The 237,142-nt window shown below is 29.6% G+C and overlaps 17 protein-coding genes and 5 non-coding genes across 22 annotated transcripts; 6 read left to right on the top strand and 16 right to left on the bottom strand.

Annotated features, from left to right (window-relative positions):
* Positions 1 to 9,080: 9,080 nt before the first annotated feature.
* Positions 9,081 to 11,232, bottom strand: LOC123293985 (zinc finger protein 271-like). Its single transcript, XM_044875018.1, has 4 exons — positions 11,109 to 11,232; positions 10,680 to 10,862; positions 10,189 to 10,439; positions 9,081 to 9,909 (listed from the first exon to the last, which is right to left on the bottom strand). The coding sequence occupies exons 1-4, from the start codon at positions 11,230 to 11,232 to the stop codon at positions 9,133 to 9,135; spliced, it is 1,335 nt and encodes a 444-aa protein (XP_044730953.1). The 3' UTR covers positions 9,081 to 9,132.
* A 2,561-nt stretch (positions 11,233 to 13,793) lies between these two features.
* Positions 13,794 to 14,446, bottom strand: LOC123290614 (macrophage migration inhibitory factor homolog). Its single transcript, XM_044870869.1, has 3 exons — positions 14,256 to 14,446; positions 14,021 to 14,193; positions 13,794 to 13,944 (listed from the first exon to the last, which is right to left on the bottom strand). Exons 1-3 carry the CDS (start codon positions 14,361 to 14,363, stop codon positions 13,860 to 13,862), a joined length of 366 nt encoding a protein of 121 aa, XP_044726804.1. The 5' UTR covers positions 14,364 to 14,446; the 3' UTR covers positions 13,794 to 13,859.
* Positions 14,447 to 16,584: 2,138 nt separating this feature from the next.
* On the bottom strand, positions 16,585 to 21,775 carry LOC123290605 (S-phase kinase-associated protein 2). Its single transcript, XM_044870860.1, has 8 exons — positions 21,649 to 21,775; positions 21,279 to 21,466; positions 19,646 to 20,127; positions 18,668 to 18,792; positions 18,439 to 18,597; positions 17,287 to 17,414; positions 17,022 to 17,181; positions 16,585 to 16,937 (listed from the first exon to the last, which is right to left on the bottom strand). The coding sequence occupies exons 1-8, from the start codon at positions 21,759 to 21,761 to the stop codon at positions 16,748 to 16,750; spliced, it is 1,545 nt and encodes a 514-aa protein (XP_044726795.1). The 5' UTR covers positions 21,762 to 21,775; the 3' UTR covers positions 16,585 to 16,747.
* Positions 21,776 to 24,509: 2,734 nt separating this feature from the next.
* On the bottom strand, positions 24,510 to 27,580 carry LOC123290613 (mpv17-like protein 2). The gene is made up of 3 exons (XM_044870868.1): positions 27,332 to 27,580; positions 25,987 to 26,225; positions 24,510 to 25,512 (listed from the first exon to the last, which is right to left on the bottom strand). The coding sequence occupies exons 1-3, from the start codon at positions 27,483 to 27,485 to the stop codon at positions 25,276 to 25,278; spliced, it is 630 nt and encodes a 209-aa protein (XP_044726803.1). The 5' UTR covers positions 27,486 to 27,580; the 3' UTR covers positions 24,510 to 25,275.
* Positions 27,581 to 31,379: 3,799 nt separating this feature from the next.
* LOC123290608 (RING finger protein 37) lies at positions 31,380 to 32,931 on the bottom strand. The gene has a single exon (XM_044870862.1). It carries the CDS (start codon positions 32,926 to 32,928, stop codon positions 31,720 to 31,722), a length of 1,209 nt encoding a protein of 402 aa, XP_044726797.1. The 5' UTR covers positions 32,929 to 32,931; the 3' UTR covers positions 31,380 to 31,719.
* A 2,582-nt stretch (positions 32,932 to 35,513) lies between these two features.
* Positions 35,514 to 43,722, bottom strand: LOC123290601 (RRP12-like protein). Its single transcript, XM_044870849.1, has 10 exons — positions 43,490 to 43,722; positions 42,281 to 43,346; positions 41,548 to 41,824; positions 41,315 to 41,479; positions 39,458 to 39,712; positions 39,153 to 39,389; positions 38,307 to 38,946; positions 37,606 to 38,029; positions 36,774 to 37,388; positions 35,514 to 35,656 (listed from the first exon to the last, which is right to left on the bottom strand). The coding sequence occupies exons 1-10, from the start codon at positions 43,623 to 43,625 to the stop codon at positions 35,545 to 35,547; spliced, it is 3,927 nt and encodes a 1,308-aa protein (XP_044726784.1). The 5' UTR covers positions 43,626 to 43,722; the 3' UTR covers positions 35,514 to 35,544.
* Positions 43,723 to 45,208: 1,486 nt separating this feature from the next.
* Positions 45,209 to 58,826, top strand: LOC123290598 (rapamycin-insensitive companion of mTOR). Its single transcript, XM_044870847.1, has 19 exons — positions 45,209 to 45,411; positions 46,452 to 46,499; positions 46,573 to 46,741; positions 47,408 to 47,539; positions 47,956 to 48,384; positions 48,761 to 48,914; positions 49,139 to 49,448; positions 49,971 to 50,109; positions 50,671 to 50,815; positions 51,505 to 51,792; positions 52,788 to 52,996; positions 53,539 to 54,009; positions 54,448 to 54,902; positions 55,256 to 55,814; positions 56,202 to 56,302; positions 56,373 to 56,616; positions 56,870 to 57,099; positions 57,559 to 57,798; positions 57,895 to 58,826. The coding sequence occupies exons 1-19, from the start codon at positions 45,354 to 45,356 to the stop codon at positions 58,806 to 58,808; spliced, it is 5,295 nt and encodes a 1,764-aa protein (XP_044726782.1). The 5' UTR covers positions 45,209 to 45,353; the 3' UTR covers positions 58,809 to 58,826.
* A 1,926-nt stretch (positions 58,827 to 60,752) lies between these two features.
* LOC123290615 (protein FAM32A-like) lies at positions 60,753 to 61,296 on the bottom strand. The gene is made up of 2 exons (XM_044870870.1): positions 61,011 to 61,296; positions 60,753 to 60,947 (listed from the first exon to the last, which is right to left on the bottom strand). The coding sequence occupies exons 1-2, from the start codon at positions 61,224 to 61,226 to the stop codon at positions 60,825 to 60,827; spliced, it is 339 nt and encodes a 112-aa protein (XP_044726805.1). The 5' UTR covers positions 61,227 to 61,296; the 3' UTR covers positions 60,753 to 60,824.
* A 2,184-nt stretch (positions 61,297 to 63,480) lies between these two features.
* LOC123293978 (DENN domain-containing protein 10-like) lies at positions 63,481 to 66,362 on the top strand (the record flags this gene model as incomplete). The annotated part of the gene is made up of 5 exons (XM_044875004.1): positions 63,481 to 63,571; positions 64,509 to 64,612; positions 64,682 to 64,780; positions 65,189 to 65,306; positions 66,081 to 66,362. Coding segments are annotated over 5 exons (690 nt in total), but the record flags the coding sequence as incomplete, so codon positions are not given.
* A 549-nt stretch (positions 66,363 to 66,911) lies between these two features.
* Positions 66,912 to 69,371, bottom strand: LOC123305064 (zinc finger protein 658B-like). The gene is made up of 2 exons (XM_044886669.1): positions 68,597 to 69,371; positions 66,912 to 68,325 (listed from the first exon to the last, which is right to left on the bottom strand). The coding sequence occupies exons 1-2, from the start codon at positions 69,246 to 69,248 to the stop codon at positions 67,361 to 67,363; spliced, it is 1,617 nt and encodes a 538-aa protein (XP_044742604.1). The 5' UTR covers positions 69,249 to 69,371; the 3' UTR covers positions 66,912 to 67,360.
* A 1,615-nt stretch (positions 69,372 to 70,986) lies between these two features.
* LOC123305304 (general transcription factor IIH subunit 3) lies at positions 70,987 to 73,645 on the top strand. Its single transcript, XM_044886991.1, has 5 exons — positions 70,987 to 71,490; positions 71,944 to 72,159; positions 73,228 to 73,363; positions 73,460 to 73,496; positions 73,565 to 73,645. Exons 1-5 carry the CDS (start codon positions 71,050 to 71,052, stop codon positions 73,626 to 73,628), a joined length of 894 nt encoding a protein of 297 aa, XP_044742926.1. The 5' UTR covers positions 70,987 to 71,049; the 3' UTR covers positions 73,629 to 73,645.
* A 660-nt stretch (positions 73,646 to 74,305) lies between these two features.
* LOC123293969 (kinesin-like protein KIF3A) lies at positions 74,306 to 78,249 on the bottom strand. Its single transcript, XM_044874991.1, has 4 exons — positions 75,695 to 78,249; positions 74,767 to 74,899; positions 74,433 to 74,691; positions 74,306 to 74,366 (listed from the first exon to the last, which is right to left on the bottom strand). The coding sequence occupies exon 1, from the start codon at positions 78,247 to 78,249 to the stop codon at positions 76,189 to 76,191; it is 2,061 nt and encodes a 686-aa protein (XP_044730926.1). The 3' UTR covers positions 74,306 to 74,366; positions 74,433 to 74,691; positions 74,767 to 74,899; positions 75,695 to 76,188.
* Positions 78,250 to 82,150: 3,901 nt separating this feature from the next.
* LOC123305204 (zinc transporter ZIP13 homolog) lies at positions 82,151 to 110,500 on the bottom strand. Its single transcript, XM_044886849.1, has 5 exons — positions 110,167 to 110,500; positions 88,875 to 88,982; positions 84,156 to 84,442; positions 83,316 to 83,586; positions 82,151 to 83,102 (listed from the first exon to the last, which is right to left on the bottom strand). Exons 1-5 carry the CDS (start codon positions 110,405 to 110,407, stop codon positions 82,930 to 82,932), a joined length of 1,080 nt encoding a protein of 359 aa, XP_044742784.1. The 5' UTR covers positions 110,408 to 110,500; the 3' UTR covers positions 82,151 to 82,929.
* Positions 110,501 to 113,644: 3,144 nt separating this feature from the next.
* On the bottom strand, positions 113,645 to 115,294 carry LOC123305168 (zinc finger CCHC-type and RNA-binding motif-containing protein 1-like). Its single transcript, XM_044886803.1, has 4 exons — positions 115,032 to 115,294; positions 114,854 to 114,965; positions 114,060 to 114,422; positions 113,645 to 114,001 (listed from the first exon to the last, which is right to left on the bottom strand). Exons 1-4 carry the CDS (start codon positions 115,142 to 115,144, stop codon positions 113,864 to 113,866), a joined length of 726 nt encoding a protein of 241 aa, XP_044742738.1. The 5' UTR covers positions 115,145 to 115,294; the 3' UTR covers positions 113,645 to 113,863.
* Positions 115,295 to 119,975: 4,681 nt separating this feature from the next.
* LOC123305167 (F-box/LRR-repeat protein fbxl-1) lies at positions 119,976 to 124,658 on the top strand. Its single transcript, XM_044886802.1, has 7 exons — positions 119,976 to 120,177; positions 121,294 to 121,929; positions 122,723 to 122,828; positions 122,896 to 123,104; positions 123,255 to 123,415; positions 124,186 to 124,389; positions 124,490 to 124,658. The coding sequence occupies exons 1-7, from the start codon at positions 120,085 to 120,087 to the stop codon at positions 124,623 to 124,625; spliced, it is 1,545 nt and encodes a 514-aa protein (XP_044742737.1). The 5' UTR covers positions 119,976 to 120,084; the 3' UTR covers positions 124,626 to 124,658.
* Positions 123,126 to 123,196, bottom strand: Trnag-gcc. The gene has a single exon. It is a non-coding gene; the product is annotated as a tRNA-Gly (tRNA).
* An 83-nt stretch (positions 124,659 to 124,741) lies between the features above and the next one.
* LOC123305148 (protein TRC8 homolog) lies at positions 124,742 to 130,786 on the bottom strand. The gene is made up of 2 exons (XM_044886778.1): positions 130,496 to 130,786; positions 124,742 to 128,820 (listed from the first exon to the last, which is right to left on the bottom strand). Exons 1-2 carry the CDS (start codon positions 130,755 to 130,757, stop codon positions 126,998 to 127,000), a joined length of 2,085 nt encoding a protein of 694 aa, XP_044742713.1. The 5' UTR covers positions 130,758 to 130,786; the 3' UTR covers positions 124,742 to 126,997.
* A 7,930-nt stretch (positions 130,787 to 138,716) lies between these two features.
* Trnag-gcc lies at positions 138,717 to 138,787 on the bottom strand. The gene has a single exon. It is a non-coding gene; the product is annotated as a tRNA-Gly (tRNA).
* Positions 138,788 to 141,898: 3,111 nt separating this feature from the next.
* Positions 141,899 to 141,969, top strand: Trnag-gcc. The gene has a single exon. It is a non-coding gene; the product is annotated as a tRNA-Gly (tRNA).
* A 37,651-nt stretch (positions 141,970 to 179,620) lies between these two features.
* On the bottom strand, positions 179,621 to 179,693 carry Trnar-ucu. The gene has a single exon. It is a non-coding gene; the product is annotated as a tRNA-Arg (tRNA).
* A 5,883-nt stretch (positions 179,694 to 185,576) lies between these two features.
* On the bottom strand, positions 185,577 to 185,649 carry Trnar-ucu. The gene has a single exon. It is a non-coding gene; the product is annotated as a tRNA-Arg (tRNA).
* Positions 185,650 to 227,889: 42,240 nt separating this feature from the next.
* On the top strand, positions 227,890 to 229,145 carry LOC123305942. The gene is made up of 2 exons (XM_044887782.1): positions 227,890 to 228,725; positions 228,774 to 229,145. Exons 1-2 carry the CDS (start codon positions 227,890 to 227,892, stop codon positions 228,778 to 228,780), a joined length of 843 nt encoding a protein of 280 aa, XP_044743717.1. The 3' UTR covers positions 228,781 to 229,145.
* Positions 229,146 to 237,142: the final 7,997 nt, after the last annotated feature.

The following is a 237,142-nucleotide window of genomic DNA, read 5'->3' as shown; positions in this document are numbered from 1 at the left end:
TGTATGGTCTTTCAGGTACTCCAAAAATTCACCACCTCTTTCAATACTTACGACTAACAGTATTTTGCGGAGTATGAGACCTTTGAAAGAAGGCATACGGTATACGAGCATCATCACGCTGACAATTGAATGGAAGAAAGATGTTACTCAGGCCATGCTACTAAATAAAAATTGGGACGGAGTTCTTGACGCTGATTTATATTCTAAAAATTTTAAAATTTGTATGTATAAGATATAGATACTCATATTTTTACTCGTATAACAGTTCAAAAATGTATGTAAACATTTATTTATATAACGAATAAAATAATTTTTTCAATTCTTTGAACCGCTATATCACGAAAATGGCAGCACTTATGAAAAAAGGTGCAGAAACACATTTTGTAGCAAATTCAACGATCTACAATTTTTGTCTGCACTATTTTTGCTGTGAAATTCACCGTTTTGGTGAAAAACGCGAAAAACCTATTTTTGCAAACTTCCCCCCTCAATAAAATTTTTTGCACAAGAGGGATTGATGGGGACTTTACACAATTCATTTATAATAGTATTCTGAACATTCATACCAATTTTTAGCTCTATGGGAATTTTTGTAACCTTCAAAGTGTAATTTGACTGGATAAGTATAGCAGTATCGAGGGTCGCAGTTAACTACTATTTTTTATAGTTTATTCAAAAGATCATACATAGTTCTCTACGTTTAGTGAAAAAAATGTTTACAGTATCGTTTAAGAGATATAATTAATTAAAATTATGCAAAAATACATGAACTCTTATGATTGTTTTGTTCAATTTTACCGGAAATGTTTTGTATGCAAAATTGCCGCAGTTCATCTATAGTAAAAAACATCTTCATATATTAAATAGCACTGATAACGAGTTTTTAATAGCACTAATAATTTAAATGCCGACGATACTGCTTTACTAACTTAAATAAAAGAACAAAAAATCGATTATTGAGATGAATGCGTAGATTTATATTATTCTTTAGGACTCGATACAAGATATTTATTATTAAGATAATATTTCTTCGATAATCGATGGTTTAGTAACTATTGACCACAGTTTATCGCAGGAATGGAGTCTATTTAAAAACAATAACTCGTTCGTTATTGTTAAAATTCATCCATATTATTATGATAAAAACAATTTTTTGAACGAATCTCATTTGTTTCATTTCTGAGAACAATATTTATTTTCATAAATAATTCACCTTATGAATTGATCATGTTTAGAATAACTAGGAGAAATGATTATCAGAGGACTAAATTAACAATTTATTCATTTTAAGCGATCCAGCAGAATAAATTTCGATGATACTCAATGTATTTATAATTATTTTAAACATGATCAATAAATACAAGGTGCGACAAAATAATTTGCTTATTTTCATTAAACCTCAAACAGTATAGGAGATTTGATGAGGATGATCTCTTTCTTCCCCACGCGTCTGTACTCCAATGCTAGTGGCATATTTAACAGATGGGCAAAGAGGCATTTTCCCTCTGAGCCCCCCTTGCAAAAACAAATGAGCAAGTATGCGTGTCGTACCCTATAAATAAAAGAAAAACTATATATGTGGCGTATTATATATAGATAAAACATATATTTCTATAAAAAATCAATTTTGAAAATAAAGTTTTTTAAAACACAAAAAATTATTTTAAATTTAATATTTATATACTCTAGTAGGTAAATAGTGTCAAAAATTATAAAATTATGTTTATTAAAATAACAATGATTATGTAAACAATTGTTTTATCATGTGTATGAAACTGCAGCAAGACATTTACAGCACAAATCTTTATATTGTGCGCAAAATTTTATTTATTTTGTTATCTACAACAAATTTTACTGTAAAATGATGAATAATAAAATTTCAATAAAACTTTATGTAAATAAATCTTAAAAACTTTGTTTTTATTTTTTTACTTTACCTTATTTGTCCGACAACACTGAACGAGCGTGAAAATTGTTTTTACTTTACATGTATGTATATTAGATTATTGATAATTATAATATATCCAAGGTGGAGTAGTGGCTAGCACAGTCGCCTCCGCCTACAGAGTACTACGGTTCGAATCTAGCATAACCCCGTATTAGTTTTTAATTAAATAAGTTATTATGCCGAAATAATGTCATTTTTTTAGATAATTGTTATGAGAACCAAAAGCGACAAATAAGTAAGAGGCGTGGTATATTTTATGTTATTTTAATTCCCACCCCCTGACAGAAGAGTGATTTATGACATAAGTAGGAAAGTGGGACGGACTAACATAATTAATTTTTTTTTTTTTTTTGTGAAATGACATGTTCTCCTATTACAAAATCTTATAAAATTTTATTTAACAAGAAAGCTCCGCGATCTTAGCACCTCATGTGCGGAATTTCGATTGACCAATTATACCATCTGAAAGGTCAGAAATTGGTCATAAAAGGTCAGTTGGTCTCATTAATTGGTCAGCATCAGAAAATTTTTTATTAAAGATTAAAGTTTTTCAAGGTCAATTAATAAGTTTAGCACCTCATTCGCAGAAAAAATAAAAAACCTCCACCTATGCGCGATCGGGAAGCATTCGCTGATAATTGGTCAGCTAATATAAATAATTGGTCAGTTTAATTTAATATTAAAAAAAATTAAAAAAGTTGTCTCTGTCGTAACGCGCCTGCTTTGAGCCGGATGGTTTTATCAGGGCAGTGAGTACTTAATATTAATATTAATAAATTATATTTTTGAAAAATAAATTTATATAATTTTCTATAATTTATTTTATTTATTAAATAAATATGATATATGGTACCAAAATTTGGATTATTTAAATAAATACAGGCTCATAAACGAAGACGCCAAGGCGTCTCTGGCAATGTTTTGGGTTAGAAATTTAAACAAATTTGGATATACAAAATTTTTATTAAAATGCAAGAAATTTGAGTCAAAAATTGTAAAGCAATTTTCCACGGATAATAAATTGTACAAGCTATCAATATTGAACTTTTAAGTTCCTACTTAAATTTTTCTAACGAATTCTTTTAAGTTTTACTTTTTGCACAATACTCCAAAATTAAAATTTCCGGGCAATATGATCCCTTTAGAGTCACTCGGTTATTTTTTAAGAAAACATGCTTTTTGCTTCTTTTATTTTTTTTACAGTTTTAAACATAATTACGTAATAATTTCATACAACATTACGTAAAAGCTTGAAAAACAATTAGCAATCAATATTTTAGAATTTCTTGTCCAATTAACGAAGTGATTCATACATAAGGGAAATCTTTTTCGCCAATAAAGATGAATTTAATCTGCATAAATACGGCTCCGCTTATTTAATTCATTGACTTTTCTTTCTGAACTGTGTTATTTTGAACTAGGAAAACACGAAGCATTTAAATGTATTTTTGAAAACAATACAGTTAAAAGAAAATTCTTTGCTCAGGACATTTAGAGATTCCTTAAAAATAAATATAACAATGCTATGTCAAAGTTTCGTCTGAGTTGAAATTGTGATTTTTTTATTCGCAAAATGTATTGGGTGTTACAAAAACACTGAGAATTCTACACATAAAGAAGTAAAAAAAATATTTTAGTAACTTTTCCGCCATTTTGTTTTTTAGGAAAAATTTTTTAATTCCTTCTTATGAAACTTACTAAAGAAATTTGAAATATTTCTTTTTTAAATTCAACAAATACTTCAATATGGCTTCTTTTAAAATTTTTAAGTTAAACTCCACTTAAACAAGTAGTTAAATAAATTAGAAATCGTAAAAAGTTATTAAGCATTTTTGACCTGGATTTCAGTACTACTTAGCCCGCTACTTATTTTTGTAGCACCATGTATTCATTCTTTCTTCTCTGATAGTACTCACTGCCCTGATAAAACCATCCGGCTCAAAGCATGCGCGTTACGACAGAGACAACTTTTTTAATTTTTTTTAATATTAAATTAAACTGACCAATTATTTATATTAGCTGACCAATTATCAGCGAATGCTTCCCGATCGCGCATAGGTGGAGTTTTTTATTTTTTCTGCGAATGAGGTGCTAAACTTATTAATTGACCTTGAAAAACTTTAATCTTTAATAAAAAATTTTCTGATGCTGACCAATTAATGAGACCAACTGACCTTTTATGACCAATTTCTGACCTTTCAGATGGTATAATTGGTCAATCGAAATTCCGCACATGAGGTGCTAAGATCGCGGAGCTACGAAAAAAATCTTCAATTTTTTCAACATTTGTACTAGGAGAACATAAGTACGAATTAGTAGTTCCTGATAGGGAGAAAAAGCAAGTAAGTGTTTTCACCCCGAAAGTCTAAAATTTTATTTTGGCAGAAAGTTATTGGTCTGCCTAAAAGTCATACTCACCAAACACGGGTGTGCAGACCACTAACTTTCTGACTTACGAGGGGACAACAATTACCTTGCTATCAGGTACTACTAATTCCGTCCGTCCATGATGTTCTCCTAGTAGAAATGTGAAAAAAATTGAAGTTTTTGAACGAAAAAAAACTAAAATTTTTCATCATTTGTACTAGGCAAACATGTTGTGGTGGAAATTTAAAAAAAAAATGAAAATAAAAATCAGAATTTGCTTAAAACAAAGAAGAAGAATTTTTTTTAATACAGTCCTACCCTAGTTTCGAACCAGACGACTCTCTATTCGTAGTCAGATACGCTAACCACTATACCATAAGGGCTCTGTTATTCGTATTAATAAATAATTTTATTAATATTTTCGACGTTCACTCAATATTCCCTAATAAAAATTATAACAAAAAGTAAAACTCATTTTCGGAAAATTTTGTGATGTTTTATTAGAAAAAGAAATGGCAAACGAAGTTTGAAATACTTACCTATCGCAAAGTTCGAAATACTTACCTATTTTTAACTGAAATAATAATGTATAGCTACAGAGAGATGGGGAAAAATAAAAGAAAAACAGGTTTTGAGTTTTCAACTTTATTTAAATAAAATCAAAATACATAAAAACTATTTACGAATTACTTCCACATAATTCCATATAACTAATTTCATCTTAAAAAAATTTTTTTGCATCAACTTTTTTTTTACAAACCAAATACCACAAAAAAATAAAATGAAAATCCAAAAAAAATTTGTTGATTACGTATCGAAAATGAAAAATGATTGGTAAGGCCACAATTTATTTAATCCTTATCAGTATCAGACGACAATAAAAAAAAATTAAAAAATTTACAATCAATAATATAAAAAATCTTTTAAAAACATTCCCCCTCAACTTTTTTTTTACAAAATTTGTCACATGATTGGTGCAAAAGATAATAAAAAGTGCATTGACAGGTCTGGAGTCAAGCGTGGTATTTGAAAATCATTTAAAATTCGAGATACTATTATTATTCTAGGATATGGCACATGGTTTTTCTGCCCCGTGGTAAATAAGCTGCTGAGTCGATGTGGAACATTTTCTCTCATAGAACATACAAATGGCAGAGCAGCCATTTTCGAAATAGACGGGATGGGGAAAATAAAAAGAGTAAAAAACTTGATTTCCCACTTCCTCTGTATCTCGAAAATTGCCGCTTTGCCATATATATGTTCCTATGCAAGAAAATGTTTCACATCGATTCGAGAACTTATTTACCAAGCGGCAGAAAGTTAGGGTTTAATGGATTTTTTTACGTGTCATATCCTATAATATATCCAGGATGTACCTAAAAATTTTTGGTATATCTACGAAAACTTCCATAGAAAGAGATTCTTCTTCAGGGGATTGTAATTTAAGATTAAAATTGATGAATATTGAGATCGATATTCAAATAAGAATATTCATCAATTTTAAACTTGACGCTGAAATACATTTTTCAAGACCCTCTGAGAAATAAATCACGGCTTTGAAAATTTTTGTAGAGGAAAAACTTGTTCAAATACTACGCCTGTCTCTAGACCTATTATTTTAAAAAAAAATCAAATAAAATATTTTAAAAAAAAACTTTGAGATCTAATTTTTATGGCGAACAATTTTTTTAACAGTCAAATATTTCTTTTTTTTTAAATATCATAAGATCACAGTTTTCCTAATGTGTGCTAAATCTGGTATGTATCTGAAAAAATTATTTTCAAATTAATGGATATTTTCTTTTTTGGCAAGATTTTCTTTTAAAGAGAGCGTAAATTTTGAAAATTGTTCTCCACAAAAAATTATTTAAAATTAAAAATACAGTCATTTTTTGGCAAACTTAAATAAAACCTTTCAAATTACTATATTCGGTAGCGAAATTACGAAAAATCTGTACTTAGAGGACTAATATTTGAGCCAAGAGGGTTAAAGAATCGGATTATTTGGAAGAATCACGTGAAATTTACAAAATTTAAAAATCGAAAACGAAATCCCCGATTAAATTTTCCTTTGAAATATATCTAAGACTAAGAGAGACGTGAAAAATCTTTAATTTTCTTCCTGAAAATTTTTATTCTACAGGTAAAAATCTAAAACTTGGCATTGCTGCTTTTCAGATTTCTTTCGAGTTTCACAATCTTATTCGTAAATTCAGCTACCGAATAAAATTCGACAATTCCAATTTCTTTTAATGATAAACTGGTTGATACTTAAACAAAACTACCTCCCATGATTAGGGTAAGTTTGTAAAATAAAATTTTTCTGAGAAAAATATTTTCCTAAAAAAAGAAATACATAATTTTTTACAAATGGGATTTTTTTAAAATTCTTTAAAAACTCAAAAATGCATGCAAAAATTTCTATAAAAAAAAGATAATTATTTTCGGTTTTCATTTAAAATGAAAAATTAAAACAGTCTTGGGAAAATTTTAAAAGTTAAAGAGAGCACTTGCATATGAAATCAAGGTAAGCTGGTTCGTATCTAATATTTTTACTTTTAGATTAAATGAATTTTTCCTGATGTTAAAAATTTTCCACTTTTTTGATAGTTTAAATTATATAAATAACCCTCCCTCTTGTTATTAATAACGTCATTTATGCATATGTCATAAATCACTATTATGTCAGGGAAAGGGAATTTAAATTATAAATAATATATCTCACTCTTTAAAATCATGTTCTCCTGTTACAAAATATTAAAAAAATTGTGCAAATGGCTTGATTATGCTAAAATTTGAAACTTTCTAATAGGAGAACATGTCATATAGTTTATCTCACTCATATTCTCCTATTACAAAATATTACATTTTTAATTCTAAAATAAAAATAGAAGCTGTTGCGACTAAAATTCGAAATTTGGTGATAGGAGAACATGGTTTTATATTATCCCACTTTTTTATAACATATTCTCCTATTACAAAATATTAAAAAAATACTTATTATTTTGCTTATTTTTTTTACATGCTTAAAATTTATTCTTGTTAAATGAAATTTTGTAAGATTTTGTAATAGGAGAACATGTTATTTCACAAAAATAAATTAATTATGTTTATATCACCTTCCCCTACTAATGTCATAAATCAATCTTCTGTCAGTGGGTGGGAATTAAAATGACATAAAATATACCCCACTCTCTTACTTATTTATCGCTTTTGGTTCTCATAACAATTATGTAAAAAATTGACATTACCTCGGTATAATAGCTTGTTTAATAAAAAATTTCTCAGGGCAACGCTAGATACGAACCGAGGTACTCTGTAACCGGAAGCGACTGACCTAACCACTTCTCCACTGTACTGTAATGTACTTGAAATACGTTTTACTCAACTTTGTCTAATAAATTTGTTTTCTTGAACTTAGTATTTATTCTTCTTTTACTGACCTGTTTCATTAAACTTACCCATTTAGCATTTCTTCTTACTTACCTTTTTCTTACTTACCTACAAATGAATAAATGCAGTAATATTTTGTTGAAAATGTAGGTTCTGTTTGATATTCCTGAAATCGATGTAAAAGGATAAAAGATAAATGTGGGTACATTATTGATCCATGAAAATTAATCCATAAAAATTGATAAAAACGATATTTTATTAAATATATTTATACATTAATAATAAATAATATTTGGTTATTTTATACAGTTAATATTTTATATTTTTTCGTCTAGCACGACATTTTAGCAGCAAGTGAAATTTTTTAATTTTTGATTTCGAAATCGGACCATGAAAAAGTGCAGTTTTTTTAGGATGCAGAATTACATGATTTTAACAGGATCATCATAGCCGTCGTTACACGAAAGATAACAATTGCATATATTTTTTTAATGTGAAGCAAGAATTTATTAGTAACGTGTGCAAGTTTCAGAGCTCTACGAGTTTTACTTTTTACCACAAAAAAACCCATCCCAAAACAATGAATTTTTTCGTTCCCGATTTCGACATCAAAAAATTTCGCTTGCTGCTTAAAAAACATACTCGACGAAATCTAGACGAAGAGATTATGCTCCCCGAAAACCAGGTGTCCTTTTTCGAAAAATTTTCAAAATATTTTGCTAAAAAATTGAAGATTTGTGAACTTATTACTCATAACTTAACTAAATATTAACTTTAAAATCGAAAAAGAAAAAAAAGTTTCTCGTACCTTTTTATTATGTTTTATTCAGCTGATGAATTTACCACCGGAACTAAAATTAATTGTTTGCTACGTTTTTTCTTTTTTTTGAAATATTTGAAAAAGAGCGTACTTTTTACCCTCTAAACTTTTTGTAACTTTATTATTTTTCGAGATATTTAACAAACAAGACAATTTTTACATTTAAATTGCATTATTTTGAAAACTATATATTTGAAACGTCTTGAACTATTTGAGAATGCTGTCAGTACCTAAATAAAGTTAACTGGAATGCGGCAAGCATTAATTTTAGTTCCCGTGGTAAAGTCATCAGTTTTGTACTGAACATAAAATACAAGAAAAAAAAGTAAAAAACATCAAAATTTGGATGATTATAATTTTTGTAACAATAAAGTACAAACAAACGATCCTACAAGTTAAATAAAAAATATATTACTATTTATTTAATTATTTATCACATGAAAATGATTTTTCTCCACTAATGTTGAATACGTTTATGTGCAACTAAATTACTTCTATGAGTAAATGTTTTATTAGAAATTTAACATGAAAATGGTTTTTTTCCAGTGTGAATACGTTTATGTTCAAATAAACTACTTTGGCGAGTAAATGTTTTATTACAAATTTAACATGAAAATGGTTTTTCTCCGGTGTGAATACGTTTATGCCTAACTAAATGACTTTGATTAGTAAATGTTTTATTACAAATATCACATAAAAATGGTTTTTCTCCGGTGTGAATCCTTCTATGTGAAAGTAAATTACTTTGAATATTAAATGTTTTATTGCAAGTATCACATGAAAATGGTTTTTCTCCGGTGTGAATCCTTCTATGTGAAAGTAAATTACTTTGACGATTAAATGTTTTATTGCAAGTATCACATGAAAATGGTTTTTCTCCGGTGTGAATACGTTTATGCCTAACTAAATGACTTCGATTAGTAAATGTTTTATTACAAATATCACATAAAAATGGTTTTTCTCCGGTGTGAATCCTTCTATGTGAAAGTAAATTACTTTGACGAGTAAATGTTTTATTGCAAGTATCACATGAAAATGGTTTTTCTCCGGTGTGAATCCTTCTATGTGAAAGTAAATTACTTTGACGATTAAATGTTTTATTGCAAGTATCACATGAAAATGGTTTTTCTCCGGTGTGAATACGTTTATGTTGAATTAAATGAAACTTAAAAGTAAATGTTTTATTACAAATATCACATAAAAATGGCTTTTCTCCGGTGTGAAGCCTTCTATGTGAAAGTAAATTACTTTGACGATTAAATGGTTTATTGCAAGTATCACATGAAAATGGCTTTTCTCCGCTATGAATACGTTTGTGATGAGCTAAAGAGCCGTGTTGAGTAAATGTTTTATTACAAAATTCACATGAAAATGGTTTTTCTCCGGTGTGAATACGTTTATGTTCAATTAAATTACTTTGACGAGTAAATGTTTTGTTACAAACATCACATGTAAAAGGTTTTTCTCCTCCATGAATACGTTTATGTTGAATTAAATGAAACTTAAAAGTAAATGTTTTATTACAAATATCACATAAAAATGGCTTTTCTCCGGTGTGAAGCCTTCTATGTGAAAGTAAATTACTTTGACGATTAAATGGTTTATTGCAAGTATCACATGAAAATGGCTTTTCTCCGCTATGAATACGTTTGTGATGAGCTAAAGAACCGTGTTGAGTAAATGTTTTATTACAAAATTCACATGAAAATGGTTTTTCTCCGGTGTGAATACGTTTATGTTCAATTAAATTACTTTGACGAGTAAATGTTTTGTTACAAACATCACATGTAAAAGGTTTTTCTCCACCATGAATACGTTTATGTTGAACTAAATTACTTTGATTATTAAATGTTTTATTACAAGCGTCACATGAAAATGGTTTCTCTCCGCTGTGAATAAGTTTGTGATGAGCTAAAGATCCGTGTTGAGTAAATGTTTTATTACAAAATTCACATGAAAATGGTTTTTCTCCGGTGTGAATACGTTTATGTCCAATTAAATTACTTTGACGAGTAAATGTTTTGTTACAAACATCACATTTAAAAGGTTTTTCTCCACCATGAATACGTTTATGTTGAACTAAATAACTTTGATTATTAAATGTTTTATTACAAGCGTCACATGAAAATGGTTTCTCTCCGCTGTGAATACGTTTATGTTCAACTAAAGTACATCGTTGATTAAATATTTTATTACAAATATCACATGAAAATGGTTTTTTGTCACTATGAACACGTTTATGTTTAACTAAAGTACTTTGATCATTAAATGATTTATTACAAATATCACATGAAAATGATTGAATTACACTTGCAGTATGAATCCCTCGTGATTCTAAAATAGAATTTTCATCTAATATTTCATCTTTAATAATCAGTTCTGTATGTAATTCTTTTTCGACTTTAATATTTTCGTAATTAATTTTGCACAATTGTTTATGAGTTTCACTAACACTCACAACACAAATTTGTTCACCTTCCGCTAAAACATTTTCATCAAATATTTCACTTTTAATAATTAGTTCTGTATGTAATTCTTTTTCAATTTTAATATTTTCATCAATTGATTCTGGTTTTACACTTTTAATGCTGTTGTTAGGTATTTCTTCCTCCATTAAAACATTGCTGTCATCTGCTCGTATTTCATTCTTGATAGAACCAACATCTATTGTAACATTTTCATCTAATGTTTCAATTTGAAGCATTATTTCTGTAATTTTTTTTAATATAAATTAACTAATTTAAAAAAATATAACCTATTTTATAGAACGAATATTTTTATTTATTGATGTGATCCCAAAGAGATAAACAAATATACTAAAATATAAGCATTTCTATTGGTTAAAACTACAAAAAACATGGCTGCTTAAAAATAAAATTATAAATGAGTAAGATATATTGATATTGTATTAAACCAAAAGAGACAAGTATATTAGTAATATCAATGCTGCCAATCCAACGACATTAGAACCAAACAATACCAACCTGACCATATTAAATTTGGTTTTATTCATGTTCTCCTGTTACAAATTTTTGTAAAATTTTATGATATATCATAGCTCCGCGATCTTAGCCCCTCATGTGCGGAATTTCGATTGACCAATATTATACCATCTGAAAGGTCAGAAATTGGTCATAAAAGGTCAGTTGGTCTCATTAATTGGTCAGCATCAGAAAATTTTTTATTAAAGATTAAAATTTTTCAAGGTCAATTTATAAGTTATATTTCCCCTACTCTGTCTGGTTTATAGCGAAGAGCTGCGCGTAAGTACTCACTGCCCTGATAAAACCATCCGGCTCAAAGCATGCGCGTTACAACAGAGACAACTTTTTTAATTTTTTTTAATATTAAATTAAACTGACCAATTATTTATATTAGCTGACCAATTATCAGCGAATGCTTCCCGATCGCGCATAGGTGGAGTTTTTTATTTTTTCTGCGAATGAGGTGCTAAACTTATTAATTGACCTTGAAAAACTTTAATCTTTAATAAAAAATTTTCTGATGCTGACCAATTAATGAGACCAACTGACCTTTTATGACCAATTTCTGACCTTTCAGATGGTATAATTGGTCAATCGAAATTCCGCACATGAGGTGCTAAGATCGCGGAGCTTAACAAGAATAAATTTTACCATACAACAAAAAAGTAAGCAAAATAAGTATTTTTTTAATATGTTGTAATAGGCGAATATGTTATAAAAAAAAAGTGGGATAAAATATATAACATGTTCTCTTGTTACAAAATTTCAAATTTTAGTCTTAATGAGCGATTTTTTAATTTTATTGATACAAATTTTAATATTTTGTAATAGGAGAATATGAGTGAGATAAACTATAGACATGTTTTCCTATTAAAAAGTTTCATTTTTTTTAGCATAACCAAGCCATTTTTGTACATATTTTTAATATTTTGTAATAAGAGAACATGTTTTAAAGAATGAAATATATTATTCATGATTATTTAAATTCCCACCCCCTGACAGAAAATTAATTTATGACATATGTATAACTGACGTTATTTATACCAAGAGGGCGGGTTATATGGGTAATTTAAACTATAAAAAAGGTGGAAAATTTTTAACATAAAAAAAAATTCATTTAATTTAAAAATGTCATCCACAACACCAGGATACGAGCCAGTGTACCTTGGTTTCATAGGCAAGTGCTATACCCACACAGCCACCCGTCTTGTTTGTTGTCATATAATTAACTTAATACTTACCTTTACTAAAGAATTAATTAATTCATAATTTTGTTCTGAAAGAAAAAATAGGGTAGAAAATTTAAAATATAAAACAAAATTTAAAATATATATAACGAATTTTATTTATTGATTTATTGAGTTTTCATGAAAAATCATATTGCAGGTACATTTTTAACCGACTTCAAACAAAAAAGTAGGAGGTTACCAATTCGACTGTATTTTTTTTATGTTTTTTATGTTTGTTACCTCAGAACTTTCAACTGGGTGAACCGATTTTGATATTTCTTTATCTATTTGAAAGCTGGTGCTTTCCGTGTGGTCCCATTTCATTTTGGTCGAGTTCTGACAACGGCATCCATGAGAAATCCACAAGAGTCTTAAATTTGCATTAAGTATGCACGACAGGAGGACGAATAACTCAATATCACGCCAACCGATTTAAATGATTCTTTTTTTTAGTGAAATATTAGTTAATGTACTTCAGATTCACTAAAAATCACAAATAAAAAAAACTTTTAAACAAAAACAAAACCGACTTCAAAAGAAAAACTTTTCCGAAACAAATTAATATGCACTAAGTAAAACTTTAATAATATGCCCTAAAAAGTAAAAAAATAACGATAATATAATGTAGTTAAAATTATTGTTATTTTTGGAGTCGGTGTCAGCCAAGCTAGTGGCATATTATTAAAGTTTGTCTTTTTAAGTCGGTTTTCTTTTTGTTAAAAGTTATTTTTCATAAAACAAATTAACAGAAATTTTTCTTTTCTTATTAAAGTTCTTAACTTAATGAAAAATAATTGTTAATAAATAATAAATAAACAACGATCGAACAAATAATTTTAATAATCAAACAATGAAGAACAAACGACGAACAATGGATTAAAAACCAATTAACTCGAAAAATTTTTTGTGGGGGACCAAATTACGTTAACTATAGAACCCAAACATATTTATTGTACTGAAATAATTTTGCTAAAGAAAGTATGACATGACAACAATCTGGTTATTAAAATATCTTTATTTATAATCACAATTCAAATACTTTTTTACAAATCTTTAAAATAATTATTAGTACGGCTCTTGTACAATAATATGTTTATGATAATTTAAAAATTTAGACTTTAACGTCCACCAAAAATATCATGAAATGTAATTCCTTTAAAACCAACATCAGCAGCTCCAGCATTTATAAAATGAATGTACATTCTTAAAAAAAAAAAATAATAGGTAGAAACTTTGTTAACAAACATTTACTTACAATTTTTTATTTTAATTGACCTACCTATCATTTGGTATCCCTAACACTTCACTAACTAATTTAGATATAGCGGCTGAGTGATTTTTATTTTCTTTGACACCTAGAGCACCAATGCTCATCAAAGTAGCGATAGCACATGGATTTGTACTACCACCGAATGCCATTGGTAAATTTGGGATTACTGAAACTACACAGTACTACAAAAAGATAAAAATTTCAATAAAGAGACGATATTAAACGTTTGCAAAATCTATCTTACACTTGCAGGTTTCCCCAAACTTTCAGCAATCACATCAGTTGCTTTTACAACAAAATCAGCGGGGATTTTGTCGGCTGGTAAATTCGTTTCAAGGCGTAAATGCGGCATTTTCTAGAAAGTTTTACGTGTAATAATACTGAAAATTACTTAAATGTTTGTACTTGACTTTTCTTTTTTGCACTCAGCTCATGATCAAGTACGCATGACTTTAGATAATATTGATATAGCGCGAAATTAAAAAATTTATAAATAACATATAAGAAACGCCAAATCAGAGAACAATGATAACGTGAACGTTCATTGTCATTTTCACCTATTAAAGTTTAATTATTCTATTACAAATGATAAAAATCATTGGAGTGTAAAGATTTAATAATATTTTTTCGGAGAAAAACAGTTCTCTACTTAAGAGGAACACATCTTACACAGGCTTTGAATTTGATCATGATTTGCATGTAAATAATAACGAGCTAAGAAATTCGAATGCAAAAATCTCACCAAACTTGTTTTTGCGTTTTACCCCCATAGCCAGAGCAAAAAAATAGGTTCATAATGCAATTTACTGCAGAAATTTTTTTCTTGTTGGAATATGTTCAGGGGTATCCTCCGTTAACGGATCACGGTACATTAAAATACGGTATAATAAAAATGGTGATCAAACCAAATTAGTAGAATATAAAATTTCCAATAAATTTCTACTAGTAAAATTCTTAATTTGACTTCCAAAAAAGGCCCAAAAACCATACCAACCCGTGCTAACTCGATGCACACCAACTAAACAAAACGCAATGATTTGATATTTGTGAATAGTTATTGAGTTAGCGCTAGTTGGAGTAATTTTTTTGTAGCCCGTTTACAATCTGACGGAAATTACAATATTATGTTAACATATACAACAATACATGCACGCATTATTAATTTTTCTATACAATCCTAGTAATCTGATACCTCCTGGTTTTTAATGAAACTGGACTATTGATCATTCCAGCCAGCCAGCTGTTATTATACTTACTTAATTTTTAAAAGTTTTAAATATCCGACGGTCAAAACATTTTTTTTTTACAATTCGTGATTACCTCCATCCTGGGAGGTCTCAAAAAAATGAAAATCCACAAATATTCAGCCTAGAAATGGTGAACGGCCAAATGAATGAACATCTATTGAATTTAATCAATCTCATAAGAAAACTGATTTCAGTGTTTAAGGAGAAATTCGGAAAGGTTAATAAAATTCTTAGACAAAACAACTATTGTATAATTTTTTTATCAAATTTTTAAAAAACTGTTTCATTGTTTTCTACTTGGTAACAAATAATAATAATAAATTTTTAATTTTTCTTCAAAAGAAAATTATGGAAAAATCATAATAATCGATCGTATACAAATAATTACCAAAAAAATATAATTCATAATAAATGGAAAATCTGGAAGAAATATTCATATTTTCCATTTACAAATTATAACTAAGGAGATTTATCAACCCTACAAATCCTTTCAAATGCTTACAAATCATTTTAGGTACATTGTCACACTACGTTAGCGATTTTACATTTTCTAAATTTATTGAAATGCATTTATTATCGCAAAGAAATCACGATTCAATACTTGATATTTAGTTTTCATTAATTAAAGTTATGTCTTTTCAATTATACTGATTCTATCGTGCCCTGAAATCGTATTCGCATCAAAGTTGAAAACCCAATTAGAGCCGAACGGCCAAACCTGACATTCGCAAGGGATCGATCGATCACATGGTAAAATAAGTACAGAATTGTACATAAAAAACCTGGCAGATATTTTAATAAGTTTCAGATATTGTATTAACGGTCTATATTTATTGATTACATCTATGGATATACTGTTTTCGTACAGAATTCCGAGAGCGTCGTAGATGGTACCTACGTTACGTTATAAATGGAATTCAATATTCGCCAAGTTTAAATTTATTTTTAGAATATTAAAATTATTTCAGATATTCTTTCTTTTTCTCGAGTTAGAATTTGTAAATAGAAACATATAAAAAAAGAAATTGAAAAAAAATTTAAATTTACAGAATCCACTGCAAAAAAATAAATTCGATATTCACACACACACATATCACTTCTTAGCACACACTGTACACATTATTATTATTCCTCACATTTTACACACGCTATAACGTTTACTAACAAATATACGTTTTATATAAAAAATAATATAAAAAATTCAAAATTCACAGCGCAGTTTTATTTCTAAACTTTCGACATAGTTATTAAGAACCTCGAAAAATCTTAATAGAAATGGATTTTCTGTTAAATTTATTGAGAATAACATACTAAGATTCTCCCAAATGTAAATAGAAATATTTTTAGATATTTTAAAGTTGAATTGAGCAAAAAACGGATCTATGCGAGGTTCTTTAGTTTTTACTTTATAGAAAATGTAATATTGGAACGTTTTACGAAATTTAAATTAATAATAAATTATTAATGGAATGTAAATAATTATCGCGTGTTAATCTTTAACACGTAAATTCCATATCGATGTACGTTTAATACCAACTGTAGGTCGTGCTACAGAACTAAATAAAAATTTATTAACAACAATTTGTTCACCAAAATATTCTTTTAAATGCATTAAAATTCCTTCTGGCATATGTCCATGAATATCAAACGATGCTAAATGTGGCATATGTTTTAATTTCCTTAACAAAAAAAAAAAAAAAAAAAAAAAAAAATTAGTTAAAAAAAATATAAATATTTGTTTCGAAAAAGAAAAATATACGTACTTAAATGCAGCTGGTGAAATAGCGTAACATCGTGACATAGCTAAAAATCGTAAGTGTTCTAAATCCTGAAGGATATCAATTGTTGAAGATGTTAACGATGTACAATCTGATAAGTCTAATTCACGTAAATTTGGACAACTATTTACTAAATCTAAAACATCTAAAAAACAAAACGTATTTTTTAAGTTCTCAGCGAGAATGTTCACGTTAAACTGTGGTTATTGTGAGTTTAATTTAAGTTGAATTAAATTTAATTTGAACTTACTTTTATCTAATAATGTTTTTCGACATCCTGAAATATTGAGTCGTGTTAATGAAAATGGCAAATTTAAACAAACGTAGCTCAATGTTTGATTATTTAATTGTGTCCATCCTATATTTAATTCTTTTAACCTAAAAAATATAATTTTAATAATTAAAAATTTATTAATTTATTTCTTATATAAAATTATTATAAGTAAATCTTGACAAACAGCGCAAATCAACAGAAATTCTTAAAAAAACTGTTGATGGAGACGCAAATACACTGCGTATAGTATATTATGATGCGCTCTTGGTCAATATGCGATAGTTCACAATCAGAAATCCTCGCCAAGCTGAAAGGTGTCCAGATTTGTGATACGATACGTTACAGTGGGGCACATATCAGTATCTTCACAGGTTGCCAAGGGGCACTTCGGGCTCTTGAGAGACCAACATTCCAATCGAGGATAGTCTTCGAGGAATAACCTGGCACTGAATAACAGTCACATCGGGCACACTACCGTTAAAGGGAATGAATCAGCGTGCTCGTTGGCACGAGAGATATCGTCTGAAATGATCCTTTCAACTGAGCCTGTCATTCCCATAACAAGATGCTCCGTAACCGAGTCAAGGAATGACTACGAAAATCCTGTCTTGATTATTGAGACTTTGCGCAAGGCATGCGACAGGACAAACTGCAGGGCGCTTTGAAGTTTTGGATTCGAAACCTTGAATCCATCAATCCTGGGAGCAATCCCGTGACGCCTGACTTGGACAGAATCCTATAGCTTCATCTGCTTAAAATAGCATCTTTTATTCGGAGACGTCTCGCCTTCGGATGACAGGTTGTTCTCAAAGAAGGTACAAAGAACCCTTTGGTCTAGCTACTAGGGACCCATTTGCGATACCCCTCTTATGTATTATTATTATAATGCGAGATGTTAAAAAGCAAAAATTCCCAACACAGGTTTGCAACTAAAAAACTGCACAGGATTTTTAATTGCTTCTTATAAATTCTTACCCCCTGAAACTGGATAACATATTATAAAACTTTTATCTTGGCAAGTTTTCTTGCGAAATATTTATAATTCGAAGAATTCAGGGAGGGTAATAGAGAGAATACTGACTGAAGTGTATAATTTAGTAATCGATTATTCTAAATCTTTAAACTTACCTTACTAACGATGTTAACAAATATTTCATACAATTTAAATTTAGACCAGAGACCATTGTTAAATTTAATACTTCTAAACAATCATTTTGACTTAAATATTTACATACTTCAGTATTTACAGGAACATTTTCTAAACTTAACTTTTTTAAATGTCTACATCTACAAAATAAAATATTATTTTTGATTAATTTTAACGAATTATTTTTTAGTATTAGTGTAAATTTTTTACCGTTTAAATAACATTGTTAACGTATCTAAGGAAACAACAGCCATACTTAAATCCAAATATTGTAATTTACATTGAAAATCTTCCATAAAGGATTTTGAATTTGGTAATATCGCTGGATCATCAATCTATCAAAAAAATAAAAAAATAATAATATGTTTAAATATTTGGTGCTTATTTGCTAGAAAATTCTCAATTTGAATGTCTTGTAAAACATAAAATTATCTTATATTTACGAGTCGCACTTCGGGCCCTTGAGGCGTCAAGATTTCAATAGGATAATCTATAAATGCTTCCAAAAATTGAATCGCCTGGCACTAGCACAATCAGACTAATCTCGGTACTGAGTCGCTTTGATATTAAAGGGAACGAAGCAGCGGATTCGTTGGCACTAGAAGTCTCGTCTCAAACGCCCTTTCACCCGAGCCTGTCATTTCTATAATAAGATGCTCCGTTATTAATCAAATCAAGGAATGGCTACGACAAGCTCATCTTAATAGAGCAAAGTTGAGAAGAATGATGGGACACTTGACAGGATTGTCGATTGAACAATCGGCTTTATAACACGGGGATCTATGATGATCCTACTTGTAGTGAATATATGAAGGACGATGAAACTTCCATACACGTTATTTGCACCTGCAGCAAATTGCAGGACCTCAGGACTAGAATGTTTGGGTAGAAACTTGGATCCACTAATTCTAGGAGAGATCTGCTAAAAATAGCATCTCTCCCCAGAGACATCTCGACTTTGGGATGACAGGTTGGTCTCAAGAAAGGCACAGAAGGTTCTTTGATCTAAGTGCTAAGGACCTTAAGTATTATTACATTCCCACTAAATGTAACTGTAAAGAATTACAGTTTTTGAATTGTCTAGTAATTGGTACCCAAAAATCATAAAAGGTTTGTTTATGGAAAGGATAAAAAACACTGTCGTATATTTTCAAGATTTTTGGATAATTATAGGAGAATTATACGTACCTCAGTTTGTGCAACACGAAATATTTGAACACCCCGATCTAATATTTGACCTAGAGCACCATGATACAAAGACCGACAACTCAAATCTAATCGAATCCATAACGATTCATCTCTCGACAACCGACAAAATCGTTTTGATACCATAGAACAATTAATTAACGATGCTTTCGGTAACCATTTTAAAATTTGCAGCAGAACTTCATCAGATAGCATATTTATTAAATCTGGTGCGTCACTAACGGGTATCGGTCGACGTCGTATTAAACAAAATTCATCAGTTTCTTTATTGTCACGCATTAATTCACGCCGTTGTTCTGTTTCTGTAGGAACTTTTGGGGTAGGAACTGTTGCCATTACAATATTCTCTTTGTTGAGTACAATATTATGTTGAGAACAGCTTGGTGTAATATTATCTACTTCTTGATTACGAGCTAAATTCAATTCCATACCAAAGTCCCACGTTGAAGGATTGTCTTCGCTACCTAGATAAAACAGACAAATATATTCAGATATTAAAGATAGACCGAGAAAATTAGGAAATAGATTTCTTTAACGGACCAGATTCTCCCTATGTGCGGCCTCAAAAATATTAAACAATCTTAACTTTGATGGAGATACATATTTAGATTGGATATGCTGAATCTATCTTGAAACGTCCTGCTAATTAGAGCCATAAAATTTAATATTTTAGGCAAACTTAAAGATAAAAAAAAGGTAAAAATTCTGTGGGCGTAGTACTTTGATATTCCAACTACACCAAACAAGGGCATTCTTGAGCTTCTTGCGCTTTTTAATATCAGGGCCCGGTATAATTTTCCACTCTCAACTTTTATCTGACAATGAAAAAGCGACGTATCTGTGGCCCGACAAGAGAAGGTTTAATTTTCTAAGTGTCTTCGTTGACTTAAAAAGTACACGTCGCTTTTTTCAGTAAAAACAAAAATGTCTCAAATGAACACTTTTTTACTTTGACTCCTATTTAGGATTGTCCTTCTTACCCCTACCATCCATATTCAGAACTTAAAAAGAACGGCTGTCTCAACAACGCCCTTGTTCAGCTTTGTAGACTACCCATGGACTACGCCTATACAAATTTTTGACTTGTTGAACAAAATCAAAGCTTTATCGTAGGATCAATAGTAGGAATTTCTCACTTAGAAAACTGTTTCTTTTTAGGAAAGAGCCTCAATCAAAGAAGTTTTAAAAGAAAACTTCTTTTAACATGTCTTTAAAAAAATTACCTATACATCGCTACTGCACCGAAATCTTATAGAGCAGCGGATAGAAACAGAGCACTAAATTATCTGTTGTGCGTACTACACACCTGTTGATAAGAATCTATCAATTCGTAAAATGATTACAGGTATATGGGCCTCTTGAAGAAATATTTTTGTTTGCTAAACAGGCATACTTTTCTGATTTCAGCCTTCCCTACACCGGGCCAGAAATCGAAATCGTAAAACAAGTATAATTTTTTAATTAACTGGAAATTCATATTAAAACCTGACAAATAGTTGAATAGTACAAATAATTAAAATTGTATAATTTATCACTCCTTGAACTTAAGATTAGTAATTTTCCCACATAGTATATAAATAATTTTCCGAAAAAAATAAAAATTATTGTCTCTTACCTACTGTTGAATCTGTGTTCATAACTTCATCAGTTTCTAACATTCCTATACCCAATTCAGCTGCCAATTGTTCAGTTTCTTCTTTTCTTACACATAAACTCCAACGTTTTCGACACTTTGTATTATTATTTTGTGTATTTTCGTCATCAAACATTTCTTCATCATCACCCCGATTTCGTTTACTACAACTATTTGAAAATTATTTTATGGGTTAACGAAAAAAATGTGATAGAATTCCCGCTTTTGTACCAAATTTTATTAGATAACATAACCTAACAATTGTAATACACTTGTCGGTGTTTTTCATTTAAAATTTGAAAAAAATTGTAGGAATGAAATGGAATTCGATTCAAAAAATTTAAATACAAACCTTAGCATAATTTTTGAATCACTATTTGTTATATTAATATCGACTGGTTTTAATACATTTTTTGGAAATGTATTCATGTTTCTGTATTTTATATTTTGAAATTTTTTTATCATTCGTGTCAATAACATATGTTCCCGCTAATTACTTATTGATATCCCTCTATCAATAATATTTTGTACTATTAGTAAAGTGGCCCATAGACGACCTAGAAATTTACAAAATTAATGAAATCATTTTATATTTATCCCGAAACTATCGAAACATAAACGAGATGTTTTCAGATAATGTTCGAGATAATGATATTTTGAAAAGTTAAGATGATCTAATTTCATTGAGTTTTAATACAATTCGACATCGAAATTCCACATCCAAACTATAAAAAAAAGTCGAAATCTCTTTTTAAATCTAGAAAATAATCTTATAGCACAAAATCTTGACTAATAAATTTTCGCAGTAAAACATCTGGCACCCACCACATCATTTCTTTGGTCCAACGGCTTATTTCTCATTAGCGGCAGTTAGCGAAGAAAATCATATTCTTTATATATATAGCAACAAAAAACTCATTTTATTACTGTTACTCTTCTTCACAAATTTGCTTTATAGTATGAACGTCTTCATACCCAGTAGCTCAGTTGGTTACACCGAAACCAATTCTTGGAATTGGTACATGGCAAAAGCATGAAGGAGATGTATTCATTTTCCCAAAATAATTGAGGAGTTGAATTTATCAGCGGAAAAAGTGGTAAAACATATGCTATCACAATGGACCTTATGGTCTAAGTGTATCCCTCGTGGACTGCGAATTAATACCAAGGGGAAATATCAACAGCATGCCCTATGTCTAAAGGGTGACTTCGAGTTCGTGAATGAACGAAATTGAATATAATGAGCCACGCATCTATAAAGAAAAAGGAGGAAAATGCTTAAAATAAAAAATTAATCACAACATTATACAATTAAAGTGCAGAGTATTTACACAATTCCGGTTTTTTTTTAAATTTTTTAAATCATGGTAACACATTCAGTGCTTGATTTGTAATTGAAAGATCCATTAAATCTTAACAATGAATAGAGACAAAAATATTAAACTTATTGGGTGGCTTAAGTTATAGTACAAGAGTGATCAAAATGAATCAGGGTTTTTAAATATTAATTTAAAAATTTAACACGAATCATAAAATATTCACAAAAATGAATTTTTATTGGCCTTAAAAAAGTATTTAAAATTTGGCATGTTATTGAAAAAATGATAGACGTCGTAAATATTTATAGCACTTAATTTTGTTTTTAATTTAATTTAATGCAAGAAAAGCATTAATTTTTATAAAAATTTACAAAAAAAAATACTGCCCTGCTCTGTGACGGATTCGGCAGGAGAGTAGTAGAGTTCGATTTCATCCAAAATTAAATAAAATATTTAAAAAAATAGTTTTTCGTACCTATAAGAACAAATAACAAGTGAAATTTACAAAATTGAAAAAAAAACTTCGGTTTTTTCCTTGTAACTCTCTCCAAACTGAACCGATTTTCTTGAAACATAGCTTAAATTAATTTTCTTTCTAATTAATGACCTTTCAAACGAAAATCGGTTCATCCGTTTAGAAGCTACGATGCCACAGGCAGACACACATAGCGGTCAAACTTATAACACCTCTCTTTTGGTTCAGGAGCAAAAATGACTCAAATTTTTATCATCATTATTGCCTTTAAAACAAAAACGAGCTTTTAATATAAAATAGGGATGAAAAAATTAAGTCTGAATAAGAAAATTAATTTAACAATAAACTTTCATTCATAAATTTAATAGCCTCAACAATATAATTAATAACATTTATATTATAATACATCAATAAAATTTAATTAATACAATACAACATTTTTAATTCGTTTAAAAAAATAATACTTTTTATTCGTTTAAACATGTGGCCCAAAAGTCACGTGATTACTTCTTCTTAATAATCAATATTTTGTAAAATTTAAAAAAATTTCATTTTGAATCAAAAATTAGTTAAAAATGACACATTTTTTTAAGTATTTAAAAAAAATAAGTTATAATTCGGGTAAAATTATGAAAGACAAAAATAATTCGTACAAAAAATAAATATATGCTATAGAGAATTATTGATCTATATAAAAACATTTTTTCTTAAATTATTATTGTATTTAAATTATTGTCTTGAAACTTGTAGGCATTTTTATCACATTTTAATATTTGTTATTATCAGATCATTAATACTATTTTTTTTAAATAATTACTCAGTTTTTCTGACTCCCTTTCAATTTTTTTTTCCTTTTTCGTATTCTAAAATCAGTATCAACGATTTTTAAAATGTAAGTAATTTAAAACAATTTTTCAAATTGTTTTAAAATGTAGGTATATTATACACACAGTTCTAATAAAACTAGATCGCTGGCATAGTATTTTTTTATTTTCTATCGTACTTTAAACATCCCGAAATATTTTAAAATAGCACTCAAGCAAATTAATGTCAGTTGATAGCACATAGTTTAACGTAGATGTTCCGCCAGCTTATGTCAAATATAGTTTTTTGTCGCTCAGTTTTACAATTTGATGCTGGACTTAACTCTATTTTTTTAAACTAGGTGCAGGAACTCTAATTCAACACTAAAAGCTAGTGTCAAGCGTTATCATTAGGTTACATTTTTAGTATGGCAGGTTATTCGTCAATATCAACCAACATCGTCTATATTCGATAAAATATGAATAGTCCATCGACCTAAAGCCAGTCGACGTCAAAGCCGTCCTGCTGTTCTTAAACAACTCCAAATGGTTCATGGAGTAGTGGCCGGGAATGGGCCAACCCATTTACGGTATCACAACGGACCCTATGGTCTATGTGTGTCCCACCCCAGGACAACCACTCTAACCTAACCTAACCTAATATAGATCATCAAGCTTTAAGAACCCAAATTTCGCTAAATAAAAGTACGATTTTTATTACACAAATGCTCCTAAAAACGGTCGGCTAATTGTTATCATAATTACATCACTTGAAACGACGTAATAGTAAATCATGGCTGGCAAAAAATTGCAGAAATATATTCATTGAATTTTAACACTGTTTTCCTATTGAGTGAAATTAAACAAAATAAGAAGGATACCACAATCGGATTCCTAATAATCGCTTGTATCCTTCTTAAGTGCAGTTTTTTTTTCTAGAACTAAAAGATAAAATGCTGCACCCACTTCAGTATTCATTAACTCAAAAGGTACTCCAATTTTTAAACACTCTATAAATTACAGCCTGCAAATCCTAGACGAGTCTTAAACACGAGGATTCGCGAAAATTCTCGAATAAAATCAATCGACAATTTTTTTTAATTATTTTCCCATTTTCCTCTGAGACTATTTTTTTAAAAATAATGTTACATTAATTAAGAAAACATTCCAAGCTTTATAAAAGCTTATAAAAATTTGATGCAAATGAATTTCAAAACATTTTGCGTCAACTAGATCTGTCTATAACATGCATTCAAAAATCGTTTCTGAACATGTATGTATACGAAACGTTTCTGAATATTAACATAGACAATTTGTATTAACGAAATACAAATAAAACTTTGTATCATAACGAAATTCTATTAAAAAATGTTATAAAAATTTCAATGCTTAATATTATGATACCCTTCCATGTATCCTTCCAGAGATACAAATCGTGTTACAACTATTGGTTCAACGTCTTTAGATTGTTTATCAGTGTCATCGATATCGTTATATTTCAGATGCGTTAAAATTATATTATAAAACATTTGGATGGTATTTAAATAAACTACTCGATAATCATGATGAACATATTTGAAATTTATGTATTGTAATGGCGGCCAAAAACACCAATCAGCCTGAAAAAATATTAAATAAATAATTATTAAAAACTAACTATTATAGATAGAAGAAAGAAATATGTTGCGCTTTACAAGAAGAAATTCTGCAGAATTCTTATGAATCTCGGTCAAAACATCTGAAAATTCGGGAAATGTTATTTCTTAAACAGTAGACCAAAGGTCAATAATCACAAAACTAAAAACTTTTTAGTTTTCGAGATATTTTATTTAGAAATGGCATCTACTGTGAGGCTATCGGTCAAGGACTGCTTATTAACTCGAAGCGAGGATAATGAACCCAGAATAGGACATGCCTCTTTATATGTCAATTTAGAAAGTAAAGATCTTATCATATAAATATATTTTCTGTAAGTTTATAGGCGGCTGATTGGGGATTATTTATGAATATTTCGGGAGCTGAGGTGTCAGAAAGTCAATAACACAACCAACCTTATTAGAAATTAATTTAAGATTCATAATGTAAATACTTACGGTATAAATGGTAAAAAACTTGTCACCCATTTCCTCATTAATAGTCTGAAGATTTTGTCTTAGCAAAAACCCATCAAAATAAAACAAAAATGCTATGCACATAGGCGAGGCGAGAAGTTGGTCAGCGACTACTTTGATCATGGCATGTTTTGTGGATGCGTCTTTAAACATTCGATCGATCCAAGTATAATAATAATGATTAATGCAACCCATTCCAACACCCACCAAGGTCATACGGACTAGAAAAAATTATAAAATATAATAAATCATCGATTTTTTTTTTTTACAAATCAGCAAATGCAGACATTATTGTTTCGCACTAGCAGTAATAAGTTGAACTAAGATAGAAGATATTTGCTATTCATTTTATCACATTGATTATAAATCATTTAGTCCGAAATCAAAGTGAATGGTAATTTTAAAATGAAAAAAGTAGGTATCCCAGTGGGCTTTATGAATTCAGTGTGTCCCACATGGACAGTCAATTAGCCTTTTTTCCTGGGAAGATTAAAAAAAGATCCTCTAGATGGCAAGATATATTTGTACCCCCCCCCCCCTAATTAAAGCATTATATTTTTTAAATAATACTAATACAAATTTTTAACTCACTACATCAGACAAATTATAAACATGATCATATTATCATTAAATCCTTACATACAATAATTAATAATTCTAGGCCTTTTTATCTAAAGATTAAAAAAAGATCCGCTAGATGGCGACACTAAGGGGGGGGGGGTATATCCTGCCATCTAGAGGAATTATTTTTAATCTTTCCAGGAAAAAGGCTAATAGAACCAACCAATTAAAAATAAGAAATAAAGTATTTCATATTTAAATAATATGGTGACCACCGTATTAATACACACTGAACCACAGGAAATTGTGCAAGTTCTGACAACTATTATATTTTTTAATTCAATAAATTACAATAAATTAGTTTTGGAATTTAAATATTACTAAAAGCTATTTAATGATCTAGTTAAACACGTGGTATTTTCTATTTACTTGTAAAAAAAATTACTATCTGTAACAAAATGAAAATAGTGCCTTATTCTGTCACCAGTCAACCCCGATCAGCTGATTATTAATGACTAATAAAAACAAAAAATCATTTACACCATCCACATTTCAACGAGTTTCAGTTCAAAAACGTCAAATGTAGATTAATCATATTAATGTCTAATGAATTCAGGGCGTGGATGTCCCCTTTGACAATTCATATGTCGCAAATTTTTATGAACTTGGCTGTAATTTAGCAAAAATTTTTTGTTTAAAAACCTCCCAATGTTTTTTTCCTTTCAAAAATTAAATGTTATAAAAGAAAATTCAATTAAAAACTTACAATTTCGCAACCAGTCAAATGAATGTTGTGATTTTTGTATTTCATGAAATTGTTCGATCATATCACCAATGGACATTAATGCTGCTGAACTAATTGTGTTGCTTAGAAATAAATGTCGTCGAAATCCATTTTTAACGATTCTAAAAACGTTCATTCTCTAAACTTTTTTTTTTTTTTGTTGCGCTTATGTATAAATGGATTTAAACAATCGTTGTAAATATTATTTAATAATAATCATTTTGTGTTTATACATATTGTTTCATTATATTTCATTGTCAAATGAATTTAAATTTAGAAATAGAATTTTTTTGGCAATCTATTAAGAACTTGCGCTCTTATCAGTCAAAAAAAAAAAATTGAAAATTTTTGTTTTTAACACTTATAAATTGATTGTGAACTATTGATTTAATTTTCGAGTCGCCTTTATATACATAAATATTTACATTTCGTTATCTTTCTGGTATTATTTGAAAACTTCTAATTATCAATAAAAACTTATTTTTTAATATTCATCTGATTACCGATTGATTATAAATTATAAATTCAATTCAAATTAATCGCTTAAATTGAATTGTTGCAATTGAAATTATCATTCTCAATTATTATTGTCAAATATTTAGGTACTTGTTATACTCATTTTGCGATTTAAGGCGTGCGAAGGTCGCACGAGAATCAAACTATCCGTATTATAGTTCTAATTGCGATTAATTACCTACACGAGTTTTTAAAAAAAGAAATTAGTTCAATGCCATCTGACTGACATATATCTATTAATGTATTTTTTGGCAATAATGTTTATATGCGCGAAAAACATTTTAGCGAAATTTCAATTTCTTGGAAATTGTGTCATTTGGAAATCGCGTGTATTATCGTTCATTGTTCTTTTTATAGATAAACATGAGATTAGTATTTTATACCCTGTATAGGTATATTTAAAAATTGGTTTCCAATTTTCCTCAGGATCTTATAGAAAAGCAGTCGCAGCCAAATTTTCTGAAAATTAGAGAAACTTTGAGGAGTAAAAAAAGTCTCAGAACTGAAAGATGCTAAAAAGTTTGTGAGCCTACCAAAATCCTAAAATTATTTTTGAACAGCCTTTAATAATAAAGTTCTGCAGATAAAACTGCAGATTACTTCATTCTAAGCAACAAATTTTTAACAGACTTTAAAAAAATGAGTTTTTTTATTATTGCTCCAAAAAAAATATACAAAAAAGTAAAAAATAATTTTAAAGTACCGTCTCCAATCAATAATTTCCTTGATAGCAATTACGCTTTGAAGTGGACGTGACTACGCAATAAACGATTTATTGGCATCGACTTCAAAGTGTAATTGCTCACATGGAAATTATTGATTGAAGACAGTACTTTAAAATAATTTTTTACTTTTTTGTGCATCGTTTTCAGCTTTCAAAATGGCATTCAAAAAATTAGCATTTGCGTGTTTATAGAACGGAACGAAATGGCATTCAAATTTTGCGCACTAAATCAACAATAAGTTATTGTTGGTACCCAGAAAATCGTGCACAAAAAGAGAATTAGACGCATTTGTAAAAAAAATAGTGTTGCAAATTGTGGATTGTCTATTACTCTTGAGCGATAAAAACATACTAACTCGCTGCACAATGTATCAATAAAATTAACAATTTAGTAAGAATTTTCATAATGATTAAATTTATTGAACCGTTTCGTTACTTGCGACACCCGATATATTATTGCATTCTGCACTTAATTCATAAAATTATATATTGCAGTAAAATGCACTTATAAGTGTTGCATAATTGCTGAAAATTTGAAAAGTATTTAGATAACAAATTTTGAAACAAGTAGCAATGCTAATTGTTATCCATTTAACAGAATAATTTAATCAAAGATAAAAATAAACATTAAAACTTTCAAACAACTAAAATTTCCATTGTCTGAAAATTTTGAGAAATAATATCAAGGCGAAATAACCATGGCTAGGCAATGCAATCGGGGCTCCTTTTCAACTGTTTAAAGATCATCAGGTCTTTTCAAGTCAATGAAAGGATGTGAGTAAAATGCAACGTGGTTTAATTTTGATACGTAGAAAAGAGTTTTGATGCGTACATATCGTACAATAACCCATGTTGTCATTGAGGATTTAATTTTAATTTAGGTGCCCGCGGGTGCCTACTCTACCTAATGGTTAATCCAACCCTGAATAATATTTCATAATTTATGGAAAATTAACTCCTCTGATCTAAATTTATATAAAATAAACATAATTATATGAAATTTTTCAATATTTATTTAATAAATTTTACAGTAATTTTTTATATAAATAAATCCAAATTTAAAGACAATTTCATATAATTTGAACACAACAAAGATAAAATTGTTTATCAAAGATTGAAAGGCAGTATTTCTAGCATAAATTTTGTATTAACGACATAAAATTTACGTTTCACAATTCTTCTTAATGTAAATTTGTAGTACCTACATATCACAGTGTGTTTAAAAATTATTATAAAGAGTTCACAGTCAAATCTGGTTTAAAAAATATGTTGAATTCATAGAAAAAAAACATTTATCTAAGATTTCTTCGCCTATTGCTAAGAACGATATTATAATTATTACTTGGTAAAAAAAATTTAACTAGCAAAAACCACGAAAGCAGCTTTTAGAATTATATTGCAAACATAAAAAAAAAACCAGGAAAATTCAAAATTTTTCTAAAATTGTTACCAATTTCTAAGAATATTTGGAATTTTTCGAATGCTTTCTTTCGAAAGAAAGAATAAGTCTTAAAAAATCTTAGAAACACTGAATCTAATTCAGACTGAATAAGTCTGAATAATTCTGATTTAGACAGACCAAAAAGTTTTGAAATTCAGAGTTCCTGAGACTTTTTAACATTTTCTAAAACTTTTTAACATTTATTCTTTCTTCAAATATTTTTTCCATTAGGATAATGACAAAAATAATCAATTATTCACAGTTTGTCATTGTTAGGAGACATATATACAGCCACAGGCATCAGAAAAATTATAAAATAACATGCATAACAACATAACGGACCCTATGGTCTAAGTGTGTCTCACCCCAGGACACACCTAACATGCATAACTAGTAAACGGGTATTAAATCACCCCCTTCCTCTGTTATTATAAAAACCTAATTATAATGTCACCGGTTCGACTGTCATCACTTTTTGATAAAAAAGGTGACGTACCAATAGTAGAGTAAGAGCCAGCGCCTGCCAGACATACGTTTAAGTATAAAAGCTGAAATTTTTTTTGCCTATTCTCACTGGTGTAGGGAACAATCTTTGGGGGCTACAAACCTTGACTAACGGTGCCTTCGGTAGGTATCAAGTAATCAGGGGTGCAGTACCCGAGCTCTCTCACGTTAAAGTATAAAAGCTGAAATATTAGAAGAGGTATCGGTCAAATAGTCAATAGGTAAATCGTTATAGTCGTATAAGTCATAAACGGTTAGTGATACAAAAAAAAATTAGTTTACAAAAAAGGTAGGTAATTTAATTATCTACAATAAAAGTTATTACTATTTTTGGTCTAAAGCGCACGATTATGGAGATATAGCCTAAAACAGTTTTCGTTAAAATGGAGGCACTTCCTCTGCCTATTTTTTAAGCATTTTTTGCATTTACATTCAGTACGTGATACTGAACATATTTAAATAATAAAATAACTCTTGCAATGAAATAAGTTCATAATCATTGAAGAAAATGTAGATTGTGTATTTTGAGCATTTGACCTTCTACCGCGTCTGGGGGAGTGTTGGCCCCTTCAGATTGGTCTGTCTTTTTATACCATGTATATATGAAATATACATAGTATTATAAGTTTAGTCCCAAGTTTGTAACGCCTAAAAATATTGATGCTACAAAAAAAAAATTGGTATAGGTGTTCATAAAATCACCTAATTAATCCATTTCCGGTTATATGAGAATATCAGTTAAATATGTCAGATATGTATGTATGTGAAATGTGACAGAGTTATCAACACTGCCTATACATGGTATTTCAACAATTAACTCAGTCAATTGTTTGTTTTCACTTGTTCAATATTGACTTATTGACTTAAAACGGTCATTTGAATACTCTGTGTAAATTTCAGCTTTTATACTTTAACATGAGAGAGCTCGGGTACTACGCCCCTGATTATCTGATACCTACCGAAGGCATCGTTAGTCAAGGTTTGTAGCCCCCAAAGATTATTCCCCACACCAATGAGAATACGCAAAAAAAATTTCAGCTTTTGTACTTTAACGTATGTCTGGCAGGCGCTGGCTCTTAGTCCATAGCTCTAAATTGTAATAAACGAGATTTGACTGTAATTTGAAACAAAAAGTAATATTTTCTAAAAGAAAAAACAATAATGAAAAGAAAACACGCGTTGTAATTAAGTATGATAACGTACAATATCACTTTTTTTAAATAACTGGTTACATCTTGTACAGTTATCTGATAACATAATCAAACATTGTCTACAAAATAAATGTGAACATTTTAATTTATATAAATTTTCCATTGTCTTACATACTGTACATATGTTCAATTCAATTTCTTCATCAAAATTTGTAAATCGTGGTAATTTTGATAATGTTTCGTTTAATATCAAATCTAAACTATCAATATTTTCAGAATTACTCGTCACTGTTGTTTCACTATATGTTCGTTTTACACTTTTTGATGATGTTTGTCGACCCACAGTACGCGGTATATTTTTTATCGATTCATGTTCGGAATTTTGTAATAAAAACGCATCAATTCGATTTTTTAACGCACTATTAAACATTGGTTTACAAGTAGCTGTATAAACTTGCCCTGTAAATGGATCAAATGGTGCACGACCATACATTTGTTGAGAATGGGCATGTTTATCTAGTGTAGATTGATCTACTGTGTTCCCAGATGGTAAAGTCATTGGTTGTGCCATTATTTCAAACGTTAATTGGTCTAAAAACTCGTTTGGAACTTGAAAACCGGAATCTATTCTTTTAGATGGCTTTGATGGTTCTTTGGGAGATTGTTCGGTGACCTCAACTGATTTTTTTACACTGTTGCACAATCTTAAGACTTGATTCTTCAATTCACTTGAACAATATTTCGCTATATGTCCCCATATTTCAAGTGAACCTATGCAAGGTATATCCTTCGTTCGTAGGATTCGTATTTTTAAATAATCACAACTAATAATTAAACGCCAATGAACACGGCTCAATGGAACTAATTTAAAACATTTTGGTATCCTATGCTCGTCTGCTTTAAATGTTCGCATATTATAAAAAACCACCCCCATTTCATCGTTTTCCAGATAAACTTTTGATATGCTCGTGTAATTTGAGATACATCCATCTTTTAAATATAATTCGAAGGCAGTGGATTGTTGAGCACCACGTCGACCATTGATAATGATATGATTTAAATTTACGGTACAAATTAATTTTATGTTGACATCGACTGGTGGTCGTACACTTTTATAGGCTAAAAATCCTTGTTTTTTTACAATTGAATTCGATGATGTAAGATTTGTTACATCATAACCATCTTCATATGGACTTAGTGATTTTATATCTGGTTTTAATTTTGAATCCATGAAATTCAACATTTTTATAGGTTTTTTTTTTTTTTTAAATTAATTATTTGGCTGCTAAGTAAATTAATACTTTTATTTTGTTAGAGAGAAATAGAGTTTACTGTTAAGATTATGTCGAAATCTTCTATTTCCACAACTGTCGTTACACTACTGTCAACTGTCAATTGTTTACATCTCACACATGTGTGAAAAGAGTGAAGTGTATTTGGCATTTTTCTAAAGCCTAATTTATATGTGTCAATGTCAGATATTGATTTACACCACGGATATAGTAATTAAAGTAGGGATGTCGTATAAAGTACTACTTTAGACGAGAGGGGTGTATCACTCAGGGGGGAAGCAATGTGCCTACTTTTGATTGGCTGCGGCTCTCATTTGCGGGAAATTCAAATAGATTTTTTGATTTTAATATTTCTATATCCATGGTTTTAGATTGCCTCAAGCAATATGCCTGCTTTTGATTGGTTGCGGCTGTTCGCAATCTTTTACTCTAAGAAAAAAAATGTATTTTTTTTTAAATACAATTAATTACAAATATTTTTAACTTATTAATATTCCTATAACCGACTAATTACCTAAAGAATATATCGTAAATAATTCGTAAAGTAATAAAAATAAAACTTCACTTATTTAAATTAAGATTAAGTTCACGGGTACATAATTCAATACATTAATAAGTAATAATTTCCCCAAATAAATTTTTACATTAATTTCATATTTTAAAAATTCTATAATACGTTGAAATTTAGTATTGAAAATTAATCGACGTATTTTCGAGACATTCTTAAAAATTATATTATTTAATTTATAATAGTTGTAACACTAGGATTGAAGATTGAATATTCACTAAATTGAATAGAATATTGTTGCGTTTAGGTTACTTATATCGTTGAAAAAATTATTTTAAAACAAGCATAAATACTTCACGTATTTACTTTTCTTTACAAATTTTACTTTTCTTTTGAATATAAGATTATTTCTTTATGTTGTCCACACACGTCAACCATATGTCAAACATGATTCCATGCTTACAAACGAATCAAAAACACTTAAAGAAGGCTTTGAGATACTTTCAGCATGCGCCTAGTTAATAGCCAATAGAAAGTAGGCACAATGATACCCTGCCTCTTGCCCCTGAATGAGACTCACCCCACTCGGTTATACTCCATCCCTTTTAAAATATTCCTATATTCATGGAGTGAAGTATATTTGGCATTTCTAAAGCCTAATTTATATGTGTTAATGTCAGATATTGAGTCTGATTTACACGGAAAACTGAGTTATTATCATGTTGAATTTACACCACACGCGGGAGGCGATAAGCGAAATATTCACTGAAGTGTATGAAATTATGATTAATGCTTGAGAAATCTTTAGTTCATAAATAATTGCATGGAGTTTAGTGAACAATCTGTCAATATTTGCCCGTCGCGTGATTTTTTTGAATTCCTGATGATCGTTCTTACTTATTAAACATAAGTTATTAAGGGGTTATATTCAGTTAGAATTTTCAAAGAATCTTTTTTTTCCGGAATATACATATATTTAAGCACATTTTCTGAAAGTTGATCCGAGAAATATTCACAAAGATAAACGCAATAAAAAAAATTTTAACTGAGTGTAAAGTCGGTGAGCAAGATTTCTCCGTAACGGCTCTTACACAATCTTCGTAAATATTTTCTCCAGGTATTAATCGGAGGCATAAGATTTCTGAAAATTATTTCGATATTTTAGATCACTTTAAAGTTGGAAATTTTTTGAAGAATTTTGAATTTTTTTGGAAACCGCTATTTTTTCAAAAATTATAATTTTGACTATTCCTTCGATTAATACCTATGTTCATCTTTCGACTAAAGAAATTTTCTGAATTTTTTCATTTTATATAATCCAAACCAGAGATATGGTGCTCACCGCTGGACACGTTTTTTGGAAGAACTCCAGGAGCAGTACTATATATTTTTGAAATCGGACAACGGGAACTTAAAATTAAAGAAATGTCCTATATGTAGGTATATGTTTTTTATATTTATGTATAATAAATGGTCATCCCAAAAAAAAAACGTGTTTTTTTGTGGTCGCAACTGGGTATAGCCCCTTAATGAGATAACTTTATATTTTGTTGTACTTATTCTAGTAAAATACATTATTTTTTATTTTTTCATTATCGTAAGTTTTACGCCAATAGATACTCGCTTGACAAAATAAAAGCACTAAAAGTGACGTTAGACCCAAAAAGTTGATACGATTATTTATAGACGTTATAAAACAATATTTTATGTTGTATTAGAAAGAAATAAAAATATCTTTTTTATTAAAAATTTCAAAAATTTGAATAACTTCGATTTACTAAATATTTATTTTAAATGTGTCTTCATAAATTACATACACAAATAATATATGAATAATCTAGAAACATATTACAGGCCAAATCCAAAACGATCTGAATAAATTAATAATCCGTTAATCTTTATAATCGTTTTCTAATCATATCTTAATTATTTTTATCTAGAAAAAAACACAGTACCACACAATAATAAAAACAAATTTTTGTAAATTTTTGATAATTTTTTTTATATTTTATTTACACTATTATAAAAGATAAAAAACAAAAGAAAATAAGTTAAGAGCTTAAGGACGACTATGACGTCCTTGTTTAAATTTATTATTTTTTCGTTTTATATCCTTTTTTGTAACACCTTTGATAATATTTTTGAATTCATTTGAATTTTTCATACGTTTTCTAAAAAGAAAAAATAAAATCATACACGAATTAGATTAAAACAAAAATTTATATAATCACTCAAGCTTAGTCAAAACGGTCAAACTTGGTTAGGTCACCTGAAAATGAGACTAAAAATTGAGCCAAAATATAATCATAAAAAATTAGGATAGTAAATTATAACAAACTAGATGGTCAGAGCAATAGAAAAGAGGAATTCTTATTGTTAGTACTGCTCATAATTTTTGCAATCTATGTGATTCAGCTAAAAAAAAGGTTTATATGAGGATGTTTGCGATTATAGTTTGTAGGTTTGTTCTCACTTTCAAGGGCCTCAATAAACAATATCGTTGACGCTATCACTGGCTAGGAGGCAGATATGCGGAACGCAGAAGCTCTCAAAATGTTGAAGAGGAAGATTAATTCTTTTGAATCAGCCATTCTATGATCTGTGCAATTTGAAGTCTGCTGACGTCAAACGGTTGGAAAATAGCCAGCCTTAATTATTGTGTATTACTAAGGTTTAAGCAAGTCTCAATCCTTTTTAATTTCTATTTAGTTTTTGAAATAAGAAATTACTCATAAAATGTACTATTTAGGTGGCCCAAATTACACTCATTTCATAAAAAATATCCGATTTAAATGATATTTATACCCGGGTTATTTTAGACAGGCCATTCCACGATTTACCCTTTATTTTAAAACTTATCGTGCTGGCTAATGACGAAAACTAGACTCACGGTCTAAATATATACCACACCGATTTAGTTATTAAGAAATAATTTTGTTCAGTATGTAATTTGTAGATCATATATGTAATAAAATTGCCTATACACAATAAAAAGAAAGTAAATTACTGTTGATATTTTGTATCACTTATATATTATTTCTCTAACATATTTTTAGCCACGGGTACCGCACGAATCGACTAGTAACTTATATTTAGCAAAATTATAAATTCAAACCAATTAAATTTTACAACTAGGCTCGAAAACACAAGTTCCTAGGATTGACCTAACTAAAATAATCCGGATATAAATTAAAAAATAGACAGAGTAAACGACGTTATTTTATATGAAAACTTTCTTGGTATTTCCACTGAACCAAGTTTGACGGTTTTAATAAAAATTTTTCTTACCTTTTATTTAATGCACTTCGACGTAATGGTAAATATGCATATGGTTCAACTTTACCCTTCTTTTTAATATCTCCAGCCGCTTTTTTCGCTTTATATTTCTCTCCAGTTTCCATAGGTATTTTATTCGTTGGTCTATGAATACCACTACCTCCTGCACGATATTTATTTGCAGGATGACTTCCGCCACTAAATATGCTTACTGAATCACTTGCACTTCGTTTGCGTTTACCTCCACCCAATTTAAGTGTGGTCGCTTTACTTACAGCATCATCTAAATCAGAATCATCTGAATCAAAGTCGTCCATTTTTTTACCATCATCAGAGTCATCATCTTTCATGTCATCGGTAATAATTAATCGGCCATCAGATGCGGTTTTAAATGAATTTTCTTTCTTAGCCTTCTGTTTTTTCTCAGCGGTTACACTTTGCTTTGGATTTGTCGCACGTATTTTACTAATAGCGGATGTATCTGTGAAATCTATTATGTTATCTTCATCTTCTTGAATCCATGCGTTATTAGCAGACTTCTTTGAGCGTCGTTTTTGCATAGATTTAGCATCGTCGTCTTCATCGTCATCAAATTCGTCATCTGAATCAGCTAAGATAGCTTCCAAACTAAAATGAAAATAAATAAATTATTTTAAGTTATGAAGATTTGTAGATGAACTTCAACACTTATTCTTAAGATCTCAAGAGATTAATTTTTTTAGGGAAATCCTCATGAAATTTCAGAGAAATTTTCGTGCTTATACTTATTTAGAGAATACGATATCATAAAATATTCGAACCCATAACCGTATCAAATTAAAAACGATTGAAAAAAATTACTCACGTGTTTGGTTTACTATTCACAGTAAAATCATTAACACCATCATCAGATTCTGCATCCTCCTCTTCTTTTTGATCCTTAGCACGTTTTTTACGTGCTTGTAATTTACGTAAATTACGTAAACGTTTATGCATAACTGTATCACTATTTGGTATTAATTTACTAATTGTTTCCGAATCAAATTTTCGAATTAAACGATCCAATATATTACGCAATTTTATACGAAAATGTCGTTTTGTATCCTCTTGCATTTTACATAACGATTGTACAATTGTTGATAAATCGTTAGCGACTTGTGGTAACGGTAATCGTGTTATATATACTTTAATAAATGCTAAACATGCTTGAACAATTTCACGAGTAGCACTTGTTAATAATTGACTCACTGTTTTTAAAATTGTTTGTAAATTTTCAATACCTAGTGATCCTGTTCAAAGAAAATATGAATTAGAAATTATTTATCTCAATGTTACGTCATTTTATTACAAGGTGTTCGGAAAAACATAAAAAAGAGGTTAGTTGTTGATAGTATTTAGAAGTGGTTTGGAAATAAATAACCAAGAAAAAGCAAAATGAATTTTAATATCTAAATCTGACGATAGTTCACGAGTTAAAATCTGTCGACGTCAAATTTCTTTTACTGTTAATGAACAACTCCAAAGGATTCAAAGAGTAGTCAGAATATATCTTGCGACTAAACTTACCAGTAAAATGATGTACAGAAGATGCAAGTCCTAATATAGTACCGACTACCATTTGTGTATTCCCCATAAAACCAGCCATTAGTATCCCTAAAAATTGCTCTTGTCCTTTCGGTGTCACTAACAAAGCTTCGCCAATTTTCAATAATAAATTCTGTGCTTCAATACGACATTTTTCATTAATATCTTTCATATAATTAATACATTCCACTAGAGCACCCTGTACCAATTTATTTTCCGCATCTACAGTCTTCGAAGACTTAAAGATAATTAAACTTAGACAACGTAATCGAGCAGCTTTACTACTTGAAGTTGTCGTTTCCAAAGTTTTTAATAATAGACCTCGTAACGATTTCCGATTTGATTTCACAAATTCGACACAGCCAGGTTGATCACTTCCGCAAATATCTTCAAGTAAACGATATGCTTTTTTCTGTTCTTTATGATTTTTATTTTCGTAAAGTTTAACGATAAATTGTTTGTAAATGTTTTCCAATTCGTCCTTAGTCTGATATACAGCCAGGAGACGTATTAGATCATAAACACTTTCACGTAAGAATGTATCTTCACTACTTGTTAATTGTTTAGTAGCTTCGCTGAATAGGTGGTTTCGTAATTGATCTGGTGCTATTGCTAAGTACACCTATAAAAATTAAAACAGGATTCATAAGGCTGAAATAGAAGCCCCAACTTATCTTTATCTTTCAGTTGACAAAACCGGAAATTTGCTATTTTAAAAAGTATTTATCAATTAAAAATTTGCAGTTTGTTTTAAACAATAGCTCTAGGAATCTTTGCCGTTTAAAGTTTTTTAATTTTAACAAAATAACAGAATGTATGAATATTTACCCGAATTGTATCCAAGGCAGCTAATCGTTGCCCTTCTTCGTCACTTCCATTCGGCTTAACTGTATATATATTAAATAAAATTGGAACATAGTTCTTAGCAAATCGACCCAACTCTTGAATACAATCATCTTTTCCATTTTCCTGTGACTGATTAATTAATTTTCGTAAACCAGCCATCAATGGTAAACGCAAATTTTTATCATTTGAGATTTTCAAACCAATTGTCTGTGCTATTTTCTATATTGGAAAAACAAAAAAATAATATAACTTAAAAATTGTGGGTGGGGAAATTAAAAAAAAATTACCTTAAAATTGAGAACAATATCTGTTGGTAAATTACAAAAACTGGGAAATAATGACCATAACTGTGATGCAAATAATTCCATACTATGGCCACCGACTGCATTCTGTTTAGCAAACATTGTTTTTGATTCACTTTCACAAGATTTTGCGAGTGGAACTATTTTTGTTGCAAAATATTCGATTGTACTTCCTTGGATGTTATCTTTTAAAACAGGAAGTAGCCAACTGCGATCCAATATTATTTTTGAGTTTGCATTCTAGATGGACAAAAAAGAATATCATTAATATTTTCTGAAATATAAAAAAAAACTGCCAAGCGCTTTGTTTAACCTGGTAGCAAAATAGAACTACTTTGAGTTTTAAAATATTTTTTACATCAATTTCAAATCTGAGAAAATATACACCTGAGTGAGATTCAAGCCCACGACCTCCGATATTTCGGACTAACGCTTTAACCATCCCATTTATGGCTGTAATGGACAAACTACCTTAAGTGGAAAGATAATTTTATTTGGATTTATTTTATTTTAATTTTTTACACAAATATTTTGATGTTTTTGCACAAAAAAATCTGCTTATTTCTACTTTTTTTTAGTTTAACAGATCTTAATAGTTTGATAAAAATATTTCCACACAAATTACGGAAAAAACCATTTTATCTAAATCTTGATGGCATATATTTTTATTATTAAATTATTTTTTTTGTTTTAAATACATACTTAAAAGATAAAAATGTAAACTTGGAAAAATTTGAATAATTTTAAATTGAGGACATCAAATATAACATCTTATCTTAAACGCAAATTTGATAGTTTTGTTAAGGTATTCATGAACTTAATGAAAAAACAAATCGATCAAGGACGAATTACAGCTACCTGATTAAAAATAACTGTAGTTTCAGGGTCATTGTGCTCATGCTAAAAATATAATTATAGTGTTAAGTATTTAAACAGGCTTGGGAGTCGAAAAGTTTAATTTTTTATTTCTGTTTGAAAAAGAAAGTAGGTGAGAGAACTGTAAATTTTAAGTAAAATATTTTTATATCAATTTTATATTCTTTATTGTCGATATAAATGCGGATCAGATCTAAGCGTCGTGATAATGGTGAATGAAAATCATCGGTGTAGCCTGAATATGTTGTTGGAACTTAGAAGAAATCCCAACAATATACGGGTCACGTTCAGTCACCAGATTAAAGTGCTGACCTATTTTTCGAGCCAACATACTTTTTAACCCTTAATCTAATTCAATGAAAATTATCCAGTTATGGACAAACGATAATGTCTGATAATTTTTGTGTTTAAAACAGAGGATAATCCATGGTTTGATCCGCAATTCTTCAGAACTCATATTTGAGCCGAATTACTAAGAGCGCTTTCCGAAATATACTTAAGTATATTGACCAGTAGTAATGACGTCATGGATCAGGCGCATTATTGTGCTGATAAGAGCAGTGTGACATAAATATTTAGCCGGGTGTGTATGCATTAGAGTGTGTAGAGTATAAATTAAACAATAATTTTATTAAATTGTGTTTACAACGAGTTTTTTTTCGTCATCATTTACCCCCTCCATTTATTTAATGTTTTTATTTAAGGTAGTAGGATCACGCAAGCAAAATTATACGAAATGGGAAGATGGCAATTTTTAAAAAAATTTTCTAGTCAAGGAGACTTACCACTTCGATAAAAAACTAATATTTGGAAGAATATTATATTTCGAATTATTAAATTTTTGATTTTGACTGCTGGGATAGAACTACCTTAATGATATCTCCCAAACAATGAACTTTTTAAAGCTACGAATTTTAGTATCAACTTCTCTTTCCAATTATATTTTGATAAATCTTTTAAACTTACCGTTAAAGGTATCACTTTTAGAATTGTTTCTGGTCCCATTGTACGAACTGCAGCTCCAACTGCATATTCTAATTCTGAATTGTATGAAAATTTATAAGAATCCCGAAGCGATGATAAAGTTTTCAAATATGATAATAACATATCCGCACAATTTAATCCTGCCACCTATTATTAAAAAAAATACAAAAATTATAGAACTTCGAGATTTATCTGTAGGATTCTTTAATACTTACTTGGAAAGTAGTTTTCATTAGATGTAAAACGTGACTCCATGCTGTATGATATTCATAATTTAATCCTTGTTCAATCAAACTAAAGCATTGTTGTAACAACGGTTGATGAGTTTTTACAGTAGCAGGTGATTCCGCTGCAGCTCCAATACAATCTTTGATTAGATCATCTAATGCCAATGTAACAGCTGACACAATTTCGGTACGTTCAGTTAGCCAAAGTTTTATTAGGGCGACAAATATTGCCGGTAAACGTTTCATACACATTGTTATATCAACACTAGAAAAATAAAGAAAATTTAGATTTTATGATTCCTCCCTCCCTTTGAACTATTGCTCGAGGTTTCATCATCCTCCTAACAGGCTTAAAAGTGGGACATAAGTGATCCCCATGTTACAAAGGTAGGGACTCTTGACAGTACATTGTAGATTGAATTGCGTGACCCAACTACCTTCTTAACTTGGGAATCTCAAATGATCCCATTTGTAAGGTCTGTAGGAAGGTCGATGAAACCTTTACTTAAAATAGCACCTCTTACCCGAACATGTTTCGTTTCCGGGTGACAAGCTGTTCTCAAAGAGAGCACAGAGGATGCCTTGGTCTAGGTATCAGGGATAAATTTGCGGTACCCTTCTTATTAGTATTATTATTAATTACTAATTTTAATCAGGGAAAAACTTTTATTGAAATTTTTTATAGACCTTTTGACAAATCAAAGCCCAAAAATATACTTACTCAGCCAAATGAATATGAGCTTGTTTCATAACAGCCATCCATGCCAATGTTGGTTGAATATCCGTGGGCGACGGTTGATAATCATATAACGCTCCAATTAACTGATCATTTAAAATCGCAGGTATCACAGTTTTTTTCCCCGAAAATAACGAATAAATCACTTGTAGCGCATTTGCATTAATTAGAGCATTATTTAAGGTCATAATTTTTAATAGCGTCTCACAAACTAATTTTATTTGAGTTTTGGGAAAGACTTGGATAATATCCTTTAATATTGAAAGTGTATGTAAAATGGTGGTTTGGCCACCAGTTTGACCCATAGATGATTCAATTTGTTTAATACAAAACTGTGCTACATGTGCTCCTACGGGATGATGATCCGGCGGATTTTCGCCGATCATAAAGTAACTTCCATTTAAAATAGAACCAATTGCATGTTGAGCCGCTTTTCGGATTTTTGGTTTCGAATGATTAACAAACGATAAGATTGCATCGAAAATTTGAACAGTTGATGAATTATACCACGAAGCAACGTCTTGTGCACGTAAAAAAACCGCTAAGCATGTAAGGACAGATCTATTTATGACATTGTTATCTGATTGTGAATATTGCCCCCATATTTTGAGAAAAATATTCGTGGCATTCGAAAATTGAGTTTGTAACACGGATTGTGGTACTGTTTTTATTCCCATAGCTAAAAGCGATAAAATTGCTGTTATAGACTCTTCACTTTCCGTAGCTTCCAGTGTAGTCATTAACGCGGCATAATATTCTGTTGAAGTCTCAGTGCCATCATTTGATTTAATGACTTCTGTGATTGCTGCTAATATTGCAAGCATTTCTTTATGTAAGGCAGAATTTGTTCGAAAATTTACAAGTAATTTGTTAAATGAAACATTGCTACATTGGCTCCAATCTGAAGCGAATGTGTCGTATGTCTGAAATGTAGATGCTCTGGTACTCTCAGTTTCATCTGCGATTGAATTTGTGGCATCATTTCCAAGTAATGCACTTGACTGTATTGCATTGTGTTTTTGTAATGCATCTGATGTTAAATTACTTGGACCTAAACACAAAATTTTAATAATATTGAAGTTATAGAATGGTATAACGTGGATAAGAAACGAATAAGCTAATTCCAAAAATCGGAAAAGGAAAGATATGGGATTAAATTCAATTATTACTGTTAAGTTTTTGTCATTAACATACCTAAATTTACTTGAAAGAAGCGTGATTTTGCTTGATCTCTGTACTTATGAGTTTCTGGATTTGAACTAGAACTTTGTCCTTTAGGCCATCGTTTTCCTTTCGTTTGCCCCTTCAATTTTGTACGAAATTTTCCCATTTTATAAGAAAATGTGAATTATTTAACCTTAAATTACAAAACACGTGCACAACATTTCAATTTGTTTCGCAGAGAAATAAATTTGACAGTTGAATGTATTCCTAGCTTCTCATCACTTCAGTTCAATTTAAACATAATTTCACACTCAATAAAAATATTTTGCCACTTCCATTTCAGTGTAACACAAATTAACACATGCACAAATGACACAAATCAACACAGAATGTTTGTTTAGTTAACACATTTACGAAGATTATAAAAAAGGAATCGAGAAGTTTGATGGTGGACCTTAGAAACGACATAAAACTAGAATTGAGATAAAAAGGCGCATTATTATGTTATAATCATAGTTGGTGCGGTATAAGAGTTTAAAAATTAATGTCTGATTTTTAGATATGTTTTGTGTGTTATTCACAAAATATTAAAAGGAGCCCCAATTCTAACGTTTAAGTAAGAAGATATTCATTGTCAAACATAACTAATTCTATAGTGAATTCATACTTTGCATAACGGGAGACGAGCGCTAAGCGAATATTGAAAGTGCGAACGCAGAACTTTATAAAATTATGATGAAGACATAGATTTTTGAATAAAAGTTCATATAATTCATTAGACAGTTCACTTGTCGCTCGTCATTAATCGTTTAGGGCGTGAATTCAACATAACACGTGAACTTCTACCGTACCTACTTCATTTCTTCTTGTTTTGTGCTCCTGTCGAACAAATTCGACTTCTTTGTAAAATACAGGACAGAGCTCCGATTTAGTTCTTTTACTTTGAGTTTTCCCATATTGATCGAATCGAAATTCATTCTATCAGAATAAAAAGAATGTCATCCGCCCCGTTATACTGTAATGTCTTTTAATCTCATGGAATAACCTCCAAAATTGAGCAATCTATAATTAAACCAAACAGAATTATTATAGCTTATAAAAACTTTAATATGCTTAGTTAAATAGTCTAGTCAGATTTGAAAGAGACAAGCCCAGATGTTAACTTTCTTACAATGTTTTGTAAGTAAATCTAAGCGAGAGTCGAACCCAGTACCTTTAACATCCCTGGTCTGTGTTCCTTTAGGTCAGATGAATCAATAATGAATGAACAGACGGAAAGTTTACAAAATAATTAAAAATATATAAGAACTACTAATTTCTTATAATACTTTGATTAAAAAAACAATGAATGGTTTGAATGAATGCGGATGTATCTAATTTCACCTTAAGAATATTTTGATAACAAAATCAAATAAACTCAGATTTTTAAAGTAAACAAGACTAAAATTATTAGTATCAACGACTAATTGCTAAGGATTTGTTTATGTTGATATGTCCTAAATTGCTAAATTAATACTTTTGAATAACATCAAAATCTAGTTCTTAATAAAAGTATTTAGTTTCAAAAACCTTTGATAACTTTAAATAAACTCAGATTTAAAGTAAACATGACTTGATAATTAGTATTAATGACTAATTTCTAAGTAATAAATGTTTAAAACATTAAAATCCTTTGAACACGGATGACGGAATATTTCAAAAGTCTGTTTCCATCTTAATTTGAATAGACATTAGTATGTGTTGTACAAATTATTAACCCTAACCTAAAAATATTTGCTGTTGATAATTAAGAAGTTGGATTTTTGTTGATTTTTTTATACACGAAAAAAAAAATGGGAAAATGAAAACAATAAATATGGAATTGATATTATTATAATAACTGTATTTATGAAAGATGTCGGGACCTAGCTGGATGAATCGAAATCGAAATTTTCGTTCAAGTAAATCACGCCGTAAGCATATTTCTAACAAATTTGAATTGAGCACTTTATAATACTTAAATAGAAATAAGTTTATAAACATTTTTATTTTTATTTTGTTTAAAAATATCTCAATATCCCGGATATAGATAGAAAAAAATATTTGTTATGAGTTTCATAAAAACATCCTTATAACTAGGACATCAATTTTAGTCTATGACTTTTTTTTATCTTTTTTCTTAGAAAAAAGCACAAAAAATATTTTGGGTTTTCAAGAAAATTCTTAGATAAATTCTATTTTACAATATAAATAAATTAATATCCACGAGTTTTTATTTCTTCGATATCGATTTTGCTATTATGACAGCAGTTTATATTTTTCGTTGGCTTATCAGAAACGAAACTTTCTTGAATTCTTAGATTTATTCCTTTGATATTTAATGGAGAAACTAGATAATAAATTTTAAGATTTAATGTTTTATATGAAATTTTTAAAACTGAAAATCCAAGAGCTGCCCCGATATTTCGAGAATATAGTCATCTATCTTCATTTCCAGAATTTCTTTAACATACTTAGAAATCGTGCCTAAAACTTTTAAAATTATGACAAGTAAAATTTTCAAAATTTAATAAAACCCTGACAAATTTTTCGGATACGGAAAACAATACTCTCCATTAAATTACCTTTTTCCTTAAACCCTTCCCAAACTGAATCGATTTTGGGGATCATGGCCTATTTTTTAGTTGTTCCGGGTACGGAATCCTAAACTCGCACTTGGAACATAAGAACACTCTCCATTAAGAAAATAAAAATCGGTTCATTCGTTGAGGGGCCACCGACAGACAGACAGGCAGACACACACACACTGCGGTCAAACAACACCTTTTTTTTGGGTTCGGAGGTTAAAAATAAATCCTTAGGGATATTTTTACATTTTCTTTAAAGGTCCATGAATTCTCACATTTTTCGATACATCTAAATCTAAGAGTATAATTCGTAATTTTTCAAAAAAGAAAAATTAAAATAAAAGAGAAATTTTCATTAAAACTAATTAAAATTTTCATTATTCTAGGAACAAAAGAAAATGATCCTGATTATGTGAAATTAGATTTAACAAAAGGTAAATTTCAATTCTTTTTTAAAATAGGACATTCATATTTTGAAAATAAATTTATAAATTTTTTTAAATCTAGATCCTAAAGAAAACATTCTTGAAATACTCTCCGGGATCTGTTCACCAGCATCAAGTGGTATATCCGATGTAAAACTATTAAATTATTTAAACAATTATATTAAATTAATTACACATGTAAACTACGATTATACTCAATTTGATTTTAATGTCGATGAAATATTTTGTTGGTAAGTGTTTAATTGGACCAGAAGACCGGTTAGAGAAGGTTGGTGAAAGTTTCTCAATATACCTTTTGGTGTTTTTTATTCGAACAAATAATAAGAAAAGGAAAAATTACACAGCAGCCGGGACTCAAATCCGCGTCCTCTAGATGTCCGGTCGAGGACGTAAACAACCCCGTTAGTTCTGTTCTATGTGGGTAGCACAAATTATGTGTAAGCTCTTCGTGTCTTTATTCTATTTGCATGTTTGTGGATACAGAATACACAAACGTTTCACACTGCTATATAAGTGATACAAATTAGATATTTTTATTATGAAACTAAATTACATTTATTTCAAATTTTTGTATACTTTATATAAGCTCAATAGAGGATCCACACAAATGGATCCACTCTGTCACGTTTATTCACTTTAAGTAGGGCTGCCACCTCAAAGTTTCGAGAAGTCGGGAGTCAGTAGAAACTACACGATTTCTGGAGTCTGTCGATCAAATCTGGAGAGGTGGCAACTCTAACGCGAAACAATACTCTTCCCTCCCTCTTTTGCATGACGTATTTTAAGAATGAGTCCTTACTATTCAGGGAATGTGGGAGTAAACATCACTTTCTTCTCAAATCGGCTTTTGTATTGAGAGAAAATTATCGATTAATGTTTTTAAATTATATTTTTAGTCTACGCACACCTTGTGTGCATGAGAATACGACTATTCGTACGGCTGGATTACGAGCATTACGCTACACGATCAAAACTGAAGAGCATGTTCTGAAATTAAACAGTTTACAAATACCTTTCCTAATAACACGGTAAGTAAATATAATTTTTACCCACCTATATTAGTCATCTGATGTCTTGACATAAGTGATGTGATGAATATTCGTATTCGCAAGAAACGATGCGAATGTTTTTGACCAAAAAAAAAAAAGGCTTTAAACTTCACTAATATGTGCTTTACTCATATTTTTTATCACTTTTCAATCACAGTTAAATTTTATTGTTGCATAAATGTAATTATAGCAAACTAACTTCAAATCAAAAGAAACGGAAGTTTGCTTTTAATAAACTGTGTTTTTAATGGACTTGCACGACGGGCTCTTTTACGCTAATGTAGAATTATTAAGAATTGGAAGTTAACATTCGCATTCGCACAAAATACAACATTCGTCCCATCACTAATAGACATCTGTGATGTAATTAATTTAAAAAAAAAATTTGTTTGCAGATCATTTGATATAATTGCCATAGAACGTACAAACGATGTTGAACGTATTCAAGCGTTAAAATTAATTCGACGTCTATTATTAATTGCCCCTGAACATTTTCATGTAACACTCGGTCGAGCATTAGTGTCATTAGCAAATAATACACAAGAAGAGAAAGATCGTATGTTACGTGCATGTTTGGGGGCATTAGCTGAATTAGGTATATTAAATTCAAAATTATTTATACAAATCGGTGGTGTTACTGCTATATTACGTAATATATTAGAATGTCAAACACCTCATATAGCTGAATCGTTATGTGGAACATTGTTACATTTAATGAATCAACCCCATACACGTGATTTAGCTGTTATTGATTTACAATGTTTGGCAGCACCATATTGTGATTTTCATTATCGACGGACAACAGCAAGTACATCTGAAATGGCGTTAGTATATATACATTAGTTTTTTTTTAATTAAACAGAATTTTTAGATAAGTAGAACCTAAAATCTTAACTTTTATCCTCACTGTTTATTTGTAATAAAATATATATGTCGCAGCCAATTAGCTTAATTAGCCGATTAATTAACAGCATAGCCTTTTTACTAAGCGGCGCTGTTTAATTAGCGGCCTGAACGATATTCAGTCATTCAATCAAAAAGCTAGACTAATGACTTGGATCGATAACCTTTACTTACTTGCCGAGAGTAAATAGATCACTCACTCTTTATAAGTAAAGTCAAAATTTTAAGTTCTCTGAAATTTTTGTTTTATCTGGCCATTATTAAAAAATTTTCAAATACTATTATTATTTTTTTTAGAGAAGAAAGAGAAATACGTTTTAATTGTAGTCGACTTGCATTATTATCGGTATTGAGAAGTTGGCCAGGAATCTTTCATTTTTGTAATCCAACGAATCCCACATGTTTGAAAGCAATGGTGGAAATATTATATTTAGAACATTTAGAAGTCAAGGTAAATATTTGTGAATCATTTCTTTGCAAATACACGCTCATTTAATGAAGCCATGAACGTAGAAAAAAGAATCACGTACTCAACAGCTCATCACATAGGAGCCGTTGCAATCCTATTTTTTATGTCGAAAATTACGTCCTCTTCTCTAAATGAGTCTTGTCATATTACCGAAACCAAAATAATTTGATCTAATGCCCTCAAATACAAAAAAAAAAAAATTCTAGAATGCCGTATTGGATTTATTATATGAGTTATTAAATCTACCTCAACCAGAATGGACTGATGAATTTAGTGTTGCACTAAATGCGGTAGATCCAGCCGATCCACAAGATTCATGGCGATTACGAAATGGTTTTGTAGCAGCGGAAGCACGTTCATTATTACAACATTTAGCACGAACCACACCAAATTTAGCTGAAATTCATCTTTCTGTATTATTGTACATATTTATTGAGGTCGGTCTATTTACGGCGTTGGCTGAAGTTGTAGTCACTGGTGATACATTCATTTGTGTTCGTGCCACAATTCTGTTAGGTAAAAATTGATTTAATTATATTTAATTTCTCAATATATTGTAACTTAAAGTTCGCCATTTTATTTTAACTTTTAAGGTTGTTATGAAAGTGGAAGTGGGGAGTCTTCTTGTTCCACTCACTCTCTGTCTGGCAAAATGCATAGAACGAAGTATCTGCTGCCAACTTTAAATAAAACAATATTTTTTTAATAATTAGATTCTATATTTAATTATTTCCAAGAATTTTGTCGTTTCTCTATAATACACTGTAATAACTCTTAAAATAGTAACTTTAACATCGTTTTTCACGAAAACCAATAACAGGAATGATTTCATATTTTGAATACTCTTTTCTTATTATTATTGACTGGCAAAGTTTTTCTTCATAGCATTTTCTTCATAACAACCTTAAGTCACACCTCTCATCATTTCTCAATATTTAAACAAAAAATTGATTTTGATCACTATATAAAATCAATCACCCTGTAAACATAATATGTCTTATATGACTAGTTTGTGTGTTGTGTGTATTTGTCCTCAAGGCGTCTTACTACATTGGACACATCAACTACTTCCTCCGGACTGTTGTAATATCACACCATCATTACCAAATCTTGTCATGGATGCAACGCATAAACATCAAGCATTAGCAGCGGTTACAGCTTTACAAGATTTACACACGTATGTATACGAATAATACAAAGCCAATATTTTAATTTGGATTTTAGTCAAAAAGGCTCAAAAACATTAACCCGGAGTCATTGTATGGGTATATGTTACCAGTGTACCCTCGCTCTAAATAGAATAGCTAATATGCGGAGGTCAGAGATTGTGAGCAGCAAATAACACACGTATTTTGTTTTAAAGTTATTAGGGTTTTAAAAACCGTGGGGTATTAAATACCCGTCAACAATGACGCCGGTTTAATGAATTAATAAAGTTTGACAGTCGATACAATTCATTATTTTATAATAATCGAAATAACTTCAAAATTTCTACAGATATAGTTAGATAATTCTATATAAACCATTAATTACTAATTTTGAACAATTATCTGAATTCATGTATTGGCTTTGATATATTGTTAATCGAACACTAAAAGCGTTTTGAGCGACGGTTCTGTATTTTGTCGATACTCGAATTCTTAGATATTATCGACATTCAAAAAGTTGTTTGTGTTTGGTAAACAGTCCATTGATCTCCCAAAAAGTATTTCTAATTGGAAATGTTTTTATTCATTAGAATGTTGAAACAACGGCCTGCATCGTACAGCCTATTTTTAGACCATATTTTATTATCATCGAAAAATTTTAATAAATCGGATACACTGAATATCAGCACTTCAATAAAAACGAAATCAAATAGTTACCGTTTCAAAATTTATCAGGTAAAGAAGTTAAAATAAATATGGCTGCCATTTCGTTTCTATTTTCATGAAAGAAATTTCATGCCACACAATGAATTATTCGTAGAAAGTGGGTAATTCAAATATTTGATGGCATAAATGAATCAATTTTTTAGAAATGTAAAGAAATGTACAGAGTGTTACGAATAATATATCCGTCACTTTAAAAACTTATTCTTGATATCAAAACATAAGGAAAAGTTCATATGTACATGGCCCGAAAACGATCTCCATCGGAGGTACAAACATCAAAAAATTCACACGCCATATCAGATCTGGATCGAATTCTTTGAACTTGAAAAAAATGACCCCAACAAAAGTTGTTAGTATATTTTCGAGAAACATTTTTAGCTCTATCTATAATAGTTTTCGAATAGTTTTGCTCTATTTTTAATCATACAGTTAGTGAGAGAGCAAATTATTCGACTATTAAAGATAGTTCAACACTTTAAAGGACAAAAATGTTTAAAATAATAAGCTCCTAAACTGACGAATACTCATTCGCTTAAAACAGAATAGTCAATTCGAGAAAATTTATCGAGAAAACGTCATCAAGGAACTCTATTTAATTAAAAAATTGAATAAAAAATCAATAAATAACTTTGAACGAAATGGCCCCATATTTGGTAAAAAACGAATAAAATTAAAACATTTCTTTTCTTTATTTGTAGTTTATAAATAAGGATAATGAAAATTTATTACGTGATTCTGCCGTACTACAAAATAAAGATGGATACACATGGGATTGGGATATAATACGTTCAATATTAAAAAATAATTTTGATATAACACAAAAAGTGGATGAGTCCACTTATAAAGCATTTATTAAACGTCTTGTGCATTATTTTAAACCATCCAGTAATCGATTTTCACATATGGATTTAAGCTCATCAAAGCAAGCACAAAAGTATACGTTAGCTGGATGCGATTTAATACATTTTTTATTAAATAATTCTGAGGTATTTATAATAGTTAATAATTGATTACAGTTAAACCTGATTAACTATTCAAATTATATTATTTTTTAATTGTCCATAGTAATTTTTACTTAAGAAGGATCGACAAGCGCGGACCTAGAGAGGAGCAATTAGGGTAATTGCATTATCAAAAAAATAAAGATGGTAACCATTTTAAGTAAAGTAATTAGCAAATAATTTGGTGCTCCTAGCCATAATTTTTTTTTAATAAATTTAGATATAGATAAAAAATCTCAATTTTTTTGATTTTTCCTTGAATAAAATCATTTTCTAGAGTAATTTTAACCCAATAAAATAGCATACGAGGCAATTGTTAAACGAAGGAATGGTCCGGCTTCAGTAGCCAACGAAACAAACTAAATTGAAGAGCATGAAAAGTATAAAATTATTTTTAATTACTCAAAAAATGCTCAAGTAAAGTTTATGTTGCCTTTTTCTAAAAGTTTTCTGGCTCCGCGCTTGATCGAGTCGAGATGATTCAAACATGGTACGCTAGCATGTGTTGAGCCTTTAATTATACAATGAATACATGCCACTATAAATTAAGGACGTTCATTACAATAAGAGAGATAAAAGCTATGAGATGTAAGAGGTAAATATGCTTTATGAGCAATGAACGTCCTTAATTTTGAAGGTGATTTAATTAGCGTTGCCACCTCTTCTGATTTGATCGAGAGGCTACCAAAAAAAAAATTGTCCAGGGCTCAGTAAAAATGAATATTTTTTGATTATTTTTTTATATTCAGGTAAATTCGATAGTTCTTAGCAGCTTTTATTTTAAATTAATTGAAGCATATTTATTTAAATATTTAATTATAGAAAACTGTGTACACAAAACATAAAAAATATAGAACATTAGGATTCGGTGGTATAATTAGATAAATTTGACTATCGTCCGATTTTCCGTAACTTTGAGTTGGCAAACCTAGCATTTAATGTAAAATTTTATGACATTGTAAATTATTATCCTGTTTTAGCCTGAAGGAATAAAATTATTAACAGAATTATTTAATGATATTTCTGAACAAATTGAAGCAATCACAAAATCAAAAAGTGCGCATGATTGTCTATTTAGTCCGCAGCATATGTGGAATACATGTTGTCAAATGTATTTTTTATTTATTGGACATTTAACGCATTCTCATACTGGTTTGGATATTTTAACAAAAACTGGTGTTTTTGAACAGTATGTGCCTATTTATTTATATTCATATCAATCTTAATTTTAAATAGAATGAACCTTCCATTTTAACTAATTTTTAACACGTAAAAGAGATCTGTAAAAACCACTCAGATCAGCCTAAACGTGTTATTCAGAGCCAGATCTTTCAGTTCCTTCTATACTCGATTGGAATCTGAATGTCCCAATGGTTCGAAGTGCGACCTTAATATCTAAGAAGATGCTGATATGCGCCCCACAGTAAACTTGTGTGTTACAAATCCAGGCACATATCAGCTTAGCGAAGTATTGTGATTGAAAAACCGTCGCGTATTGAATAAAACGTATCGATTCTTTTTTTCCTATGTCCATAAACTTTCTCACCAAATAGATCTCCGACCCTTGACTCATTCTTATAAAGAATGATCCGAGAAAAATTAATTTATCATTATTTTCTTTTACAAACTTGAGTTTAATTTTCGAAGGTACATTTTAGTTGAAATTAGCTATATCGATTTATATTCAACAAATTGAATGAATAATGAATTATTTTGTAAATTTTATTTTAGATTATTAAAACTCGCTACCTCAACAAATCACGATTGTTATGTAAAATTAATAATAACAAGCATGGATTATACATTAGATAGTGGTTATCCACGTTTAATATTACAAAAAACATTACAATGTACATCAAAAGTATCCCGTTTATATGCAACACAGTTCCTATTAGTATTGTTACGTGCTAACGTTTATAATTTTGAATCATGGGGTATTGAATTATTAGTACAGCAATTATATGATCAATCAAAAGCAATATCATTACAAGCATTAAATATATTACATGAAGCATGCGAGCATAAAGTATATTTAGAGAAATTAGTTGAATTAAAACCAAATTTAATACATAAAGGTTTAGGTGATAAAGGTTTATTATTATTTATACGATTTTTATCAATACCAAATGGTTTTGCATTTTTACAACAAACCAATTTTATTGTTAATGAAATTCAACGATGGATTACAACTTTTAATTATAGGTAAGCTTAATAATTGCTAGCGGTTACCTGCGTCACTATAAGGGGAAGTAAAGAAATTTTTTATTCAATAGATTTAGTTATTCAATGCCAGTTATTCAGTTCCTCGAAGCATTCATAGATTATTTTCAAAGGAAAGGTTTTATCTGAGGCTTTTCACTGACGTTAGTAGTTTGTACTGTTTATAAACATAGCTTTACAAACGTTTAATTTAATATCAAATAAGTTGTAAAAATTTAAACAAAATCGATTTAGTTAATCTTGGTTTGGGCGTCATATATTTTGTAAACACCCCCTTTAAAGGAGTGCACTAGATCGATCATGAGTGAGTTCATATCACTAGTCGTATTTGGACGTTTTCCAGGTGGTTATGACCACAACCTTTTTTGAGGGCAGGATTCGCGCCTGTGGAATAGTACATTTTAGTTATGTTTATTACAGATATGTACGAATCGTAGAAGAAGAATTACATGATTCATTAACATTACATCAACGTAATGAAGATGGTCATTACAATCGTCGTATATCATCAATAAAAACAGTATTCCGTAAAGATATCTTCATACCACCACATTTATATGGACAATTAGTACAATATACAAAAGGTTATCATTTATTATGTGAATATGGACATTTACAACAAATGTTTAAATGTTTAGAGCATGCATTATGTGATACCGAACAAGAGATATTAGAATTAAAAGCAAGTTTATGGGCATGTGGACATATTGCATTGTCATCGTTAGGTGTTGATTTATTGTTAACAAATAATGTATTTAATGCAACGATTAATATTGTTAAAACGTGTCCAGTCTATTCGATACGTGGTACTGCGATTTATGTGTTAAGTGTTATGAGTACCACGTATAAAGGGGCTAATGAACTTTTTAAATTAGGTAAGTTAGGGCTGTTTTATGTAAAGATTATACTAACTTTACTTTCAACGATCAACGTTAAGAATACTTATTCCAATATAAACAATCTAAATAACATTAAAATTAAAAATTCCAGATCAGTTTGCCCATTTGCCAAATATTTTTCTTCCGTAACTTTAATGACTGGACATTTCAAACTTCTGTACATCATGATAGGTCCTAAAGTCAATAAAAACAAGAAACTCTTTTTTCGAGTAAAACTGTTTTGTCCAGCTTTTCTTCTTCTTTAAATTCCCGTAAACAAAATTCAGGATACTATACCTATCTTAAACTTAAAGCTATGAAAAAAGACTTCACAAAATTTATTTTTTAAGGTTGGGCATGTACAAGACACGATCGACATGATTTATGGCCGGTAATTGAAGGTGAAAATTGGGAATTAGATAAATCAATATCGCCTATTCAAGCTATCTGGTCATGTTGGCGACGTAGTGGCGACGGTAAAGAAAGTGAAGAATGTTCGGATCGTCTATCAGAAAACTCCAGCATGCAATATTGGACAGATGATCAAATTAAAATGACCACTGGTGAATGTAGTCTTCCAGATGTTGATAGTAGTGTAACAGATGATGAAATCTTTTTAGCTATTGATTCAAACACTTCAACATCAACTGTTGATAATAAAAAATCCCAAACACTTCCACATAATACTTCCATAAATCAAAAACAACAACATACCCGATCACTATCTGAATCAAAAACAATTGAAGTAATTAGTCATAATAATAATAATAATATTAGTAGTCGAACTGAACAAATACCAAAAATTAATATGCAAACTAATCGTGTACATAATCGACATCGAGATGTTTCAGAATCAAGTACATCGGGTGTAAGTTCTTGTGATTCAGTTGTTGGGAAATTTAATATTAGGTAAGTCTTGAAGTGTTTGCCTTAAGTTAAGTTCTGGATATAAACTAAGAAAGTAACGTAGGCTAAACTCAGACTTGAAAAAAAATGGACTAATTAGGTGATTTTATGAATACCTATACCAGTTTACATTACACTTGTAGAAGCCCAGAGAGGGCTTACATGTAACCCAAATTTGGTTGCGCCACTTCGGGCTCATTCAATCTTGGAGAGAAAACCCGACAGAGGATATTCGAACGCTTATCGTCTCTGAGTTTATCACAAATCTGTAGTTTCATTTACTATGAATGGAAAGTAGGAACCATCCTTTAAGAGTTTATATCGAGAACACTCACCTAAATTTTTTTATGGCTTTATTTTATAAAATTTAAATACAAATTTTTTTTTTAGTGAGAGAATTCAAACTTTAAGTCCAATACCAAGTTCGTCAAGCTTAAGTACCTTAAAACCGTATCATAGATCCGAATATATTCGACGTATGCCTTTACAATGTAAGTTTAACCTTGTTAATTGAAATCAATTGTAAGTAAATCCCTTATTTGGATTTTTTTCAATTTTTAGCAAGTTTAGATACAATGACGATATCGCCAACAGAAACATCGCGTTTAAGTGAACAAGATGTGTTAGGCTATGCAACGTTAAGAAGATTACGTCATCCAGATAAACCATTCGTGGGGGATACATCTGATGATGAGCTATCAACGATGGTTAGTGTAAATGGTGGTTCTAGTGATAAAATCAAATTCCCTGTTGTGAGTCGATCATTAAAAGATCGTCCGCTTGAAAGTCAACATACTCAATTAAGGTAATTTGAAGATTATAATAAAAAGATTTGTTATTTTTATTTGAAAAGCCCGCTTCGCAATGACGTAGTTTTTACAGTAACTCAATCTAAAGATGTAAGTGCTAAATTGTTTAAATGGGCGACAAAAGATTTTATTAATATCGGAAGTCGATATCTCGAGCTATACATACTAAAAGTAATAGACCTTTGTCCTGATGTCGATTTCAATGTATTTTTCAAAATGGTAGGCTTGTGATTTTAAATTTTGTTACAGTTTAACAGACATTGAAGGCAGTTATTTTCCAAATCCAATTCTAACCGGGGGTAGTTTATCATCACAAACAAGTATTACAAAACAAACGAGTTTATTACGAAATTTGGATAAATGTGATGGACCATGCTATATGGGAATATGTTTACCACGAAAATTATTAGATATATTTCCGTATGAACATGTAACTTTTCAGAAATTTCATACGACGAATAGTAGTATTAGTGTTCCAGGTAAGTGTTATTTTGAGTTAAAATGCAAAATTTAAATAATGGGACGTAAAAAAATATTATAAAAAGTTTATACACAGAAGTTACAGACTTAGGCGTAACGAAAGGGTGGGCAGAAAAATACAACTGCTTCCTCTCGACCTTGATTTATCGTTGATTTAGTTAACTAAGTATATGTTTATACTAAAATACTGCTGAATTTATGAAAGTTTTAGGCCAAAATTTCCTCTAGATCAAAATTACTATTCTGACTCTTCTCCTTTTTAATCAAAACCTAGATACGCTTGTGGCTACAGGTTAACTGGAGCTGAAATCGAATACAAATATTAACGATACGATTTTTTCGTCCTTCCTTTATTCTTAAAATTTATTCAAACAATTAATAGAAAATATGAAATAATATTTTTTTATTTTTGAGTGTTTTATAAGCTAATTAAATATTAACAAAATTTATTTCTGCAGATATATCCGAGTGTAGCAACAATAATCAAATTTTAAAAACATCTTTACATGATACAAAATCATGTTTATATTGTTGTCGTAATAATTCATCAAATTCAACGCCAAAAACGTTAATTGATTTATTTTCTACAACCTCATCCTCATCGTCTTCATTAAATATGGATCAATCTCAAGTTGCAACGACTTCGTCTACGGAATCACCAAGAATAACAAATACCCTTGATATCCAAAATAATCAAGGTATGTGTAATTTTTGTAAATTTAGATAATTCCAGGCCAGCATAATTTTACATTAAATTTTTTGTGATATATTAATTATAACTTTATTTTTTTCAGAATCTCGTTTAAAAATTGATATTCTTCGACATGTTGAACGCTTATCCAATCCAGTTTGGTACAAACAATCACGCCAAGCACTGTTACATTTAAAACAAAAACATTCACAACTATTTCAAGATATTTGTTTATACTCCGAAGCATGTTTAATCTTAAGTAACGTCTCCATGCGATTAACTGGACGAAGATTTTTACAAGAACTGTTTCAAGATTTAAATTTTGAAAGTATATTCAACGAACCCTCAACGATATTAACGTATAAACGATCACACTTAAAAGTAACGGAACCCCAGGCCACAGACACTACGAAATCAAAACCGATTAACAATGATTTACAAATTTTACTAACACCAACGAAAACGGATGATAATGATTTCGTGAAAGTACGGTTTTTTAATTCAGATTCGGCACAACGTTCTGCTGAATTATCTGAATTAATGCAACAACATAATGAACATACGATGTCATCTTCGACATCGAATAATAAAGTGATTGTTGCATCGTTAAGTAATAAATCGATAACAAAAGGTTTTGTGTTGGCAAATAATAATAATGAATTTAGTGGTGGACCTATGCGTAGTCCGCCGTTAGCGAGTGTTAAAGAAGAGACATTGTCAAGTGTTGAAAATTTGTTCGATCAACCTCCACAACGTACAACAAGTGATTTAATAAGTCCACCCAGAGGACAAAAAACTTTAGTCGATTCATTAGGTTTAACATGTAGTCAAAATAAATTTCCAATTACAACACGTTTAGATTCATCGAGTTCCATAAATAAAAATTGCATTTCAACAGCGAATGCTATTGTCACAACCGTAACCAAGTGTGTTCCTTCTACTACAATTACTACAACAGCATCATCAGCGGAAACATTACCTACTACAACAATTGTAAAAAGTCAAACTACAGAATAATATATTTAAATTAATTAATTGCCTTAATTATTTCATAATTTTATTTAAAAAAAAAATCAAAATGGTAGCTATTATTATAATTCGAAGAATTCTTTTAGTTTTTAATTTACCTATCGAGTCCCTTTCCTTTATTTCTTATCCATTTCTTAACAGAAGCAGTTTTACTAAGGCATAAGTATGATGGTGCGATTTTCCTATAAAAGCGCTTGCAACTAAAATACTGAGTAGGATAAGAAACTAGCATTTTCTAGGAAGCAAATTATTTATTCCGTTATTTGCTTTGAAAAAGTTTAACATTCAGCGGTCATAACTTTGTTTTTTTTTTTCCAAGTATTTTCAAGCGCCTTTATCGGTTAAAAGTTCCAATGTAATGATAGTAAACTGCTATATTTTTTTCTTCCGTCAAAATGAAGAGAACATGGCAATTGATATAAACAGCTTTAATTGAACTTCTTCCTTAGGTCCGCTTTATATGACAGTTATTTCTTTAAAGATTCCACGATGGATCCCAGATCCAGAAAGAAGAATTTGATACTTGACTGTTGCGTTCTATTTTTTTTTCACGTAGGAAAGCGTGTGGCTATTCTTAAGCCACGTTTAGTAAAAAACTATTGTTTTCTCCCCTCCGTGTCGAAAGTTTCAACTTTCGTCCCACTGTGCTAAACGAACTTTCTGCTTTCTACCTCCGTACGAGAAGAAAAATAGTATACACACCACGAGTAAGTAAAGAATGTCTCAGATATCATGTTTGTAATCCTCTGCTTCGCACCGGGTGACAATAAACATGAGATCTGAGATATACTTTACTTACTTACTTAGAAATTTTGTTTGATATCACAGTTATTTTTGCGCGAAAATTCTCAGACACTATATATATATATGTTCTTTCTCGCTTTAAGATCCATCAGAAAAGTAATTGTCATGTGAAACGTATCTAATATGTGTCCACATCTCATTTTGTCTTTTTTATTTATTGTTCCTTCTTTTGCAAACTGTCCATTTTTTATATTTAAAAAAAAAATTATAATTTTGAAGTAATTTATTATGTATGTATTTATATTTACTATTAAATATATAGGGTGTATAATAAAAAATCTGCCAAAAGCTACCATATTTATATAAAAATAATTATTCGTAATTTTTATTGTTTCGAATATTGTTTGTAATTTTATTTACTATCCTCAGGCGTAGATTCAAGAGCCCCTAAAAAATGAATTGTGGTCATAGCCAAGCAAAAAGCGGCCAAATGCGAGTTATAGTATGAACTCGCTCATGATCGATATACTCCATTCCTACAAAGGAGAAGTTTACAAAATATATGACGACTTGGACAAGTAGTTCCACGTGGGCAAAGTCGTGGGACGAACAATAAACAGTAAATTAATGAACCTGTAAAATGTTAGTTTATTCGCTCGCGAAAATTGCAAAAGTAAATTTGCGTTTGTTTGCACATCTCAGTGTCACAATTAGACTCTACACTACTGTACCGATTTTGATTAAATTTTTACAACTTTAAATTTCATATTAAATTAAACGTTTGCAAACAGTACAAACTATTGACGTCAGCGCACGCCACGCTATCAAAAAGGATGGAGGATCGGAATTTTTTGGGACAAAATATATGGGCATACAACGCACGCTTACTTTTAAATTAGTAGATGCCTGTGCACCAAGCGAATAGATATCTCTTTTTCCCAATACAATGAACCAACCCAGCTTTGAGTCAAATATTTCAAAGAGCCATGAATTTAATCACGCTCTGTCTCTTAGACTAAGATACTTTTTACCATTTATGTTACAGAAATGGATAGTTGCAAACTGTAAAAGCTTTCCAACATATCCTACAAATAAATTTTTTCTCCAAAAAGCTCCCGGATTATAGAAAAATTTACATTAACGAAGCAACTTTCAATTTACAAAAAAAATACAATTATATTTAAATAAAATCTAAAATACATGTAAGACGAAAACTTTATACACGATATTGAACTTAAGTAAAAAAATACAACCAAATATTTATTTTGTCCATGAAACTTTCGGTATATCAAAGTGTTCTGTTAAGCTGTCCAAATGTTGATTAAACTTTTCAACTCTCTGTTTATGGGTCATTGAGGCTTTTTCCAAAATTCTTTGATTTTGCTGTAAAACATACCAATGAATTATTTTCATACCAAAAACAAAAAGGGTATTGTTTTTATTTACCATTTTTTCTTGCATCTTCAAGAATGCTAATTCTGCTTTGGTACGCTTTTGTACGACGACAGTTTCATTATTCTTTTGTTCGTCATTATTAACCACTTTTGCAGCTTGCTCTAATTTTTCTTTATCCTTCTTTTTTTTCTTTTTCTTAATACCACCGTCACCTTTTAATTTTAAGGGACCTTTTGCAACATGTGCGTATGGATCGTCTTCAGACATTTTTTATTTACAAAATTTTATTTGTCAAACAAGCTGTCAAAAAGATTATGGCGAAACTTAAAAGTACCTTAATGGGTGCGTTCAGGGATATTTTACAAAGTTCGATTGATAAATGCCTGAACATTTATGATATCTGTTAATTGAAAACTGATTTTATTTAATTGTTCTTCGATCCATTGCAACATTTCCAATTGTTGGTTCATCAAATAACAGACGTTTACATTATTAGACTAAAAATAATATTATGTTCTTAATAAATGTGCAATGTAACTCTGGCAATTATTTGATAAGGGCGTGAAAAAAAACTGAAATGATTTTAAAGAATTAAATTTCCTGGAATTCAGAAAATTAGATCGATTTCGTAAAGTGGTAATTAGTTCAAAATTAGTGAAATTAATGCTAAATGAATATTATTTCAAAAAAACTTCAAACGTACTTTTACAACTTCGGTAGTTAATGGTTTCAATTGAATATTAATTTCAGAAATTAATTCTTCCAACTCTTCGCTATAATTTTTCAGATTAAGGCTTAATTCTAAAAGATTACAGTACCTGTAAGAATAAAAATATTTATTAAATAAAAACAGTACCATCCTTAGGTAGAGTTTACTAGTCTTAAATTTTTATCCGACGGCTCTATCACCTAGGATTGACACTGACTACAAGCTATTTTGTAAAATATTTAACATACATTTCATCTCGAATATAATTCGGAGTAAAAAATTTATTACATAAACATTTACTATCGATATCCCGAAACATATTCTCAAAATACACAACTCTATTTTCTAAATCATTTAAACCCATTGCAGTCATATTTATAAGTATTTCATTGTAATTTTGACTTAATTTACATGCATTCACAGTTTTCATAAATGGTAATATTAGATCTATTCGTTCAGATATTTGTAAATCCCGTTTTCTTAGTTCTTCGCATTGTATTTGAAATGTTTCAACTTCAGAATTGGTATGTAGTAATAAACTGTCGATGTAATTATTGAAATCGTCATAAGTTTTTATCGGGAACATTTTGAGTTAATTTCATTTAGAATTTTACATTTATAGATGATTTGTTGAGTTGTACGACTTAAAATTTTTATTTTATTTTGGATCAAAATTTTTTGGAACATCTTTAAGATTATACAAGCACTCTTGATACGCTTCTTCATATACCTCTTGTTTCTGCCCTCTCGATCGTGGAAATTAACATTAAATGATTGCTTAAAAACTATTACACTGCAATTTTAACTTATTAATTATTAAATTAAATAGATGTCACATATTCAAATCAAACTTATTAATGATTATTTAGATGTCGTTGACGAATAGTGCCATCAATTTTATCAAATAAATAAATTAAGTTATTTTATATTAAATGGTATACATTAATCAAATTATTGAAAGAGATCTATATAATAATAATTTTAAATAATTTTCTGCAAAGTCGCGCTTATCACCGAATTTATAACAGGTATATCGTACTCTCTCCGAGTACTATTTTCCTAAGGCCATTTTTCCTGTGAAATCGAAAAATTATGATGAACGTACCTAAAGCTTTAGACGATTCTTTGATATTTTGCGATCTTTCAAAATATAGCAAAACATCGGTAGACTAACATTATTTGACATTTCAAAACTTTATTTTTTATTTTGTAACGGTATGGAAAGATGGAATTATCTTTTTTAGGTATCTACATAATAGGTAAAATTTAAAGTATTCTCAAAGTAAAGTTGCCACCTCTCCAGATTCGATCGCGAGACTCCCGAAATCGTGTAGACTATCCTGACTCCCGATATCAACATAAATTCTCCAGAGTTCAGTAAAAAATATATTTGTTTGTTACTTGTTTTAATTCGATGATATAATTCGATTAAATCTCTATCTCCCTTTCTGGTTTATATCCCGATGTAATTTTTTTTTTAAGTATAAATTTTCTTTTACAGAAAAAGATAAGAATAATGATATACTATGGACATGGATTTATCCAAAATTACTCAACGAAGAACGTGATATCCTTACGCAAAGATGTACTTTTCAAATGAATGAAAAATTCACTTTTTTGAAAATTAAATCTCATTGGTTTTATGTTCTAACCGAAGAAAATATAAATAATAATTCACATATCAAAAACTTTGCAATAGTTTTGAAATCAAATCAATATAATCCAAATAAATTTAATCATATTTTAGAGTTATTAAATAAAAAATATGTGCAATCAAATAATCCAATTGAAATTCAAAAATTATATTGGTCCATTTATACAGGGAATATTTCAAATTCAAATGAAAATGGATTGTGTCAAATTCAAAAGTTCAATGAATCTGATCAAACAGGCAATATAAAAGGTACATCAATTTCGATATTTCATAATTCGTAAAATAATAAAAATAAGACTTCACTTATTTACATTAAGATTAAGTTCACGGGTACATAATTCAATACATTAATAAGTAATAATTATCCCAAATAAATTTTTACATTAATTTCATATTTTAAAAATTCTATAATACGTTGAAATTTAGTATTGAAAATTAATCGACGTATTTTCGAGACATTCTTAAGAATTATATTAGTTAATTTATAATAGTTGTAACACTAGGATTAAAGATTGAATATTCACTAAATTGAATAGAATATTGTTGCGTTTAGGTTACTTATATCGTTGAAAAAATTATTTTAAAACAAGCATAAATACTTCACGTATTTACTTTTCTTTACAAATTTTACTTTTCTTTTGAATATAAGATTATTTATTTATGTTGTCTACACACGTCAACCATATGTCAAACATGTTTCCACGCTTACAAACGAATCAAAAACACTTAAAGAAGGCTTTGAGCATACTTAAAGAAGGCTTTGAGCATACTTTCAGCATGCGACTAGTTAACAGCCAATAGAAAGTAGGCACAATGATACCCTGCCTCTTCCCCCTGAGTGAGACTCAGCCCACTCGGTTATACTCCATCCCCTTTAAAATATTCCTATATCCATGGTAGCCACGCCAAACTAGTAGTATGGGCACAAAGTAACTAAGGACGGGCAGGATAAATTAAAAAAAAATACTTTCTCCTAAAATCTAAAGAGTTTTAAATGCCATTTTTGATGATTTTTGGTATTTTGGAATGATACTGACCCTATAAAAAAAAAAACTCCTGTAATTTAATGCAAGAAAATTTTCCCTTTTATCTGTATTATCTGCGCCTTTTTAAAACAGCAAATGTTGTAACTTTAACTTAAAAACAACTATGAAAATGTTGACTAATAAAACTTATTTTTTCTCAGATTTAATTCAAATATTTCAATTGGAAACGATATTAATTTTCAATGCGATTTTATTAAAACGCCGAGTTTTGGTCTACCATAATAATTTACATGATTTGTTAAAAGTATGTTATGAACAATTATTCTCAAACTTTGACTCAATTTTAAAAAAAAAAATTTTTTTTTTCTTATAGTATATGAAAGCAATTTCATCTTTAGTACGCCGTCGAGATCCAAATTTTTATTTACATCCATGGGTGGAAGATAATTCGAATGAACTATTAGAATTTAAGGTAGGTAATTGGAAATTTTTTATGTTTTTCACTTAAATACGCTAGCTATCGGACTAAGTACTAAATAACTCAGGTAGTATAGCAGTATTGAAGACGTACCACTCTAGTCAAATTAGCATTTTTTTTATCTTTATTATATTACATATTTTTTTAAATAATATATATAATAATACTAGCTTGATATTCGCCCACTTCACTGGGCTAAAAAGTAAAAACCATCACTTTATAGCCTCCACCTCTCTTGATCTCACATATCCCCCTTCCATAACACTCGAAGGTATTTACACAGCTAAAATATATGCACAGTTATCAATTTTTTTAAGTGTAAAATCATAATTCAATGATGCTTTTGTGAGATACTTTAGCTGATGAATCACTTTTCGTTACACCATTTTAATTTTTTTACAGTCCAAAAATTGGTACGTTGTTGGAACGATTCAAAAATCAATAACCACAAAAACAGAATTATTCGATTTAAGTGTAAACATTCCAAACGCAGAAATCCAAATAATGCCAAATGCAAAAGGTAATTCAAAATTTTTTACTAATATTAGTAATAATGACTGCCAATGTGTTCGTTTTGGGTGTTTTCGTGCTCACACAAGTAATTTCATTGATTTTATCGTTTACGATTTTTAAATGAAGGCATAGTGTTAAAAACTAAGAAAACTTCCAAGATGAATCGTTAAGAATATTATAATAAAATTACTTTATAAAACAATCACAGAGTTTGATGGGGCATCATGTTCTGACATCAGATTGAACCCAGTTCTTCGGGTTTATTTAATAAAAAATTAAGATCTTAAAGGTAAAAGACAAAACATTTTTCATCTAAAGTATTTTTTCGAAAATCGTATAGTCTAAAAAAATTCTCTAGTCAAAAGTTGCCAAGTGTAATAGAGGACATTCGCCTGTGTCCATGACTTTCACTTACAATTACCGATAAACTTTAAACGTATTTCCTTTCGATTATAGGCAATAATGACATATTTTTAAGTTGCATTTCCTCGGAAAGCTAATTTTTTTGAAAAAAATGTCATACATAAAAATTGTTAGTTTTTTTAAAAGGATCAACTGTCTAATTTAAAGTGTTATTCTATCTTTTACCGTTTAGAATCTAAATTGGCAACCCGAATAACTAGGTTCAATCTGATGTCAGAACAGGATGTCCCCCATCAAACTCTGCAATTTTAACTACAAAACGAGCTATTATCCATTATAGATGAAAATGGTCCACCCTGTATATGACCCTAGATCTATCAAATAATAAAATTATGTAATTTTTGTACAATTTTTCCAGAGTCTTTCACTATGACAAAAACACATAAAGAAATTGCCTTATCAATGGTGCAATTATCACAAGACACAAATGTATCCGATTACGATATCGAATGTATATTGTCAGATAAAGTTGATGATATAATTACACAATTAAAATCGTTAGGTACAGTCGATGTGAACAATGGTGATAATGAAAAATTTATAACATTGGAACATTTACGTTCGAAAAAGTTTAATGCTAATATTGAAATGTTTTTATTTAATTTAGCACTTGCAGAGAATATCATTATGTTGTAGAGAAATGCAGAAAATTTATTTACAAATATTTTATATTTTTACTTGATTGTTAAGAAATAAAATATATATTTTACTTTTAATACTTCTTTTTTATACTATGTATATGAAATATACCAAGGTATATTAAGTTTAGTCCCAAGTTTGTAACGCCTAAAAATATAGATGCTATGAACAAAATTTTGGTTTAGGTGTTCATAGAATCACCTAATTAATCCATTTCCGTATGTCTGTCGTCTGTCCGTCTGTCATCACGATTACTCAAAAATGAAAAGAGATATCAAGCTGAAATTTTTATAGTGTGATTAAGACGTAAAAAGTGAGGTCGAGTTCGTAAATGAGCAACATAGGTCAATTGGGTCTTGTAAACCGTTAGATATAGAACAAATGTTTAAATGTAAAAAATGTTCCTTATAAAAAAATAAACAACTTTTGTTTGAAACATTTTTTTGGAAACATCACTGGGACACAAAAAGTGGACTTGTGAGTTTCTATATGTAAATGTATTCGTTGCTATTACTGAAATTAAACGATAGGTATTTAAAGATAACACTTGTTTCATAAAAAACATGTTTTATTTATCAATCCAAATAAGATTTTTATGATCGGTTTAATTCGTTCTTGTGCGTAAAAATTAGCTCACCGTACTCACAAGCATACGGTGGCCCACTAAGTATTCCTTTATGTTTCACTAATTATCCAGTCAAATAACACTTTAAAGGTTACAAAAATTCCCATAGAGCTAAAAATTGGAATGCATGTTCAGAATACTATTATAATTGAATTGTGAAAAGTCCCCATCAATCCCCCTTGTGCAAAAAATTTTATTGAGGGGGGGGGAAGGTTTCAGCAAAAAGGTGAGTTTAACAACAAAAATAGTTTTTCAATAAAATTGTTTGCACAAGGGGAATTGATGGGGACTTTTCACAATTCAATTATAATAGTATTCTAAACATTTATACCAATTTTTAGCTCTATGGGAATTTTTGTAACCTTACTTATATTTTATGGACTAATTTGACTAGATAATAAATCATTAGCATTACAAGAAAATGAGTTTTCTTCAGTATGTATTATTTGATGTTGAATCAAATTTTCCTTTCGTGTAAATTTTTTATCACAAGCATCGCATGAAAAGAGTTTTTCCCTAGTATAAGTTCGTATAGGTTTAACTAAATGTGTATTTCGAATAAATTTTTGATCATGCATATTACACGAAAAAGGCCTTTCCCTAGTATGAATTTGTTTATGTTGAAGCAAACTGTGATTTCGTGCAAATTCTCTATCACATTCATTACATGAAAATAGTTTTCCTGCCGTATGAATTTGTTGATGTTTAGTTAAGATTTGTTGTTGTGTAAATTTTTTATTACACACATTACACGAAAACGGTTTTTCCCGGGTGTGAATGCGTTTATGTTGAATTAAAGTTGTATTTCGAGTAAATCTTTTATCACACACATTACACGAAAAAGGTTTTACCCCAGTATGAATTAGATTATGTTGAAGTAAATTGTCCTTTCGTTTAAATGTTTTACCACAATCAATACATGAAAATGGTTTTTCCTCAGTATGGATACGTTTATGTCTACCTAAAGGCCTTTTCCTCGAGTGAATGCGTTTATGTAGAACTAAACTGTTCTTTCGTGTAAATGTTTTGCCACAATCAGCACATGAAAATAGTTTTTCCGCAGTATGAATTCGTTGATGTTGAGCTAAATGTTGTTGGTGAACAAATTTTTGTTGACAAACATCACATGAATAAGTTTCTTTTAGAATGTCATCATAATCTGACTTAGTTACTTCAAACATTTCGTCGTAATATTCATATTCATTTTTTACTATTATCTCTGTATGTAATTCTTGTTCAATTTTAATTTTTTCGTCACATATTTTATCACTATTAGAATAAAATTCTTCTATTTCGTTATCATCTTCTTGTTTAATTTTCAGTTCTGAACATAATTTATCTATGAAAATGAAAATTATTGTAATTTAAATATAAACGAATTATAATTTTTTTTTAAATTAAAAATTTCTTACCATTCATTTTTGTATTGATTGTGTTTTATACTCAAAATATTTTATGTTTATTAATTAATTGATTAATTAATGAAAAGTACCTGGATGACCAAGCTTTGCTCGGTATATTTTTTTTTTAAATTGTGTTTTTTGGAAATTATATTTAAGTACGAATTACTAATAAAATGATGAAATATGAATAATATTTTTCGATCTTACCGATAGAACGCTCTCGTTGTTCATCATTCTCAGAAGCTACACGATCTGCCGCACGCTGCCGCAAATCTTGTAGACGTCGCTCTCGTTGTTCATCATTCTCAGAAGCTACACGCTCTGCCGCACGCTGCCGCAAATCTTGTATACGTCGCTCTCGTTGTTTGTTATTTTCATTAGCTACACGTTGGGCCGCACGCTCTCGTGAAACATCTAAATCATAAGACCTTTCTGCTCGTGTAATTTCAGTCAAATTTTGCAAGCATCTCACTTTAGCAGCACGTGTGGGTTGAGCAGAAACCTGATTATGTTCTTTATTTAATGAATCTTCACTGTGAGAAGTTTGAGAATCCTGATCAGTTTGATGACGATGCTCTTCTAGGTGTTCTTGAGACGAGTTGCGGCTTCGTGAAGTTAGATTGTTTATAAGCGTTTTTTTCCAAGATCTTTTCCTCGAGTGAATGCGTTTATGTGGAACTAAACTGTTCTTTCGTGTAAATGTTTTGCCACAATCAGCACATGAAAATAGTTTTTCCGCAGTATGAATTCGTTGATGTTGAGCTAAATGTTGTTGGTGAACAAATTTTTGTTGACAAACATCACATGAATAAGTTTCTTTTAGAATGTCATCATAATCTGACTTAGTTACTTCAAACATTTCGTCGTAATATTCATATTCATTTTTTACTATTATCTCTGTATGTAATTCTTGTTCAATTTTAATTTTTTCGTCACATATTTTATCACTATTAGAATAAAATTCGTCTATTTCGTTATTAGGTTCTTGTTTAATTTTCAGTTCTGAACATAATTTATCTATGAAAATGAAAATTGTAATATAAATATAAACGAATTATATTTTTTTTTTAAATTAAAAATTTCTTACCATTCATTTTTGTATTGAATGTGTTATATACTGAAATTATTTTATGTTTATTAATTAATTGATTAATTCATAAAAATTTCCTTCAAGTAATATTTGTCCACCTCATAGAGATTATACACAATCTGTCATATCTCTATGGTCTATCTCATAGAAATACATATAATATATAGATAGATGAGGCACAAAATAACATTTATGGCGTAAAAGAGCGCCTCATTGTGAGTGCCTCAAAACTAAATAAAACCATTCAACCATGGATATAGGAATATTTTAAAAGGGATGGAGTATAACCGAGTGGGGTGAGTCTCACTCAAGGTGAAGAGGCAGGGTATCATTGTACCTACTTTCTATTGGCTGTTAACTAGGCGCATGATGAAAATATGCTCAAAGCCTTCTTTAAGTGTTTTTGATTCGTTTGTAAGCATGGAAACATGTTTGACATATGGTTGACGTGTGTGGAGAACATAAATAAATAATCTTATAATCAAAAGAAAAGTAAAATTTGTAAAGAACAAGTGAAAACAAACAATTGACTGAGTTAATTGTTGAAATACCATGCATAGTCAGTGTTGATTTCTTTATTACATTACACATACAAACATGTGACACATACATAACTGATAATCAAGTATAGTACATATTATAAAATTTTCGCCTAATTGACGCCCTCACGGGTAAATAGTGATGTTTACGAAAAAATGTTTCAAACAAAAGTTATTTAATTTTTGATAAGGAACATTTTTTACATTTAAACTTTTGTTCTATCTCTAACGGTTTACAAGATGAGTCCTACGGACCCAAGACCCAATTGACCTATGATGCTCATTTACGAACTTGACCTCACTTTTTACGTCTTGAGTACGCTGTAAAAATTTTAGCTCGATATCTTTTTTCGTTTTTGAGTTATCGTGCCCACAGACGTACGGACGGACGGACAACAGGAAATGGGCTAATTAGGTGATTTTATGAACACCTATGACAAAATTTTGTTCCTAGCATCATTATTTTTAAGCGTTACAAACTTGGGACTAAACTTAATATACTATGTATATTTCATATATACATGGTATAAAAATACATTTTTTTTCTTAGGGTAAAAGATTTTACTTCAAAATAGAAACATTTTTTGCTCGGACACACGCAGAATTCGTTACCCATTTCAATTTTCCCGCAATTGAGAGTGCGAACAGCTGCAGCCAATCGAAAGCAGGCATATTGCTTGAGGCAATCTAAAACCATGGAAATAGAAATTTTAAAATCTAAAACACACGAAATATTATCGTTCTATTTGAATTTCCCGCAAATGGGAGCCGCAGCCAATCAAAAGTAGGCACATTGCTTCCCCCCTGAGTGATACACACCCCTCGTCTAAAGTAGGACTTTATACTACATCCCTACTATAATTACTAGATCCGTGGCCAATACTCAATAGAACTCTATGGATAGACCAAAGAATATAATAAACATTAGCCTGTCAATTCAATTTCAAATTTTCAAATTGTCAAACTTCTAAGCTAACCATAAAATAAAACCGTGTTTTTTATTCGTAGTTTTTTTTGTATGTAAAATTAAAATGAATACAACTAAAGAAAAGGATAATTCATCAATGGAAAGTAATGAAACAAGCTTATTAGTTGTGGTATTAGATACAAATCCGGCTCAACGAATTATTCAAGAAAATCCACATGTTTTAAGTCAATGTTTAGATGCAGTGATTGCATTTGGTAATTCACATTTAATGCAAAAAGGACAAAATAAATTAGCAATGATAGCTTGTCACACGGCCGCCACCGAATTTCTATATCCTGGAGCAGGTAAACCAATTGATGTACGACAAATTGATGGACAATATGAAGTGTTTACCATGGTTGAACGAACAGTGAAGCAGAATTTAGCCACAATGTTAACAAAACAAAAACCAATTGCTAGTGGTGAATCTTTATTAGCCGGAGCATTATCGATGGCTCTCTGTTATATAGTTCGGTTTATTCGTAATAAAGTACCAGGTAGTAAGGTAAGTTATTAGCACACTCGCAGGAGAAGTAACTACGAAAACCGGTAAAAATTAAAAAAACCACTGATAAATAATAACGCTTTTAAATGTAATTTTAACTAAACAATGGATCGATTTTAAATTTTTATTGTTTTGCACTAATAGTAGGGGAGCCCAAGAGGGGATTTTTGTAGTTACTCGAGCGCGTCAGATTAAGACATGGGGGGTTCCTTGGACTTTCTTCAGTACCTCCACAAAATATTAGCCCTAAACAAATCCCCTCTTGGGCTTCCTTACTATAAATTTGAAATGACAAATCTTAAAACGTATTGTAAATTTCTTATTTTTGAGAATTATTACTTTTGAAGGAAAGCACGTTAGCTTTTTTGATTTATGCCGACTTTTTGTAAAGTTCGCTGTTGTATGCGGATAAATTGAACTCAAAATGGATAATAATTTATTTCCTCTTTGTAGTTAAATTCTAGAATATTAGTGGTGACCGGTAGCAGTGATTCGGCGTCTCAATACATGAATTATATGAACGTGATATTTACAGCCCAAAAATTGAATATTGTAATCGATGTATGCTCCTTGGATCAACATTTAAGTTTGTTACAACAAGGTTGTGACATTACAAATGGACTTTACTTAAAAGTACCACAGTTACAGGGACTTTTACAATATTTATTGGTAATTTTTGGATTTTTAATAAATTTTCGTTTCTATGTCTTTTTTTTCCATCGCAGCGATTTACCTGGTTTAGTAGTCACATTGTAGTTAAAACGCATATTTCGTTACCGTTTAAGTTCGACGGTGAGTATTGGGATCTGACAAAAGGAGGCATGGCACCTGGTTATCAAAGTAGGAACTAATTTCAAGTTACAGCTTTTAGTGTTGAGCATTGAAATGTTTGGAGTTGATTGCTTTTTGCGAGTTATAATTACTACAATAATAAATAATTGATGGCGTTATCTCAATTTAAGAACACAAAAGGGTAAAGTGTTGTGTGAAAAATTGCCAAAGTCGTTCCAATACGAATACAGATCTGAGTTTTCATAATTTGCCTCAAGCAGGCAAATATTACATGAAAGTTGAAAATTATTTTGGTAATTTTGAGAAAATTGATGTCTTAAAACACTGCGATTAAAAAATATCTTACCAAGTCAAAAAGTGTGCTCATTTCAATAAAAAAAAAAAAAAAAAAAGATTATGTCTTATCAAGTAAATTTATAATGTATTATTGAACTAATATGTTTAAATCTAAAAAGATTACTGTGTTTTGACATCAAGAATACTTGAAGAGATATTTATTTATCTATATCGATTTGATGAGGCTTCTCTTTAAAATTAGTTGTTTGTAAACAGTATGACGTTAAACTGAGCAAATCCTCCTCACTTTCGACTTGATTTTTTCCACATTTAATCACATGATCTGCTTTCAATAGTATTTCACCTTCAGTAAAATTACGATTACTCGGTTTTGTTTGTCCCAGGCAAACCATTGCACAAAGTGTATGTATTGCTATGTTATTTTTAAAATTTGCCACTTTATGTCAGCCATGTTGTTTTAGCCCCGCCCATATGTCAGATCCCAATATAAATGTTGGCCTCTGATTGGTTACCGTGAAACACCTTCAAAGAAAATAATGTTTAATTTTTAACTGAATAGTATATATAAATGGGTAATTAATCGCCGCGATTCTGTATTTGTTTGATTACACTTGAAGATTTTAATGAAAGATTACATTTCATTATCAGTGGGTGTTCCTGCCAGAACCTCCAGTTCGACAAAAATTAGTTTTGCCGCCACCTGTTAAAGTTGATTATAGAGCTGCATGTTTTTGCCATAGAGAACTTATTGACATCGGATACGTTTGTTCGGTTTGTTTATCAAGTAAGTTTCATATTATATGTTGTGTTTAACTTTTCTAAATGACAGTCAATTACTTAAACTGTGTTATATTTAATTAAAAATTACTTAATTTTTTAGTTTTTTGTAAATTCAGTCCAATTTGTACAACATGCCAGTAAGTATATTTCTTTTCACACAGTCTAAAGCTTCGTTCACATATACTAACGTATTAATTTTTTACAGTACTGTGTTTAAAATGCCCGGTCCATTGCCAACAAAACCAAAGAAGAAAAAACTTAAACTATAATAAAACTTCTATTTAATTTGTAAATAAAATTTAAAAACTACATTGTTATTTTATTTCATTTTCTTCGTTATCAGATTGTTCCAATTCGAATATTCCCGATATATTAAGATTATATCTATTTTTCTTGAAATTTGTATCTTCATTGTTCACATAGGTAGCAACTTTGGTACTATTTAAGGAAACAACACCAAATTCTTCCCCTTTTCTATTGAAAAATTGTGCACCGAGTAAAGGTCCATTATAGGTTTGAATTTCAAATTTTAATTCTAACTGAAAATTTAAAATATTTAAATTGAAAATTAAATTTATAGTCCGATTTGTCTAAATAAAGGTGTATTTTTATGCAAATGAAGAGATTAAAACCATTTCTAACTTTCTCCAATTTAATAAGCCTACAAACCGAATGTAGTTTAGAATAGGAGTTTTATAAAGAATATTATTTCAACTTGATGGAGGAAAACTTAGAACGTAGAGAGCTCATTTTTAAACAAATTAATTATTAAACTTACATCGTATTTATACCTTTTCCAAATTTTAACAAAAGTATCTTTAGATGCAGTTAACAGTAACTCATTTAAATGTGAAAAATCCATTGCAGAAATTTCTAATTTATGAGCAACGTAACGTTTGTGAACTTTTGTATCGTATAGATCAAACACACGTATGTCTCCCGTATTGTAACCACAGATTATAGTGTAATACAAGAATATAATTGATGTACATATGGCGGCTTTTGGACTAAAATATAGCTTAGTGATATTAAAAATTTTATAGCCGCGCGCTCACAATTCCCAACAATTTTACCTATCAATAGTTAAATCCCGAAATTTATAAAATATTTCGTGCCGTAACTTCCAAACCAGAATTCGTTTATCCATTCCAGATGATATACAATAATTTCCATTGCTAACCAAATATACAATAGATCCGTTATGAGCAAAATGGCATTTTAAAAACTCAAATTGACCACTTTGGTGGTCAGTCCTAAATATCCATATAGTCCCCATTGATGATCCAACACAAATATAACGTAAATCAACGCAACAAATACCTTGCATATAACCTTATAAAATGTACAAACCATAGCGATTAATGTGGCGAATTTCTCATTGGGGACAATTTTGTACTTCATACATACCTTGCCCATCGCCATGTTCAAGACACTCGTGCCTAAATATTGGCTTTTGAAGATTGTCTTTTCTATAAATTTGTATTCCTATATTCGATAGAATTATTAAATATGATTGGCCGTATAAATTTAACCATTTCACCTGAAATTTCATGAAAAAATTTTACAAGATTTTTTATTGCATAATGAAAAGAAATTTTAGAGCCTGCTTAAGAGGGTAATTATTTTTAACTTTCAAGTCTCGTTGCCCTCTATTTTAGGTTGAAATATCCGGTTTTAAAGCTTTGCTCACTTCCACAGCTTCTTCAAATTGGGCTAGAAGGTTGAAAATTTTAATGTAGGTATATTAAGGAAGGTTCCTTTTGGGTAAACTTCTCAGTCCTACTATTTTTTTAAAGTTAAAATATGTTTTTTTACACTCCGGAAACCTCCCTCCTATTCCCACATTTAATTAGAAATTTTAGGTTGTTTAAATTTCAGTGATAAGTAAAATTTATTTCACTTATCCCCTTTCCAATAGGGATAATTGCAACACTCGCGATAGGGATAGGGATAGTTTTACACAGGTAAAAGTATATTAATTTTTCAATGAAAAAAAGCATTGAGTATATCAGAAAATCCTGGTTGACCAGAAGGCCATAAATTGAATCTCGTTCACCCTTTACAGAAATGTGTTTTACAACGATGTTCATAGATGGCGCAGTGAAATCTCAAAAAATTATTTTCATATTTTTATAAATTATAGCTCATGTGTTATTCTGATGTATGTGTATATTTTTAAAGTTTCATTAAAATTTAGGTATTTTACAAAATTTATTGAGTAGTTTTTGCGTGAAAGCGTAACAAATAAACAAAATCATTTTCAGTTATAATATATAGGGGTAAGGATATAATAAAATAAATATTAAAATTATTCTAGTGAAATATTTAATTTTACTTCTCTTATAATGCCGTATTTCTGTTGTTTTTCAATATACAATTGTTTGTACAGCCCCTGAATAGAATTTTCTTTTAAAGAAATAATATTCACATATTGTCCATGAATAACTGTAAATAATTCAGCCTTTGAAAATTCAGTAGCACACAATAATGATAAATTATTATTTAGTTTCGATGGCATTGAATGTAAATGAATATTTTCGTTACTTGGTTTGTACATTTTGGAACAAAATGTTTACAAAATTTTGTATTTACATTCATAGCTTACTTGCTTTTTATTCATTGGCAAGCACTCTTAGTTTCAATCATACAGGGTGAACTTCACTGAATTTTGTATACTCGACGTTGGGTGCGGAAATCATAGTAGGGACAATAGAAGCAACAACAGCGTTTCCAGTGGATAATTTTGGCGTTAAAGGGGACTGTTATATAATCATTGAATTTTTAATTGATTTCATTAATAACACGGCATGCTTGGGAAAGAAGTCGTCATTAATTACTATGTAAATCAGTTGATGTTCCTTTACGGCTACGGGATAGTACAGCAGTTTTTGGACGCGGAACACCAGTATGAAATTTACTGTGAGGTTTATGCGATAAATAAGGCATGTATACTGGAAATTCAATATCATGCGCCAATTCAGTTGCAATGTTTTGAAATCTTGATTCACGACATTCTTCATGCTTACGCATATGATTCCCAGTGTAGGCGACACATTTTAATTGCCATTCCCCAATTTCTTCATTCCATTGGGCAAATGATTCCAGTTTTTTGTAATATTCTAAAGGAATATGTTCGTTAATAATAATATCAGCTAATTGTAAATCTTTGGTTACACTACGCATGTTTTCTAATGTACCCTCCATTTCACGTTGTTGCTCTTGCTTTAAATCAGCGTATTCGGATTTTGTTGTTGCCAACAAAGCTGCAACGTTATTTAATTCTTTTGTTTTAGCATCAACTGCTTCGGCTAAATTGTTATAACGTTCTTCAATATCAATTCGTTCCATCTCAATATTTTTGATCGATTCTAAAATTTCTTCTTCATTCTTTCGACGTCGTTCTAACTCTTTTGCCGATTCTTCTAACAATTGCTCTTGAATTTGCGCCTTGTCTAACAAATTTTCACCACCAACTAAAATTTTCTCCTCTAATTTCGATAATTTCTCTTTTAATTGCGCTTGCTCACTAATTGTCTTATTCAATTCATCATGATGTGGGTTTTTTTCCAGCGTAAATGTTTTGTTCAGTTTATTAGACACATCATTAAAACTCACGTCTTCACTTCGTGTAGTATCGTTCAAGTGTGATTGTTGATTTTCTAATACTTCTGGTAATGTGTACAACGTTCTTCGTGGTTTAAAATCGTTAACCTCCTCTTCTTCTTCATCTTCTTCAACTTCAATTTCTTCCACAACGATTGGATTACGCATTGACTCTTCTTCTAATTGTCGTTTTAAATCGTTTATTTGTTTTTCGAAAGCTCGAATCAAAGTATCATGAGGTTCTTCATTCGGTTTTGTATGATTCTGAATATTCTTTGCACGATTTGCATATCTTAAAGTGCTGATAGTTTCTTCATAATTCGTGTCAGCAGGTCCAATAGTTGCAATCATCACTGTTTTTGAATTACCCCCTAACGAATCTTGCAACAATCGTGTTAATTTCGAATTTCTATATGGCACATGGGTAGATTTTCCATCAACTAGCGCAGATATCACATTTCCAAGTACTGATAATGATAAATTAATTTTAGCGGATTCCTTTAATCGAATCCCCGCCGCATGAGTTTTATGTTGGCGTTCTGACCCAGCTAAATCGACTAAACTTAATTTGCCTTGTAAGAATCGTGTAGTTCCACCTGGTTCACGTATACTGGACTCTACGGTAATGTTTAATATTGCATGCGATCGAGAACTTTCTTCATTCATGGCTGTTGCAGCCACAATACGATTTTGGGAACCCAATTTTAATATATTATCGATTTCATCAGCATTTTTACATATGTAACCAGTTAAACCGTTTACAAATACCCCAACCTTATTATTTTCACGTACTTCTAAGTTTCCTGTATTAGTAATTAAATCTCGAATCTCTTCATTATAAATTTCAATATATGTCACACAAACTAAAAACTTAAAAATTGGGTCAGCTTTTGCAATGTGCCCAAATATTTGTGCGAACGTATTTGGTATAATTCCACGTGTTTCTGGTGTTGTATTTCCTGTCATTGTATACGTTTTACCTGTACCAGTTTGTCCATATGCTAAAATCGTACCATTATAACCATCAATAACACTATCTACAATATTTCTAGTTGTCTCCGAATATATTTCCATCTGTGTAGCAGTCTCATCGAATGCATAGTCAAAAGTATACGTTTTCGGTGGTTCCAAATTACTGCCTGGTTTTTTCACAGTTAACGATCGATTTAATGTATCCACATTTACTATGTTTATACAATTAAAATTTTGTTCTTTCGTACTTAATGGACGAACTCGAACCACAACTCGAACATTCTCTTCTTGTCCATTAATTTGTTCGGATTCCATAAATATTAATTTTTTTGTTAGTAAAAATCAAATAAAAATTATCTCATTTAGATAATTTTTGAAGAAATTTTGTACAACTTTCAATTATTTTATCATATGACGTCTCTACCCAATTTTTATAAACAGAACTATCTAAAACAGGAACTTTATTTATTTACTTACACGCATGGCTTACTCGTTATTTGTGGAAAAAGTTGAACCTGAGAGGTCTGGGAGTGTCGATGTACAAAGAAGCTACGGTCTGTAACAAGAGTATTTATGAGAAAAAGATCTTGTCATTAAGTGAATGGTCTATTAAGACTATTGCATTGAAGATGTCGGCCAATGTTGTAGGAGTGCAGCGCTGAAAGGAATACAGGTATGCAGAATCATCCCTGGCGGCGCTAGTTGATGTGACGCCATAACGGTTGTTTGGAGAAAGAACCCTTACCACATATACTATGTTCCTGTCCCAGGAATGAATTGCTTCGTAATATTCATCATCACGCTGTACGAAGTACCATTATTAAAGAACTACGCAGACTTGAATAGAGTGTGGATGAAGAGATCATCTGCGTATTGGAGGACTCGTCAATCAGAAGATGTGACATTGAGGCTTTTAAGTACGATGAATTTAAAGCTATGATACTTGATCCAACAGTAACGTTTGAACAGAGCTCATCACAAACTGAAAATGAGGATTAGGAGAAGAGAGCAATCTACGAACCCTATGTCGTGGACAAAGTTGTTAGTTTGCTCTTTGGTACTCGTGGATGGATTCCTACATTCACATAGAATAAATTTGAATTCCCTAACTGAGGTTATCACAAATTTATCATGGTTTCGCATGGTTTCCATTAAATTTTCTTTATGATCTGATCTGGAATAAAACGAACTACTTAACTTTCAAGTCAACATTTTTTTCAGATAAGAAACATAATTTCATTAAAAAATGTACTTTTATTTACAAGTTTATACATCTGTTTTACATACAATGGTTTCTTTTTTTTCAAAATTTTTTCACAGCATTTAAGTGTCAAGAAAATTATATTAATAATAATTATTATCTAATTTTTTTTTAAATTTTAATATATTATTTTATTTACTTATTAATATCATTTAGGATTTATTCTAATTTTTTTGGATTCTGTTTTGTAATTACTTTGTTATTATGATGTAAAACTCATTCATGGAGGAAAATACTTCACACGTTGTGATTTTTCATTATTTTTAATCTCAAATTTTGCATGATGGAAAATTTATTCTGTTCTCTCAACACTAATTAGATCCTACACTTAATAAGACCCACAAATAGAATAATATACAAAAAATAAGATGAATCCCTCTGTGAATGAAGTATAAATTAATTATTATGTTAAAAATTATAAAAATAAGTAAGAATATTTTAAATCATAAGAGCACTTATTAATTAAGTACTACTCTGGAAAATTGTTTTGTAATATCATTAAATATGTAAGAAATAACGAGAAAATTAAAATGAAAATAATATGGCTTTTTTTTTATTAGATAAAAAATTATTTAAATTTTCAGTGAAATAAATAATTAAATAATTTAACAATTACTTCGATGGTCTTTCTAACGAATGAATGTCTATTTGCCACGCTATAAGTGGGAAATCAAGGTTTTTTGTTGTTGCTAGGAAAAACCAAGTAGTCCCCTAATTTTTAATTGATTCCTTTAATATTACGGTATGCTTGAAAAAGAAATCGTATTTAGAAAAAGGGAAAGCCTTGGCGAAGAGAACAAAAGTGGATCCCTCGACCTCTTTAAAAATAGAAATTTTGATACATGATGATCTGCTGGAAATTTTTATTCACAATTTTGAAAATATTAAAAACGACTCACTTAGGCATGAAGAGCAGACTATTAAAACCATTTGAGATAAGAAAGCACTTGGTGGAGAGGCTGGGCATTCTTATACCTTTATCTGCTTAAAATAGCATCTCTTATCCGGAGACGTCTCGCCTCGGGTGACTGTTCTCAAGAAGGGCACAGAGGACTCCTTGGTCTTGGTGCTAGGGACTCATTTGCGGTACCACTCTTATGTTTTATTATTGTTATTAAGAAAGCACTTAAGTAATATAATAAAGGTCAAGAATTCTAAATGATGTCAAAATATAAATACTCCTTTTTCCTTATACATATATACTTTTGAGATATCCATCTCTTTAGTCCATTCCAAAAGATTCTACCATACAACGGATTTCCCGTGTAAAAAGATATCTACGACCTTTTAATAACATTTCATTCTAACAGATATCGTTAATCCAGGACGGTACGTATTTAATTTCACATTATTTTCAAGATATTTCTTTTATATCAAACCGTGATATTATTTTGTCGTTTTAGAAACATATAAAAATATCTCAAACATTGTAGTCAATATTTCCTATCTCGTTGTAACACTGAATAAATATTTTATATATTTTTTTTCGATTTAAATAGCACTCATAACCATATAATTACTTTTCGATAACAATATCAGATGTTCACAAAAAAAAAAAAAATAATAATAATAATAATAATTTAATGTATGCATAACATTTGAAAATCGATTGAAACATTGTTTTTCTATTTAATGTAAAAAATGGCTTATAATCATAGTTAATTTTTTAATATACCGTAGAATTTTTGAAATTATATAACAAATCTAATCTTACTTGAATAGAACTTTCAAAAAATATTTCAAATTTTGTAAAGATAAAATATAGTCTACCACTTGAAGATAACTTTGGTACTTAAAATATTTCTTAGAAGTAGGACACACTTTTAAGCTGGCTGTACACGCATTTAAATTTTTGAGCAGGATAGAAACTTTATATGTGGGTATACCTGCCTTATCGGAGAATCCACAAGCGCTTACCGTTAGACGTTTGTTTTAATTTTGGAGAAGTATTCACTCTTGTACATAAAAAAATGAACGATACAGCCTTCAATTTGATAATTCTCTGACTAAATATTTGACAGTGTGCTGCCGGCTTTAGTATAAGTGAACAAATCTGATATTGTTTAAAATTTATAATACAAAACAGTAACAAAATATATGGTGTTCATTTTTTTGCAACTAATAATTCTAGATAAAAAATAATTCAAGGAACTTAAAATTGATTTTTTTTTTTTTTTGTATACATGGAGCATGCAATATTTCTTAATTTCAAATATATCACATAATATTATTTAAAAAAAGAGAAAAACAAACAATAACAAAATTATAAATGGCTCTTTATTATTATAAAAATGTTTTGGAATTGAGTTTAGGTGTATGACGGCCATTTTGTACAAAAAATGACATCCTCAAATTTAGAATAGTTTTCAAGAAAAATGAACCTTATTACGATTACATTTGAAAGTTTGAGCGACGCTCTTATTATCTAAGCTGCAGAGTGCACTTTTTTTGAACTTAAAATGTCAGAGTTTTCACATGCAGAGTCTTAAGTTTCCGAAAATTTTTGAAAAAAACCAACAATTTCATGTTATTAATTTAATCAGTAAACCTTGAAATCGTCTTCGCCCAATACGCCAAACTCAACCGTTTGAATATTTTGTAATTAAATACGAGATATTACTGACAAGAAGCTGCAGAAAAATCATAAAGTAATAAATTGAAAATTAAGTTGATTTGAAATTTTCCGAGTGTAGGTTAACGAATTCGTCGTTTTATTGACTCAAGAAATTTTACATTCCTAAGGACCATCTTCGTAAAAAATATCTAAATTTGAGATAACACCAAGTTAACAATAGAGCTTTTTTTTTGAAATTAATTTATAAAAATGGTTGAATTATTTTCATAATAAAAAATTAATACTAATTTAATATAAAAAAAAAATTAATAATAATTCCAACTTTTTTATAAGGCACCAATTTTTTACTTTGATAAATTTTTTCAATAATATACTCAAAAAATTTGATATAAAACAGTCTAAAATTTTCTGATAGTTTTGGTACCTTTTCCTCTTAATTTCTCTGCACGGTTGAGTGTAAAAATACTGTCTTTAATAAAAATTAATATATACATTTTTTTTTATTTGTCTACTAGAAAAATAATTTATTATTTTAAAAATCATGGTCTTTTATAGCCTATAAAAAATTTTTGGGTCAGAATCTTTTTCGAGATCGTGTTAAATAAAACAAGCTGAGCAGACAATTGTAAGCTACGTTGATGAAAAAATAATTCTCTTAAATAATTTATCGATCCAGTCGATTTCGCGTGTGACTTCTTTTCGAAATTCAAAGTATTCTCGCCACATAATAAGAGAGTGATCTGAAAAGTTTTAATTCTCAACATGAAGATGGCGACTCGTCAAAAATCTACGACTACTCCCCACAGGTACATTTGGATTGAAATACCCTCTCTTTGGTGCTTGGTCAAGGTTTGAAAGAGATTTAATATTAGTTTGTAATCTTTTTGATTATCTCGAATTTAAAACGAAATATGCATACTCAGTCTAAACTCTTAAATATTATATACAGCCTGGTCAATAATTCTATCTGCTGTATTTCAAATTGGAATTGATTCCTCAAGAACTTCGAAAGTATATTACACTCAAAAGACCATGATATTTAAGTGAAATAATCCAAGCAATTTTTATTTCTTTTTTCTTTTTCCTCAGAATATTGTTTTAATTTGTTTAAATTAATAATAAACATTTGTACATTAAAAAAAAGTAAGAGTTCATATTTCTACTCAATCATTGTCATTGCGGCCATAACTATAATTCCAAATATTAAAGCTAAAAATTGTTTAATGGATTCTTTTGAATTTTCTTCTTTTATTAAATCTGGTAAAACTGTTACTAATGCTATATGTAAAAATCCACCGGCTGTAAATGGTAATATCCAAGATGTTTGACCTTCTGTAAAAAATATTTAAAAAAAAAGGTAATTAATTATTTTAAGTAACTTAATTTGTATTCATTTTAGGGATTTTATTGAAACTTTTAAGTTCCTTAAAATCGAATACATGATTATGTATGTTTAATATTAAATTTGGTAAATAAAAGATTGATTAAAATATCGGAGCTATATCTTAGGCCTGACTACAATAATATTGTTAATCGTGAACTTACCGACAACTCCTCCACTTGAAGCAACAGCAACTAACGCACCAATCATTCCACCACTAGCCGTGCATAATTGTGCTTTGGCGGCTTCCCATCGTGAAAAACCAGACTTTAATAAGATGGCGAAATCACCAATTTCGTGTGGGATTTCATGGACTAGAATTGCAACTGTTGTAAACATACCCAAACGTAACGAAATTAAAAATGATCCGCCAACAGCTAAACCATGTGTAAAGTTATCGATTGAATTTGCCATTAAATTTAAATAGCCAGATACCTATAAAATAAGAAGTTTTTTAAAAAAATTTTGCAAAATAACGTAAAATTTAAGTGACAAATTTTTCGGTTGAACTAGACGATTTAGATTTCGTTATGTTTGTAACACCCCCCTTGTACAAGTTTTACCGCTATGTATGTGTGCCTGTCTGTGGCACCGTAGCTCCTGAACGTTTGCTCTGCTTAGTTTGGAGAGATCTACAACGAAACCTACTTGAAGAGATGAAAAATTGATTGATTGAGAGAAATTTTCATTGGGATCAAACGGCAAAGGTACTATCGATGGTACATAGCATATGAAAATAGAAATGGATTGGACTTTTAAGATGTGCAGCGAGTGATAGAGTGGATTGAAGACAAGGTTTCCAACAACCTGTAAAGGATACGCCACTCATCATCATCACAGAAAATCTACGGAATGGAGCTTATATGCGCGTTCAGATTTATATATATAGAGTCCTCAGTAAAGTAAATAACACCACAAAAATCTCTATTCGGGGCAAATAGGGCGCCAGGACACTTAGGTTCTTATTCAACCCAGTTAGTTAGTGATGTGTTGGATTAACTTACATGTTTAAACTGATGAGGTTTGACTGCACTGACAACGGTGGGTTCATGATATGTAGTTTTTGTGATAAAACCATTATTACTTAATTTTGTGTAACCATTTTGTAAATTTTCTTTGTCGATCTTAATATTATTATTTAAATTTTCCACATTTTCTTTTTTTTCAACAATTTGTTCATTTGTACTGTCGTCTTGATTGTTTATACCAGAAAATAATTTTTCGATAACAATGAATAAAAGCATTCCACATAATAAAATTATTCCACTTGATAAGCCGCCATGTTTTGAATCTGAAACAAATAAAGCAAATTTTTAGTATTTAGACAAACAATTATAGATAATTTTATTGGAAAAAAGAATTTGGGCATCAAGAATATTAATAACATAAAATGACAAAAATCGTTAGAAAATATCCGGTAGGAATTCACGAAACTTTTTTTGACAAACCGTTTTATATGAGGATTTGAAAAAACAAAAGTTTGAAATAAAAAAGGTATTACCAAATTGTAATTTCTCCTCTATAATTGCAATTACTATTATTATGTGAAAGGTTTAGTGCCGCCGGTTTTCAGTAGGCTTAGGCGGAGCCAAAACAAGCTCCTCTAATTCTTTCAAAGCTCTAGAGAAATTGATCACACGAACATGCCATGTTTCGCCGCCTCTGCTATTCAACAGGAATGATGATATTCAAAATTGGCTTAATTGTTAATTGTTTTTCTGGGTGGCCAAATATTAATGACAAATTCAAAATTGAGTATCAAAGAATTTTTTACTCGTATTATTAAGCATAAAAAGTTTATTTTTTTATGTTTTCATAATATCGTAATTAAATTTCCGGATAATTTTTGAAATTCCCTGATATTTTCAGATTGCAATAAATTCTGTTTTTGCTAAGAAAGCAAGCTTATCTTATTATTAAATTTTAGACAAGTATAAACGCATCTGGCCAAGGCGGTTCCGAGGTCAAGTAAAGTCACGAAATAGTCAGTAGTACATTGATTGATGTAGACAATAGCCGCAAGCGTTTCTAACATATTAAGAAATTTTTCTGTATGTTTTATGAATTTAAGAACTTCACGCATTTAAGTAAGTACTTGCGTGTGTTTAGTAGACAGATAAATACACAGACGCCTCTTCTTAATGTGACAATTATGAATTAATTAAATCTTTTTAAAATAATGATTACATTAAAATTAGTTTTGTAAATATTCAGTTGTCATATAACTCGTAGTATGAAGTGTTATGTATTATCACACAAAGGAAGTTCTAACATCAAATTTTAAACTAGTATTCTAAGCAGGATCGGACTTTTGTAACAGAGCTGACTCAACAACAATGGGTAGAAACTTCTTATCTTCTTGTAACCACGAAAAAATTATTCCAGTTATCCAGACTTATGAATGCTAATAGTGAATAAACTGTTCTTTAATATACAACAGAAAATAATAAAATCACTGTAAATGATGGGTTGCCGAGAAGTGTCTCGAACATCATCTATCAATCGTGGGAGCAATTCTGTTGGAGAAGTTTTGGGCTTTAAGCGCGGCGTCTGGCTCCGACCTAATAGCTTCATCTGTTTATAATACATAGATTGTTTTCAAGGACACAGAACTCTTAGCTTTAGGTACTAGGAACTCATTTACGGTATCCCTCTTTTGTATTATTATTATACTATTGGGATTACAAACGACAACTTTTGTAGGGAATATTTCGCGATAAAAGAGGACTTTAGATTATCTGATGCGGAGAACTGACGCGATGTTTTTGGCATAGTTTTTTTGAGCAAACTGAAAGAGGCGGCGAAATCAGATATCAAGAAAAAATGAGCTAAACACTAGAAATTTTTCAAAAGGAAGGTTTAAAGGAGGTTAATGTATTTTCGACTCAAGCTAGTGCAATGGACCTAAGACTTTCGAATCAGAATTGGAGTGCCCGATGAAACTCTTCAGCTTAATTTAAGTAAATCTAGTCAGGGGCGTTATAAACACTGAAGCTCGAAGAGGTCCTTTTATCCTGCTTGTAGAGGGCGATTGTTTATTGTGGCGAAGTGCGAATTATTTATAGGGTGTCTAGAAAAACATTATATTTGAGGGGGGAGGGGTATGTTGCGTGAATTAACAAAAAATTATTATATTCTTTCATTATATACTGTTAAGGTTTCGGTAATGTGTAAAATTAAGAACTAAATGCAGTCCTGTATTAAATGTTTTTACAAACTTCTAAAGAAATGATGTCATTAACTAATGATGTACTACTGCACAGACAGATATATTGTAATGCGATTATGGTTTTATATTTTATAAAAATATGTATTATTTATTACAATTTTAATATAGAACACCTTCTAGAAAATTCTTTTTAAATAAATTTAAAATTTTCACGCTACTCTATTAAATTATTTTATGGAAAAAAAATACGGTTTTATAACCACGAATAAAAATTATTTATGTCAGCAAATTCTTATCGCATGGTAGCAACATGTTTTGCAAATGCGTGTAACAATGATCAGCCATATGGAAAATAATATAAAATTGTTTAATCAAAATGCAATAGGTTGAATAAAATAGGTTTTATAAAGGTTTGTTTTTGCTTTTGTAATACTTTGCTTAGCTCTTTCCGACACACATTGTGGTTATTGAGAAAAAAAATTATATTTATTGCATTTCCTAATTACATTTTTGCTTTTTTGAATGATTTTTATTTTACAGGAAGTTACTATTTTTACACATATTTTTCGTGTTTTCAATTTTGCATTGGGTAGCATAATGTGATTTAAATTAGTATTTTTCAAAAAATCGTATGAAATCATCTGCAGAATTTCTCACAGGGACATTTCAACATTTTTACTATCAAACTAACCGTTATTAGACGGACAATGCCAACTTTAAAAAGAAATACCACCACTTAAAATTCCAAACCTCCGTTGCCCTCACAAATCTCTACAAATTCTACCTTAAACACGAGCTTTATATGCATCAGTAGCATTTCTTAATAAGTTGCGACGTAAAGCGACTCTTCATAAGTAATCTATCATCCACCCATAAGCTCCTATCATTCTAGTAAACAAATAAAGTTTCATTAAAATCGGTGTAGTAGTTTTTCCGTGATGACCGAGCAGACATACAAACAGGCAGCAGTTTAATAACAGTACAGATATAGATTAGATATTGAAGAATAAGGGGTTATCATCTCAGTTCGAGAAATTACCTCAAGCCTTAACTTGTTTTCTCAAAACTAATTTTATTTGTTGAGAACTAAGTTTGGATTTAGGAATTTGTTCAGTTCCCGTCTTCGGGCTCCCTCCTCGGGCTTTTTCCTTAACCTCTGATTACTTATTGATCTTTCCAATTAAAATTTTTGGAAAAACGACAGTCGTTATCAAAGAGAACATTACATTCAATTATAAATCGTCTAATGTCTACTCTTAACTGAAAACAGGACAATTCTGTGTCCTGAAGCTTTTGTATTGGGTGCCACGATGGAGAATCCAAAAAAGGATAGTCTCGTTAAAAACGGGATGTATGGTCATTTTAACCATCCTGTTATAATGGAATTTTTTAAAGCCGATTTATATTTTAACAATTCATGCTTTTAGGAAGGCTAATGCATGACTTGCGGATGGATGTACTATTTATTCAAATTACTCTTCAGAGCTTTAAAAAGATGTTCAAAGATGATTTTAAGATTTTGAAAAGCTCAAAATTTATTTACATTAATTTTCAGCTTTTAAAATAACCTTTCTGGAGTTTTTCCAAACATTACACTGTTAATGTTCTGGCAACATCTGGAATATCAATCTATAAGCTTATCTGAACAAGAATCAATTGACAAAATGGGATCCTCGAATTTTGCACACTCAATTCTATCTATCGCCTGCTCTAATATTAAGTATATAGTCAAGGAAGAAGGAAGTTTTTAAGTTTCATGTGGCAAAGCTACGATAACAATCAGTATCAGGCATTGGAAATGTTAAAACCTACTACGTTTATCAGATGTTCACTCATAGTCATATGGTGTGATAAATCTGCAATTATCTTCACCATTTTATTTCATGATCAATAATACAATAAACATATAAAACATATAAAATAATTTAAATACAAAGCAGCAAACAATTCTATTCAAATTCAATTTAATTTAATTTGGATAAATTTTATATTGAAATTATTTCTCAGATTGAATTATGTGTTTCCATTTATTTTTACAGGATGTCCCAAATCAAAAATTGTAGTGTAATGTTTGGTAACTATTTAAAAGGCATCTATTTTTTGATTATTTGGCTTCGAAAAATCATCTGTTTTATTTTTACCCCCAAACCAAAAAAAAATAGGATGGTATAAGTTTGACCGCTAATGTGTATCTGTCTGTCTCATCGTACCGCCTAAACGGATGAACCGATTTGGATTTTTTTGTTTCGTGTTTCGTATGAAAGGTAATGTAATGGGGATATAAAGTTACTAAAGGTATTAAAAAAATTTTCTTGATAAAGTACCACCAATTACCTTTTGTAGCCATGGCTAATGGATCAATTTCTATAAAAGTTGGAAAAACTTTTGAATTCTTAGATAAGTATAAATAAGAAGTTCATAGCAACATAACTCGATCCAATTTTATTTGCTTGATTGAATCAGAAAAAAGTGGCAATACTTAAGTGGGACACTTTGTACATCTATTTAAATAGATACAAATCACTTATTGGTTACATATAATTTATATACTTACTAAATTTAGCATCGTTGGCCCATGCTTCTGGTAATAAATGTAAGAAAACATCACCAAGTAAACCACCTACGGCAAAACTCAAAAGGACTTTTAGTTGATGACCTCCAGCTGAAAATAAACAAAAAAAGATTTTTAAATTTGAAAGTTATAATTTTTTTAGGAAGCGGATGACATCAAAGTAAGACAGAAACATTTTAGAGGAATTATTTTGAAAAAGATTTAACCTTTAACTAGCATAGTAAGATCGCATTGGGTGAAACTTTAATGTTCGGCAATTAGCGATTTTACTCTGCTTTATATTTTCCCAAGGATCTTAATTCTGCAAGTCTTCAAATTGAATTATGATCCAAAATCAATGTTTCTGCCTCACTTTTGACTGAACAAAATTTAAAAGCGGATTATATACAGACTTTGAAATCTTCCCCAAAGTTCTACTTCTAATATTTAAAATATTGAAAAATTACCTTACGCAACATGAATTTCTATTCGAATTCGTAAAGAAAACCTGTTTTTACTAACGCACAACGTTTACCCTGAAACGTATACATTTTGAAATTTAGTAGAGTACTAATTTTAACGTTTCTTATAAAACTCAAGTTTCTTCCCATTCTCTATCTACTTGCTTCTAAAACCACAATAGTGCTCAAACTAATATTTTTTGGGCATAATTTATCGATTTTTCAACAACTATTAGATAGTCTGAGAAGAAATGAGTTTTTTTTTAAATAATAAGAAGAGGAAAAGGAGCATCTTAAAATGTACTTTTACAGTCGGTAATTCTAATTCTATTAAGTGTATGAAATTTTCGTTTTCGTAAGCATTCGTTGTTAGTGGAAAATTTCGAAAACGTTTCCTTTTTTGAGCACACTCAGAGAGAAAAGATTGCAGATAGTAGCCAAATAGGATATGCTCCTGAGAAGTTTCTACTCAAAGTGAAAAGCGAAAGGTTGAAGTCAATTCACTTAATTTGGGATATTATTTGAATTTGTGACATCTCTTCGATTATGTCTGAAGTTGAGGCTAGGGCATCCACTGACAGTCAAGTCATTATCATTGTGTTTGACAAAATAATCATAATTCCAACTTGCCATGAATAATTTTAAGAAAATTTCCTAACAATTGATTTCCTTTCTATTTAATTTTCGTTAAGTAAACATCCAATCATTCAAATAGGATTGAAAGTTCTGAAAACTAGTTTTTTGAAACAAGAGACATGCTTACTTCAAATTTTTTTTTTTAGCGTGTAAATTCTATTAATATTATAATTACCAAAGTTTCTGAGAATGGACGAATATTTGTTACTGTTTCACGCAAAACCTACTGAACGGATTTCGATAAAAATTGGAACACAGATAGTTTGTAATCTGGATTAACATTTAGCATAATTTTTATCCCGATAATTTGTTCCCGTGAGACAATTATTGCAAAAAATTAGGGTTCTTTACCAAAAAATTAAAACCCATAAATTTAAACAAAAGGGAGTGTTAAGTCCAATGTTAATTTAGCGTAACTTCTTGAAGAATTTATATAATTTTCAGATAATATCTTTTTAAAAATTTATTTGCGACTTCTTAACATTAATTAACGTTTAATTAAGAGCTATTTTTCAAAAGTTAGTGATGTTTTATTTTCTGTAGCGCTCAACAACCTTAATAAAAACAAAAACATTTAGATTGATCTGACACAATGCCCACAGCGAGACAACCTTAAGACAAATGAATCCATTTTAATGAACACTAATTACATTTCAGATATATAAACTTATACGCATAATTGCATCTAACAAATTTTAACATGTCAAATTCCTCGTACGTTCTTCTCTCACAAATGATTTAAAAATACTGTGCTGTGTTTGTGTGTATATTCATTTAAATGAAATAAATTTTATTGTTTATTGTATAACTAACTCTTCATTAATTAATGAGGATCCCCTCTTTCTTCTCCTAAAATTATTTCACCTCCATATCATGTTTTTTGCTATGTTAATTTTAATTCACAACATTTTATTCTTTGTTTAAGGTCACAAGTTCGATACTCTCCTATTTAAAAAAATACTTTGTAAATATTATTTTAAAAAGGTTAATAATCACTGTTTTTAGATAAATAAAGATAAACCATTTACGGAAGTCTATTTATGATTACATTTTGAAAAAGATTTATTATACCATGTATATGAAATATATCAAGTTAGTCCAAATACTAAGTTTAGTCCAAAGTTTCTAACGCTTAGAAATATTGATGCTATGAACAAAATTTTGGTATAGGTGTTCATAAAATCACCTAATTAGTCCATTTCCGGTTGTCTGTCTGTATGTTCGTCTGTCATCACGATTACTCAAAAACGAAAAGAGATATCAAAAAATAAACAACTTTTGTTTGAAACATTTTTTCGTAAACATCACTGTTTAATGTATTATATGGGAATATCAGTTATATATATGTGACATGTATCTATGTGTAATGTGACAGAGTATAACAACACTGTCTATATATGGTATTTCAACAATTGGTTGTCTTTCATTTAGATAATGACCTCATGCGTTAAATGTGAACAGACAGAGTAGGCAGCTGGTTTTCCCGTAGAGAAAAATTCATTTTTCCAGGGAGTGAAAGTTTTATATGAAACTATGTCATTTTTGAAGTTAGAAATATAAAACTTGATATATGAGCTCATGGTTTGAGATAAAAGTTTATTTTACTTTTTTCATAAAAATTCATCCTTTAAGAAGATAACCCTTTGAAAAAATCGAGAAAAACGAAAAAAAATTTTTGTTTGGGAATTTGATGAAACTCGGTGGATGGGGTAATTTTGATCCAAAAAGTATAAAAATCGGGTTAATTTAATGATTGGATGCAGAGTTTCTGAAATATCGAAATATTTGGAACGATTTCAGTCCGTATCTCAAAAACTATTCGAGCAGTCATCAAATGCACCCGATTTTTGCATTTTTTGGGTCAAAATTACCTTATTACCCAAATTACCCTTTGAAAAATCGAGGAAAAACGCACAAAAATTTTTGTTTTGGAATTTGATGAAACTCGGTGGATGGGGTAATTTTGATCCAAAAAGTATGAAAATCAGGTTAATTTAATGATTGGACCTACAGAAAGATACAATGTCAGCGAGTATCATATCAATTCCCCACCAAAAAATTAAAATCCATAAAATTGTGAAAAAAAGGGAGGATAAATGAGGGCTATAACGTGATAGTCTTTGTTTTTAAAGCAGAAAGTGTCCAGCTTTTAATTAAATTAATTTTTAGATAAAATATCGGCCTTTTTGTATCAAATCTATTCAGTAACGGTGATATTAAAATTTAAGAGGCGTATAAGTATGGTTTTTTAGGACAAACTTATTAATAATAATTTTTTATGATAAGAATAACAATCGTTATTTTGATCAAGTACTTATTAATAAATGATAATTCATGACGGGTGCCATTGTTTGTCTTTTTGCAATTAATAATTCATATACAACCTATTAAAATTTTGAAATAAATTATAAAATATTAAATTTAAAAATTAATTCACATCAATTTTCTATGCTATTTAAAAATCGATTATTTAAACGGAACTGTTCTATTAAATGTGGAATCAACTATTGTGAAATGAATCAGAATATATTAAAGTATTTGACAAATATAACAAAAAGTTTGGCTCGTGTCATTCTCTTTAAGAATCAATTTTATTTTGACAGGTTGTAAGAAGATTTACAATGAAACTTGTTTATTCATAAAATCACTTCCTGACAGTACCGACCATGGTAGAATTAGAGTACCGACTGTCTTTTCAAGCGACCAGTTTACTAAAAATAGAATTTATAGTCTTGGTTTTTTGATAAAGATAAATCAATGATCTTGGGTGCCCCAAATAATTTGTTTATACCAAACATAAGCGAAATAAATAATATAAGGTAGCAAATTTTCTAGAATAATCAACCGATTCCAAAGTTCCTCCCTGAAAATACCCTGTTGAATTAAATTTTTACGAATTTGATTAGCTCTAATTGGTTTTAAAAATTACACTTTAAATTATCGAAGATTATAATTAATGAGAGCTCGAATTCACCCAAATATTTCGACTGCTATGTAGGCATCATCATTATGAATTAGCTAATCGTAATTTTTCACCTGAGACTTATGTTAATCGATGTTTTTTGAAGCTTGACTCACAGTAGAAAAATTTGAAATTTTACGCTTGTTGATTTCGGAACAGTCAGGAATCAAATAAATTGATAACTGTAATCAAAAACCAATACAATTGTAATTTCTTGTTTATCTACTGTAAACAGATTATGATTTTTAATAAGAATTTCTTAGTTTTTGGGTTTTTTTTTCAATTTGGCAAATACTTAGCAGTACAGAAAAATAAATTTGCCGTCAAAAAGTAGCCTCTTTTTAACCCCCAAACATAAAAAAGGGGTTTCATGACCTCTATGTGTGTCTGTGTGATTGTATGTTCCTAAACAGAAGAACCGATTTTGATTTGATCGTTTTGTTTGAAAGATAATTTAATGGAGAGTGGTCTTAGCTATGTTTCAAGGGCGAGTTTAGAGTTTCGTACCCGAAACATTGGTCAGAAGTTGCATTTATTAACTTTTCTGATGTTGATAAGAATTTCTTCTTTTTGGATTTTTTTCAATATGGGCAGGACACTAGCAGTATAGAAAAATAAACTTGCCGTTAAAAAAATAGCACCTTTTAAAAAATTGCATATTTTTGAGAAATTTCAAACACCTTGGAGAAACACAGTTCTTAAAATTTTCATTTTCTATTTCCCAACTCTTCTAAAACTCGACGTGAACGAAGAACTTGACATATTGTTTTATATCCTTTTTACCGCTTTTCATTCAGTCAAGAAATCACGGGTATCAATAGCATATTCCACATCTAGGGAGCAAAAGTAAAGAATGTTTCAGATCGCAAGCTCATTGTTGTTCGAGGTGAAGTCGAGGGTGACAAACATGAGATCAGAGACATCCTTCACTTGTCCCCGTAGTGTGTATACTATTTCTCTGCTCGACGGAGGCTGAAAGCCTTGGTTTAGTTCAGCGTGACGAAAGTTGACACTTTCCACCCGGAGATTGGATTTACTCATTGACCGAAAATACGTCAGTTGCAAAGACGTAATGTAATAATTCAGTTGAACTGTATAATTTGAAATACATAGTTGAATGTATCTGGCATAGAAAGTGAATTCTTTCAGCTTGAATGAGACATTGTTAGCTATTATCTATACTCTATATCTATTCAATATTTTAGGCTAACGTCAATATTTTGGACCTCAATTACAAATGAATTCGATAATTTAATTATAAATTAAGTGTTGGCGGATGCTGTTGATTAAACACTAAATCAAAGTGATTAATTATGATTAAAAATTAAGTTTTAAATTTTGAAAATTAAAATAACTAAAATATAAATAAAATGTTCCAATAAAATTAATTCAAATATTTATATTAAATTTTATTAATTAAATAATAATTTTGAAAACTCTCATTTCATTGTTTATATAAATAAATATATAGGTGTTAATTATTAATTGTTTTTAAAAATAATATAATTTTAATGATTTTTTTTATCTGGTGAATTCTGGTTTGAAGAGGGGGTGAAAATATTATAACCATGCAATATTTTGGTGAAAGGAAAAAAACTATCCGTATTTCAAAATGTGTATGTATTTTTTTTTTAGTAATTGTAGTTTTTATTGGGTTTGACTTGCCGAAATTTAGAGGGTATAGTAAAAAAACAAAGTACTCTATGTGTTAGTCCAGATTGTAAACTATCTATCATTTTTTTATATTTTTAATTCATGTTTACCCCGTTATAACATAAATACTGTTTAAAAATACTGTTAATTAAGTGTAAAAAAATATTTAAAATAGAGAATAATTTTGAGATGTTTAAACGCTGTCCTTTTGGCGCTCTCTGTTGATGACTTATTATTATGTGATCTGTCAGTTGGTGACAGTTCAATGTATAATTTACACTTAAAAAAAATGAATTTACACTCGTTATTATTAACTTTTCTAATAAAAGTCGTAGAATAATATAACTCAATTTAATAGCATACAAAATATAAGTCATTAATACCCTACAGTATGTCAACAAATCTGGCAAGCCACATACTATGACGTCACGTCCGTTTTAAAATTACAATTTCCGTTTTAGAAATTTGAATTTCTCTCACTGAATTTGTACTTTTATTAATTAATTTTAAGTAATTAAAAAGATATTAATTACTAAAATAATGATTTGGTTGAAATGTCCAGCCAATATTTGAACCAAATTTAAATTTTATGAATATTCCCAATTCATACTTATGATGACTACATGCTAGTCGAAATAATTATTTGTATATTAAAAAATTATCTAGGATTTTGGGGAAAAAGATTGAAATTTTATACAATGATAATAGCCTTAAAGTTCATTGATCGACAAGAACAGTCCGATATTTCAAGCATGAGTGATGCTTCATGGTACAATATATCTACAATCTCTTATATTGTATGATGAATCATACTTAAGCATCTGCAAACAGTTCTGAACAAACTGTTTTCTGTTCAATTTCATATACAGTAAGATTTTATCTACAAGTAAGGTAAATTTGTTTAAATGAGTAATTATTTTTGGTTACAAAACATAAAAATATAAATAAAAGTATTTTTACGACTTGTAAATAATTTTTGATAATAGATGTATTTATCACATATTTTGTTTTTCAAAACATAGTTCAAGGCTTTTTAAATTTCTTTAGTATTAAAATATTTACAGACATGGACTAAATTTTAACTTTAGATTATTATCAAAACCCATTTAATAATTACAGTATGTACAAAATATAAAATATTTATAGATAATTTTAATGGTTAAAAATGATCTATCGAAAATTTCATGTTTTATGGGATCCATTTCAGCGTGACTGTTGATTTTAAACGAGTTTCTGGATTTATTAAATTTTTATTTTCAAATAAGAGTGTTTCAATATGGCGTCGATGTGGAAGATGACCAAACTTACTTTTTCGTCAAATATATTTTAGAAAATACATTGCCCTCTTTGCACTCTTTCCAAAATTTTAAATCTCTATATTATAAATGTCAAAGAAATGATGTTTGTTTATTTGTTTGTTTCGCTTTCACGTAAAAAACTAATGAATAGATTTGAATGAAACAATAATATAGCTCATACATCAAAATAACACATGAGCTATAAATTATAAAGATATCAAAAAAAAAAATTCAATTTAGTCTGTGACATGTCGCCATCTTTGAGCATTATTTTGAACCATTAATTAAAGATTTTTGTAATACAATTGATGAAATTTACAATTCATGGCCACCTTTTCTGATATATTCAATGAATCAAGACTATTTAAATTACATGATATATTTTACGTGTGTAAAGTAATCCCTACCCCTATTTCGAGTGTTTTGCCTATTTGCAGGGTGTCAAGCCTATTAATGAATATTTTTATTTAATTAAAAGAGAATTCTTTGATAAGTTATATTTGCTCTCTTTTTAAAATTTTGTCAAGGGAAATTATGAACAATTATTAATTCCTCTGACATAGCCCCTGAGTTTCTTACAGTATTCGCTTTGGCACTAAAAACGTTCTATGTGTACTCTTGTTTCCGTAAGATTCTGAGGGCTGAGGGTATAATACTAAAACGAATCAAAATAGTCGATTTTTAGAATTTAAAAATAATTTCTGATAATTTTAATTCGTTATTATTGCGAAATAGCTTAAAAGTAATTCAAGTGTTCATTTTGCGTCTCACTGTAAAAACACTTTTAATTTGGGAAACAATTCATTATTGTGTAAATGAAATTAACTGTTAAATGAATGTATTTAAGGTAAAAGTTATTTAAATTCTTGCATAACTTATTAAAAGTGCGATTAATTCTTTTAAGTAATCGAAACAATTATTTAAGTAATTTTTTGGTTAAATATATTTTTCTTAAAAACCCATTATGAAAAAAAATAATAATAATATTGTTCTTGTACAGTAAAACCTTGATCTAAATGAATGATTTTTTTAATTTAAGAAATAAATAAACCCTGAACTACAGTAAAAATTATTAAGATGCCATTTTTTTTAATTATAAAATTTGACAAAAAACTATTCAACCTAAGAAAGTTAAATATATTTTATCTTTTTCAAGCAGCGCTTTTTGACAAGGATAGAAGATATAAGATATGTCTTTACTTGATTGAAAACAGTCCGAAACAAAAAAAAATCATTTTGTAAATGAAAAGCCCTATTCTATTAAAGTAGTGTATCGTTACCATGGACACGCCTCCAATAAAACTCACACACGGTGCGAATACCAAAATTTTGTTCGTATCATTAAGCGTTACAAACTTGGGACTAAAATTAGTATACTTTGATATATATTTTATATATACAGGGTATAAAAATTATGGAAATCATGCTCTCTCTTATTAACTGCAGTCATTTTGGTGAAGTTTCTTGATAATACAGCTGTGCGTTTACTTAACACGATCTCTCCTCTGACGAATTGAACATAATTCTAATGCACAATAAAAATTAAACCTTGATCTCAATGAATGGTTTTTTTTAAAATTCTTTGTACAAAATAAATTCCGAACTAAATGATAGCGCGTGTATTTCAGTATTTACTTCCGACTTTTTTTTTACGAACAAAAGAAATCAAAAGTAATTTGAACTCTTGTATGAGGTCATACGGTGTGATACTGGCCTTCTTTTTATTTTACGTAAGTTTGTCACATAAATAACAAAAGAACTTCAGTATTGAATTATTTATATTTTTTTTATATTTGTTGTTTTAAAATTGTGGAAACATTTTAAGGACAAATTATTATTATTCATCGATAATTCTATTAATTTAAGGACATACGATTTTGTTAAATATTAATAAACGACTTTTTATTATTAAAAAATTAATAATTTTATCATTTAATAAATCACTTGTGATATAAATTGAAGAGTTTTTTTTAGATCAGAGACGAATCTAAAATATTGGATGCCGTGGGGTTAAAAAAAAGACGTTTTTTTTTTAAAATATGCAGTGATGTTACAGCTAATTAGAATAAAAATAATGTGATCATCAATATTATAAAGCAAGTCCCAAGTTTGATCCAACTCTGAATAATTATAAAAGAATAAGTTAAGGTAGAACGAGCACCAAGGCAATTTTATATTTAGGGTTGAAATTATTTTTATTTTATTTTCAACTTTGATGACAAATTTTCTTATAACTTCATGAATGTAGACGAAAAATTAGAATAAAATTTGTCAATATCTGCCTTGGTTTTCGAAATATCGAAAGCAAAATAATTAAACAAAATTTTCATTTTTCGATATTTTGAAAATTATTCCAGATATCGAAAAATTGTATTCTTACTCTTCGTCTAATATTGATAAGTTATAACATAATTCACAGTCAAAATTGAAAAATATATTTTATTAAATTTGTGTACCCACTACCACCATGCTCATACATCCTTAATTTGTCGCACACAACGGTTTTTTTTTTATGTTTTCAATAACTTAAGATTTTAAGTTTAATTTAAAATGTCTTTTTTTAATTTCCACCGACTAGTTTTGAAGAAATTTATGAAAACATGTCATTCATCTACCGTTTTACCATAAAACCAATATTAAATATGCCTACTTTTGAAGTCATTTATTTATTTAAATAATTGGACAACCCCTTGTCAATTTTCAGAATTGATTTAGACTTAGTCCTTTTTTCTTCGCCTTCTCAGTGTCTAATATTAACAATCATTTCATTTCCCATTCATAGGTGGCACTTGTGTACTAAAATTTAATTCTAATTTCATTTCCGATCCACAAGTGTCGCTCGTGTTCTAAATCAAGAATAACAGAGAAATGTAGAAATAAATACAATTTATTTCTTTCTACATAATCAATTATATATATATTTAAAATTTATATAAATTTTGTTTCAATATAGAGCGAGTGAAGTTTTACTTCTGCCCTGGGTATCACGATTTACCATGATTTTTATCCCTTTGAAAAAATCATAAACAACTTTTTTTCTTATGAATATTATTTTTGGTTTTTCCAATCAACAGTTAATGTTTATGTAGTCTGCCATTTAATTTATTAAAACAATTAATTCTATTATTAATAAAACATTATCATTTTTATTTATTCAATTGATAAATAAATAATATATATAAATATTTCTTTTTATCAAAACACTTGTGAATATGTAATATTTATGTATGTAGGTTTATTATCATATGATTGATTACAACAAAAATTAAAATTAAAACTATTTAAATAAAAAAAATTAGATGTAAATTTTATAATATAAATGTAACAACTATTAAAAAAAACCGGACAAGTGCCAGTCGGACACACTTCAGGGCTCTATAGCATCGAACAAGATATAATATTATGCAGTACTTTTTAATCCCCGAATTAAAAAAAAAGGGGGTGTTATAAATTTGATCGATATGCGTATGTGTCTGTCTGTCTGTGGCATCGTAGAGCCTAAACGGAAGAACCGATTTTAATTTTTTTTGTTTTCGTTTGAAAGGTAATTTAAAGGGAAATGTTCTTAGCTGTTTCAAGTTCAAAAAATTGGCTACGATCTTCAAAATGCTTTAAGGGAAAAGATAAATTAATGGAGTGTTCTTATATAAGTTTCAAGTGCGAGTTTAGGGTTCCGTACTCAAATTTTTCGGGGGTTTTTAAAACTTCTAAAAAATCTATTTATACCTACATATAAAATGCTTTGCTCTGAATGACTAACTGACGAATCAACGCATAGCCTAAACCTAAGGGTATGTTCTTTGTATGATGTAAATATTCGTTTAGGAGGAGTTTTCGAATTTCTGTCGCTAAGTGGGTGAAATAGGGGATGCAATTTTGTATGAAAATTCGTATTTTATAAAATTCTTTCACCTATAGAATGGCTACATTGTAAAAAAATAACATGGGCTGTATTTTATTTAAAACAAAATCGGGATCCGCATCAAAAATTTTAAATTTATAAATTTGTTAACAAAACATAAGACAAATGAGGGGAAAGGAAAGTCAGGGCTATAACGCTGTAATCTTTGTTTTTAAAGTTGAAATTGTTCAGAGAAGCGGGTGGGTATTTGGTAGTAAGTACATAATATAATGCAATCAAATTTTAATTTTCTCAAAATTTAAAATTGAAGGGGAGACAAACATAAGTTTTCGGTGGACAAACCGTTGTCTAACGAATGTTTTATAAAAATTCGCATTTGTGGATGCTGTAATAAATTTTGATTTTCTCAAAAATGACATGTTCATTTTATAAAAATTTGCATTTGGGGGAGCTGGTGTTATAATTTTTAATTGTGTCATTGCTATCAATTAGACTAATTAGAGGGTAGACATACGAAAATTGTGGACAAATGATGGACAAACGAATCCAATCAGCATTTTATAATAATTCGCATTTGGGAGGTGCTATTTTCACGGAGTTTTGAATAAAACGATTTCAGTTAACTGAATAAAAATGAAGTGGCCATAAAATACCTCCAAGGTTAATTCTAGCGTCTCCATGTTTTCCTTCGCAATAATTATTCGCTAAGAATTACGCCCTTTTTGAGATAATAGGAGATGCTCTCGTTTTCCAGAGGTCTGCCAAACCAAAGTGGCAATGAGCAAGAGATATACATGTATGTGCACTCGTTTCCACATTCTCTTTTGCTCAGTGCCACTTTGGTTTGATAGAACTATAACTCAATATTTGTATTCTTTTGTTATTAATCAAAATTTTCCCTGAATTGATTCAAGAAAAAAACTACTTCATAAAAATCCCATCAAATATTATCTCAATGTTTATTAAATGATAAAATAATTCTACACACAAATTGCATTTAAATGCCACCGTTTCTTAGAAATTTGTCATTTAACTTGTTTTTTTATATTTATTGTCCATGAAAAATCGTGATATTTACTGAAATAATATGTTTATAGTAAATACAGTGTGTCTGTTACGGATGCAATTCAAAGAGGGAAAAACAATTTTATGAAATCATACTTCATAAAAAAAATGTATACTGTATAATAAAACAATAAATAATATATTTAGGGTTCCGTACAATAAATGTTGGTATCGAAACTTGAACTATTTAATCTGAATGTAAGAATTAATTGAAATATGTGAAAGAGAAATCAATTGTTAAAATTGAAAATACGAGCGCTATCTGTGTATGGGAAATAGAACTATTGTTAAAATTTAAAACACGAGCGCCACCGGATAAGAGAAATGAATTTATCCCAATGCATATGTTTTATTGTATTTCTGCTGAAGTAGAAAGACAGATTAAGGGCGGAGTGGGGCCGCGCGGTGGGGGGGGGGGGGGGGTTTAAACCAAATGTAAGTATAGTAACATACCAAACTGCCGACGTCACTTTTTTACCAACTTATTCTTTGTGATATTATTTTCAGTGGCGTGTAGAAAGCCGTTTCTCTTCAAAAAAGATATTTTCTTTCAGAATGTAATAGTTTTCATTTTTTTCTTTTATTAACACAATTTTCTCGAATTTTGAATAAAGAAAAACTTTAATTCGTCTCGGAGGCCACATTGTATAATTACAAATTTGATTTTTTATAACATTTAAAAGACTTTCATGTTAATCATAATTCAAAAATACTTTCACTTCGAATAAAACGATGATGATCTTACATATATTGTTTTGTTAACCCTCGATTAATATCGTGAGAATGCGGGATATCAGTTTTTATTAGCAACATTCCATTTAAGAATAATAATTGCAGCTTCACTAAGAGTAGGATGTAAGATGTAACATGGTTCGGCAGTGAATTAATGTATGTCATTCCGAGATTGCAAGGCAAAAGAGGGTCTACGCTAAATAAAAAAAAAAAAAAAAAAAAATAGATGACCCAAAAGAAGTAAAATGCCTCAATATACAATGAGGTTGTAGATTGGGTGGAACAAAAAAAAAGATTACATCGAACTTCTAATGAAGTCGAGTAAAGAAAGGTTAACCATAGATTTTAAATAAAAATAAGGTGGAAAAGAATTAATATAACCGCGGATCAAAGATAAAATTTAACAAAAAAGAAGTTTCAGCGGTTGTTTCCTGGACTTCACATGTTGTAACTTCTTGGCGTGGTACACGCTAAGAAATTGAACTAAACTTGAGATATGGAGAATATAAAGTAAATTAAACATCTCAGAACCCATGAACATACAAAGATAAGAGGGAGCAAACAGCTATCCCCATATGTAGTTAGTGAATTATGTGCATAGCGCCTTGGGAGTTGTTGTATTTAAGAAATTCTGTTCCCTTCTTGGCCAAAAGTAGAGTACTCCCTTGCCAAAATCAACAAGCTTACGATTAACATTGATGAAACTAGGTCGCGCTAGCTTTTAATGAAATAAAAGATTTCACAAGTATGCTCCAGTGTCAAAATCAACAAGCTTAAGATTAATACCGATGAAGCGAAGTCGTGCGAGCTTTTAATGAACTAAAAAGTAACACAAGTATGCTCCTTTGCCAAAATCAACAAGCATAGGAAAACCATCGATAAAGCGAGGTCGCGCGAGCTTTTAATGAAATAAAACATTGCTCAAGTATGTGTAACTGGCCGATAAAATTAGAATAAATAATTCATTCAAGTGTTTCAATATCTATTTACATTGGATGAATGCAACAGATTTTTTTCTAATCAAATGAAAAAAAAAAAACAAACATAAGAATTAAACAATTGAAAATTTATCTTATATTATAGATGAGTGACAAATACGTGATATGTTTAATCGATGTACATATTTATCGATATACGTGATATGTTTTATCGATGAATTTCATTCTACGTGATCATCTTAGAGTAAAAATGATAAACTTTTAATTTTTTTTTATTTGCATGATTTAAATCAGAAAGTAATTTAAGTTAGTTATTGAATTATTTATTAATTAAAATTATGAGTGCAATTAAGCACGTGTAGATAAATTTTTTTTGATTAATAATAATATTTTACAATTGGGATTTAACATTTACGTGATTACGTTGAGATAAGGATTGTTTTTTTGCTTTGTAACGTTGGGAAATCCTATTCAACATTTTTTCAAATGGAATTAGGCGCCTATAGTTGATCACCACGATAAAATACAGTTCAGAAACTAAAACACCGACGACTAAAAAATCACGTTCTAAAATGTATGAAATGTCGGGGATCTCTAAAATGAAAAGTTTTCAATTTCAGATGATAATATTTTTTTGTATCATACTTTTTAGGACGTGATTTTGTAATCGTCGGGGTTTTAGCATTTGAATTTTATTTTAAGTTATTTTGGGAATATAACTTTTGAAATGAAAAAAATGAACCCCCTTCTTTTGAACACGATATTAATAAATTTGTATACCGTGTATATATGAAATATACCAAGGTATATTAAGTTTGGTACCAAGTTTGTAACGCTTAATAATTTTGATGCTACCAACAAAATTTTGGTATAGATGTACATAAAATCATGTAATTACTCCATTTTCGGTTGTCTGTCCGTTCGTCTATGGACACGATAACTCAAAAACGAAAAGAGATATCTAGCTGAAATTTTTATTGCTTGCTTGCGGCGTAAAAAGTGAGATCGAGTTCGTAAAAGAACAACATTGGTCAAGGTCTTGGGTCCGTAGAACTCATCTTGTAAACCGTTAGAGCTGTAAAAAACAAAATTTGAGGAATGCATTTTTATTCTCTGTTAAAAAAATAACATGAATTAAACGTATTTTGTATGTCGATGGTTTAACAACCAAGGACGTACACAAATTTCATGAACACACAAAATATTGATTATAGGAATTTTAAACGAAACGATTAAAAATTATACGTCAATGAGTTACAACGTATAATTATCAATAAAATTATGGAATATAAAATCTAAAACTTCCTGTTTTGGAAAATAAATAATACCTGCTCTTTAATAACCGCTTACGTCCCAACCTGCACAAAATAAAAAACTAAAATACATTAATTATTTTTCTCGTAAAAATAATTGAATATTACGCCTCAATTAAAAGGTCTATTACTATTATAATCTTGAAAGTTTGTGGGCAAAAACTACTGGGCGGATTTTGATGAAATTTCACAGTATTATAGCTTACACACCAAAATAGTATATGAGTTATAATATATCATAACGGTGGCCGAAAATAGAACAATATAACTACATTTTCTTTTAACGAGCTCCGTGGTCGAAGGACGTTTTATTTTCCAAGGGTTAGAAATAAAATTGGAGTTTAGGGGCAGGCTAAACGAGGGCAAGAGTACTGAAGTATAGCATGTGATGGAAATGACTTTAAAGTTGACATTGTCTATAATGAGAGCCCTATAGAGGAGTAAGTGAGAACAAGGTAGATGCAAGTTATAACGCGGTAGTATTTTCCAGCGAAGCAGGCGGATAACTGTCAGTTATTGATAAATTTTAGTTGGGCACAATTATTAAGAATTGCCTTGAAACAAATTTTTGTCATTTTGAGCAAATTTTCAGGCTGGGTGTAAGGTTTTTTTTTAATAGGGAGAAATAAATAAATTATTTATTTTGTGTATTATTGCACTATGACTTGACAGAAAAAATACGAAGCTTGTTGACATAAAACAGCACAATGATAATTGAGGCCAGTAAAGGATTAATTACAGAGATAGTTCGCTATATTCTTTGAAAATTCACTACTGGAATTGCCAACAGAGTGAGAACCACCTCTCAAAGTAGATTGACAAGGATAGTAAATATCAGGGCCTGGTTATAATACGCATCACTTAATATACAACGTAATATCCTGGCGCGTATTTTAAATAAGATTATACCCTTTGAAAATACACTACATTTTAAAATATATGATCATACGATCATATGATCATATGATTAATGAAAAATTTTGTTAGTAATAGAATAAATATTGCAAATAAAACAATATTTTCCCATTTTTAAAATAGAATTAACGCAAAATTATCTAACAATATAACTTGTTTGAACGTTACAACAAAATAAAATTTTATTTACTTTAAGCAAATGTCAATTTGAAATATAAACACATCATTGAAACAGCTAATTCCGGTTATACGATCATGCCTCCTTAGATCATATATTTTAAACAGGCCTCCAACTATTTTCATCTTTGTTAATCTACTCTCATCTTTGTTAATCTACTCTGTGACGCCAAAATACATATACTTGGTATACACTGGGCTCATCCATTTAAAATATATGATCTAAGGCTATATTGCATTTCGAATTTGTTTTTTTTTTTTTAAATTGCATTCTCATTGTAAAATGACGTGTCAGTGTGTATATCGTTTTATTTTAAAAGTTTACAAAAACATTACTTTTTTTTAATTGAGCCATTCATACATGACTATTTGTAAAAGCTGGAAGTTATAAATTCAAAATATCAAGGATAAATATATCAAAATAATGAATGAATCATAGAAATTATTATTTTCTACTTTTTAGTAAAATAAAATTTTGTTCTGTCAAAAGTATTTTTAATGAAAAACTAAAAACTATGGGAAAATCAAGGTCTTGCTTTTACTATAAAAATGGACATTATTCGTATTATTCTCAGCAAACCCTTTCATTTGATACTCATATCAAAGATTATAAAATATAAAAAGTCCGCCATTTTGGGTTTAGAATGACGTCACTTAACTAACCATGTATTGTCATCCAAACGAAACGGGAATTCAAAATTTCAGCTCAATCGAATGTGCCACAAGGAACAGACTATGATCCGAGTATTTCTACCAACGGCCATAGAGGTTTAAAAGATACACATTTGTTGCGAATGCACTGTCTTACATACTTAATTAAATCATAGTCATTAGAATTACAAAAATAAATATATCAGAATCGTTATGACAAAATTTTCCCCGTAAGTAAACTAGTGTCGAAAGATGAATCTGATTTTGTCTAGAATTTATAATAATGGAATGTATTAACAGTTATGTCGAATAATCTTTCAAGATATAAGTACTAAAAATACTTGTTTAACAAGTGAAAACAAACAATTGACTGAATTATATGTTAAAATACCATGTAAAGACAGTGTTGATTACTCTGTCATATTACACATACATTAATGTCACACATATATAACTCTCACAGGTAAACAGTGATGTTAACGAAAAAATGTTTCAAACAAAAGTTTGAAACATTTTTTTTATTTTTTTATAAGGAACATATATTATATTTAAACTTTTGTACTATCTCTAACGGTTTACAAGATGGGTACTACGGACCCAAGACCCAATTGACCTATGTAGCTATTTAGGTGATTTTATGAACGCCTATACCAAAATTTTGTTCATAGTATTAATATTTTTAAGCGTTACAAACTTGGGACTAAATTAGTATGCCTTGGTATATTTCATATACATGGTATAACAAGGATCTATAGGCAGAATAAAAAATAATCTATTTATGACAAACAATTTTATAAAAGTTAAATATTCTCTTGTATTTATACTGTAGTTTAAGTTTTTATATTGGCGGTCTAGTTTATTCAAAGAATCATACGTCTATGATCGAATGTAATAATATAACGAACAAACATGGCCGCACATTCTGCACAATCCATTGTGCATGATGATGATAATATGACGCACGCTTGTTGAATGTCGCCATCATAGTTATATTTTTAAGCTCTATGGTCGCCATTTTTATCTCTTAAAATCATATAATAACAACAAAATACTGTGTATCTATTCTGAAACTAATTCCCAGAAAAAATAATAATTAGTAGATGTCATCAACAGATTTTTACTACATTTTAATGATAGGAGTTGTGTATTGTAAAAGAAAGCAATAACTCATGAATATGAAATAAATATTCATATTTATAAGAAAAAAACTAATAAATATTAATTACATTTACAGGATGTCCTACTTAATTTGGCTACATATTTTGGAAAATTTAGGTTTACGAAAAAAAGTTATTCTTTATAAAAATCTCTGCTTTCATAAATATTTCGACATCGAATGTACTAAGTGTCCACAAATTGAAAAAGTTCGATAGCGATTGGACATTTGAAAATATTCGATCATTCGTCCCCACTTTCACACCCTCCCCGCATATATTTTTGCGTCGGGGTTGCAGTTTTGTAATGTACACGTCATGCTCTTTTATTTGATACCCCACTTGGGTATATTTGAAAATATTCGATTGTTCATCCCCATTGCTGTGTTGGGCTAGCGAGAGGCGAATTACTACAGGAGAAAGGGGAGAATATATCCACATTCTAACTTCAGAATCGTGGTCAGCAACCTCAAAAACCCCCGAGTATACTTTTTTAGTCCCTTTTGTTGAATATTTACAGAATATTGCAATTTTGAACCAGCGGGATGAATTACCCCAGGAGGTGTAGAGTAAATCAAAATTCTGACTTCGGAATAGTGATAATCAACCCCGAAAACCACCTTGTGTACGTTTCTGGCCCATTTTGTTGAATATTAACAAACTTTCTAGCGACAAAAAGTTAGATTTTGATATATGGACCTTCCTGAACATTTTTAAAAAATTGTCCCGATAGGTTGAGGTACATAAAAATTCTTCATTTTACACTTATTTCGTCTAAAATGACTCGTCTATTTATATCATCAGAATGTCTTCAGTTATGGATAGAAGTGTCCAGTATTACATAGAAGTCATGCGACTATTTGAGCGCGGAATTTTTTTTCTATTCGATAAAAATATTTCAATTTATATAGCCCCACATAGAAACAATCAATTGCATCGATTTTATCCATAAATAGAACATACTAATATTTATATTGAATTTACTTTAATGTAATACCAATATTTAAAATAAATTTTTGAACTACAATACTAAATATACTACAGTCAAATTAAGATTTAACAAAAAAAAAATGCTGTTACCTTGAAACTAGCACAGTTGTTTCATTATTTGCAAGTTTACAATGTTTTTGTAGAAACAAATTCCACTACCCAAAAGCTGTGACAAACACTTTTTTTTAGATAGAAAATAAAAAAAACAATTAGTTGGAAATTAGCATCAGAATTCATCGAGATATGCTACTTTTAAATTAAGTTTTCAAAAATAATTTTAATAGTCATCAAAAAGCAAAGTAAAGCCGCCAAAAAGTAATGCTTATCACGGCTTTGAGATTGTAAAAATTTAATATACTATATTAAACAGCAATAGTACACATGCTTAGTAATAGTATACAAACATAGTCAAATAAAGTATAAGCTTTAACTCTAATGTACAAACGCGAAATATTCTCGTGATCAAACTTTTGTATTATCGTATTCAAGTCTGTATGATAATAGCCATCTCTCTTCAACTACTTATATTCTAAATATAATTGTTTCTGTTCAACAATAAAATTAAATAACTTTGAGTAATTACTTATATCTCAAACTTGCGGTCAATAATTATGGTTTTTTTAAACTCAGGGTAAATACATGAATGTTCAGTTAGTTTTTTGAAAATACCTTAAATCTAGTTTTTATCTAGAATTAAAAAACTTGTTAGGGCAGTCTATCGATTTCAAATTTTATGATAATTGCATTATTTATTATATTCCTAATAAGTACAAAAAATTTAGAATTTTCTGTAGATAAGCCCATAGCGAGACAACAGCCTTAATTTTATAGCGGGAGCAAATTATTCTTTATTACGCTGATAATTTAATTATTTTTACTGTATCAATAATGTTAAATATGTTTTATGCATTTGTATAAACATTTTTAATAATATTCATACAAAATTTCTTATAAAATTATTAATTATCAGTTCAACTGAACTAACTAACAACATTAAATATTTCAAGGTCATCCAAACATTTAACTTTTATTGTGACGTAGAAAGGTATATTGACATACAAGCAAGCAATTACACTGCGTAAAATTAACAAAATTAAATGCCAATTTATTTTATGAAATTTGTAATTTTGAAACGAAATTGTTACATATTGATCTATTTTGACTTATTCATCTATTGGAATGAACAAATATGGCGAAATATGATGACGTAGGCAAAAAAATACATAGTTAGAAAATCTGAAGAGGCTTAAACACTCTTTTAGGAGGTGTTTACATTATTAATGAAATTTGGCCAAGTTATTTGCCCTTTTTAATTGATGAAATAAAGTTAAGGCTGGTAAAGACCACCATGTTATACCTTCACCTTATTCTCCCTTTCTCGGACTCATCCCACTTCCAACACTCAAAATAGGGATACAGATTGTTTTATACAGGTAAAATATATGCACAGTTTTCCACTTTTTTTTTATTAAATGTAAAATAGTCATTATTTATTGAGTATATCAGAACAGACGGCCATAAATTGTATTTTTACAGAAATATTTAATTTATGGTTCAAAATGGTGCTCACAGATGGCGCAGTGAAATGTCAGACTACATTCAATTGATTTATTTTTAATTTTTAAATATTTCTTTATAAATTATAACAATCAAAACCATTCAGTTGTTTTTGTTATTTTTATTAAATATTCAACAAAAATACTAAATCTCAACCAAAATGACAATTGAATATTTATTTTTAAATATGGCGATACACATTATGACGTATTAAAATTAAAATCAACCATGCGCTGTTGGTAGTTAAAAAACTGTCTAATCTTAGTTTAACACTCAGTGGAGTGATTTTATTAATTTATTAATTAAGAGCATTTAATATTTAAAACAAATAAAATTTATTATCATGTAATACATTGTTTGAGCAAATTTTTCAATAATCAAAATAAAACGATTAATTGATAAGATTAATATTACAAAACTCATAACGCGAATGATCTCAATTTTATGATCTAATATAATTAAATTTTCCATTGTTAAACAGTACCTAACCGAAGTAAATTTTTAATAAATGAAATCTTTTTGTACTAAACCGATTAAATTTTTCAGAAAAATTGGCAACTGGACAAAAAAAAAACATAATAACAACAGACAATCGGTACTCTATATTCATGTTGAACTTTTCAAAATAAAAACAAAAGAATGTCATGTGGTTATTACTACTTTGCGTTTCATAGAATTTTAATCAATTGATAATTATTTTGAAACGTATTTTAATATAAAATAGCGTTTTAAATTTCAAAACAACTTTTTTCAATCATAACCTGAATTAAACATTTTCTTATCAAAGAAATGCATTTTATTTCCGGTAGCCGGATTTTTTATAATATTATTTTTATCACTACTGTTTTTTTTTTTATATTTTCAAAATTACATAACAGGTTTTAAAAAATACAAAATTAGGTTAGAAGTTTTTTTTATGCTGAAGACTTACCACCATTTTTCATGTTAATGCCATCATCAATGGAAATAATTAAAAGCGGGAAAACACCACTAAGGCCAATTAATGTGGAACCCAATGCCGCAAATATCCATGGATTATAATCAATACCCATGGTTAAATTTGCGACAAGATGTTGGACCATATCATTGTAAACAAATGCAATATTATTTTCGTCAACCATTACGGTACAATTAATATCAGCGAGTCCAAATTGATTTAAGCACGCACTCATTATTAATTGAAAACTATCTTTAAAATTGATTAAAATTTTTTGATAATATTGTTTTTTTTATATAAAAATATTTTTAATTCAAGTTTTTATTTTGAAAGTTTGTTTGTTTTTTTTAGAGAGAAAGAACTGACTAATCTACCCTGAGATTGAGCCAGACTTAGTAACTGTTTACAATTTGCACAAAGTCTTTTATATAATTCAAAGTTGATGAATTTTATTGATAACGGAGAGACATTTTGATACACTTTTTATAAACATTCATAACAACGTCTGTAATCATAATAATTAACTCGTTTTGTGCTGATACAAACCGAAGCATGCACATTGGTCATTTGACGTTTTAACAGCTATTACGTAGTTATCAGTTGTTTCTTGTTAATCAATACTCTGCCATCTATCATACCACGTTTGTAACTAAAATTCAAAACAAATGAAGATATCGTTTTTGAATTATCTAGAAATTAATTTTTTCTTATTTTATTTTATTCCTAGGGAAAAATATTATTAGAAAATTTTAGTTTATGACTCTTTCTGCATACCTAAATTTTATTTTAAAATTATGTTTATTTTATAATTAGAAGGAATCGTAAAAAAACTTGTTGTAACTATTATTCAAAACAAAAACGCTTAGACACCATTTAATTTTCTTTGGCTTATGATATTAGTATAAAAATTTATTTTTCTAATTTCATATTGTTAGGGATAATTATTATTTAAAAATTTTATATTATGACGGTTTTTGCTTAATAAAAGAGAATTAATAAAGAAAAGTCCAAGATAGCAAAAATTTTATGTAATTAGTTTCAGATATGGGTAAAAATTCAACAAATTTAATTTCGTAATTGACTAGAATTGATTTTGAAAGAAATATGCATTAATCTTATATGTTTATTTTAAGTGTTAGAAACACGCTAAATCAATCATTACAAACTTATAATAAAATTTAAACATAAACATATTTATATATAGAAATTAATAACTTTCTTATTTCATTATGTACACTGTACAGCTATCGTATGAAAAAGGTTTTCTACTAAAATAATTATCGATTGAAAAACTTTTGTAATCATTAAAAAGAACATTTAGCTTTATATTTTAAAAATTATGAAAAAAATAATTAATTTTGTTCGAAAGGTTAATGCAAAGCTGAAAAAACTGGCAAACCCGTGCTAACACGATCCCATTAGAGGAATCTAATATGGGATCGTGAAGTCATTTCAATCACACATATAAATTGGAAAATTGATAGTTTTCCCGGATTGATGCTGATTTTTATTTTCAATCTGCACTATAAAACAGAATATTTTAATAAAATTGAGAAATTTTTTAAAATCGGTAAACTCACAAAATTTAACAAACAATTGTCGGGGCCAAAACTTTTTTTTACTACGTCCAGGAAGATTAAGTTCCCTATTTTGCAAATTCCCGAACCTCCAATAACTTTAAAGAGTAGTTTATCCCATTGTTACCAAATATAATTTTAGAAATTCCGCGAAAAATTTTTTTTCTATACGAATTAATATATAATTTAAACGGGAACACCCTATATAAAATTAATAGAAAACCGATATAGTGATGGATAAATCGACTTCTTTAATATTGTAATAGCTTCCAGAGTTTCATTACCAAACGAATTTATAATATTTTCTTATAAAACAGAAATATTTATTTTTAGTTTCTATACTCAATACGATTTGTTGTAAACTGTTAAAATATAATTCCCATATGCTATATGAGCGGGCGGTTACTTACGAACAGGATAAACTCTGTTTTCACTAAAAAATTAATAATAATCAAATATTGAAAATAGATCAATATATTTTTTATTAAAATTTAGTGTTTAGCTATTTTACGACATTTATTAATGTAATTTCGATTAAACAATAAATTTGAATCAATTAAATTACATATTTTAAATATAACAGATTTGTTTATATTTAAAATAATTTTATTATTTTAAATATAATTTTTGTGTGTGAAAGTATTCGTTTAAAAAGTTTGGTGAAAAAATATGGCGTTATGGAATCAGTTTAATCCTACTATTTTACAACATCAAACGTCTCAAGATTATTCGACTAAAAGTCATCATTCGAGCCATCATCATCATCATAAACATTCGACGAAACGAAAAAGACATCCAGTTGCGGTATATTTGATTAATTTTTTATATGCCTTTAAAAATAAATTTCAAAGACATTGAAGCAAAAAAACTTGCAAGATTGTTGTAAATTAAAGAAGTTAAAGTCTTTCGATTATGATGAATTAGGAACAAAATATGGGATGAGGGCTTCGTACAAAAGAAGAATTTTCTCAGTTATAAGGATAAAGTAGTTTTTAAAACATTGGTAATAATATAAACTGTTCAACTGTTGGATCTATAATCAGCGTGATCTCAATAATCAATTTTCAAAATTCTTTGATGATTCCCGATTTTCCAATATAAATGATCATACTTTTTCATGTTTTTTTAAAAATACACAGATTAATTTGAAGTTGAACGTTGTTAGTTTTATCAATAAACTTGATTTTTTTTTTGTTGCACAAATATTATTGTGCTCAGACTTATTATTTTTTGAGCAAATAGTTAGTTACCTCCTTAAAAATAAATTTTTGTCTTGATTTCTTAGAGTAATCGAGACCCAGAAATCACGAAAATTTTCTTCATTTTACTTTTATACTAAATTCTCTAAGAAATTGACTGAAATCGATTCGCGAGATGGATCATCGTACAGGTATTTGGCCGTTATTTTAAAAACATTCCTTCATGAAATTACCCTGATTTTCGGGTTAAAATTACCTTATGTATTGGGTTTATCAAAATCGGAATTAGCAAATTTTTCTAATTTTCTCTGCTTTGAAAAAAATCAAATGATTTTTTGGTTCAGAATTCGGAAAATAAAGTAATATTGAGTCAAAAAAAATCAAAAATTGTTCTCTTTTGACCATTGGTGGAATATTTACCATGGTGTTTCCGAAATCATGTAATAAGCCCTATATTTTGAAGGGATTTTTGGTGATATCTCGAAAGCTTTTCATCTAGTCGTCTAATAAATTGGATTATGTATTATTATATTATTAAATACTTTTTAGATTTCAATAAATATTCATATTCCATGACAATTTTCCTGCTTTAAGAAAAGGTATGCTTCTAGTTTTTTAAAAGAAGCTTTTAAAAAAAAATTTATCACAAAAAATTGATGAAAAATAAAAACAGGCTTAAAATATTGAAATTCATTTATTTAAAAAAAAAATTATTTGTATACATAATCTGCGCACGATTACGATTTCCTGGGCGCAACATGGCAGTGGACTATGGTCGAAAGTTTCAATAGTTCATTGAAAATGTAGGGCCATTATAATCTAACGAAACTCAACCTCTATGTGGTTTACTAGATTGGGTCACGGCGCCCAGGAAATCGTAATCTCACCCATAAACTGTGCTTTTCAATGTTTTTTTTATTCACTAACATCTTCGTCATCACTAAAATATTTACTTGGTTTAATTTTCTTCCGTTTTCTCGTCTCCTTCTCGTCAGAGTCATATTGACCAGTTGCTACTTTATATCTGTATGCTTCAATTTCCTTCTTTTCAGCCTGAAAAAGTTAATTTAATGGAAATTTAAAGAAAAAAAAGAATTTTTTGAATTCTTACTTCTAGAGCAATCGCAGCACTTAGTGTTTCTAAATCTTCACTAGGCTCATCTTCAGCTCGCCGCTTAGAATGTTTTGAATGTCTTCTACGACGCCGTTCTTCTTCTGACGATGAAGAACTATCATAGTACGAGAGGTCACGGTCACGTCTCGAAGGACTATCTCTATCTTTTCTACGTTTTCGTATCTTCTTTGGTGGTGGTTCTCTTTCACCTAACGCATTTTTTGGGCATCTATAACTTAAATGGCCAGTTTCACCGCATTCATAGCAAGCAGTTTTATCTGAGTAGGTTCGTTTTCGTATATATTCTGTACTACGACCATTATCTGTTGCAATGCTACTTTTCAGCCTGCGCCCGAACATCTATGGAAAAAAATTATAAATTTTTTATTAGCTCTTTGATTTAGGATAAACTGTGGAAATGAAAATGGATATGCAATTCATTTTATTCGTAAACTGCAGCTTTCTAGCTGCAATTTATGAGAGACAAAAACTTAAAGCCACTACTACATGTTCTCATGCCACAAAATGTAAAATATTTGTGGATACTAGGTATAATTTACCGCCTCACTCGAAATCGGAATTTTTGGAGTTCCGATCAAGAATGGGACGTGTCCATATACACCTGAAAATTGGAACACATGGTAATAATTGTTAAGTCCAATAATGGGAAATATCACTTAAAAAAGAATATCTTATGAAAAAGAAATTGTGGGAGTAAAAATATTATGATTAAAATTTGAGTAATGTAGAATGCTACAAAAGTTTTAAATTAATTCTGAATTCATAAGTACCTCTCGATGATTTAGTCTCTTTGCGCAATAGGAAGCATCTTCTCGGTTCATAAACAGCACGAACGCAACTCCCTTACTTCTACGTGTTCGCTTATCCTTCATAATCGTTACCCTAATATTTTTATCGTAAACATTAGTAATAGACACTCAGTATAAAATAGAAGAAAAAAAAACTTACTTAACAATTTTCCCATATTTTTCTAACACTTTATGAATATCATTATTGGTTAAACTGTATGGTAAATTTGAGATGTACACAGTACTTCTACTAGGTGCTAGGCCCCCGCTCATGATTTTCGTCCTTTTGCACTGAAATATTTCCTATTTTTTGGTTATATTTTTGTTTTGACAGCTTTGAAATTCCAACATTTATCGCGCGTGCGCACTGACCATTTATATAGGTCAAGTAAAAATTGATTTAAATTTATTTTTTAGAAAATATATTTTATTTTAAAGTGAAAAATAATTATCTTAAGAAATATTTGCCATGAAAATTACCACACTTAATTATCGTTATTTACCATAACAAAAATTCTTTTCATTTTTCATTTTTTATTATTTAATATTTCTTTATCAAACATGGAGAAAATACCCGTTGAAAAAATAAACGGAAGTAGTATAGCTGCCATAACATAAACCCGCTAAATCTAATTTTATTTTAGAATTAAAATTTTCTTCAAATACAATTAATCATTTTATTTTAATGAGTTAAATTATTATTTTATTATAAATTTGGCAAATAATCAAATAAGTTTTTATCTGAATTCATCAATCAGTACAGAAAAGCTATCAATTAATTTTGAACAGGAATTCCTTGTCAATTAAAATAATAATGTACAAAAATATAATTATGTTGTTCGATATTAATAACGTCCAATAACACGACAGCGTGGAATACTTCTTTGGATCTAAAAGACCAATTATTTACGCGAAAGTGAAATTCTCTTTTAAAACACCTAAGGTTTTCCATTTTCTAGATTATTCATTACAAACATGCTCAACAAAAATGTTTTTCTTGCTTTCTTGAACCAAATAATTTTCTTCCTCCTAAAAATGGTTCTAGTCGGTTTGATTGAATCATAACTTTCTTTATATAATTTACAGACCAATTTGCTGCAAAATTGCAAATCTGTTAATATAGACAAAAAGTTTAATCGCGTGTGAATAAATCGGTCACATACAATAAATAACCACGGCACTTTTACAAAGAAAAAGGATAAATTTCTGTTCTCAATAATCTCAATAAACATGAAACGAGTAGATTGATTTGAAATAAAAAATGTGATACATATTGCCTATATTATTTGAGAAGTGGCATGCATAGCTTTTATGAATTAGATACATTTACAATATAAAGCTTAAAATGATCACTGAATTATTTTGAAGAAATAAATAATGTATCTAGATATCTTCGTAAGTTTTTGCGTGGTATTTGTAAAAGTACGAAATAGACGACCAATTTCACGTGAAACTAACACATACGCTTCCGTGTGACTGGTAATAATTAAAAAATGAGCTTTATTTATATACGAAATCGTCACACTAAAACTGATTAGTAGATGTTCGTTAATACAATTGTCGAATAAAAAAACCAGTTTTTTTTGAAACTATTTAAGTTTCAAGCAAATTTTTTTTGAATTAATTTAATTTTAATATAAATGCAATTCCATTAACTTCTAAATCATTGAAAAATCAATGACTTTAAATCAAGTTTAATATTTCGTAACAAAAATTTTTCACATATTGCCAAAAAAAATTTTGCAAGAGAAAATCCATAAAAAATTCAAAATCTTTGCCAATATACTTCGTCTAGTATCTCTGACTTTGATATATTGCAAATAAATACTATGTGTGCAAAGTTTTAAGTGTTACAAACTGTTGGTTCAAAAAACAAAAAAAATGTGCCGTAAAAATCAGGTTGTTCTGTGAAGGTAAATAAGTTTTTTGGTCTAAAAGTAGATAAATGGAATATTAGTGAACATTTTTGTTTTGAAAGAAATTCATTTTATTGAAAGGTCTTAAAAAGTTGAAAATAACAAATTAATTTTCCAAAAACACGATACAGAGGAGTGGAATTTTTAAAATTTAGGTAATTTTGGAGAAAGTTACCACCAAAACCAATTTTGGTTTCCTCCAAAATATCTAAATTTAGTGAGTGAGAATATAGTGAGTGTCAAATTAAAATTATTGGAAAATAAAAGTTAATTAAACTTGTTGCATAAATAAAATTCCGTAAATTAACATAATTATTTATTAAAATTTGTTAGGAAGTAGTATTAAATTTTCAATATAAACTATATACATAATCCATAGACTTATATGTCCATCCATACAATTACATTAATAAAGTAGTGTATTATGTTTCTATGGTAACTGCCTGAAATAAAACTCATGCACAAGGCGAATAATTTTTTTAGGACATTATTATTTTTAATTTCTGATTTTTAGAGCCCTTCAATAAAAAGTATCTTTTTTACTTCAATTTTATTTTGTACTTTTTAGTTACAAATGAAACTACCTCCATAGACTCAACCCTCCGACACCGTTCTCGACCCCAATCGTCCCTGATTGTCATCGCAAACACTGTGTTATTTATAATTGTCGTGACGTGATGTCGTGAAATTGCATGTGGCAGTGCGTTTCGCGTTCAAAAGTAAACATGTTTTTTATTGTAACTAATTAATTTTATTTGTGATTAATTCAATTCGCGAGTGACTATTATTGAACGTATCACAAATCGAAGATTGTTTTAGCCCGGCTACCTACTGATGAGCTGAACGCTATTTTTAAGTAACTGTGATAATTAATTAATTAAATTAATTAAGATATCATCATTAATTAGTGTCTTACACGATAGTGTTACGCATAATATTTTTGGCTAAATTTTGTATCCAAAAAATTTTTATTGATTTTTTTTAGATAATTTTTTGTATTATTTATTATCCAAGTATGATTAACTGCTAGAATAAAGAATTGAAATTTCTCTTTGGAAATTTGAAGTTATTGTTTTAAAAATTTTAAATAATGTGGAATTTAAGTGTAGAATCAGCACAATCTGCAATTATTCGTGATGAATTGAACAGTAGTTTTCGACGAGGCAAAAAATCGGTTTGTATTTTAAGTTTATTTTAAATAGATTTAATTCGTTCATTTATTAAAAAGTACAAGTAAAATGTTCTTACAAATATTAAAGTACCAACTACAATACAGGGGGTGGCATAAGGGGATTTTCCCTCAAGTCCTTCTTAAACATTAATCTATGATGTAATAGTTTATATGTTTTTTAATCTGAATTTTTCCGATTTTGCTAATTCACGTGTTCACAATTATACCTTAAATTTTTTCGAAACTTCCAATACAAAGTAAAATAATAGACTCATTAAACATGAAAATCGCTTTGATTTGATGATTTCATAATTTGTTTTCCAAATACTAGTTTCAATCGTTTGCGATGATGTCAAATTGAAATTGCATAACACAAATTTTTTTAGCCTGTTGCTTCAACAAAGTTTTGTTCGTTACTGACAAGATGGCGGCGCGAGCGATTGCGGACCGATACCGTAGCGGTTACACCGAATAAGTTCAAATGTAGGCCTTATTACTTCCCTCGGGTACTTATTTACCTCGAGTACAGGTAATTATTTACCTCGGGTACGTTATGTCATTTAGAAGGCTTTAGTTTACTGGCCTAGACAAAGAAAAGAACTAGAGATAATATTAAAGTTTATTTTCCAGAGAAATTTTTTAAACTGGGTTCACTACTGGGTCGGAGAACACGTTCAATGAAAATATAAGATTATAATAATTGCTTCTATCAACCAAAAAAAACAGCAAGTTATACTTGCTAAATCTGTGTCTCGTACCATAAGTTGTTGTTGATTAGTGTGCTATTAAAATTTTTAATATTGGCGACTAAAGTATAGATATTCTAATAATATATAGATGATTCAAAATTACTCTACCAAGAAACAAAAATTTCTGTGAATTTTGGGGAGAAACTAGTGATTCGATTCGTGATTCGAGAGGATAATTATCTGGTCATTTACCGTTAAGTGAATTTGGTTAATTAACTGGTAAAATACATTTCAGAATGATAATTAATCGAGCATTGTTATACCTGAGAGTATTTTTTTTTAAAGTGAATTTTTTAAAATAATTTACAAGTGATTATTGAGATTACTTATTCAATTCTTTTTTGAATAATAAAACTAGACTGAGGTCGCGTTATGCTTAATAGCTCCGATAATACGTTGTAGATATGTTAGATGGTATTAAAAACTTATTTGGTTAATTATCTGGTAATTTACCAACAGATTGGTAAATTAAGTAAAATTTTAGAAAGAGTAAAATCCGTACGCATCCGTAGTAGAAATGCACTTTTACAAATATGTTGAAGTATTTTTGAAAATTTGGTATATTTAAATTGTGTGTAACAATGGATTCTAATTTAGTTACATGAACCTTGTATGCCTTTTGTCAGAATTTTGTGAGCGTTCTTTTTTATGATAAGGGCGCGAAGGTCGAAGCATTTTAAATACAATTTTGAAATATTCAGTCAAATACTAACTTATCACTAATAAAAATAATTTCTCTAAAAAAAAGAAAAAGAAAAAAGGAAATATTTTTATAAAAATATTTAAATAGAATTCCTGAAGGATACAATTCAGGCATAGAAGGAAAGAGCCTTTCCCCAATTTTTTTTCAGATTTTAGAATTTGCAAATCATTTTATATCGTTTTACTTTTAATGAATAAAATTTAAAAAAGGGTGGGTTCATTATCAACAAAAAGTCATGACCGATAAAATAATAGCACAAATGAAATTCACGCGAGTTAAACTCGCAATTTGAGCTAATTTTTAAACACAAAATATTCACAAATTTCGAAAATGTTTCATATATAGACACACTTAAAACACAAAATAATAAAAACATTTATTTATTTTAGATATAATTTTAACAATTATTTTAGTAAAAATATTTATGTTATGTTCTCAATTATTTCAAAGAAGATGCTACTATGTAGCCGTAGCGGTGGTCTTTCAGTGACGAATCTAAAGTTATTTTTGATTATTTAGCTATTTCACATATATCTCCCTACCCCATCTGAAAAATCTATTTTTTGTATCAGACATTTAGCTACACTTGTATAACACTATCATATTCATTTTACCGAAAAAATTATTTTTTTAAAATTATTTATTTAAAAAGAAATATTGATTAATTATTGAAAATGGATGGTGATATCTGGAGTCAGATGGCCGTTGAGGCCTCTCAAGTGTATTTAACAGACGGTACAACAGCTCGAAGTCCTTTTGCAGGAACGGTATTATGGACCTTATTAAACCTTTATTAAATTTTTGTGAAAAAAATTAGTAATTATTAATTAATTAGTAATTTGTGCAATGTGATTCTTGAATTGAAAAAAAAAAATGTGCTAAAAAGTGCCAAGTTTGTGCTATAAGGAGGCACAAATAAATTAAAAATTTTTTTAAATGTATTTTAATGTGACATAGTCTAAGAGCCGACAGGATTAATGGATGTGCGATCTTATCTGTAGTCAACGTCCGTATAAAACCGAAGTTGAACCTAAGCTTAAAAATTGAAGTAAAGTTGATCTATAAAAAATATAAAAATGAGTCCAGTCCCGTCAGGGCTGGATTTAAGACGGGGCCAGTGGGGCTGGGCCCGACAAGACCTTTACCATCCGAGGGTCTCCACCAATTCGAAAATAAATCAGAAAATTTTCTTACTTTTTTTGTCGATTAACTTTTAAATCGGACAGAAATAAAACTTTTAAACCGAAAGTTTCCATGGCGTGGTCGTTGTCATGGGATTTTTTTGTCATTTAAAATTTTCCGCGCGTTGTTAATCACTTGTTTGAAATTCGAAATCGCGCAGAGTTTATGTAACAGAAATGGAAAACGATTGTTAATGAGTAAAATTCTAAGGATACATGTTTGAACTGTATCACACATATTGCTCAACTTGAGTTTACTTATACCTAACAAATTTAAAACGGATCTCCAGAAAATGTTGGTCCCAGCTGACCTTCGAATTTTAAGTCCGACCCTGTGTCTCTTCAACCATTTCACCCGTTACTGTCAATCCTCTACTGTCTTCCACTAAGACCGTTTAAATGTTCTGCAAAGAAACACGGGTCGATGCTAGATTCTAGAAATAGGGATTTTAGTTAGGGGTGCTAATACCAAAGATGCGCTTTTAATTTTACTCCAACTTTGCAAAGAAACATTGAAGCTTAGTAGAAAAGATATTGGTTCAACTTTTGCAAACAACTTTTAAAGCCCATAATCAAATTTTCTTTACTGCACAAACCATTCAAAAAACTATTTCAATTTGAAAATTACCCTTTAAACTCACAAATTTAAATTTTCTTTAATTTTTCATAAATTTAACGCTTTGAATTTTTTGTGCATTTCAGACCATCGAAAAATTACCCGACAAAGTCTTATTAAACATCTTCAGTTATTTATCACATCGGGAAATATGTCAAATGGCCAAAGTATGCCGTAAATGGCGTCTAATTGCATACGATACACGTTTATGGCAGAATGTCTCATTACGTCCAGAAATATCCGGTTTACATGTTGGATCACTGGAATCTTTGTTAGCATTGATAAGTGTACGTTTTGGACCCTCGTTACGTTACATTGAACTCCCGATTGAATTAATTACGCACAACGTATTGCATGAACTTGCAAGTAAATGTCCAAATTTAACGCATATGTTATTGGATTTTTCCACTGCTATGCAGTTACACGACTTCAGTGAAATGCAAGCTTTTCCGGCAAGATTGAAATATTTGTGTATATGTTTGTCGGAAGTCATCTTTATGGAAGGTTTTATGCGAAAAATTTATAATTTTATTAATGGACTGGAAATTTTACATTTGATTGGAACATATGAGAAAATTGAAGAAGAAGAAGAGGAAATTTATGAGGTTATCAACGTGCATAAGTTAAAATCGGCAACACCGAATTTACGTGTTATTAACTTGTATGGTATTAATTTTGTGGATGACAGTCACATCGATGCGTTTAGTTCAAATTGTATTCAGGTAAGACTTCCTTTATCAGAAGTTTTTTATACAGAGTGGTCCAAGTGATCTAAATTACCAAAGTTTTGTAATTTTGTCGAAAATCATATCCCGCTTGGATCAGGCATTCGATGAAATAATGCCTGTCCAAATTTAATTTGCTTATCACCTTATTGATAAATTCAGTGTCCTCCTCCACTTTCTTGTGATCACTGATACCATAAGGTGCTAGCCTTGCGTATCCCATCGTTGACCGATTCCGCGTTTAACACCTTTTATTGTGCTAAATTTGCTGGAATAGTGAAACCAATTTTGATTGTCTCGTATACACCGCAGGTTAAAACGGAGTGCTACTAAACGTATGAACTGATTTTGATTTCTGTTTTGTTTGGAAGATAATTTGATCGAAAATGTTTCAAGAAAATCTGCTTATTCGTTAGAGTATCATCACCTTTTTTCTAGTTGTTATCGGATACGGAACCTTGGACTCACAATTTGAAACATATAACTGAGAACACTCAGAAAAAAAAATAAAAATCGGTTCATCCGTTTACGAACTACGATACCACAGACAAACAGACAGATTTGTTAAACTTTATAATACCCTTCTTTTCAGTTAGGGGTTAAAAAGAGCTATAAACGACTCCAACCCTTGCTAACTCAAGTTAGACCGTAACGAAACCCAACGCAAACTGTTGATTTTTGTTAATAGATGTTGAGTTAGCGGGGGTGAGAGTGGTTTTTGATCACCCATTTGCAATCTGACGGGAAAGTACGTTGAAATATACCTACATTGTTAAATTTTCAATTTTAGCTGGAATGTTTAGCAGTAAATTATTGTGCAAAAGTAACTGGTTCTACAATGAAAACATTATTCCAAAGAAGTCGAAGATTACGATGTTTATTAATGAATGGAACAAGTAAGAAAACATAAGTTTCTTTAAATTTTGCAGAATATATTAATTCGAAAACAATTTATCTTCGTAGATTTGAAAAGTGAATATGTAATGGAAGTTGAATGGGAAAAATCATCCGTTCAAGAATTGGATATCACAGCCACCGATGTATCCACGGAGTGTTTAATTGATATGTTAACTCGAATACCAAATTTAAGATTTTTGAGTGCTGGTCAATTGAATGGAATGAACGATTCTGTTTTGAAAGCGTGGATTGAAAGTGGCACAGCTAAAAATTTAGTAAGTTTAAAAAAAATTATATGCATCGTCCGGGAATCGAACCCGGGCCGCCCGCGTGGCAGGCGAGCATTCTACCACTGAACCAACGATGCTCTTGTTGTTGTTCTAAATATTCAAATATAAGTACTTAACACGATAATTCAATTTTAGGTGTCTCTAGACTTGGATAGTTCAGACAATTTAACAGACGAAGCATTATATAAATTTTTATCGCGATATGGACATCAATTGTGGGGTCTAAGTTTAGCTGGAATGTCACATATTACGGATCAATTGTGGCAAGGAATTTTACCAATTCTTACAAATGCCAAGTATGTATGATGTTCCCAGACGTAAAATAAATGTACCATTTATTACAGGATGCTTAGGCATAAGGGACTTTGACACTGATTATTAAAATAAATACAAATATTTCCACCATGAAAATTAGTTTGCCGTATAAAATGATTGTAGACAATAGAACTTTTTCACATTTTTTTTTCTTTTTTTTTTAAATGAAAGTAAATGTCTTGATAAATGGGATAATTTTTTTCCCCGATTTTTTTGAAGCCATATGACCGAGAAAACAGACAATGAAAATCATTAAAATTCAAATTGGCGAAAACGATCCGGAAACACACGATGTTACACAAAGGTTGGTTTGACGTCATTTAAACTTGAAAATAATGATATATTAATACGACTGTTGACAGTGTTTTATTGTCATTGCTTGTCGGATTGACATCACAGATCACGTGTGCGATGGAGAAAAAAAAAATCGTTTTAAAATATTTCAAATATTGTGACTTTTTAACAATTTTTTTCATAGTGTTTTTATTGTTAAAAATGCGTAATTTTTGAGTTACAGGCTCTACTCGACCTATATTTTCAAAAAAATAATCAAAAAGCATTTCTGTTTTTCATGAATAAAGTCTATTAGTTAAATTATTAATACAATAAAGTTAAAGTAAAAACCTTCTGCATTTAGGTACCATCCTGTAATAATTTACTTTTACCTTATTTACGATTTCCTTTACGGCAAGGACCCCTTTGCAGCTACGTTTAAGATCATTATACATCTAATAATTGAATTATTTTCCAGAATATTAATTATGGGAACACAAGAACGTTTAGGTGTAAATATTTTAGTGGATCAATTGATGGATGGAATTTCAAATAATTGTGTAAATTTGGAACGTATTGAGTTACGATGGGATCCAGATAATTTACGTTTCTCTGATAAAAGTCAAAAAGCCATTGATTTTATTCGTGTTAAATGTTTGAAATTACGATGCCTAGTTTTAAGGTAAAAATTCTTTTCCTCTAAATTCATTTCTCCTACAATGATTTCGTTCGGAAACGGGAAGTTAACATACCTGCAATAATTTTTTTTACTAATTTTTTAGTGATGGTCGTTATTATGAAGTAGTGAAAGCAAATTTTGAACGTGCTGACAGAATGACAGTGGTGCGAACAATTACAAACTGTCGAGTCTCTTGCTACTACTTATTATCCAATTACAAAGAATTAATATTCAATTAAATAATTGGAATTTTGGAAAAATAAAGAATTACAAAACCTAAGAAATTAAACTTTTATTTTGGCATAATTATTACTATTTTTTTTTTTACAATTCATATTATTACATTTTGTTTTTTTTCCCTAAAATTTACCGCATTCCAAGAGAACTTATTACAAAATATGTCGACCACTTTTTTAAACAATTTATTTGGCCATAATTGCGCCTATATTAGGCGTTTTTATACACAACATCTTATACATATAATTAATATTGTAAACATTGAACAGTTTGTGTCTTTGTTTTAAAATCACAACAAAAAAAACCAAGTGATATTAAAACAGAGAACAAACTGAATTAACTTTAAATATTACATACCCTTTTCAGTTTGTTTTTTTTTACTATATACAGTCAGAAATCAAAACATAATTCCATAATTTTTTAAATTACGGACTAGAAAATTGTTCATATAACCAAGGTGCAAAGATGATATGAAAAAATTTTTTAAAGTCTCTTTTATTCGGATGGGATTTGGGATGTTTCCAAATTTTCTACAAATACCCGTATTATTTTCTACCTTTTTTTTCAAATTCTGCACCTTGGTATCAAATACAGAAATGTGTCTAAATTTTAACCCTTCAGAACGGTCATGAAGGAAGATTTTATCATCCTTATTTTAACACGTTTTTTTTCTTCAATATTTTAAATGGAATTTCTTACTTTTCAGTATTTTTTTAAATCAAAATATAAAGCAAAAAATATATTTATTAACTTCAGTAAAGTCGGTAAACAAAAGCCGCCATTCGGATGGCTTCTTTATACTTCGGCTATTTCCGTAGATTCCAAAATCAAATACTTTAATCACAGAGTTTTGAAAAATAACAATAATTCATTAATTTCTTTTAACTTAAAAATCAATCCAATCGTTTTTTTATCTTCTACTCACACATTCATTGATACAATTTATCATTCTTTGTTAACAAATATAAAAATTACTAGAACTACTAGAACTATAATCTGACATTACTTTATCAAGTTTGAAATGTTGCGCTTACTCAAGTTTAAAATTTCACTCTTGGCGCTTCAGCAATAAAGTGAGATTTTCTCTCATCACAAAAGTAAGGATTGTGGTACGAAAGACAACCCGCCTGAAGGGTTAAAACAAAATAAGCGAATTTGAATAAAATAAACATTCCTAAATAAAATTGTTTAGACTCTGAAAAAATTTAAATAAAAAATAAAAATTATTCAATAAATAGTTACTTTATCACATAAGAGATGTCATTGAACCAATAGAACTTTTTTTTTATAAGATACAAGCGAATTTTAACAGTTTTCATTTAAAGAGTAGGGAATAACGATTATATTTTTCCAACCAAATTGTTTCGACTTTTCGAACATCTCCAGTTTTGTGGAAAATACTATCAACAGAACTCCAAATAAATTTAGAGGCGTCATGTTAAAACCGCACGAATCTTAATAAAAAAACTTACCATTCTTTTGAGACAAATTAAAATCTAATTAATTATTTTATAATATATATACACACTAATTAATTAATATTACTACTCAACACCGATTTTGTGACTATGGCGACGAGGGTGTATAAATTCTCATGTTATATAACAATTTGAAATATCGTATGTAATAATTATTTTTATCCCGCTTTGTCTTCTTCCATTAGATAAAGTATCATAAATTTTCTTAAATATGGACACTAATTTGTTAATCCTTGTTGTTAATGCTGCTTGGAAGTTCGCAAAGCTGTACGAAAATGGGTAAAAGCAAGTAAAATACCTTGCCTTAGTTAAATTAGCAGCATACTTGTTTAAAGTCACTAAAATTACAATAAAATATTTACTATAAAGTTTCGAAACCTTTTAGAGAATCTACATAAATTTGAAGAAACTATTTCATTTTACGAAAAACTAACCAAATAATTTTTAATTTTTCTACATGGGGTGGCGATCAAACTGAGTCTCAAGAAATTTTTACATTTATTATAAACGATCAAGTCGTGAGGGTTCAATCTCGGAAAATATTTGTATCATTTTCTTGGCTGAGAATAAAATTCATTGATATTTTTAATAATATTTCAAGTCTCAAAATTATGATGAACGAAAAAAACTAGATTTTCTAATTAAAATTAAAGGTGATGAAATTTCGAGACTCTTTAACATTTCCAAAACTTCCTAGCATATCCCAGTTTTTACGCCGATCTCCACCTGACTACACAATTTTTTTTAAACTAACATTTTTTCTTATTAAAATGAAAATTTTATTTATTTATCCCAATTATTTGTACCCAAAAAACGTCATAATCTCACAAAAAAGGCTATTTTGAGTAGGAAGTTATTTCAATATATATACAAACTAATCAATTAATTTAGGATAATCATCTTGTATCGATTAAAGGAATATTTTCGTCATTATAATCGATTACAAATTCATTTAATAGAGGATCTAGAACTGGTTCTTCATGAAAATCATCTTCCAAGTCCGCCACATCTCCATTAGCTGCTTCATCCCCATCACCCCCTTCACCAGGCTGATGTTGTTGATCATCTTTATTTAACTCATTATTATCAACTTTATACAAAATTTCGTGACATAAAGGACATCGATCTTGCACATACAACCATTTACGCAAACACACGCCATGAAAATAATGTTTACACTTCGTAACTTTTGCATTCTTCATTTCTTGATAACATATCGCACATACATCATTCAATTTCACCAATTGTTCTAAATTTGCTTCAGGTAAACTATTAATTTTATTCACCGCTGTACGTCGTTTCATAAACACAGACCATCCCGCTTTGGCTTCGCACCAAATATTGAAGTATGCATGAATACACATCATAATTGCACGAATCGCTCCACCCGATTCAAACGTAATAATCCATGCTCCATTAAACAGTAAAAATATTCCAAACATAAATTGTACGGTATTGCCAAAAGCTCGTATATAATATACGTAGTCATCGAGCTTTTCCCAAAACGTGACACGATAGGCATCGATTAGAAACAGAGAGTAGATCATTAACGAAACGCATACTTTCACAATAACTTCGATACTAAATGCAGTGACGGAAAATAACCATGTAGACATTTTTAAATGTCCCCATAAATAGAATAATAAAATTAGTGGATAAACTATCAAAAATACACAAACTCCCAATGCTCGAAGATGTTTATGCAGTGCTGGATTATGCGATGCACTTAGACTCATTAATAATGGATTCACTAAATTATGGATAAAATGTAATAGGGCCGTAAACATTAAACAACAATTACGGCATAAGCGTATAAATCTTTTTTCTGGATCTAAACTAGTTAATCCTGTTTGTAATGCAAGTATATAAAATAAAATAGCGGCAACAGTTCCAACACTTTTGTCATCTTCATCTTCAGTGAGTAAAATCCATTGGAAGAAACATCCAAAGTAGTGACAAATAAATGATACAACGCTTGCCATACCAAGTACAGCTGTTAGAGTCTCACATCCAGAAACCATAACATTTTTTAATAGCTCCAAAATTGCTTGCATATCCATTAATTTATACGTGGAATCAGCAGCAAATTTGTACATGGCAAAGGAAAAACAATTTTCCAAGGCTCGTAAAAACCAGAATGTTCGCAAAACACATGGTACATTTAAGCGTAACCATTCTGTTTCAACTAACGCCGAAAGACCATAATTTGTGATAAATGTCCGAGCATGTTGATATCCACCATATAATGTTTGAAAAATACTAAACACCGAATACCATATTATAAATTTTACAATTGCCAAAGGTAATAGGGCTGCAAAAACGGGAGTATGATACAAAACCATTTCTGGTAATGGTAAAACACTTAATAAGGATGGAGCCATAAATGATATGGGTAATAGTTTTTGGATAATATTATATCTGGGACCGATATAGATATAAGAGAAAAATGTTCCTAATAAATATTGGATAATACAATTTTGGATAATGGTTGAAGCGTAACCAGCTGGTTCCATTAGTTGTTCAAAATTTAACGATAGTAAATCTTCAAGTAAACTTGTTTTTGATACGTCCATTGTTTCTAATATACTAATTACTATTTTTACGGTGCTTACATTCGCCCAATACGATATAAATATTAGGCCCACTGATGCTAGGTACATGTATACAATCATGAGGTGTTTTGTTGTTAGCGTAAACACGCATAATGCAGCCATACATGCTGAAAATAAAAAATAATGTCTTTTAAGTGAGTCTCATGGTAGTTTTTTTTTTTCATACACGCCTTAATTTTAAGCATTCTTGAATAATTAAAGGAATACGGTTTCTAGGTTTTTTTATTGCTTAAGAACTACAAGCTAGTGGGGTTTAATTTATTTAAAGTTTTAGTCCATTTACGACATTCTAATGAAAAAATGATACAGATAATTTTTTCAATTTTATAACTGTTTGAATTTTTTAATTATACTTAATTACAAACAATCATTAAGAGACGGGGATTCGGGGAACGATTATGAAATACCGCAGCATCCTTAAAAATTTCTAAGGCCGATCCAAAGTTTTTCCAAACAGCGTAATAAAAGTATGCGAAATACAAATAATAATTACATATGACAATTACAAATATTACAAAAAAAGGGAAAAATTGGTATTTATTTCGTCGAATAATTGAGAAAGGGTAAGCTTTTCATTCTCTAATATGAATTCAATTTCCCTGAATAGGGAATATTCATGAAATTTAAATTTGGTTCAAATATTTTTCTTTCATAACTTTAATGACTGGTCATTTCAACTAAACCATTATTTTAGTAATTAATATCTATTTAATTACTCAAAATTAATTAATAAAAGTACAAATTCAGTGAGGGCATTTAAAAATTTCTAAAACGGAAATTCAAATTTTTATACGGACGTGACATCATAGTACGGGCTTGTCAAATTTGTTGACATACTGTATGATATTAATTACTTACATTTTATATGGTATTTCATTAAATTATACTATTCTACGACTTTTTATTAGAAAACTTAATAATAACGAGAGTGAATTCTGTGTTGTAAATTCATTTTTTTAAAATGTAAATTATACATTGAACTGTCACCAATTGACAGATTACGTACTTATACGTCATTAACAGAGAGCGCCAAAAAACTACGTTTAAATATCTCAAAATTATACTATATTTTAAATATTTTTTTACACTTAAATACAGCATTTTTAAGCAGTATTTATATTTTTTATTTTGTTATGACGGTGTAAACAATGAATTAAAAATATAAAAAAAAATACATGAATATTCCCTATTGAGGAAATAATATTTTATCCAAATTGCATTTTTCATTTAATAGATTTGTGCCGTTTTCAACTACGTTTTATGTTTTTAAGCTACTCTAGTTAACTAATTTACATTTTCTTACTTAGATATTTCAAAAATATTGTATTTTCTCATAAAGTTCTATAAGAATCCATTTTTGGATTGAACAATACAAAATCAAACGACAAACAATTGGATTTATGATTCAGTACGCTTTTTGGTCTTAAAAACGATACAGCCCATACGGTTCAGTTTGCTGGGTGTAATCTATTTAGAAAATTTTGTTGGCTACTGCTTTATTATTTAAGTTTTCAATAAATTTGACTTGTGTTGTCTCCAGTATGCTTAATTTTATTGTCTAAGAGTATTTACAATTTGCAAAAATGAAGTTTTGGGTAAATAATGACCCAAATTAATAAACAAGAAGGTGAGTGAGGGTTAAAAGCACGTACAAGAAATGTTACTCATTGCTTATGAATTCTTTTGAGTAATGGGACTTTGGAACCATTTACCAGAAAGTATTTTTTAATTAATTTATATAAAAGAATTTTATGATGAGTCATATATTTGTATGATACCTACCTAAACAACAAAATCCAAATCGTAACAATGTTAGAAAGATCACACTATAAAAAGTTGCCTCATTCGTGTTGGCATGAAAATGATCATTGAATTTCGTTGTAACATTTTCGTATGGTTCCACAATGGTATCAGTAATATCAATTTCATTTTCAGTGATATATGGTAAACCTAACCCAATTTTTAATAGTTCATCAATCACAAATAATGGTGGTACTCGTAAAATGGTATCCACAACACTTAATATTTTAGTCCGAATCGACATGACATCACTTATTTTTTATAAATTATATACCCTAATTCACTGGTAAATTTTTCGATAAATAAATATTTTGAAGAAATTCGTAAAAAAAATTTTGTTCTTTCAATGAACAGGAAATTAGATACGACCTGACACTAAATAAATATATAAATTATAACATAGATGTCATTTATACAGAATTAAGATTTGAATTTGAAATGAACGTCAAGGCCTTCTGACATTCTTATTTATCATATCTTTGTTATTACAGTTGATTCATTTTATTTTAAATTATTCAATAGATAAATGATTAATAGCCCATTATGAATTGTATTTTGTAAATATTTATTTTTTATGTAAACATTCCAGACTCCAGTCAATAGTTTTGTAATGTGTTCAGTAGGTTGTGCTACTATAGCTGTCAAATTATTAGTACCTTTTTTTTACAAGACAGTCGCTACTGGCGTTTGTTTATTAATATACCTCTAGGTGGCATTAGTATTATTAATTTTATAAATATTTTGACTGAGGCTTGAACAATTTCAGATCAGTTTCATTTTTCATAAATCAAATTAGTGGTTTACTCCGTTTTCTTATTCTTTTTTTCAAAATCCAAATATAATAAGACTGAATTCGTGAAATATATCGTAGGAGTTAGTGGGGAGCCCAGTTAGTTTCAGTTTTAATATTTAAATAAATCAAATTACTAGTTAACTCCTTTTTTCAAAAGACAAAAGTATTAAGACAGAAAAACATTAAGTATGCAATATTCTGAATTCGTGAAATATACCGTAAACCATTGATAGGTATGTATTTCGACAATTACTTTTTTTTCATTATTACGTGATAATACTAGACTTGGAGGCATTGGCACAAATTTTCGAAATATGACGACGGTATGGCGGCTACTTGTAGACGCCTGGCATGAAGGTTTATCGAATGGTATACGGTACGCCTGTTTCGATTACTCTTCGACGATTGGGGGGCTAACTCTGTAACCATGAGGTTATTTCTTTTCAAAAATAAGGTAATTCGACCTATTTAATTATCTATACCCATATACAAAGAGAAGCTCAAAGCATCCCTTTTGTCCCTAATAACATCTTCTAAAATTTAAGATGATTTTCTCGATCGATTGTTTAAAATGGAAAAAAGATAATAAACAACTGTTTTCCATATTATTTTCTCTTCTTTGAAAAAATTTTATGTAACTGACGTTTTTATAACTGATGAACCAAATACACGTGCCAATATAAACTATACATTCACAATATTTACCTTGATGATTCCATGTTTTTGTTTCACGGCGTACCGATATTGATTTTAAAATGAGACAGAATTCAAAGAAAAAACATTAATTGAAAGTTTATAAAAGCTGAAAAATGATTAGTTTGAATATTTTTAGTGAAAAGTGAAAATTGACTGTCAGAATATTAAGTAGATATATGTAAATTATATTATTCGTTATGCCATAAAAACAAGTGATAATATTTGTGGCGTGAAGAAGCATAAAACACATAAATCATTGTGTAATGGGCTGAACACAGAAACAAAATTAAATTATTTTAAATTGCATCCCTCACTCATATAGCATAATATAACAGATATAACCTCACTTAACCTAATCTTACACATTATATTATTTCGTCGTAATCACGTAATCGTAATGTTATTTTACGCATTTTATTATTCTTGTTTGAGTAATGTTTTAAGGCTTTCTTGAAATTATTTGACTTTTTTTTTTAAATCTACGTAGGTTTTATTTAAAATGACACGTGGTTAAACTCATTGAAAAGAAAATTACAATTAATATTTAGACGTATATTGTTTGCGTATTTCAAGGTATGAAATAGAGAACCATAATTTTAACGAATTTTAGCCGGTAGCATCGTTTTCGTTAATTAGCCTAGAACGAAGTTAACGTGAAATTGCACATAAAAATTCTTTTAAAAAAATACAATAATCATACTAATTTGAGTGTGATGTCTGTTTATTTCAAGACAGGACATTGTTAATTTATTTGGTTTCAAATTTGAGCCCTGTATAAACCTTAATTAGCTCAGATCGAAATTTTTGTGAATATTGGATACAAAAATATTTTGTATCGAATTTTTACGATATTTTTTAGCAATATCTTTTTAGAAAAATGCAAAAAAAAGATTAAGCAATTTTTATTTTCAGTTTTAATAACTTTTTCATACTTTAAACGGATGTTTACTTGTGGCGTCCTACAGACCTACATTTGCCCAGAACGAAATTTTTGCACTCTCGCGGAGTGTTGTCACCTGTTGGCGGCTGCAGTAGTTCTATGTGCGTTATAACAAAAATTTTGAACTGAACTACACAAGTAAATACGAAAATGTGGGATACCTCACGTGGATGCCTCGTGATGCTTTTGACTCGGGTACAAAAACAGCTTTTGTAGCGAAGTCGGAAAAGGCGTGACTCTAAAAGTATCATCTCCACGTTATCGTTCTTCGCTTGAAATCAGGCTACTTCTCTAGATTGTGGGGGTGGCTTACATGGAAATGTTTTTTTGCTTTCCATTTTAGAGAAAATTGTTTTTCAAAATAATTTTGATCTATAGATTACGAAAATCAGATTTATTTGAGCTTATTGTCTATATTTTTCAAGATATGACTTTGTCAGCTCATTAGATTTTAAAATTTATTTTCTTGAAATTGTATAGTCTTTGCATGTAGCTAGTGCAACTATACAGTTGCATTGTATATGCAGCTGAACCATACGAAGGGAACATATAACGGACTCATTATAGAATTTGAATCAAACTCATAGGTACTAATAGTATTAAAATGATTATAATTTGTGATTTGCTGTTTAATAAATGACATCATATGAAAATAATTATTGATTGAAAAGGTCACGTGTAAGACATTTTCACGATCTTGATAAATAATGTAAAATATATAGTAAAAAATACTATGTTGAGATGACGGAGAGGTTTTTTTAATGTTCAGATCATAAACACTTTAACTTTACGATTATGTCTTCTTCATAATCATCAGAAGCATACTATTTAATATAACTTTTATATGTAATCAGTGGTTCTTCAATTGTTTCTCGCAACAGTCTTTACTATTTTCGAAGTGTTAAGCGATTTTATTTGGATGTTTTCAAGGGGGCTTTCATAAACTAACTGGGTGAAAACCTTAAGGCAAGGCATCTCCTAGCTTAGAATTGAAAGGTTGTAAGTCCAGGTGGCGGTAGTTTGTGTTTTATAATTAGCAGGATGGTTAAGCGTTTATTAGTGCTCGGCGTTGCGTCGTATGAATCATGTTGAAGTAGCTGGCTATTTGTTCTGTAATCAGCTATTTTTCCTTTACGGGATTCAAACTAATATCGGCATAGTTGCTTTCAAGAAAAAAACTGCTACAGACTCACTGTCTACCATTCTGTTCGAGTGATAAAAGGCATCTTAACTGATATCAAAAGACAGAGTATAATGCGGATCAGCGATAATAAGGCACGAACAATGATTTTCAGTGGTCATCCAGGGGCAGAACAGACTAAGGAGGACAAAGGAAGAAATATAAGGATAACATGGAAGAAGATCTAAAAACAATTGGCGTCTTGGGTTTTAAGAAAAAGTAGCTAACAAGTAGCAGCTAAAGAAGGTCGTTCGGAAAGCCAGGATTCGCCATAGGAAACGAAAGACGCGGTTCTATGGGTCAATGGGTAGTGACATATCTTTACAGGTGGATGAGCATTTAAGAACTAAGGCGATCGCTTTGAGGGCAGCAGATAGGGATCACTGCCTCCTAGAGCTCGAAAAAGTTGAATCATGTGACCACTTTTGTAATATAGGAGATACAAATGCACACTTATGTAATATAGGACTTTGCAACTCTGAGTCTCGCCTATCTAGCCAAAAATTCCCGTAAGTATCACTGGTTTATTTTTGCTACAAATAATACTGTCTATAATGTTTTAAATGTATAAAAAAGAGAGATAGACTATTAATATTATACCATAACACTTTAAATATTCTATATTTTCTATCTTTATCTATAGCTTGTTATTTTATTAAAATAGGTACAAAAATAAGGTATGTAACATAACCTATTAAAAGGTTATGTTATAATAATATAATAATGATATGATAGCTGTAGCTCGTTGCTCGTCGTTTAGTTGTTCGTTGTCTAATAGTAAGTAGATACGTTTATGTAAAATGATAATATAATAATAATAATAATAATATACTTGAATATTATTAGAATATCACAAAGAAACATAGCAGCATATAAATGATTATAAAATGTAATGAAAACTATTATAACTAAATGTTTTATACTATGTCTGCTACAGTTAAACTTGTTTTAACGTTGTACTAGTAGCATAACTTCATTAACTCATCAAATCATCATTAAAGTTACAAGCTGGCGGAGATTAGCTGCAACACAGTTTCTGTCATTGTGTAAACATTTCGTAGTAGTTTCTATCACTGCGAGTAGAATGTGTTTTTAGATTTTAGTGTCCAATCACCTTCTCTCACTACAGAACACGAAAAAAGCTCAGGTTAGGTTCTTCTCACTCTGTTTCGCACTAGTAATTGGCATTTTTAGTTAACAGGAAAGTAACTTGTAAATAGGACAGTGTAGGCAATAACGTCCATGCGAATTGGGACGCGAGTAACCGTCTATTTACAAGAACACCTGCTTCGCCTAGTAGAAAGCTGGCTTAAGGATAAATACAAGGTTAAAACAGAATTGCACGTCAGTTAAGCTTTTGGCTACATGATTTCACGAGAGTACTTTTTTGGGTCTTCGCTTGACGAATATAGGACATCGTAACTCACGATTTTGTCAGCCTCGACTTGGACTCACAATATAGCGTGGGTGGCAATGTCCTACTTTCCCTTCTTAGTCGCGTAATTCACTATTAATTGACACAGATGACCTGCGTCTTAGAGATAACGAAAAATAAACAAAAACTCATCTACATTCACACGTTTCAATTCATAAGTGACTCTAGTATGAAATACTACTTTGTACTCTTTTCCCAATTCCTTTAGCAACGCCTATGCTACAATTATTCAAAACTATCAATATTATTATTCAGTAGTTTAACTATATTTATAATACATGTTTTATATTATAAAATTAGACCAGGGTAGATAATTTTTGAAACCAAAAAAAATTACAGTAGGATGAAACCCATTAGAAAAGCAGGGGAATATGATCAAAATGAGAGGAAACATAAATTACGGTCGATCCGAGTTCGGGAAGTGGGAGGGGGTGAGCTTTTAAGGGTAAAAAATGGTTTATCTTGATTTCCGGCAAAACTACAAGTCCTATGGAAAAAAGTTAAATGGCAAAGTTGTAGGCAATAAAAAGATCTACAACTTTTGTATTTGCAATTTTTTCACATAACCTCAAAATTTAGGTGAAAAATTCAAAAAACCAAGTTCTTGGTTTTTTATTTATATCTTTGTCAAAAAAATTTTTTTTTCTACGAAATTTTGTGAAAACTTACCGTATTATGTCCCAAATACACTGTAATTTATTTGATTAAAAATATTTATTTTTTCGCTTCATTTTAACTTAATATCAAAAAAGCACCCTAATTTTCAATCGAAAATTCTGACGTCAAAATATCAGCTTTTTTCAAAAAGTTTGGGGGCTTTTTGTTCCTTGAAATATCTACTTTCTGATGGTGTAAAAAAAATATACATTACTATAAGAAATATTCTTAGAAAATGCAAAAAATTGAAAAAACAAATTCGAAAATTTTTTTTTAATTACTATGTACAATTTCATCAAAAAATGTGATTGCTGCAATTTTTTTAGTTAAAAAGTTTATTTATTTTACTCGAATTACATTCATGTCATAGAAAATCTCATACAAAATAAATATACATGTAAATCGTACTATTGAATTTAGAAACTTAATTCTGATTACGTTAATCATTAAATTTTTTTTAAAAAACGTTAAATTTGTTATTTATAAATACCTTATCTGAAATTCTAATCAGTTATTCATTAGTTTTTGTCTCTTTGGAGGCATTTCTTCATCGTCAGATTCGACAAATCTTTCCAACTCTAGTTGATCGTCGAAATCTTCAAGACCATCATCTTCGTCTCCAATGTTATTTCCAGTCTGCATTGGTTCTTCATCCATAATTTCCTCTGAATCATTTACTTCCTCGTAGATTCTTTCTTCCATATTGGAGCAATTTTCAGAGCCATGACAATTAGTGCATAAATTTGTGCATTTTAAACCATGTTTTCGGCAGCCACATTTTAAACTGTTACATCCAGTTTCACAGCTGCAGCACATAGTTTTGAGCAATACTTCCGGAATTAAATCATTTTCTGTAAATTTGGGCATAATGCCACGCTGATGTTGCTTCCAGCCCCAATCTGTTGCTGTCAATTCGTTACCCAACCAAGTTTGAAGCTGATAATATGCTCTGTAATAATGTTGTTCTGCTGCTCCTTCTGTGGGTGGGAGGTTTGCCAAAATGAAGAATGATTTAATTTTTACCAATTGATATTTTTGAAACCTTAATTGATTCAGTGTTATTTTTTCTTTTTTACATTTATAAATAGATTTGATTAATTGTAATCCATTTTTTTTATATTTTCTTTACTTTCATCTTTTTTGTAAAAAACATTGGCCAAATTTGACAAATTTTTCGCGTCTAATATAGAATTAACGATACTTTTCTTTCTTTTTCCGGCAATTATCTTGAAACAGCAATAAATAGGCATCTACAAATATTATTTAAAGAAGATTCTACAACTTTTTCAAAATATTGTAGATGTCTTATTAAATATTAACTTTATTAACTTTTTTGTTTGTTAATTATAGAAGTATATTTTAATTTGCAATTTTTTCGTTTATCAATAAAACATGAAATCTTACGTTTTTTGAGTAATTAAAGTGTAAATTTTAATAAATACCTCAAAATTGTACATAATGATTTAAAAAAAATTTTCGAATTTGTTTTTTCAATTTTTTGCATTTTCTAAGAATATTTCCTATAGTAATGTATATTTTTTTTACACCGTTAGAAAGTAGATATTTCAAGGAACAAAAAGCTCCCAAACTTTTTGAAAAAAGCTGATATTTTGACGTCAGAATTTTCGATTGAAAATTAGGGTGCTTTTTTGATATTAAGTTAAAATGAAGCGAAAAAATAAATATTTTTAATCAAATAAATTACAGTGTATTTGGGACATAATAAGGTAAGTTTTCACAAAATTTCGTAGAAAAAAAAATTTTTTTGACAAAGATATAAATAAAAAACCAAAAACTTGGTTTTTTGAATTTTTCACCTAAATTTTGAGGTTATGTGAAAAAATTGCAAATACAAAAGTTGTAGGTCTTTTTATTGCCTACAACTTTGCCATTTAACTTTTTTCCATAGGACTTGTAGTTTTGCCGGAAATCAAGATAAACCATTTTTTACCCTTAAAAGCTCACCCCCTCCCACTTCCCGAACTCGGATCGACCGTAATTTATGTTTCCTCTCATTTTGATCATATTCCCCTGCTTTTCTTATGGGTTTCATCCTACTGTAATTTTTTTTCATTTGCTACTATCTTTGAATGCTTCGGCACTGGTCTAAATCTGTTACTTATACATGTATAATGTATTTATAAAAGACTTCACACAACATACAAGTCAATTATATACCATTTATATCAAAATAGTTAATAATTAATAATTAAATGTCTAGTTTTATTATATTATATTAATTTTAATATATATCTATCTGTATGTTATGTTTATAAAAATATATTTATAATACTAATATTTAATTATTATAAAATTAATGATTCTTTACAATTTATTGTCATATTTAATGTATTTAAATATTTTTTATGATGTAAGTTAATATTTGTATGTATTGAAGTACCAAAGACGATTTACTTTGAAAGGATATATTTTTAATGACAGTGGCTGGTCTTTTTGTTTGTAGTGCAAACTCTGTTGATTTTTCGCGTTAAAAAAATTTACTGCATCGTCCGGGAATCGAACCCGGGCCGCCCGCGTGGCAGGCGAGCATTCTACCACTGAACCAACGATGCTCCTGTATGGCAAATCATAAACGAGTGCACACAACTGATGGCATCTCTATAAAAACGACTTAAGTTAATAGTTCTGAAGTAAAGCTAGACGTAATTTAGCGGCCATAATATGCAATATATAACGGCCGATCAATAACACCACCGTTTAACTTTGATTAAGAGAATTATAAGCAAAAAATTTCACAATAGCAATGACAAAAATCGTTCGAGGTTAAACTGAAACTGATCTTCGAAATTGAAACTGTTTTTCTCATAAGCTTGGTTAGGAATAGTATCAAGGCTATTTGTTTCCCAGTAACATTACAAGTCGTTGTTGAGACTTGGATTTTCTTAAGATATTTATACCTTTTAATCGATCTTTTGATATTATGGCCCAATCTCTGCTATTCACTTATTTTGTAATTTTTTTACACGTTTTTCGATATTCTTTTTTTGGCGAGCCCCTGGTTTAACATCCGGTAAGATTGATTTTCTGGCTTTTTAACAGCCATTCTTTCTCCTGTTTTTTTTCAAATATCAATAGAAAATATTCTCTGATTTCCAGGGCAAGTTTACCACCCCCCTCTCTTCTCTCTCTCCTAGATCCGGGGCTGACAACTGTATATGTACAAATGTACTAATGCATTCCCCTGTATATTTATATTAAAATATAAACACATGTACTTAAAACATAAACATAAAAATTCTATTTGTAAAAAATATATAAATAAATGTAAAGCTATAATAACGTTGGCCACAAATGATTGTTAGGTTATAAATTAGATAAATAGTAAATCAAGTACTTTAGATAGATGTCACTAATGTCACATATGTTGTAACTGTCTCAATATTATTCAAATCGTTTGTATGTATGTGTATGTATTTATTTATGTATGTATGTATGTATGTATGTATGTATGTATGTATGAATGTTTGGTTAATGACTAATTAATGGAGGAAAATAACTTGACTAGTAAATTCAATGACTGACAGACTTAAAGAGATCGATAGTTCTTACTTATTTTAAGTCAGTGAAATGTATTTTAAATTGTACTAGTCAAAGTGATTTAACTGTTTAACTATTGGATAGAAGGTTCGTAAAATAACGAAATAATAATTATTTTAATTCCTATGTAAATGTTTACACTGCAACTAGAGTTGTTCAAGCTAGATACAAAGGCCACATTTATACGCTACGTTTGCCTTCAGTTATCAAGCTGGTTTCGTAATTCCAGCTTAAGAGACTTCGTGCAAGAAATGTAAACTCACTTAATGTAAAAAAAAATGCATCGTTCGGGAATCGAACCCGGGCCGCCCGCGTGGCAGGCGAGCATTCTACCACTGAACCAACGATGCTTATATCAACGCTTTAAACGATGATAACCAATCACTAACCAAATGACTCAAATAATACATACCCAATCAATTTCTACGTCAAGATTTCTCGGAAGATAACAAATAATTACATGTTTACAAAATTGCCATCATTAGTTGCTTTGCAGCAAGTAGCATCTTCCAGATTAAGAACTGCATATTGAAGGCGTTTACATAGTTTCAGATATTTATAATACAAAGTTTGTTAAATTTAGGGATTGAGGCGAAATTTTACTTCATATACCTAGAGTTCTGAATAATTCTATTTGATAATAATTTAATAAATACGGGATTCTTATGAATTTTTGGTCTACTGTGGCTGTAAGGATTTTGCTTTTTTATTAACGCTGTTCAAGTCAAGTTTAAAATAAACACATAATTTGAACCATCAACTGTTTTTTCTAGGGACGGTTTTATTTGAGCTGTTAAAATTTAGTAATTGCAATTTGCTTGAAATTGAAGGTAATTTTTTGCCTGCAATATTTAAGAAACTCTTTGTATGTTAAATATATCATTCATTCAATTTCTTTTTTACTTAATGGTGCGTTATCGTTTAGCGTTTTTGTCATAAGATGACTTACTTTAAAAGAACAAATCTCTATTCATTTTATCATTTATTTATCCATATGTTTGTCTCATTTTAAAAGTATAGAGTAATACCACTCTTAGGTTGAGAATACACTTGCCATTACGAAACCATATAGATTTGTTAAAATGAATCTATTCAAGAAGCATGGTTGCTTATAAGTAAATTTGGGGTATAATATCCTCCAAAGAATGTAGTGTTACGTTTTAGTAGAGTAAGGCATTGGAAACGTAACATTCACAAAAAGAATACACAACGTACGAATAAAGTCGTGTAACTGTTGAATTAGGTACATTGGTATGCTATTGAAAGTGTTGATGATTTAAGGAGTTACGATAATATACTGAAAAGATTCCCAAGACAATGAAATACATGAAATTTTTTGTATCAATTAATGAGTACTTAATACGTCTTCTGTTAAAATGTCAAGCCGATTCTCTGTATGGTTTACGAGAAATTAACTATTAAAGACAGTCATTTTTACTTGCTAGTATATGGAGGAATGGCAATCAATGCCAGTTTTAGCCTATAACTATAAATTTAAAAAAAAATTAACATTTCATTATAAAAAGTTAAGACCTTTTGAGAATAATATCCAAATTTCATTTGATCCCCTAGGGCCTAGATAGAAATAAATGGTCTCGAAATGCCTTAAAAATGATTTTTAACAGTAAGTGGGTCTTCAGCTTTATATTATAAATTATTTGCTTATGTAAATGGGATATTACTTACTTCATTTACAAAAATATTTGTAATATTTTTGTATCGTTGCGTTGTGTGAACGATATGTTGATCGTTTATTTAATCGTTTCGAATACATATAGTGGTGTTAATGAATATTTTTAGAATTAGTTTTAACTTCCTTTCGAATAGAGGGAATTGATTTTGTTATGCATATTAATGAATATTAATAAGTGGTGTACTATTAATAACGGTAAAAATGAAGACCTTGTGCAATGACATAGGGTGTTTTGTTATCGCCAGAAAAAAAATTTTGGTAAATGGGTACAGGCCTCATTAAAAAAAATAAAAACTCCACTTTTTTTTAATCGTAAAAGTAATGAAAGTATCTTAGTGCTGGTTTTTGTGTTTGTAATAACAGATTTGCAATAATTCACTACTTGAGATATTTTGTTAGTGACTCATGAGTATCATTTCAAAATTGAATATCAGCATCGTTGGTTCAGTGGTAGAATGCTCGCCTGCCACGCGGGCGGCCCGGGTTCGATTCCCGGACGATGCAATAATTTTTTATTTTCTATTTCAAAACTTAATACAATACAAATCGAAGCCTAATATCACAATTATCAAAAATTTCAATCGAAATAATTCTGGATAAAATATTCCCATTACACTTTCTATTTTTTATGAATTCTATTCGACTAACACCATACGTCTCCAAAAAATATGATATTATTCTTTTAGAGGTGAATAGTAAAAATAAAACCTGAATAACTGGGATCTCAAGAGACTTTTATTTCCCAAATAGTCCGATAGAAATAGCCAGTTCTCTAAATTGCCAGGTTGGTGAAGAAATTCGAATGTTTGTTAATAAATTTGTTACAAACTATGCATGTATTTTCTGAGCTAAGAAGTGCCAATTTTTATCACAAATCGAAAAAATGAAATCTCTGTTATAAAGGTTCAATTATTATTGGACTTCATTGACATTATCAGTAGTAGAGCTTTCTCACATATACAAGATCCACTTAACTAAGTTCCACTGTAAATAATAAAATCAAAACATATGTAAAATGTTTATCTATCTCGCCATGATGAATATTGTTAAAAATATATTTTAATATTAAAATAAAATGAATATTTCTCTACTTATATATCTATATGTATATTTATATTTAATAATAATAATGTTATTTAAAATTATAAATATAATATAATATAAATATAATAATAACAAATGTAATAATTGAATTAAATAAAATGAATAAGGAAGTACCCATTTTATAATAAACACAAGTTACAAGTTATATTACATTTTACAAGTACAAGTATCTACAAATATATATAATTGGTTAAAATGAGATAGTAAATATGTAAATGGGAAAGTGTAATATCAAGGATCAAAATTTATATTTCAAACCAATTTTTAAAAATATAATAATATTTATAACATCTGCCGATAAAAAACATGTAAACCATGGTACACGAGCATAATGTGTCATGAATCACCACATTGTATACATTGAATCATCCTCACTGATTGCTCCTGAAGGCTCACTCTTCAACATTGAATTTTTATTTCACTGTAAAGGTGTGTATGTTAGGATGCAATTACAGGCCCAACGTTGCATTTTGGGTTCAAGCGATGCAGTTTAGTACACGTGTTCTCTAGAGCTTGTACTTCGATTTAAAAGAATGCTATCGAAGGTGCCTAGCTTTAGGGGCGTTCCACGCTCGTTTCATCCGCTGTATGTCTCAAAATAGGCGAGTACCTGCAAATCAACTGTTTGAAGACACTCGATGACCGCCCGACTCGTGCAGTTATCTTCATACAGAAAATAGCAATTACCCGACTGCGTGATGCAAAGGAGTAGTAATCAGTCTATATATATATATGTTTGTATGTTTGTTCCTTCGTGGCATCCTAGAGATCAAACGCGTGAGCCGATTCTGATGATTCTTACGTTTATTGATTTTCTTAATCTTGTGAGGGTCACTGAAGATATGGCAGTAATGAAAATTAAAAATGGCAACCACCAGATGCCATATTATGGAAAAGAAGAGAATGAAAGTCGACGAAAACATACATATACATAAGCACGCTATCATGATGTTACTCTGAAGATGAAAGTCTACGATTTTTCTAACTAAAAAGTGAAAAATAAAGTCATAAATTTAGAAAAATTAAAAAACTCGACTGCGTTAAATAAAAACGGAAAAGAAAAAAATAAGTCCAGTCATTTACATAGCGACTTTAACAGTCCGACCCATTGAAATCTAGACTGGCATCTAGGCCCGCTCAAATCTTTCCAATAAAAGGCTCCGACTATTAAACTCACGATGAAAACTACTGGACGTTTTTTTCTTCTTCAGTTTTTTGTCTTTATATAGTTGCAATCTAATGGATAGCGATATTTGATTAGAAATTATAAAGTGATTCAAGATAAGACGTAGTCCGGGATACCATACATTACCCTACATACAATTTAATAAAATATAATATAAAATGATAGTATAATATAATAATAATGATTTTCTCATTTTGAAATTGTAACTTTATTATAATAAAATGAGAAGGAATATAATATTCATATCATAATATTATTATAATATAAACTCTAGTAGTATGTAAGTGATTCTTATACATAGGTATATTTGTTATTATTACATACTAATGAGTGTGTAATTCATAATTTGGCATAGTACCTATTAATTTGTAGTTTTATCTGAATACCGTTAATTTATCAAAGAGATTTCACAGAAATATTATTGAAACAATTTTTGATATGTATTCTATTATAAAAACAGTGGTGGAAGCGCAATGCAATACGGGTGATGAGAAAATTTTCACTCTTGGTGAAGCTTTTGTAACGGGCTGATAATTCTTATTTCTTTCTAGTTTGATACCCGCCCGTTTCACTGGGCTTAACTGTAAAAACACCGCTTTATAGCCTCCATCTCTCTTTATGTGCACACTTTTCAATTTTGTAAAATGTAAAATAGTCATAATTCATTGAGTATATCAGAAAAGTTGGCCATGAATGGTTTGATATTTACTATTTTTAATTTTTTACAGAATACTTTAATTTATGGTTCAAAATGATAATAGAACTGCTCTATATAATCATCATTTTGAACCATAAATTACAGATTTCTGTAAAAATTTAAAATAGTAAATGTCAGATTATATTTTATTTTTTTAATTTTTTTAAATATATTTTTATAAATTATAGCTCATGTGTTATTCTGAATTATGAGCTATATTGCTGTACAGCTTCATTTACATACAGTTTCAGAGATTAATTGTATGCATGATCAATGAGATCCATGGTTACCATCTCGTATATATTACTTTGGTTACACAAACAACCAATTGCCCTCAGAAAGTGGATATAAAGACATCAATTAGTCGTTGTTATTTCTTCTCCATATTCCAGTATTAAAATGTATGAGCAACCTCATACACATTCTTATTGCACGGAAAGAAAAGTGAATTCTTTTTTCAAAATTTTTAGAAATACGTAAATTATGAACGTTTAAAACTCTTAATTAAATAAAGAGGGGATACATGAAGTGATGTCATTGAAAATTTTTATATATCACCATAGAGAAGAATTCATATAAAACTTTGTTTCATTTTATAAAAGCTTAGAAATTCTTCGTTTTCTCAATTAAAATTACATAATGTTATGTAAGGTATCATATTTTTGTTTGGGAAGGATAACGTGTAATATCTTTTACCAGCTATGAATAGGAGCTAGTTTTAGCCACGATGAATTATGTAAGACTTACGACCGCTTAAAAATTGGTATCCCTATTAAGAACTACCTCTATTTTGAGTAATCAAGAGAGTGGGCTGTATTCTACCATTTTATTTTTTCGGTCTTAATCGCCTAGCCCAATTAGAGAACTAAGACAGAACAACTTTCTCATAGAGTAACGGATATCCGCTAGACTTTAAAGCGTACTAAAACAAGTGATGTGAGGTGATAAGCCCTAAGAATTTATAACATATATTGTATAATATTATATATTGTAATAAACTTATAAAATGTTATATAAATTATAATTATTTTGATATGAATGAAGATGTTGATAGGCAAACTACATTACATTACTGTGTAGCTGCTGTATAGCATTTAGTTGATATCTTTTATTTTATAAAGCACTGTTTAAACGATACGATTTTATAGAAATACGAAAAACTAGTTTCTTAATTACATGTAAATTGACAATTAGTTGATTAAGTGACAAAGTAAGAAGAAAATTTGCATTTATGCGAAACTTCAGACTTAAACTAGGGGGCAGCCGGGCAATTAAACTCTTTGGCCAACCCTAGTTTGCCTCAAACCATACACTGTCGATCTTCTGTTTACGCTGAATTTGTTCCATAAAAATTTTTAGACATTTTTAAAAGGAGCTTAGTTTGTGTATTAAAGTTTTATACTTTACCAAAGAAACGCTTGATATAAACTTAGCATTATTTTAATAAGAAATTTAGCAACATTGTCTAATATAAATATAATAACAATAGAATTGTTAAAAAGAGACAAATATACTAGATGTAGTGTAGGTTGAAAACAAATGACATATCCTTCTTCTCTTCTTAAAATATATTATATCTATTGTATATTATTTTCCAGAAGAGAAATCTGGATACATAGATGTTTATACAGACATCAAATTCAATGAAAATATGAGTGTTAATGTATCTAAAACTGTTTCCAACTTAGCTTCTTTTTAGTTAGCAAATTGATGTGTTTAAAACTGACTCGTTTTGTTTGTTAATGTTGCTCATAGTTTTCGATACTTAAATTCTATAGATTCACGTAGTTTTGAGGAAAGTTTTATACTACAAAATTTACATTACAAGACTGGTAATGTATTATCTAATGAAAGCTCTCATTTTGTCCTAAAAGCTGGTTAAATTTATTATTAATTGACTCTAAAGCTAGGTATTTGTTATTAATTGTTTTTTAAATGTCCAATCCGATACTTTTTTTCTCTTTTATTATCTCAACATTTTATATTGCATTTCTTTTATTTTTTCACTACACTTTATTCGATTACTTTTTGTAAAACATTTATATTTTGAAATTTGTATCTTTTATAGAATACTAGCATATACCAGCCCACTTTGCTGGGCAATTGCTCCTTTAAAAACAAAGACTATCACGTTATAGTCCTCACTTATATTCACATTTGTTCACAATTTTATGGATTTTAATTTTTTGGTGGGGAAGTCTAACTTTTTTGAAAATGAAGTTTTGCCCATTATACTCGCTGACAAGGTAACTTTCTATAGGTCCAATCATTAATTAAACCCGAGTTTTTTACTTTTTGGATCAAAATTACCCCATCGAGAAAAATGCAAAAAAAAATTTTGTCTTAGAATTTGATGAATTTCAGTGGATGGGGTAATTTTGATCCAAAAAGTAAAAAAATCGGGTGCATTTGATGACTGGTCGAATAGTTTTTGAGATACGGACCAAAATCGATCCAAATATTGCGATATCTGAGGGTCAAAGGAGGTTTGTAAGGGGTCAAATATTGCGATATGTTATCTATAATAAAGGATATTATCATTTTTGGCCTGAAGTGCACGATTACGGATATATAGGCCGAAAAGTTTTTTCTCAAAATGGCGAAACTTGTACCCTCCAAATTTGTATAACAATTTTATGCACTTACAGTTCGCGATACTGAACCATTTAAAAATTCTTTCAAAGTATTAATGTTATGAATCTTAGTAATTTTTAGTTTTGGAATAAGTACAAAAAATTCCGTCAACCTGTACCCGTACTTCTATGTCTACAACCTATTTATAATCGCAGGCTAGCAATCTGTATTCGGTATAAATATCTATGCTAATGTATCATCTATTTCAGCTAACATAGAACATATTATAAAATAAGTATCATATATACAGCAAAACCATGACGCACGTTTAAAACAACCGGAAATGGTGTGCTGTTATCAGTAACACGCTGTACTAAAATACTATATACTATAATATAATATAACACAGTGCTTGCTGTTCGTACACAATTGAGTTTTGAAGCAAGTGAGTTGTAAGTCTATTTGAAAATAGTTTGTGTAATTTCCGTTTTGTAACACAGTGTATATGTTTTGGTATAGAACTGGAGGAGCCACTTGTTATAGTAGTCTCACTCTAGAACCAACGAATATTATAATAATAATATAATATAATATAATATAAATTATATGTATATAACAATATAAATGTATATAATATTATATATTTCAAATTATATTATACATACAGGATGTGCCAAGGATATTTTTCATAACTAATTTATAAATTGATTTTAGGCGTAGATAAAATGTTTTGTTTTATCATCATATGTACTTTGTTAATAAGGTCATATAACGATTGTAAGCTATTTCGTTAGCCATTTAAAATATATGAAGTAAGAAAAGTTTTTATGGATGTTTTTATGTATAAAGCAAAGAGGGAATGTGTACTGTGTGTTATGGTGTGTTATGGTTATGTGTTACCATTTATGATTGGTATTGTATGTGTATAACTTCAAGTGATGAGTCTGGCCGGCTGGGTTCATGTATACACATATACAATCCCTCTTTGTTTTATACATAAGAACTTGAAGACTTTGTTACAGTTAATCAGGCAATACTGAAGATCATGATCAAGATACGCTATCATGAACTTGTGCGAAGTTTGTCTGTGTTCATTGTGCGGGCATAACCGTGGGAAGGGAAGGGTATGGTGCAAACTGCCTACTTATAAGAAATCCAAAGGTGAAGCGAAGTTAAAGAGTGTTTGATGGAACTCCGAGGATTATGTATTATCTGAAGACAGAAGCCTGAGATAGATTAAAAATCTATAAACAAGAAAAGGTAACAAAAGTATTTGTCTCTTCTACAAGGAATACAATTAGGAGTTTGCTATTTGGACACCTTCTATATCACTGCCAGTGTTGGATGCTCTATTACAATGGTAAAAAGTTAGCAATACGAAGCAGCAGGTTATGTTCAAATTGGAAAAATAGAAAATATATCAAGTCGATGATTTATAAAAGAGAAGATGAAGCCGTAATTATTAAAGTACCGTAATGAAAAACAACGGCTGTCCTTAAAATCTACCCTCAAATTCTAAAATTTAATCTAATCTAGTCTAATTTACAAATAAAGAACAATGAAATTTAAAAGGATAACGGGAAAATTTTCAGATTATTTAACCCATTTAATATATCCTAAAGTAATTGTCCTTTTTCAATTCAACAACCAACAAATTATCTGAAAAATAAAAATAATTTTATATTTAAACACCCTTTTCAGCAGAAACAGTTGCAACATAAATTTGGAAAACACTCAACGTCAAACAAGTAATTCTTAAAGACGTATTTCTGAAATCTGCTGGATAACCAATTTATCTCCTTCACGTAGGAGTAGCAAACATGCACTTTCCATACGTTTTAAAAATTTTTTGTCTTAAAAAGTAGTTAAAATTCCAGTAAAGTTTTTGTTAATAACATGAATTTTCCAATGCATTTTTACGATATAGTAACAGTTTTATGTTATAGACTTCAAAAGTTTGGTTTTCGTAAAAACTTGATTTACCTACTTAATTATTAATAGAAATATTGTAGATTCATGCTAAAACTGTTGTTGTATATAATTGATAAATTTTTCAGTAATATTTCTTTAATTAATTAAATAATTTATTTTTAATGATATTTTTATCATCAATTGCAAATAAAATCAGTTTATGAGTGTTTGGAATACGTAATCATTAAGGGTTCTGCAATGCAATAAATATAGTATTTTCAAATGAGTTGTCTGAGGGTAAACGGTCTCCGATGTGTTTGATATATAGACAACTTTTGAGCAATAAATAAAAAAAAAAAAAAAAGAATTAAAACTTCATCGTTATTTTTAAAAGAGCCTTAATGAAAATACAAGTAATCTTTAATGTCTGCGTGAATTCGGCATATTAAAAACAAACTTTTACGATTTCATTTTAATAGTTAAAATTTTAGTATATTCGATTCCATAGATATTCTCGGTTCAATTTAAGTACCTTCGTATGTTTATTACATTTTCGTTGGATTCACCTTACCATGAAAGTGCTTTAGATAATAGTTGTAATTTGTTTATTTTGAAATATGTTTATATAATGATTTCAAATGAAAGCTGTATTTTAGAGCACTCAATCGAAAACATTGCAAGATTTTGACTGCAAATTTTGATGGTGTATTATATTATAACTAAGACGAAAAAGTAATAATAACATTTTTCGATATCTAGAGTTATTTTCAAAGTATCGAAAATTGAAAATTATGTTTACTTATTTAGCTTTCGATATTTCGAAAACCAAGGCAGATATCGACAAATTTTATTATTATTGTTCGAAAATGAGATACAAATAATTACAATCTTAAATCAAAAATTTCTTGGGTTGCTCGTACTACCTTAAGAAAGCAATTTTGTTTAAATATTCGAATGTTTTTCAATAAGTCAGTAAAGTTTTTCTACACAGCAACGGAATGCTAAATCGAATAAAAAATGTACATCAAGTTTGTTTAAAAGATAAATTTTCAGAATGTATAGGAAATTGTATATTGTTATATATGTAAGTGTATATATGTATGTGTATACTATCTTTCATTTTACGCCCGAAAATTTCTTATTCCAATTTCCCGTGCGGCGTCTGTCATTTATATATATGTATGTATACATACTATTATTATATGACTCATTTTCTGATAAGCAGCACTACACAGTCAGTATTTACCCTGAAAAGTGTTCAAAAAGGGACGAGGTGTACTCACACTGCGTATGTAGGGGTATGTACATACATACACAAAGATCAGGAGCTTATTGTAACAAAATTTTCGTTATTATAAACTCGATTTCAGTGCAAATGTATTTTTCAGCCCCGGAACTAACTTTTTTTTAAAATCAGGACCGGAGCTTGATAATGACGCACCCTCTCTCCAGTGTTTGAAGTAAATTATTAAGAAAACTCAAAAATACAAGAATGGGTGACATTTTTTGTGGGAAAATTGAAACCTTTTAATAAATTAACACTCATTATTATCTTTAGTTTAAATATTTAGAAAACATATAATCAGGAAAGACACCTGAAATCAACTGGCTCATCAAAGTCCTACTCAAAGGTAGTTTTTTATTCACTGGGTAGGATCGCGTAGAATCGAAAGGTCAGATAGATGTTCCTGACTTGAAGCTTAGATCCTAAACGGTAAGAGATAGAATAACACTTTAAATAAAAAAGCTTAGCTTAAAAAAAATGTTTAAAAAGTTTTTGTTCAAGACATTTTTTCGAAAAACTTTAGCTTTCGGAGGAAATATTAATCGAAAGAAACTACGGGAAAATGCTTCAGCCAAAAATTGTTGAGGGCTTTAGAGGACATGACCTGCAATTATCGAAGAGAGGACGTATTTTCTTTCGATTAAATGCAATAAAAACGTATTATTAAGTTGCATTTCCTCCGAAAGCTAACGTTTTTCGAAAATGCCTGTTTAATTTAAACTGTTATTCTATCTCTTACCGTTTAGAATCAAAAGTGGCTATTAAAGAAATCCGAAGAACTGGGTTCAATTTGATGTCAAAACATGATGTCTCTCATCAATCTCTGCAACATTTGTTTAAGTTATTTTTTTTATTGATTAACTTCAAAACGAGCTATTAGCCATTATAGATTAAAATAACCCACCTTGTATACATAGTATAAAGATTGTCAATTAACCTGACTTTCAGTCAGGTTCAGTTTGACATTCGGATAGTTTATAAGATTCTAAGCAAAAATGGTCATATCATATGTTTCTGGTATCAGGAATATCCTTATATTTTAATTTTTATATCTGGTCATCATTTAACCCCTCTTAACGCCTCCAATAAAACTCACGGACGGTGCGAATAGAGTATAGTTGGATAAATCTACCCGATTTTGATAATAAATTCGAAAAATTTTTGGAAACTCCTAAATTTTTGTAAATAGGTTTCTTTTGTTGTAAAAAATACAGAGAAGGATTTTTCCATTTATGGAACGATCTGAGCGACCATCTGCATGGCGTTTATATCTCTACTTTGTGTTTTTGGTGACGTTTTTTTGAATATCGTTGCTTCTATTGATCGGATTGAGGCGAATAAAAAAAAGAATTGTTTGTTAAAAATTTCTACATCAACCTTGTTTATTATTAAACCTTGAACAAAGCAAAATAATCTCAAGCAAACCGCAGTAACCTCATATTTTCAACTTTCTCTGATAATTTTTCGAAAAATGAAGAAATAACTCCTTAACTATTGGGTTTTGGACAAAAGTATATAAGGCATTTTCGAGTTAAAATTGTCCAAAGAATACGCTCGTAAGCTATGTCGATTCAGTCACGGGACATCCTGTATAAAACACATCGGAGAATGTTTACTCTCAAACAATTCATTTGAAAATACTATATTTATTGGAATACAGAACCTTTGATAATTACGTATTCCAAACACTCATAAACTGATTTTATTTGCAATTGATGATAAAAAAAATCATTAAAAATAAATTATTTAATTAATTAAAGAAATATTACTGAAAAATTTATCAATTATCTATATACTACAACAGTTTTAGTATGAACAATATTTCAATGATGATGCATTGTTTTGATACAGTGCACTGCTGATCTACATACACAACAATATTATGGTTTGATGGCGTTTGTTGTTAGTTGGATGTTGGTGCCATCTATTTTATATTGTAATGGTTGGTGTTATTAGATATTATTAGTATGTTTTTCTATCATCGAACGACGAATTTTCATTTTCCTGTATTCACAATTTTCGTGTGGTTGGGTGGTTGTGAGGGTATATTTTCTTCTTTGTGTGATACCTATGATAATATTTTCTGTAATATGCAGGGCCGGATTAACAAGTAGGCAGAATAGGCAGTTGCCTGGGGCCCCCGATTTTAGGGGGCCCCCAAAAAATGAAAAAGCCTTCTAAAATTTTCTTACAAACATAAAATTCTAGAGAGTGAAAGGAAATATAATCAGAACTGAAAATAAATTTTACTCAAATAAATAAAACTCAATTGGCCGCATTCAAAAGGCGACGACCGACGAACTAGACAATTAAGTTCCTAAAAAGGACATTTCCGACTACTTTGACAAAACTTATAGTCATTTGTATAAGATTCTAATGGAAGATCAATTAGCCGATGTATTTCCTAACACAGAAATAGCTCTTCGGATTTTTTTAACATTAATGATCACAAATTGTTCTGCCGAACGATCCTTCTCGCAATTAAAAAAAAATCAAAGCTGCTGAAAGAGCTACAACGCGACAAGAGCGATTCGAGATGTTAGGTATACTTTGCATTGAGTCAGATTAAGTTTGTATTTTTTAATCGAAAAAAGAAGGGAACGGACGTGAAAAAAGGGCCCCCAAGTTGATGGTTGCCTAGGGCCTCGTTGAGGATTAATCCGGCCCTGGTAATATGTGACAACCAATCATGTGCGTTTTATTATTATCTAATTTATATTATATAGAGAGTGGTTAAAAATTATTTTACGTAGAAATTTATTGAAAATATATTAACGATCTTACTAGAAGTATACAAGGTGTTCTATAAGTAACAACAGTACTCTTCACTTCTTAAATGAGCTTATAGAGAAGAGCGAAAAAGCTCCTTACCAAATATGGATCTGTGACCTAATTTTCGAGATAATTAACCAAATCCATTAATAAATTTATCCAATGAAAGAGCACTTAGAAATAGAAATATGTCTTTATCGTTGCATTTAATTGTCATATTATCTATTTCACTTTTTTAAATTTTTATTAAACCCCACCCACTAATCTGTGTGTATTATTACATACCATGGTAATTACTGGATTGATTTAAAAAAAATTTAAAAGTATGAGATAGATAATATGATAATTAAATGCAACGATAAAGACATCCTTATATTTTCCGAATACTCTCTTCTGCAGTTAATTATATACCACCAACCTAGATTTTTTTTTAGAGTGTTACAAATACGAGCCATTCTTGGGAAATATTGTTATCAGGAGCTCATGGAGTCATTGTAAGTCATTGAAAACACTCAAGCACTACGAATATGCAGAAAATTGATGTTGTAGTGCTTTTTGTTATAAGGAAGAAAAGCAAGCTAACTCCCCGAAGTCTTGGTGTATCTTGGGTAGAAATGAAGCTCAATGGTTAAAAATGGTCGCAAATCAAAATGTCTTTATAATAATTAATTGCTCATTGGATTTTCTAAGTGCATTAATAAAATATTTGAAAGAATATGTTGAAATCAAAATCAGTTTGAGATGTTAGTTCATCTTAAAACTCTTCTAAGAGAACAGAGGATAATTTTCTTTATAAAATTTGTTTCGGGTTGCTGAAGAACAGTGGGTATTGTGTCAAGATAAAGAACGGACATTATAAAAACAAAAAGTGCTCTTTACCGGAATAGAACCTCCCCGTGATTCTAGAAATCATTTTTACAGGAAACGCCTCAAAAGGTTTTAAAGATCGGTTACGTAGACTACAAAAAAAAAAACTATATTAGTATTATTTTTAGAGGCTAATGAGCCCAAAATCGCTATATCATTTTATCCCTTATTAATGCACTTAAAAATGTTTTTAACTTAAATAAATTGGTTGGGCGTAGTTTGAAGGGATATTCCGCATAGACTGTGTCAGGACGCATACACAAGTATGGGATGTCGTATATAATATGAAGGACATGAACGTTTTATCGTATATGTTGATGTTAAACTTTTGTTGATGTTTTCCATGTCAGAGTGAACTGGTGAGAGAGAGGAACATAATTTTAGTGAACAGCGCAATACCGCTGCACAGCACAAGTGAACAGATCTATTTTCCCTACATATGTATGATAATATCCCCAAAGTGTAATATTATTTAAACGTATTTAAACTTTTGCACAAAGGGTGTATTCTATTATATAATAAACGATTCCACCCATACCATTTTTCAGGGTTTTGTACCGTACATCATCAATTTCTCGGCTAATATTTGCCATTCAACATTTCCGCTTTAGTATCCACTTTAAAAGCTTTTATTTTACTTCACTTGTGTGTATGCCCTGAAACTATGCAATCAACATTTAACCCATTTTCATTATAGTTATCGTGTGGAAATTTTGGTCACAAGTTTGGTTCTCGTGACACTGCAATTTATGGTAATATGACTTGATTTTCCAATTGGTTTGCTTAGAAACAAGCTTTTATTGTACTAAAAGATAGAACAAATTAGCGTTTCATAAACAGGTTACCTCTAATTCTGCAAATTTTATTGTATTTTTAGTAGGTACTTATAAACCTTTATGGTCGTGGTGGTAAGAAAATGCTCTGCTCATAATCAGCGTCTTCTCTTGAGCTGAAATTTAGAATATAGGTTTTGTTTGAATGCAATGTATGGTTAGCTAAGTGACGTCATTCTAAATACAATAAGGCGGATATTTTAATTTTTATGTTGTTTGATGTGGGTATTAAATGCAGGTCCGTAACTAGGGTGTGGAAAAGTAGGCACCTGCCACCGGTGCATACGAAATAGAAGAGTAAAACACAAAGTTAGTGAAGAATAAGTAAAAGGCGCTCATTAATTTTCATAAAGTCATAAAGTTAAAAAATTCGATTTTTTTGATAACACAGGCAAATTTGATTCAATCTTATTGGAATTTTTTTTGAAACCCACTAATTTTGGGTCATTCTTTTTAGCTGTGATGCCAGCTTTTCGATAGTTATCACTAATGTGCTTAATTCCGGGATCAGGACTCCACATTCTTGAAACCTATTAGAGTTAGATTAATTTTGATCATAAATTGGAAAAGTATGACAAAAATTTAGTTGGATTATATACTTTGTTTATCAAAATTGGATAAAATTTGGATGCGATAGAACAAAATTAAATTTGTTGGATTCTGCTGACGTATTAAAATAAAGTTAAAAAATTCGATTTTTTGATAACACAGGCAAAATTTTATCCTCGTGGCTGTGGTCGTTTCTATCACACTTGACTTTAAATTGATTTGTTCAATATTTATTTACTTTTGTAAAGAATTCATCACTTTTCATTTAGTTTAGTTATCTGTATCATAACATACACTTGAATAAACACCCGGTACCAGTTGTATTACAATAATATTCTTTTAATGTAATAATATTATTCACCTAATAATAAAAAATAAATCTTTTCAGCATCTCCTTTTCTATATTTATTATCTGTTTACAGAAGTATTATTCGAAGGGTGTTTATAAAGGGTGCATAGAATTCATTCACTCTATTATTGAACATTAAATGACTGTAATTATTTGCAATTTAATTAATAATTAAATACATTTAATTCTGAAATTAATACAGATTGAAAAATCAGTGTTCTATTGAAACAGATTTCATTTCATTGTATGTTTTTGAGGGCAACATCTTAAATATAAAAATTTAGCTTCCGTATGTCTGTAGTCACAAAACTCAAATAGTAGTCGAAGGATTGATTTGTAATGTGCCAGAAGGTTGCATTTTTCCGATAATAATTTCTAGGATAAGATTTTTTTTTTGAAACCCACTTAATTTGGGTCATGTTTTTCATTTTTCGTGGTAGAAATTCACTTATATTAATCCTTATACAAAATGTGTAAACCATGATAGTGCATTTTCGAAATTTATTCAAAATACGCTAAATATGACAAAATATTTGTAAAGTACGACCCAAAATTAGTGGAATTACGTACTAGATTGATCAAAATTGGATAAAATTTGCGGCGGTAGAGCAAAATAAAATTTTTTGAATTTTTATGACGTCATAAAGTTCAAAAAATCTATTTTTTTAGATATTTTGGCCAAATTTTATCGTACTTGAATGAAATTTTTTTTGAAACCCACTTATTTTGAGTCATATTTTTCATTTTTGGTGTCAATTGTTCGCTGTCATTAATCCTAATACAAAATGTAGAAACTATTATAGTGCATTTTCAAAATCTATTGGAGTTACGTTAAATTTGACAAAATATCTGAAAAGTATGGTCCAAAATTAGTGGGATTACGTACTTGATTGATCAAAATTGGATAAAATTTGCGTGCAGTAGAGCAAAATCAAATTTTTAGGATTTTTATGACATCATAAAGTTCAAAAAATCTATTTTTTAGATATTTTGGCCAAATTTTATCGTATTTGAATGAATTTTTTTCTGAAACCCACTTATTTTGGGTCATATTTTTCATTATTTGTGATAAATGTTCGCTTATATTAATCCTTATACAGTATGTCGAAACCATGATACTGATTTTTCGAAATTAGTTGGAGATACGTTAAATTTGACAATATTTAAAAAGTATGACTCAAAATTAGTGGGATTACGTACTTGATTCATCAAAATTGGATAAAGTTTGCGTGCGATAGAGCAAAATAAATTTTTTTGGATTTTTATGACGCCATTAAGTTCAAAAAATCAATTTTTTAGATATTTTGACCAAATTTTATCGTATTTGATTGAAATTTTTTTTGAAAACCACTTATTTTAGGTAATATTTTTCATTTTTCGTGGTAGTTATTCGCTAATATTAATCCTTATACAAAATACAGAAACCAGGATGCTTCATTTTCGAAATTTATTGAAAATCCCTTTTTGACAAAATATTTGAAAAAAATGGCTCAAAATTAGACGGATTATATATTAGGGCTATCTATTATTTAGCTTTGCTAGGTATTTGGTATTAAGATTTCGCACGTGTTGACAAAAACAACAATCAGATTGTAAACATTGCAATTTAATTCAATTTTTATATTATCGATTAGAAAGACGACTGCAACTTAATTAAAACAACATACAAAATAATATTCAGCTTATCTCTCCAAAAACAGTTCTTTTTCCGTAATAAATTTTTTTCTCACGGGAGTGAGCATGCGTTAAATTATACGCACAAGTTTTCTGTCCAATAATCTATTAAAAATCTGGACTCATTTCCCTACTTTAATTAATGTTTTAATTTACAATAAGAAGCAACTGAATTAACCTAGAGATAATTAGTTAATGTACATCACTCTTTTACAGTGAATAGGTTTTATTTTACATAGATAATATTTAGAATAATTTAGATACTTAAAATTTTTTCAAAATTAAATATAATAAAAAAAATTTAAAAAAGATGAGTATATACCAAAATAATAATAATAAAATAATTAATTCATGTAATATAACTCACATAATGACCATAAAATATATAAAATGAAATTGGTGAAAATTGTAATAAAAAAAAAAGTAATAAATTTAATTATATTTTTATATTTAATTTAAATAATTATATTAACTATACATACTGCTGTGTTGTATAACCTTAATCAATGATTTTGTAACACATTATCCAAAACATACGACAGAGTGTTACAGAAGTGAGTGTTCAATGTTTATAAAAATATTATAGCAAATGATAGGAAAACATTATTAGCTTAATGTGTACATGTTGAAGAAGCTTTCTTTAATTTACTTTAAATCCAATATTACAAACTTTATAAGTACTACTTAAAAATATACTCTCGACCAAAAATCGAATTTGATTTGGGGTATTTCAAGTATTATGTTTGCAGACTAAGTTCAAATTGCGAAGAATTGCGAAAAATCCATTTTTTGCAAAACAAAAATGGAAAAACATTGTACTAAAAAAAAAATGGGTGATTGACGAATCAGCTGGATACTTTACGAGAAAACACGAATTTCGGATTCGTCGTTTATTTTCTCGGCTTGTAAATTATCGATTTGGGGCTCAAATTGTAGCTTTTAATCATATCTCTTTAGTTGCTTCGGAAAAGCCTTGCGTGATGTGTGATGTATGATGAAACCGTGTAAATGAAAAGAACAAGTGAAATTTACAAAATTTAAAAAACCTCCGACAAATTTTTCTCGAATGGAACCCTAAACTGGCACATGAAACATATCTAAGGACACTCCTTATTAAATCACCTCTTTCCTTAAACCCTTTTACAAACTGAACCGATTTTGAAGATCATACGGAAGATCGGTACGAATCCTTAAACTCGCACTTGAAACATAGCTAAGAACACTCTCCATTAAATTACTTATCAAACGAAACACAAAACAAAATTATTAAATTTTGTTTATCCGTTTAAGCGCTACGATGCCAAAGACAGACAGGTAGACAGGTAGACACACACACAAAGCGGTCAAACTTATAATACTCCTTTTCCCCTTTTTTTAGTTGGGGGTCAAAAATAGGAATTTACAGTCTCAATAGCAACGCAAATATAAAAAAGATTGATTTTAAATAAAAAAGTTGGTTTCCTTATCAAATTAAGTTAAAATTATATATTTATTAAAAATAGATTCTTGAACTTTCTAATTTCGTTTCATTTAGATTTTTTTCCCTCTTACACTTGGTATATAAATAATAAATTAAACAAAAAGAAATAATAAAAATAAATAAGTAAATGATTCTTTTTATATAATACTTTATGTACAAAATGTAAATATAAATTAAATTAAATTATTATAAAAGATAAGAACAGGGCGTCAATAAATTAAAACAAATAAAATAATTACTATCGTGATATTAAAACATATCATTTAAAATTAATATACTTTTGAATATATTAAATTATACCCGATTTGAAAATTTTATTTAAAAAGACATTTGAGAATATTTAATATTTATATAATCCTTATTAATTATATTCCTTTTTTTTTATAATTTAATTTTTTATTTATTGATTGATAAAAAATATGATGGACGGTTTATGTTTTTATCAATAATCATTTTCTGTTTCTTTTTAAACCCGACGCAAAAAGGCGGGTGATATACTTTTGACCGTTGTCAAAGTATTTGTTCAAACTGATCTTGTATAAGATCAGTGAGAAATAAGAATCACTAGGTCGTCACAAGTTCATTTAAAACGACCAAAAATTATTGCATTTAATGAATAAAAATAAGTTTTCCAGTTTGGAATTCAATGTGGAAAATGGATGGGTTAGTTCAATATTGCATGACGTTTGAGGTTTTGTAGTTCATAACGAAAATTCTACCACTTTTTAGACTTTAATATCGTACAATATTCACCTAAAGAGAAAAGTAACATTTTTTTCCCAGATTATAAATTCTATCAAACGTTATTATTTCTCCGTTTAAATTGAGCGAGCAACTTTTTTCCCTCTACTTTCAAAATACAGGGTATTCAAAACGTTCGATACATCTCCTAGAAAATAATGATTAATGTAAAAGTTTCAAGATTTCGCTCATCCAATCTAATGGTGATCTAAGATTTAACCTTAACGTAATGCGTAAAAACTATCATAGACAAAAAGGCAACCCTATCTAAACACAAATACAGTGCCATTTTGACCTTGGCTTTTAGTTTTCAGTGACATAATAAAGAGAGTGCATGTTTTGTAGTTTCAAAAGCGAAATATAACTAAAGAAAACTAGCTAAAATAGTTAAAATAATTTTGTTATAAGCAGTAGGTACATTTTCATACTAAAACGTTTGAACATTGAATGAAAAGAAAGTTTCTTTTTTTTATTGAAAAAATACTTTTTTACCAGGATTTTATTGTAATTGAGTAACGTTTGCTAAGAATAATAAGGTTTGCTAAGGGATATAAGACTATAAATATTGTATTTGATCCAAGCAATCAAACACGACCCACAAAATTACAAAAAAAAGTAAGGAATATTGTTATTTCCTTAAATTTTGTTATATACGAGGTATTTTTTAAGTATTGATACTAAAAACTAAAGATGGTCCACAGCCCCACAGGCATTTTTTGGCACAATTTTTTATTTTCAATGATTAAATTCTTAATAAAACTGTAAATGGCAATTTTACGGCAAATGGCAAGTTTTTTTTCTATATGTAACGGGCCTTCTTGGAAAACTAGATTCCTAAGGTAGCCCATTACCTATATTTTTAATTTATTTTTTTTTTCAGTTCTAGAGCCACTTAAGTAAGACAAGTTTATAAAATTTGTGTTATCAGTAAATTAGTAATTATTTTACCCTTGGAAGTTTTTTTATTTTAGAGAATTTATGTCGTTTAAAGTTAAGTGCGCTTTATACGGTTCCAGTACATTAAATAGCGACAAAAAGAAAAAAAAAATTACTTATTTATTCTTCCAAAAAGAATTAAAATTGTGAATTGAGTTAAGAAAACTTTATATAAATAGTATCTTGGAGGGTGTGGTCATACTCAACGAGTAAATGGATCAAATTGTATCATTTTAATGGATATGAGAAAAAATATTTTATTCATGACTACTGAGAAATTATTTTAGCATTCCAATATACCTTAATAAAAGTTCGAAATAGATTTTTATAAAATATTGAAAACCATATTAAAACTTTCTTTCAATAAAATTAGTAAACTATTAAAGTTTAATAAATCATCGAATTTCACATTCACGTTGGTAGTAAGTATTGTTTTCACAATTGACCTAACCCATTATACGATATCGAATAATTTATGGTGGGAAATATGGTCAAAAAATTTTTTAATATAAATAATAATATTAATAATAATACAAAACTTGTTCACAATGTTAAAAACGATGAATGGCCAAATAGTCTTTAAAAAAGAAAGGAATATATATATATATATACATAACTTAATTCATAAAGACTATGTATATGTATGCATCACACGTGAAGTTATTTCAATGAAATAAAAAACACCTTAAAAGGTGGAAACAAATGAAGATTAATGCCTTTTTTTTTTATAAATATAATAAAACTACTTATTTAATAGACTCTCTCTGATCGTCTTTCGGAGCCTTTTCAAGTTCATTGAGTTTTTTCTTCATCTTCATATATAGTTTACCTTTGATAAAATAGTTTTTTGTGATTATGAAATGAACTATGTGGTCTCATAAGCGGTATATTTATTTCGATTTTTTTGTTGTTGTTCTTGCTTCTAATATACCCAAGATATGCCAAAACATTCATTTGTTAAATGTCTTTTTTTGAAAAATGTATCGTAGAGAAATGGTTAATGTCTTCTTTTCAAAGTAGTGTCTTATCCATCTCATTCGATTCCAGTGGCGAAAAATGTAAACTATTATACACTAAAATAATAATAGAGATTTTTTTTTTTTTTTTTTTCAGAAGTTTTCTAAAAATTAATAATCTAAGTCAATTGAAAATGTTTTTTCTAAACTTTAAATTCAAACACCAGTAACGTCAACACAACGTTTTTAGCTACGCCACAGCACGGATATAAATATAAATAACATGCAGAATGATAAATGGTTTGTTTTTAAGCTTGTTTTCAATATATTATATCGTAATTTTCCATAGAAACAAGCTGAAAAATGTGAATTTAGCGTGGTTCCTATGGGCTCACTGCCTCAACGGGTGTAAATACGTCACTACCGTATATTAGTAATTAATAATAAAATGGGATTATTAATTTTAAAAAAAAGTTACTTAAATATACTTTAGATGAATTATTATTTCATTTATATATGAATTTGTGACAAAATTAACTTCTTTGACTTCTCTTTTATTTGTTTAATGAATAAAATTCGCCTGGCAGTAAAGCGGTTTTAAAAAATAAAGATAATAAAAATAAAATAAGAGATTTAAGATTTCTTTCATGGCAAATATATCCTATGTAAAGAGCTCCATTTATTTTACACCCATTCCCGCTATTGATAATTAAATGTTTTTGATTGGGTCGGAAAATCTTTTTGCCATGCGACAATCTGTCCCTTTAAAACAAGTCTACGATAACAGACTTAAACTTGATTTCACCAGGTGTTGAATAAATAGATGGATATTATGGAAATCATAGTAATTTACAACAATACTGCTCCAATGAATGAATCACCAAATAAAAAATTGCCCACTATTTCTTATATTTCCGTTTTTTAAAGATTCAAGCCTGCTTATGATTGCTATACTGACTGCTTGACGTCATTGTTGACTTTTCCGGTACACATATTAATAAGATTTAGTAAACACATTTTAAACGGCCCTGCGTTTCCACCATCTCAGACTTTTATCATACATATTTCTTAAGAATAAAATTTTTGTGGGACTGATTTACAAAAATTGTTTGCTAGTCATAATTTCTATTTATCTATTAACAACTAAAAAAGATGTCTTATAACTATCAGAAACCTAATGTATGCAATTCTAAGAAAAAGTCTCAACCAAATACGCCACTGATAGATATGCTTCTAGTTAAATCAAGAAATCAATTTTTAATAGTTTTTATATGAAAATCAAAAAATTTCATGCTGTTTTATTGTATTACAAATTATCAATGAATTTTTATAGAATTTTTTTTTCGTAAATAAATAAAATATATTCATTCAATTTTCAATAAATAAACATAAATAATAATTCTTTATATTCCAAAAAGAAAAAAAAAAACAGATTCTATTATCTTGACACAAATTTTATGATCATGTTACACCTATTCTTCGTATTTAGTTAGAGGTAACACCTAAAAGACAACTCAATTCAAATTCATTTATGACGAATATTTTTCGTTTTTATTTGCAATAGTAATAATTCATAAAATATTTAAAGTGCCACTTGAACTTATTTATTATAAATAATCAATAGAAAAACAATATTACCTACACACTTGAATATTTTTGAATGAATGCCTATATTTAACAAATAACAAAAAATATTATTTATTAATCAATGCAAAATGCATTATAATCGATATATTTTTTTGCGCTGTCATATTTGTTAGAAAATAACATTTTATTCACAAAAAATATTTTATTAATGAAGTTATTTTTATTGTAAAAGTAGTTTATTTTTTGGGTATATAGATAAAAAACAAGAGCCCATTTTGGTTGAAAATAATATTGATAAGAATAATAAATGCTAATTTTTTAAAATTATGAATATAAAAGATTCAATCACAGGCTTTGATCACTGCATTTGTACTTTTCTAAGGTTGCGCTGCTTAGTCGCTGGACCAAACCATAAGGCTCACTGTTATACCTTTAACGGGCTGAATTTTTTTAACCGTAGACCCAAAGGTTTCATTCAGTTATATTTATTAAAATATTTCCATTTGAATGTTTGTTTCGTAGATTAGGCTGTTCTGGCGCTGGACATATCCAAACCGCAGGGCTCATTGTGATATCTAAAACGGCCTGACCCGTTTGGAACGACTGCTCCTTTAACCATTTGAAAATGTTCAAGGACAGGAAAAGATTTACGCAAGTGGGTCGGTCTGCGTAATTGGTAGAGAAGACTAATTATATGATTTCTTCTTCTGCCTTCTTGATAGCGTGGTTCTTTTAATGGTTCACTCGGAACACGCCCAACAAAATTTTTATCTCCTTATACCAATTTTCCGGATAAATTACTGATGCTCTTATTTTGTCTTGACACAAACTATTTAGATGAAATTTGAGGACCAGCTTTATGTCATTAGATGTTTGGTTGAGCCTCATTTGGCGTCTTGGTCCAATAATCAGGAGGTGGGTAAAATATCAAAAAGCTCTTAAATATTCGAACTGAAGTAAAAACTGTTGTTCCTTTAAAATGAAATATTATATCCATCTTCCAATAAACGGCAGGAGAAAATATTACATATTAGAAAACTTTCCTAATCATGTTTGCGAAAAAATACATAAAAACTAGTTGATGCTTATTGCATAGAAAGCTTGGGACTACGGACTTGATAATATTGAATTTCATAGCGAACCTAGTCAGCTTTTTCCAAAGCTTTCAAACAATTCTCCCTTGTTTGTGGTAGAAAGTTTGCATTGTCTCTTTAAATTTCAGTGTTGTAAACTTGTTGGCATATCTACACACTTGAACGAAATTTAAACCAAAAAAACCATAGTAATGATAATAGTCTATTAATCGACTTAAGTAATGTGAAATTACCTTTCTTATTATATTTAAAGAGTACTTGAAAGTCAATTATTATTTATTTAATAAAAGACTTAAATATGTGGTTATTTAGAACTTTATTATTGTTCAAAAAAAAAATGGAACATTACTTTTATTAAGTACTTTATGATTTATGAATGTTTGTAAAAAAATTTGTTCTATAAACTATAAACTACTTTGGTCAATATTTCATTCATTTGTGTTTTTCACTTCACATAATTGTGTATATAGAAGAAACTTGTCTAGGTAAGCCGTTTGTCTATAGACTTATAGACCAGGCATGGACAAATGCGACTCAGAGAAGTCCCTCGGACTCCTCACTTAAAATACGAGTTAGACAGTGATAACCTAACCAGCGACAATCTAAAATACAAGTAAGACAGAGAGACAAAATATTTTTTTTCTACCTACCTTATTACTATTAGAGAAACTGAGATAGCTAGAAGATTCGTACCCGCCTCGCTTTCTCCTCTATGAGTAATGCCGACTTGGATAAAAAAACACACAATAGAGTTTATGACACACAATAAAGTTATAACAATGGTGACTTCGACTTAAAATAACTCGCCCATGCCTGCTATACAGATTCTTCTTCATCAGAAATAAATGATGAATCATATAGGTTATCTTTTTCAATTGGATATTTCTATACCAAAAAATCTAAAGATTGTGATAAAAAACTATCGAAATTATTAAGACAATCTTTTAGTTTATAATAATACCATAAAAATATAAGGTTGTCGATAATATAAAAACAAACTTTAATTTAATTATGAGTTCATTGAAGATCCATCATTTGATGAACAGAAACGACTCTTGTTAGAGTATTGATGATTGAAGAGCGATATCTATATTATCAAATATATAAGCAGCACTTGTACACAATATATAATATATTTTTGTAGTTGTGTGGTATTGTAAAGCTAGAAATAACACATTATTTGTCTACAAAGCATGTATTTGGTTTATATGTATGTACCGTGCAATAAACCAAAACTTTTTTACACTACTGCAGGTTTACATCATCACCTTAAATGAAATGACTGACTTGACGACTTTCTCCTATATATTCACAAGATATTAAAGTGTAAACTTATTTTTTAAAATAGTGTTGGAAAAACTTTTCAAGAACTAGTATTGTACTCAAGAAGAAAGACTTTCAAAGTACCATGCAGAGAAATATTGTTGTTCACATATTATTATAATGTTACTATGCATAGTAAAATGAAGTTTTTGTTGTAAAAATTGTTGAATAAGAAACAAAATGAATTTCAAGCATAAAATGTTAAATGGTTTTAAAAAGTCATAATGTGGCAACCTACACAATTGCTGATCCATAATTGTATAAAATTATTATCTCTAGAGATTATTACGATTTTGTCATATTTGATAAGGCTCTTGAAATTTTGACAAGTATGAGTGTTATATTTATTTGCTCTTAAAGAAATATGAAAAAATTCGCTTTTTGCGTTTTTTATCTCCAATTTCGATAAAACTCAGTATATAATGTAATTTGGACCCAAAAAATACAAAAATCGGGTTGATTTGAAGACTGGTCGAATAGTTTTAGAGATACGGACTAAAATCGATCCAAATATTGCGATATCTCAGAAAGTCTGCATCCACTCATTAAATTAACCGGATTTTTATACTTTTTGGATCAAAATTACCCCATCCAACGAGTTTCATCAAATTTCAAAAGAAAAATTTTTTTTGAGTTTTTCTCGATTTTATGAAATGAGTATCCCTAAAAAAAATTGCAATTCAAATAGAATTATAATTGATTAAAGCAAAGTGCTATCCTCAACTTATTAAAGCAAATAAAAAAGAATTATGATATTGATTACAAAATAAATAATAATAAATGAACAATTATTTATGCCAATACTAGAGTGATACCCACCCGCTGGGTTTAAAAGTAAAGATTGATAAAGATTGCTCTCGCTTATCCCTTTTCTATAACACTCGAAATAATGGTAAGTATTGTTTTACACAGGTAAAATATATGTATGGTTTTCTTTTTTTTTTTATAATGTATAATAGTAATTCTTCATTGAGTATATCAGAGAAGATGGCTGTGAAATATTTTATATTGACTATTTTTACAGAAATATGTAATTTATGGTAATGTCAAATGTCAAATTAAAATAATTTTTTTAAATATATCTTTATAAATTATATCTCATGTGTTATTCTGATATATCAGCTATATTGCTGTACAGTTTCATTAAAAACCATTCGCTAGTTTAAGCGTGAAAGCGTAACAAACAAACAAACAAACAAACAAACAAACGTGCTTACTTTCGCATTTATAATATATAGAGATAAAGATTTTATAAAATTAAATTTGCGAGAAGAAATCTATTAATTTATTTGTTTATTCACTTAAATTATTGTGTATTTGTGCTATACGAACAACAACAACATCGACGTAATATAATGTATAATATAACAGTGAACGAAACAGTGAACGAAACAGTGATTATTGTAATATCTGTCATCAATATATTTATCAAATACTAATCAATTTATGTGCAATCATTAATTTTATAAATAACCTCATTTTTTTTAATGAAATAATATATGTTATCTTGTAATGTGTGTGTGTACTGTTTTAAATATTGAAAAATTATGCTTCCAATGTTGAGAAGTTGAGATGAAATATGAGGCTCTCAAACAAAAACATTGGTTGATACAAAGTCAATCTATTATAAATTTAAACAGTTTTAAGTTGGTCGTTAAACTTAGTTTAATGTTTTTCATGTGTTTGTTTCTTTGAGTTTCTATATTTCTAAATATGAATTTTGTAAACAGTGGATTTTCTTCACAACTTTATTCACTGTACGGACTCTTACAGGTTACGGAGGGAGATATTACATATGGTCTCAATGGTGATAATGAGATAATTTAAGATTGCTGTACAGTCAAAAACGGTTTTAACCTCGTAATTGAAGGGTCAAGAATAAATCCATAAATAACAAGTGAAAACAAACAATTGACTGAGTTAATTGTTGAAATACCATGCATAGTCAGTGTTGATTTCTTTATCACATTACACATACAAACATGTGACACATACATAACTGATAATCAAGTATAGTACATATTATAAAATTTCCGCCTAATTGGCGCCCTCACGGGTAAACAGTGATGTTTACGAAAAAATGTCATCAAGCAAAAGTTGTTTAATTTTTGATACGGAACATTTTGAAGACCCAATTGACCTATGATGCTCATTTACGAACTTGACCTCATTTTTTACGTCCTGAGTACGCTGTAAACATTTCAGCTCGATATCTTTTTTCGTTTTTGAGTTATCGTGTCCACAGACGGACGGACGGACAACCGGAAATGGACTAATTAGGTGATTTTAAGAAGACCTATGGCAAAATTTTTTTCCTAGCATCATTATTTTTAAGCGTTACAAACTTAGGACTAAACTTAATATACTATGTATATTTCATATATACATGGTATAAAAATATACATGAATGTATCGACTCTAACAACATCGATTATAACGATATATCGGCTGTGGTGATAAATATTCGTTGAAATTATAAGCCGATATATTGTACCGTGGGATAGAAACGGTGCTTTGTTAAATGATTGATACATACTTGAGACTTCGTAGGTGGCCTCCTTTTGACGAGTATATCAAACTACTCTCTATGACTTTTTTTTTCGATAGTACTGCGTTTCCAAATGGGCATGATAACGGCATATTTCAGCTAATATCGGTCTGAAAAAAACGAGGCTTGCAATTTGTCGGACACGATGACCACTTGATAAAATTAATAATTATTAAACAATTCAGCAAAAGTAAACTATTTATGAATTCAAAAACAAAAATTCTAAAGTACGGTGGTGTCCTACAAATTCCCTTCTGCGTTTTTTCAGGCCGATAGCTTAAATAAAAAGTTATCATGCTCATTTGAAAACACAGCACTTTCGAAAAAAGTCGTAGAGTATTTGGTAGACTCGTCAAAAGAAAACCATTTACGAAGTTTCAAGTACGTATTAATCATTTAACAAAGCACACTTTCTGTTTCTATAAAGCATTAGTTTTTTACGAGTAACACAAAAAGGGCTTTAGATATTGCTACAAAATGTACTAATATATGAATATCATAGCTAATTTTAATAAAAATAAACTCTAGTAAGAAACTATCCTTATTGAAAAATAGCGACTCAAGAAGCTGTGTCTCGGCCTGTTTTTTTGCTTGAGTCTAAAAAATTATTTTCAATTCAATTTTTAGCAACATGGAGATTACATTTATTTTTGGAAAAACCTTCCTGTATTTGTCAAAAAAATTTACTCTTTTTGTGTCTCTTACACACTCGTGAGATAAAAGTAGTAAAAACTTCTAAATCCACTCGCTTGGGCAATTGAAAAATTTGTGGCACTTGTTGCATAAAACATTATACCATGCGTTTAATTTACATCTTGGTATAGGTATCTCCCACGAGCATGACAAAGTACATGCGTTAAGCAATGCGTGTAAGAAAGAGGTGTTATAGGTGTTATATGTTTCTTGCAAGTGTTATAGCTTCGGTTTCCTGTAAGCTGTACGATGGTTCTACTGCTGTGTGTACCGTGTACAACTTAACGCGTAACAAAGCTACATGCAACTTATAAAAATGCCCATAACACCTCTTTCTTGAGCGCATTGCTTAATGTATGCATACGTACTCTCTCGTTCTCGTGGGAAATATGCTATGCCTAGATGAAAATTAAACAACCAGTATAGCTTCGCTGTTTAATAAATATGGTGGGAGTGCAAATAAGTAGGTCTACATTGCATTTAGTAATAATGATGATTTCTGACACTTTATGTCAGAAATAAAAAAGGTGAGCATTTTGAAATTTTGTAAATTTATTCTCGAGCAAAAATACGGTACCATACAGCAGAATAATAACTAAATAACTAAAAAAACCTTGCAAAGCTACGGGAACAAACTTTAATTTAATTCAAATACATTTTCAATTAACCATTACATTGATTAATTATCGAAATAACATTTAATTTAAAAGAATACTCAAGAAAGTTATAAACATGAAGTAGTTAAAATTGATTTGAAAACAGTTTCAATAAAAAAAAAAACAAAACAAAAAATAAAAATTCTGATATTATCAGTATGAAACATATTAATCACGTTTAACTTTGTGTTAAAGTTAAAACAGATTTCAACATTTATTATATTTAAAGATAAAACCATATACATATCACATTGAAATAATATATAGAGAAATATATATTTTAAACATATTATATATTATTTCTTCTAAAATAAACTAACTATCTTATAGATATTTATCTGTTGAAAATATCTCAGATCAATATCTTACCTATTTTATAAATAAAATAGTTGATTTTATTAAAATTTATTTAAATTGTGTATATTTATTTGTTTGTTAGAAGATTTTTAGAGTAATTCGTCTTTTGGTGTTCAACGCTTAAAAATACTTATTAATTTATTGAATTTTGTGATGAAAAAAAATTCGCATATATTCATGAAATGATGAAATGAGATACGGAGCATTTGAATGCACAAACATGGTTAATAAGATGACTTGTTTTTACCCAAATTTTGTATATGCGTTTGCGACATAATCTTTAAACAACAATACATTGAATCAGTGACGTGACTACTGTCAATTTATATGTGTTTCGCCGAGAAAAATGGGCCCCTATTCTATTCTCCCCTCTTCTCCTTTATTGGGCCCCCTCACCCGTTTCAATCTTACAACATGGAAAAAACAAATATTTTCTTGCACTGAAACCTATTTATTCATAAAATGCGTATACTTCCGCATGTAAAAGGCGTTATAGAATTACTTATTAATTACTTTTTAAAACTTTGCAAACTTTCATATTCGCAAATACATTGATTAGCTTGGACACATCTAGATTTTTTGCTTCTTCGTTCTCACTAGAAATAATGGGCAAAGAGCTCAGCTTTTTTTGTACCAAAGTAGTTCTTAGATATTTTTTTATTAGTTTCAATTTCGAAAAAGATCTTTCTGCGCTTGCTATTGTGACAAGAAAGTTACAAATAAATAATAAGCAGTTATTATTTCTGTAAAACTACTGTACGGAGAAAAATTTTGGATCAAACATTTCCTGAGTCGTTTTTATATTCATTAAATCATACCTGAGAGACATAAGTTCTCTACGATAACAATTAGTGAAGCTTTAGAGCCACGGCGACCGTGTTCCATAGAACAAAGTGAACATTGCCAGTTGCGGCTCTCCATTAAACAAATACCTTTGGAGATATAATCAATCCTTGAGAATAAGATAATATAACAAAAAAGTTGATAAGCAAGACCAAGACCATGGTGAACTTGGTTTTGGTATTGGTATTGTCGATTGTATCTTGATATTGGCCTTGAATTATTAGCTTCAGTCTTGGTCTTGGCCTTGATCGTGTATTAGTATATCTTGGTCTTTTAGAATCGAGCCTTGCAAAGTTGAGTTTTGGTCTTGGTCTTGCAAAAATAATCTCAGTCTTGGTTTTGGTCAATTGATTATTGTTTTGATCTTGCATCAACCATGTTTTTAAGTTTTAGGTTCCGATTGAGTCTTACTAAATTATTACTCAGATATAATAAAAAAACACATTGAAAAACTCCCTGGTGGGTTCATTAATTATTTTCAATAATAAGTCTTGTTATTAGTCTTGATCTTTCACAACTAAGTCTTGATCTTGTAGAGTTAGTTTTGTAGATAAGGTCTTGGTATTGATCTTGTCGAAATGATACTACCTATATTGGAGTTCGTCTTGATCAATACTGCAAGACTAAAGGAAAATATTTATTTTATATTCTTCAGCTCATTAAAATTTACTTTCTATTTCATTGTGTTCAATAAAAGCTTGTCTTTAAACAAGAATTTTTACTTGATTATCAATCTATTATACAATCGAAAGATTTCTTATTTCATGGGCATATACGAGAGAAGAACCCAAGCGTACCTACATCTTGAATATCATCTATAACATTTGTTCCAAAAATAGACAAAAAATGTGTTTGTTAAACATATTTTTTTAGCTTGATAACATTTTATTTTGATAATAGATAAATGTTTACATATATGCTTATTAGGATATTTACACATTTGCCGCTCTACTAGCTATCTGCGTGTGCATAATATAATACAAATGATGGACTCTTGATTTGAGATGTTACGTTTAGATCTGAAAATACAAAACACACTTACTTCTTACAAGAATATGTAAAACAATGTTATTAAATTCCTCTTAATAAGGAATTGTTCTTTTCACTTTTAACAACAATTCATGGCTTTGCTCATCATCTGCATTCTATTTATTGTTCATTGACATTGAAAATTTAATACCATGTATATATGAAATATATCAAGGTATACTAAGTTTAGTCCCAAGTTTGTAACGCTTCAAAAGATTGATGCTATCAACAAAATTTTGGTATAGGTGCTCATAAAATTACCTAATTAGTGCATTTTCGGTTGTCTGTCCATCCGTCTGCCTGCCTGCCTGTCAACACGATAACTCAAAAACGAAAAAAGATACCAAGCTGAAATTTTTATAGCGTGTTAACGACGCAAAAAGTGAGCCGAGTTCGTAAATGAGCAACATTTACCAAAAGGTGTTTACTTTTAATTATTTGATGTATTTTTTTTTAAATAGCAAAGAATAACTCATAAATTAAAAATTTAAATTAATCAAACCCCCGACGCAAAATCAGGTCTGATCAATTGTTTGTGGTATCGCAGCTTCAAAGCGTTTGCTCTAATTTTGATTTTTTTTGTTTTTATTTGAAAGTTAATTGAGACCTGTGTTTCAAATCTTATCAGCCGTTTGATATTCAACTTTTTTTTCAAATTGCAGATTTTTTTTCTACTGTAGGATAGTACCAACGGTTTTTTTCAAAACTTGATTATGTGCCGAAACCTTACAAAACAAAAATACAAAAATTTTCCACACTTTTCTATGATTATAAGTTAAATCGTTTTCAGAATTTCAACTCAATTCCTTCTTTTTTCGAAAAGTTATCAAAGAAAGTTAAAAATATGTGGTTACTGCGGTTTTCTTAAGATTTTGAGATTATGTTGCTATGTTCAGATTTCGATGCGAAAATTTATAACAAACAAATCGATTTTATTTGCCTGAATCCGATCAATAGAAGCAGAGATGAATTGTTGAGATAAATTGTACCCAAATAAAATAAATTTTCCCGGAACCAGAAAACTTTTTAAAAAAATTAGCCTTCTTCCAAAATTTTTGGAATTGATTACCAAATTCTAGTAGATTTATCCCACTAATAATCAATCATAAATATTTATAATTTATAAAAAATTTGTTTTAATATACAGCGAATGAGCGAATGAAGTTTCAATTCTGTCGTGGGTCCTACGACATATACATTTTCTTTTATTATAATCGGATATCGTGGCATTTCCATTGGAATAAATTGAAATTAGTGAAATATATAGCTTTACTAGAGGTATAGCTTCTTAAACTTTGTTCGTTCAACACCAATAAAAATAGATCCAATTTAAATAGACGTAATGACATATGATTGTAGGTATATATATCGTGTTTACCTGTGTGTAGGTAGAGATATAGGTAGTTAGGATGCTGCTGTATATATCACAATAAAATAATACCTGTTTCTTTTTTTCTTCAAATACAGTAAGTATTTTATTTAATATTAAAAAGATTGCACGTGAATTTTATTTGATAACATATAAATATAAACTATAATATACCTATAGTTATACCATACCAATATAGTCAAAGTAATAAAGCGGAAAATGTTGAAAGCCTACGCGATAGCCCCGACTTCATAAACTTTTATTTTCTATGCGTTTCTTAGTACTAACTTCTGCCATAATATGAAAATTAGGGGATATTCAATCACTCAACCTTTAAACGTCCCAACAAGTCTATAAAATTAATATTTTACCTCTGAAATTCACTCTAGGGTTTTTTTTTTAATCACTGAATACGAATTCGGGGTTTAAATTCAACAATACCACACTTCAGTACGGGATTCGGGCTATTTTGAACCAAAAAACTGATTTTTCTATGCGAATATTAAAATGTAAATATTTTGCTGTGATAGTTTCTTCCAGGGTTTTTTTTTTTGGTCACTGATCACGAATCAGGGGTTTAAATTCAACAATACCATATTCCAGTAGGAAATTTTGGCCAATTTCCCGTCAAAAGACTTTTATATAAAAATTTAAATATCTATATTTTGCTGAAATAATTTCCCCTAGGTGGTCTTTGGTCGCTGTATTCTACTCAATTAGAGTTCGGTATTGTTAAATTCAGGCCTCGAATTCGTTATCGACGAAAAAAAAAACCTCCTGGCAAAAAAAAATGTCGCAACAAAATGTTATATATTTAAAAATGGCACAAACACCGTATCGGAGTGAGGTAATGTTCAATGTAGACTCCGGATTTGTATTCAGCGATCGAATATTAATCATACATATTGTCTTTTGTTGAAATGGTTTGTGGGGGGGGGGCGTGATACTCCATCAATTTTCAAATGAAGTGGTGATGAAGAACACATAAAAAAGAAATTTTGAAATCGTTACTCTCGAGCAGGTTTTCAACATTTTACATTTTTTTCCGGCTTACTTTTTTCGACTAAATAGTAGTCTAATGTTTGTAAATGTATTGAGAAAGCAATTGATTTATAATCTAATTAGTCTGGACAGCTATGTATAAAGACAGGTTCAACTTATAATAATATGTTTGTTCTAGGTGTGTATAAAGTGATTTGGAAAGAATGAAAGGATTCGTAGTGGAAATTAGAAACGAAGAATTTACCTTAAAGCTGATTTTATGATTTCTGCTGGAAAAGGGAATATCGAAAAAACGTTATTGTGATATTCAAGAAAATTCATTTAAATTTAATATAGATTTGATAAAAAACGGATAATTACACTTGAAGGATAATACTTCCAACCTTTGGTAAGGAACGCTGAGGATAAAACTTGACATTGTCGTTGTTTAAAAATAGACACCATCCACTCAAATTAAACATCCGAAGGGACAAAAATTCGCATCAGCTCAAAGTTGATAGGATTGTTGAAGTCTAAAAAGTCTTTATTTTTCCGATACCTGGGGAAAAATTTACTCTGACAGGTTTATCATGAAATTAATTCAGACAAAAATTATAGATAATTTTAAATACAAAAAATGACTCAATACTTTCTTTCCTAAGAACTATCGTTTCTAAGATATATATCGATTCAAACAGTTGGAATAATTGTAGTCGTCATAATATGTATAAGTCACGTACATGCATCACTGAAGCTGTAATACAAATACAAATATTTTTCTATCGGTCAGTGTAATTTACATATACCATGTGTGTTTGTACCATCTAGGCATATACATATCTGTAGTATGACAGAATACATCCGTTTAGTAATGCATCTAAGCAAGAGGTATTATATACATGTATTGAACATTAGTTGGAGGCCGCTTGGAGAGTGGGAGTTTTTTAGTATGTATGCAACAAAACTCCTACTCTCTGCATGCATACAACAGAACATCTGTCGTATCGTATCTGGGGTCTTACAACACATGTATATAACACCTCTCGCTTAGATGCATTACTAAACGGATGTATTCTATCATACTACAGATATGTATATGCCTAGATGGTACAAACACACATGGTATACAATTTTTACTTAAATATATCGTTGGGTGCGCAGTCTATCGTTCTTCTCACATGTAAATAATATAGCCAAAGTGACATTAAAATTAATGAAAAATAGCAATTAAATAAACTTGTTGATAGTTCTGAATATCATGTCTGAAAGATTCAGTCATTTACAATCACTCTGTGTTCTTACACACATTTGAGTTGAACATTTTGTGGTTTTTATCGTTTGTTTTTTAATTCTTTGTTGTATATTATATTGTTGTTACTGTTGTTCTTAAAGAAGTCTTCTTCAAATTTATAAGAAGAATAATGATATATAGTAATACAAGGGTAAATCGCAATTATTTAAAGGTCACCACTATTTATCGTAAAAAAAAGTTGTGCGTGACGTAAAATAAGTTGTAACGGTAAAATATTATTTCAAGATACTTTCAAAGATATAAAGGCTGAGTGACATAAGGTCATTTGGTGCAAATGCGCTCGGTTTTGATTGTGAAGCTTTTTTAACTCGATGTAAGCATTTTACTTTGTTCCATCGTAACAGTTCTTGTCTATGTTTAATAAAAATATGTATGAGTGAAGTTCAACTTCTTCTAAAGATCTATTTGTAACAAAAATGAATTCACCTAGCTCTTCCTCCATAATTATATTTTACAAATTCTGCCTTAGGATTATAGGCAGTTGAAAATTCCTTCTTTCTTTGGAGAGTTTTCCTATTTTTCTAGGAATTCCGAATGGTCAAAGTTGTAGGAAAATTTTTTACAACATATATTATCAAGTGGAATTGATTTTGTTCGGTTCGGAAAATATCGAAGGTTCGTAAGGTGAAATTGGGGCGAGAGGTGCGCTGACCTAATAGATATATTGATTTTCTCGTCAAAAATATAGTATATTTTGTAAATACTTGTTTGTCTTTGGCAGACAGAATCATTAGGCGTAGTTTGGAAAAGATCCTAACGATTTGTATGTAATTGACAGAAATTTTGTTTTTCTTTCAACAAAAAGTATATTTATTACCACCAAAGATTTAAGTATTTAAATAAAAATATTCTGCATTGTCCGGGAATCGAACCCGGGCCGCCCGCGTGGCAGGCGAGCATTCCACCACTGAACCAACGATGCTCGCTTTTTAATTTATCCTGAAAAATAAACCTATCACAAGTGATCTATATATTAGATTGAACAGATCGATATTATACCTAAAACTCTAATAATGAATATTGATTGATGATTCATTAACAAAATATGAAAATGCCGTAAAAGAGATGACAAAAAGTCAAATTAAAATTAAAATCGATTATAAAATATTTTTCTGGCTTTCTGTAAGGCTTTCAATAACGTTTCCAATTAACGTTAAATCTAAAACTTTAACATTCTACAGCTAATAGTTTTTGAGTGGTACCAGATGTACCAGCGCTATCCGAATAAATATAGTCTACGGGGCTATAAGGTAAAGAAAAATTAAATAGTCGATATTCCCTATTGTAAGTAAATTAATGAAGTTAACATTTCCTGAATATGTGATATTGAACTTCATATAAATTTGAATATTATTGAAAAGAATCTGATTTTGTGACAAATATATTTCTTGTGTATGTATATGAAGAAAATAAAATATTTCCTAACGAACTATTAAAATGTGGTTTTATTTAATAAAAAAATAAAATATATAAAATAATAATACCAGTTTTTCAAATGATCATTAACATTTTGTAGGTGTTTTTAAAAAAAAATCAGAATCTTCTCTTTTCAATATCACTTTATAAAAAATATGTAGGTACACTTATGTGCAATGAAATAACGCTGCAGCTGTATGTAAAGTTCTAGTTCTGTTCAGAAAAATAGCAGCCGATCGACGCGATATCCCTGTAAAGTATCAAAAGGCAATAATTTAATAATTTATTATTATAAGCTTTTCAAAAGTTTTTATTTATAGCACAGTAATAAGCCGGGATGCATTGGAATAGTTGGAAAACAGCACCGATTTTAATAACTTTTTGGAACGTGTTTATAGAGCCCCAAGGAACATTCAGCCAACGTAACCTAATCATAGGGGAGGAAATCTTGACAAAAAATTTCTTGAAATGATTATTTTGGTTTTATATTGTCATCTTGTAGGTATTTTTGGTCGCTGAATATGAATCCGATGTCATATTAACACGGATTCTGTCAGTAAATCGTGCCACTTTTGATTGGTACAAAAACGTCAAACTAACTATTTATTGTCCAAACGAAATGGATGTCAGATTGCATGGATTCTGTCAGGTCTTCCGAAAATCATGCCATTTTTACCAGTAACTAAAAATTTTAAGTTTTTTTCATAACATCGTCTCTAGAAACTACAAATACCTTGATATAATTGTGTAAATGACTAAAAATTGTGTAATTTTGTATTTCCAACATCAATATTTAATATTTATGTGTCCCAAAAAATATTGTCTGAGGGATTCTTGTCCAAATTCCTTACAATTCAAAAAAGGTGAAATTCTTGACCAAAAATGATTGATGCCACGATTTTCGGAATACGTGACAAAATCCGTATAATCTGATATTGGATTCATATTCAGCGAACAGAAATATCTACTAGAAGACAATATTAAGCCAAAATGAGCAAAAATTTTGGTCTACATATGTCCCCTACTGGGGCTCTATACCCCCATAGGACTTGGTTAAGCTGTGCAGCTTTTCGAAAAATAAAAGTACCCAGGGCAGGTAGAATGTGAATACCTACAACATACCCAAAGTTAAAATTGATAGATTAAAGGGTATAATCACAGTGCTTGAAATTCAGTTGAAAAATGCTTTTCTTTAGAACTTTTGTTTCCACCAACGATTCTGAAAAAAAGTTTAACGGCAATCAAAAAATGTTTCTCGCCAATTAAAAATGTGCATAGAACAGTCTTAAGAATTTCATTAGAATTTTAATTTCTCTAGATTACGCAGCTTCTAGGATTCGCATTTTTCTGAATCCGAATGTACATCAACCATAGAATTATTTTACAAAAATAAGACAAGTGAAAGAATTCTTTTAAAACATAGTTTAAGTATGTTTAAATAGAATTTATCTCACAACATTCTTACATATAAAATAAGTCATGAATAACTAAAACTCACACTATTATTATTCGTTAAACGACTCTGACTACACCAGGCAGGATCTAGAAATGAAACGGATAAACGACAATTGTTCTTTCAAGAAAGAAGGTGGTGATTATTTCAATTATAATATTTTATTAAACTATATACCAATGCAATGCAATGTAATAGTAATGCAAGTTGAAAGAAAAAAATCAAATTGTCGAATTGTCCAATCACAAAAAATAAAAACAATTGACTTTGACTGTGTTTTGTTAAATTCAGGAATGTTGGCATATCTTACAATCAATTATGTACGTAATATCCAAAGAAAAAAATGTCGTTTACTTTAATGGAATTTCAAATTATTGTGAAGAGTGATGCAATTGTAACTATACATTTTTAATTTGAAATAAAAACAAAACGGTATCAGATATCAACATGGTTTTTTTTTTAATTAAAATTATTTCATTTAACCCGTCAGCACTCACGTCAACTGTTCGATAATCTTTAATCGTGTGATGAGAGATTTGAGGATGCGTCAAATATTTCGCGTGTTAAATATTCTTTAACTTTGTAAATCACAACCTCAACATAATTTTATTTTTTAATGCACAAACATAATGCTCATAACGCGAGTGCTGATTAACCCGTCCTATAGCGGTAACAGCAATGCTATTTTCAAAAAATTTTGGACCATTTATACTTCCATACCACAAATCACAGCAAACAGTTAATTTTTGTGGATGTAATATATACGTAACTTGAGCAGTTTTTACCATATGAGATATAAATAATTAGCACTCGAAACAGTGGATGTCACTACAGTAGATAGTTTCTTATTTGAATAATATAGGCAATAACTATTACAGAAACGTTGTATGTATGCTTAGAGTAGGCTTTGCTTGCATCTTCAAAGCAATTTATCTATCCTAGATAAATTGTGAAAAACCATAGCAACATGCTTACAACCAAGAAAAGAACGAAAATTTCTTTTGAAGTGTCCATTAATATAGTAGCTACTTTTGATACAAGTAGGATTATGGTACAATTGGAATAAGAGCATATGGAATTTTTACAACGAGTTCTGTAAATGCAGCATTTCTGCAACAGTTCTGTATGGATTGAAGAAACGAGGCGTAATTGGGTCGAGGCGTTTGAAAATGAAATCACTTTTAAATAAAAATGCCATATTTCATGATATCAAATTTAAAAAAAAATTGTACTGATATCTTATACCGTTTTGTTTTTATAATATCCTTATTTCGAATCTAAAAATATTGTATGCGTATTGCGAATTAGCTACTGGGAGCCTGAAAAACTTTTAAGTTTATTTTTTTTCCTTTGAAATATAAAATGACATTTACCAAAATAACTTATGTTTGCTTTACTATCTGAATTTCAAACAATGAGAACTTTAAAACTCCATAAATATGAAAAAAATGCTAGCAGGGTTCAAATCAAAAACCACAAATGGCGCTACATTTTAGAATTTACTTACTCTCAATATCATTCTGCCTGTGCAGTAGTTGCGAAAAATCCATCATATAATTAAATTACCAAAAAATGTTAATCATCCCTGGCGGGGATCGAACCCACGACCTTTGGATTAGAAGTCCAACGCGCTATCCTCTGCGCCACAGGGACTACATATCAGCGTTGTCAAAGTTTTTAATGAGAATTAAAGGTCGTTCATCCCGATCTTGAATATATCGAAGGGCGGTAAATCTACAAAACTATATTAACACCTTTACAAAAATAATACATATTTTACATATATAGAATTAAAGAAAACGTAGCTATAAAATAAAAGCTACAATAAATTTAACTTTTTAATTAAAATATCAACACACAAATAATATAAATAATATAAATAATCATTAAATAAATAAATTTTTATAAATTGCAAACAGTAGAGTGTGTCAGTCACATTTGTAATTGAACAAAATACCTACATTCACAGTTTTTAAACTTTTTAAATGTATTTATAATAAAACATTTATTACGCGTCGTCATTCACGTCGTTTGATAATTGTTTTAAAAGTTATATACGTACGTAATGAGTATAAAGTTAAAAGCAGGTGTATACTTTATATAAATAAGTTAGTAACGTTTTAAAACTTACAATTAAAATTTTCATACACAAATTAAAATAAACTTGTTGTTTTTTTTTGTTGTTGTTGAAAAAATAGTATTTAATATAAATTGTTTAAAGAATTATTATTGTTTATAGAATGGATTTAAATGGCGTAAACGTTTCAAGAACTAAATACATACTAAATTTTCTTAAGGTATAGTACTATCGGTAATAGACTTTGCATTCAGAATTTAATGAAACTTGGCATAGTTGTCCATTATTATATCATAATTAACCAGTTAAATTTTTAGGGGCCTTCAGAGAACTGAAAAAAAGATATTTTAACATTGATGCTTATGGGAAGTCACAGATTTTATTTTATTTCACAAAACTGGACGTTCAGATTTTCAGTTCTCTGAAAAAAAAATTTAACTGGTTAATTATGATATAATAATGGACAACTATGCCAAGTTTCATTAAATTCTGAATGCAAAGTCTATTACCGATAGTACTACCTTAAATGATATTTATCTGCAGTTTTGAATGCAATAACATGAACTGCTTAATAGTGCAAGAGACGGTATATTTCGTAATTAAATTATCTTTCTTTTGATACCAATTTCCAGGGCCGTAACGAGAGTACATAGCGCCGGTTTAAAATATTTAGGTTGCTCTATCACATCTAAATTTTATCCAATTTTGATAAACCAAGTATGTAATCCTACTAAATTTGGACCAATTTTTTTCATATTTGTGATCAAAATTCACCTAGCCCTTACAGGTTTCAAGAATGTGCAGTCCTGGTCCCGGAATTAATCATATAAGTGATAGCTAGCGAAAAAATGACATCACAGCTGAAAAGAATGACCCAAAATTAGTGGGTTTCAAAACAAATTCCAATTAGATCGGATTTAAGAACTGAAGATATAGAATTTGTTGCAACTTTTTTAAGAAACAAAATCATACAAAAGCAATTGCGCTGTTTTTACCTGATCTAAAAGTGTGTTTAAAGAATTATTATATTATTTAATATTTATTTATTTATTTAAAATTAAATAAATTATTGTCTTAATTAAATTAAATAAATAGAATTATATATACCTGCATCTACCCGAACACTAGGAGGTACAGGTTTTTGATATTGATAATACAAAACAGATAACGTTGGATGTGATATTTAGGATATTTAACAACACAGGTGTTGAAAACAATCACAGGGGCTGTTATATTAATTTCCTGGTGTTTTATTTTTGATGTTATAAATTATTATTTTATTATTTCAATCGAAATGTTTCTATCATAAAATATGCAGGTAGACTCAGAATAAATAGGAAGTCGTGTTTATGAACAGCGTTGAATTTATAGATAGAAGCACTCGAGGCAAGTGGCGCAAATTTTCAGAAAAGCCAAAAATTTGCTCCGAAAATTCTTAGCAAATTTTGAAACTTTATTCATTTAAGCCCAGAGACGGTGCTAAGGTTAAATCCTGCCCTGTTTAAGCAATCGTTTTAGCGAGTTTTTCGCCTATTTGGATAATGGGATTTCAAAAATTACATTAAAGGACCTTTGTCTATATCCATAAAGTTGTCGGGACTACAAGTATCTGTAAAATACTCCCAAAAAAGATCTTAAGATTTTGGTATTTTCCAACGATTATCTTATTATTCTTTTTTCTTGAATGTGCCTTTTGTTCCAGGATATGTGCTTATAAAGACTTTAGTAATCAAATATTTATGTAAAAAATCGTTATGCATCGATTTTGGATGGGTTTTTAGCCTGAAAAAAAGGTTTTGTTCGAAATATAATGATTTAAGGTATTTTTTAAATTTGATCTGGCTTTTATAGGTATATTTTACGGGGAGAGAGGCTAATAAAGCAATGGATTTCGGTTCTTTTTGAAATCTGATTCAAATTGAAGGTAGAGTGATTAATCCATACACCATTTATCAAACAGTTTCAGTTTTGTATTGGTATAAATAACAGTAAAGTAAAGTAGTAAATCAAAATTATCGTAGTAGTTTGAAAATGTTTTTTGAAGTAAAAGGGAAGGCTCTATTTAAAATCATACGTCTGGGTAAAAACAAAATAACTTCTGAACTTTTTTCTGAAGATGAAAAAAACTATTTTCCATTGGAAACAAAATTACCATTATAATAACGTGATACGGTTTGATAGTGAAAAAATTTTTTTATACAAAATTTTTTATGAAATTAAAATTATGCTTAATAAAATTATCCAGAAATAATTAAAATAAATTTTTAAATGTCATTTCCGCTTGCCACCATAAAATAATTAATTAAAAATATCCATAACTAAATACATTAAATTTAAATGTAAATTATTTTAAAAGAAATTTTTAGGGTTTCGTATCCAAATCTGTTTTGTTCAATATTTTATCAAGATAGTACACAGATTTTTTTCGAATTTTGAGTATGAACAGATTAATTTACTATTTTTGGCATTTATTGAGCACAAAAAAATAGATTCAGGTGATAAAAAGCAAATGAACTACATATCAAAAATTGTATTTAAATATTTTTTAAAATAATCCTTAAAAAAAATTAATCAGGTGTTTCTAACAAGTTAGATTAGATATTTTTAAGGGAAAAAGTATCTATAAAAGTCCAAAATTATGTACTAATAGGGTATTATCGTTAGTCAAAAATAAATCATGAAATTTGAAAAAAGTTAAAATTTATGTAAAAATATTCTTAAATATTCTGATTTCGAGTCATAAAAGCACATTTTTCTTTTAAAATATTAAAATTAAAAATCGTAATTTTTAAACTGTATATCACGTGACCTAAAACGTGGGTAAGCCCTGCTGTGATGTCATAGCGGTATGAGTCATAGATCATCAGTTAGTTCAGTGTAAACAGCTGGGTATAATATATACATAGATAATAAGTACTTATATTTATTATAATCAGATGTCTATGAATATATCTGTCAAATTTATTTGTGTTATTTCGTATAGTGATACCCATATTACGTCATCAAATTGGATGCCCGCGTTTTTGACAGTTTAAAAAAGGTTTAAAATTCAATTTAAGTTTTTGGCCAGAAAGCGTGTGTATTTTTCCGAAATAAATTTTTGGTGGCTTTTTATTAGCAAAATCAACATTTGGAAGTACTTTTTCAAAAATAGTGGAATACCCTTTTCTTCACAATCATGTATTTAAATTTTATTTTATTCAAAACAAAAGAATGGCATATGTCAAAATACATTTTTAAATTTAACCCTTAAATAGTAGCAACATTTAGATTATAGTATAAATGAAAGGTTTATATTGCATAAAAATTGTTCGATTCAGATGGTATTGAATTTAAAGAAATAGATTTACAAAAGTATACTGAGCCCTTGATGATGGGAACCGAATTAAAACTTCACGAATTGTTTTTTAATTATGAAAATTATTATAAATTTGAATAATTTTATTATTATTATTAGTTACTTTGTCGTCGTGTTTGTCCTGTTAAAATTTTTTTATGAATAAAAGGTCAAAAAATCATCGGTTCAAACAAATAATAATTGTTTTTTTTTTTAATTTTTAAATATTCAACATTTGATTGAATTTTAATTTAATGTTTAATTGTATGGATATTAACTTTTAATAATAATTATAATTAATATTTGTAAGTAATCAATTTCCTTATTATTATTTTCAATAATAATAGTCTTTTTTTTTTTTAAATATTATTATTTATTTGTTCGAATACTTACGTGTGTGTTTGGGATCATGTCAAGTTTGAGGTTAAATAACTGTCTTAATTTAAAATTCGTTTTGTTCATTTTTATGAAAGAAATTTAAATATTGATATCCAGTGCTGGATTACCCATTGGGCCGGACTAGGCCATGGCCTAGGGCCCCGACGGGCAGGGGCCCCCACGAAAATCTGATTGATTATTTTTGAACAAAAATTTTCAATTTCAAGTTATTTAACAGAAAAAATTACATTATAATTTAACAGAAAAAATTATTTTGTTCATTTTATTTCGTTTATAACCTTGGAATGATATAAATAGGCTGTACGAATGCTATGAATACACAAATAACGATTAATTTTACAATTATTCAAAAAAAGGGGGCTCCAAAATTTTATTGGCCTAGGGCCCCCGATGGGCTTGATCCGGCACTGTTGATATCAATTTATTATATCGATGAGAATTTTGTGGAAAAATGGCTTAAAAATATCTATCAATCATGGAGATTCCTTAAGGTGATTGTAAGCCTACAGTATTGTAAAAAAGTTTTGGTTTATTGTACGGTACATACATATAAACCAAATACATGCTCTGTAGTCAAGTAGTGAGTTATTTTTAGCTTTACAATACCACTCAACTAAAAAAATATATAATATATTGCGTGCAAGTGCTGCATATAAATTTGATAATATAGATATTGCTCTTCAATCATCAATACTCTAACTATAGTCGTTTCGGTTCATCAAATGATGGATCTTCGATGAACTCAAAATTGAATTAAAATTTTCTTTTTATATCATCGACAACCTTATATTTTTATGGTATTATTAAAAACTGCAAGATTGTCTAAATATTTTAGATAGTTTTTTATCACACTCTCTAGATTTTTTGATATAGAAGTATCCAATTAAAAAGGATAACCTATATGATTCATTATTTTTTCAGTCAACTTTGAACGATAAAGGAATAATAGAAAACCCGGTGACCTAGGAATTTTTTGTGATTTTTGGAAAATTTGTTAATCAAAAAATTTATTTATAAAGTTTTATTGAAATCCCTAGTATTATTCAATCCATGCATATCTCCTTAAACGATCAAAAAACTTTCACAATACTCCTGTCTGTGTACAAAATTTAATGGTTTTCGGCACCTTTGTTTTTACACTACGGTTTAAAATCGATAGAGTTTTTTTGGCAATATCATTCTGAATGTTTCTCGACCAAATAATGAAGAAGTAATATCTTAAGCAGATTCATCTGCTGTGAGCTATCTCTTCCGTATTCTCTTTGTATTCTTTTCATATTCTTTGACTATTGGGAGTTCCAAGACTTGTTGTACATTTTTATTAAAATTTTCGTTTTCTGCAGAAATTATATGAGTTAGACTTGCATACATTTGAACAGCAGTACAAATGTCAAAATCAACGAACTGTAATTTTTTTAAATACTTACTCACAAAATTCATTTTATGTTTGTTAGAAACTTCCACGCACGCGCCTGTAGGCAGGTGCCTACATTGCCTTATGAATAATCTGTCTTTGGCTTTGCTTAAACACTATTCTACAATTCAAGTTCTCTGCCATCTTGTTGGACGACAAATGGAATAGAATAGGCTTAACCCCTTATTATACGATTTTGAAAGATTTCGATACACTGAAAAAATAAATTTCAAATCAATTGAAAAATAAAATTGTTGAAAATAATTAAAAATTTTCAATATTTTAAATTTCTAAGAATAAAAAGTGTGCCATCCCTGGCGGGGATCGAACCCACGACCTTTGGATTAGAAGTCCAACGCGCTATCCGCTGCGCCACAGGGACTACGTGTTAATTGGTAGAAGTTTTTCAGGGTGTTTGTAAGGAACATTTTTTAAGCGCTCCTCTGTAACAGTTTCTCTGTTTCTTTTCTCTACAAATTGGATTAAATTTTAAAAATCACTGGTTTATTATAATTTATATTAGTAGCCATGTTGTTTTATAATTTTCTTTTATTTTTTTTATTCGATATCTCTATAAAATAAAATGTAATAAAAATATAATTTCTTAATTAATTATTTTCAATTAATTTATCAATTAATATAAATAAATCAAAATAAAATTTCACAATTTATATTTTATTATCTAATAAATATTTTTTGATTTATGTTTTAAGTGAAATGAATTTTAATTAGTAATAATATTTAAGTGGAATGAAGAAGGAGGTATCATCGCTCTCTGTACGTTATTTATATTACAAATAACAGCGTTGTTTGTTGCACTCATTTTTATGTGATATTCTCTCTGGTGGCTACTACGTGTTTTGAATATATTCCAACAAATTTTTATATTTGCATAACATTTAGTATAGTACGAATTGGCGCATGAGTGCATACAACTATTAAACCTCAATTTTTGAAATGAAAACTTCTTTTGGCACGTCGTCACCGTCATCGCGTGTGTTTGTAATCGAAATCCTCCTAAACCGATGGACCGATTTTGATTAAATTTTTTGAGTGTGTTCAAGTGGATGATTAAATGTGTAAAAATGATTGAAAGTGGCTAATTTTGCTTTTTTTCGAACATTAGATAATATCTCTGAAACTATTAGTTTTAGAGAATTTTTGTAAGAGACCCTCTTGTTCGAAATTGTCCAAATAATCTTAAAGTCTTTTTTCCGAGGCATAACAAATAATTTTCGCAATTTTACTAAAGAAAATTGTTCACAAAATTTTGTCGGCCTGGCAACATGTATATTTATATCATCATCAGGACAATTGGAGAAGAATCGTATAAAAAATTGGAGTGGAGTGGAATAGTTGTTTTCATGCGCCGATTAGTACTGCACTTAATTTGATTTTTTACATTATTTAATAGTTATGTATAGCGTATGCGTGTAAGCGGTCTGCTATGGATGTAAACAAAATTTTTCATTAATAAATTTATTTAATTTAATATAAATTATCATTTTTCTTAGTTTATTTAAAAAGTCAATTCGGTTTCGTAACTGTTAAATGATAGAAGGCCGCTTGAGTTTAGAAAAAAAATGTTTGGAAAAACATTTTTAAGAGCAATTTTATAATGAATTTATACCGAATTTATTCCGACCAGAAATTTAGACAGTTTTATTATAAACTAGCAATTACTCGCCCGCTTTGATGGGCAATTTTTGCTTAAAAACAAAGACTGTCACGTTATAGTCCTCACTTATCCTCTCTTTTGTTCACCATTTTATGGATTTTAATTATTTGGTGGAGAACTGTAACTTTTTTAAAAATGAAGTTTTGCCCATGATACTTGCTGACATTGTAACTTTCTATAGGTCAAATTATTAAATTAACCTGATTTTTATACTTTTTGGATCAAAATTACCCCATTCACTAAGTTTCATCGAATTCCAAAACATAAATTTTTTTTGCGATTTTTTCGATTTTTTCAAAGGGGTGGTACCGCTTAAAAAAACTGCAGAAAATCGAGAATTTTTTTTAATCTTCAATTTCAATAAAATTCAGTATATAAGCTTATTTTTACCCAAAAAGTAAAAAAATTGGGTGCATTTGCTGACTGCTCGAATAGTTTTTGAGATACGGACTATAATCGATCAATTTTTTTATTTAGAAGAACGATTTATTACGTAGTCTATGAATGAATCGCCAGATCTCGCATAAAAATCATCAGGTATAAGAAAACCGTCCGGTACGATTTAAGCACCGGCTCGATATAAGTTACCTGATCTCTTCTATAATGTTATTTAAATACTAATGTGTCTACTTGTTAGTATATGAACATTGATCAGACAATTTTGTCTCCATTTATTTTTTTATAAGGTGTGTTATTTTAATTAAAAAATAAATATAAAAATAAAATAATAATAAAAACACAACACTGTAGATACTGTGTATACAACATTCCATGAGTTCGTTTTTTATATGCTTATAAAACTATATTAAGTGATTTCCAATTAATTAAATACTATTTTCTAATTATACCTTTTTAAGCAGATTTAACACACACACAACATCAAACTGGACTTTATTTTATTTAAGCAAATAAATAAAAAAATTACATATTGGAAAATTACTTTACTATAATAGTTTAAATGCCCATTTGTTATTTTTTTATTGCTTATTACTTATACTATACGGATATCTGTTACGGTTTTCAAATGATAAAAAGAAGAGCGATTATGTAATTAGACAATTATAAAAAGTTTTATATATATCATTTATATATGTTGCAGATGGATTGTAAAATCAGTTGTTTTATAAAAATGTTAACTGTTTTACAAAATAGTTCCGTTTGCAGCTTGAACAATGTTCAGATGGATTGCCATTGCACTACGTTTAACAAACCGGCTACCCAAGTTTAGACGTAACGCAGAGTGACTTATCTTCAAACACAATAAGCGTTTGGTGGAGACCGTTAAGGACGTAAAACTAGAGTGGAGAGGGTAGCATGAAAAAAGACGCTTATCTGGGCAAGGTCTAGTCCTTTAGGTCGTTGTCTTTTGTTTTCAATATTTTGTCTTTTTCAATCAGTTAAAAGTGATAGAAAATAAGTTTTCAATCACTTAGGCAGCCTGATGCGCAGTACAAAGTACGCAACGACCGAAACGTTTATGTAATTTTGCGTGTTAAGTAATTTTGAAAAATCGTTATGCGTCTTTTAGCTGTTTTGCATAACAGAACTGTTCTGTAAAACGATTGACTATTGAGTAAAATAGATGATTATGCAATCTATCTACGACATATATTACTTCTATAAAAATTATATTAAATTAAAAGAAAATGCTACCCATAATCTGTACCGACAGTTGAAGGGTTGTCAATATTTCTTGCAGAAGTTGCTGACTTTGATGGGGGATATCATGTTCTGACATCAGATTAGATCTAGTTCTCCGGGTTGCTTTAATAGTCACTTTTTGATCCTAAAAGGCAAGACATAGAATAACACAAATTAGAATGTTGGTTCTCATTAAAAAACGGTTTTTTATTAAAAACATTTTTTCGAAAAACGGTAGCTTTCGGAAAAAATGGCGACTTAAAAATATGTCATTATTGCATTTCATCTACGAAAGCAAATACGCTAGTTTTAGAAGAATTTTTAAGACAAAAGTTATCAAGGGCAATAAAGGTCATTCGTCGGTGTCAATAGCTTTGAAGTCCGGTAAATTTTCATTTGAAGAACAAGGTCAAATGATCTTGGAGCTAGAATTTCAGTTCAAAATCATGAACACAGGCGAACGCAGGCATAAAACTTTTGGTAACAGCATTTTTCTGTAGCTAGCGTGTTTTCTTTCGATTAAATGCAATAATGACATAATTTCCTCCGAAAGCTAACGATTTTCGAACAAATTTATTGAATAAAAATTTTAGTTTATTAATAACTTTCTAATTTAAAGTGTTATTCTATCTCTGATCTTTGAGGAATTAAATTGAATTTCCTTTGAGGATCTAAATTAAATTTTTAACTTTCTAATTTTAAGTGTTATTTTATCTCTGACCTTTGAGGGAATAAATTGACTGATTAAAGCAACCCGGCGAACTAGATTCATTCTGATGTCAGTATATCATATCCCCCAATCAAAATTTGCAACTTTTGTTGGAGTTATTTTTTGATTGATTAACTACATAAAACAACTTTTAACAAAAAGAAAACCGACTTCAAAAGAAAAACTCTTCCAAAACAAATTAAAATGCACTAAAAAGTAAAAAAATAACTAATTTATCACTAAAAAAAGAATCATCGAAATCGGTTGGCGTGATATTGAGTTATTCGTCCTCTTGTCGTGCATACTTAATGCGAATTTAAGACTTTTATGATTTTGTCATGGATACCGTTATCAGAACTGGACCAAAATGAAATGGGACCACACGGGAAGCACTGGCTTTCAAATAGATAAAGAATTATCAAAATTCACCCAGTCGAAAGTTCTGAGGTAACAAATATTAAAAAAAAAAAAAAAAAAATACAGTCGAATTGATAACCTACTCCTTTTTTGTTTGAAGTCGGTTAAAAACTAGCTATTAGCCATAGTAGATTAAAATGAGTCACCCTGTATGAGGGTCAACTCTTTAACTTAAGATGTTTTTGTGTTTTTTATCAATTATATCCATGAATTCTTTTTATCGCGGAGTAGCTAAATTTGTGACATGAAATATTAAAATTGAATTTTTAAGATTTGTAAATTTTGTATGTTTTTTGGTCGTTAAAATCTTAATGATTTAAAAACAGGATTAAAAGCTACATCACTTTACAAAATCTCGTACACATGACGTTGGACATGTTACGGTAAATCCTAATAAATCTCATATATGTCCAAATAAATCGCATGACCAAAATTTGATAATTATACGTAGCATGTATTAATTTTATTGTTAAATTGACTATGGAAGTAATAAATAAATAAAAACCAATATATTTAAAATATATATATCAGACATTAAATAATAATTTGTAAAGAGAGTTCAATTACAAATATGGCAAAAATAATTAAAAACAATTTGAAATCGTTTTTTTATTTTTTACAAATAAAACAAGTTACCTTAATAATATTTTATTTTACTTTATAAATCTTTAGTATGTATTTTATTTATACCATATAGTTCTCTGGTCATAATGCTTATAAGCAATAAAGAGTTAGTAAGTTATTGGAAGTGTATTTGTATAATATACATTTATTTTTGATAAACTTCGTCCAGCGATTTTTAAAATGTTCAGGTCATTCGTCAAAGAATCGATCCAAAACTATGAAACCATTTATGAGGTTGTATAAAAGCTAAAGAACTAATGATTCGATGGATTTTAAATAATTTCTCTACAAATTTTCTATAAACAAATGAAAACATTAAAAAAATTAAATCGAACTAAATGAAACTAATTTTGACATAAAACAAGAAAACGAAATAAATCTGAAAACGACTCTGACATAGAAGGGTCTGTATTTAACCTTTTCACAATACACATATTTGATGAAATGTTAAATTCTGTTTTACATATTCTGGTGCTGAGTTCATTAAATTATGCAGATCGAATTACTACATAGTCGTTTAACAACCTAATATGTTACTGCTTTATCGCTTGCGATATTTAAACCACAGATGGGCTTTTTCTAAAAATTCTATACTACTAATTTTACGCTAATTCTATGTGCGTTTTTTGGAGGAATTTTTCAAATTCGGCCCGCTTGTAGCAGGAAACTAGCGATATAATATACTCTTTACGGGCAAAGTTTACCATTTCCAGCTTTTGGGTGGATATTCTTTGAGAATTTCGTATCATAATATATTTATCCTTTATATTTGTATATGTTGATACAACATCCTAACTTTACTCATACACACTACAAACGGTGACTACAATTGTATGAAGTTGATTTAGTCTTTGCGTATTTAAAATTGCTACTGTATAACCTCTGTCTGATATCCTTCTCAATTAATATCACGAAAACTTATTTCTGACATTATTATAGATACAGTATGTATTCGCTCCGTGCGTGAGTTTCGTTTCCATGGTAACGATACACTACTTTAATTATAGAATTGTATGGATGCATATATAATTGTATGGATTGCATTTAAGACTTACATTTAAAATTTAATATTCTTGTCTCACAAATTTAAATAAATAATTATGATAATTTACATTTGAAAAATAATATTTGTTCAATTTGATTTCTTATTTTCACAATTTTTAATGCATTAAGTTTAATTAATTGGTGTTTTTCAATAATTTTAATTTGACATTTCTATAACATTAACATGTAAAGAATTGCAAATTAGTCATAACAGCCCCCTTTAACTCCAAAATTTTTCACTTAAAGCGCTGTCATCGATTTTATTGTCCCTACCATGACTACGCACACAACGAATAAGGTGTTTTCATTTTATTATAAGCATCACTATGGTATCACTCAATAAGCGTTGCTACATCAACCATACAGTCGCTCAAATTAATTGGTAAGTGCGTAAATTTTCTTCATTGAAATCTGAATAGAGAACATGAAGTTATATATTATTTCGAGGTATACGTGAAGCAACAGTTAGACCTCTATAAAAACTGGAAGTAGAAAGTACGCTCGAATACATTTTTATGAAGTCCTATGTATAAGTCGAAGAACTATGTTTAGTGGGGTATGATTGAATAGATATCAAATAGACAAATCGATTGACGTAAGAACCATTAAAATTACGACGTATTTGATCTCTAGAGTGTCACAAAACCAAAACATACATACATAGGCTGAAAATGAAAGTCGGCGAACTATGAAAGTATCATTTATATTTCTTACGGTTGGTTTTACTTTAATTTTTTTTAAAAGTAGGTATCTTAAAACAATCATGGTCTGTTACTTTAAGTCCTGCCGCCGGACACAAATCCGGTGGGACCAGAGCACACTGGTAACAGGCGGGTCCTCAGGTGGCGGACAGAGGAGCTAATCGTAGGCATGGACCGCAGATTGGCAAGGAGTTCTTGCTCCCCCGGACCAAAGCATTCGAACGCATTAGGTATGTGTGAACCGGATTAGCGTTGCAGGGAGCGTTGATTCGGACTGGGTGTGCTTGGCGTTATAACTGAGCATACCTGGGTACCTGCCCCAACTCAGGGCTCATTGAGTAGTAAGGGAAACTTGCAATGGCCCGGTGTGCGAGAACAACCCTCACACAGGTATACTTCTTGCATGCTGCAAGTTAATTACGGTAACGGATTCTTACGTGGCAGTGGTTGAAAGCCTGAATAACGCAGGCGAGTGAAGTAGTTAAGAGTGACCGAGACTAAGTTGGAACTCTGGCTCGTTACCTTTAGGTTCAATTCCTTTAATAGCTAAGAGTACTAACACGAGGTGTAACTCTGACTCACTATCACGACGTGTGAGTTGCGGATCTCAACTCGGGTGATGAGCTACAGACTCATATGTGCTATAGATTGGGCGCGAACCTCACCAAGGTAACGGTCCTGCCTGCCTCGGGACTTTGGTAGCTGAGATGGAAGACACACTAGAAGTTTCAGCGCGCTAACTGGGCGTATCCCAGTGGCCTGCTCTATCGGAAGGGGGTCTTGTTGGGCAGTGTTTAGGCACTGTCTGACCGTGGGGGTAAGGCTTAACAAAGATAGTTAGGTACCCCACGTACGACAAATACATATTAATGTTACTTTAAGTATATTTTGATAAAAACGATATAACTCTAAGTATATTTCGATAAAAATATACATTCCACTACATCAATGTGTATTAGTTTTAGATATATTTTTCAACGTGTTTCATTTTTATAATAACTAGTTGTATAGTGTATGCGCATAATAGAACAAAATATATTTTTGCACAGCACATGCAAAAGCAACATACAACAACACACAATATATATTTTATTTAAAATATTGATTTGCTTAAAAAAGGTGTATTATAACAAAATGCTTGACTTTAATAATACAATATAGGTATATATAAAATGCTGTATATAATTTTAAAATGAAAAAGCTTTATTTTATTTATTTAAATATAAACACCTAATTGCAAAATTATGCAAAAATAATGACACATATGATTTGCACAGTTTAAAATTATACTATAGAAGAGAGTGAAGTGTCTTGGATACTTGAATCATAACTTATCATGCTTTTAAAGTATAAGCCAGAATGACATAGAAGGGGCCAAAAATGTTGATAATTATAATCAAAATGTTCATTTTTTTTTTATTAAGATAGTTCTTTCCCTGCAATCTAGTGTAAAATTATTGTTAAATCATTTTTAATTGCAATTATCTCATGTTAGACATGATAAATTGTCTTTAAGTTTTAACAGTATATGTATTAGGCTTCTAATTACTTATATTAAAAGTTTTGAAGATTGCTTAAGATTTTGCTTAAATGATACCCAACTACCGAAAGTGTATAACTGAAAAAGATTGCATATGCTACAGAAGGGTGTATGTTGATGCATTTGTTTTCATAGCTGATATGTAAGTTTATAATTCCTATGAATACGTATCTCAATGTCACAAAAAATGCTCGTTTTAAAACATTCTAAGTGTTACTATTATAACATAACATATGATGAGTACGCTTAGAATGTTTTAACTGTGGCACTTTTTTTGACAGTGAGTGTACCAGTCGCTATAGCTGATATGGTGTTATAACCGATGTTGTTATAGGCGATATATTCACATACGCTTTTATATGGGGATTCGGACGGGACCTTTAATTTTCGTCGTTACGGTTCGTCGTTATAACCGATGCCGTTTTAACTGACTTTGATTCTAGTCTCTTATTATAAGAACATCTTTTTACATGTGACAACCGGAGAATTAAAACTACGATAACTTGCGTCTTCAAGCTTCAACTTGCGTTACTATGAATGAACTTTATTTTACAATTTAACGATGTATGTTTTCTGAGAATATAAATATTAAACAGCTATCGATAAAATAATGTTCGTGTAATCGTTACAATTCACTCTAGATTCTCTTCCTTTTGAAAACAGTTTCAACTCTTTTTGTTTTTTATTAACTCAGGGTGAATAAGACTTATTTTTTTCACTTTTACTAAAGTAATTTATGCATGTTAATCTTTAAAAAGTGAAAAAAAATCCATTAAAGTCTAAATGAAATACCATTCTTTATTCATAAACTTTGGCTTCATACAACAAACTGAATACTGATCTGACTGAACAATCGGATTATCCACGATATGATATAACCAAGGTACAACAATTTACCCTATTATACTGTATTTTATATTATGCTATTTGTATGTGTACAGTTTTTAAAAGTAAACAAGTTAATTAGTCAACTAAATGTAAATACATTTATTTTATTTTATAATAATAAGACATGGAACGTTAATATTTATATTTTAAACTCTAATAATAAGTATATATTCTATATGATCGATATACAGAAGTCAATGCGGTGTATATCGTTAAATCGTATACCATTTGGGAATGAATAGGTTAAGTTTGATTCTAATGACAGAGGTTGGACCACTTAAACTTTAAGAAGCCTTAACTCCAAAAAGAATATTGACTTATGTCGAACTGTAACAATAGGCGTGCTTTGATTTTAACGGGCTTAAAACAAATCAAATTGTCAAAGAATGGCGAATTCAACTGAATTCCATTCTTATTAAAAGCCATATGCCGTGACGGAGTAAGCGAGTCATCGTTACCCATTCCTACTGATAGTGATAGTTCCTGTAATATAGACCGTGTGACAGAAAGGGTGCTTTGTTAAATGATTAATACACACTTGAAACTTCGTGAGTGGCTCGTTTTTGACGAATCTACTTTTTTCTCTTCACGACTTTTTTCGTCGAAAATACTAGTTTGCAGCACGAAAACTTAACATAAGATTGGAAGTTGCACAAGTATACGAAAGAGTCTAATAAGAATTTCATGGTTCGATTCTTGATAGGTTTGTAAAACATTTAAAATAACTTTTGGTGAGTGTAGCCTTTATGCACCAGCCTAATAAATTTTAAAATGCAATTTCAAAATTTGTGTTTTTTTTTTATATCTTTGTAAAGTTTAGACTCACAAATTTTAGAATTTGTCAGATGATGAACAAGCGATTTTGACTTTAAGGTAATATCATCGAGAGTGTACTAAGTATGTGCAAGCTTAGAGTTTCGTACCCAAAACAACAATAAACGAGGCGATGCTTTTAAAACGGCTGAGTAGATTTTTTTGAATCATGGCTTTTCAAAAAATTTCGATCAAATTACCTTTCATACAAAAGAGCCTAAATGGCCGAGTGGTCTAAGGCGTTTGTCTTCGACTGTATGTCCATTTAGACTTAGGTTGCGGGTTCGAATCCAGGCAGTGGCAGTGTGAACAATTTATAATTAATGGGAGTGCAGAATTGATCACATTGTCGACGCTTGGATAAGAACGAAGTAACCGACTCCACCCACATCAAAATGTAATTGTAAATATGTTTGTAATTAAATAAATAAAAATTAACAAATAATGATGTGGGTGGCCTCTGTTATAGGCGTATATGTCAGAGAAACGGAGATTAAACCCCATTATTATTATTATTTATTATTATTATTACCTTTCATACAAAAAAATGCAAAATCAAATTCGGTTGCTTGGATTTTGATTTTCGGGGTTTCAGTCAGAAAGTGAACAATATTTATTTATTTCCAAAAGTGTTTATTAGTGCCCGCGTGGCCAAAAAACCAAACAAAAACAAATCAAATATTTTGTATGTATTTATAAATATAAAATATAAATATTCGTCAAAAGCGTTACTAATAATACGCCGGTATCTTATGTAATATGAGTCGACCAATAAAATAAATTTAATAAAATTAAATAACAAAATATAGGTATATAAAGGGTTTTCCATTAAGAGTGTTGGCACATTAAACTTCAAGGAAAATTATGGATTCAGATGATCTTTTTTTAGCATAACATATTTTAAGATACATTTTGACTTTTTTGTTTTAGCCCATTCGTTTTTGAGTAATTAGGGCTGCAGTCCTACACTAGGAAGATGCAGCACCAGACGTTGCGTTCTTTAAAATATGTATTATATCATGTAGTTAATAGCTTGTTTAACTCCCAAAAGCGCAAAAAGAGGATAATGTAAGTTTCACTGCTATGCTTGTGTGTGTGCATGTGTTAGTGTGTCTGTCTGTGACATCGTAGCTCCTAAACAAATGAACCGATTTTGATTTTTTGTTTAATTTGAAAGGTTATTTAAAGAGGAGTGTTCTTAGGCATGTTTCAAGGAAATTAGTTCAGACCTGGAGAGAGCTTCAATTTTATTTCTTTTTAATCAAAAAATTCAGATACCTGAATTTGTTTAGTTCAAAATTCAAAGTTCGGACTCTCTTAATAGAAAACCCTATGTATATTTTTTTTCTTGAACAATACATTTTTATTTCAAAAAAAAAGCGCGACCGCATTTTTTTTCTCTGAAACAAAATTTTTAGAGTAGTAAAAAAAAATGTAAAACATACAAATTGTAACGCTTTATTTGTTTAAATAACAAGTGAAAACAAAAAAATTGACTGAGTTAATTGTTGAAATACCATGTATAGACAGTGTAGATTACTCTTTCACATTACACATACATATATGTGTATAACTGATATTCCCATGTAATACATACTATACAATATGCGGGTAATTTGCGCTCTCACGGGTAAACAGTGATGTTTACGAAAAAATGTTTCAAACAAAAGTTATTTATTTTTTTATAAAGAACATTTTTTACATTTAAACTTTTGTTTGACGGTTTACAAGATGATTCTTACGGACCCAAGACCCAATTGACCAATGTTGCTCATTTACGAACTTGACCTCACTAACACTTTTAACGCCCTAAGCACGCTATAAAATTTCAGCTGGATATCTTTTTTTGTTTTTGAGTTATCGTGTTGACAGACAGTCGGGCAGATGGACAGACAACCGAAAATGGACTAATTAAGTGACTTTATAAACACCTATACCAAAATTTTGTTCATAGCATCAAGAATTTTAAGCGTTACAAACTTGGGACTATACTTAGTATACCCTGCATATAACATATATGCATGGTATAAAAATATATAAGTAGATATATTTTTTTTCAAATAATTATATTTGAATTAGTTGTTATAAATATATAAATTTTTTTGTGTGTGACATTTTTATAGGTTATAGTTAATGGTCTGGTGATTTTTGTTTATGATTTAAATATGTATACCAAATGATGGGGCACGTTTAGGTCACTTAAGGTCTTAAATCAACTATATTTCTTTTTAGACCAACTGAATTGCATTTTTTTAAGGAAAAAATTAGTTGCAGGATCGGACCCATTTTTTTGTGTAGGACTAAATGTGTATAACTGAGGAAAAATATTTAAAACAGCTGAATTTAGCCGGAAAGGGGTGCGCCGGGGGTGGGAATAGGGAGCAAGTGGTTTTTAGCGAATTGTGGCTAAAGTATTAATTATACAGAAAAAAGTTAAATAGGAAAGTTCTTGGTAATAAAAAAATACATAACTTTTGTACTTACCATTTTTTCACATAACCTCAAATTTAACGAGTAAAATGTAAAAAACTAATTTTTTTGTTTTTAGCGTTTCTTTTTTAGAAAAAAAAATCGGAAAAACTGGATATGTTGAGGAAACGTTCTGTGTTTTATTACCAACAAATTGTTTTTTGATTTTTAAAAAAAAGTTAAATAGTTTTTGAGATAATCAATTTTTTGGCAAAAACCACCCCTTTTTTCAGCTGGATGAACAATCTATTTTTTTTCATCCAACAGTGTTGACCATGGTTTCATTTTCTTTGTTAGGATGTATATTTTTATTTAAAAAAGTAAAAACATATCGTTGCAATGAAAAAACATTGTTGAAATCGCCAAAAACTAAAAATTCAATTTTTTCATTTACACATTTTTTCAATGTCTATGATAATTATACAATTAAAAATTAAAAACGTTATAATTAATATTTTTGCTATCTGACATTTTATATATAAATATTAAAAAAATTTTCATTATCATTGCTGGGAATATTAGCTTTTTAAAAATAATTGAAAGAAAAAAGTAAAAATTTTAGAATTTGGAACAGTTTTATATTTTTAATATTATACAAACTTAAACTTAAACTCCTCAAATTATTTTCTCGCCGTTAATTTTCTTCGTTCTCTTCGGGTTCTTTTTCTTTCTCTTCCTGGTCGATTATTGACGCAGGTTCTATAGCAATTCCTTGTTCTTCATCTTGATCAGAATCGTCATTACGGTCATAAAATACCACCTCAGCATTAGTGCAGTTTTCTAAATCGTAACAGTACATAAATTAGTACATTTTAAGGCATGTTTTCTGCAACTACATTTGGAGGTTGTACATCCTTTTTCACACTTGCAAGAAATTCTGCCCAATAGATTTTCCAATTTTTGAAATAACATGCATAGTCAGTGTTGATTTCATTATATATAACACTGATATTCAAGTATAGAACCTGATATTCAAGTATAGAACATACTAAAAAATTTTCGCCTAATTTGCGCCCTCACGGGTAAACAGTGATGTTTACGAAAAAATGTTTCAAACAAAAGTTTTTTATTTTTTTATAAGGAACATTTTTTATATTTAAACTTTTGTTCTATCTCTAACGGTTTACAAGATGGGTCCTACGGACCGAAGACCCAATTGGCCTATGATGCTCATTTACGAACTCGACCTCACTTTTGACGTCCTGAGTACGCTGTAAAAGCTCGATATCTTTTTTTCGTTTTTGAGTTATCGTGTCCACAGACGGACGGACGGACGGAAATGGACTAATTAGGTCATTCTATGAACACCTATACCAAAATTTTGTGGGTAGCATCAATATTTTTAAGCGTTACAAACTTGGGACTAAACTTAGTATACCTTGCATATTACATATATGCAATGCATGGTATAAAAATCGAAAACATTAATTGTGAACGCGGTTTTAATTTTTAATTGTATAATTATCATAGACATTGAAAAAATGTATAGATGAAAAAAATGAATTTTTAGTTTTTGGCGATTTCAACAATGTTTTTTCATTGCAATGATATGTTTTTACTTTTTTAAATGAAAATATACATCCTAACAAAGAAAATGAGATCATGGTCAACACTGTTGGATGAAAAAAAATAGATTGTTCATCCAGCTGAAAAAAGGGGTGGTTTTTGCCAAAAAATTGAATATCTCAAAAACTATTTAATTTTTTTTTTTAAATCAAAAAACAATTTGTTGGTAATAAAACACAGAACGTTTCCTCAACATATCCAGTTTTTCCGATTTTTTTTTCTAAAAAAGAAACGCTAAAAACAAAAAAATTAGTTTTTTACATTTTACTCGTTAAATTTGAGGTTATGTGAAAAAATGGTAAGCACAAAAGTTATGTATTTTTTTATTACCAAGAACTTTCCTATTTAACTTTTTTCTGTATAATTAATACTTTAGCCACAAATCGCTAAAAACCACTTGCTCCCTATTCCCACCCCCGGCGCACCCCTTTCCGGCTAAATTCAGCTGTTTTAAATATTTTTCCTCAGTTATACACATTTAGTCCTACACAAAAAAATGGGTCCGATCCTGCAACTAATTTTTTCCAAAAATTATTAATATCAGATGTATTTAGCCTGGACTATTTAATCTAACCCTAAAATAAAATATTTTACTTACTTTTTAACCATTATGGAAAATTTTAGTTTCACGGGCTCTAAAATTTAAGCCTCAAAATTCCATAGCATTGGAAGTTTGAATGTGTAGACACATAATTACCGTAAGTTTAATTCCGCGGTGAAGTAACCCTATTTTATTTTAAAACTTGAACTTTCTTGAAAATTATTGAATGTAGTGTTTAAAAATACTTGAAATCGGTTGAAATTAGATCTCCAGTTTCGTAATTTTTGGGTTGAAATTACTTAAGTGGCTTTCATTCAAAAGCATAATAATGTGTTTTGCTAAAAAAATTGAGAGACCTCGATACAAACTTATTTTTTTTTTTAAATAGACAGAAATAGAGACTCAAAAAACATCTAGCCACAATTTTTGAGTCGACTTAAAAATCGTCTTTAGAAAATTGTAAAAATTCAATAAAATTTGTGTATCCAATTTTCTTGAAATCTTGATTTTAGGATAGTTTGAATCTTTTTACTAGGCGATATAAAATATGCCAGAATTTTGGCATAAGTCTATTTTGGTCGAAAAAACTACGAATTTCCAATATACGAGAAAAAAGCGAGGATGCTTCGCTTCACTTTTATCAAACATTAATTTTTGTTGGTAATAATAAAATTGATATTTTAATACCAAAACACAATTATAATTATGATCATATAATTTAATAAAATGTAAATTTTAAGTTAATTTAAATAAAATAATAAAATTAAATTAAATAAAAAAAAAAAATAAAAAAATTATTTTTAATCAGATTAAATAATTATTAATAATAATAAAAGTTTATTATTTATTTTCGTTGTATTCATTTTATACCGTGAGCCAAAAATAAATTGGGATTCTTTTAATATTTATGTCTTCCATTAATCATGAATCGAGTATCGAATTAATGTAAATCCAGCTTTGCAATTTTCGTGTTTTTTACCACGCTTTTATAAGCTTAACTCAAAACGATTGTATTGAAACTTTGGACACTTATCGAGGACTAATATAATAATTTAATAAGTTTTTCCGATTTTCCTGATTAGGATCTTCAGGACTAAAGATTAACTAAAGTCTTTGATGGTGGAAGCGCAGATAACATTCCATAATATTAATAAATTATATTTTTATAACTAAAAAATGAAGCTTTTGTAACTTAACTTAACTAAAAAGTAGAAAATAATTTCTATAAATTAATAAAAAAGTGATTACGATAAAAATCATTTTATTGGAAAAAAGCGCTGGGTGCTTTTAAAGATATTTTATAATGACTTAAACTTTACCAATATCTGTCAATAAAATATTTACATTAATTGAAAACTAGCACCCCATGCTTTTTTACGAAAAACAAAGTTTTTTCTTGCATCACTCTTTTTTTTCTTCTGGCTTTATAGAAAGTATTTTCTACTTTTCAGTTCAGCTAGTTATAAAAAGTGTTTTTTTAAACAAAAATTCAACCTCTTCGTCAATTACAAACTTCCTATCGTAGGCTTCTGCCCATTGTGAAGTCAACATTGAAGAAGCACAAAAGTTGAAAAACTCGATTTTCATAAATTTGATCACTCGAACCATATGGGTTAAAATCTCATTTTTCTGTATTCTCAAACTTACTTTTATTAATCCTTTAAATGTGCAGATAAAAAATTTAAACGAAATTTAACTTCATTAGGTATAGGCTCACGATCTTTTTATAACCTATCTTGTTTGTTTTTTTACTTTTTCGTAAAACTTCTTATTTAAAATTAATAGTTATCATTAAAATTTTTATTTTTAATTAGTAAATTCTGGTAGCGTTGTGTTAAATCACATTAATTAGTCGAGTGACATGTTTCTTTTTTTGTATTTCAATGTTGTATATATTATTATTTTTTGGATTATATTATAAATGGTTTTGTTTCTTTTTTGTTTCATCATTTGTTGAGGTAGAAAGTCTAATATGAGATGACACGGGCATATCGAAAAGGAATTGGAAAATATAGTTTTGAAACGAAATAAATACACACTTACTAGGAATATTTCATCAAAACGACATGATATATATAATGGTATTTTTGGCTATTGAACCGTGCCATTTTTATTAAAAAGGATTTCGTATAAATGAACGCTTCCACGTAGTTAGTAACGGTAATGTTATTTTCCATATCACACTGTTAATTTTTGCGAATGTTAACAGTATTAGTTGTAGTGAAAATGGACACCAAAGTTTTATTTTAATTTGCGCGGGTAAACAGTGATGTTTGGGTATGGGGGTATGGGTATGGAGGTTAGCGGGCCATGCTCGAGCATCGTGCCTCGAAGCAATGGTTCAGAACACCTAGCCAAATAGACCCTTGTACTCTATCCTCGCTACGCTTTTCAGTGGCTATTTTAACCAACTGATGTACTGAAACCCAGGATCTGCCTAGGGCTGAGTTTCCTAATTTCTTCTGGTTCGACTATGGCCGGACCAAACCATTTCCTTCGCTGCTGTATGACTCTGTTACTGCGCCGGGCAGTAACAGAGAAAGTGGGTCGATGTTTCTTCTGAATTTTCTCCGCATCTGTCACACGCGGGAGATTGTCTTTTTCCAATCTGATGTTGGAACTTGTTCAGGTTATCATGCTCTGTGAGTAACTCTACGATGACTCTAATATCAGCTCTGTTTAGTTTCAAGATCTCCTCGGCTCTGTTACCGAGCGAGTTTCCTTCACCCAACAGGCTTTTGCTGATTCGCCCTCCCTCGTAGCTGGTCCATACCTTTAATTGTTGGTTTTTCAGATTATCTCCTAATCTGTTAAGACCTTCTTGGTATGGCATCCTCGCAAGCTTTTCTTTAGTGGGTGCCTTGGTGGTTCCCAGTTTGGCCAGCTTGTCTGCTCTCTCATTACCGTTCCAACCAGAGTGTCCGGGGATCCAGGTAATATTTATTATTGTGCCTCGCCAGGTTGTTTAGACTGTTTCTAGTCTCCTAACAGTGATGTTTAAGAACAAATGTTTCATAAAAAGATATTTACTTTTTTCTATGATGGTTTGCAAGATGAGTCTTACAGACTCAAGATCCAACTGACCAGTGTTGCTCATTTACGAATTCGATTTCAGATTTTATATCCTGAGCACGGTATAAAAATTGCAACTTGATATCTCTTTTTGTTTTTCATTTATCGTGGCGACAAACCGACCTATTACAGAGTATAAAAACTTGGGACTAAAGTTAGTATCCCTTGATATATTTTACATATACACAGGGTATAAAAATTAAAAAAAAAAAAAAATTTCTTATTTGTCAACGAAATTTTCTTAAAAACTTGTATCCTACAATCAAAACAACTGTGTTTTTTTGTTGCTTAATTTGAAGAATAAGTATTTTCTATGATAGATGCTCATTCCCACCATTGAAAAAGGATGGAATTTTGAAAACGTACCATTTCAATACATCTCCGCCGATTCATACTAGGTATTGAAATGCGATTGCAGTAGCTGGAACAACGTAGATACAAGTGAGCAAATGGTCACTAAATAGTTGTATTATAATGTCCGCTTGTAGAAATAAGTGGGTATAATGTTTCTTTTTTTTGGATGTGTTGAAAACGGTTTATTATTTTTTTCTGATAATGTTGTCTGTTTTGAATATAATTGGTATGATTATAAAGTTTATAAACTATTATAATGAGAAAGTATATATATATACCAAAAGTTTTTCAGACAAAGAAACGGTTAGAGCAATCGTAATATTCACAATCTCATTATGAGGTCAGAAAGCCAATTTAAAGCAATTGAAGTATTCTTTTGAAGCGTTTACTGTTTACAATAAATGTTTACAGTTAAATATTTTCTTTATAATTGGTGCATATGTCTTAGGGCGTAGTGTTACTCTGGAACTTGAGAGTACGATTTCTGAGAGTACAATTTTTCTTAAATTAGAAATTTATAGATAAGCACTTTTTGAGAGATTTTCATAGAGGTACAATTTTTTTGCAGTTCCTAAGGTTGAAGAGTGAAGGCTTATAGAGAACAAGCTATGTGTCTAGACCTGAATCAAAGCAATTTTCAAAAGACTTAAGTTGAACCCATTTAAAAAGTGTTAAATTAATATGAAATTTTGTTTTAATTGACTTAAAGGTGACATAAAAATGGAAAAGGCCATAAATTGTAACTTTCATGTTTTATGAAATGCCAAATAATTAATCAGTTTTCAATTTTTTTTAAATGTAAAAAGTATGTCAACCTTGATTGGCAGATGTCCATAAGTTGTCTCCTTCACCCTGATTTATGAAATGCCAAAAACAAAAATTAATTTTTTTTTTCTTAATATATTTTTATAAATTAGAGCTCAAGTGTTATTCTGATGTACGAGATATATTATTGTTTCATTCAAATCAATTCGCAAATTTTTGCGTGAAAGCGTAACAAACAAACAAACAAACATCCTTTCTTTCACATTTATAATATATAGGAATGAAAAAGAATTTGAGAACTATTAAAATAAAAATATTTCATAATCACCTGAAAATTAGAATTAAAAAAAAATCAAAAAATAAAAATTAAATATTTATTCAAATTTACTGAAGATTAAAATAAAAAAAATACCACCAAAGACAAAATAAAACTATATAGTAAAGTATATTTTTTGGTTATTTTATCAATGAAAGCAATCTGATGTGATTTGGAAGACCACACTAATATCTATGTGGTCTTTGAATTTGATGGTCTCTTCTCTTTAAATAACACACAAACATCGTAAGGTAATTATAATTATAATGACTTTCATTTAAATTTTGGATGAAGGTGTCATATATTATAAAATCTTATCAGATTTTTATTTAATTTTATAACTAAACGAAATTTGTGGTAACGAGCTAATATCTATTCTACAGTACAGACGAGTTCAATAAAAATAATCCAATCAATATTATTAAGCTATGCCGAAAAAATCACAAAAATTATTGAGTAGAGATAGAACAAAAGTTTACATATAAACAAGTGAAAAGATATAATTGACTGAGTTAATTGCTGAAATACCATGCATAGTCAGTGTTGATTTCTTTATCACATAACACATACCTAACTGATATTCAAGTATAGTACATACCATAAAATTTCCGCCTAATTGGCGCCCTCGCGGGTAAACAGTGATGTTTACGAAAAAATGTTTCATACAAAAGTTATTTATGATTTGATAAGGAACATTTTTTACATTTAAACTTTTGTTCTATCTCTATCGGTTTACAAGATGGGTCCTACGGACCCAAGACCCAATTGACCTATGATGCTCATTTACGAACTCGACCTCACTTTTTACGTCCTGAGTATGCTGTAAAAATTTCAGCTCGATATCTTTTTTCGTTTTTGAGTTATCGTGTCCACAGACGGGCGGACGGACGGACGGACAACCGGAAATGGACTAATTAGGTGATTCTATGAACACCTATAGCAAGATTTTGTGCATGGCATCAATATTTTTAAGCGTTACAAACTTGGGACTAAACTTAGTATACCTTGCATATTACATATATGCATGGTATAAAAATATTCCTTATAAAAAAATAACCAACTTTTGTTTGAAACATTTTTTCGTAAACATCACTGTTTACCCGTGAGGGAGCAGATTAGACGTTAGATTAAATTGTATATTATGTATTATATGGGGATATCAGTTATGTATTTGGGGCATGTATGTATGTGTAATGTGATAGAGTAATCAACACTGTCTATGCATGGTATTTCAACAATTAACTCAGTCAATTGTTTGTTTTCACTTGTTGTAATCTATAATGGCTAATAGCTCCTTTCGTAGTTAACCAATCAAAAAATTACTATACAAAAGTTGCAGAGTTTGTTGAGGGAGATCATGTTCTGGCATCATATTGGACCTAGTTTTTCGGGTTTAATTAATAGGCACTTTAGATCCTAAACGGTCAGAAATATAGTAACACTTTAAATTAGAGAGTCGCTCCACATAAAAAAGCTAATATGTTTCATCTAAACCATTTTTTCGAAAATCGTCAGCTTTCGGATAACTACTAATGTTATCAAGTGGTCATAATGTACAAATTTTCTAGTGCGTTTTTCAGACCGATAGCTTAAATATGACGCTCGACGACATTCTCTGACGCAATCAGAGAAGTTTGGTAGACTCGCCAAAAGGTAGCTACTCACGAACTTTCGAGTATCATTTAACAGTACCATTTCGTTTATCTTGTATGAAAGTTTATGTATGGTAAGATTCAGTTTGGTTCAGTTTTTTTGTGAAAAACTATACCTATCTGAAAGGTAAATTTTTGAATTTGGTTTCACAATTAAATGATATCTTTGAAAGATTTTCAAAATAAATAGAATTATTTGATTCAGATGCTTTCTTTTGCTCTTTTTTTGATTTTACAAATTAAATGACTGTTTTAGACAAAGTGATTTTTAATATTTTAATCGATTGGCACGTATTTTCGATAAGAATTTATTCGATCATGTCATAAGAGTCACGGTGTTAAGAATTATTGATTTTAAATTATTAATTTATTCAAAAATGTTTTTAAAGGCGTCATTAAAGAGACCAACAACGATGGCTGATTTAACACATGATAGTTATAAGCGATATTTACATTTTTCTGATTAATTATAGTGATAATTGGTCGATATAAACGTTATATGAAATAATAAGGTCCGAAATTTAGTCAATAAGACTCAAAATAATGTTTAAAAGGTTCAAAATAGTATTTATTATAACGTTGTTTGTTTATACGCAGCTTGTTATAGACGATATATCGGTTTATTATTTCAATGAATATAAGTCCTTGTACCCGATAAGTCTTTATATCCGATGTTGTAGTCGATAGATTCATATATATCTGTTTTATAAGAAATAAAAGCTAGGACATTTAAATTTTTACGCTATAACAAATATAAGTTTCAAGTACGAGTTTAGGGTTCCGTTACCGATTACTACTAGAAAGGAGGTGATGACCTTCAAACGGTTGAGCAGATTTTTTTGAAACATTGCTATGAACATTCTCGATCAAATTACCTTTCAAACAATAAAAAAGATCAAAATCGGATCATGCGTTTACGAGCTACGATGCCACAAACGCATCGATTACACTTGATTTTGTATCGGGTTATTCTTTAAATTTTATTTTAATTTAATTTTATATTTGTTTTATTCTGGATGTCCATCTGTTTATATTATGGTGGAAGCGACGATTAGACTCAACAAATATGTTTATAGTGATTTAAGCAGATTGCTTTGAACAAAATACCTTTCATTGTTTGACGTCATATTAATGTCATGACCTAAATAAAATTAAGTCATAAAAATTCCGCAACGCAAAATTTATTGTCACATTATAAAGCGTGATTAGTCCAGCACGATTATTTACTAAATTCTAGTTATAATAAGTTAATTACCACAGAAGTACTACAGTAAAATTTATTTTTCAATTATTATGGTAATTATAATATTTTATTACGTTTTTTTTACTTCCTTGTACACTCATTTAAAAGAAGTGTTGTTTCGTACATGTATACAAACTAGTCGCTCAAATTAGATGAAATATTGATTTTGTCGAAAACAAAAAATTGGGAACAATCAAAATATACAGATTGCTTGGAAATTTTATGCTTAACAATTTTTATTCAAAGTATTTTTTCGTTAAAATGCACAGTTTTTAAGTAAAATTAAAAAAACAAAAAAGTTTATAAGTGCAAATCACATACAAATTTGGACTCATATAAAAGGCCAATCTTAGATGAAGGGAGGATGGTACTTGTGGTACTACAAGACAGATATAGTCTGAGTACAATCGAAGGCGTTCCAAAGATCTTATATCACTTCCAAGGGCCTCTGTTCGCAAAGTTGTTGCGGCTATTACAGGTTACTGGTTGGGCGGCAGGCAAGCCGAATGCCTGGGCCTGGCCGTATCACGACTACTGCAAGAGCTGTCACAGTGGTGAGGAAGATGAGACAACGTCTCATCTTCTCTGTCACTGCCCAGCTCTTGCATGACGAGATAGACTTACTTGAGCCAGCTTCTCTTTAACGACCTCGACGAAGCTCTCTTGCTGTTCTTAAAAGGCTCTAAATGGTTCATTGAGTAATGGCCGGGGATGAGCCAACCCTTTTTCGGTATCACAACGGAACTTATGGTCAAAGGGTGTCCCATCACAGGACAGCCACTCTAACCTAATTTAACCTAACCTTGGGCTCGTCTTGTTTTATTTCGGTATTTCGGTCTTACGGTACTTCAATACCGTAAATTTAAAATGATACCAAAGATTTGAAATTTTATTCATAAATTATTCAACCTTTTATACTTCTTTTCTAAAAAATTCTGACCGATTCTCTGTACGGTTAAGGAGAAATAAATTATCAAAGTCAGTGTTTTTACCAAAAAACGTTTTTCATTTTTATGCACAGTTCTTAATTTTGGTATGATTTTAAAGCTTAAAACTTGAGGAATATTGATACAAAAATTTTTATGTAAATGGTACACCATTTTTAAAAGCACTTATTGACTAAAAAACCAACATTTATTACAAGTTTATCATATGCCACTATGTCTAAAGGGATGTTTTTAATAATTTATTTATCGTTAACCGTACAGAGAATTGACTTGAAATTTATACAGAGGACGTATTAAATACTCATAAATTGACACAGAAAATTTCATTTTTTTGGTATCACTTTCTTTTTGGTATTGAAAAGCCTTCAAATAGTTTATTTGACACATTTGTACTTGAATATAAGCGTACAAGGTAGTAATGTGGTGTTCACATGGGATTTTTATTATAAGATCATAGTATATATTTTCTTATAGCAGTCATATAGTTAATTATAAACAAATAAAAGTACATAATTAACTAATTAATTAAATTGATAGTGAGAATATAAATAAATATATATTTTTTATATCAATATTAATTCACGTTTTTAATAAAAACTAGTTGAAATACCGCAATCATTTTATGCAACGGTTCATATTATATATGTTCAAAAAAATATTACCTGTATATGTTTATAAGACTTTTATTTACAAGGTGTACAAAATATCTTTATGATAAATGGGCATTAAGGTAGTACGAGCGCTAAGGAAAGTTTAGACTTGTGGTTAAAATTATTTGTACCTTATTTTCAACTTTGATGATGAATTTTGTTATAACTTCATGAATGTATACGAAAAATAAGAATAATTTTTTTTGATATCTGCCTTGGTTTTCGAAATATCCAAAGCTAAATAATTAAAAAAATTTCAATTTTCAATATTTTAAAAATTACCCCAGATATCGAAAAATTGTTCTTACTTTTTGTCTTATATTGTTCTTTCATCAAAATTTCAAACTAATAAAATAAAATTTCTACTATATTTCAATGAAATATGTTAGAAACTTAATGCAACGTCCGGGAATCGAACCCGGGCCGCCCACGTGGCAGGCGAGCATTCTACCACCGAACCAACGGTGCTTTTGATTAATATCTATTCTTATTACACCCAATGAATACAGCTGTTAGAAATTGTTTACTTAAAATTAGTAATACTTACCGATAGAATATTCTGTCTTGAGCTTATATCCATAGTAAAAAATTCAGCACCATTTATTTAACCCCCTTACAAAATAAATTTCGATAACCCTTTTTAAAATTCATGATTTGTAAATTTGCAATTTTAATTAATTACCTTTTTAAAAAATAATAATATAATTGGATTACAGGAAAAAAACAGGTTTAATATAAAAATTAGCGTGACGTATAAATGCTAATGAATTTCAACTCAATTCTTACATTTTTCGAAAAGTTATCAGAGAAAGTTGAAAATATGACATTACTGCAGTTTTCTTAAGATTTTGAGGTTACTTTACCATGTTCAGGATTCGATAGCAGCCAAAGTCTATGTACAACTTCATAATAAACAATCCTTTTTTTATTCACCTCAATTCGATTAACAGAAGCAGAGATATTCACCAAAGAAAACAATATAGAGATATATTATCCCAAAACTGCGTGCAGATGATCGTGGTGATCGTTCCGGAAAGGGAAAACTCCTTTTGTTTATTTATTTTTTTACAACGAAATAAAACTTTTTAAACAAAATTAGCCTTCACCCAAAAGTGATTTATGATTTCCAATAGTTGATTTACCCCATTAAATGTTGAAACAAAATTTTGATCTCTTACTACAAAGGCTTATCTTAAAACTTTCACAACCTTTTTGTACATTTAATAATAAATTTATTAATTTGAAAAATAACATTCATTTCAGTGTACCTATTGCATATTTACACGGAGCATAATGATTACAAACTCTTACAAAGTTGTAAAGCTTGTTACTAAGTAGTAATATCGTTTTTGAAAAACGATATCTAATAAGAAAAACCAATATAAAATAGATACCTACGTATAGATTATATTTAAACGATAATGGCTATTTTATATCTGATTTTAAATTAGATTTGAATTTTTTTTTATTATAAATTATTTAAGTAATGTAATGTATCTTATAAGTAATATAAATATACTTACTTACTAGTTACTAAGTACGTTAAGGTGATGTTAATTAATGTCTAATTAACTTTACCTAATGATCATTAGTTAACGATTTAGAAAATATAAAATACTTACTTGAGCTAGTATGTTGTTTAACAATTTTTAGATTGGTATTCATAAATTTGTTTTAGCTTAATGTTGCAATACGCCAGTCAAATTCTAATTTAAAATCGCAAAACGCGATGTACAGCTGCTTTTTGGGTATGTTATTTGGATCCCTTTCAGTAGTGTGAAACTAAGTTTTGCAAACAAACAAAAAATTGTTTTATTTGCGCTATCCGTGAAAAACTGCACTTTTTTCAATTTTTTCAGTTCAATTCAAAAACTATGCGCTTTTGACATTAGTTGCTGCTATCCATTGAATATTATACATAGATAACGCGAAGGATATGCCAGCCTGTAAGTGAATGCGATATGATGAATGAGAGAGAAGATTGCCAGGTAATTCTTATGTGTCCTTGTCACAGTCAGAAGTCATAATCATATAATGCATAGACATTTTGTGTAATGTAATCAATATGTAGCCAATGACATATAGATTAGACAAGGACAAATAGGAATTAACTGGTAGTCTTCTCTCTCATTCACCATTCCGCAAATTTTGGGCCATGGCGTTCTCTATGTATAATATTCTATGCTGTTATCATTTTGAAAGTATATTAAATTTGAACAATTGAAGCTAACCCACAGCTCCGTACGTCTAATAGTTTTTAAGATGGTTTTCGGAAATGTTTAAATTTTGAATTTGACTAATGTTAAACCGTTAGAGATCAAACAAAAGTTTAAATGTAAAAAATGTTTCTTATGTTTCTTCAAAAATATAAACAACTTTTGTCTGAAACAATTTTTCATAAACAATATTGCTTTTTCGGGAGAGGGCAAATTAGAGCAAAATTTTGGTGTTCATTTTCTCCAAAAATATAAAAAATAGATAGGAGAAAATTTGAAGGTGGCCTCAACAAGTGAGCCGTATGAACAAATTTTGAAAAAAATAGTTTTCCTGAAAAATACTTCATAAATTTATCAATATTTTAGAAAACTAATACAAATGGCGGACGGAAGGGGATGCAATGCTGCTTTTATGATATGTTATTTGAACCCCTTAGGGGAGTGTGAAACTACGTTTTGAAAGCAACAAAAAAGTTGTGTTACCCAATATTAGAACTGCAGAGTGGACCATATTAAGGACACAGTTACGAACAAATATTTGAAAGAAATAATTTTTTAAAATAATAAGTGCCAAGAATGATTCTTTTGTTTAATAAAATTTTTTTCAGTTAAATATTACCTTCGACTGAATCACTTATAAAATACCAGTAGCGATAGACCAAAAATTGAAATGCGTATTATAATTATTTAATATTTTGCAGTAAATAAAGAAAAATAACTAATTAATTTAAATTAGAAATTGCATCACCCGGGAATCGAACCCGGGCCGCCCTCGTGGCAGTCGAGCATTCTACCACTGAATCAACGATGCTCTTGATTGAGGTCTCTGCTTATTACACTCAATGAATACGGCTGTTAGAAACAGTTTACTTAACACTAGTAATACTTACCGATAGAATATTCTGTCTTGAGCTAATATCCATAGTAAAAAATTCAGCACCATTTATTTAAGCCCCTTACAAAATAAATATCGATAACCCTTTTTAAATTTCATTATTTGTAAATTCGCAATTTTAATTATCTTTTTAAAAAACAATAATATAATTGGACGACAGTGAAAAAAAACAGGTTTTACATAAAAATTAGCGTGACGTATTAATGCTAATGGTATAACGAATAATTTTTAATAATGTATATAAAAAAATAATAATAATTATTAGTAAGTATTCGTTCGTTGGTAAATCGTTTAAGTTGTTTTTACCACCGTATAAATATGAAACAACATTTCTACCCATATAGTTCGCTTAGTTTGCGTTCCATGCTTGCTTATAATCATCATTAATAATCTTTTAACTACAATAAAAAAAAATGTAAAAACTAACTTACGAACGTAGTAATGTTATTTAAGAAGTGCATATGTATTTTAGAGTTCGTACAAAACGAAGTGGCACCGAGCAAGAGAGAGTGTATGATGTATATGTATGTGCACTCGTATCTACACTCTCTCTTGCTCGGTGCCACTTCGTTTTGTACGAACTATACCCATATCTTTAAATTATATACATCTTGTATATTGTGTTCCAAGTAATAACTACAAACAAAGCTTTAGTTGCAGATGATATTGCTGTGAGACTATTGATAGCTGCCATAGAGGCGTGGCTTAATAAATATGGCTGACTTTAGGTTGCAAATTTACACAAACATTGAGTTTTGATTTCCTGTCATCTTTACTATTTTGTTACTTTCGCGATGTTTGACGAGATTAACGATTTTCGTAGTTTGACATTTATAAAATAATATTTAGAAAATGTATTAATATCCTCATTTATTTTCGGGTGAACTTAAAAGTAGATTTTTAGTTAAAAGTAGAAAAGACGTTCAATAATTATGGACTAATCAAATAAAATCAATTAATTTCCAGAAAAGGAAATTGTTTTCATACCTTTATTTGGTCCTAAATAGGTATTATCCGATTTTTCCCAATTCCAGGTGGTGTGCATTACTTTTGGGAGTCAAATAGCCGCGAAATTTTAGTTCTTTTTTCAGTTTTATGTTTGTAGCACAAAAATGGTACGTCGGACGAAAATGTCGTTGACCTTATTATTGAGAGGATCAAATTTTGTGTCGAAGGAACATCTAAAGCATAAAATTCGACTTAGTAGTATAGTTGAAATCAAAGGTTAGAAACCGGAGACACATATATCTCTAGACATTTCGGTTTTCAACTTAAGTCATTTTAAAAGACTAAATTAATTTAAATTAAAGTAAAGACTAGAAGAAAAGTGGATTATTTGTAAAAGAAAGTGATCTTATGTAGCGTTCTGTTAGTTTTCTGGGCCAAATCTATGGTTGGTATAATTGCCAAAGGATCCTATAGGCTGGGGTTGGAAAAGGTCGGACCTTGGCCTGTTCTCCACCATGAACACTAAGGATCCAGCTCCAGCTGAAATCTTCAACACAGTGTCCTGTGGATATAAGAAGGGGTGTATAGGGAAGTATACCTGCCGGAAAGTAGAAATGAAATATTTAGAAAGTAGATATGACTTTAGCATCGCACGAGGATGAGGGTGTGTTCCACATTCTGACCGCCGTAGAAGCAGAAATAGTTGAGAACAGTCCCTTAGAAGATGATTCGAATGAAGAGGATTGCGACATCCGACATGCCACTTCAGCTTGAGAGCTTCGTAGATGAAGGACCATCGACATCTAAGAAAGTTTTTCTTAAGAAGGATATCCTTTACAATCACTTTTAAATGTCAAGTTTATTTGGTACACAAATTATAATAGAATTTTACCATAAAGTAATTATAAACACGAATGTAGGTACTAAGCAACATTTTACAACATTCAAGACAAACAAAACGAGTATTAACTACTATTCTACAGCAGTCAACTAATAATTGTAGTAATTCGTAAGTACTACTTGGTATATATTTATAAATAATTATCAATTACAAATCGCCACGAAAACAAACAACAAACTACAAACAAACATACAAACAATAATAATAATAATAATAATAACAAATAAACAAGTTGAACCATATTAAATTATTTGTACTTGTTTTATTATAATAAATAATTGGAGTTCTATGCGCATTTTTAACTTTACACAGGGCTGGATCTAGGTATGAAACTGTTGTAAAAACTTTGTTAGCCAGCCCGGTAATATCTACTGAAAACTGATAGTAAGTTGTTCGATAACTATGCCTACTTGAAATGACAAGATGGACCATTAACTTATAATATTTTCCTTGATGTTCTTGATCTCTCATTATTCCCATTCAGACCGATTCTATGGAAGCCGCCGAACTGAAGCCTAATTAAGGATTATCTAAAAAAAAAATTAATTAACTTTATCTTTTCAAATAAATTAAGCACCTACATCTGGAGCTCTTACTGAGTTAATTGTTGAAATACCATGTAAAGACTGTGTTGATGATGTAATCGTTTGTTATTTTACGTCACGTAAGTAAAAAAAGATAATTTGTGCTCTCGCGGGTAAACAGTGAAGTTTACGAAAAAATGTTTCAAAACAAAACTGGTATGTTTCTTTATAAGAAACATTTTTTACCTTTAAACTTTTGTTCTATCTCTTGCGGTTTACAAGATGGGTCCTATGGACCCAAGATCCAATTGACTTATGTTGTCCATTTTCGAACTCGACCTCACTTTTTACGTCCTAAGCACGCTATAAAAATTTCAGCTTGATATCTCTTTTCGTTTTTGAGTCATTGTGTTGTCAGTCAGCCAGACAGACAGACAGACAGATGGACGGGATAAGCGTTACAAACTTGGGACTAAGCTTAGAAAGTGGAAGAGGAAGAAAAATGTATAGGTCATGGAACCAGGGACCGAAGTGAAATTTCACTTTCTTTATTTAGAAACAATATTTACATAAACTATAAATATTTGCTATTGATTATGTAGAATGGCAACAAATTGCCACCTGTGAATGGGAAATAGAACTATTGTTAAATTTTAATACAAGAACGGTATCTATGAATGAAAAATAAAATTATTATTAAATTTTAGAACACGAGCGCCACCAATGAATGAAAAATGCAATTATTGGAGTCAGGATGGAGTAACATACCAAATTGATGATGTCACTTGTTTTTACCAATTCACTCTCTGTGATATTATTTTTAGTGGCGTGTAAAAAGAAGTTTCAATCCAAAAGTTTGATAGATTCAATTCGTATATCCATCTGTAGGTGCTGTAATTTCAGCTATAACGCTAGATTCATGAAGCTACTTACTTTACTATTGATAATTGTATATTGCAGTGAAAAATTCCATTAAAAAAGATAAAATAATCCAGTCATTACTAAAACGTCACAAGGTCAAATTTTACAAAATAAATATTGAAATCATCATCTCAAAGTCAGTTGCCATTTGACATCATGTTACTCAAACTGTGTTTAATATTTTTATTTGTGTTTATAAATCACGTAATTTCGTTTGAATTCGAGCGTGATGTAATTATGGAAAATTCACAATATAAACCATACGAAGAATTATTTAAAAAACGGCCAAATTTACATTTTAACGATACATATTCGAATCAATACATATTACATTCGAATAAAAAAATTCATCGAGATAATTTCGATAAATTAAATGTATGTTTTAGTAATTTTGTGAGAATCAACGATACACGTTATTTACCATCGGAATATGATAAAATATTTAAGGATAGTCGAAAAATTACCGAATATATTTTCTCAAAAATTAGTAAATATACATCACTTAAATTTTACTTAACTGAATCGAAATGTGATATTGAAATTAACTTTAAAACAAAATTAAATGCTCGTATGTTGGGTGTAACAAATTTTTGGATTTATCACGGTAAACCACAGGCAACAATTGCTATTAATTTTGCATACACGAAAATAGTGGCTCAATATTTTAGAATATCTTTGCTACGTATGTTTATGCAAGTTATTATGCATGAAATTTTACATGCATTAGGAGTGGATCATATCGATAAGGAGCATATTGATGTTAGATCAATTGCGCATGATTCATATGATTCATCAGCTCAACAATTATTGTATAAAAAAGATGTGTTTACTTTGAGATCAATTTATGGTGAACGTTCAAATTTTTCAAGAATGCATCCTGATCCACCGGAAGAAGAATTACATTTGGAGAGAACATTGGAGACAACTACAAAAAAATTGAATACGACTGAGTTTGATCCAAAATTATTGCTGCAATTACAAAAAGAGTTTAGTAAAATTAAATATGGTGGCTTAATTTACACCACAAGTTTGCATCCTAGTGAAAATGTCAATTTTGAAAACAATCCTTCATAGCTAAAAAAATTGTTTTTGTATTTTATGTATAATTTTTAGTATATTTTGTATTTTTAGCCTAGAAAATAAAACATAAAAACAGCCGATTCGCTTAAAAAAACTAAGTTTAATTTTTCACCGAAAAAAAAAGTTATTCAAGCTCAAAGTTTTTATTATAATTAAAATTATTGTTATTTTTGGAGTCGGTGTCAGCCAAGGAAACAACTCTGACAGAACAGTTTGCTACATTAGCTTGGCTGACACCGGCTCCAAAAATAACAATAATTTTAACTACATTACTAATTTGTAACTAGAAAAAGAATCATCGAAATCGATTGGCGTGATATTGAGTTATTCGTCCTCTTTCCGTGAATACTTAATGCAAATTTAAGACTCTTATGATTTTCTCATGGATGTTGTTGTCAGAACTGGACGAAAATAAAATGGGACCACACTGAAAGCATCAGCTTTCAAATAGATAATAGAATCATCAAAATCGGTCCACCCAGTCGAAAGTATTGAGGAAACAAACATAAAAAAAAAAACAGTCGAATTGAGAACCTTTTTTTTTGTTTGAAGTCGGTTTAAAATACAAAAAAACCTTAAGATATACTTTTGAAAAAATATTATTGTCACAAACAATTTTAGTAGGCGGATTAGAGGAAACAGGTTATAATTTCAATAGAAAAGTTAGGAAATTTAATTTTATTAAAGATAATTAATCGTTAAATCATGATATTTATAAAAAGGTCAAACAAGAACAAATTTTAACAAAACAAAATGTCAATATTAAAACATTATCTCATAGAGTCAGTTGTTTTTGTTGTCTTCTGAAATCATGTTACTCAGATTATGTTTAATATTTCTATTTGTGTTCGTAAATCACGTCGTTTCATTTAAATATGATCGAGATGTAATTATGGACAGTTCAAAATATAAACCATACGAAAAATTATTTTTCGGACGTGAAAATTTATAATTTAATGAAACATATTCAAATCAAAATTTATTAAATTCGAGTAAAGAAGTAAATCGTGATAGTTTTGATAAAATAAGTGTTTGTTTTAAAAAAAATGTGATGATTAACGATACACTCTATTTAAGACCTGTATATAAGAGGAAATTTAGGGATAGTCGAAAAATTATCGAATATATTCTATCAAAAATAAGTAACTGTACAACATTGACGTTTTACTTGACTAAACCAAATTGTGATATACAAATTGAGCTGCAAAGAATATCAAATACAACAAATTTGGGTGCTACAAATTTTTGGGTTTACTATGGTATACCGCAGGCAAGAATTACAATTAATTGGGAACAAGTGCAATTATTTGCTGTAAAATATAATGCATCGTTTTTACGTGTTTTTATGTTAGTTTTAAAGCACGAAATCTTACATGGATTAGGAGTGGATCATATCGGTGAGGAGTATACTGATGAAAGATCAATTGAGCATGATTTATATAATGCGTCAGCTTATCAATTACTGAATAAAAAAGAAATATTAACTTTGAGATCAATGTATGGTTCACATCGAAATATTTCAAGAATATATCCTGATCCAACGATAGATGAATATAATTTGAAAAATACTACTTCATTGAAGAGAACTACAAAAATACAAAATGTGCAATGTAACAGTGGGGATATTTTAGAAACAACTACTGAAAAACAACAAAATAAGACTGCGATCAGTCCAAAAATATTATTAGGATTACAGAAAAAGTTTAATAAAATTAAATATGGTGGTTTTGACAGGACACGTTATAATCGAAATGACTGATTAGTTCTGTAAATAATCTAGAACAGGCGCTGTATGGCCGGTTGAATGTGTAAATTATGAGTACCGCATTTTTGCAATTGATTCTTGATCAGAAAAGCCTATAGATTTATATTGTGAATCATGCCAGAAACCCAAATGGTCCAATTTTTGTATACCCCCCCCCCAAAGAAACAGTTAAATTACATTTTTTTTGAATCAAGTACAAGTTATTTGTACAAGTACAAATAACTTCAACAAAACTTGTAGTGATTTAGCTTCTTTAAAAACATAAAAGCTGACTAAACTTTTGTGTGTGTTTTATATTTCTTTCTATATTTATTAAATAAAATTTCCAAAATATTATTTGTTTTCTATTATTTCTTCAGAATCCTCTGAATAGGCAAGTAACCATCCTTGTGCCGTAAGCTATGGCCACTTCACTATTGGGGCGGTTAAGATATCCAAGGTGCCCGTCTCCTCAGTAGTGTGATTATTGTTCGAGGACTTCTTGAACAGCCCAATACCGGTTATTAAGCTAAAATTGGTCAAATTTTCAAGGTATTACTTTTTTCGTCGGGTACCAAAAGTATCCAAATTTGGATTTGGGCCATAATTAAAACAAATTGACTTACAGCATTACGAAGACCATATTGAGAAGGTTCGCGGATAACAAACACGTTGAAAAACGGCCAAGAAAAAAGTGGAGCTACGTTTTTTACCAATGGATCTAGTATCAAATTTTGTTTTTGTCGGCGACGCGAGTTTTTCTTTGACGCCATTGAAATAAAATATTTTGGATCACTTTGTTGGCGGTAAAACTGTGGAATTTTTTAATGAAGAGTTAACATATCTCCAATTTTACGTTTGCGATCCAGTTTTATGCGGCAATCTATGTGTTTTGCACTAAATTCCGTTTATATTTAATAAAAATTTGAATTTTTCAATGTCGTTTCAAAAACGTATATAACAATTTGTATAGTGTTTGAAAAAAATGTTTTTGGAATCGTTACCAATCAATCAAAAATAATGATTTCTAATACATAATAAAGTATCGAACGATCGGCATACATTTCGGTACAATTTCTATATAGACAACGAATTGATCCAATTTTTACAAATGTCAAATTATAATTTTTACGAAATTGCATCTGTAATACAAAAAGGTTTCCATTGTTTCCAAAAGTTTCATTTTGGTTTATAGATTTTATTGAATGATTTTATAACGAGAGATTTATAAAAAGGTGGACTGTGTAAAAGACTCACACGATCTCCATATTTAAACGAAATGTTTTTATCTTTGGCTATCCGTGGTTTAATAGTCTTTTGGAATCTATCTTAATCAATCAAAGTCATTTTGTCTACACTAAAAACCAATCGAATTGCAAATATGTAATTGTTTCTCCTGGCATTTTGGTACCGATTCAAACTAAGTCATGTAGTACGTTACGCACCTGATGACGGATGCATTAACTAACTTTGCGCTAGTAAGGCAAACGAATTTCTATCTGACAAAAATAAATTCTTTAATTATAAAACTAAACCATATCAAAATTGCAGTTTTTTTCTAAATTATTGAAATCATGTCTAGCCAAGTTTTAGAGTGAAAACAAAACTGTCTAACAAGTATAATTTATACTGTCTTAAAATAACTATTAAATAAGCTATTTTCGTAGCATTTTATGTGAATGTGTTCTATAATCCAGTAATTTTATACTGCCCGCGTAAAACCCGGTAGTTCTAATTTTTCTCAGACCCAATAAATAATCCAAGTTTGTAACCTCGAGCGCCGAGCGTAACTTCTGACAAAATGTGAATAGCAGCCGAAATTTTCACGATTTTCGATTTTTGACAACATCATAAACAAGCCAGAACTACCGGATTTGACGCAAGCTCTGAACGATAAGGTTACTGAATAAAACGCACTTAATCCTTACTTAATTTCAAACCCCGCTTTGAAATCAATTTTTGTAGGTAATATTTCTAGCCCTCCCACCCATAAAAAAAATTGCCTATATGCATTAAGAATGTAGATATATGTTTCTTCCCAATCTCTCGGTGTTATGGAGCAAAATGGAATTTGATTTTATTCCAAAGCAATAGACATTTAATGACTCACTGTATTGTACACGAGTTCTGGTTCATCTATACAATAGTACAAAAGCAAAGCACTAAGTTTTAAGGTAAAAAAAAAACTTTTAACAAAAAGAAAACTGACTTCAAAAGAAAAACTTTTCCAAAACAAATTAATATGCACTAAAAAAAAAAAAAATTACGATAATAATGTATTTAAAATTATCACCGACTCTAAAAATAGCAATAATTTTAACTATACTATATTATCGTTATTTTTTTACTTTTTAGTGCATATTAATTTGTTTTGGAAAAGTTTTTGTTTTGAAGTCGGTTTTCTTTTTGTTAAATCTGAAGTACACTAATTTATCACTAAAAAAAGAATAATCGAAATCGATGTACGTGATATTGAGTTATTCGTCCTCTTTCCGTGTATACTTAATGCAAATTTAAAACTCTTATGATTTTCTCATGGATGACGTTGTCAGAACCAGTGATGGATTACCGCCTAGGCCCGTAAGGCCCGGGCCTAGGGCGGCACAATTTGGGGGGCGGCAAATTTTTCAGAATGTCAAAATTTTAAATCTGATATAATGTAACGACAATACATTTTAAGGATCTATTCGAATTTTTTTTATATAAATTTACAAATAAATTTCTATGAAATAGAATGGAATTTATTTTCTGATTAACTTTTTTATTTGTGAGTGCAATACTGATAAAAAATGTTTTATAACAGAAATAATTGAATATTGATAAGCTTTTTTTGAAGAATTTTCAAAGCTCTGTTGATTTTTTGTATCTTTAGTAAAATTAATCTTACATGTAAGCCGCTTCTAGAATTGCACAATGTTTTCTTATTTTATTTTCAATGATTCTGGTGTTTCATATATGAATTGATATAAGTATTATAAACGGATAAATAATATAAACGGATTAAAAAAAAAAAATTCATCTTTTAAAAAGGGCGGCAAAATACTTAATCCGCCACTGCTTTCCCATCTGTATAATGTATACCGTGGACTAGAGTATACCGCACACGGTATGTTACATTTCTGTAGAATACGCTTTCCCATCTGTATAATGTATACAGTGGACGAGACTATACCGCACACGGTATATTTCATTTGCTTCAAATAAGCCTTCCAATCTATATTGTGTATACCGTGGACGAGACTATACCGCACACGGTATAAGGGCTCGACGGCATAAAGAGTATACCGTGAAAAAGTATACCGTGCACGGTATAAGGGCCCCACGGTATAAAAGGGCAAAAATAATTTCATACCGCGTCTAAATAGACCGTATACCGTGGTATACCGTGGACGGTCTAGACCGTATACGGGATACCGTCTACGGTATACCGTCTATACGGTATACCGTCTATACCGTCTACGGTATACCGTCTATACGGTATACCGTCTATACGGTATACCGTCTATACGGTATACCGTCTATACGGTATACCGTCTATACGGTATACCGTCTATACGGTATACCGTCTACGGTATACCGTCTATACGGTATACCGTCTACACGGTATACCGTTCATACGGTATACCGTCTATACGGTATACCGTCTATACGGTATACCGTTCATACGGTATACCGTTCACACGGTATACCGTCTATACGGTATACCGTCTATACGGTCTACGGTCTACCGTCTACGGTCTAGACCGTCCACAGTATTCCATATACGGTCTATTTAGACACGGTATGAAATTATTTTTGCCCTTTTATACCGTGGGGCCCTTATACCGTGCACGGTATACTTTTTCACGGTATACTCTTTATGCCGTCGAGCCCTTATACCGTGTGCGGTATAGTCTCGTCCTCGGTATACACAATATAGATTGGAAGGCTTATTTGAAGCAAATGAAATATACCGTGTGCGGTATAGTCTCGTCCACGGTATACATTATACACAGAAATAATTGAATATTGATAAGCTTTTTTTGAAGAATTTTCAAAGCTCTGTTGATTTTTTGTATCTTTAGTAAAATTAATCTTACATGTAAGCCGCTTCTAGAATTGCACAATGTTTTCTTATTTTATTTTCAATGATTCTGGTGTTTCATATATGAATTGATATAAGTATTATAAACGGATAAATAATATAAACGGATTCAAAAATATAAAATTTCATCTTTTAAAAAGGGCGGCTAATCAAACAGGGCCTAGGGCGGCAAAATACTTAATCCGCCACTGGTCAGAACTGGGATCACACGGAAAGCACCAGCTTTCAAATAGATAAAGAATCATCAAAATCGGTTCGCCCAGTCGAAAGTACTGAGGTACCAAACATTAAAAAAAAATACAGTCGAATTGATAACCTCCTCCGTTTTTTGTTTGAAGTCGGTTAAAAAAAAAATACAGTAGTCTGTAACAATTTATGAATTTACCTTATACACACAATATTTCAAATAAGACTAATAACGAAATGAAGCTGAAAACATGCTTATAAAACCTAACGACTGAATTCAATTGAAAAACGAACGAATGAAACGGATACGTTATATATATCTTCACTATACACTATATTTCTTGATTCGACAAAAGAAGTTATATATATTTATGTATAGTGTGTTCCAGGCAATAAAAAAGTTGATACAAATGAATACTTTTAAAAGATGTTTAAAACTAAAACTAACTGTCTGAGAAATTTCGTAAATAATTGACTTCTAATGAAATTTTAGGATATGGTTTCTCGATATGAATCACCTGCTCAATAGAAACGGAAAAGTTTTTTTCCTTTCAGCTTATTGTCATAGCAGAAAAAGTGCTTAGCCTTTAAGAGCAAACCTGAAGGGGCAATTGAGTTGTTGAACAAAAATTTTTTTTTTAACAAAAATGGAAGTATAAGTTATATAACAAAAGTGTTTTTATTTTTTACTTTTTCATAACAAATTGAAAGTTATAAATTAAAAAAACAATTTTTATCTTTTGATTTTTTAAAAGAGAAACGTAAAAACCCGAAGGAATATTTGCGTTAAACATCGTGTGTCATAATAATATTAATTTTGTATATATTCATACATACGCTTTTATATTTTAACATTTCTACGCCACAAACATTGCACACTAAGCCAAAATAACGTTTGTAATCTGTGAATTCTTTTTTTTAAATTTTATTCATTTTCATTTACTTATATTTAATTTGACTATATCTTTTAAAAAAGTTTTGTTGGCGAAGTTCAATATTATTATGATAAAGAATTGAAACAAAATACAAAAATTGATTATATTATTTCAATATTTTTTATTCAACAACTCAATTATGAATTATGTTCAGAATCTCAATTTCTACAGTTAAGGACATTTTTTTGATTGGCGTGAAACATTTTTTCATTGGCCTAAAACTTTATAATTCTTTTAATAATTCTCATATATATTGATTGGGAAAAAATATTTATAAAGAAAAGCAGTTTTCCAGATAAGAATGGAGAAAGTTACAATTGAAGTTACAGATGAGATGAAAAGTACATTTAGAGAGCTATCATATTTTGAAACAAATTTTTTTCAAATATTTTAAATGAAATTGAAATATTTGAGTTGAGTTTGTTCTTTTGAATTATTGTTTTGAATTACCTAATTATTTTACCATTCCACTTTTCAAAATGAATTGAGCCAGGTTTAATTGACCATTCATTTCCATAGTAGTTATTTTTATGTTAAAATTATACGCCATGCCTTTTCCAAGCTGAATCGATTTTGAAGATCATCGCCAATTTTAGTTTTTCGAGAACGGAACTCTAAGCTCGCACTTTAATAATATCTAAGAAAACTTTCCTTTAAATTACCTCTCGGTTTATCCGTTACCTTTAAAATCGGTTAATTCGTTTAGGCGCTACGATGCCACAGATAGACAAACACACACACACACACATATCGGTCGAACTTATAACTCCCCATTTTTTTTGTTTCGGGGGTTAAAATAAGCAAACTTGATTGCTGCAATTTTGTCTAATCATTCTTTGGATTGGTGTGATGTACTTTTATCTTGAAGAATGTGAGGAATAAATTGCCATTCCATGCCACTTCTCGCAGAAACTTGGAACATCTTGTACATATTGAATATAATAATATATATTGTAAAATGTATTGTATCAACAATTTATTGTCCCAATTAGCCAAATCTTAAAAGTCTGTTTGTATATAAATATATAGACTATAAGTTTTTTTTTTGTGTTCTTATTTATTTGTATTTCTTGGTGAGTTTTGTTCTTCTTTTTTTTTTTTTGAAACGAACACCCATACGTTTTTACGTCTTTCATAATCCTCTTACTAGAATACAGCAGCTCAAATATAATATACGAGTCGCTCATATTCTTTAAATAAGCTTATCACTTCATCAGAAGACGTCGTCTTTTTCTGAAAAGTTGTTTTAAACATTTTATATTCACTCTTCTAGTTTTTGAAAATCGGACAGGTTAGAAAACTGATGTTCATCTACTTGTAAACCAGAACTTTTTGAGCATATTGTCAGTACCAAAATTAAATAAATTGCAAAGTGGTAAGCATTAATTTTATCTCCCGTGGTAGATACATCTGATATACTTCTCTATGATATACTTTTTTCAAAAATCGTCAAAAAATTTTTCAGTTACTCATTAAATACTCCGAATTTCAATCGCCAATAGCTCGAACAGAGTTGACTTTTCGAAATATATTTCAGTTACTCTTTTGCTTAGAATTTATTCCTAAATCGATTAGTATTGTCATTTTTAGCATAATTTTTTCCACCCCCGAGAACAATTTTTTTTAAAAACTTTTTAATGTCCACTTTTAAAAAGGGAGTAGAACAGTTTTTATAAAGATTCATTGACTATCCTTGAATTCCACTAATATACGACTTGCTGTTTTGAATCCACTATACTTTAAATAAAAGATTCTTTTCCACTAAAAAACACATAAAAAAGTGATATATAATTTTTTCTGTTTAGGATTAGAATCTCTAATTCAACACAGCGATCAATATTACCCAGTGTATAATTATCAGTAGTTAATTTTAATTGGTATTCAAAGATTCAAACAAAATTTTTAATTTAATGTTTACGAATAAAGTTTTAATAAGGTCTATAAATTTTATTTTGAATTTCTCTGTTTTTGTGTGTGTTTATTTCTGATCGTTATCACTGAAAAAATAATAATAATAAAAAAAGTCAAAATGAGTAAATATCTGTAGTAACAGTCAGTAAGTAGTTACGAACGCTAATTTAATAAAAAAACACCGTAGCGTTCAGATAATTTTTTGGTTTGATTATTGTATACTAACCGTTACCAATCGGATTCGTAGGGTAATCGCAACTTAATGCAAAAATTTTAAAATTAATGTTAACCCGTCAGCATTCACCCATGAGCGATTTGCCGCACGTTCTGCACATGCGTCAAATATTTCATACATAAAATATTCTTTAAACTTGTAAATCATAACCTCATGATTATAACATGTATATGAAATATATCATGGTATATTAAGTTTAGTTCCAAGTTTGTAACGCTTAAAAATATTGATACTATGAACAAAATTTTGGTACAGGTCTGCCTGCCTGTCTGTCGTCAGTCTCGACGTCTGCCGTCTGTCGTCTGTCATCACGATTACTCAAAAACGAAAAGAAATATCAAGCTAGAATTTTATAGCGTATTTAGGACGTAAAAACTGAGGTCGAATTCGTAATTTAGCGACATAGGTCAATTGGGTCTTGGGTAGGACCCACCTTGTAAACCGTTAGAGATAGAACAAAAATATAAAAATGTTTCTTATAAAACAATAAACAACTTTTGTCTTAAACATTCGTTAACATCACTGTTTACCCGTGAGAACGCAAATTATGCGCAAATTGTATAGTATGTATTATGTGGGAATATCAGTTATATACAACACTGCCTATACATGGTATTCCAACAATTAACTCAGTCAATTGTTTTTTTTCTCTTGTTTTATATAAAAATCATACTTGATTTTACATAAATTTATTTTTTAATGCACTAGCTACTTATAAATAGTAGATTCTTCATCTTCGATTAGTTCCAGTGAATTTAAAATATCTTGATCAGCTATTGTTTTAAAATTTGACTAGAAGTACAAAAGTCTTGACTAGAAGTACTGTAGGAACTGTGTATAGACTTTTACGGGAAGAATGAGAAGATTATGGGTAATTTAATGGTCCTAGTAAGTGAAATCGCATCATACTAGAGGCCGAGGAAACTATAAGCAGATGAGGAAATATTTGAGGGTAGGGCGCGTGTATAAAAAACAGTCTGTATTCTACTGATTAGCCATAACCGTCAAGCAGACAGACAGACAAGCCGAGTTAATATCGCATTTATATTTCGAAGGTAAGTAAGAATTGATCAATTGAAGAAAAAAATCAACAAGATATTGATCATCAATTAGTAAAATGCATTCAATTTAAAGAAAAAATTCTAGATTAACCGATTTAAAGTTTTTAAAATATTTGTTTTGGCTTGAATGGATTTTGGCTTAGCCACCATATTTTTTGAATTTGTTATTTCCTTTAGCTTGGAAGACTTTTGCGCGGGGAAATGTTGTTTATCATTTTAGGTACAATGTTCATTTTGCGATTGATTTAAAATAATCAAATTAATATTAATTTACGTCATATTTTGATATCATTTCTAAATAAACATAAATCAGTGGCGGCCTTATAATAATTATTTTTATTAAAAGACGATATATAAAAGACTCATTATATGAAACTATCTACAAATTTTCAATTCTCTATCTTTTATAGATTTTGAGAAAATGAAAACTTAAATTTTTGACCTAATTTAAACCCTTACGGGAAAATAAATGCATTTATGAAAAAAAGGTTTGAAATAAAACCTATTGATACTTTTAGATTAGGAACCTTTTTTGTACTCAAATTTTTGTTTTATCTGTTACTGTTTAAAAATGGTGGGGAACCTTAATTAACCTATATTGCTCGTTTACGAACTCAAAGTTTCTTTTTAAGGCCTGAACACGCTTTTAATTTTAACTTCAAGATCAAAATGTACGCTGAGGTTGAAAATTAGCAGATTATATTAACCTGATAAGCCCTCATTTAATCTCTCTATTTAAACCTTTTCAAGATGGAAGCCTTTAAGCATGCGGTAATATCAATTAAACCAGTATTCGGTAGTTAAATAAATTACCTCCGTCTTTAGGGATTTACCGTTAGAAGGCATTAATAGAAAAATTACCACTCCCTGTTTATTTTTTCTTCCCTTTGTTAGGGGTTCACAACAAAACTTGTTCTTTTTCTTACTCTCTTAGTAGTTCATAAGTTCACATTCAATAATTCTTAAGTTTGACCGCTTTTAAAATCTGCCGCTGTAGAGTCTAGCCTACTCAGCCTGCTGATAAATCCGAGTGCTGGAGTAAAGAGATATTGATCCCAAATTTATTTCTACTGTTGCGGGACATGCATTTATGTGATTCCCCTATTACGCTCAAACAAAAAAATGTTATATATTTTTAATAAATCGGGAATTCCAATTTTTGTGTAAATATCAATTACTAACCTAACCCGATTTTTAGTCAAATTGAAATTTCTTATACCTTAAAGCATAATCTTTGCTAAAAATTATAAAAAAACTTGTCCAAAATTATGTTTGGATGGTAACATTTGATAACAATTTTTGTATATATATCAAAATTTTTTTAAAGGAAATTTGATTTAAAAAAACGAAAATGAAGTATATTTGTTTGATATTATCATTATTGTTAGTGTTGATTGTTAAAGTGAGTTCAAAACAATTAAATCGCTATGTGATTACGAACAACTCATATTACGAGCCGTACGAGAAGTTATTTAACAAAAAACCAAGTGTAAACTTTAACGATACGTATTACAATCGTTACTTGCAAAATTCAAATAACAAAATTTATAATGTAACAAAGATTCGAGTATGTTTTAAAAATCATTTTAAAAGTCAAGATCCACGCTTAGATCGATACGCTAATCAATTTAAAGATGGTCGAACAATTGCTGAGTATATTTTGTCGAAATTAAGCAAATATACTGCGTTAAAATTTTGGCTAACCTCGAAAAAATGTCAAATGACAATTGATTTAGATGATCCAGAATTACGTTTGGCTGGTTTATGTTGGTTTTATGCGAGAGAAGGACAACCTCGAGCAAATATTTCAGTGAGTGCGAAAGAAATTAAAAATATGGCAAAAACATTTAACATTTCACCGTTACGTGCATACATGCAAATTTTAATGCATGAAATTTTACATGGATTAGGAATTGATCATAGTATTGATGATACGAATTCGAAATCAATTATTCGAAGTGTGTACGATTATACGGCGAAACAATTAATCTACAAGAAAGATGTTTATATCTTACGATCGATATATGGTGTTCAACGGGCATTGTCTGTGGACAGTAAGAAAATATCAGAGTATACGGATCCTGGTGTTTGGGAAACTAATCTCATGGATGCAGTAGTGAGTTTTGAGAAGAAAGAAAAGTCTAGAACTGGATCAAAGAGAAAATCGAAGAAAAAACGAGCTCATAATCACAACAAATAATTAAAAATTCATAAACAGCAAGGACGAGACTATACTCTGTAAGAAAAATTTGTTGAGTTGAAAAAACTAAAAATTGTGTCTAGATCAACTTTGGCCAAGTTGCTAAAGCTTTTGGCATGAATCGAATAGACCCGGGTTTGATTCCTGGAACGTGTGTTTTTTTTTCAAATCTCTTTAATTAAGATTGACTCAACATGGTATTTGTATTTATAGTTTACGCCATTGTATCGAAAAAATATCAATTATTATCGAAAGATTTTGACGTTTTAAATTTGTATGAAAAATTTTGTAAACAAACTAATTTTTTTATACCAAAAAACATTTTTCTACCTCAATTAAACAGGAGAATCCGAACTCTAACTGTGAAATCAAATTTGTTTACAATAAACAATATAATATTCTTTTAATTGATAATTATTTTATTTTTTATATTTAACCTTTATTGAATTTTAATTTTTTTTTAAGTAGTGCCCTTTTTTCATTATTTCCATTTTACCGTGAGAATTTCTTGTCCAAATTCTGAAATGCAAGTCATTTAGAATGCAAATATTCAGTAATGTATTGTAATTCGTTTATTTTAAAATAATTATATAATTGAAAAAAGATTAGTTCGAGCAAACATAATATAACTGTTATAGTCGTAAGTGGATGAATTTGCTTGAGTATATTTAATGTAGATATGTTTATAGTATATTTTATAAGATATGTATTTAGGATATATTTACTACATTCGTACTTGCTGTGACTTGTTATTGCTGCGTCCCTCTATAAAAGAGAAACGCTACCAATGTATCTGCATTAGCGAGAAACTCGAGTTAGTGAGAAGCCTCTATAAGCGAGAATGAGATTCTGCTCCCTTGAACTCTCGCTTATCCAGGTTTGACTGTATATGTTAAAATTTTGTAAATATCGATGTATTAATAGTAAAGAATGATATGAATTGAGTTTCCTAACTTTAAAATACATAAAGAATCGAATATTAAGTAATAAAAAATGATGTCAAATGACAATCTCTCTCTGAATCTTCTGCATTAGTTTATTCGTTTGAAGTTATTTTCTATGGCTTTCCTCGGATGATCTGGTCTCGGGGGATTATTTCGGTTATAGTTTGGCATATGTCGGCTTTTAAGTGCTCCAATGTTACAATTTTTGGCTGAGTGGATCTTACGATGGTAGACACGCCTTACCCTATCTCCAAAGCTTACAGTTTCTTCGAACTTTTGCACATTGATGCGAATCGCTTGGATGATCAAACTTGCCATAATCTTACCTTAAAATTATTTACATAGTTATTACAGAATTTGTTGATATTTCTGTAAAACAAGTGAACAATTTGACCGTTGTGATTGAGGGTTAGTTTAACGGTTCATATCGAGTTGCAACCATAGGAGTCATATAATTTTTCAAAATAAATAAATTTAATAAGTAATCAATAATTCAAGCAGAGAATAATTTATCGTCTCACAAAAATTGAGCCTTTTTAGCTCAGCTTTTTGCACAAGTCTCAAATAAAATTCATTTAGGCTATATATGCCTCAGGAGCACAGTCCAAAAAAAAGAGGATTATTTGATAGCAAATTAAACTTGAAGTTTGTCGAATTAGACTCGATTCGAAATATATTTTTGAGTTATACTATTTAAAAAAAAAAAAGAAATGGGAATAATATAAAATTTGAATATAATTCCAGTTATTCGCTTGTGTTTTCTAGCCTAAGTTTATACACAGTGTCTTAAAATCATTTTTACATATTATTTGTTACCACACTATTACATTTTACCCAACTCTCCTCCATATAATTTAAATTAACAATAAAAAGGTAAAATAATATTACCCACGGAATCAAGAAAAAAAGAGAAGAATTAGTAAGGTCTTCACATACTTCTTATATGTATAAACCGATACGTTGTATAACCCAGCACTTCTTCTGTTATCTGTAAAGTGTTATCAGAACAATTCTTAAAACCATTTGAATAAAACCCAGTTAGAATAAGGAATCTGTTTTTTTAGTTTTTTTTAAATATTTATATATATTAAATAAAGTTACTTTTTATATATATAACTACCTGTTTCACATTGGGTGTAACAAAGCATATATTAGTTATATCGCCTCATTGTGAGCCCTTAATTGCCATAGTGCGGTTAAAAAATATTTGGTAGAAACAACTCTAAGATATTACTCATAATTCGATAGACAAGCAAGTAATTAAGTTGTGCGACATGACTATCTACCGTTTTACACCACAGCTTGATCTCATAGCATCAGGGGAAGATATAATCCTCCAAAATTGAAACTACTAAACGCAAAACATGGGCAGTTAGGCAGCAATGAGCCTATTTGCCACTTTGCACCAAATTTCATCTATGCCATGACTTTTGGAAATGTTTTGGAAGCGTATCCCTAATTGAAGGTAAGCTAACGAATTGTGGTTAAAGATGATCGATAGGTTCATCGCTATCGGTTCCGCGATGAAATTATGTCGAAAAAACTGCGTCGGAATTATTTCAATTTTGCAGGGTTTATATCTTTTTCTTCACAGGGATTGCGTAATCGAGCTTGGATGAAAATCTGTAAATAGGACGATATCTTTGACTGGTTAGTAGGATTAAACTCTTGAGACAGCTATTTCGCACGGATTTGTCTCGTACATATCTCGTAACATCTCGGAAGACAAAAACTACGATAGATAGAGGTGGTTATACTACGTCTTTTAGTTGAAGGTCTTTTTAGTCAAAACCAAGGTCCTACATCAACTCAAGTACAAGAACTTGATAGTTTTGCCAAAAAAAAAAAAAAAACGGATTGGGTCGGGGGACCAGGACAGAAGCGAAACTTCAATCGCCTAATATTGAAGCAAAATTTATATAAATTAGAGTTATTTAGAATTGATTATGTATAATGGCAATAAATTGCCCATTTTTGATCTGGAAATAGAACTATTGTTAATGTTCAGAACGCAAGTGCCACCTGTAAGTAGATTTAATCGCTGTATTTCGTATTTGATTAAAAGAAAGGAAAAGAAGCTTCGCTTTAAAAGAATTCAGCTTTTCATTCTTGTACGATATTTTTCTCTAACGAGTTGTTCGATGAAAAATGGAAATCTTCATAGATTTATAAAAGGGTTGAATCTCTGAATTTTGTCAAGGATCAGACAATTTAGAGTTGAAATAACATCTACTTTTCTAAGACCTTATTGAAATGACTTAAACAACTCTACGATGTTAGTAAATGGTTAAAACTATACCAACATTTTGTTCAATCTCATCTGTTCGAATCGGTCGGTCTGCCTACTTTGTCTGTCTATGCCAGCTTGTATTTTATTTACTTTAAAGATAAAAACAAATAAAACAATTAGCATAATGAGACAAGTAATTTAAACCAAACTACTGTATATTACAATTATTTTTTTAAACCTTTTTTTTTCATTTCGTTATCATTATCGAGTGAGTAGGCCTATCTATATTGTATATGATTCTAATGTATGTAACAGGGCTCTTGCATTTATGTAAGGTTAGAGTGGCTGTCCTGGAAGGGAATGACCACTAGTTCATGAGCCAATTGGAGCTGTTTAAGAACAGCAAGAGTGCTTTGACGTCAACGAACTCCAAGTAGGAGAGGTCGTCAAAAAAACGCTGACTTAAATGAGTCTATCTCCTTAATGCAAGACCTGGATCGTGATAGAGCAGACGAAACACCGATTTCTCCTCTTCCCTGCTGTGACAGTTCCCGCAATAACTGTAATGCACTAGAAGGCGGTCCAGTCGTTCAGGGCGCCTAGGGCTTGGCCTAGTATTGGTGTCCTGTAAAAGCGGCAACGATTTTGCTTATAGCTACCCATTAAAGTGGGTATAAACCGATAAAGTGAGAAAAGATATTCGGAAATCCTACGATTGTATTCAGACCAAATCTATCTTGTAGTACCACAAGTGCGTTTCTTCCTGTTCTTATTTCCATTTCGAGAACTTTTACCTAATATAACTAAGTTTTTCGTTGTAAAATAATTGAAAATATTCCAATCGATAAAATATTAGATATCGAATTGAATTTCGCGTTTTTTAAAGCACAACTAAGAAAAAACATACGATGTACAGATATTTTCATTTGAAAATTTTTTATACTTTATGAAATTTCAATGTCAAAACTCAAAGAAACGGATGAAATAAAATAATGATCGTTTATCTCAAATCGAAAGATTTATTTATTACTTATTAAGAATAATAAACTAAAATATCACTTCAGTGGATGCATCATCCCTTTTTTGGTAAATTTAGGTAATAAAACAAAAATTCATTGTGACCAAATTAAGTGGTGTACAAAACAAACACATACAAAAAAACACAACACATTATAAAACATTTTAAAAGTCTCTGTGGAACATGTTTTATCGATTTTAATTATTATGAATTTTGTTAAACAAAACCTAATTAAAATCACTTGCTTCTTAAAACAGATCTCTTTTTGGTTTGATAGGTGGATGTGTGGTAACAAACAGCCAAACAGCCGCTTTTGTTGTTGATTGACCATATGACGATATATACAACCTGATTAGAGTCATAGGTTTTTTTTTTTTTAAAAAAAACTTTTAGAGATAGAGATTTATTGTTTGCACCCCAAAAAACAAAATAGACAATTTTATGATATCTTTTATCTTTGTATCTTTCGTTTTCAAGTATCTCAAATATTATAAACTCTAATTGAGATATATGTTTTCCCACGATAATTGGCGAAAAAGAATGTGATAAAAATTATAAATTGACGACGAAGTCCTTTGTGGGAAAATAATGGTAATTGTTTTGAATAATGAGAGTAATGGGCAATTGTAAATTTCTTTTTGATAAATATATTTTTGGACGTAATTCAAAATGTATGATACTCATTCGACATAGAACTTGACATGCTTTAATTTGTAAAAGAATAAAATTATTTTACAAAAAACTATTTTAAATACAAATGAAAATTTTGTATCCATTTTCTAGCTTTCCGGGTTTTTGTAAGACTGCTATAAGTAAGCCATGTGAAGCTGGGCATCATATTCAAAAAATCGTTTTGCCAACCAGTGTTTTACATTAGAACTAAGATAGGGAGCTATCCATAAATTACGCCCATCCAAGAAGGGGGGTATCAATGAAAGGTGACCTTGCGTGACAAGGGTAGGAAGTCAAAAACTTTGTGAACTTGTAATAGCTTTGGAATAAGTATAATAAGTTACCTAAACTGAAAGTTTTTGGTGTTATCTCTTAAGGTCATATCAATCACGAGTTGTTGTCATTATATTTTGATGAAACAAGAACACATACTCAATATCATCAATTAAAATCAATCGATCGATCGATTGGACTCCGTTCGCGTTTGTTTCTGAGTTTATAATAATATACTAAAGTGATCAACAAGTCTTTAAAAAAAAGTAACAGCATAGATGTATTATATTCAGTATGTGTTGCCGTTTGTTAACAGTGTTATTGTGTCTACGGTTTTATCGACTTTTTATTTTAAAATTTATTTTAAGAATTTCATTCACTTGTCAGTTGAGAGAAGATTTTTTGGTTGAATCTCAAAAGTAAAATGTATTTTAATGCTCATTAAAATATACGAGCGTATCTTTATACCCCTCAACAACATTTTCGCGGAATATTCTAGCGCGAGTATAACTGCTCGAGTTACCCGAAAAGTGAAGCACTCACTACCCCACTCTAGTCTAATTTCGCAAGTTTCTCATCAATATAACAAAAAGGTTTTTTATAAGCCACAGTAGCTGCTGAACTACATAAATAATCACGAGAATGTGGAGATCAAACTCGCCTGCACTCCCCTGGGTGCGCGTGCTCTCCCGCTGGGTGTTTCCTTTGGCTCTGGTAAAAAAACCGCCTTTTTGGTGAAGTGAGAGAAGTCGAGGTAAGTACCTCCACATTCTTGTTCCTTGCTCGACTTTGTGTTATTACGCGAGGGTGTAGAGAAGGCTATACATTCATCTTGGGGTAGGATACAAGTGGATATTTTTAAAGGTGTTGGTAGATGAAAGTAAAAGATCTTACTGTCTCCTTCGAATCTGAGATTGGAAAAATATTAAAAAACAAATACTAAAATAAACTCTCTGATTAGACAAGTTTGGCTAGTTTTTTTCCACTTTGTTGCTTGAAAAAAACAAAAAACGTTTAGTACAAAACTATCTAATTGCTAACAGTATCTTACTTTTTTAAAATTTGATGGTCGGAGTAGCCGATGATAATTTCCGAGCAAGTGAAGTTTGTTTCTCTGAGTTTTGAAATTTGTATCATTCGAGACTTCAAGTGGGAAAACCAGTCCTGGATTGATTAAATCTGTCTTTTTGAAAAGGCAGTCACACATTTGGTCTGTATTATTTTACTGACAAGGTTGACTAAATGCATATCAAACCCCACAAAAACCTAGAAGCTGTTCTTGTATGAACGATTCGAGGGTAAATTGATATTGATTTTCAAAAATCGTAAGGTATCAGTAAGAAATAATAATCAATTTTCGCAATTTACAATTACCACAAGTTTTGGCACAGCTTTTAGCAGTGGTGGTCTCTTGGTTTCCAAACATTCGATTGAAGAGTGTACCTTTCTCAAATATTTTTTTTTCGTGTGTAAAAAATGAAGGATATACGCACCTGTTATCAATCAATACAGTAGCACAGAGTAGCGGTGTTAAAAAAAACTTGGATCATTCCGCCTAATTGGTTAAAATGTCTTTTGCCTTTTTATATTCTTTATTGTATTTGATAGTGAAATAGCCGTCGTCTTGTGTTGTTTGTAGTAAACTATATATATATACTATACTTACTATACCTCTATATATATTTTTTTTGATGATTGTTCCCGATACCAAATTTATATTTATTTTTGTGTATTTATTTCAGTAAATTGACTGTCGCTTCTGAATTTATTTATATTTCTTTTTTTTATTTTGTCTGTCCGTCTGTTTGTCTTTACTTTAACATGTCTGTTTTGTTTCGTTGTTTGGTTTAGTACCGTTCTTATTATTATAATTTGTCGGATAGAAAGTTACTATATTCACCACGAAAATGGAGGTAAAAGTAAATATGTATAGTGTAATATGTTTGTCTCTAGGCACCATACCTCAATGTCAAAGGGGAAGAGTCTACGAACAGGAGATGGAAAAGTACAGGAGAATACTGACATGCTAATCGAAAGGTAAACCCAGCTCACTTAAAAACTGGCAATCTCCCAATTGGGGTACTTAAAATCACTGCAAACTCAAAAGGCACTTACTCTGCATAGTGAGGATGAGTGCACGACTTGTCCAGATTGCCAGCAGGCGAATGAGACCCCATTTAAGAACCAAAATGTTTTCGCCAAGCTTGAAACAAATCCATACAGCTACATACTATTATTTGTCAAAAAGAAAAGTGTAAGTACTACGACTACAGGCTTGCTGACCAATAGGACAAACTATTTCCCTGGCTAATAACCGGATAGGCATAAATCTCCTTGTTGAGGTCATTGCCAGGCTGCCAGGCGAAGGATACGTGCTAAGTTTCAAACAGAATGTTCTCGAAAAGCCTTAATGGTATTTTAGTAATTCGCTTCAACTATCAAGACGACTGTTAGGTACTTCATAAAGAGGTACAGAAAACGGAGCCAGAATGGTTTAAGGTTGAAGAAGTTGAAGATAGAGGTTGGTTTAACAAGGGAATTTCTCAAAAGTAAATGAGTTTTTCAATTTTGTATAAATTTAATATTTACAGAAATATGTGCGAAAATATCTCGTCGAAACCATTCAAAATATTTATAATACATAATTTTTTTTATTAAGAACCGGCTCGAAGGACCAGTCAATTGAAATAAATAGAATGGTTTTTTTCCCAATACTTTGAACTTTTTGGAATGAAAACAATAATTTACTTATTTCGAAAGTGTTTGGTCTTTTTCATAAGAGTTATATCCACCACAGCTTGTTATTTTGAGATGAAAACAACTTTTATGTCTAATTGCTGTGTTTTGAGAAATGACGATCATGATAATAATTTTTTTACTTTGATTGTGATAAAAAGAGGTATTTGATTTTTTATTTCTAATGAATTTTTAATCAAGTCTTTTATTTTAAAAATAACTGAAAAAAAAGTCAACTTAAAGGTTTTGTATTTATGTGAAGGAGTAACTAACTACCTGTGTTTTTAAACTAATTAATATATACGCAGACAAAAATTATTGAAGTTGTTGGTGTTTTATTTTTGTTTTAAATTTGTTTCTAAAATTGGCTACTTAATAAACAAAGTTGATTGAGATTTCTTGCAAATCATTGATTAAAAAATTTTTAATTGGCAAATTTTTACAGTTATAATTTTTCAAAATTGTTTTGAAATCGATTTATGTTGTATAAATTCCAAAATTATGATTAAATCGATGGTTTGAATGTCAGTA

This window comes from Chrysoperla carnea, chromosome 1 (genome assembly GCF_905475395.1).
Source record: "Chrysoperla carnea chromosome 1, inChrCarn1.1, whole genome shotgun sequence".
Classification (NCBI taxonomy): Eukaryota; Metazoa; Arthropoda; class Insecta; order Neuroptera; family Chrysopidae; genus Chrysoperla; species Chrysoperla carnea.
Note: the sequence above shows the minus strand (reverse complement) of the source record. Positions and strands in the feature narration are given on the sequence as shown.

Bases quoted from the DNA above. Each gene is read 5' to 3' on its own strand.
- LOC123290601 (XM_044870849.1), bottom strand. From the start codon at position 43,625: ATGGGAAAATTTCGTACAAAATTGAAGGGGCAAACGAAAGGAAAACGA. The intron at 39,713-41,314 runs GTAAGTTTAAAA...TTGTCCATCTAG, and splicing joins TAAAAGTGATACCTTTAACG to AATGCAAACTCAAAAATAAT. The intron at 37,389-37,605 runs GTGAGTAATTTT...TTTTCATTTTAG, and splicing joins GTGAATAGTAAACCAAACAC to TTTGGAAGCTATCTTAGCTG.
- LOC123305064 (XM_044886669.1), bottom strand. From the start codon at position 69,248: ATGTTTGAAGTAACTAAGTCAGATTATGATGACATTCTAAAAGAAACT. The intron at 68,326-68,596 runs GTAAGATCGAAA...TCATTTTCATAG, and splicing joins ACAACGAGAGCGTTCTATCG to ATAAATTATGTTCAGAACTG.
- LOC123305942 (XM_044887782.1), top strand. From the start codon at position 227,890: ATGAAGTATATTTGTTTGATATTATCATTATTGTTAGTGTTGATTGTT.
- LOC123290613 (XM_044870868.1), bottom strand. From the start codon at position 27,485: ATGAACGTTTTTAGAATCGTTAAAAATGGATTTCGACGACATTTATTT. The intron at 26,226-27,331 runs GTAAGTTTTTAA...AATTTTTTCTAG, and splicing joins ATTTGACTGGTTGCGAAATT to TCCGTATGACCTTGGTGGGT. The intron at 25,513-25,986 runs GTAAGTATTTAC...ATATTTTTTCAG, and splicing joins AGTTTTTTACCATTTATACC to GCTGATTGGTGTTTTTGGCC.
- LOC123290605 (XM_044870860.1), bottom strand. From the start codon at position 21,761: ATGATAAAAAAATTTCAAAATATAAAATACAGAAACATGAATACATTT. The intron at 20,128-21,278 runs GTAAGAGACAAT...TGTTTTATCTAG, and splicing joins GAACACAGATTCAACAGTAG to GTAGCGAAGACAATCCTTCA. The intron at 16,938-17,021 runs GTACGTATATTT...TTTTTTGTTAAG, and splicing joins ATTTCACCAGCTGCATTTAA to GAAATTAAAACATATGCCAC.
- LOC123305167 (XM_044886802.1), top strand. From the start codon at position 120,085: ATGGATGGTGATATCTGGAGTCAGATGGCCGTTGAGGCCTCTCAAGTG. The intron at 121,930-122,722 runs GTAAGACTTCCT...TTTCAATTTTAG, and splicing joins TTAGTTCAAATTGTATTCAG to CTGGAATGTTTAGCAGTAAA. The intron at 122,829-122,895 runs GTAAGAAAACAT...TTATCTTCGTAG, and splicing joins TTTATTAATGAATGGAACAA to ATTTGAAAAGTGAATATGTA.
- LOC123290598 (XM_044870847.1), top strand. From the start codon at position 45,354: ATGTCGGGACCTAGCTGGATGAATCGAAATCGAAATTTTCGTTCAAGT. The intron at 48,915-49,138 runs GTAAATATTTGT...AAAAAATTCTAG, and splicing joins TAGAACATTTAGAAGTCAAG to AATGCCGTATTGGATTTATT. The intron at 50,110-50,670 runs GTATGTATACGA...TTTATTCATTAG, and splicing joins GCTTTACAAGATTTACACAC to AATGTTGAAACAACGGCCTG.
- LOC123293969 (XM_044874991.1), bottom strand. From the start codon at position 78,249: ATGGAATCCGAACAAATTAATGGACAAGAAGAGAATGTTCGAGTTGTG.
- LOC123290615 (XM_044870870.1), bottom strand. From the start codon at position 61,226: ATGTCTGAAGACGATCCATACGCACATGTTGCAAAAGGTCCCTTAAAA. The intron at 60,948-61,010 runs GTAAATAAAAAC...TATGTTTTACAG, and splicing joins TGAAGATGCAAGAAAAAATG to CAAAATCAAAGAATTTTGGA.
- LOC123293985 (XM_044875018.1), bottom strand. From the start codon at position 11,232: ATGCTTCAAATTGAAACATTAGATGAAAATGTTACAATAGATGTTGGT. The intron at 10,440-10,679 runs GTATTCACAGCG...ACGGATCTTTAG, and splicing joins TACTTTAGTTGAACATAAAC to CTCATCACAAACTTATTCAC. The intron at 9,910-10,188 runs GCTCATCACAAA...ATTCACACCGGA, and splicing joins TTACTCAACACGGTTCTTTA to GAAAAACCATTTTCATGTGA.
- LOC123305168 (XM_044886803.1), bottom strand. From the start codon at position 115,144: ATGAGCGGGGGCCTAGCACCTAGTAGAAGTACTGTGTACATCTCAAAT. The intron at 114,423-114,853 runs GTACTTATGAAT...TTTTTTCCATAG, and splicing joins AGAGACTAAATCATCGAGAG to ATGTTCGGGCGCAGGCTGAA. The intron at 114,002-114,059 runs GTAAGAATTCAA...TAACTTTTTCAG, and splicing joins GTGCTGCGATTGCTCTAGAA to GCTGAAAAGAAGGAAATTGA.
- LOC123305204 (XM_044886849.1), bottom strand. From the start codon at position 110,407: ATGAGTGCGTGCTTAAATCAATTTGGACTCGCTGATATTAATTGTACC. The intron at 88,983-110,166 runs GTAAGTCTTCAG...GTTTATTTTCAG, and splicing joins CATTAACATGAAAAATGGTG to CTGGAGGTCATCAACTAAAA. The intron at 83,103-83,315 runs GTAAGTTCACGA...TATTTTTTACAG, and splicing joins TTCAAGTGGAGGAGTTGTCG to AAGGTCAAACATCTTGGATA.
- LOC123305148 (XM_044886778.1), bottom strand. From the start codon at position 130,757: ATGTCGATTCGGACTAAAATATTAAGTGTTGTGGATACCATTTTACGA. The intron at 128,821-130,495 runs GTAGGTATCATA...TTTTATTTTCAG, and splicing joins ATTTGGATTTTGTTGTTTAG to CATGTATGGCTGCATTATGC.
- LOC123305304 (XM_044886991.1), top strand. From the start codon at position 71,050: ATGAATACAACTAAAGAAAAGGATAATTCATCAATGGAAAGTAATGAA. The intron at 72,160-73,227 runs GTAATTTTTGGA...TTTCATTATCAG, and splicing joins GACTTTTACAATATTTATTG to TGGGTGTTCCTGCCAGAACC. The intron at 73,497-73,564 runs GTAAGTATATTT...AATTTTTTACAG, and splicing joins CCAATTTGTACAACATGCCA to TACTGTGTTTAAAATGCCCG.
- LOC123290608 (XM_044870862.1), bottom strand. From the start codon at position 32,928: ATGTTGAATTTCATGGATTCAAAATTAAAACCAGATATAAAATCACTA.
- LOC123290614 (XM_044870869.1), bottom strand. From the start codon at position 14,363: ATGCCGCATTTACGCCTTGAAACGAATTTACCAGCCGACAAAATCCCC. The intron at 14,194-14,255 runs GTAAGATAGATT...ATCTTTTTGTAG, and splicing joins GTTTGGGGAAACCTGCAAGT to TACTGTGTAGTTTCAGTAAT. The intron at 13,945-14,020 runs GTAGGTCAATTA...TTTTTTTTTAAG, and splicing joins TTAGGGATACCAAATGATAG to AATGTACATTCATTTTATAA.